We start from the raw sequence: 288,358 nt of genomic DNA on the forward strand, positions 1-288,358 counted from the left end.
CGCGCATGGGTTAATGGGTTAGTATAACATTTTGGGAAAATGAGTTAAGCAGCAAAATCCACCCATTTTCAACCACCTCGGGGGCTGGAGGGTTGTTGCTTTCCTTTCTGTCAACTGAAAATGAGATCACAGTTTCTCAGGTAACAACCAATCATGGCTCACCTGTTTTCTGAAGCTTGGCCGTGATTGGTCATTTCCAGAGATGGGCATTCCGTCCCAGGGATCCATTTTGTGGATGGACTGACGGAGGACAAGAAGCCTTGTAAAAAGGACAGACTAAGCAAGACCGCAAGTGGGTTTTCGTCCGTCCCTCTACTTGTTCCTAACCCGGTCAAGTACAGACTGAACGTGCTATGATAGGTTCTTTAAAAAAAAAAAGACCACTTTTCTCTCCTGCAATACCACGGAGCCACCTTCATTAATTGCCTGCACAACACTTGCCATGTGCGTTCCCTGCAGAGTGACATTGCACAGGCATAGTCTGCCCTCTAGTAGTTCAACACATGTAATACCATGGATTATGCCACAGGAGTCAGGACCCCATTTCAGTGACTGTTAGAAACTTGCCCAGATCTGTTTTGTGTGTGTAATCCGGGATAGTAATTTTGTTTTGTTAACATTTACATACCTTATTATTCCCTTGCATGCGAAGTATGTCCTTGTCTGAGACTGGGACATCTCTTGAGTGCAAAAATCTCTGTCAGCGCCGCCGTATGACCCGGTAGTGGAAGCCTTTCGTTTCCTCCTAAAATAATCTTGCCTTATTTTGCAATAATTATCAACACAAAAAAAAAAAAAAAAGTTATTGTATTATAATGTAAACGTTTTTCAATAAAACGCAATAGTATTGCATCATAAAGCAATCTTAAATATTCTTATGGTATCCCCTGGCGGGCTCCGGTCTAGTGACCGGCGTGGCTGTGTTGGCAGCTAAATGCTATCTAACAGTTGTAAACAATTCAATCCACTCACGATACTCCCAGCCGGTAAGTGAATGTGCATAGGAAATTAGCATTAGCCAGCTAAAGAGCTTTAAATAATGTTTGTTTGAGTGCACAGACATTTTTTTTTGTTATTGTTATTTTGGTGAGGGGAGGGGGGCAACGGAATGTAGGGAAGCGCTTTAAAAGGACGAGGACGTACGGGTTCGGAGGACGATTATTTTTATGAATAAGGACGGAGGGACAAGGACGGAAGGGTACTCAGGTCGGGGACGGAGGACGGACTGGCAAAAAAGCGTAACGTGCCCATCTCTGCTCATTCACCTGAGCAACTGTGGTCATTTTCAGTCGACAGAAGCAACAAAATGGCCACCCCTTGAGAGGGATAAAAATGAGTGGATTTTTGCTGCTTAACTCATATTCCAAAAAAGCAATATTAATCGTGTTTAGACTTGTGGGGCTGCATGCTTTTTTTCACATGCCCATTAATGTAATGTTTTTCATTAGCAGAGAAAAGATTGCTTTAGTTTAGAATAACATGCGATTGTATTTCAAATGGTGATTTATTACACAAATCTTAGTGAAGCGATTTTAAATGTGTTTCTGGACTAAATACAATAGAGGTGTGAACAAAATATGTATTTTTAAAATATTTGCAATTTTACTTTGGTTTATCTTCTTACTGAAATGTCTGGCTCACTGATGGAGGGTTCCTTTATTTCATAAACGAAGTCCTCAAAAATGCGATCACACATTTCATTTACTTTGCTTTTTTTCACATTTCACTCTTCCAGCTGGCTGGTCCAAATGGAACTCAGTATGTATAATTATATATAACGGTGTCTTGTGGGGAGCTATTTCGACAGTGGCACAATTTGTGAAGAAGTGGGCGCAATGTGAATATCAAATGTCAATAGCTCTCTGTACTCTTTCATTCAATGTCTGCACAATTAGAGAAAAATACTTGCAGCCCTGAGAGGACTTGGTAATGAGAAAAAGTTTGCACTTTGTAACTTGCGGCTTTTTGCACACATGAACCTGCCTTGTGCAACAAAGCCTGCAATGCATGTTGAATGCAGAGTTCAGATGGTGCTCTCACAAGACAAATAAGTGCGTATGCAGGAGATTTAGTTAGGTAAGCCACAGCGCAATGATTAATTGATGTTTTCAGAGTGCAGGGTTAATTTGTGTTTCAGCCCTCTTAATGACAAAATTCACACAGGCACCCTGCTCCAGTCTCACTCAGCAACACTCAGCAAGTGGTCTTGTGCTGATGGTGATCAATCCTTCCCCTACAGATCATTGATCTATAGATCTCTCCCACTGATGCCATGTAAAGCACTACACTGTAATGTTTGAAAGTTTCCATTACTAGAAGGAAGGCTCATGAGGAAGAAGTAGTACTTGAGAATGAGTACAAACGTAATTTTCGATACCATTTTGTCCTAATTAGGGTCATGGGTGAGTTGGGTCCTATTCCAGCTCGCCAGCCTAGTCAATCACAGGCCACTTATAGACAAGCATTTACGCTAACATTCACACGCATGCTTTGAGGTTATGTGAGGAGGCCGGAATACCGGGAGAAAACCAATGCAAGCATGGGGAGGATATGCAGACTACACATAGGAAGGTCTCAGTAGCTATTCGAAACCTTGAACCTCAGAACTGCAAGTCAGATATGCTAATCAATACCATGTCAGCGGCGATAAACAAGCGTAGCTGCACAATGTGCAGCTTCATTGGCAGATTAGTATATCCATTAATGCGCAGACAAGAATTGCGTGCCAATGACAACTTCATCCATAGTTGAATAACAAAGGCCATCACATTGCACTGTGTTGCTATACTGTCAGTGTCATAATTATATTTGTTGGAATACGCCAAACGGCCACGTTTCAGTGAAGCGTAACTAATGGTGAGTGGCATTTTTAATCATTTTGTTTTTATATTGGTTCTTGAATTTATGTCTTAACATGAAAATGCTTTTAATTAGAATTTTTTTAATTCTCTTTTAATTATTTTATTTCTTTTTATTGATGGATTCTTTGAAGCAGGTCGCTGATGGTGTAGACTCAGGTACAATCGCCTGAGTTGTGTGCGGGCAGCGTGGGGTCGGTTTCCACTCAGTGATTGCGTCTGTGTGTGTGTGTGCCCTGCGACTGGCTGGCGACCAGTTCAGGGTGTAGTCCGCCTTCGGTCTGTAGTCAGCTGCGATAGGCTCCAGCACCTCCCCGTAACTCTGTTCAGGATAAGCGGTGTGCAAGATGACACATGACATGATTCTTGCCTTCATTTTAGTGAGCTTTGTACACAGTCAGAGCCATTAATGCCATTGTACAAACTATGATTCATTTTTCCTTTTAATTATATATTTAGTAATGTAACATTTCTGTATTTTGCACATTCCCCGGTAAACCGGGTATCGATTTGTTAAGAATCAAAGCAAAATTAAGTAAACACATTTTCTGAATAATGAGTGAGGAGGAGTGGTTCAAAAAATGGATGGAAGAATGTATTGCTGTTGGAGCACAATGAACTCCATGTGAATGAAAAAATATTTTCTATTATTATATTATTATTGTTTGTTTCATTGCAATGATTCATTGTTTTGCATTTAATTTTCATTCTCATCTTTACATGGTTGATACAATAATGAATAATAAATTATGATTGTAGAGTAATGATTATGTTGAGTAATTAAACAGTTTGCAGATTTGTTTACATATAATATGCTGCGGTAACAAGGTCCCACTGTGATGTTCTTGACAAAAGGTTAAACATTTGGAAACTCTGACAAATTGTTCTGAAAGTGAATTTCGATTAGTTGGTAGCTGAGAAAAGTAAAAACACATGACAAAAAAAATATTGATCCAGGCTTTTGTTGACCGCGTGTACGCAGGAGTATAAAGTTTTTGGCAGATTTTTAGCCCATCCAGAGTGAAACTGAATGGCGCTTTTGTAGTCAGGACATGAAATACGATTTTTACGAGACGGATTGAAACCACGTTCGGAAGATAGTTTCATATCCGATTTGGACAGGATGAGTCTCAGTGTGAACAGCTCCAAACAATATAAATCCGTGTCGACCGTCTGTGACGTCACTCTTCGTGACGCAACAGCAGAGCGTGCCACTCAATGTGCGGAGCGATAAAGAATGGTGCACATTGAAGGAATTAAAAACAGTAGTTCGTGGAGAGAGGAGGAAACACATTGCCTTATCTGTCTGTGGATGTGGGGAGATAGTGCCATGCAATCAAAGCTCGAGGGTATGTATGTATCGAAACAAGTCCATTTATTAAAGTATCTCTTGTGTTTCTACTCTCGCAATTTTATGACGTCAAACACTACGTATGTTGGAGGACGCCTCCGTTTTATGCGTTGTTGCTACAGCAAGCTGTCAGATGGGTCAATGATGTGGCCCAGTCCGAACAGGACCAAATCCGATTTGGACACTTGCTGAAACTGTGTGGGCAGTCAGTCTAACAGGAGGAATCTGATTTAAATCAGATACGCTTGCAGTCAAATGGAAAATAATTTAATGTAGTGATTATTTTTTTTACCCTCCACATGCAGAGGAGGGGACAGGAAGGCTCTGCCTCCCCTGCCTGCCACGACTGCACGTCCCTGAGTGAGTTTACACTGCATCTGTGCTGTATCTGTGCTTGTACTATTACCTTTTTGCGTTTGCTTTTGAGTCTATTTGAGTAAAAAACGCAGTTGGTTTGCCAGGAAATAATAGAGAAAATTTGGTATCTCAAGGTACCTTCCACCCCCGCCCCCTGAGTAAAATATTGTTGTGGATAAATTGTGTGTTTGGAAACATTTATCAGTGGGAGAAGAAGGTGGCGGTAGTTAACACATTTTCACTTTGACAGCTGCAATGAGACCAATTAGAGTAAGCGGTAAACTATTCCAGCATTTAAAGTGGTCTTCTATATCTTCAACAGGTGGTATTATGGTCACTAAATAGGTCAACTAGCCTGCGGGAGAAATTAATGCCTAGATATTTTATGTTGCCAGTGCGAATAGGGATAAAAGGTTACTGTGCTTGAGAATGCCAGGGTTCGTTTGTCACTGGTAGAATATTGGATTTATTCCAGTTCATTATACAGTCAAAGATTGCAGAGAAGTTTGAAATAGTTTGGAAGAATTCCTGTTGTGAATTGGAGGTTTTTGTAAGTACAGTAATAACTCATCTGCAAATAGATTAATTTCATTTATCAGCCCAGAATCTTTTTATGCCATCATTTTGTCATATTGCTGTTGCTAGAGTTGCAATAAATATTGCAAATAAGCAAAATGGGTAGAAAGGACATCCTTGTCTGGTCCCCCGATGGAGTGTAAAACTTAGTGAGCTGATCCCATTTGTGATAATAGGAAGGTGTTTGGTGTTTTAATCTAATGGATAAACAATTGTCCAAATCCAAATTCCCACTTAATAGCACTTACTGACAAATCTCTACGGTATATGATTAAGATAAATGGTCTATGAATAATAATAATAATAATAATAATAATAATAATAATAATAATAAATGATGATGGTGATGATGATGATGATGATGATGATGACAATAATAATAAACTGTCTTTACATTTTGATGCCACTTTTGGATAATAATAATAACAATGATAATAATAAATAATAAACTGTCTTTACATTTTGATGACACTATTTTGGATCATTTTTAAATCAGTATTAATTAGTGGCTGTAACCGACATTTAGACATTTAGGTCATGTTGGATTGTTATTTGGGTTCTAATAGCAGGGTCATAGCACCTATGCCTTTGGATGTAGTTTGGGATTCCTGTTACTACTCAGTGAAATTCCAAATGATCTTCAGTTGGTCCAAGTAGTTTTGTTTTGCATTTTGTTCAAGTGTAAGGCTCATTACTGTTTGATGGGGTTTAAATCAGGGTTCTTCCTCAGCAAACTCAGCCAAGCATGCCTTTACGGACGTCGCTTTGTGCACCAGGACACAGTGATGCTGGAACAGAAATGGGCCTTCTTCAGTCTGTTCTCACACAATTGGAAGCATAGAATTGAGATAAATAATTAGGACTCGGGGGAAACATAAGGGCCCACGCTGCCCAATACGTCCATTTTCGATAGCACTTGTCCTCATTAGGGTCGCAGGTGAGCTGCAGCCAATCCCAGCTGACTTTTGAAGAGAGGCAGGATACTACTGGAGATTCAAACCCCAAACCTTGAATCTGTGAGGCATGCAAACTACTAGGTCACTTTGTTGCTTAATTTTAACCAGTTATTGGTTGATTAATTGAGATGTTTCTCTGAATCTAACTTAGTCCATGTGTATTATGACGACTTTGGATTGAGTGTGATGGAATAGAAGTGTGGGTGTTTGAAAATGAATCTTTTTCGGTATATCTGGCTGGACAACCCTAAACAATATTTTGTCAGTGTCTAAGCCAGGAAACGGTCTCAAACTCGAGGCCCGGGAGCCATTTGTGGCCCAAAGAATGATATTTTGTGGCCCCCTACTTCACATCATATTCGTGCGGAATCCAAAATGAAAACAGTCATGCCACAATGGAGCCCAACATCTTTTCATTTTGTGTCACTTTTTTTTCCCCCACTAAAAATAATTCACAAACTAGCTCCACCGTCAAGACAAAACCTTAGCCCCCTTCTGCCATGTTTGTCCACTCCGAAATCTCATTTAATCTAAAAAAAATGAATGTGGTTCATTTGTCATGTGTCGATTTTGCCGTGTGGCTGCACACTACACACGGTACGTTCAAAACTGTAACATTTCGGATGTTTTTCTAGTCATGTGTGCGGTCTCTCAGAGTTTGGAAGTCGGCGGACAGTTTTAAAACCCTGCCGTGTGAACTGGGCTTTATCTGCTCACCTAGTTTCTTGTCTCCTTCCCTTTTATTTTTTTTCTATTTGGTGAAGCAACAACAGCAACAGACATTGGCAATTTGCCCAGGGACTGTGTAATGAATGATACTGTACACACACATTCACGCATGCATCTTTCAGATGAATTGAGTCTTCCCACATGTCTAATTATTAAGGAGTTATGCAAGTGAGTGTTGGACTGGTATTTCCTCATCTTAAAAATGTTCTTGGATCATTTGAAATAAGATTGTAAAGCTCCAGAGATGCTTTAAATCAAGAATTTAAGCCTGCTTTCTCATAAATCCAGTTGGCATTTAGGCTACTGTCAGCCCTTTACCATCCCACTATAAACTGTCTAAGCAAGCAATACAATTATACAGTTTAAAGGTCAACTGATAATGAGTTGTTGAATCAATCCAAAAATAATGCATGCAGGGTCCGGGGGTGTCTTTTGGCAGAATCGCCTTACTGTATGTTGCGAAAACATCGATCGCCGACACAAATGCAAATTCGTTTGGTTTCTCACGTTTTGGAAGAAGGCGGCGCAGTATCTTAGTGGTTAGCACATCTGCCTCTCAGATCTAATTAGGTTTGGGTTTTAGTCTGGAGTTGGCATGTTTTCTGAGTGCTTGAATGAGTTTCTACAGCTCCGGCTTCCTTTCACACCACATGCATGGTCATGGACTTCAAAGTGTTCTTAGCTAAGAATGTGAGTGTGAATAGTTTTTTGTTGATGTGTGCCCTGCCATTGCCAGCGACCAGTCCAAGTTGGACCAAACCTCTCGCCCAAAGTCAGCTAGCTGGGATAGGCTTCAGTCCACCTTTGACCTCTAAGAGGAGAACCTCTAAAATATTGAGGGCCCCAAGCATGACCCACCCCCCCCCCCCCCCCGCCCCCACCCTCCCCCTCCTGCTACATCCACTGTAATAATTAATGATGGGTGCCCAGATTTTGGTGTGACACGCATGACAAGTGTTTAGAATGGAAGAATTTTATGGCAGAATCAATTTGGAACCAATGTTGGTTACTCCCACATAAGCCTTCATTGTTTCTGGGCATAGTTATACACATAAAACCCTCTCTTTTATAGCATGGTTGTTTTACTACTCCCATTGTCTCTTCACTGTTATGTCTTTTTCCACTCAAGTTTTGTTCCCAGTTGAGTTTTCATGGTCGAGTGCATGGTTTACCCTCTGAGGCAGATTGATTTGGGAGAATAGTCATGGAACCTCAGTAATCCAATTTGCTTTAACTATAGTACATGTTAGCTATTGATCCGTACAAAAGATTGACAGTTTAAAATCCGGATACTATTATTTATAGTTTAAAAATGGATTATAAAAAGGTTACCAATAACCTTACAAACTCTGTTTGCCAAAATCACTACTTTGCCCCTTCTTACTCTAATATACATGGGAGATGGTTTTTTTTAATTTATTTTTTTTGGGACATTGGACCCCAACCACAGTATTCGCAGGGAATAGGGAATGGACCAGCCCACGAATACAGATAATCCACATATTACAGACACCCATTAGAAATGCACAGGGAAAAAATATATATATGAGAAATTGGGATACACCTCTTACAATAAAAACAAAAAAGTATTACAAAAAATATATTTTTAAAAATCCACAAAGAAGCGTATCCGCAGGTGGCAAACTGAGTATGCAGGGGGCCACCTAAAAGAATCCTCATTTTTGACACTTATGTTAGAAGTACATAAACACCACAGGACTACAATTCATCAAATTACTTAAGTGTGGTAGTAGCTTGAACTTGCCAAATAGTGAGCCACTATCAGTCACTGCTTCTGACGTTCTATCAAACACATTTCCAGTGTGTAGTGAGAAATTTAGAAACAAGTTGTACTCTAATTTCGGATGATGAAACATAAAACGAATGGGGTTTGTTACCCAGTAGACAATGTTGCTCTTTTGAAGCATTTATCGCGTAATACAGTACATCACCCGCCATGCCCCAACTTGAAATAGCTCCCAGGTGTCTGAATAAAATTTATCTGACCTTCTCCCATCTAACTACACACTGCATAAAAATTTACGATAAAATGTGTTAAAGTTCACATAAAAATTACACCGTTTTAGTGGCAGCTCAGTCACGTTAAAGCCAAGTATGTTTTTTGTTACCATGACAGCTGGGAGGAGGTAGAGCATTGCAAGTAATATTGCCTCTTTAGTAACTGTGTGACTAAATGTAACAACTTTGTCAACTCATCTCAAGACTAATAACCCCTCACCCCTAAAAAAAATGCAACCAATCTAGTGACTCTTTACGGTGTTATTGGAAACTCACTCGCTCCAGAGCAGAAGATGGTCATCCCTTTGCGCGCAAGCCAACAATGGTAAACTTCAATAATAACATTATGTCTTCTTTAAATCAGTGTAGTGTGATGGCCTTGGTTATTCAACTCATTTAGATTCGGATTGAGATGTTTTCACAAAAGTAATATATTAAAGTCACACATTGTATTCTTAAAAATTTGATTTAAAAAAAAGCATCTAAAGAAATTGTGGCTCTTTAATTTACAGTACTAGAGGGTTCAAATGTTTGCAGCATATATTGGGTACCATCAAATGCTCACCTGCATGTTTCAAGATGCTCTAATCCTGGTTATTATTAGACTAACTGCAGCTTCATTTAACACAGGCTGGGATCGTCAACTGTGCTGTTGTCTAATTTTAGTAATTAGCTCCATGAGTGATGATTGAGTGGGATTTACAACAACAACAACAACAGCAACAACAACAAATAATCCAGGCAGCATGATATATCAATAAAGCAATAAATTCATTTTACACACGGATCAAAGATGACTCAGAGGAAGGAAACGAGAGAAAAAAAAATTCATGAACTGGGAAAAGAGGTGGAAAATAATTAATTCTTTAGTAAAAAATACATAAATTCGGCAGCATTAACTTTCATGAACATTTCCATCAGCCCAGGAGCAGAAAAAAAAAAAAAACATCTGTTCAGTTGGCATACACGAAAAAAAAAACTGAAGAGCAAATACATACGGGTAAAAATGAGGCAGAAATGGCAAGTGTGAGGGGAGAGAGAAAAAACCCAGCAAAAACAATATCAAAGACATTAAAAATATGCATAACATAATTTACATAACAGAGTTGTTAAAGATCAGTGTCACTTGGGGTTGATCACACCACAAGGTTCGTCTCAGTCCTTCAAACACGTCTACAGCAGCTCGGTTTCAAGACAAACAAAATCACCAACATACTGTGGAGGCCACCAAGACATTAGGCAGGTGCGAAATCTGTGTGCAAAAAGGACAACTTCCTTCTTTTCAGGAAGGGAAAACTTGCTACTCCAAATGCTTGACGCTGAAAATGGTGTCTAACACTTTTTCCTTCTTCCCATGCCTCTCAGAAGAGATAATGAACTAAGCTCTAAATTGCCCACGGCGTGACACTAATGGATGTGCACGTTCGAGCATACGGTTTCTACAGCAGCCTTATTGCACATGAGAGAATGTCTTTACTGACTCTTGTCATCCAAAATAAGCACATTCTATTTTTAAATATATTCTGAACACATCTTGAAGCCTGGTAGCCATTGCAAGCGACTTGTGGCTAAAGTTTGCCAAAACAGCACTCAGTGTCACATTTTGTTTGTGGACATGTCGGAAGCGGGTTGAAGCAAAGGTGGCCTGAATATGGCACAATATATGTGATTGTACACATTTGAAAATGATTATTTGGAGATGGCAACTAGTGGTGCTCCGATCGATCAGCCACCGATTGTGATGGGCTGATTTCCGTAGAAAAATGTGTGATCGGCTTATGTCGTTCAATGCCACTCATTGCTGATCACAAAAAAACGATTACCTGCAGCTCGTACTTGGAAGACTGCCAAGCCAGTAACAGAATCATAATATATGTTTTGAAATAATCTCCTGTTTTTGCATAATGAAGGGATGGAAATTGGGAATGTTTTTTCCCTTTTAAATTTGATTCTTCAATCAATAGAAAAAAAAACTTGACAGATTGATTAATTAAATCGTTTTTGAGCAGCTCTAAAATAAAAAAAAATGTGTGGCTAATCCATGTGATGGCATGGTGGCATGAAACCCTGATCGGAACACCTCTAACATATCGAAGGGTCTCTGTCAAAGGACGATGCAGGCATATTGTTTGTGTTTTGCTGACCACATGAAAGTGAATTTTAGAATCCCAAAGTACTCTAGAATCTCTTTTATTTCCTTTTCTCTTTGAACAAAAAGCCCAAATATTTTACACGTGGATTGAGTTGCGATAACTCATTGTTAAGGGATTTGATTGAAAAATAAATCAGAGGTTTCATCATATAAATTGATGACGACCACAAGACAGAGTGGATATAAAAAGTCTACACACCCCTATTCAAATTCCATGAGGCCACAATAAATCCTTTCAAAACTTTTTCCGCCAGTAATGTGACCTATAACCTGTACAACTCAAATAACAGAAAAACATAACTTTATAAGAACACACACCTGCCACTATTTAAAGTACAATGGACCATGGATTGTACTGTACAAATATGAAAAAGAAAAAAATTGAAAGCCTAAAAAAAAACAAGAAAAAAGCTGAAATGTATTTGGGGTTAATCAGAGGAACTCTTAATGTCGAAAGACTCCCTTTTAACGAGAGTTGGTATGGGTCTGGTTAATGGCAATTCTGAACCACATCTCAGTTATGAGGGTGTGCATACTTTTCCAAACACACTATCTACATTGTTTATCTGTACTTCTCTTGAACAGGTTAAAGGTCAGGATCAAAGCGGAAACGTTTTAAAATGATATATCTTGATGTCAATTTTAAATCACAAAAAAATGTAAACTGTAAAAAACACAACTTGGATTTTAATTCAAGTTGGAACAACTTCAAAATGAAATTTTTTGACATTTATGGCAACGATGTTAGTTAGCACACCAAAACAAGCAAGTTGTTTGCACCAAAACAATTTGCTGAGTCTTTTTAAGTTGGGGGACAATACAAGGGACAATTAGTCCAGTAAACTCTTATTTTGTTGTTGAAAATAGGGAAAGCCAATTGTCACATTAGCATACATATTTTGCTGAATTGCCTAATTTAAATTTCAATTTAAATAAACTAATTTTATTGAAGATTGTTGCCTCAAATTTTGGAGTTTGCTTGATTATTACTTTTTTTCTATTTTGTTTATTCGTTTATTGCACAGTGTGGCATTTGAACTAAGGTGTGTACCAGTTGTGGTTTGAAGTAAAGGGAGGGCATAAATAACACTGTCACCATTATTAGCTAATATTGGGTGTGCATAGTTCCAGCAGACTTGGCAGATAAAAAACCTTTCGAATAAACTTTTGGGAGCTCATTATAAGAAGTGAATTCTTTGACCACCATCTTAACTTGAAATCAAAACCAATGCACTCATATAATAGTGCCCTGGCTGCAGTTAAGCTCTTTGTTTTGATGTGGCTTTTAATGCTTTTTTTTTTTTTTTTTTTTGCTCAATTTCACTTTCCTGTGCAGGAGTTCAGCAGCCAGTGTTCATAATGCTGTCCCTGTGCCTTTTTATAACACTAAACAAGGCGATGTATTTCTTGTACAGTTGTGACCTGCACACAGGAATAAATATTCAACGATTGAAGGGTACAGTTTGACTCTTTGAAATTTGGCTCAACACCAAATTGATTGCAAGTGCCAATGCATATCCTGTGGAGGAGGTTGGCTTTTAAACTATGCAGGCAGTCACTTTCAACTTTTTGAGTTCAATTGAGACTAAACAAATTGCACTTTTTAATGGTCTTTTGGCAAAGTGGGAAGGTGTGAGGAAAGTTATGTGTATGTGTGCTGTCCAATTCATTATCACCTTGCACATTCCCTTCCAACTGGACTTTTTAATGACTTGAAGAAAAGACCAGAGTATGTCACTCCAGTAATTGCATTAATATAAGAGTCTGACAAGAGTTTGACACACAAACATAACAGTGTCAGAAAAGTAGGACAAGTCATAAAAATTCTTAATAAGTGGCGCAATATCTGGCTGGTCCAAATATGACACCGATTTTTTTTTTTCAGGAGGAGCTGGAATTTTGTGCTATAAACACACCAATACCAATGAAGTTGGGACATTGTGTAAAATATAATGAAAAACAGAATACAACTTGCATTCAATTGAAAACACTACAAAGACAAAATACTTAATGTTCAAACTGATGAAACTGTTGTTGTGAAACTATTCTCTCATTTTGAATTTGATGCCTGCAACACGTTCCAAAACAAGCCATGTGAGCTCAGGAGCCCTTCGGAAAAAACATTGTTGACACGGTTCATTGCTCCCTGTACAAATTCAAGTTAAAACTCTACAAAGCGAAAAAGATGCTTTACATCAACAAGCCCCAAAAATGCGGCCGGCTTCCATGGACCCGAGCGCATCTGAGATGGAGTGACGCAAAGTGAAAGTGTCCTGTGGTCTGATGAGTCCACATTTCAAATTGTTTTTGGAAATCATGGGTGTGGGAGAGTAAGTAAGTAAGAAAGATGATGGTGGTAAATTTGCCCTTTCTCAGCTTTCTTTGGAATGTGGGGCAGGCATCAAAGTCAAAATTTGTGAATATTTGCAGGAAAAAATATCAGTTTGAACATTAAATAGCTTGACTTTGTAGTGTGTTCAATTACGTATAGGTTGAAAATGATTAGCAAATCAGTGTATTATGTTCTTATTTACGTTTTATACAATGCCCCAACTTTATTGGAATTGAAGTTTGTATTTGAGTGAGCTGTGCTTTCATACTCCAGTCACAATCTGAAGGGTCACACAGGATGGTCCAGAGATGTTTTATTGAGGATGTTCCAAACAGAGCTCTGCAACCTCAGCGGTTTTCTTACAACCTGCAAAAATGAGGAAACTTTGAATTAGGAAAAAAAAACACTGAAATTAAATACACAAATCAAAGCTCACTTCAATGCAAGTCATATCACCTCGACCAAAAACCGTCAGACTTTACTTTTGATACAGCATAAAGATTACAATGGGACAAAACCCTAACCCTTTTCTGTATGATCCTTTCCATTTTTCCCGATAACAAAATAAAATAACCAACAATAATGGCACTCTACCAAGGACAAACTACTGTGTCCTAAACATGCACACGTTTCATACTCATTTGTTAGCTAGGTACGATGTCTAGGTGGTTAGGGCCACTAGAAACTTTGTCCTTCTATGGCTGAAGTTTGCATTATGTGTGTATGTGAAGAGCAACATAGGCAACAATTTTATATTAGACAGGGCTTTGTGGCTTGTGCACAAAACAGGTTACATAAGGTTTTCAAAGAGTAACAGACAACAGGTTCCAAAAAAAAAAAACCTGTCAAAATGTGAATTTGCAATTGGCGAATCACAGATATGTGGGGAAAAAAACTATACACACATAGCTAAACTTGCAATGAGCAAAGTGAACCGTACCTCTGTTGTGTTGTGGACCCGTAGTCGTCCAACATCTGAGTGCCGGCCACCTCCAGGTTCCAATCACACATCTCCAGCAGCTTTAGACACTCAGGCCTGCTCCTCAGACCCACGCGAAACAACTGCTCCACCTACGGGCAGAATTTGGGGGAGGAAGAGAGGATGCTTTTTATAGTACGAGAATGAAAATGGAAGTATTCTTTTGCTTGCAGCACATCTCAAAACTGTTTAGTCCAAATACACGACAATTGTTTGGATTGAATCCGAAGCCCCTTGATGGCCTTTCTGTTTATCCTCTAAGTTTTTTGCTGGTTATTAAGAAACATTGAATTGCTCCCTTGAGTCTTTCAGCAGCCATACATACCTCTCATTTACAGTAAGCAAACTGCACAGCAGTCGCTGACAACATGAGAGGAGGGAGCGGCAGAAATATTTACAACCTTTTCATCACAGCCGCAATGGGCTAATTTTCCCGGCAGGATCAACAAAGCCCTGTTATAGCCTAAGAGGAATCCATTTAGAAAAAAATGGCAAACATCAGCTTTCAATGACTACTTGTTTGCTTGTTACAGTTGCTGTACATAAAAATGTTAGTACTCAGAATGGCGCAAGACTTGACCTGGAATGCAGCAAACTGGATCTCTGCGGAGCAGCGAAACACTTTACCACTCAGGATTGCAGTTCCCTCACTGCGTCACAAATACTACCTCTATTACAAAGAGCCTTTATTTTTGATGGATTATAATGATTCTACAATATACTTGCGGACAGTTGTTAAAAAGTTTTAAATCTTTTGTTTTGATGTGGGAACTTTAACTCCATAGATAGGACCAATAATTTATGTCTAGGACGTTAATGATATTTCCCTTGGTTTTCTGAAAATATAGCAGTCAATCATGTCAATTGATGGACAGCAAAACATTAAACAGACTGAATGATGACAGCTACACTCTTGAAGAAAAGGATAAAAAGAAGAAAAAGATGGAAGCATGAGTCATTCACTGTCAATGACGTATCAGGAGTCAGGGCACACCCCTCACATTATTACACACAAAATTATGAAGATGATTGGTAATATTGCCCGCTGAATGGAGAGGACAGATGATTGAATAAGCATGCAAGGAAAGGGGAAATTTAGAAGAAGAAAAAAAAGTGATCATTTTTGATTATCTGGTTTGTTGATACATTTCAGATATGGCGTAAGGAAATATGTCGTAGTAATTGGAGAACTCAAATCTTTTTTTGCTTTGTCGATGTGGGATCAGAGGATTACCCACAACTTCAGCAATTAGCTTTTGTTTTCATAACATGAAAATTCTGTATTGCATATTATTAATACATGTTCTTACCTTCAGGTAATGCACAGATTTTTCAATATTCCAGTTGTGGTTATGGAGGGCAATTTGGCACTCTTCTATCGTCACACCGTGAACTGCCTCCTGCACCTGTGTGACAAAGTAACACAGCCGAATCAAGAATGTGAAACTAATCAATCACATCAAGACACTTTTGACACAATAACACATTAATAAAATAGTCTGCTAGCGATAACTAAAGTTTCGTGATTAGAGTTGCACCAAGTTTTTGATTAACAAAGAATTCTGATTAATATCGCGTTTGTGAAATATTTACGAATTAAGCAGCAAAATCCACCCGTTTTTAGCCATCTCAAGGGGCGGCCATTTTGCCACTTGCTGTCAACTAAAAATGACATCACATTTGCTCAGGGTCTCAGGTAACAACCAATCACGACTGACTCAGCTTGCGAATGTCACATGACCACACTGTTATTACTTCATCTTTAATACTGTAATATCCATCCATTATCTGATCCACTTATCCTCACGAGGGTCACGGGTGTGCTGGAGCCTGTCGCAACTGTCTTCGGGCAGCAAGAAGGGTACACCCTGAACTATTATAAATATAGTACAGTATTCATCACTGCACTAAACAACCATGAGCAGGGAATAGTTGTGATCTTTGATCCCTGAAGTAAGACTATCAATTGACAGTTACTTATCATTACTGTACTAAAATGCATCGAGCATAACATGACTACTCAATATGAGCTGTAGTACTGTACTAACACTGAAGATTAACTGTGTATTTTGCCTTTACAAAGATAAAGATCAGGTTTGATGGTCAGACAGGTATTCAATAATACAGTAATATGTTCGTTATTGGCTTTGTCACTCATTTTCAATGGCAAGCAAATACTTTGTACATCTTTAATATTATTACCACTTTGACTCTGTCAGCTGAGTTTTCCAATCCGTCTGTCCTGGGACAGTAAGCGGTGCCTGCTGGTGCTGTCAAACGTTCTGCACAAATACCAGAGAGACTAACTGATGTCTTCATTCCCGTACGTGGTCCAAGATTGCTGTTGGAGGAGAAATTAGTCTTCAGCTCACCCAGTGGGACGATCCCCTGTCCCTGGGCCTGCCCCTGCAAAGTGCTGAGCACCATTGGTCGGACCGTAGCGGTGTTAGCTTGCCGCATGCGTCTGTCCTCCACAGTGCTGACAGTCAGGCTCTCGGCCTCCCTAAAGAAGCGGTCGTATTTGTCAAGGTAGGGCGGCCGCTCCGGCAGAAGGTAATAGTGAGTGTTACTGACTTTTCGTCCGTCACGGACTATGGGGAGGATGCAGGGGCCCTTGTTTACAAAGTCCTTCCCCTGTGCCTGGATCACTTTGGGTGCAGCGTATTTGGGATCTGAAGCAAAGCTGTGCGTAGTAGCCATGAGTTTACCTGGAGAGGTGGAGAGGTAGGAACGGTAGGTGTATGTGGAGGGGCAGGTGGTAAGGGCAACTGGCATGGTGGTGGGACTGAAAGAGTAGACTCTCTGCTGTGGGGAGCCCACCTCCAGGCCTTTGGGGCTGGGTGTCCTGGAGCCGGGTTGCGACAAAGGTTCCCTCGGAGGGATTTGCGGCGGCCGCTCCGAGCTCGAAATGTCTTCGTCGGCCTGGGTCGGCGACAGAGAGAGGTCCCTCGACCACCGTGCGGAGGAGTAGTCGCCCCTTTTAATTGGGCGGGGGGGAAGAGGGACACGAGGAGGGATCTGGGGTTTGTCCTCAGCGGAGGACAGTTGTGCCTGCAGACATGAGGCTGAACTCTGAGCTATCGGGACATTGAGCTTCCTCATGCACTCTTGCTGGAGTTCCTGGAATATTTCTGCAGACTGAGCAAATGAGGTAGTTGGGCCCTGGCTGTGCTTGCTGGGGAGAAAGAGGTTATCTTCGAGGCCTGGTTTGTCGGTAACTCCGGAGACGCGGGTCACACCCTCCACGTCCTGTTCACAGGAGAGATCCTCCTCTGGGAAATGGACATTCTTCTGCTCCTCGCTGTGCTGCTGTTCCATGCCATTGATGGAACTCACCTAAGACGAAAAAGAAAATGTATAAATGTGTATTGAAAACTGTTAATATAGTTACACTAGGGAAAACTCTAATGATACACATTTGTATACGTACTTTTTACACAGACTGCATTACTGAAGCACACTCCAATAAACAGCCCCCACACGCATGCATCGAGAAATTGAGCCAGGGGAATTCTTTTCTTCCTCAAGGGCACCTCATTAGTGCAAAGGAAGCAGACTGGCATTCTTCAACAACCAGTATAAACTGGGCATCAAGCTTAGCCCATCCAAAGTGCCAATGGACCCTTGAACACTGCCTTTGAATGTCGTGTTTTATGCACCTTTTTCTGGGGTGCTGTGTAAACATAAGTGTCAAGCGGTGACAAAGTTGGCATCTGTGAATGGATGAATGCTGATATAGTGCGGTGAAGCCCATTCATTTTCTATATTGCTTGTCCTGTGCAGCAGCCTCTACCTGCTTACTGCGGGCAAACTACATCCTGGACTAAAAATCTACTCTTATAGAATAAGGGCTATTGGGCATTTAGGTGAAATTTCAGAATGAGTATACAATGCACTATAACTCTTACAGGTGAACTACATATGACCTTCTCTCAATGTTGGAATAGTAAACAGAACAGCAAAATAGCTCAATACTTGCTATTCCCTAACAAGGAGGCACATTTTTAATTACACCGTCCACTAAGTGGGAACTGAATCCACGCTGCCTGCATGCACGTCAGGCAAGTTAAGCACTAGTTTATAGTGACTGTGGCATCCACACTCAAAACTTGCATCTCACGTCCTGCTGTGCAAAAAGCTTTTTTTTTTTTTTTTTTTTTTTGCTGTCATTGACATTACGATGACAGCTGACATTACACCAAATGCTGGCATCGTCATGCACAAATTTCTGATTCGGATATGCTGTGTCACATAAAAGACCTGACCTTTGCTTGGTGCTGTGGAAAAGGCAAAGCTGGCTAATCGCCAGGTTTTCTATTATGACTCTGACCGTAAGGCGGCTGTTATTATCATTATTTAGAAGATAACAGCTTACATGCACTTCAGTGACACTCATATGGATTGTGGTAACATGTCGGACCGCACCTCCATATCGTCTTCATCTTGGGCTACATCGTCATACGCCGGGGGTGGAGGTAAGGGCCGTGCATCCCAGTCTACGACCGGTGTGGGGTGAAGAGGACGGGGGTAACGACTTGGAGGGACTCTGAGGAGGTGTCCGGTCCAAGAGATTCTCTGCTTCCAAAGCCAGCTTTGCGAGACTGGGTATTGGAATTCCAACCACAGGTGACGGGGAGGGTGTGGGTGAGGAAAACGCTTCCCCAAAGTCAATGAGGGAAACTTCTCTCCAGGGGTAGTGGCTTGACTCAAAGGTTTTGTCAGTCCCCTGTTTGGAAGAAGAGACCCAGGCTGTTGGTCTAAGTTTGAGGCCTTTGACAGAGCTTGTTTTCCGAAGCGACAGTTTCTTCAGTCCTGCAGATGCCAAGTCCTCATCCTGATACACTGCATCGTAACAAGGCTCTAAGGAGAAACATGCAAAATAACTCATTACTTTTGTGAGACTGGAGGATGAGTTCAAACCACAAATTGTATGCATTTTTATGCATAGTGCACAGCAAGGGCACCTGATAGCAGGGTTCATTGTTGGAGAAATAGTTATGGAATGGAAAATAAAAGTAATGTTAGAGTCACTGCACAGCAAGCAGGAGAAAAAATACATGAGGTGTACCTTTGAAGAGTGGAGCTAGAAGGGAACAGAGAGGGCAGGAGCAATGGGTGAGGAGCTGCTGAGAGAAACCAGACTTACTCTTGATTACCACTGCTGGTTGAGGAGGGCGAGGAGGAGGCTCTTCTGGAAACAAAATGGAGACACCGCAGTGCAAAGAGTGGGAAGGGACAAAGGACAGCAAGTAGGTCAGAAAAGATACTCCTCAAACAAGTCAAGGGAAAAAAAAAGATTTTTCAGGGGGAATCTCAACGTCAAGAAAAAAGGATATTCAGAGTCAACTGAAAAGCAGCAATTTGACAGGACTTCTGGACATGAATATTAATATTAATATTAGGAACTTACACAGGAAAATATGATAAAGTCTTGCAGTAAGAGGAAATGTGTTCTGTAGTACATAAAACACTACTAGTAGAGTACACAGCTGGCAGTAATAAATATTTTCATCAGAAATGATCGAGTTCAAGATTTGATTTTCAAATCGCTCATTGTGTTGACTTAAAGTAAAGCAGTTCTCATTGGTTATTTATGGCTCTTTACCATAACAGCAACTATCTAACTGAGGGCTGAGTATGACCTAAAACTTTAGTAATATCAGAATCATGCATTTGGCTTTTAGGAGGTCAGATTGCTAATGCATAATAAAACATGCATTCATCAATCTTAAATACCGCTGGTTCTCATTAGGATTCCATTCACACCATTAGACAATTTAAAATCTGCATGACATGCATTTTTTGGGAATGTTGGAGGAAGTCAGATTACCCAGAGAAAACCCCCAAGCAAGGTATGTCTCCACTGTGAAGCAGACAGGCACCCTGGTGCCATACACTAAAAGATTTTTATAATTCGTACAAAAACTAATATGCTGGTATACAGAAATAGTATTATGTTGCAACAAAGTCAAACGGCACTGATGGTCAGGAATTGATCCATCACTTAATTTTCTTTCACCTAACACCGAAAAAAATCCAACCAAAAAAGGGACAGAAACGATCCTTAGAAAGTGATGGTCACGACTATTTACTCACTTTTAGCTCGCCCTGGTAGCTGAGTGGGCCGAGCTGCACCGAGGTCCAAACCAAGAACGTCAGGAGGATCCATAGGATTCCCAAGATACAAACTGGCAGGGAGGAGGGGGGGGGGGGGGCAGGGGGGATTTAGAGAGTCAGTTTAGCAAGGCCCTTAGCATAAAAAAATAAATCAAAAAAATTCAATTGTAATGAGTTACTGCCATCTACTGGTCAAAGTGTCACACTGTGACTTTATTACCGTAACTCAATTTCCTGCTATATACTACAGTATATGTAATAAGAGTATCCCTTGAGTATTGAGCATCGAGCATCATCACTTAACCTAATTCAAGTGACTGGTTAACCAAACTGCAATAAAGCAATCAGAGGTCATTACTCATCAATCCTGTCAGGGAAGCCCCAGCAGCGATGAGGGTTTGCATCTCCATGGCCTGTGTGGATGAAGCTGTTCTTGAGCGGTCGGCTGATGTCATGAGCCGACAAACCCGCTACTGATGTCACCACGTGCCTGGGAAACGGTCCCACTTTCTGAGTCCGTTTATTTTGACCTCGCCACCAATAGTTCTCGGCTCTGAAATATTAAAAAACAAATCAAAATGAAACTTAAAAGACCCATTGCTATTTTTTTTTTTATTCAAAGTGGAACATCTCTGTGAGATGCTAGAAGTATTTACCAGTAAAGTTAAATGAATAAATTCAGGCTGCATAAAAAACAGTGACATAGCCAGATTGAACCTGATTAAATTCACACTTAACAGTCATCACCTCAAATCAAACACAAGAGCAGAAAAATGACTTCAGAAGCTTGATCTACACTATACAATGCCTATTTACATGCATTAAACACCTGAAATGACAAAATGGCTCCCACCTGCCCTCAATGATTGTGATGACATCATCAATCTGGATCAGAAGCTTATCTTGCTCATCAAAATCCTGCAGCGCACACATGTCTGTCGGCATGATCTGAAACACACATATCTATTTCACACACAAATGCAAACAAGCACCACTGTATAGTAAGGCATACCCTAATGAGAGCGGCACACTGTAAAATGTCATGGTAGTTTTCACCACTAAAATTTTTATTTGAGTGAATTTATTCGTTGAGTTATACTGCAAGTTTGTCATCTTCATAAAGGGAGGCTACGCCATTTGTTTCGTTTGTGTGTATTCAACTGTGTGACTAAAGGGGAGTGTTTTTTTCAAATGGGCTTTTCCCGACTACATTTTGGTGAGAGGAAAATGCTGATGAGTTATATAAATAAATATATCATCTTATTACATTAAAAAAAATCACATCATTAAAATGAAGAAAATTAGTGGGGTGAAAAAAATTAAACGACATACTGTTTACTATGTTCTAATACACAAAGCACAATTGGGAATGAAATCTAATTCCTATGAACTAATTCAGATCCAGATCAACATCAAATCTATCATCTGCAGATGTTTTTTTTTTGCTTTTAAATTATGTTACCCTGATATTAAGCGCTTCCATTTTTTAGTTGGACCCTTTCTTGGAGACATTCACTATTTTCTTTCCTATGAAAATGTTGTTGGCAGACGTCTGCACTCTGAACGCTCTTTCTGCAAATATTTCTATAGCTACTTTAAGAAATGGCCACCAGGTGTCGTTTTACAGCTAAATTTATGTCATGAAAGTCATCAAGATTGACATTATATGTCACTTTTCTCTGGTATTGCTGAGAGTATAGATCCCCCAAGAATATAAACAAGGTGGCTACTAAAGCAGTTGCTTCCAAGCAGTTGGCACTTTACCTCAAGTAGGAACTCCCGCAGGGCTACAAAAGTAGGTCTGTCGTCTGATTTCTGCGCCCAGCACTGCAACATGACATTGTAAATATCCTGCGGACAGTCGTCTGGCTTCGGGAGGCGTTCACTTTCTTTATCGATTTTATGCAGGATCTGGGGGAAAAACAAAACGTTGTTGAATAAATGTGCCAATGTCTTGCAGTATTTACACTAGGTATTGGGTACTTTTGATCCACATTTTGATTTATATTAGGAAATAATGTATTTTTTTACAATATCTATTCCCTATTAGTATTTACTACTTGACTGAAATGCTCCTAAATGCACGTATCTACCTGGCTCCCATTGAGGCCTAACCAAGGCTCTTGGCCATGTGTGAACATCTCCCATAGAGTCACACCAAACATCCATGTGTCAGTAGCATGAGAGAAGGTTCTCGTCTTCAGGCTCTCAGGGGCGCACCTGTAGTAGAGAAAATTACTTATTTCCAATAGAATGCACACAGACTGGATGAAATGAAAAAATACAACAATTTTCTTTTAAATTATAGTCTAATAAATCGGGTCAATCCAATCTCAAAACTCATGAGCTCAGATTATTGCTTTCTCACATCAGTTCACTTACCATGCAAAGGGAACCTTCCGGTGTTCCTGCATGACGTAATGCTCATGATTGTTTGGTAGTGCCCTCATCAGGCCAAAATCGCCAATCTTCACTCTATGGGCTGATGCCAGTAAGATGTTCCTGAAGAGACATGTCACATTTTAACTCCATAGCTTTGCATCCTAAATGACAACAAAGGTGCAGTATAAGGTTCGACAGTACTGTTAACATTTCTTTAGTCATTGGTATATTCTAAAAGTGGCATGCTTTATTATCTAACAATATTTCAGTAAGTACTAGTAGTGTGTGTTTTTTTCTCAATAAAACAGTCCTGTAGCTTAGATTGTATTGCACATGTACAATAAATGCAAGTTTTCGCCATGGCATGAATGGCTGCTAGGAGACGCAATTAACTCTGACGTCATACAAAAAAACGTTAAAAAAAAAAAAAAATCAGCATCTATATGTGTAGATTAACTGGGAAAATGTGTGGTACCTAATGAGGTTTTATAAAAAAAAAAAAAATCAGCATCTATATGTGTAGATTAACTGGGAAAATGTGTGGTACCTACTGAGGTTTTATAATTGAGTTCATTATTTGCTAAAAGAATAAAGTTTATCAGTTTGACTTTGAACATTAAATATGTTGTATTTGTAGTATATTCACTTTAATATAGGTTGAACATGATTTGCAAATCATTGTATTCTGTTTTTATTTTCTAACAACGCCCCAACTTCATTGGAATTGGGTTTGTACCAGCCAGGAAGTGACTCATTTAGCCTGTGCGCCGAGTCACCCTGTAATAATCTACAAATGTCTGGGTGGGGAAGTGAGAAGCAAAGTCTATATCCATAAAATAACGTCATGTGCTATAAAAACATTTAAAAGGGAAAATACTAGCAATTAAGTACAGAGTAGATGAACACCAGCCCAAAAAAGATGTTGAGCCGCAAAGCCCGCCTGTTAAAAGCTGAATATTGAATCTTGCTGGGGTCTACCGTACCTGGCCGCCAGATCTCTGTGGATGAAGCGCCTCTGCTCCAGATAGGCCATGCCACAGGCCACCTGCACAGCATAGTGGCACAACGTGTGGATCAACACGGGGCCCTGTGGATGGGCGCACCGCAAGCGCCCCAGCAGAGAACCTAGTGGCGCGAGCTCGGTCACCTGTAGCACATGGAGACAGAGAGAATGAGAGAGAGGGATGAATGGCTGAACAAGGAGGAAAGTCAGTTTAAAACTGAAGCACATTGGAAAATTTGAGAAAGAGCATGGGCGCTCATGTTGACAAAAGTAAAGTGACAAAAACAGGAAGCCTAAAAGTAATGACATGGCTCACAAACTATTTGGCACTCGAAGGTGGCGCTGCATTGAAAAGGCAGAAATGCCAGCGGCTATTTTCGCCCCGAGTACACTTGCTCTCCTCCCTTCCTGTTTCTGCCTGCTTTCCTCCATCCTCTCATCACTCTCACACAAAGGCCTTCAGATGCCAAAGCAGATTATAATGGACTGTAAGGTCATGCTCATGTTAGGGGACTGAGTCTGACATGTATGCACACAAGTAAACGTGTCCCTATACGTTTGCATAGTCCTCCCTCTGTGGGTGCCATTCTGTGTGTGCGCTACCATCTTCATTGGGTGTGTGAGCACCACACCGTAGAGGCGAATGAGGTTCTGGTGATCCAGAGAGTGCATGGCGTTGACCTCACAGGTGAAATCCTCCAGAGCATCGGGCTGGCTGAGCACATCTATCTTCAAACACTTCACAGCTACGTTAATCTGCAAAGCGGGACAACAATGTACACCGATATAGCTTTTTGGTGCATATAGACCGCCAATGCAGAAACTAAAAGGGTCCGCACCATCTTTCCTGCAGGAGTCAGCCACTCTCCTCTCTTCACAACGCCAAAAGATCCATCCCCTAGCTTTTCAAAGAGAGTCAGGTCCTTCTCTGGGATGAGGCAGGTCAGAACCTGCTGTTGGCCATCAAGAGGAACATCTCCAGTGGGATGTGTGGCCAGGACCCCCTCCACCAGGCCCAGGGGAGGTGTGGGAGACAGTTTACGGAAGGAGGATGTGGGATGGCCCTGCTGGGGAAAGTCTCCCCCATCTGGACGCTTACCACTGAACACCTAGAGACAAATTGAGGGAGAGAGCAAAGTAAATCTTGAAATGTAAAAAGTGTACAGAAACAAGCAAAAGGAAAAATTGGATAAAGTGTATACCGGTCCTATGATTTATAGGGGAAGTCAACCCAAACCTATTTTTTTCAAGAATATGCTGTATGCAGGCCCACTAGTTGAAACATGGCATTCTGATTAATATTACGTTTGTGGAATATGAGTGAAGCAGCAAAATCCACCCGTTTTTAGCCATGTCAGGGGCGGCCATTTTGTCATTTCTGTCGACTGAAAATGATATCACAAATGCTCAGGACTAAGGTAACGACTAATCACGGCTGACCTGTTTTCTGAAGCTGAGCCGTGATTAGTCGTTACCTGAGCACTGAGCGACTGTGATGTCATTTTCAGTCGACAGAAGTGACCAAATGGCCGCCCCCAGAGATGGCTAAAAATGGGTGGATTCACTCTTATTCCACAAATGCAATATTTATCAGAATGCCTTGTTTCAACTAGTGGGCCTCCATAGAACATATTCTTGAAAAAAAATATGTTTGGGTTGAATTCCCCTTTAAAGGAGAATAATCAGCAATTTTTCACTTTTTCATCAGCGTAGCAATTGGCTGAAACCAGCAGAGGTAAAACCCTCCACCAAATGGAGCGGACCGTGTTTCCATTGTTACCGGCGCTCATACACCTCAAGTCAGTAAATGAGAACACTTTCATATGGGGACTAATTACAGCATCACACTATCATTGCTTGATAGAAAGGGAAATAAAAAAGGCAGGACTTGTGGCACAGCATAATCACAAAATCCCACAATGGACATTGAAATAACTGGGGAAAAAAGCTGACAATAAAAATCTGGCATAGCTTTACTTTTGTTTGCCATATTTTTTTTATTAATAAAACTGGCCCAAATCATCCTTTAAACCAGACAGTTACAGCAGCTGTGCATAAAAAGTAGGCCATAGTACCTATCGACAAGGACAGGAAGTTACAGTAAATCATTTGACTGCTGTGATTGCCTGAAAAGGCTATGCAAGAAAATATTAACTTTAGGGTACAATCTGGGTTTTTTTTTTTTTAATCATTCTGTTGGACTACAAAAAAATAAGACCTGATTTTCACTTATATGCAGCAAATATGCACTACTAGTTTATTTTGTCAGTTTCGACTTATTTCAAGGAATATTGTTTGTTTGTTGTTTTTTTCTTTAAAGGTAAGGTATCAACAAAAAAAGGTGAACTTTAATACAAGCAAATGAATAATGAATACACAATTGATCTGTTGTTGGATTGTTTTTGGCCCAACCTGCTGTCTATGCAGTCAGTGCATATACAGCAGCTTGCGCACAGACATGCACCTATCATGGAGGACTCAACAGGAAATTACTTAGCTGCAAGGAAGTACTCATCAGGCCAAGCACTATTAGATTAAGTAAGATGAATGTGAGCATGTGGGAGGGTTTTTAGTTCCCCTAAACTTGCTCATGTACAATATGCCTGCTGAGCAGACACACTCCGCTTAGAGCTCAAAGTGAGGATTTCATGAAAGCAACCATGGAGTTTATAGTATTTACCGGTAAGTAAAAAAAAAAAAAAAAAAGTTAAATATCATTTACCCAGCACTCACACTTACATTAAATCCCACAGCTATGCCACACTGCCCAGGTGAGACACAGAACAAACTGATATTTCGCTCAAGCATGCAAATTTGGAGGAATAATGAGATTCCCCAAAAACTCCGCACACAGAAATTGGACAATTAGAAAGATGTGTCAGTGAATCCTTGGTGCCTAACATGTTTGACTGACCAAATATAAACAGTAACAGGCGGTGTTTGGTGTCACATTCACACCGTACCAGACATGACATAATGCTGTAACCTTTTTAAAAACACCAGGGTGACACTATGTCATTTCTAACATGAGGCTGAACATTCAACATATTCTGACGATGACTGAGCAGAACTTGAAATAAGCCAAAGAAAAAAAAAAGGGAGCAGTTCTAATAATGTGTTCAGACTACAATCAAACACTGTAAAGCCATGTAGACAACCACGTGCACATGATACATAGTAGTAGTGGCTTTGAATTGGTCTACAGTGTACAGTAACCCGCTGACGATTTGCAAATCACTATTCATAAGCAGCTGAGTCATGAATTTTTCTGGAGAAATAACCTAAAAACCTCACCTACAGTATTTGCACTTATCCACTTTTTGGGGGGCTCTCTCTGTAAAACCCTACCGTGAATTTTTACAACATACAATCCAGCGTCCTCATGTTTTTTTTTTCAAAATGCAAATCATCTGTAAGCAATTTATTTTGTAAGGGTAACATTTTAAGGTAAGTTTGAAATCACAAAGCGTTTTGGGCTCATCGGGGCATATGTAGGACTTGAATTATTAATACAGGCAATTCCAAAAATTACATTTTAGGAGGGGCGTTGATTATTCACACATGTTTGCTATCTGCGTCATCATGCCTGCCATTGGCGAGGGTTCAGTGGAAATGTGTTTCTTACAGCATGTAATTTACGGAGAGACTGTCTCTTCGTGACGTTTCATGTGGCGTGTTCCCCGTGCTTGACTGTTTGCCTCTCACATGCTCATGCGCATGTGAGAATGTTTTACTTCAAACGTGCAAGATTAATAATAAATTATATAGAGGGTAGTAATTTAGTCTTCAGTACATCAAGCATGCATGCTTCAGAGTGGCAAACACAAACAGCAATGGACACCTGCTTTGAGAAGCTCTTATATGAGATGTGCCAGTTTTTCCATTCAATGTCACAACAAACAATACAGGTGCTGTTTGGTTATTTGCTTTCACGGGGCCGGTATATGGATTATTAATGAAAAAGCATGCTGCGGCGATACGTGGGCCAATGCATGAATACATACAGACGTACTGAAATGCTTTATGAATGGAATTACAAGCGTATCTGCTGTCCGCATGCAAGTCCAAAGCGGCCGGCATACGCACAATACGGAAGCTAAAAAAGACTGAAGAAAAAGACTTTTAACCCCAATGTCTATTACAATGCCTGCGTTGGTGGGACCATTCAAACGTATGCACTCGCACTAACACGACCACATGAATTTCTTACTTGCACACACTGAAAAACATCTCACAAATGCAAGCAATTTAGTTGTAGACGATAGAGCCCTGGTGAGGTCTAGTCAATTCCCCTTGCTAAAAGATACAAGCTACAGTATTGTACTCACTCTGACTGATTATTGAACTCCAAAGTATCTTTTTTTTTTTAACCTTTTTTCATAACTATGTTTCAGAGCTATAATAGTCATGTGCACCAAAGCAGTACCTTTAAGAAGCAAACGTAACCATAAAAGTGTACTATAACTTTTTTTTGGTGCACTTCACATTGGAGAACACCGGGCTCTTTAGAAGGTAAATGGTTTGTGGCCACAAGCAAGACAATAAGTATGCTCACATTAAAAAAATCCATACATTTCACACATGCCAATGCCATGCCATGTGTGTGCACGTGCATGTGTGTTTGTGATTTGTGTCCACCTTGCTCATCCAGGACTTGCGTTTGCACATTGCTTTCCTCCTCTTCACAGCCTCCCACAGTCGTCTCTGCCCTTTTAAAAGAGAGAATTGAGAGCGTACTTGTAACTATATTACTAAACACTACAGTTAATGCAGAACAAATATAACCCCCAAACAAATTTTTTAATGAAAATGAGGTAAGAATAAAACTGCACACAACTTCAACGACCTTTAATTAGTTCTCAAGATGTGAGACTGCTACATACAAAAACACATCCAAAAAAAAATCCTCTGGAGACATGCACAAAGGAGAGTGGCCAGTTTCTCACCAGGTCGACCCATGCCAATCTTCTCCAGGTCTTCATTCTTGACATAGTCGAAATGGGAGAGCCTTGTGACATTTAGGTCATCTCTGATTCGCAGGAAGTACTGCTGCAACTGCACTTCTATCAGCAGCTCCAGCAGCCATTCTGTGCCTTCCTCACACTGCATATTATTTCCCAGTTTCTACAAGAACACAAACAGAACACAAGAAACTACTCATTATATTGTTTTTTTTTTTACTTTAGCAGGTCATATTTTCTGTTATGCCGCATACGTCCTGATCGGCAGCACCCCCCCACCCCCTTGGCGATTAGTTGCCGATTAGGAATATGCATCAGCAGTGCCTCCCTCATTGTCGGAGAATAGTTGCCGGTCCACAAAAAAAAAATATATATAACCATGAACCTGTCCCTGGCGGAAAAAAGGTTGGGGTCCACTGGTCTATAGAGACTACATAGAACGGTGCAAGTGCACCTTCACAACTGGGTGAATAATGATGCAGAGTTGGTCGTGAGAAAACGGTAAGCCACTAAAGCAATAGGCATGCTCGGCTATTATACGTTACAAGGGAGTGAAACCCTAATGACTGCACGCAAAACATAATCTGCAGAGAATGACGGAGAGAACATTAAAGTAGAGTCTCTAAGGCTCATTCGACTATATAGCAATTAAGACTACTGTATGTGAATGAGACACTTTCTGTGCAGGGTTATGAGGTTCACAGGGCCATCTCAGAGCAGTCATGGCGTCCCCTATGTCATTTAACCATATTAATAGGCATGGTGAGCAATCACTTCATACCAGGATGGCAGCCCATCACACAAACATTTGTCGCATTGCACACTGAAACAGGTTAATCACATGTTGAATTTGTTTGGTTATTTGTAAAAATCTTGCTACTTTGACAGGTCATTTGGTAGCCGTGCACCTTCAAACAGGGCAAATGAAAATGAATACATACTTTATATTGAGTGCTTTGAAGCCTTGCACCCTAAGAAAGACGATACAAACAGCATGCTTGCCCGGTCTATGACACTCTTGAGCAGTGCCAGTGTGTCAGATTGAAATAGTCGACAGTCTGACATTAAGATTTTAAAGCCTAGTGTTTCCCTGGAAGCACTTGGCATTTTTAACTCTGACATGTAGCATATGTTTTGAATACACTAGATAAGTTGTTTGTTGGTTTGTTTCTTAAATAGAAACAATAGATTAATAAGAGGTCTGTCACAATAATAAGGCCAGCAGAGCTAGAGTGCATAATTTGTAATGGTGACCTCATTATGTAGTCCACGGTATAGAAGTAAACAAAAAAGCATCTTTGCCCCAAAGTTGGCTGGTTTGAGCTACACCCCTATCGGCAAGATTAACAAACATTTGCAGAAATGCACGTATGGGTGAATTTTCGTCAAACTTTTGAAGAATCAACAATCCTAATCTCTTATAATGGTTGAAAAATGTCTTTTTGTATGATAGCTATAAGTTTCATGCAAAAAATGTTATGCACAGATGGCAGCAATTAATGTAAAACTGTTCAAATAATTGTGAAATCTTATCAAACCAGATTATAATTTGTGGAACATTAATGTTGGAATGAATTTATAGATTTAGTTTCTTCTGGATTCAGACAACACTTGGATGGAGCTAAAGACTGTATTGACTGTTGATTGTAGCCATTTTTCTTTTTTGGTTATTCTTTGTATAAAGTATTTCATGCTGGTGAAGCTGCACAGACTGTACAGTGCATGCATAATATATTACACCAAAAAGCATTCGGCATGAGTTATTTCCTTTCACCACCACAAGGCGAGACTCATCGTCCTACGCAGTCAACACATATGTGTTAGTTTACCACACAAGGAAGAAGCTGCAACTCAGTTTCCTGTCTGGCCTCTTTGCACAGCAGTGGCAAATCTGAGCTGTTTGAGTCTGCTCGATGAAATATAGTGATATGACTCGGGCTGCAATTTACGTTTGTTTTAATAACTGATTATTTGATGGATGAAAACATGTTTTAATCATTTCCATTCCTTTATCCAAAAGCCATTACTTCAAATCGACAGCGGAAGCAGAAAACGCACAAGCAATTGCAATTTTGTTTATGATTTGGTCCAGAACATGTCAGAAAATTGACAAAATGTTGACCTTTTTTGTTTTACAAAGTAAAATCAGATGTTTGACAACATTTATCTGCAAGATATAATAAACTGCTTTTTGGTCACCTAAACGAAGAGGAAGATACGATGGACCAGGGGTGCCCTCACTTTTTCAGCCTGAGAGCTACTTATGACATGACCGAGTCAAAATGATCTACCACCTACTAAAAATGCAAAGCACATTATTTATGAATATATTGAGAATTATTTTTACATGTACCGTATATGCTGGCATACCTTGCATGACTGCATCAACCTATATAGCACAATACAATAAAAAAAAATGTTTTGTAATTACCTTACTCTGATGACTGCACTGAATGGAATCAGCCAGGGACGCATAGTCCGGGACAGTAGCTGCTGATAGCCAGCCTCAAGCAGATATGCAGCAACAACAATCCGACCATTCGCTCCATTCGGCGCGTATAAAACAAGTAAACTTTTTTGCACACTATGCTAATGCTAACAATATTGTGGTCTTGGTGAAGTTCAAGAACTGTAAAAAAAAAAAAGCCGCCGAGTGAACAGGATGCTGTGTGGCTGTGTGTGACGTAGAATGCCTAATGCTGACTGGCTGCCGCGAGGGGAAATGGCAAAAAAAGTTTTTACGTGCCGAATGGAGCGAATGGGCGGATTTTTGGTGCTTTGCTCCGCGTCCCACTGCGCCAAACGTATCATTCGCGCCGACCAGCACGCAACCACGCCCGCCCGCGCGAACAACATTGACTCCAATTCAAACGCGCCGCCAGAAACTCCCCCAACGCAGTTGGTGTGAACGTAGCATGAAAGTAGCAACACAGTAGTGAGGACGGATGATAGGCTGGCGATCTACCCACAATGCCTTTTCCATCCACCGGTCGATCGCGATCGACGTAATGGGCACCCCTGCAATAGACAGTCTTAGTCACAACAACAGAAAAAAAACATGCAACTTATATTAATACCACAAACAGTTTTATGTTTTCATGTTTTACTGGACACACCATGTACTCATTCACAGTGCAGTGCAACAAAGTATGTGAACTCCTACTAATCTAGACCACTCTACATTCCAAACAATGGGATGAGAAGGGAGGTGTTGGTTAAAGCTGCATGTCTCCCAAAAAAACACCAACATTTCAAGAAATCTCCAGCACTGACTTAGTGTAAAATAAGTAAAACATTAAACAAGGAGGGCGGTACGGTGACCGACTGGTTAACACATCCGCCTCACAGTTCAGAGGTTGTGGGTTCGATCCCGGCTCCGGCCTCCCTGTTTGGAGTTTGCATGTTCGCCCCGTGCCTGCGTGGGTTTTCTCCGGGTACTCCGGTTTCCTCCCAAATTCCAAAAACATGCATGGTAAGTAGATTGGACTCTCTAAATTGTCCCTAGGTGTGATTGGGGGTGCGGATGTTTGTCTCTGTGTGCCCTGCGATTGGCTGGCAACCAATTCAGGGTGTCCCTCGCCTACTGCCCGAAGACAGCTGGGATAGGCTGCAGCATGACCCTTGTGAGGAGAAACGGTATAGATAATGGATGGATGGATGGATATTCAACTATACCATATAGAGTAACTTATTCTCAGATGGATGGAGTAACCATAACAGTAACAGAAGCAAATCAACAACCGTTGTGTAGTTTTCGTCTGCAACAACAGAAAACATTTGGTTGAGGTTGTTGCTGCCAAGATAGATGAGCTGTATGAGGGACTAATGGGTGCATCTAAAACTAATCCGATATTAACACTCACCATATTTTTTGGACTATAAACCGCACCTTTATGTAAGCCGCATCCACTCTATTTTTTGTAATTATGAAAAAAAAAAAAAAAACATATATAAGCCGCACCTATCTATGTTGAACATTTACTGCATTTACAGAACGATTTTGAACTAACAGATTCTTTCCTAAGAGTGCCTTTTAACATGGCAGGATCTTTGCTGATTAAAACGGAACAGAACCAAGAGAAAATATACAGTACTTATCTTCATTTCACTTCCCGCTGCCGCCTCCAACGTCTCACCATAAATTCACTGATGCTAAGCATTGTGTGCAGCAGCGCGGTTTCCTTCCTGGATAGCAAGATCGTTGGCCTTCAACTTAAAACTTGCATCATACAAACTTCGGGTGGGTTCTGTTGGATTTTGACCCGCATTTAATAACTGAACACATGCCAGTTTGGCAGTTAACATCCACCTTTTATTGATCTACTTCCGCATACCACCTACTGCATAAGCTAATGCATAGCGACCTCGCCTGTTGAACTCTTTCACCTGCAGTCACATCCTGTTAATGGTGTCATCAATACATAACAGGTTCCATGATGAAGGGGCTAGGATTTGAAAATAATTAGCAGTTTGTAATTTGTCATCCGTGTTCTATCTGCTAAAAGAAAAGTAGCATATTCTTCTTTGCATTGATTTTTTTTCTTAGTTTTGATTCTAATTCCAGTTAGAGCGCCCCTAGCAGTGGTAAAAAAAATCCACAGAATAGCCGCACCTTTATATAAGCCGCATTGTTCGAAACCTAGGGAAAAAATAGCGGCTTATAGTCCGGAAAATACAGTCTATATTTTACCGTTACAATTTGACTATATGTAATGATTGATGTATAGGGAATATTTATGATGGGTTAAAACCCATTGCAATTCTCCTGGTATTTTTACCCGAACGCCTAAAAAGGTGCACCCCAAGTAAAACTGAAGCTGTACTTGAACCATTTGGAGTATCAGCATAGTTTTGGTCTCTTTTTGAAGATAACACTTCAAACTGTCAGAATCCTTTTAAGTGTTACTGGCACTGAATTATGGATTTTTGAATACATAAAAGAAGGCGGATTTTATGTCCGCCTATTTTTTTTTCTTTTCCAAAAATCTGCCTGGAAATTTTTGTATTAGCGTGGTGGACTAAATAACAACAGGGTTACAGCTCAAAGGCTCTTCCAATTCCATTTCAAATTTGACAATAACACGACAGAAAATGATCATTTTACACAAGTTTTACTAAGGGGATGTCCAGGCGAACCAAAAGTGTGCCATTTGGGTGATCCAATTGCAACCATGTTCACATACGTAGGAGAAAAGGCTGCTATTGTGGAATCATGAGTTCTAAAGAAAAGTAAGACTTGGCGCCATCATATCCTACATCCAGATTTAAAAAAAACATTAAAAAAATCAAAGAAGGTGACGCGATATGACGTGCGCTCTGGCGCACGGCTTAACGTCGCTGCCAGCGGCTTTGAAAGTGTGTGTTACGCAAGTTACGCACGGTGTTTGTTTTTGTTCAAAAGAGTTCCCTTGGGTTTTTTTGGAAGAATTTCATTGACCGTTGAATGTGTCAATCACCATCTTAGCAAGTTTAGTTGCTAAGCAAACATAACTGACGATTGAATCATCCATATGCAGGGGTGGTACTATTTACGCATGTAATATGTTCATCGGCTGTTGTTGAACTCCTGACACGGGAAACGTTCGTTTATTGGATCAAGTAAGCAATCAATCAAACACAAGGTCCAGATTATGTTGTGAAATCTCATATTTTTAAATCCGTCGAAGCTAACTCAATCTACAATGGAAAATATGTATATATGTAATATGTATATGTATCTGATAGCAACCTGTAACGGTTGCAGCAGCTAATAACGTGGCTTTATGGATGTCAGGCTTGTTGTGGACTAACTATGCTACTGGAATACTTTTACTGGACCCTTGTCGACGTAATATGATCATTGATGATGGATTATGAAATTGTGTCGGACATTTGAGGATGAAATGGTGAGTTCCATATTTTTTGTGTGTTAGCGATTGTTTTGACTTAAATGCTCGCCGACCCTGCAGATATGATTGTATCTTATAATGTTTGGTTATCATTCGAATCTGCGGAAACTCAGTTTTCTAACCATATACAACACGCCCAGGAATGCTTTGAAGTTGTTCAGTATGTAGTGAATGTCCCACGGCCACGACGCCATCGGCCCACGGCAACGGGTTTTAATCAATTTCACTCAGGTAATGTACATATTTAATTGATATTTTGAACACAATACTGTCATAGCAGAGGTCTACATGGAGGTACTGCGGCTCAGCTTCCCATTGTGAATGCAGTATTGCAAACCACTTGAGACGAAATCAACAGCGCCTCTGCTGGTTGCAACCAAGTAGTACACACTATTGTGCCTCGATTGCCTTATGGTATGGTTAAACAATCATCAATGCAATCAAATCCTAATGACCAGTTATTTAATTGATTATTATGATGATCACAACCTTCCATTAACCATAGATAAATCAAGGTCAGTGTTGGGCAACTGAGCCAATTTACTCACAGGCCATCCATCCATCCATACCGCATATCCTGTTTAAGGTCGCAGGGAGCTGGAGCCTATCCTAGCTTATTTCGGGCAAAAAGGTGGACTACACCCTGGACTGGTCGCCAAAAGTTGCAGGGCACATATATAGGTAGAGATGGACAATTATTCACACCGTCACCGAGAGGGCACAGAACTCATGCTGCCTGCACCAAAATCAGGCAAATGTGCCACTCCACCATCAGTAAGTGCTTGGAGGCCATTTGTCCACAGATATATTTATAGATACACAACTAGAAAATTAATTTAAATCACTCCGTAAGGATGTAGACTGCTAGTAGCAGCGCACATGACAGAATAGCATACAGTATGTCCTTCCTCATGGTAGTGGAGGAATGTACACAATCGAATAAAGACACACACAAACACAGAAGTACCAAAGGCCAAAGTCATGACCCGCATCAACTCTATTCTGCTCTTGCATCCTGCTGCAATAACTCTACCAGAGGACAGCCTTGGTCCAGCTGCAGCCACACACAACTCTGACAAGAAAAGCCAAACAAACTTACTCGATATACATGAAAGTGTGCCAGGAAGGGGAATGACTTTCTCAGCTTGTCAAAGCGTCGCATCCTGAATTCCTCAGTCCTTATGAGTAGAGGTGGCAGAAAAATGTGTTTTGTGATATCGGCTTGTCCTCCAAACCATCAGAATAACCACTCCGCTCTCATTCTGAGCTTCCCAGTGTCTAAAAGAATGGCTAGACATACTCCCTGGATCCAGATCTGGAGCTTTGAAGCCAGGAGGAAGGCGAACGGCATCTCACAAAACTGTGTGTAAATCTACAACATTCCATGGCAGGGCAATCCCTCTGAAAGTCCGTTCTTTAGTTTTGACTCACTCGCACAGGTAGAGAGACATTTCAGTGTGCCAGAAGTCAGTGAAGCTAAATATCCAGTCCTACAATGTGTTCTCCCCACACAATAATGAGCCAAGGAACCAAACTTTGCAGAACTTCACAAATGAATCACTCCTCCCTCTCCCCTCCCTTTCTTTAGCCTCCCAGAATCAGTCTCGCTCGTCGTCTCGCTCGCAGTCTGACTCTGCGTGCGTAGCTACTGTCTGTTTGCTTTTTCATTCTTCCATCCAGCGTGGGGCTAAAAATAGGCGTTTCTTCTCCCTTGGTCAATCACCCTTCAGTAAGCCAGACAGACTGGAGATATGCAGTCAGAGTCTCTGGTTTCATCTTTTTTTTTTTCAAAACAGTGCAACCAGAAGAGGTTCTGGATGGTTTCAGGGGTAGCAACTCCCTCTTTGCTGCGATGCAATCCCTCCTCTTATTTGGAGCTTCTCATGTGGATCTGTACACACATCACAAATATACCTCCACAGTGTCCATTCTCATCATTCACTTCCTCTTGATCTTAAAATAGAAAATGAAGCCGATTTGTTTGCGCTCAGACCTACTGGGTTTGACTTTTGGATGGCTGTGGACTCTTGTCCTGCCTGTCTGGGCCATCAATTTTGACACACTGTCCAAATTACTCTGAATCCAACTTTTAGTTTCACAGCATTTTCCAATGTGTATTGCATTTATAGAATAAACTACAACTTGTAGAACTATGTGTATCACAGAGGTGTTTCATGGATTTGTGGTGTGGTGTCTCCTTACACTATGTTCTTCGTTTAATGCCTTGAGCCACCTCTTCACAACCTTTCTCAGAGCTCGTCACCCAGTTCTTCCGCCCACCCTCCTCCTCTGCAGTCAGTCAGCCAGAGTAGAGCAGAGCAGCGCACGGTGCAGAAGACAGAGGCGTCATGGTATTCAGCCCCAGAGAAGCATTTGATCCAGGGCCAAAGGGTCAAATTCAACTGCAGGATGGAGAGCTTGTTTCCTGTGATGCAATCACCACCCCCTCCCAAAAAAAACACAAACATGCACACACACACCAACCCGATTCCCCTCCTTGCACTTTCTAAAAATTAAACATTGCAAAGATTTGAATGTGTTCAAACATACCCTGGATTTGATTTGAGATGTTTTTTTTGTTTGAGTTGGAGCGCAAGAACTATAATAATTACACATGAACAGAAGAGAGTTCAATATGTTGAACATCATTTAGATTTTGCCATGGATACCAAAATGCAAATGGATGAAAATTGTGGATAGCTGTACTACCTAGAAGTACCATTTAAAGTTGCAATAGTATGCCTTAATGCCATGTTACTACCATAAAATCCCTTGCATAACACGCACCTGTGTATAATACCACCGCCCCTCCCAAAAACCATCCTTAAAAAAAACATGATTTTTTTTTAAATCTCTGTACTTGTGTATATTACGGTCCCCTGATTCGTAGGCAATCCGTATTACACTGGCCAACAAAAAAAAAAAAAAAAATGTCATTTTCGTATTCAGCCACATCAAAGTACCCTAAAACTATTGAAACCTTCTAGGCACCAAAATGTTTGTTGACCAGTGATATCAAAGTGAATATGAATAAATATTCAAAACATACCAATATAGTGTAAATAGATAAATATAGTAGTCTAGCATAGTGAGATTTTAGACAAATCACTCCCTATAGATTTTGTCTGAGACGAAGTGACATCAGAACCGCTGTAGCCATTTTGCCGGCTTAAGCAGAACATTTGAGGAAGCCTAGTTTGTTAAAAAGCCATCAGTAGGAATGGCAACTGTGTCAGGCTGTCAGCTTTTGAGTTTGCAGTCACTGTCATCTATTTAATTGCCTTTGAAAAGTACTATGACGGCTCTCGCCATCTTCTTTGCTTAGTGGCTAGCCGCTAACGCTGGAGCTGCTGTTAAATGCTGGCAACAGGCACTGTATACAATGTCAATGTAATTAGTTACGTACTTTATATATGATATATATATATATATATATATATATATATATATATATACACACACTATTTAATATACAGAAACTAACTGTTCTACCTAGTTTTATATTTAGCATTAATATATTTTCATGAAATTGGTAGAAGTATAATAATTTCACTATTTATAGGTACTTGATCCGAGGCAATAATGCCCACAGCAAATCTCATTTGAGAAACCCACCATTTTATGGAATGTAAAAGCATCACACTCACATTATATTTACTCACTGGTAGTTTAAGCTGTCAGGTTTTTCTGTCAGTTCACTTTGAATGGAGCACGAAGCTAACCGGACACTAATTTGTTGATTAGTGGCAAGTTCGGAAGTACAGTAGGCCGTTGACCTGGTGCACATAGTCTATTTTATAAAGATTTAATTCATTATTGTTTATTTAAAGCGATGTTGTTGGACAATATCAGAATTTGTATGAGTCTCTTTTGTATTTTTGGGGTATAACATTCACGTGCTGAGTAGAAAACAAATCAGAAGTTAGTTACAAGTTGCTCAGTAGTACTTGAGTATTGTTTTTTCAGTAAATAGTTACTCTTGCTCAAGTTATAATTTGGAGCACTACTATTTTACATTTATGTGAGTCATATTATAAAGTAAAGTACTTGTTTGTACAATTTTTGGCTACTTAACTCATCTCCATCCACTTTTTCACCCCACTCCCAAGTTCCCCTCTCTCCCCAGGGTCTAAATGACCCATGGCATTTGCTTCTTTATTTGGCGCTGACTTTTATTTCCTGCCACTAATCCTCCAAAAATGTTATCTCTGTCCAACTTGCTTGGCTGATTAAAAACAAATCCTTACCAGCTGCTTTTTAACAGCAGCAAAGCTTCTTTCAATCATATTTGCTGAAGACATCTTCACGCATGGCTTTCAAATTTCACAGCTTACTCTATCTGCTCATAGCTTTTCTCATCCTTCCCTTTTCAGCTTGGCTTTATTTCTTTGTATGCTCTCATCCCATTTTTTTTTTCATCCGCACAATTTAACTAGAAGAAGAAAGGGAGGTGGCACCATGGAGGGAGTTGAAGAAGAAAACAACAAAATGGGGGTTAAAAACAGTCATTATTTGGAGCCTAATTTTAATTTCATTACCACACCACATACCCAGTACTTTACATTTCTGAGGCATAAGCTAAGGTGGCTCCTTGATTCACTGCCGAACGTTTAAGGGACAATCACATCTGGCTCTCATTAGGCTGCTTATTTATGTAATTGGAATTTGTTAATTACACAGGATGTGTCAGGACAACAATAAAATAGCAAAGACCCTTCCCTTCCACACTTCCTTTCTGTAAACTACCCTTCACTTCCTTATGTGGGCAATTTCATTAAGTTGGCTCTTTAGGATGGAATGTTTCACAGTAAAGCAACCTCCATGTCTATGATAAAACGGGAACATGCTCTTGTGTATGACTCTTTATGTCGAAGAATTTACTCTTTTAGGTGTCATGGTCAGATGTCTCATTTATAACAAAACATGCTTTTATTAATCTAGGCTGAGGGTACTTCTGATGCCATTACAATACCGTTCCCTCAGTGATGATGACACTAATGAGTGCTAACTTGACTGACAGAGAAACAAATAGAGATGACGTCCTACGTAAATGTTGCTATTGAACAAACTGTCAAAAGAAACCTAGTGTAGGCTACCGCATTATGTATGATAAAGGTTGCCAAGACAACACAACAACCCACACATTTGGCAGCGACAAAGCAACATGTCATGTAGCGCTGTGGTGAAAAGTATGCATGTGCGGATCATGACTCTGATTTACATCCATGGGTTGCAGCTTAAATATCAGCGCATGGAATGCATCACAATGGTGCCAGCTGCCTCATCGCTAAGGAGATTGGACCAATAGGATTACTGTAATGGTCAGTATGTCAACCTGCTGCTGCAAACTAATGGCACTAGGTGGCACCAAATCTAATGTGACTGGGGGCGAAGAGCTTGCATTACCACATGTTATTTTAATTTTGACTTGCGCTCTACTAGCCATATACCTATTTTGACAATTAAATAAAGCTTTATGATTCAGCATCTAGAACCATTGTCTTATTAGTGTTGACCCATTGTAAATGTACACATTACTGAAACTGTTTGAAAAATTAAGAAATAAAATAGCACAGTTGTACAGTCAGATCAATCAGATCATCAAATATTTGAACTTGTGTTCTGTGATTGTCTTAACACCACTGTCATGTTATATCTTTTTTTGTGAGTGTCTATTCATACGTCAATCACAGTTTGGTCGGCCACTAGGCGACGTCACTGGTTTAGTGCAGGAATGTAGCTAGTAGGGGTGTGAATCTCTCCACAAAAGACGATTCGATACGGTTTTCAATTTTAGGTGCGAAACGATTCAAGGACGGTCTGATTTGAAAATGGAGCGATTTGGTTCGGTTCAACTCTGTGGATTACGATTCGATTTGATATAGTATGGCTCAGTTGGATAGTGTATGATGCAATTACTTTTTTGTTGACATTTTACACACATTTGAATGAATTTGTCAGTACTATAAATGTGCCAATTCCTTCTAAGATATCTCTCTCCAATAAAAGACGATTCGATACGTATCTCGATACATTTCAAAGTGGAACGATTTGATCCGGTTCGATTCGATGCACTCACACCTTTTAAATAAAAAAATGGTTTTCCGGTTCAAACTGTTTTTTGTAGTCATTTGATTTGGAGCCCAACATCCATCATCCTCTCACCCCACCCTCACGCAATTTAGTTCTATTTTGACAAAAGGTGAGTGATGCAATTTAGGCCACATTGTCCTGTTTATAATCAGTTACAATTATCTGACAGCTTAAGTTGGCCTACAACAATTTACAAAAGACTTTTAATATTAATGTTTCTCAACAACTCAAAGTGTGAATTTGAGAAAGTTTTACTATTTGCTAAGATGGGTGAAGTCCTTAAAATCCATCTTGATTATTATCAAACAAATCAATCATCTCAACACTAACTGAAAAGGACAACAACATTAATCAACAGTTAATATAGTTTACAATCTCACCTGTTTTCTGAGGTGTCTTCACTTTAGTTGAGCTGCTCTAAGCTCATAAACACCATAAACCTACTATATTATGTTGCATGATAAATTGTTAGCTGCTCAAGCAAAGTTGGTAAAGCTTTTATTTTATTATAAATTTAATTCAATTTAATATAGGCAATCCATAACAATTGGCAGCTATGAATCCGTGACATTACAACACCCTGGACCAGCCATTCAAATTTTAAATCACTAGTGGCCGAACCATGCACACAATTTTGTCACTTTTAGCCATGTCGCTCAGTGTATCGCTGATAGGGGCATTTGCAACTTTTGGAATCCAGCAAAAATTGACTGCACGGGTGGTAAATTAAAAGCTCAAATATTTAATTGAATCCAACATGCTTTTACAATGTTACCTTCATTATAAACTGACATAAAATAGCTGATGGGCAAATTCGGTTATCCAGAATCAAACGAGGATCATCATCACACACGCGCGCGCGCGCACACACACACGCACACACATCCCATGGGTTCAAGCTCACAAAATGGGAAAAAAGCCTCTGGGGGATGCACCACTCTCTTAGATCACACAGATGGTAAACTCAGCCAAAGTCTGGCTTTCACATCCATCTGAAGCTCCTTCCAGTGACTCCCACCAATTTGCCCTCTGCTCGCTCATCTTTGAATGATGAAGTGCCATGGATTGGAGGAGATTTAAGTAAGCACTGGGAATCAAGTGTTTATAGAATAAAAATCTCTCAGAGTCAAGCAAACGCAGAATCCATTGTCAATGGAAGGTACTAAGGATTGATACACATATGGCAGCTGACCATACCACAAAAACCGTACAACCTAATGTCGGCAACATCATGAAGGGGGGGAAAAGTTTACTTTTAACTGTTCATCAAAAATGTTGGTCGCTCGCTTTCAACAGACAATAAAATACTTCTTCATTTTTTATTTTGTGTCCAGAATGTTCTATTTGAAACGAATACATGAGGTAGTGTCTGATCAATGCAGCACGTATGAGCAGCTGGTACTGGTAAAACTACCATGGCAAAAGGAGGACACCTGAATTTAGTAGGATTCAAAGAAATTTACTCCACTGTCATACTTAAAAATCAAAATGTAATTAAGGTGCAATTATTTTAGGTTATCGCTATTTGAGTTTAATATTTTGCAGTTAAGAGACTGTTTAACATGATCTGTGTGCCATCTGTAAACATAACATGAGCTTTTTCTCTTGCCCAATTATTAATACCGTCTCCATTAAATCATTTTCTGACTCATGTATCACTTTTCATGATCAGCAATTTCTGGTAAAATATTCATCTATTTGTAACGCTAAGCCACTAGCATGCAGAGTATTGCATTATGATGTTGCCCAAGTGTAGTTGTACAATATGTATTAAAGAAAGTCCACAAATGTTATCCACAAATGAGCTGAAGCCTATCTCAGCTCAGTTTAGGTAAGAGGCCTCTGGACTGGTTGCAAGGAGGATTTATAAAGACAAAAACCATTCAACCATTTGCACTCACATGTAAGGGGCAATTTATAGTCTTACGTTAACCTAACATGCATATTTTTGGAATCCGTAGAGAAAAAATATGGTAGCATGGCGAGAACAGTCAAACTCAACACAGGAAGGTCAGAACTGAGATTCAAACCTCAGAATTGTGAGGCAAAGGTGGTAACCAGTAGGCCACCATATTTCTCAAAAATGTTGTCTTTTTCTTACTTTTTTCCCTATATCAATGCCGTTGGGTCAAAACCTTGTACCTCCAAAACAGTCACTTTTCAGGAGACCCCAAAAATGACAGGTTTGTTAGTATTGCATTGTGAAAGACAGCAAGCCTTTAGATTGCTCAATAATGTGTAAAAGTAACACCACATGTGTGGACTGACCAACAGTAAAGATTTTTGAAAAAAAATATGAAATTCACCAAAATGACGCCAGCGATATGTCTATGTTCTTACCAGAATGAATGAATCGACGGTTAACGGGCTCTAACATGTTACTGACTTGTTTCTACTTTTGTACAATCTCTAAACCACTTAACATTGCTTTGATGGAACTGGTGATGATAAATAATGATGAAATCAAAAGGAGAGAGCTACCTCTTCATCATCACTGCTTACGCAGTGGCAGTCAGATTCTGAAGTCTCCTGCAGCCTCTGGTATTCCGCCGTCTCCCCCATGGCGGGGACACTTCCACATCTGATGAATATTTGCTTCCAAGTTCAACTGCAGTGAAGTAGTCAGTCAAAAGCTCAGTCAGTTTGCTTGAAGGTGTCGTATGCCTTTCTTCTGCTCGTCATCCACTGACCAACATTCACTGGTTTTGCATAGCTTAGAGTTCATTTATATGCCATACTGCAATACTCCCAGCTTCATTGTAGTCCTCATTTTGGTTGAGTCAGCTTAGACAAAGAGTTCACGGTTGAGTGATAATGGCTGCGCTCACTGGCCAGGTGCTGGTCTTTGCAATAACTGATTTGATGGAGCATTCTGGTGAGCTCTGGAAACGCAATCCTCCACAAATACACAATTTAACCACATATTTGGTGTTGTCCAAGCTACAGAATATCTGAATGATCATAGAAGGTTAGCTCCCAAGTCCCAACACACTTTGACTTGGTGATGAACTTCAACACGTCACATTCATCTGGTGGTCACTGTTCAGCCCAAACAGAAATCACTTACTCGGGTCCTCAGCGGAGCTGCTGCAGCTGGGAATGAGAGCTGACATAAGGATGCAATGTGTGGCACTGAAAGTTCACCATCCTAAAGGCTCTATTTACATGGTTCCTTCAGACCACTACCAAAATTGCCTCAAGTCCTCTGTCATCGTCTCGCTGACTCATCCTTTGCATGGTTTTAGTGCTGACGCATGCTCTTCTTTCATATCCAGCGATGCTCCGCTCTCCGTTTCTATCTCTGTGCTCCACTCATTAACAATGCCAGTCCATCTCCATTCACTGAAATATCATTGTGCCAAATGGTCATCCAGGAGACGCATTTAAAAAAAAAAAAAATTAACATTATTTCATCCTTCCTACCTTTCAGGAGCAGATGTCTGACACAAATACAGTCTTAGGGGATATTTAATGCTGCCTTGACTTAAACCGTCTTCCTGATTGCTCGGTTGATGCCTAATCCCATGTTGTTGTTGTTATTGTCCGCCCCTCCCTTCCTCTCCTGAATCTGAACCCCTTTAAACTGCTTTCCACACCCCCGCTTGATCCCGGCACCAGATTTGGTGAGGAGTCGCTTCCTCTATTGCCGTAGCAAAATCCACCCACCCCTCTTCTTCCTCACTGTCCTGTGTCCTGAAGTCAACATCGATCCAGTTTATGGTGGTCCTGATAGAGGCAGCCAATGGCAGCAAGGCGCGTGAGGGAGAAGTAGGCGGGACAAGGGTAACCGGAGGGGGAGCCCAAATGAAGGGAGTTAATCTTCCATCTGAGAGGGATTAAAAAAATGAAAGATAAAAAAAACAAAAAAATGGTTAAAAAACTGCCGTGATGCCTTTGTATGTGCGTGTATGCGTGTGTCAAAAGCACCTCTCCCACTACTGGGAAGGTATCCAGACCATCTGGTTCCACACTGAATGGACATCTGGATGTCGAAGAAAATAGAATAATAGAACAGTATTGTATGTGTGTGAGTGTGTTCAAGTGCATATGTGTTTGGACATGACTGAGCCTCCTGGTCTTTCCCAAGTTGTAATTGTCTACTGACAGCATGACACACTGCTTACATGGAACTTCTTTTGAAACGCATTCACCATTTAATATTTATCCAAATCACTTGGCTCGTTTCCTTCTCCCCTCCCACTCTCGTGTCCATTCCAGTTGTGTTGATGTCCTCAGGCCGGTTATTTGCAGCCCGCTGTGCAGCATTAGCTTTTTGTTCTCATTTCCTCTCCTGGCTCTTCCTCTCTTCAAGCTGGTAGTGTCACATAGTGCCACACAAAATTCAAATGTATAAAATGATAAGTAACAAATGCAAATCACACAAATGAACAGAATGCATACAAAGTCATAATCTTTGCAATGAACGTTTTTTTTTCAATGCTTTTTACAAATGTCAACAGCTTTGACTTTCTCTGATTCAGAATGCGTCTGTTTTTGAACCGCATGCTGCTGAAAACCTACATGGGTCATTCTGATTGGTCGAGCTTGCAGCTATGGAGCAGCCAATCAGATTTGGTATCAAAGGCTTCCAACCTCGCTGAGCCTGCATCAGCTACGAAATCAACATCTCTGATCCGCAACTCCATCACTGCATTCTTTTGTGTCATACAATCTCATCTTTTTTCTACAACATGTATTTATTTGTTCATGCTTTGAATTTACTACCAGTGTTACCTCAAGCAGCTGTATGTGAGCACATCGCAGGGAGTACGTGAAAACATTTAATAAATTATTTCCAAGTTCATACACACACACACACACACACACACGTTGCACAAGCATGCCAAAATGACAACACAAAACTGCTATAGTTGGTCTTAACATTATTCTTGAGTATTTTGTTACTGATATTTAAAGTTTAATAGCCTGTTTAAAGAGGACTTACTCAAAGGAGCTCCAGTTTTTGGTGGTAAATGATAGCAGTTACATATATCAAAGGCTTTGTCTTTATTTATTGTCATGGAAACATATGTTTCTATGTTTCATTTGAGGTTAAAAAAAGACAATACCAAAGAATTAAATGCTCAAATCAAGGATGCAAAACAAAATGATTTGATTTGATAATCAGTGTTTTGCTTTGGAGAAACATCAACATGAATGAGTCAGGGGGTACTCATGGTATGACAAAAAGGTTGAAGGGTACACAAGCCCAAAAAGGTTGAGAATTACTGTACTGATATATAATGAAACAGTAATTCGCCGAATGACACGTGCTGTTGAAAAAAATGACAATCACAAACGTGGTCAGCAAGAAAAGCGAATGTGATATTGACATCTGTACTTCCGTTAATGTTGAACTCAACCATGCATGGTTTCACCTATGTAGCCACTGAACACTGAAATCTAACTCGCAATCGCTACTGAACCCAGACTTGAAAAATTGTCTTTACAAAACATGGAAAAACATTTCAACAAAAAATGCCGGTGCCTTAACCAATGACCCCAACAGCTTTATTTGTCAGGCAACTTGAGTCGAGGGAAAGTAAAGCTGTGCCTGTTAAAACATGTAAACGCTTTCTCTTTCCAAATGATGGAGCATCAGGAGAGGGGGATCAGACAGACTTTGGGTGGAAAGGTAAAAAACTCTCGGACCAAACACCACTTCGAAGAGACCACTGGGAGCCCCTGAGTGATATGAAGGACCTGAGACTCCACAGTCCTGTCCGTTTACGATTGCTGGGGGAAGACCACAGCCTTTTGGGGACAGCAATAAGCTGGAGAAGGATGAAATCCCTGAAATCTACTGAGTGAGGTGCTTGCAGGGTGGGAGTACAATAACTGCAAATGGCTGAACTACAATGACACCAGTGTTGTTTCTTTCTGAATTACTCAAAATGCAGTGTTCAAAATTGGGCTGTTTTGTACAAAACAACGCAAGACGGTGGATCAAATTGACCCAATTAGTGGATCGGTCCATTTAAATTGCGTTATTTTTAACCCGAATGTTTTTAGAGTGTGTAATCAGGGTACAGAGAAAAGTTCTGTTTAACCGTCTCACTGATATCACACCAGTAACTCGAAGCTGGGTGTTACTCTTTGGAAACTATACTAGTGTGTGTGCATGCGCGTGTGTGTGTTAATGAGGCATCATGTTTTGCTAGTTGCATCCAGTTACAGTGTGAAAAAGACCACACACAGCTTTTGAAGCCATGTCCACAAGTGTCAAGCTAATGGAAACTGCATTGTTAAACGATAGCCTGTCCCCCACCCAGCACGCTCAGTTTAAATGAATCAGGATTAGGCAAGTCCAGCATTCCATTGACTTCCATTTACAATGCAGGACACAATATGAGTTGCTGGGAGAAATTTTATCCTTAACGAATCCGCCTTTATCGCCCCTTTCCCAGAAAGATTTCCACTTTGGACCAATGTGAGTGTGTATGATACATGCTACACAATTCTCAGATCTCATTCTGTCTTTCTAGGAAACATTGAAGGCACGCATGAGTGTGGGAGGTGTTGGCTTTCCCGTGTCCCTTCAGGCTAAACAGGTGGGATTTAAGAGGAGAGCGAAAGCCTGCTGACTAGCGCGGGGCAGCGGAGGGCAGGATGAGGGGGACACAAGTATGATAGGAGGGCCCCAAAGCCTCAGCTATGTGTGTTTATGCCAAGGTCGCAGGTGATGAGCTTTACAAGTCATCAGAACGTAAAGCTATCAGCGTTTCACTGCCATCTAGGTGCCTGGTCATCCATGTTATGCAGGGGGTTTAAAGACTTTGTGTGTTAATAATATCACTATTATTGCTTTCAGCCTTCAAATCACAAAAAACAATGCGTTTAATATATATATATATATATATATATATATATATATATATATATATATATATATATATATATATATATATATACACACACACACACCCACACACACACACACACACGTGTTATGTACAGCAACAGCAATAAGTCTCAAAGGCATAAGACTAGTTTTTTTTATTTAGTTTTAACAGAGAGCAAGTTACAATTCTATTTGTTATAAAGCAAAAAACCTTCCCTGTTATAAAAGCACAAAAAAAACTTGTGCATTAGGGTTGTTCATGAATAATAATAATAATAATAACAATAATAATAATAATAAAAAGATTCAACACAGGAAAACACGCTTTCTTGTTTGGATAGAATGAGGTTGCAGATAAAGTCAGGTAGCACTTGCCAACTAGTAACTTTTACCTTCATTTTAAGAGTTACGGCGCAGCAGAGGACAGCTCGTGCTCCACCACGGCTCTTGTGCGATTGTATATGCTAATATGCGCCCGGGATGGAACATTTTAATGGGGCTCCAGCATGTTTAATAAACGTTTGAAGCCCGGCATTGATGTCGCTAGATGCCGATTACTTCAGTAATTACTAATATCTTTGGCTCTGTCTGCTTTCACATCTCCAGGCTGCTTAAAAGTAGCGGGGATAAGTTGTTGGTGTTGAGCGGCTTTCTTTTTTAGACCCCAGTAACTGTATCGGGGTGATGCCGTCTTACATGTGTTAGCATGTTTGAAGTATTACCTGCAACATGCCGCACGGAGGTCGAACAACACGACACAGTTCTTGTTCGCTCCACCGCTAGCAGCCTCGCACTCCATCACCACCGTACGGAAGCCGAAATGTTCCCGGCTGATTACACTATATATATACACAATACACAATACAAACAGCTGATTTGTATAGTGCAGACAGCTTCTCTAACTCCATGCTTTCTCCTGCACTCGCCATTTTTCTTTGACATTTGTTTTGATCTATTTCTTCTTCAAACAACAAATGTGGCAGTTGCTTGGTCTCAGGCGTTGACATTCCCCCCCATCAGACTATTCGTCGTGTGACTGCACCATTGCAGTCCAAATCTGTTAGAGTGAGCACTTCTCCTTTACCGAGATATTCCATCCCACATTACAGGTGTGCCGTATCAAGATGCTGATTAAACACCATGATTGGTGCACAGGTGTGCCTTAGACTGCCCACAATAAAAGGCCTTTATTTTATTGGGAGGGTTAGGGGTCATCCACATGCCGTCAAATGTGAGCATTTGCCACTCAAGTCGGTGACGATGATTAACTGGAGTCAGGTCGAGACCCCGATGAAGACGATGAGCATGCAGATGAGCTTTCCTGAGATGGTTTCTGACAGCTTGTGCAGAAATTCGTTGGTTATGGAGACCGATTGTTTCAGCAGCTGTCCGAGAGGCTGGTCTCAGATGATCTCGGAGGTGAACATGCTGGACGTGGAGGTCCTGGGCTGGTGTGGTTACACGTGGTCTGCGATTGTGAGGTTTTTTGGGATGTACTGCCAAATTCTCATGTGAAACGCCTTTAGAGACAGCTTGCGGTAGAGAAATGAACATTCAATACACGAACAACAGCTCTGGTTGACATTCCTACTGTCAGCATGCCAATCGCACGCTCCCTCAAATCTTGCGACATCGGTGGCATTGTGCTGTGTGATAAAATTGCACCTTTCAGAGGCCTTTTATTTTGGGCAGTCTAAGGTACCCCCCTATGGCGATATTTGAACAGAAAGAGTGACTCACAGTGACTCTCTTGCCACGGAAACCTGTTCACAGCCTGGTCCCTCACTCAAATCTGTTCCCCAAGCAACAACAAAGTATGCGGGGGTCCACTGTATATCAAATATGTACAGCATCTCTCTGGCCATAAGAGGTAAGAGTTAAGCAATATTAAGAAAGTGGCCCATTCTTAGTGAAGCAGTCATTCACACAAAAAATAAGGATATTGGTAAACTAATAGCTCTAGTATTTAAGGCACAGAAATCAAATCACCCTGAAAATCAATCAATATTTACATCATGGTTGTCGTGAATATGTGACAATCTATAACATAATCTAATATCATTAACGTATATCTAATATAATAACACTAACAATACTACTATTAACACTCCTACTCCTAATAACAACAATAATATTAATAATAATAGAACTAACTTGTGTAATATGAAAGGTTGCTTCCTCGTACAAACACTTTCTCTTTGTATGGGTGTGTTTGCATAGTGATTTGGTCTCATTTACGGCCAATACAGAATTGCATCACCTCTCTATTGTGTGTGTGTGTGTGTGGGGGGTGTGTGTGTGTGTGTGTGTGTGTGTGTGTGTGTGTGTGTGTGTGTGGGTGTGTGTGCGTAAGGTCAATATGTAATCTGCACTTCCGGGCCCTGCTACCCAGAAGTGAGTGAGTGAGCACAGTAGAAGATAAGAAAGACAACAACAACAGTGTGCTCTATGGCCTTGAGAATGCACTTGTCAATGAACGTGAACAATGGACAATGATAGGTTTAAAAAAAGAAAAAATGGTGCACACATTTAGTACAGGAAGAGATGATGAGTACTGGGTGGTATGGTGTGACAGCCAGATCTATGTTCAGGGTTAAAATAACACTGCCCTGCTTCTTACCCCAACACACACACACACACACACACACACACACACACCCACCCACACCCACACACACACACACACACACACACACACACACACACACACACACACACACACACGCACTTGGACTCAGGGAGGCTCCCTTTCCTCCTCTGTCAGTCCGAGCCCCCAAGGCCCTCCAAGCATTCAGAGACACTCTCCGCAAAAAGCTCACTCAATGGTACTGCTATTTTAGGAGGTTTCAGTCCACGCTATGATGCCCACATCCTTCCATATTCCTCTTTTCTCCATTAGTTTACTGCTTTTGTTTCTGTCAGTCTTTACTGCATAACCACTGTCAAGTGAGTTTTCAAGGTTATTTTTCATAATTGTGTTTTTGGGGCATTTTGAAATAGTTCCCCTTTAATTAAAAGGTCAAACACAATCCATTGTGGGATGATGCTCAGTCCAGAGAATGACAAACTATTTTTTATTAACTTGAAAAAAGCAATGTATCATTTACTTAAGGCCTATACAAGTGTTTAATAAAATCCATACATTCCATATATAACAGTTATTTGGGCATAAATAGTAGTAACAAAATTCTCAATACAGTTATCAAAACATTTTTGATTGAAAGAATGTTAAAGTGGCAGAAGAACGAGTCCTGGCCTAAAACTGGTTATTTTAGGAGAACGATAAGCATCTGTGACAAGAGCCTCCACCCACTTGCCCTCGTGCTATTCAATGCTTGGAGAAATTCTGAAACAAAGCCACTGATGCACTGCCTCTGATTAGTGGACATGAACTGGCAGCTGTGTTCCGCCATTTGTATGTCATTAGACAAAAGCAAGTTGATTCATACATTTCCACGAAGGCATGCTAGCACAGTCGCACGGATACTCTACAATACACCGAGGATGTAAAGGTCTTTTTTCCCCCCCCAGACAGACCCTCTTAAACTTCCTCTTTGAACGAAGTCTTGCAGAAACCTGCCTCAGAGTGTCTGGCTGGCCAGCATCCTGCTGTTACGGGGCTTTCGTGCCACCACGACTCGGACTTCCTTGCTCCATTATTGTGCATTGTAACCATGACCCAAAAACAAAGTGGTAACAATCAAAAGGCCTTTCATACACAATGCTCACGTCTGCTCGAATTGGACAAAGGGAACCACACATATGCGCTGTTCTGACAGCACTGACATAGAGATTGTAATGAACAGATGATTCTTACCTGTGATGTTAACTTCCAAGAAATGCAGTTGTCTACCAAAGCTGCTGTTCTCAGGTTGATGACAGAAGGTGAGACAACCTAAGGCAAGGCCCCCAGTCCATTTGTCCGGCTACAAGACCACAACATGTTGACTTCATCTTCATTCATCAGTTCAAACTAATCCAGGTGTGCATTTCCTGCAAATAAAAATAACACTGATGCGGTCATACAAAACCAGACAAGTCTCTAATATACACATGAATTAACTATCAATCATTTTCTTAAGAAATTTTCTAAGAGTAAAACATTTAACATTTCACTAGTTATTGTGGTTTCACTCGGGATTCCATTTTGTAACCATGACTTCATCTATTGCAGTTTTACCTTCCTGTTTTATGTTTTTTTTGTGCTAATTTTCTTCTAAGTCGTTCCAGTCAAGAAATGTTGATTTTTTGGTTTGATTGTTTTACAAATACTGAGACCCTGAACATTAGGGGTGTGTTCGGAAATTCCCTCTGACGCCGTGCAGTACTCTGAGAGGCAATGCAGGCTCCAATTTTTTTTAACGTAAACTATTTTCTAAACCAATCGGCAGCTCATGCATTAACTGTTTCTAAGTGGACTGCCTGATGCACTGGGGCACCGTGTCCCCAATTGGAGCACCTCAAAGGCACCGGCACTCCGATATTAGCGTACCCTGAATAACCGAACACCACATTTCAACAACGTTCTGATTTTCTGAATAGTTGGAGTGAAGCAGTGCGCGCTCGGAGCATATTTCCAAATGCATCCTAGAGCTCATCGCCCCCAAAATCCCCATTCCCTCATCGTGGGTGCATTTGGAAATAAGCTCCGCGTGCACTGTTTCACTCAGACCGTTCGTAAACTCAGATCATTGTTCAAATGTGCTGTTAGGTTATTCAGAGTGCCCCAAAAAAACGGAGTCCAGTGCAGGCAATACAAGGAAATTAAACAGCTGTTGATTGTGCACGAAATGAATTCAAGAACAGTCAACAAAACGGGACATCAATAAATTAAACACATTAACAACAACACCAAGGTTCCACAAGAGTGTGTCAAAGTAATGCTTTTATCACATTGGCCTGAGCACAAAAACAGGAAATAGGTGAGTCTTTCAGTAAATAACTCAGGATAAGTCCCCCCAAAAAGTCCTCAAGTAGGTGAATTTACAAATGCCAAACCGCAAATGTGCGGGTATTCACTGTATGCCATAACCTTCAAGCAGTTATAACCACATTCTGTAAAAGCGCAGTCTGTACATTGAGTCATATGTTTTTGTTGAACATTTTTGATAAGTTCCTGGTGGGTGTGCATACAGAAACCAAAGTGTTTGCCAATACCCACCCACTTATACTGTATGCACATGGTGACATCAGAGTGTTGACAAAAACAGTTATTTGCTCAGCATGACCACATCTTTGCCGATAACACACTAGCGGGAGCAACTTTCAGTGCTGGATATGAATTGAGTTGGCATTGTTCCAACCTAGCTTTGTGGGCTGGGGTAGAAATGCCAGAGGGGTGGTGAATGAATGAATCCATCCGATTCACACATACAAACTGGGACACATTCAACCACCACCAAATAAAGTAGATGACTAAAGAATCCCACGAGCAGTTGAAATACCAAGCTTTACTTCTTCACTATGTTTGCTCCACAAATGAAGTCTTTGTGCACAAGAAAAGACACACACGGGATTGTGTATGCATTGACACAGGGCATACGTCTACACACGCTCTACTTTATGAATAAATACAGACACTCAATCGAGTATTCATGAAGTGAAAATGGCGACATCAACCTTTTATTAACGTAACCAGTAAGTGACTCAAAACCAGTCACCTGCAATCATGTCACATAATAGAACTCTTTTATGCTACTATGTGAGTGGGTAGGACAGGAAGGAGGTAGTTTATGACTTTATAGTCCCTAGCCTGACACATACAATGAACACACAAACAGAGCTCTAGAAGCAAAAGACCAAAAATAAGTGAACAGACACAAACAGAAACCAGCGCATAAACCGCAAATGTAAAAGAGGTGTTACTGTTCTGACTTCAGTTCTTGCAGTCAAACACTTTAAGTGACAAGATTCACAGCTCTCAGTGGGGAAAATCAAAATCAAAAGTAGCCCCGGAAATACAAGTTCTCACTGTTGTCACCAATGACGCACTACCTACATATCAGCAAGTCAAGAATGATGTGCCTACCTCTCCTGTTCTGTTCTATTCATTGCAGTCACAAAAAAAGCTTTTTATTCCCGTTGTCACCAATGAATTAAAATTACATACAATAGATGAAGGACAGGCCAACTACATATAATCTCAAGAGCAAAGGAAAACAGGCAATGATGGCTCGGTTCATGTAGAAGAAAAAAGACTGGTGGTCACAGCTAAAGCTGATACGCTGTGGGAGAGGTGAACATTATCCTCTTTCTGAAAGCCTCGACTGCAGGGAGTCCTGTAGTCTCGATTACTGTTATATACACCAAGGAAGTAAGCATGTTATCATATACAGTAGTGTAAGTAGTAGAAGAGATGCGACCTCTTTGAAATTAATGCATTTTTCTGACAAAATATATTATTTTCAGCTTAGTATTTCTGTGAGGCATGTTTGTGGCACTTTTATGAAAGTTTCACAACAGGAATGTTTCCAACCAATTGCTATTCAATATAAAGTGTAACAAAATTGAAAAAAATAAAAATGGCTTAACTAAGCATGGCCGGAGGTGTATTTTAGTCCGGCCCTCGTGCGTGTGACGTGCTCGCTAGGTGGCCAAAATTCATCTCAACCTACTCGGTGAAAGGCTTATTTTTAGGCTTCTTTCTACTCCCGCGTCGGCGCGAGCGACAACTGCTGTTATAGGGATTGCGGTATTGCCCCCCGGCCAGGACCCCCGCCCCCCTCTTGTAATGGTATGTCCCAGTTGCAGGTGGGAAGCGCGGGTTATGTAACGTGACAATGAGGAAATACAAACACGCTTGAGCGCACGTTGCTGTCTCACATGTTGCAATGTCAGTTTCCCACACGGAGACGGATGCACCACGTAGCTGCAAAGTAAGCATAAGCAAGCTAATCACCCACCCTCCAGATCGTCTTCGCAATAAAATTAAATGCATTAAATGCAAAACAACTTGTGTCCACGAGTATATTGCTGACTCAACTCAACTGACGTTGGCACATCAAGGTGGAGTTCATGCACTTTTTCTGGCGTTCACTACTTCCGAAAATTCGACATAGCAAACTTGGGTCAAGGGTGCGGCCGGACGGGCAAAAAATGGTCAAGTGCCCAGCTCTGCAAATTTTAATACATCTCACATCCGCACATCCAAGGGCAAATGTGTCACTCTCCTATAATACGTCTCAGAAATTAAAGTCTTATGATAGCATTCAACTATGCTGCCTAAAATAAGATCAAATTAATATATTTTGATGACTGGTCAGTTAAGAAAAATAATATCTTATTTATTTTCAATCTAAATTCACAGGTTGTATGAGTTGAACTGACTACCCTTCTGATTTGGAAGAAAAAAGACAATATATTTATCATTTCCAATCAGAAAACAGTAGTGTGTCAAAATACACGTTAAGTTGTTGCTGTACAATTTGTGCTAATAACGCTTCTCCAGCCAAGCTTACATTTTCTGCACTGCTAACGTGTCCACCGGAGTTGTATTGCTTATAACGCCAAATTCTAAACCAAGACATTCATTGCGGATGTTTATTTGGTAAATGGTTGCTGATAACAGGCAGGATGACAAGCAGTTAGTGGTTAGTGCTTAAGACGGATGGCGCTACACTGTGGCTTGTGTGTGAGGGGGTGTCTTCAGCCCCATAAGAAAGATTTCTTACAATCTCCAGCGTTTTATTTGATATTCTAAAATACATTTAGAAATTAGTTTATCAGCCCCATGTATTGGTCAAGCTTCCCTTTAGCCCCGGGGGAGAAAAAGAGGAGCCATGCCTGGTGCTTCATTACACATTACAAAAAATTGACTTGTCTTCATCTCTTGGCAAAGTCAACTTTCACTTTTATCAAATTCCAGCATACTGTACACTGCCTTTAAAGTGTAAGTCAACCCCCCAAAATATTTGCAACATTTACTATGCACCTTCAGTATAGTCTAAACATGACATTTTGATTAATATTGCTTTAGTAGTGGGACATGAGTTAAGCAGCAAAACCCACCTGTTTTTAGCCATCTCAGGGGGTGGACATTTTGCCACTTGCTGTCAACTGAAAATGACATCACAGTTACTAACGGCTCAGCTTCGGAAAACAGGTGAGCTGTGATTAGTTGTTACCTGAGCAACTGTCATTTTCAGTCGACAACAAGTGACAAAAAGCCCCCCCCCCCCGAGATACATAAAAATGGGTGGCTGCTACCGCTTAACTCATATTCCACAAACGCAATATTAATCAGAATGCCATGTTTTGACTCGTGGGCCTGCATAGCACATATTCTTGTAAAGACATTTTGGGGTAGGCTTGCACTTTAAGAATACCCATGCATGTCTGACCAAGACAATGTGAAATATATAAATAAACAAAAAGAGGTGTGATTGTGAAAAGGGTCTTCCCATATTGTATATGGTACATATTCAAATACAAACTTTCTAAACAACTTTCTATATCACGAAGAGTGTGCATTAGATTGGATGGTACTCAATCAGTGACTCATCTAGCAGTCATTTTCATACACTGAATAATTTGAAACAAGACACGGGTGCATTGACTGAACCTATCCTGTGACAACCAAATGAATACTGATGCTGTCTGTCCCTAATTTAATCAACCCTCAGTGAGGAAATTGAGGAAAATGACTGACTTTGTGCCAGTGATTATATTTAATTACATTTAAGTCCCATGATGGTCAGTCTTGCCCGTCTCATCTCAGTAACTTATGGAATGTCCCGTAAATGGTAAGAACTGGAATCGGAAAAAGAAGCCAAGGCACCCCAAACCGTGAAATTGCCCCCGCTGTTCACAATGCAGGTCAATTTCGGATTTTTGGGGCATATGACGTGTATCTGAGTTTTTCATTGTGAAGAGTAACACTGTTCATTTTATATTTGACTTAAATTTATTCCTACTTAAAACACACAAAGTGGAAATTTGTGGTGATAATTCAGCCACGCAGACTTGTTTTGTCAGTGTTCCTGATGTGACATCTAAAGTAGACCTCTCCATGAATTAAAGAGACAGTAATGTGACCACTTTGAGATCGAGTCAGACACAGTTACACATTTATTTTGTATTGGCCTTGTGTCATCTAAATTTTGATGAATTTTGGAAAAATGTGTATGGAAAAAAACAGACACAGCTGGTCTAAAACATACAGTTAAAGGTTTGTATTTAACGATAAGTCTTAAAGTCTTAAAGTCCACAAATCAGCAAAGTTTATTCACGCATATACCTAGTTCTTGTAGAGTTTAATCTGTTCACAAATATTATGAGACTAACAAAGAATAAGACAAGTAATTGTATGTTGCAACACCACATGATTTATCATAAATAGACCTTGAATTAAAGAGTCCATTATGCCTATACTGTTTGTTCTTCAAAATACATATTTAATATGTATTTTCTATAATATTGATCTTCATCCAGTTTGTTTCATACTAATTGTCTGCATGAATTTCCTCTCTTTTTTTATGCTTAAAATGTGCCAATACTTTCGCAAGGGTCCGTCTTAATCTCATTAATCGATAAAACACTTTCCCATTAGTCAATGTCATTTTTTCACTCCTTCACTCCTGCCTTTTAAGGTTGTTGTTGTTGATGTCACCAACAATTGTTTTAACGCAGATCAACTGCTGTTGTTTTTTAAGCTACCAGCTCAGTGACTAATGTCTAACACCAAGGTTTTCAGTGTACTAAAAAAAAAAAAAAAATTGTCATCAATCGTTTTGACAACAATTGTTTCAGAATAAAACTTAAAAGTCAACGGAACAAATAGCACAGGTGGCATCTTTAGACCAAACTCTAAATTGAAACAAATGGAGTGTTGAATTTTATTTTGTCAAGTGGATGCACAAAACAAAATCATCTGGATCCAGATACATTTTTAAGTAGACTGTACACCTGCTTAAAAAATGCAGTCCAGATGATTCTAATGTGTGCAGTCACTTGACAAAATAATTTTGAGTAAATTCAATACACTTTTTTTTTCTGTGTAGTTGACAATGAATGAACAGTTCTTCTGCTGGGTGCAGCTAAGTAGTGGGGACCATTTTGCTACAATTCCCTCATAACTCAGCCCAAAATCAATTCCGCAAAATTGGCAGAGCTCCGAACAAACAATTAGTCAACAGTTATCAAATTTTTCGAACCAAGATGAAAAATGTCATCAATTTGTCTATTGAACTGATACACTTACAGGCTGGGATATGAGAATACGTCACTGATAGTGTAGTGGTACACACGCCTGAGTTGTGTGCGGGCAGCGTGGCATCGATTCCCGCTCAGTGACGGTGTCTATGTGTGCCCTGCGACTGGCTGGCGACCAGTTCGGGGTGTAGTCTGCCTTCGCCCGTTGACGGCTGGGATAGGCTCTAGCACCTCCCCGCGACCCTGTATAGGATAAGCGGTTTGGGAGATGACACATGATATGAGAATACACTGGAATTTGCCCTGTCAGGAGACAGCGAGGCAATTGGGTTTTACAGTCTGACACTAGCAAACTTTAAGGTTTAACTATACCAATAAAAATGACTATTACATCCAAATGGATTACAGAAAGCAAGCTAACAATGATAAAAACAAAATTATTATTTTTACTGATAATGGGGGCAATAATGTGAACTTTGTAATATGCTTGAAGTGTGTTAATCCATGACAAAGAAATATTGACAAGTGACACCTGACTTTGTGTGTGTGATTTTCAATAGTTAGGCTAAGGTGAGCTTTAGAGGGCAGGAAGTTGAGAGCTTTGTTCTATTGCCCTAAGGCATTGTATTTGATACTGTGCGTGCGTGTGCATGTGTGTATGTGCGTGCGTGTGGGTGTGTAGGTCTGTGTGTGCGCATGTGTCACATCAGGATGTCAGAGTAAATGGAGAAACTGAGATACATTGCAGCAAGTACCAACAAGAAAACATCCCAAAGGCCATACTGCAAGTTGTCTTTCCAGGTACAAAATGGGTGGACAGTTCTACAAATGGAATTAAAAATCCATCCATCCATTTTCCAAACCGCTTACCCTATCTTTCAACTCAGCCTTGCTAATAGCCCACCTACATCCCATTCAGAACTACTCTAATCAAGTCATTCCTTAGGTGTGTTGGAGGAAGGAAACATCTAAAACATGCAGGATAGTAGCCCTCGAGGACCGGAGTTGCCCACCCCTGAAATAACTGGTTAACCATTTAAGTCAAGCCAACCCGCGGCTCGTGAGCCGCGTGCGGCTCTTTGGCTGGTTTCATGCGGCTCCTGAAGCCCTTTTCGAAAATGAGCTTAGCTGTACGCAGCACCCCATTATTGTTTATGTGGTGAGGGATGGGGAGCACGGAATGGTGCGGTAAAAGTTCCTTGCTATCGTCCTGGTCTTGTTTCACGGCAAAATAATGGGCTGTTCTTCTTAAAATTTTACTCGCCAGTGTGGCATTTCAACACCTCACTTGCAGGTTTGTGTTACGTGGCCAATCAGGTACCTGCATTGGCAATACAGGCACCCAAGTGGCCGCATAGCACGTGCGCCAGCAACGTCAATTGCGTAACCCATTTGATAATTTAACATGTCTGAAGAAATGCACTGATGATTGGCTGACTGGCGCATGTGACATTCTCCAGCGGCGCTAAGTCAACAAAAGCCAGCCATGTACGCTCGGAGCTACAGTACATTATCTTCCGATTAAAAAAAATATATATATATATCACTACGACGTACCATCGCCTGGTGGGGAGCAGTGTCCGTGGTTGAGACTTCCATTTCGCCCGAATTCCACCCCTCAACACATCAGAGATCATTTTAAATTTAAGCATCTCAGTAAGCACAGAAAAAGAAACAAACAAGTTGATTATTTTATTTATTGCTACTATACCTGTTGCCTTTATTCACAGTGTCCCAGTGTTTCTGACTTGATAAGCAAAGAAATCACATTTCAAATGCTAACAATAAGAAATATGATACTGTCAAATTCATGACTAGACTGTGTACCGTGAACTTTCCAGCAATACAGTGAGGCTTACTGCAGTGTTGCACTGTAAAACAATTGGGTTAAAAATGAAACAATTTGGGGTAAAAAAAATAAATTAATTAAATAAAATGGACCGATCCTCTACAAAAATGGGTAGTTTTGTACAAAGCAACGCAAGAAGGTGGGTCAAATTGACCCAATTAGTGGATCGGTCCACCTTTAAACCAAAATTGTGTTATTTTTTACCCAACTGTTTCTAGGGTGTTGCAATAAATACCATACTGTGACATCAATAGCGTGATAAAACCAAACCATGAGCTTTTGATATTGTTACAGCAGGTTTGTCTGATGAAAATATAATTTCGGCCCGTGATAGGATTGTGAGGAAACATTCCTGTTTTACACAAAGTGAGCAATACGGTGTGTGTGTCAAAACTGTGGCTCTTAGCCTTTGAGTGGATGGCCACCCCTGATTTAAGTGCAACACGTCTTATGCCATATTGTTTACATTTCTGCAGGGGTAATGAGTGACCAATGGCTTCAAATGCTTCGCATAAGTTAAAAAATACAGCTATGGCACATTGGTTTTGATATTTTTCTTGTAGCTATAGTTTCTACAAATTCCAATTATTTTAATATTATTTATATTTGACTTGTTATAAATGTATTTTTTAGTTCTTTTAAGTTAATGCACAGTATATTTAAAGTGATTTCAAAATTTTAAAAAAGAATTGCGATTTACATTATGACAACAAAACAGCAATAATATAACAAGTGAAAGCAATAAATTAAAACACAAAATACTATATACAATAGACACTGGAAAACAGCAGAAAACCTTCATTCTCACATCAGATCAAAAGCTGGAAAAGAATCGTATTCACGGATCAAAGAAAGCTATTAGAACAGTCTTTGAATGAAAATATACTTTCATTTTTTTCCATATTTACTGAAGTAAATATCGGTTCCAAGCTTTTAAAAAAAATTGTAGTGGAAAAATTCGATTAATTATGGAAAATCTTTCTATTAATTAGTTAAAAAAAATGTAATCACGGCACTAATATATATATATATATATATATATATATATATATATATATATATATATATATATATATATATATATATATATATATATATATACACACATATATATACATATACATACATACACACATACACACACACACACACATATTGTTGTATACATGTATTTATGTTAAACGGTATTGTTGGTGTCTGCTCAAGGTAATTAATAAAGTAACTTGTAGTCTAATTTACTCTAACGTTACTTTTGAAATCAAGTAATCAGTAAAGTAACAAACTTAATTTTTCTGTGTAACTGTGGCAACACTGTTGAGAAACTGTAATTCTCAAGATTTGGTGATTTTTTTTTTCTTAATTAACTCATCATATCCCATTGACATTTATAAGTAATTTCGCTGAGGGTTTGAAAAAGTCTGGTAATGAATGAGTCAAAAATGAAATAATTTTTAAATAATTATCGATGAATTTTTTTAATCCATTGGTTGTCGATTCATTGATTATCGCTGCACATCTACTTTGGATGTTGACAACATACATGCGTGTACCTCGCGTAGGATTGATCTGTTCCAGCATGCACTACCTCCCCCATGTTAAAGTTGATTTGCTCCTGTTTATCACTCTCTTGTAACTGTTAAATGCGTATAGTTTCTTCAATATATATTTTTTTACTTTATTTTTTTAAGTTACTGAAGCAATCTATAAGTATGAGTGAGTCAGATGTATGACAAACTGCTGCAGTCAACATGTTTCTCAACACAGTCCTAGCAGCACCAGTCACTCACCTGTTGGCTATCCCGCCTTAATAAAGAATCCTCAACTACAAAGGTGGGGTGTTACAAAGAAAAGCACGTTCACTAAGGTGCAGTGCATTGCAGGACTAATCAAATGCATTTCGGTTTTGTAAACACTTTTAATACCTGTCAGTGTTTTGATCGCGTGCACGTACCTGTCAATCTCGCTCGTATCACTTGTTGACAGCCACTGTTCCAGTGTGCCTGACAGCCCAGCACGCCTGCTCCAAACTGACGACGACTGACGCATTGGGCGCTTTCAGTGGCTACACAATGCCCGAATATATTCGTTGCTCAAAATGTCGAATTGTTCGGTAGTACGTCATGTCCCAAAAGACAACTTTGAAGCCGCTAGCGTCCGTTCTGTGGCGTCTTTGTATCGTTCAAAGATCGTCCTCACATTGAGACATATCACAACGTGAGCACTTCATGAGCCTGCATACGTTGCTCAATGTAACCTTTCAACATTTTTAAACCATATGTATCATTTTAAATGTGATATGGGGAGAGAAAAGCACACCAAATTGCATTTAAACTTTGGAGTTATCTTATTTTATTATCTTACTCAATTTAGCCGATGTTTGCAATCAGGACCAAGTGTGATGTATTCTTTTTGTACAGCATCTTTGATTTGCATTCACGCTTTCGTCCCACTCTTAAAGGGACATGCCAGAATTTTTATTTATTTACTTGACTGAAATGCAGCTGATTTATAGTCTTTGCATATATATTTTTTTCAACATTTGATATGTATTATCATGTATTCACATGTCTTCACATGATTGGAAATCTGGAGTGAAATTTAGAGTTTGACTATATTTGACAATAAAAGTGGCTGTCCATGAATATTAGGTAGGCCTAAATTGTGTTTTACTGTAATTTCGGTGAATAATAAATGATAATAATGATAGTAATATTAACACGGCGAGGAATATCATTAAATTAACACGACAGCCGTCAGGTTCTGAGCTTATATGGCTGAAGCTTTCCTCGACCCCCCTCGTTCAAAAACATGCATGTTAGGTTAATGGCCAACTCTAAATTGCCCATATATTCGACATTAGTGTGAATGACTGTTTGCCGTCCGTGATTGATCGAGGACACGCCATTTTCCCTACACTTTCTATACCGTTTAACTCCTCGCGAGGGTCGCGCTTGATTTCATGGAAGGACAAGCGGTGATGGATGGATAATATCGTGGCGGCACGGTGGCCGACTGGTGGCTCAAGCACGCCCAGCTACCCTTGTGAGGATAAGCCGTTTGGAGAATGGATGGATGGATAATATCGTTTACTTTGTCTCCATCATCTGGCCAAATACAATATTTCTTTCCCGTATTCATGTATTCTTCTGCTACAAAATTGTTGACATGTCTACAGGTTGTATGGATTAACAATAAAGGTCAAGAGGCCTCAGAATAAATACTGTCATTTAAAAGATACATTGGAGAATATATTTGGGATTCACACGTTTACCACAGAAGTGTATTTAACCACATTCGAAGTTCTAAATATGAACATTTGGATCTAGATTTTTGTGCGACAAGTGAGTGTACCTACAGTCCCCTCCAAAGGTATTGCCACGGCAAGGTCAATTCCTTTGTTTTTGTTGTATACTGAAGATATTTGTGTTTCCGATCAAAATATAGACATCAGATAAGAGTTCACAAGTCCGGCTTTTATTTCATGATATATACAGCTAGATGTGATTAACAGCTCAGAACAGAGCACCGTTTGTTTGAACCCAGACACTTTTCAAGTGAGCAAAAGAATTGGAACGCACATTATTAAATTAACTTAAAGTGAATTACATTTAATATTTGGTGGCATAACCCTTACTTACAATAACTGCATCAAGCCTGCGACCCAATGACTTCACCAGTGTCATTTGAAATGTTGTATTCTTCATTTGAAATGCTTTTCCAGGCCTTTACTGCAGCCTCTCTCAGTTCTTGTTTGTTTCTGGGGTATTCTCCCTTCAGTCTACTCTTCAGGAGGTGAAATACATGCTCTATTGGGTTCAGATCCGACGATTGACTCGTCCAGTCTAAGAGGTTCCACTTTTTCCCCCTGATGAAGTATATTGTTGTGTTGTCAATGTGTTTTCGGTCATTGTCTTGTCGTCTGATGAAGCTTCTCCAAATTAGTGGATGCATTTTGTTCTGTAAATTGCCAAATAAAAATTTGTCCACTTCAGAATTTATTCTGCTGCGACCATCTTGAGTTACCTGAAAAGAACAACTATACATGCCATGCCACAAGTTGCAAACCACTCATCGGCAAAAAGAATCAGAAGGCCAGATTGGATTTTGCGAAGAAGTACAGAGATGAGCCACAAGTTTTGGAAACAAAGTTTTATGTACTGATGAGACCAAGATCAACCTCTCCCAAAGTGATGGAAAGGCCGAAATATGATGGAAGAAAAGATCGATCCTTCTTATGATCCAAAACATACAAGCTCATTCGTAGGCTTGGGCTCATATGGTTGCTTCTGAAATGGGAGCCACTTGAACTCTAATTGACTACACCACAAGAGGCTCATTGTTCCGATGCAGACGTGTATTCCCAAGACCACTGATTCCGGGTGAATGAAATAGCTAAAAGCCTGCTAAGAGTGATGTGATTGTTTATTGCAGAATAGAAATGAAAAATGACACAAACCTGCATACATATGGAACTAATGTTACCCATTACCAAAAAAAAAATCTTCAAAACATTCTTTTGTTTTTCAAATGATCACGTTATCCATTTAATCAGCACATTAGCTACTGGCCAACTTATGAATACTCAAGCACTGAACACCAGATCATTTTAAGGTTAGTGAGCTAAAACAAGAATACAATTTCATTCGGTTCAACTAAAATTTTGTGAGTGTAAATCACTATAATTCCAGTTCTTTTGATGAACACCAACATCATTACCAACTGTAAAAACGTGTGATGACATTTTGCGTCTGTAACTTTGATTCTGGCAGAACAGGTATTATGAATGTGTCTTCGAATGGGGGCAAAAGACACATACACATAAATATGAAAATGAAGGAAACCAACATCCAACACTCTTGGAAAATCACTCCTAGAAGAAGTTGCAATGCATTCATGAAACAAAATGCACAAGTGACTTACTTTAACAAACACAAACGCACCCCAAACGACTTGTCTTCCTTAAAGTGGAAGTCAACCCATACATATTTTTTTCCAGAATATGTTCTATGCAGGCCCACTAGTTCAAATACGGCATTCTGATTACTATTACCTTAGAGGAATATAAGTTGAGCAGCAAAATGCACCCACTTTTAGTCATCTCACGTGATTGCCATTTTGTCACTTCTGTCAACTGAAAATGACATCACAGCTGCTCAGGGCTCAGATAATGACCAATCAGGGCTCACCTGTTTTGTAAAGCTGAGCCATGATTGGTCTTACCTGAGCCCTGAGCATGTCATCTTCAGTTGACAGACAAAATTGCAGCCCCCCTGAGCTTGCTAAAAATGGGTGGATTTCTCATATTCCACAAACGCAATATTAATCAGAATACCATGTTCAGATGAGTGGCCCTGCATAGAACAAATTCTGGAAAAAATGTTTGGTTTGGCTTCCGCTTTAAGACGGGGAGGTGGGGGCAGTCATATCACTTCTGCATACATATCAATGAAAAATCAACATACTGTCAGTGTTTGATTTGAAATGGGGACAAAGGCTGCCATAAGGAACCCAGAGTGCAACTTAGCCATTCAAGTCCCTCAACTTAATACAAAACAGATTGTTAAAAAATTTTTGAAAAACGGTGGGCAGAAACACATTGGCATGCACAATGGATATGGGAAGAAAGTACATAAACAAGAAGACATCAACAAGATCTAAAGTTGAGCAAGAGGATGAATGGTGATGTTGATGTAATTGACTTAATATATACAAAAATTATGGGAAACACTGCCCCCGATAATATAAAAATCCACCCCTACAGTGAAATATGGAGGGCACTGCCTCCGATACAGACACACACTGGTAGGCAAAAACTACCATCTTCGTTTTCACATTATGAAAGACGCTGCTTCCGATAATGGTGCCAGCAAGAGAAGTGCACGTGAGCCCGAGTTTTGATGAGCAGCTTTGATTTAGCGTCAATGGAGAACTCGTGCGCGCTCAGTAGCTATTGATGTACTGTATGTACACTTCTTTTAGCAGATGCTGCTTTTGTCATTTCGACAGTATAACTGTCATAATTATGGAAGGCACTGCTCCCGATAATTACACATTTTCTATAAAAGGCAATTAAAAAATAATTATAGTGAACAATGTCACTGATAACTAAATAACACAATAAATAGACTTCAGTTTCAGTGCCACCTGGTAAAATGCCCTCTCCCTGGTTTTTATTTTTTTATTTAAATTTATCAATGTTCATTTTTGTGACTTTTCAAAATTGTTTCATTTTGTTTAGGTTTGTTATTAATGATCTGTGTGGCAAATGTATTAAAAGATGCCATTCACAATATATTCTTCTTGCGATCTAAAGGCCGACCATACGACGGTCGACCTGTTGTACGTTGTACAGGTCTGCTCAAGAAAGCCTGTAATTATGAATTTGAGGGTAATTCTGCACAGTAAGACATACAGTAAATATAGTTACTAATAGGTTTGAACGGCATGTTACTGGTTTTTGATATTAAAAGAAATGCAAAACATTGACTACTGCAGGTTGAAAATAATGCCCATATTTAATTTTGCAAGTCTGAGTGCGGCTACTGGTGTTGTGACTCAAACTGGATATTTAAACTTTTGGAAATAAAGTAAGTAATATAGCACCAAAGTAATCAAATGTGATTGATTAAGCACCACATTCTTGAAATGTTCTTTCAACAGAACAAAACATCAGAAAAGACTGGGAAAATGTACTGTGTTGAAGTGTGTGATTTTAAATGAAACACTAAGGGAGATAAGGCGGCTTCTACCTGGTATGGATACTTCTTCTTATTATTATTATTATTGTTACTATTATTATTTTTATTATCATTATTAGCATAGTTATTAAGGGAAGACCATGGGGTCAAACTAATTTAGATTTCATTATTAAACGACCACATGTCCCCTGCTAATGCAGTGGCACAACCCTGAATTGTCCAGGTCGCCAAGGCAAACTGGTTGCGGAACTGGTCGACATCAGCTTCTGCGCTGTCTGTCCCGAGGGCGTCGAGGTGTTTGGACAGCCCTCTGAGTGTGTGTGGACCAGAGCCGAGCAGGATGTGACGGAAAGGACTTTCTCGAGCAGACACATACGCTGACAGCAAGTTCCTCTCCACCTGTAGATAGTAAAGGAACGCGGGAATGACTTTTGTTAATGTGACCATTTTGTTATTCATGCATTCACTTTAACAAGTAAAAAGACCTCAGCAAAGAGCTGGAAGTCAGCAGGTCTTACCGACATGATGCGGTCATTGTAGATGCGGCACATCTCAATGTCTCTCAAGTCACTGTTCTGGATGTCTTTCATCAGGTTACGAGAGGCTCGACTGTAAGAGCCAGAGGCTGACATCAACCACTGCACTGATGTGGGGACGAGATTAGGCTGCATCTGGACACATGGGATGGACAACCCTCCGTAAGGTTTATGAAGGGTGTTCAGAAAGTCACTTTGCACTTATATTTGTATTAACAGACATGTTTCAAGAGAGAACACAGATGATGAATTGCATTAAACACCACTTTTGGAAAATTAATATATTACATGAAATGCCCCCTTGGCAAAAATTGGTAAATGATGTATTCTTGCAGAAAATGTAAATATGTATATATATATATATATATATATATATATATATATTTTTTTTTTTTTTGGGGGGGAGAATTAAAATAAAACAAAACAAAAAAAATCAAGTGTTGAGTCTAGAATGAATCCTATTTTACCCAAATTGTAAGATTCAATCCAGGAAATAACAAGGAATTAAAAAATATAGTTTTCATAGGTTTCAACTGGCCAAAAGTGGCCATAACGGAGCCAAACATTACAATTTCATGTAAACGGTATATTACAGTCGACCTGGCATTGTCGCAGTTCGGCACCTGCGGATTTGCTTATTCGCAGATTTCTTTTCCTTTTTTCCCCCAATATTTGGGGATTTCTTTTTTCAAGGGATACCAGCCCCCACACCCCCATTTTCTCCCATTAATTTTTTTTATTTTTACATTTTAATTTTATTTTTATCAGTGATAGTTGAAGAATTTTAGGGGGGTTGTAAAAAGAAAAATTATAATAATCAATTATTCACAGATTTTCACTATTCGCTGATCGGCCCAGTCCTTATCCCCTGCCAATAGCATGGATCAACTTCACTCATATTATAAAATGATAAAACAGATACCTACCCTCTGTACAATGTTGACTTTCCTGTTAATCTGAGCCACATGAGTACGGATAATCTTGTCATACTTTAACAGGTCCATTTGCAGCAGATGGTCATGGACCAACCTCAACACTATGTGACCTGCAAACTTGGCAGCTGCTTCAGCCAGCTGCAGATGCTGGTTGGACGTGGCAGCGATCAGATTCTCCTGGGTATCCCGCAACGTGCCAAAATATGGATAATCCTAGAGAAGTAGCCCAATTGAGATCCATCCGATAAAGAACACAGATTTGCACAGGGATGTCTTGGACTTGAGATATTGTAGTAGGTCACATATATTTACTGTATGTTAAAGCACGGGGAGCTGACTTACTAAATTGCCAGAAGTGAACTGAAACGACAGAGACGGAATGCCAGTAAAAGCAATGAAAGGATAAGCAGCATTATCCAGCTTCAGAGGTTCCAACCTAAATAGACATGAAGATTTTTCAATATGGAGATCAAGACAGCAAGCATTCATATTTCAAGTAACACTGTGATACCACACGGATGTACTGCACATATAATGTAGGAAATAAACATACACGTTAGATTCCCAGTTGCCCTTTCCAAATTGAGAAAAGAGGGACGCATCCTGATTCGGGAGGCCCACCTGAGGAGTAAACAGATACACGTAGTGTTGCATGTACAATTCAAATATCATGTTGGGATCCTAAGATGTACTGCTATTAAAGATGTACCTCTTTGAGAGTGCGTTCAATCAAGCTGTACATCATAGGACTTGCTGCTACTTTAAAACCATTGTGACCTGGAAAGGGGTTAATACATCCATTAAATCATAAAAACGTAAAATAGTCAGTATTCATAAAACAAACAAAATGTTTGAAAGGAATATTTGTGATAAAAATTCCAATTATGATACATACCAGCTACAATGCCATCAAGGTTGATGTAAGAGAAGGCTTTCATACTAAGAGAGGACAGATAGCCCTGCAAACAAGAAACAGATCAAAGTCCAAGTCTACACGAGTACACTGAAGATCACTGGACAATTGTATCATGAACTTGACAGTGATGTTGCTGGATAAGCAAAACTTATTGTGTAATTCACACCTCCAGCCACTCAGTGGCACCAACGCTTCCATATTCTCCAGCACTCCAACTTGCAAACACAATGCTCCTCCTTGGTTTGAACCCGTCTATTTCAAGGATAAAACAGGAGACAGTGTGAGTAGTACGGCACAAGGGTTTCGGCAGTAATACACAAACTAAACTGCAGATGTCACAAACATCTTACCCTCCTTTAGCATGTCTGAGATTGAACGAGCCATTTCCAACAGAACACCGGTGCCGACAGTTGATGCAGCAAAACCTGGGCCCCAGGCATCCCTCTGGGCACCGATAACAATATATCTATCTGTAGTCAAAACACAGGCATGTGATCTTAATTTTGTAATATGCAAATACGAACACATTAGTTATGATAATTGTGTTCAGTATCTCTCTCTTGGTGAATAAAATGTCATGAACACCTGCGTCCACAAAGCCTTCGATGACACCAAAGACATTGTTGATCTTTTTCTCAGTAAGAACGTTGTTCACCTCCACAGTGACGACATCACTCCCATTACCAAGTTTGTGGAAAACTCCCCACAATTCTGGTGCAGTCTGACCCTTCAACTGTCTGTGGGAAAGAATAAAATAGATGTGTCCTGTACACCAATGATATACAGTACATCCAAACTGCAACCCACTGTCCAATTTTTAGTAGCCCACGGAATATACTAAAGGTAACATCTGACACGGTTTCACAATGCTATTTACTGTAAAAAAAAAGAAGTGAGGTGAGGGGTACTACTATGACTACTACTACTAACAATAACAAATTGTTTTTTAAGCATTTCTAGATAAGTATTTACAAATTGATTACCGCACAGTTAAAACATTAAAACATTTCTCATCCTAAGGCCCCGGTGAATAAAGACAATTAAAGTGGAAGTCAAGTCAAGAATTTTCCTTAATCATATGCTCTATGCAGCCCCACTCGTCTAAACACGGCATTTTGATTAATATTGCACTTCGAGACCGAGACAAGACCAAGACTGTATATATCAAAGAAAAAACACATTAAAAAAAACTGAACAAAATGACCAGTATCTTTTTTTTCATTATGTTTGCACCATAATCATATTCTGCTGTTGTTTTAGAAATATTACAATGAATCAACTCTAAGCAAAATTGTTTTTCAACTTCTTCTACAATTATGCAATCATACTCTTTAAAGCTGCACTCCACAGGATTCTGCCCCCAAATATCTTTACAATAGCCTTTTCATTTGACCATTTATGACTCACACATCTTATAAACAGCAGATTAACACTTTAGCTGTTCACAGCGTGTATTTTTGCAAGCCTCTGGAAAATAATTTTCAGACTGGAATCGGGTTAGAATTTCCTAACGCTCTTCCTGAGGATGATTCTGAGTAGTCGTGACCACAAATTTGAGAGGTGCACAGTACTGAGATTGGATTTGGACAAAGGGCTTACTTTCTACTCCAAAGTGAAGAAATTATGATATTGACATTTAGAATGTCCGCTGATAGTGTAGTGGTACACACGCCTGAGTTGTGTGCGGGCAGCGTGGGATCGATTCCCGCTCAGTGACAGTGTCTATGTGTGCCCTGCGACTGGCTGGCGACCAGTTCGGGGTGTAGTCTGCCTTCCCCCATTGACGGCTGGGATAGGCTCCAGCAACTCCCTGCGACCCTGTATAGGATAAGCGGTTTGGAAGATGACATGACATGACATGACAATTAAGCCATTTAGAATGTGGATCGTGCACTCAAAGAAAAAAGTGTGCAATTCCATTTTTCGGCCGCGGGTGGCAGTAGCGACTAGAAACTAAAAAATCCTGAGGAGTGCGGCGTTAAAACTGAGTCTGCACTGTCTGAGACCGAGACAATACAGAGTAAAAATGCCTTCCAAGACGAGACCGACACACTTAAAAAGTGGTATCAAGACCTGTCTCAAGACCCAGACCGATCTCGAGAACTACAACACTATCAAGGAGCGTCCATTTTGCCACTTGCTGTCCACTGAAAATGACATCACAGTGCTTAAGGGCTCAGTTTGAGAACATCACATCACCAAACCCAGACAACAGGTAAGCTGTCATTAGTTGTTACCTGAGCCCCTTGGCTCTGTAACGTCATTTCCAGTTGACAGCCAGTGGCAATACGGCCACGCACTGAAATGGTTAAAAACAAGGGAATTTTGCTGCTTAAAGATTGAAGTCAAACCAAACATATTTTTTTCAGGATATGTGCTATGCAGGCACACTAGTTGAAATATGGCATTCTGCTTAATATTGCGTTTGTGGAGTCTAAGTTAAGAAGCAAAATGCACCCACTTTTAGCAATCTTGGGTGCGGCCATTTTGTCACTTCTGTCACCTGAAAATGACATCACAGCTGCTCAGGGCTCAGGTAACGACCAATCACAGCTCACCTGTTTTCTGAAGCTGAGCCATGATTGGTCATTATCTGAGCCCTAGAGCAACTTCGATGTCACCTTCAGTCAACAGAAGTGACAAAAAATAAGCCACCACATTAGCTAGCTAATAACGGGTGGATTTCTCATATTCCACAAATGCAATATTAACCAGAATGCCATGTTTAAACTAGTGGGTCTGCATAGAACATATTCTGGAAAAAAAAAAATGTTTGGCTTTACTTCCTCTTCAACTCATATTCCAAAAATTATCTAACATAGTGAGATAGAGGGCCACAGACCACCCCAAAATCATGAAAAATCCTACACTTACACATCTGCCTTATAAACTTTAACAGTTTTTAAAAATGACTATATCCAAAACAGGGCGGCACGGTGGACGACTGGTTAGCACGTCCGCCTCACAGTTCAGAGGTCATGGGTTCGATCCCGGCTCCGGCCTCCCTGTGTGAAGTTTGCATGTTCTCCCCGTGCCTGCGTGGGTTTTCTCCGGGTACTCCGGTTTCCTCCCACATTCCAAAAACATGCATGGTAAGTTGATTGGACTCTCTAAATTGCCCCTAGGTGTGATTGTGAGTGCGGATGTTTGTCTCTGAGTGCCCTGCGATTGGCTGGCAACCGATTCAGGGTGTCCCCCGCTTACTGCCCGAAGACAGTTGGGACCCTTGTGAGGATAAGCGGTATCGATAATGGATGGATGGATATATCCAAAACAATATATAGTATGATGAATTTCAAAGTGGTCGCTGCATCCTTCAACTTTTCTGTATGTGGCCCTCGGAGGAAAAGGTTTAAGCAGAATAACTTTACTCATGTTGAATTGTTCGAATGATATTTGTCAACAGCTCTGTAAGTCTTACTCAAGAATGCTGGTGGCTGTGCGTGCTGTGATGGTTTGAGCCAAGATACTTGGCAGACCTGACGACTCGGCAGGTGGAAATTGGGTGTGATTAAACGAGGGGAAGCCAGGTGTATAAGGATCCCCTGAACCCAAATGGACCTTAGAGAGGAAACAAGGTTAGACAGAACAGGGTTAGGACGTCACATAGCTTCAGATACACCTTGGCTTGTCATTATTTTTTGCAAGCACTACTGTACATTTCACAAACAACTGTGTAATTGTGTGAATGTGACAGTGTAGCTGACGTCGGGCTGAAAAGTCACAAGTCACAATTTGGTCGATTTCATATGTCTTCAGAAGTCTATATTATTGGTCATGCCACACGTTTGGGTGTTATTTTTACAAATTACTTACCATTCTAAAGTGTTGAAAATGCAATGTTGAGATCATTTTTATGCTCTTTTTTTTTTTTTTTAATGTATTGCCGAGGTATCGGATCGGGACTCAGTATCGGCAGATCCGTAAAACCAAAGACTCGGTGCCAAAAAAGTGTAATTGGGACATCCCTAACTCACATGTCCAAAGAGCTCAGTGGTCACTTCAGAAGGATAATCAGAAGGGTCTTGGTAGATCAGTACAGCAGAGGCCTTCATTTTGGCAGCATTGGCTACCTGGAAACACCAATGAAAGCAGTTAGTTAGATGCTACAGGTTGACTGTCAAATATAAAACATTTCAGTTTTGGAGAGGGTTTAACAACTAGCACCAACTCACCTTTTCCGCAAAGCTGATCTTTCCAGCTCGGACCAGCATAACTCTGCCACTCATGTTGACGTCCCGCAGCATTCTAAAGTCACTTTCCTGCCCATAGTGGGCGTACAGGACAGCTCCCTGGATGAGGCAAAAATTTAAAAATTAAGTTTCTACTATTGCTATGGTATTACATGCAGATGTTTCTTTGCATTAAAGACATTAACTTTCGATAAAAAAAAAATAAAAAGTTGTTGTTTTTTTCCCCCTGATTAATTACCTTTACTTCTCCATTAGCACTGTAGGACAGGAAACCTTCTGGACGCTCTTCTTTGCCATTCTTGAAAGTAACTTTGTTGAAGCCATAAAGAGGGCGATCCTGAACTTTAATAAAGTGCTCGTCGGTCCAGGTTTTCATGCCGTACTTTTTAAACTTCTTGATCACCTTGTCTGCCAAAGCATCATCGGCCAAGGAACCAGCCCGATGGCTGCCACTTGACACTTCACTGGGAAATAAAAAAAAATGTTTTGAAAATTGACAAAAATTGATTGTTTGTGTGCATATATTACATTTTGTGATATTAACAAATTGTAACCAAGCCTAATCGTTTCTGTTCAGGGTCATGGGGGGCTGGAGCCCATTCCAGTGAACTTCCGGTGAAAGGTAGATTACACCCTGAATCGATAACCATCTACCCCAACATACACGCCGTGACTGACTGGGAACTGAACACTCACTGCCTGCACAGAAGTCAGGCAAGTGTACCACTACACCAACAGTGACCCTATATAGTCCCATTTAAATTTAGATTTTTTTTTTTTCAAGAGCGGAACTAAAACTTGCAACGTGGTTGCACAAGTGTGCACATCCTCATAAATGGGATGTGACTGTGTGAAGATTTAACCTTAATCTTATTCAAACTCATGTTAAATTAGACTCAGCAGAAAAATGGAACTGCTGTAGTAGACTTTTCCAGTTTTTTTTTCTACATCTCTGGCATCAGACCAAAACATTGTACCTCCGAAATAGTCACTTTTCAGGAGACCCCAAAAATGGCAAGCTTGTTCAACCATTTTCAGCAATTTTCAACACTTTACATGCGTCAATAATGTGTAAAAATAACAATAGTATAGACTTTTGAAAAAATATTAAATTCTCCAAAATGTGACTTATAAGGTTTTGGCCTAACGCCAGCGATATATAATTTGTTTTCTAGAAGAACTGTTCATTATTCCTCCCACCTTATCTTAAGACAGTTCCAGCTGACTAAAAACAGCCCCAAAGCATGATGCTGCCACCATCAGGCATCACTGTAGGTATGGTATAGAGCAGTGCTGTGTTTACATCAAATATACCTATTGGGATAATGGCCAAAATGTACCACCTTGGTTTCGTTGAATCATGACCAAATCTCCAAAACACATGTGGAAAATGATTATGTGTGTGCATGCATGCATGCGTGTGTGTATTTCTGATATTGACTTTTCCGTTATTGGGAACCGTCTCACAGCAAGAGCATGAGTAAGGCGTGAGGTTTAAATTTACTTGAAGGCAATTTGGAAGTTGGATGCACTCAATTTTTGGACAAACTTATTCTTGACATCATTCCAGGCCATGAGGGGGGCCGCTCCCGTATCGTGCACGACGGGCACATCAGGCAATTGCACAGAGTTTTCACAGCTGTAAGGCGAATCTCTTTTGCGATGGACCAAGTATCCAATGAAGTACCCTGAAAGTAGCAGTAGTTTAAAATGAGAAAACAAAGCACTGAATTACAACCAAAGCTGGAGTCAGTACAGTATTTTATCATTATGCTGTGCAGATCACATAACTTACAATCAGAACTTTAGAAACTGCGAGTATCACATTAAATGTCAGTCAATAAGTCAAATACCTCATTGCTTCAATAAATAATTCAATTAAGAAGGAACAGAGAACGAGTTTGCTTATTTCTGATTACAGCCCAACTAATGGGGAAATAATGTACAAAGACCAATTCCAATTAAGTTGGTGTGTAAAACTAAAAAAAAACTGAATACTGTACAGTGATTTGCAAATCCCTTTCAACCTATATTCAACTGAATACACTACAAAGACAAGGTATTTATATTTATGTTTAAACCGATAAACTTTAATGTTGTTGTTTTTTTCTAAATGTTTCACTCATTGTGAATTTGATGAAAAAAACGGTTTGAAATGTGGACTCATCAGACTACAGCACACTTTTCCACCTTGCGTCAGTCCATCTCAAATAAGTCCAAAGAAGCTGGCTGCGTTTCTGGATATTGTTATGCGCATCACGCAGTTGTTAACTGATCCTTTCAGGGATGCTCCTTGTATACACAATCATGACACTCACCTGTTTTCAATTAACCTGTTCATCTGTAGAATGTTCCAAACAGGAACATTCTACAGGTGAACAGGTTAATCTTATTTTATTTTATTTTATTTTATTTTATCTTATTTTGTTTTGTTTTTTTGAGAATTCCTCAGTTCTCCCAGTCTTTTGTTGCCCCTGTCCCAGCTTTTTCGGAATGTGTTGCAGGAGGAATCAAATTCAAAATGAGAGAATATTTGAAAAAAAAAAACACATGAAACATGAAATATATTGTCTTTGTAGTGTATTCAACTGAATATCGGTTAAAATTATTTGCAAATTATTGTACATAGGAAACAAACAAAAAAATGCCACCTGCTCTAGTCACCAATCTCGTCTTACCGATGATAAAGATGAGGAGGACAGTAGCCACCATAAAGCAAAGGTTCTTAGGTGTGCGTCCGAATTTTGAAGTCATGTAGGAATTGTGGTTGGGGTTGTGGTTGAGGTGGGCCCCCACTCCATTTCCACCGACTTCTTCATCCATGTCAGATGAAAGCTTCATCTCAACGTGACTGTTGTCACCTTCCATGTTCTGGGTCAAGTTGAAACGTGTATACGAATGTGGTTCTCCATTAAACTACAGCAGAAGAAGAAGAATTGATGATTGTATCTTATTTACAGGTAGAAAGAACAACGAACAACAAAAATAACATTATGGGCCACTGATGCGATTGACAACATAACACCTACTCTCTGTAAACTACTGATTTTCCTGTTGATCTGTTCAGATAACCTACGGTACATATTGTAGGTATCATAGGTATACACAAACCCTATGTATGGACACTTATGACCCAGCCTCTAGAAAATTCTAAAGTATATTAAGAGTAACTACAACAAAAGAACGTCGAGAATTACTTTAGTTATAGATCTTATAAAAATGTAATGCAAAGACAATAGTGACGATTTTTTAAATTAATATATCTCAACAGAATGTCTTACGTCTCAGACCCCCCCCCAATTTACATTCAACTACTTATTTGACTAAACTGATTGTTGCATCCCTTTATTTTAAGTAGTTCATTTTTTATTTTTTATATATTTTATTTGGTCAAAAATCAAAGCACCAGATATACAGCATAAACGAGACAACACCGTAACAATGAAACAATGATTGCAAAAATACTCACAATTTTAGTTATTGTTGACCTTGCCTGGTCCATTGTTGCTTGAAGGAACTCTAAAAAAAAAAAAAAAAAGTAAAACAAACAATTCATATCCCACTGAAGACTTGCATAGAGCATATTCTTGAAAAAAAATGTTTGGGTTGACTTTTCTTTGAAATAATACAGTTTGTGAGTAAGTGGAGTACACGGTTACGTTTTCATTTCTGGGAAAAAATGTGGTGTTCCACTTGCATCCCACCTCCACAAAACAAATCTTTCAATTTCCTCTGCCGCTTACTAAAAAGGCACAGTTGTTTCAGCACACAAAAGACTACACTGGTTTCGAGCATTGTTCACCACAGGCTCCATGGGAACTTCAATGCCAGAATGATACAAGAGCGCAGCAACTGGCTTCCCGCTCACTTGAGGTGTCGGAAAGAAAGGTTCAAATTTAACAAAACAGTCAGGCCTGAAATGCAACTCTTATGTATATTTATACTTATTTCCCACTTCCCAGTTCAAAACCAATGAAATAACGGACAGGCAAGTGATCACCTGAGAGGAGTGCATCCTAAGGGTCAAATGCTTCTCTCAGGGAATGAATTTCCCAGGACAGTCATATGTAAGCAATGACGAGTTTAGACTAAACAACAAACCAAGTAAGCTAACTATTAAATGCAAACTGCAGCCCTCTAAATGTAAGAGTAATTACTGTGGTAGCTCAACCAGAATCCGTATACAGAGCCGGTCGAAGTTACATTTGGTCATCTTTTGAGACAAAATTTCCCAATGAGACCAATTATATTTGAAAACATTCATTTCAAAGCCCAAAACTGTTGCCAGCTAGAAAACTTTCACCATCTAATCTGTACAGGCAATATTTAAAGTAACATTTGAACATTATTAATTGTCACCATATGTTCACAACTCCATTAAAAACACACTTTAAACACTCTCTTGACTTCAAGTGGTAATAAACATTGCACTGCTGATGGACTGTATCTCAAACATCTCAAACTTAATTAATAATTAACTGTCTGACAAATTTAAAATGAAAATCATGCAGGTAAGTTAAAAAATGAAAAGAGTGCACACACAAGACACTCCACCTTTTCATTACAAGTATCAGGCTTATGGCAGCTAATCGGTCAGTGGCTAGCTAGCTAGAAGCTAGTGGGAGAAGCTAACGGGCAATTCCGAGTTTATGTCAAAATTATGTCACAAGTCAAGATGAAGTTGGTGAAATCTGCTCATTGAAATGCATTGAACTTTGGCTCGTCGTCATTTGATTTGTGAGTATTATTTTGATTTCAAAATGGGATGAAATGTCGTTTGACTACTATAACAATCTGCCTGCAGAGGCAAAAGTGTGATTTTTATCACACTTGAGAACGAGTCTTAACACTTAAGAAGTGCTCACCATAAAGCACTGCGGTCTTGGTTAGCTTCCATTCAGAACCACCCAGTCCCACTGTCTTCACACCTTTTACCCACTTTCTCCGACGTTCACAGCCCACACAGTAATATGGAATGACCATTTAGTTTCCATCATGTTATGGTTGGGATATTCCACCGCACAACAACTTACAGGCATGATTTTCTGCAAGCTTCAATGCTAGTCACAGGCAAAAGCAATACAATACGGCGGGGTGTTTTCACCGATTAAGGCGTGTTGCATCGTGGGTATTACCAGAAATGCCTGGGTATTCGGAATTGTCCATATAGCAGCCAAGATCTTTATTCAATGCTCCTTGTTACAAATAGATGTGCATCACAGTCACATTATAGCCGAATCAAAGTTTTTCATTCGCAAAAAGTTGGTGAGTACCAGCTGTCAGTCCTATCAAGCCGATGGCAATAGAACCCCCACTTGCTCATCCAATGAGTACAGATTTAAACATTCCAAAAAGCCCACACCAATCGGCGGTCTGACAGCTAAATAGGCCCAATAGCACATTACGGTAGATAAGGTAGTATTTTTTCATTTATTTTTAATGTAGTGATAACCTCTTTGTCATTCATAAATGCAGTTAGGTCTGTTTTAAAATTTTACTTAATTTTCTTTTTTTTTTCTTTTTTTTTTTTTTTTTTACCTGTTTGACTGTTGAGGAAGATCCATCCATTATCTGTACCGCTTATCCTCACAAGGGTCGCGGGGCGTGCTGGAGCCTATCCCAGCTGTCTTTGGGCAGTAGGCGGGGGACACCCTGAACTGGTTGCCAGCCAATCGCAGGGCACACAGAGACAAACATCCGCACTCACAATCACACCTAGGGGCAATTTAGAGAGTCCAATCAACTTACCATGCATGTTTTTGGAATGTGGGAGGAAACCGGTGTACCCGGAGGAAACCCACGCAGGCACGGGGAGAACATGCAAACTCCACACAGGGAGGCCGGAGCCGGGATCGAACCCACGACCTCTGAACTGTGAGGCGGACGTGCTAACCAGTCGGCCACCGTGCCGCCGTTGAGGAAGATGTTACTTAAAATACTGCCTGCCCAGCAAAATGTTTTTGGTGGCGGTTTGGAATGCATGATTTTAATTTGTTATTTTTTCTAAATCCAAGAAGTACAATATATTTGCTTATATTAATGTTTATCATCAATTTCCGGACCTAGATAAAGTCCTTATCATTTTTCTTGAGGATTATCTAACTGTAATTGATGAGAACATAAAGACTAATCATGAAAACATTCAACAACATTTACAGTTTTTGCCCATTGCTTGGACACTGTAGACTAGACACATGCTTAAACCAAAGTAACATAACTTGAAGTTGTTGTCACTATTCCTTAAACAAAGTGTGACCACACCTTAAAAAAAAGTGCCGCTTTGCACTTTAGTTGCAATTCTGTCTCACACTTGCTCCTTTCTGCAACACACTTTCTCTTGCCCACTACAAACTATTTTGTTCATAGGACACTTAGTTCAAAAATAGGATCTCAGGGCACCATTGGGAAAACACATCTATTCAAAATATAACACACATTGTTTAACTCATTCACTGCTAGACATTTTCAGACCCTCTTTTACCCTAACATTTGAAAAAAATGAAAAAATTCCCAGGATTGAATGGCTGGTCTGTGAAAAAATAAATCAGTCAATGGCTGTGAAAGAGTTGATTGACGACACTTAGACACACCTAAAAATACTTACAAATACTTACAATACATAGACACACACATCTAAAAATACTTACAAAATTGAGCACCAATCAGCCCGCTGCAAAAGGGAATCAGTTAAGCCATTTTGAGAACGTTGTAAGCATGGAGACAAGGATTATTATTTCTGATGACATATAAGAGCAACTTTTTGGGCCATTAGCTAAACCATGGCTTTACTATGAGGGAGGCTGGGCAGAGAGTGCATCCTAATCCAAGCCGTCCATCATTAAGGACATTCCGACGAGAAAACAGGAGTGCATGTCTTCCGCACTCTACTCTACTTAGACTGTATCTAGAGTAATTATAGTACTGTACCAAATCACATTACCGTATCACTTTTATTGTATTGCAGGGTGGCTATGGCTAATGTTCTTTTTTCAAACAAGTGGTAGCTTTGGGAAACATACCATGATAACATGTTTATGTTTCAGTATTGTATATGGAAAATACAGCATGGTAAAAAAGAAGCAAACAATAACAATTTGTGGTTGCATTTTTCTGTAAAATGGCTAGAAGACCTGCTGTTCACCCAACAGCAGAAATATGCCACAGTGAACATGGTCAGAGCAAACAATGCAATCCATCTCCACCAGCTCAGCTACAGCAACAAATACTTACAGATAGGCAAGTATTCAACTACATGAATCGGGTAAGCGTTACCACCATCATACATATTTTTGCTTTAACTGAATTGACTCCACTGGAAAAGACACGACTGCAAGGTAATGATTTTGTATTGAGTATTTCAGCTTTTGGTTGTTGTGAAAAAGTGTCTTCTGTGGAAGTGAATAAAAAAGTAAAAATGAAAGACTGCTGTGTTTTATATAAAATAGACAAGTGTGTTGCTGCTGATCTGAGAGTGTATTCATATGATGCAAGTGGTGATCATTTTGTCATCAGAATGACATTTTTTCGAGGGATTGTTGGATTTTGATAGCAGAGTTTCAATTTGACATAGATGTGAATGGTTTATTTCCCTGTGGTGTGTCTTATTTGCGTGTGTGTAGAGTTTTGACACGGTGAGCCAAATTTTGCAAAACGTGTTCAAGCAATGGGCAAAAACCGTAATATAGTTTACCATTTCAACTGCTTTTATGAAAAGGGTCACACAGGGTACTTGGTAAGTTTTGCTCAGTGTAGTCCTGTACGTGGCTACAGCCGTGAACCTACTGTATTATTTCAAACGCTAAAATGAGACCTGCTCAAGTGAAGTTGCACAAAGGCTCTTAATGCCTTTTTTTTATTATTTGATGCCTTGTGTTTGGATATAAGAAATGCTAATTAAACTGAAATTTATATTTGTCTTTTAAATTGCCCCAATGAAAATATTTCCAGACAAGAAAAATGCAGTTTACTGGCGAAGAAATAAAAACTGTTGATAATAAAAAAAAGTTTAAAAATTGGTTGTTTGTTAAGGTGAAATTTAAAAACATAGTTCATAAGAATACATGATTATTGTATTGTTATTGTTTAGTAAAACCCTTGCTTCAGGTCCTTTGTATAACCGGCAAAATATTGCTCTTCAAAATTACAAAGTTGTTTAATTATGAAAAGATTTTAGTTTTTAGTTTTAATCAGAAAACTGTTGTCATGCTTTGCTTTTACTTGGAAATGTCTTTGCTATGTCTTCTTCAGTAATTATATAAAAGAAATTACTTATTTTGTCAGCCACTGATTGTCGCAGACAAACTTCATATTCACACTACAGTAAAATATTTTGCAGATATCATGACTTGAGTGGCTGTCGATCTTTACTTCATATAATCTCGGTGTGCCATCTACATCATCAGCATGCATGGTCATTCTGCACCCCCCCACCGCCCCTCAAAAGGTGCAACCAAATCTTGTGCTGGTGCAACCAGCTGAGAAAGTTGTGGAATGGTTAGTGTAGAGCCCTGTGAATAGACATTTGTTTAACTCCTTACTCGCCCAGAAGAGACCAAAGTTTTCAAAGCGTTTTGAAATCCAAACACTTCCTGTAATATACAGTAGTTGAATGAAAATCTCTTTGTTTCTCACCTATTTGCATCTCTTCCCAATGTCAGTGGTTAACCAACCACTGCACTTTGACCTTGACTTCTAGTGAGTAGAATAGACATTACCCCGAACACCCTGGTCTGACCCTGAGGAAAAATGCTAAATCTTAGCCAACAGCCTTGGACTTATCAACACAAGCGGAAGGTTTTCCCAACATATCTCAATAATCATTGTACGTGAGAATCGGAGGATGACCTTTGGTCTAAACAAAGCACTTCAAATGACATTTCTGAATTCGGAGTGGCCTAGAGAGGTGTGTGTGCTCCACAGCTAAATGGCAGGGAGACTTAATGACCCCTACGGACCAATTTATGTGCTCCACTGGAAGCTGGACATTGCGTGAGGAGAGCTTGTGTGAGTAAATGCCAAGGGGCCACGAATGACTGTGCAAACAGGCAGGTCTGGCCTTATTTACTGACCCAAAGAACTGTCTCGCCAACTCCAACTGTGTGTTTCTAGGACCGAACATTTATTTACATGTGCATTACTCTAATATAATAAATCGAGTCAAAGGTACAGACAACCAATTTGCCTATATTGCTGCCGCACAATTGCTTTGTGAACATTTTGACCTGGCATGACATTTGGTTTAGATCATTACATGGCCTAACATAGCTTCAGTAGTACATTGACTGTAACCTTGACTTGTGACACAAAACCATTAAAAACATCACAGGGAACACATTTCAACAAATACTCCCCTTTCCAATTCAGAGCAATGCTTGCTGTACACAGTTGGAAGCTCTGCACTTTAAAAAGCCGCATAAAAGAAAAGCGACCTGCTTTATAAAGCTAATTGGTCATTTTTTTGGTGGGTGGAGAAATGTCTTTAATCTTACGTGCCAAACATACCGCGCTTTACCAAGATAATACTTTAATCAGATTAGCTGTTCTTTCACTCTCAGTTGACAGGCATCCTGCCATTGCCAGTAAACACTATAAACAGACAAAGAAATTAAAATAATGGGCAGAAACTACTTTCAGTATTGTGATAGACTATCATCTTAGGAGTTGACCAACTACACATGAGGTAACCATCTGACCCCTTCAGTCTGGTGAGGCATGCGCCATGCGCTGTATCTATGTTTAGTGAATTTTCAACTCACGTGTGTCAATCAGAGATAGTAAGCTAAGTTGTGTCACGCCCTTGTGGGAGCAATGCTTGTTAGACTAGACTAGAAGCAGGGTATTCAGTTGCTTGACTATTTGGCAAGCAAGGCCATTTGAAAACTGTGACCAAGCACAGTGAGCCCACATTAGTAAAACTCAACTGAAAACGCTTCATTAAAAATCGGACAAAGTTAACTTTCCATCCATCCATTATCCGAACCGCTTATCCTCACAACTGTCTTTGGGCAGTAGGCTGGGTATTTGTTTGAACCCAGACTCAAACCCACAACCTCTGCACTCTGAGGCGCACGTGCTAACCAACCACGACCACCGTGCCACCCACAGTAAACACATTTTTTAAAATCAAGAGAACAGAAGGGTACAATTATAAAGGAGCATGAGAAACATACCAAACAACTGACAAGGATCGAACAAAGAGTGATCAAAGCCTGGGCCAAGAAAAAAAACCCTGCGGGCCTCAAAATCAGCCACGAGACACTACGTTTGTCTGCGACATGTCTGTCGGCCCAAAATCCGTCTACAATCGTGTAGTCTGACATCGGCGTGTATTCGTATAGTCCGACATCGGCAATGCCAACAAACACAAACAAACGTAGTGTCTCGTAGCCAATTTTGAGTTGATGCATCGTAGCCCGTGTAGTGTGACAGCGATTGGTCGTTTGGCGTCTAGGACGCTTCACGACAACCACCACGAAAGTCTGGCATGTCAGAATTTTTGTTCATCTTGACGAATTGTGTGACATGTCCTATGACGTCGTCCTTAGATTGGCTCTTCGGCATTGACCAATAGGACAGTGCCTTTCTACTTATGAGGATAGACTGTACGTAGCGCGCACATACTAACAATCAAAAAGCCGAAGAAATGAGCGGACAGTAGAGGGGAAATACTGGAAATTATACATAGCATTTTAACTCATGCTACGTTTGCTAACTGCAAAGCCAGTAGCTGATTAGCAAACGTGGTATGTCATTAAACAAATTTGTTACCTTAAAGTGGAAGTCAACCCAAACATATTTTTTTAAAGAATATATTCTATGCAAGCCCACTAGTTGAAATAATTCATTCTGATAAATATTGCGTTTGTGGAATAAGAGTTAATCCACCCGTTTTTAGCCATCTCTGGGGGCAGCCATTTTGTCACATCTGTCAACTGGAAATGACATCACAACATTCTACGCATTGTCCCTTTAAAAAAAGTAGGGCAACCGCCGCCAGTACGGATCCCGGCGGGCACCGCAGCTCGGGATTTCGGTGAGAAGGCCCTGGCGCGCGTCCAGAGCTGCCACCACAGGCACCCAGTGGGGCTGGCGGGGAGAGGAGCAGCCCATGGGGACAGGCCACGCAGATGTGCAACTCTGCCGACTGAACTCCACCGTCTTAATGATTCCAGGAGAACCGGAATGTTAGTCCCGGTTCCACTAGATTCTCGATCCTATTCAGGTGTTCTCATAATGAAAGTAAAATAATCCAAAATCCAAAACAAATATACGGACCATTTTTTTTATTTGTGTCTTGTGTATACAGTATTCTATTTTTGTTTTAAAAATAAATGTTTTGAATTTCTTGTTCCAGGTAAGAAACAATAAGATCAAGCTGTATTTTGGTGTATTACCATTGTTTTTCTATTTTCAATTCCTGTTTCCATTCGTAAAATCGACTTCTTAAAATATTTTTTGAGATTGTCCAGTTCAGTCGCTTTCATCCGCGTGGCTTAGTCAACTACTTTATTGTACGCTGTGTTGTAACCTCACAGTCATGTGTCACAATCATTGTTCTAATTAGATTTTAGAGTGGATGCGTTTTATTGTTTAAAATGCTTCTTTTTACTTTAGTTTTTATTAGTTTTAGTATTAGTTTTAATTTGTTATAATATACAGAGTATTTGTCGAGTACAAAATAAAAAAGGTCACTAAGCACTGCGTAACCAAGTAAAGTATAATACAATTCTAAAACGACTGTTTGACATTTCTTCTACATTTTTATAAACAGAAGATGTCATTTTAGTTTTTTTTTAAAGCATTATTGTTTTTTATTTCATATTATGTCTTATTTTAGCTTTAGTTATTTCATTAACTATAATCACCTAGAATAGTAACAAAAATAGAAGCACTCCTTGATATAACGTTTCCAAGCATAACATCAGTGGAACCGCTGTTCACAAACTTAATTCACGCTCAGACTCCCAAATATTTTTTAGCCAAAATTTCCCATTATAAATAAAGGGGAATAAACAGTTCCAGCCCAATTTGTCATTAAATTGTTTTTGTGAACAGCGTCGTTTGTGAACTGAGGGTGTACTGTATAAAAAAAGCAGTGTGGAAGTGACAGAAATGGTGAGAAAACAGCAATTACTGAAAAAGCTGAAGAGCAGAGTGGGTGTGGGGATAGGGGAGCACCAGTGCAGGGGTAAAATCATGTGAGAGTCACATTGGGGGAAAGCATGAGAAAGTAACAAAAAAAAGTTGGACAGTGAGGCAGGCAAATCCCATCTTTTGGGAATGGTCCAAGCCCAAATTAGTGGACATAAGACTGGAGCAGTGACCTGAGGGCCCCTTTTGGGGTGTCTGATAGACACCAGAGACCTTGGAGGAAGTATCACAATTTGCACAATACAAATAATAATTGATTCTACTAGAGTCTCCTGAGCTGTGTTCTGGGTTGATTTTTACACTCCACATGACATGTAGTCCTGTCTAGTTACTACTTTCCAAATGTTTCCATAACAAATTGTCAAATTCACCTGCTGCTGGACAACATGACCTCAGACAAAAACACCCCCGGTCTCCTTCTTCACATGGCCAAGTTGAGAAAATAAACACCTGCTTTGCCTTCTTTGCTTGTGGCCTGCAGGTACTAATGGGCATGGAGTAAAGATATCTTATCTAGCAGCAAGGTCAGGAGACATCCACTGCAAGTGTAACGTCTATCTAGTGACACAGTTACCCCGGCGCTGGAAGGTCGCACGAGGGTAGCTAACGGAAATACACACAACCGCTAGCCCTCGTAGTACTTAATCAGGGACGTGACAGCGGGGCTTCCCCACGGTGGCAGTTTTGTTGCTTCGGCAACGCCATGCGTGGATACTATTGTTCGGATTTCAATAACAAAGTTCTTGAATCCTCAGAATTTTGAGCCTATCAATTTTCGCGTTAATATGTGAGCCCATGTGAGCCCATGGGCTCAGGGACAGGTGAGCGAAACAAGACATGATGTAATTGAAATATATTGACATAGGCCTATAATATGGAATATGAGTATAGTACGTCCTATAATATGGAATATGAGTATAGTACAAAAATATACATCCAGTTTATATCGATACAATCTAAATTAAGTAACACTTTATGTCCCTTATTCGGATTGTTCATGTTCATGCTTCATGCTCCAAAGGCAAAAATCCTACCTTGTCTTTAAAACAGCTCAAATGTTTACTGGTTCTTTTGACACCACGAAGGTTCTCCTTCTTGCTGCTTTGTAGCTACAGTTGTGTGTTAGCCGTGTGTCCTTCAGCTCGTTGGCCCCTGCTTATATCTGGTTACACTGAGGCCAGTAGGGGAAGAGAGAAAGAGAGAGAGAGAGAGAGAGAGAGAAAGAGAGAGAGAGACATAGAGACAGAGAGAGAGAGAGAGAGAGAGAGAGACCTTACTTAGACCTTTTACAAGACCCTTTCCGCTTGCATTTTGGAAAGATCTAGTCATAAGTGTGCTACAAGTTTAAAGTGGAAGTCCAGTCAACAATCTTATTTCCAATAAAATGTTCTGTGTGCACCCACTCTAAACACGATATTCTGGCGACCTGAGTTACTTGACTTTTGACATAGTAACATCGTTGGGACTTGCATGAAACTTTAGATTAAAGTGAAAATCAAGTAAAAAATATATAGTATACTATATATCGTTTTTCAATATGTTCTATGTGCCCCACTAATATAAACAGCGTTCTAATTAATATTGCCTTGGTGGATTAAGAATTAATCAAATTAATCCGCCCATTTTCCTCAATCAAAGGACGCAGCCATTTTGGCCTTCTACTGCTACCTGCTGTTGATAGATATTAACATCAAAGAGCCATTATGAAAATCAGCGCTCACCTGTTTTGGTCACAAGACGTTTGCAATGTTGCGGTTCTCATTTTCTCAATTTTATTGAAAAGAATCAATTTTACATAATCCTTGAATCCAATTGCAAATATTAGGACTCTCACCATGAAGCTTGCTTCATAAAGTGACCTCTGTCTGCACTCTGTATCATAGCCTACAGGTGGGTAGCAAGTTTGCTCTCACTCCACAAAAAATAACATATTTCAAAATCAAAACATGTGATGCACTACCTTGAAAAAGCATTTTTTCAAATGTGACCAGACAAGTCTCATGAATACAAAATCAAGTCCCAAGTCCTGAAATTGACAACTGACTCAGTTGTCTTTGGGCAGTGGGCGGGGGACACCCTGAATTGGTTGCCAGCCAATTGCAGGGCACAGGGAGACAAACAAACAAACAACCGCACTCACAATCACACCTAGGGGCAATTTTAGAGTGTCCAATCAATTTACGATGCATGTTTTTGAATGTGTGAAGAAACCGGAATAAACCCACGCACGCATGGGGAGAACATGCAAACTCCACACAGGGAGGCCGGAGCCGGGATCGAACCCACGACCTCTGAACTGTGAGGCGGACTAGCTAACCAGTTGGCCACCGTGCCACCTCAACTTAATATGAAGTTCAAATTTCTATGGATGAGTGATTGTATTATTTTTTGTATGATTAAAGTGATTGTATTATTTTAGATTTGACTTTTCTCCAATTGGCTACCAGTCCAGCATATACGTTTTTTGCTCCAAGTCAGATGGCATAGGCACCAGCCCACCCATGATTCAAATGGGAACATGCAATCAAGAAAAGAAAAAACTTTTAAAAACTCAGTGTAAGATCACTGACAACCTCCTCCAAAGTTTTTATGCTGAAGGTGCAAAGGGCTTGCTTCACAGTTTCTCCACTAGCAAGTTTCCCAGTGAGTGAAGGAACGCAGAAACCTTCTGTTTCATTTATACTTTATTTTGATAAGTTATCTTATATTACAAGTTCAACCTCTGAGTTACATAGCACAGAATACTCGATGAAATGGTTTAAACTGAAATTGATCAAGTCTCACACTAACCATGTTAGAAATGCATCAGTGCCATACTAATCATCATCACAAGGTATTGTGTGATGACATTGACAAACAGTATGCCGATATTGTTTAGATTTGTTTTTGTGTTTCACAGAGGATGGAACTAAGTGGAAATAATTTAGGTCCATTCGATGTCATTGGGAAAAAAACACCAACTTTTTTTAACCCCAAAAAATCTTGAATAAGCAGAGATATACTGCCAATAAGCGTTTTTCATGAAAAAAGGGGGGTTACAAAAACTCATCACAAGAGTGCAGCTGACTACTTAAAACGTTAAAATCACTTTATCCATACACACATCAGCAGAAGTCACTGTGATATCAGTGTATCGGTCTCTCAGTATCCTTGGAAGAATTGAGCATTGAGTGAGAATTGCTAGCCACTTTGTCGGCAATGTGCACTCATAAATTACAAATGGCGCTAAAACAAAAAAATACCCTTTTATATGTGTTTTGCGTACTGTCAAAAATTGTTTTCTTTCAAATAAAAAAATCCAAAAAACTTGATGTGCTGGGAAAAAAAGTCGCATAGCCTTTTTTAATGGCGAATCGTTCAAATGATCTTAAACAACATCCATCCATCCATCCATTATCTATATCGCTTATTCTCACAAGGCCTTAGACAACATGTTCCACCAAAATTACATGACATAGGCAAAACTTTCCTCCTACTAGCTTTCACACCTGTTCAAAGTCGGGCATGGGTCCTATAAAGACTTTTTCATGCGTGATGATGTCATGGTTAGACATGTCCACCCAATTTTGTGAAGACTGTTTAAAGTATTGCAGGGCTAGCTCTTTTTTAACTCCATATCTCACCATAAATACTTCCATGAGATTTTACTGAGTTAGTTTGGGGAGTTTGCTCTGCAAGCCACCGTGATACATGCTTGCAAAAATTAATGGGTTTGGGGGCATGCTTAGGCCCTCAAAAAGTCTATTATTTTTTTTAGAAGTATAATGAAACTTTTAAACCAATTCAGGGTGTCCCCTGCCCAAAGACAGCTGGGATAGGCTCCAGCACGCCCCGCGACCCTTGTGAGGATAAGCGGTACAGATAATGGATGGATGGATGGATGAAACTTTTATGATTAAATAAACATTTTAAAATGTGCTCTACTGACATATCATCCTTACAAACAGGATATTAGGTTTCAAATGTTTGTAAAATCTTACTTTTCAAAACTTCTGGGATTGATTCCAATGAATGCATTTGAATGGGTTAAAATGGGCAAAGCAGTGCTTCACCTTGAAATGTGACCCAAAATAATACGGGGCAAGCCAGAATCCACGGAACAGTTGAGTTTTGTTACAGCTGTGAAAATATCACCTTTAGGAGAACGAACGAGAGGAAGTATAGATATATTTAAAGCAGTCTTCGGGTTGCTGACTAAGTGAGAGGTGTAGACTTTTTCCAGTGAAGTTGTGAACTCCCTCATCTTTCAATGAAAGAAACAAAACATTGAATGTGTTTATTGTTAGAGTGTCCCTTTAAGAATAATGTTTGGAAACCAGCACCCTCTGTTCTGGTGACCTCGTAAAATGTTTTGTAGAAAGACTGCCTGTAGGAAAACAACACAGATACACACAAAATGTGCCAGCAGTTAAGAAAGGGACCAAATATTGAGTAAGGGGTGTGTTCCTGCAGACAGGGATGGCAAATAAGTCACCACGATGATTGGTTATGTTTGGTGGGGAGTGGCAAAGCAGTCACCAGTGATGGTAAATTATTAATTAATCTTTGTAAACACTTTTCTTATTTACTCTTGGTATTTATTTGCCATCACCACAATGTATTATTCACCAAAACCCTTACATGGAAAGTAAAGCTTTGGGGTCCATCATTCCACTGGATGTTTTCACTCGGTGCCAAGCTGCTAAGATGTATTTTTCTTCGGAATCTAGACAGGTGGTCTATGGCCCAGGTTTGAATCATTTTCCCACAGCTGTCACTTGAAATCATCATTCCTTTTCAGGCTGGGCAGTACTGTACAGTTCACCCATCAAATACAGCTTGATCTAAGTATTTGGACAATGAAAGGGGAACAAAATCAAATTCTGCTTACGGCTTGGGCAACAGTGTGTTTCTTTCTCCCTATCGTATTTGATAGGAAGTTGGCATTGGTTGCATCTGTCCAAATAATCTGATTACACAGCATTGGAGGTGATGTTTTTGGGCTTGTTAATATAAACCCTCTGTATTTACATTATCAAAAGCATTTATTGATTGTAGGTTACAGTTCAATCACATCCTGTTTGGTCTAATTCATGTCCATTGTGGTGGCACCTAAAGGCAAATATCCTAAACAACTCTTTATATGTCCAAATGCTTTTTGGACCTAACTGTAATTTGCAACGCCTTCAATATATCAAGAATTTCCCCTCTATAACTGAAGAGTGGATATAATTGAGATTTATTTCTGTTCTCTGTTTGAAAGAGACAGTTTCACCCAATTGAGATACTGTCTTGATTTAGAACATGGAAAGTTCAGCTGCATTCTTAAATTAGGTGTCGTTATAGTTTCATACATCAAAGGCCTGGAATGTGAAGCCACCGTAGAGTGGTCAAAGAGGATTTACATGTCTTGCGTGTAATCTTTACTTAGTACCTGGAGGCTGAGGTGATCTGCTTGAAACATACTGGAAAACGTTTTTCTCTGTTGTGTAGTTCAATTGTTAACTTCGTCCAACGTTAGAGGTTAACAGGCAGAGCTTCTCACATGTATTGGTAAGCAGCTGGATTTAGATAAAGACCAAAACCACTCAACATTAGCCTTGCTATGAAAAATTGAGATTGATTAAAACTACCTGATTTCACAGGTGACCTTGTTAAAAGTACAAGTTAAATTCATCTGTATTTAAGATGGCCCGCCCTTATCTTTTCGCGGGATGTCTTGTTCACATTGCAATGTCATGCTCCCACAGGAAATGATGATTCTGCAGCTGCTGATAGGGCCAGTCACACACAACTGACACACACCTGCATAGGAGGAACCGCCACAAATACGATTTCACCTGAGACGCATCCACAGACACAGAAAACTGGCTGTTTTTAATCTTCATGTGTAGACACAGATACTGTAGATCAAGGGAGGTGTGCTCGGGTTTAATACACAAGTATCATCCATCCATCCATTATCGATACCGCTTATCCTCACAAGGGTCGCGGGGCGTGCTGATATCATGTTTGGAAATATCAGATAGCAAGAAATACCATTTTGATTTACCTTTAAAAAATTGCGGATTTCAAGGAATTGACCAAGCAGAAACTTAACTGTCCCACTCCTAAACTGAACATATTCCCTTCAAGCCCGCCTTTTTCATTTGAATAGTATCGTTTTGTGTCACCTCCCCTGCGTATCATTATCCCAGAAAAAACATCTCGTTATCTCTTCCCCACCCTTCAGTCATTACAATCTAACAGTTCACTATGCGACAGTTGAGACAAAATCCAATAAGTAACTATTTGCAGTTACTAATGGAAACCTGCAGTGGTTCAACATATTGATTCTCAAAGTCTGGAGTAGTAGTCTGGAGGTAAAAAAAAAAATAGAGAGAGTAAAGTCAAACTCCTTACATGAATTCACTTCACACAGTGTGACATATGTCATGAATTAACCTGAAATTCCCCATCTCTTGAATATCATATAATCAGTTATTTTTTAATAAAAATTAGGAATTGGTCTTCTGAAATGAATCTGAGTTTCATTTATTTAAATTGAGATATTAAAATAAATGAAAATTTCCGTGATATTCTAAATTGTGATACACCAAAATAAAGAACAGCGGCGATTATACAAATATGTACTGTATGTATACACATATAAAGTATATGCGCGTGCACGACTAGGATGTTTGTACAATGCTGATCATCTATACTATGGGGGCGGGAATAAATTAACAACTCATCTTGAGATCTTTTACATTGTCATGTGTATAAGTCAGTGGCAGTCAGACCACATTATCACATTTGAAGAACTACAACGGCTGATGCAACTCTGCCTGGGTGAGGCGGCTTGTGGTCCAGGGGTTTGGTCGTCTTTTCAGGGTGCGCTGAAGGCTAATGATTAGCTATCTGTCTCAAAACAGAGGCCAAACATATGCACATGGCATAGCTCCAAGACACTTGTGACATCTTTGGTTATGTAATAACTCCCATTGATGAGGGGCTGAACTGCTACTATATAGTTATGTTCTGTCCTACTATGGACTTTGCCTCTTTCTAAATAAATAAATAAATAAGCACTATCTTTCTTGTGAGTTAGTGGACGAGTAGTTCATGCTGCTGAATTCATTTAGGGCGACAAGAAGAAAATACATTGTCTTCTGCACATATTCACAATTGAAGAAAATACATTAAACACATCTTAAAAACCTACACTGTCATCAACGTATTTTGTATATTTACACAAATGTACCAAAAAATGGTGTATATTTTTTTTACAATTATAAAGCATGGTTTATTACTAATATGCATGTTTGTAGTTTGCATTGCACAGTGTTTTGTTATATATACTGTTAAATGAATAACTCTCAAAATCGAGCATTATTACCAATATAAAACTTTGTTTAGAATTCTTGAGTTAGATGCAGGCATACCTAATGCAGTTGCCAGTGTCTGTCTTTTCCACGTCTGGTGAACAAGATGCAACTTTCCAACTAGAAATAAAACAATAGCGACCACTAGTGGCTGAAGTAAAGCACAATGGCTAAAATGGAGTACAAAAATATTTATTGGAGAAACATGTTAGCCACACAGATTTCAGAAGTCAGTGTGCTTATTAACATTATAATACATTAGACATTGTACAACCACTTAATCATACACACAAACCCAGGTTTCATGCACACACACAGACAAGAATGAGTTTAACTCACAAAAGAGGGCAAGAGTTTTTTTTTCCTTCAGTGGCTCGGTCGGAAGGGAAACGGCATCCCAGTCATGAAGGGCTGAGCTGGGTACTGGGGATGGGAGGTGGGATGGGGCGAGGGATGGGTGGCCAGAGGCGTGTGGGGGGCGTGTGCTGGGTGGATGGGGTGCGAGGCTATGGGAGAGTGGGATGCATGAGGGCTGAAGGCCAGAGGGGGTGTGTGGATGTTGTTGTAGTACATCACTGGGCCTGACAACACAAGCTGGAGCAAACTGCCGAAGAAAATACACGAGTGAGTGGATATTGTTCAAAAACATATCTGCATATGCTCACCACTGTATAATATTATTTGTTATCTAAATGGAAAAAATAGCAAAAGAGAGTAATTGGAAATTCTGACAAATCAAAGGACGCACTGCATCGAGGATCCAACAATGTGTTTGTGTTTTAAATGTCATCTGTGTACTCGCAGTAATATTTTGTACTCTACACGGGCATTGTTGATGAGATGAAGCATTTGTAGGAACATGACTATGTGATATAGTGCTTGTCAATAACATGGAGAGTTGTACAGAAACATTAAATTGCAGAGACAATTATTGTACGTATATCTATCTATCTATCTATCTATCTATATATATATATATATATCTATATATATATATATATATATATATATATATATATGTGTATATGTATATGCATATGGTGCAGATGGTTTCTTACTTGTTGTGTGGCAGGCGTGAACAGATGGCTCTCAGGTCATCTGTGAGAAAAATACAACAGCACATCAGAAACAGGTGACAAGACGATTACACAATAAAGTAAATGTTCATTTGATTCCTAAGAACAAAGCTGCAATCTGTCGATGAATTTTTGCAATAGACCTTCATTTGTTTTTTTTTTTTAAATCACATAAAGTCTCAAATCTATTTTTAAACCTTAAGTCTTGGCACCGTTTTTTCTGAGGATGGACATACGCACGCACCTCTCGAGCAGAGCAAAGCTCCATTGGCCATGGCAACCTGCAGGGCCTGAGCCAGCCTGTCCAAAGCTAGCTGCGTTAGCACATGTATGTCAGCGGTTGAGATGTGCGTGTGTTTGTCGGCTTGGTCCAATTGCCGGGAAAGGTCGGAGGTCAGCGAGGCCAAGGAGTCCATCTGGACAAGGGCCAGGCGACCGAAAATGCCTTTCTCGTTGAGTAGGTTTGGCAGGAGCATGAAGACCTAAAAAAGGAATGGACAATGGCATGCATGGTGAAGCTGGGTTATGTTTAGTTGCATGCGTGCATCTATGTATACACAACAAATCAGACGACACTGACCTGTAGGACACTCAAATGGAGTGCCGAGAAAAGGCCTGCCACTTCCTGCTCACTCTCTGAGCTGCTGTGTACAGACACCTGCTTCTTGTCCCTCCTGTACCCCAGCGGGGCTTTGACGCACCAGCGCACCAGCCCCCCAAGAGGTGTGACATCAAGTGAGCTGATTGGCTGGCTGCCAGACAGGGGCGTGTTCAGGAAGGTGACCAGGAGGAGGCGAGGGTCATCTTGGATCCATGACACAATCATCTGGAGGAGCTCTAGAGGAGGGATTAGCTCCTCTGAAGGGCAAAAAAAACACAAATTGTTTTCTTGGCTTAATTTAAAAGAGGTACTTGAGATTCAATACTCGGAGTATGCATCTTTCCAATAAAAGACGATTCGATACGTATCTCGATACATGGGCTGCGATATGATACAAGCATGGTAAATTTGAAAGTGGAAAGATTCAATTTAGTTCGACTGGATGCACTCACATCTTTTAAATCAAAACCGATTTTCTGATTCACATTGTTTTTCGTTACGCCCCTGTTCAATACAAATGAAATGCCCATTTCACAGCGGCCAACCATACATCATCCGCATGGGGAGATCTTCTTGCAGTTCCTTTTAAACATACTTTGCGCATGCCAGTCGGCTGCATGGACTCTTACGAGTCGTTAAGCCATGTACCTCGTCTCCCTCTTCAGTGCTAAATTTAAAGGGAATGAGTGGAACCGCCAGCATTGGCCAGGAAGCAAGTTGGCTGTGCTCACTCCCATAACAGAGCAAATACTGTACCTGTTTCTAACTGTGCGACTCTACAGAAATACCAAAAGAAAGAAAACTCCACCTATGGGCAGTTTGACCGCATATTGAACAAGACTTGAGCTGGGCACAAAAAACGGCCCTTATTGTGTGTCAAAACACTGTATGTATTTGTAGAAAGGCACTGACTAAAAATATGAAGTAGTGGTACCCAAATAAATGACAAGTTTAATTCATACCAATCTCTTAACTCAATTTACTCATATAGCAAGTCAAGTTTCCCCATTGAAATTAATGCTATTTATCTTTTCCGGGTATTCTTAATAAAGAAAAATAGCACTGAAAAGTATAAATCAAAGGGGAAACAAACTAGTTTTGTAAATTATATTTACTGTACATAAAGTAGTATTCATGTGTGTTTTTGAGGCGTGTGGTCTCATGAGTAACATAGGAGCTGGAGTGAAGTTGGCTGGTTAGTTCAGTTTGAGCGTCTGGGCATGAGTTGTGGCCTACAGCAGCTCCTTGCGAGAGTTCTCCTTTGTATTTGTGTGTTTGTTAATTGCTACGTTGTTTTAATTTAATTAATACAGTTGTATGCATAAAGGTTGCCCCCACGATTAAATGCCAAGTATCGTGAGTGGGTTTTGGGTTGGGTTTTTTTGCAGAAAAATAATGCCCCCATCCCGGCAGTAGGAGATATGGTATTTTGACATGAGGTTTAGTATTTTGCCATGCCCAAACCTGAAGAGAAGTCATAGAGGGTGGTAACAGCAGTGATGAACTGGCAGCAGAATCGTGGACTGGCACTGTGGATATTCTGTAAGGTGGACACTGAACCTGGCATCATGCTGCAGTAGTCGTCCACCAGCACCTGTGCCAGACGCACGCAGTACAAGCGATGGGTTCTCTGGCAGACAAACATAGAGTCAGAGAGATGAAGCAGTAACAAAAAAAAAAAAGTCACACTTCGATTCATTGGCCTTTGAATATGACATTTTGCAGTTCATTTCTTCTGAAAATTATTTGTGCTGGCTGTCCCTGAATTAAAACAGTAAACAGAAAAACATGGCAGCAGATTAACGTAATGTACTGCCCCAGACAAATTTCAGTTGTTTGTGATGTGATGTACCATAAAAGAATATTATCTAAAAAGCATTATGTTCCACTTTCCGTACATGAAGAAGTTCAGTCAAGGAATGAAGTTAGTTAGAGACAACAATTTTAGGTTTGATTCAATCCCACACTTAAATACATAGAACATGCATTTACCAGCTAAACTGGTGACGAAAGGAAAAGAACTCCCAAAACAAACAAGAACTGAAGGAGACTGTGGCTAAAAGAAATGCGAGTTTGGAGATATCAATTTGTTCACATTTGTTGCAATTATAGCAAAGAAATTATCTCTTAGCAGTTAGTAAATTAGAGCGATAATTGGAATTCCAATGTTATTGGAATACAAAATTATTTAATTCTTTTGGGCCACTGTAATAGATTTAGGCACTGCATTTTCTTTACAATAATTCATTGAGTGAATATTTGTTAACTGATTAACATGTGTGCTTTGTAAACACAAGAACCACATTTAAATGGCTCATATACAAAAGCATTCACCAGGAAAGTACGAATAATAATACTGTACAACTGTACACATGTAGCACAAAGAGTCTCACCTCAGTGTGTATTTTAGTAGTAAAATGCTCACCTGCAGCCAGGTGGCAGCACATTCTAAGATGGGAACTCTGCCGACAGCAACTGCCATGGAGACCAGCTTGCCTAGCAGTGCCATGCGGCTGTCATCTGCCTGGTTTCCCTGGAGGCTGAAGAGGGCGGAGAACATAAGCTGACGAACAGTATCACGGCTCTGTTCCTGGAAACAGCTGCACATTATCTCCAGAAGCTGAAGCTCCTGAAGTGCACTCATTCTCTGAGAGAAAATAACGTGTTCATCAGTCCCCTGTTTTGAAATCAACATTGTGTATATTGTTAATGCATCATGCCATACTCTGGTCAGTGCACTTCTCTCCTTAGGTGCATGCAGGATGAATTCCTCAACCAGCTCCAAGGTCTTCGTGTCCACTTGAGGGGGCTGCCTACCCGATTGCACCTGGTTACTAATGTAGATGTCCAAGTGGTACAGCAGCTCCTTGGCAGCACTCAGCACATCACGAGGCAACAAGGACTGACGTATGTCCCCCATCTCTACCTGGTGGACCCACACATTTAATTTTACAAACCCCACCCTCAGAAGCAGTATGACTTTTTATGTTATTTACATTCACAGTAGTGGCTAGTCGATATTTGAGAATTATCATGGTCAACACGTGCTTATCTTGGAATTTGAGCCCATGCATGTTTATCTATTGTTGAGATGAGTCCCTGTCATGTACTATGTAATGACATCGAAACATTTCAGAATCCAGTACGCTCGCTTGGAGAGTGCATTCTTCCAAACGACGAATGAATAAGTTCAGATGTTCACATTCAAGTATTTAGGATCAGATTTCCTTATTTACACTTTCTGAGTCCCAAGAAGTGTCGGTCATCCTGCTTCAGCTAATGTTAGCAAATCAAGCTAACGTCAACGTTTTCCATTACACAAAAACAACTTGCACATTAATTACTGACATCGTAGTAAAAGATATATCAAATGAATTGAAATAAGCTCTTACCTCGGGTGAAAGTCAGAAAATTGGTTAAGTTATTGACTGAGACGAGTGAATGGCCTCTAAACATCGCCGGCCGGACCAACTTCCTGGTACTACGGAAACATCTATGGGACAAAATTGTTGCCTTCGCCTCGTTGGTCATGGTACAGTGGTTTTACAATAAGAATTGCAAAATATGAACGAATACGAGAAATACAAATAATGGTTACATCATACATGGTGTAAAAGTATATAAATATGCCTAATTGTACTTCTACTACTACTACTATTAATTCTGATGATTATTACACTGGTCTGCATCATTAAAAACTTACGTAAAGTAATCAACAACATTTTCTGGGGCAGTTTCGAAATTCGGAAAATACCGCGAGAATTCAGCTTGCAGACAAGGTTCCTTTTTGTATGTAGAATCCAAAAATCTTATTAGTATTCCCTCTAAATGCTCGCGTTTTTTGTATGTAATTTGACATTTTGAAAATGTGCAAGAAATCATATATATATATATATATATATATATATATATATATATATATATATATATATATATATATATATATATATATATATATACATATAAATTTTACGAAAACTAGATTTTGTACAGTTGCATTAAAGCAGAGTAGGTAGGAAAAGCAGCATAGTATGTAGTTGAATTTACGTGGCATATAGATAATGGATCCCTTTATTACGTTGTGAAATGGTGCATATGGACATTTTCTCACAGTTTTTCATTTTTTTCATGCAAACGGACAGTTTGTTCATGCACTTCCATCAATTATCTGATGTGTGTGTGCTGGAGCCCATCCCAGCTGACTTCGGGCAGTAGGTGGGGGACACCCTGAACTGGTTGGCAGCCAATTGCACGCACTCATAGACCAACAACCATTCAAACCTAGGGACAATTTAGAGTGTTTAATTAACCTAGCATGCATGTTGAGGAAACCGAGTAGCCGGAGAAAACCCACGCAGGCACAGAGAGAACACGTATACGTACACCACACAGGAAGGTTGAAAGGCCAGAGCCCTTAGCACGGATACTCCGCTTTACGGTGGCCGATAAGGGTAAAATAACTTTTCTTGCAAGTGTTTTCGTGTTTTTCTACCTTTTGCATCACTTTTTGGGGGTTCGCACCGTTCGGCCGTTTGCAACGCGTTTGTCCCTGTTGGCCATCGTTGGGGAAGGATACGAACACACGTCCTCTGCACTGTGGGGAAGACGTTGTTCATTGCACTCCACGAATACTAAGAAAACAAGTAATACAACATAAACTTCTCCTGGAAAGCTCTTAGCGTGTAACAACAGAAAAACTGGAGCAAATGGGGCAAAATCAATCGAACTACTGTCTTCAGTGCGAAAATGCTCCATAAAATAGTTCGGTAATTGTTTGTTTGTTTATTTATGTATTTATGTACACCAGTGCTAATCATTACCAATATAAAACATGACAATATAAATGATTACTCATGTATTTTTATTACACAAACTGTATGAAAACACGTACAGTTGCTTTACCCTTCTTATATCGAATATTTTATCCATTCAAATTAGTGACTTTACCAGCATCCTCTAATCCTCTCTTATCGCCACTGGGGCGCGCGTGATGGCAAAGTGGAAACGGCGTGCACGCTGTTCTGCGCGTTCCCGCCGCCATCGCTTCACTCTCTCGCACTTCATGCTGTCCCATCCACTAAGTGGAGCTACTCCAAGCAGCACACAAGATGACCATCAACACCCTGGCTAGAGGAGGCTGGCACCGGGAACAAATGGCATGTTTTCGAAAGGTATGAAAGACTGCTTTTAAAAAACTAATTTATTTACCGGGCGGCACGGTATTCGACTGGTTAGCACGTCTGCCTCGCAGTGCAGAGGTCGTGAGTTCGAATCCGGCCCCGGCCTTCCTGTGTGGAGTTTGCATGTTCTCCCCGTGTCTACGTGGGTTTTATCCGGGTACTCCGGTTTCTTCCCACATTCCAAAAACATGCATGGTAAGTTGATTGGACACTCTAAATTGCCCTTAGGTGTGATTGTGAGTGCAGATGTTTGTCTCTGTGTGCCCTGCGATTGGCTGGCAACCAATTCAGGGTGTCCCCCACCTACTGCCCGAAGACAGCTGGGATAGGCTCCAGCACGCCCCGCGACCCTTGTGAGGATAAGCGGTATAGATAATAGATGAATGGATTTATTGGTGGAAAAGCGCTATACAAGTGAAAGACCATTTACCATTTACCGTCAACAGAAAGTGTAATCAAAAATTCTCTGACCTTGGCATGAGCTTGAACATTTGTCACCTGCAAAATCAGTGCACAATGATCCAGGTGCATGAGACCAAAAGAAATAGAACAATACATAGAATCACAGAAATTATGAGATGAGTTAAATTAATTCATTTGTCAGTTAAACTTTTAAATTCATGTTATTTTCAATGTTAAATGTAAATTGAATTTACCACGATACATACATTTTTTTTATTGTGTAAAAGGTTTATTGAAAAGTAAACAATAAAAGTAGGTTGCTTAATCAAAAACTAGAAAGGATGTTTGACAATACTGCCCCCAACCCCCAAAAAAGAGAATTTGCTAGGCAGTAATTGTAGAATATAATAATTGACATTAATAGTCATTGGGTTTTGCAGCAAAAAGATGAAAATAGTTAATTCAGTTTGATAAGACATGCACTGTACATAATACCGCAAAAGGATACAGTGAAATTAATCATTCAAATATAAATTGTGCGTCCTATGAGTAAGTTCAGATAGAAATGGAGCTTTTGCTCAGAGTGAGTGTTTGAATCTAATAATTTAAGCCCAGTGAGGTCTAGGGAGGTCACCAGATGGCATAAAGTAATGCTTAATGGATGGGAATCATTAGATGGACAGGATTGAGTCCCTGATTTTAGTATTTGTTGTGGAGACCCTGCAGTGATCCCTGCCGTGTGTGGCCAATAATTCTGCTGCAAACATCAACCATGATTGATAGCAGTATGCAAAGCAGTACATCTAGTGTCAAGATGTGATTGTTGTATGCCACAACACTGTATTTAGGCGTGACAGCATGACCTCTGGGATGATACTGTATGTAACTGTGACTGACCCCAGTGCAATTCAAAACCTGCTCAGATGAAAACAACCCATAAAGGAATGGGATATTCCTCCTGTGTATATCTCTGTTTATTATGTTCTGCATGGTGTGTTTAAGTTCCATGTATGTGACTATGTGTCCAGATGGAGAAAGTGATTGTGGCCATGCAGGACCCAGACATGGGCGTGAAGATGAGAAACCAGAGGCTCCTTATAACAGTCATCCCACACGCCATGACAGGTGTGCGTGCGTGTGTGTGCTTTCGAAATGCCCGCTGCAGCATGTTTGTCCCAGTGCTCATGCATAATGCAGTCATGAATTTTGGAGAACAGTGTGCTTTGCAAAGAGCAAGTGAGGGAGGAGGTTTGTCCTCTTATTGCCTCTCTTTCCCTCTGTCTCGTGACTTTGCAGGCCATGACATCATCGAGTGGCTCATCCACAAATACAACATATGCGAAGAAGGTGAGGAGCTCATTAGAACCGCTGCATCATCATCACTGTTCGGCATTCATGAATTCACCTATTCACTGAATCTTTTGGCAACCTATACTTTATTTGCCTAAAAAAAGTACGAATTCACTGTTTTTGTGCCTTGTCTGATATAAAAAACATTGCTTCAGCACCATCTTGATGTCAAGTAACTATATAGAAAACTTCATTTTCTTGGGCCGCAGCCTTGTCTAATAAAAAAAAAGTTTCACCATCATCTTGTGGCACCTATAGACACTTACAAACCGTTTTGGTTTGACGTCACTTAGTTGGAAAGACAGGGCTTGGCCCCTAATATTTCTCATAAAGAGCAGAGGTTTACTGTATTGTATTTTCTATGTTTTGTTGTGTGTTGCCTGGATATGGTGCTCATCCTCTCCAGCTGAGTGGGAGAAGTCACATTTGTGTATCATGGGGTTGCTGTTTCCAGTAAACAGGAATGCGCACTCCAGAGGATACAAGTTTGATTAACTCACCTGGCGACCTGACTTGATTAAGATCCCATGCGGAGATTTGCACCCCTTGGGAGTCTTTATGGTTCCTCAACTCAATTAGAGGCTGGAAAAAATTGTGGTGCATTGGCTCTTGTAGGGGGGAGGGGGGGGATTGGGGGGGAGGCATCAGGAACTGATTAAATTATACTACATAGGTTATTGTTATTTGTAGTAGTGGTAAGAATTAAGTAAAAATAATGTAAAGTGGAACTTTAATTTAATGGACTAATTGGGGGAGGGGTCATCCATAAAATATGATTGTCCACAGTACCATTGTAAGATACATCATTGCTGTTATTACTGACATTCTGGGTTTGAATCTTGGTTCCGAAACTCCTGTGTGAAGGTTACAATTTCTCTGGTTGAGTGGGTTTTCCTGCAGGTACTCCGGCTTCCTCACACATCCCCAAAACATGCATGGAAGGTTAATTGAGGACTCAAAATAGTCCATGTGTTAATGATTGTTTGTTTATGTGCCCTGCAATTGACTGCCGACTGACTTGCCCAAGTCAACTGGGACAGGCTCAAGCTTACCTGTAACACTAATGGGGACAAGCCCAACACAGAGGCACACAAGGTGGCCACCTTATAGCAGTCAACTTTACATTATCTGCAAATGGCGAACTTCGTGCAGTTCCTTATAAACGTACTTCATGCGCCAATCCCCTGGACCGACTCCAGTGAGTCCGTTAGGCTTCCGCCATGTAGACCGCAGCATGCCTCTCCTTCGGTTGGCCAGGAATCAAGTCGGCTATATTCGCTCCCACAATGGCGCAAACGCCCATTTCTAATTGCGCCCATCCACAAATATACAGAAAGAAGGAAAAGGCCACCCATGCGCACAGTTGGACTGCAATGGCACTAAAATAGGGCCGAATCTTTTCCAGTGTCAAACAAATGTTGTACCGATTCTTTTATTGAGGATACACTTTGAGGGCTAGTGTTAAAAATCACCCAAGGGATTTGTGCATAAAGTGACAGGTTTGTGAATCCCCCAGAGGCTCTGCACCTTGGAGGCATGCTGGTGAGGTTTGGCTATATTTACCCTCTCAAGGAGCCCCGATTGCTTGTGCTACGTCCCGATGAATCGCCCTACCGCTTCCAGGTATGTTTCATTCCGCATCCATGGATTCATTTTGATGAATCTCACCTACAGTGAGGACTGACTTGCAAAAAAATTCTTTTTCAGACTCCTTACTTCTGGACCAGTACTCGGTGGCCTGCCTCAGAGCTGGACTATGGTAAGTGAAATTACTGTATAGTGAAGAAGCTGAAGGTTTAGGTCTTATTAGGGTTAATCACACGAGTGCAAATATCATGGACGGTGCAGAATCTCCAGACTCGTTATTGTGGTTGACTTTCAAGCTGTTCAATAAAAAAAAAAGCTTTATAATATTATTATACAGAATATCAGAATCAGATACATATTTATTGGCCAAGTATATATTAAAACACAAAACACACAAGAAATGTGTCTCTGGTAGTTGGTGCGCCAAATCTGTCTGCCTGTGCCTCGATCAAATACACCAAAATCGAGTTACACCACCGGTGCTACCATTTACACCTGCTTTCAGGTGGTCTACTTTTTATCACCAAAATGTCAGATGCGCCAAGGGAGTGTAAGTGAAAACGCCCATATGCTGGAACGCCTAGCGATGTGCAGCGCAGGTCACAAAAACAGAGATGCGCCCGTATTTATCCGGAGCGTGCAGACACCTCTCTACCAAAATAGGGCCCAAAAAGTTGATTAGCAATGCATGCACTTCATCCAAAAACATTCATTGCCTCTACAGGCATGAAGGAAGAGTATTTCAAATGGTCATACAAGTGTAAAAAGAAGTTAAACATCAAATAAAACAAATTATAACAGAGGCAAAGTAATACTACATACCCCTTTGAAACATTTGATATACATCGTTGAAAGGGAACAGGTGTGTTTCTGCTGACAGCCAGTATAAGAACAAGTGTTGAGTTTGGCATTTATTTCTTTTGTATGTACTGTGCTTGAGTAAACAAACAACCCCTAAACAAACATTAGGACAGGACTTGAGTTGATTTCGACAACAGAATGATGACCACTGACAACGAACCGAAAGAAAGCGGGGAACTAAGTACAGACAAGTTGACGAGGCAACGAGGAACACCTGGACAAGACACAGCTGATTGGTTTACACCAGGGACGAGGATGGCAAGCACAGGTGGACTCAATAATTTAAACAGATTACAGGTTAGTCACTCAGAGTGCAGACCAGATCTGATACTGGAAATTCAACAAATATTGTATAGGATACAAATGATGGTGTTGATAGTTGTATTGCTTTGGGTCCCAGCTCATGTTGAGGAGGCGGATATAATAGCGAAGAGCGCAACATTGAGATCTGATACAGATATACTGTAAATTGGTGGTTAGTAAAATGGAAGTGAATGTGAAAGGGATTAAACAGAAATTGATAGAGATGGCAAGGGCAGTGGGATACTGAAAGTAGAGGAAGGTGGTTTTACAGTATTAAGAGGAGGGTTGCTGAAAAGCGTGGGAAGGAAGGAGATAGAATGCAGGAAGTAGTATTATCAAGGATTACATTTGGACACACAAAATTGAATAGTACACTTATCAAGATAGGGAAGCACGAGTCAGGGAACTGTGAATGCGGAGAGGAAGAAACTGTGGAACATGTCATTTTGCACTGCGCAAAACTCAACAGGGAAAGAAGACAATTGTTCTGTCTGTCGGAAAATAGGAAAAAAAAAACTGAGTTGAAATGCTGAAAAATAGGAAAAGTTGTCAACTTCTATATTGGTTTTTAAAGACTACAGAATTGGTTAGGAGAATTTAAGAAAGTGTAATATAGGGTAGGTGTGTTTATTTGTTTGTTACTATTATTATTATGTTGTTGTTAATTTTCTCTTTCCTGGGGTAATAGGTTAGCGGCATACCTGGTTCACACACCTTACCAGTAGGTGGTGGTAATGTACCTGACAGTTTTTTTTTCCAACCGCCATAAAACTTCATTAGAAGAAGAAGACTCAATAACTTAACGAGAGACAGACAAAGGGACACAAGGAAAAACATGAAACTAAAGTCAAAAACCAAACACAAAAGACAGACTATGACACATATGGTATTAAGCAGTGATGATGTAACAACATATTATCATTTCCTCCTTTCTCGTTGAACCCATCAGCAATCTACTTGGCTAAAAAGAACATAAGAAAACAAGGAGAGTTGATGGAATATGAAAAGGTAAGACGATTTGTAGGGTTATCTATTTTTGAAGCAGTATTATAAAGGTCAGACATTCAGCATTTGCCTCTGCCTTTTCAGGAGCGGTACAGTCTGTTGCACAAGAGGATCAACCACACCTGGGATTTTGTGGTGATGCAAGCCAGAGAGCAACTGAGGTACACACATGATACACAATACTAACACAATAATGACACGCACACACACATGCCCGGCCAGAATCTCACAGTGTTTTTGTTGCGTAGAGCATCCAAACAGAGGCGGAAGGCTGACCGTATTGTTTTGGAGTGTCAGGAGCAGGCTTACTGGCTCATCAACAGACCACCGGTATGTTCTCTCTCACTAATTGTACTATGTAGCCATGCAACTATTCTGTCCTTTAACATGTTATATATCGTTACCTTTTAACATTTTTAACATAAACTTTTTTTCTTTTTGCCTTAATCATCTGCAAAAAATCACGTCCGCCTCACAGTTCAGAGGTCGTGGGTTCGATCCCGGCTCCGGCCTCCCTGTGTGGAGTTTGCATGTTCTCCCCGTGCCTGCGTGGGTTTCCTCCGGGTACTCCGGTTTCCTCCCACATTCCAAAAACATGCATGGTAAGTTGATTGGACTCTCTAAATTGCCCCTAGGTGTGATTGTGAGTGCGTATGTTTGTCTCTGTGTGCCCTGCGATTGGCTGGCAACCAGTTCAGGGTGTCCCCCGCCTACTGCCCAAAGACAGCTGGGATAGGCTCCAGCGCGCCCCGCGACCCTTGTGAGGAGAAGCGGTACAGATAATGGATGGATGGATCTGCAAAAAATGCCTCCATCTTCAGTTGAACAGATCATGCAAAAATTATTAAAACTATTCATGATTAATGAATAGGATATATTCAGTACTCAGTCCAGTTTTTAGTGTTTTCTGAAACCCCCCCAACTATATTTACACTTATAAAGGAAGCCAACCCCCCCAAAATATTTACATTAATATGTTATATGCAGCCCCACTAGTCTAAACTTGATAATCAGATTAATATTGTATTTGTGGAATACGAATTAAGACCAAAATCCATCCGTTTTTATTAATCTCTGTGGGCGGCCATTTTGTCACTTGCTGTCAACAGAAAATGACATCACAGTTGCTCAGGGATCAGGTAACAACCAATCAGGGCTCAGCTTCAGAAAACAGGTGAGCTGTGATTGGTTGCCCAACCAATCAGGGCTCAGCTTCAGAAAACAGGTGAGCTGTGATTGGTTGTTATTTGAGCCCTGTGCAACTGTGATGTAATTTTCAGTCGACAGCAAGTGACAAAATGGCCGCTCCCTGAGATGGATAAAAACAGGTGAATTTTGCTTCTTAACTCATATTCCACTTCAATTCCATTTCAGTTGTAATCAGAATGCTGTGTTTAGATTGGTGGGGGCTCATAAAATCTTTAGTTTGACTTCCCCTTGAAGTCATTATATTTGGAAGGTGATGTTATACACATATTAAACACCATCCATCCATCCATTATCTACACAGCTTATCCTCACAAGGGTCGCGGGGAGTGCTGGAGCCTATCCCAGCTGTCTACGGGCAGTAGGCGGGGGACACCCTGAATTGGTTGCCAGCCAATCGCAGGGCACACAGAGACAAACAAACATCCGCACTCACAATCACACCTAAGGGCAATTTAGAGTGTCCAATCAACCTACCATGCATGTTTTTGGAATGTGGGAGGAAACCGGAGTACCCGGAGAAAACCCACGCGGGCACGGGCAGAGCATGCAAACTCCACACAGGGAGGCCGGAGTCGGGATCGAACCCACGACCTCTGAACTGTGAGGCCGACGTGCTACATATTAAACACAAAGATGAATTTTATAACAATGCATTGGGTCAGGCTGACCATGTTCAACAAATGTTAATTAAGTCTGCAACATTATTATTTTTATTTGGCATTTTGGAAAAGAGCTCTTCATTTCCTGTATAATTCACTGCTAAGGTAATATACGTACTATGCACTCACCACTAACTCACACACACCCAAAACCTCTCGTGCAACCACCCCAAAAAACTCTTACTAATTAAAAAAACTCACACAAAAACCTCTCACTCAAACACATTACTGACATACACATGAAACTCGTACACGTTAAAAAAATCTCTTGTTCATCCAAAACCTTACTAGAAAGAAAAAACCTTCACACAAAAAGCTGCCTTTGTGGGAAACCTTTTATTTTTGTCTTAGTGAAAGTTAAAATGCTTTCTTTCTCTCAGTGTGAGTTTTGTTTTCGTAAAAGGGTTCCAGATGAATAAGAGAGTGTGAGTGAGAGGTTTCTTACTGTGAATTTTATGGTGTGTGACAGTAGTAGTCCTGCGAGAGAGGGGTTTTTTTTGTGTGCGAGAGACTTTTGACAAGCGTGTTTGTTTTTTTGATGCAAAGGAAAGATTTTTGTTTTTTGTGAGAGGTTTTGTGTTGTGTGTGACAGTGTTTTGTTGCATGTGAGAGTTTTTTTGTCGTGTGAGAGTTTTTGGGGGTTATAGATTTTTTTTTTTTTTTTGTCGTTGTAAGAGTTTCTTTTGGATGTGAGAGCAAAATGTTATTTTTGTAAATCCAGGTTTTTTTTCATCAATATTGAATGACTTTTTAGCCTTAGTGAAGCAGTTAGCCACCAAGTATGGCACTCTCAAGGCACTTATATTTGTTGACAAATCAGTTTTGAAGTCTGCATTGGCTGCACATGTTGTCGCCGTAAATCCATATTTCAGGTCTTCTGGTATTGTCTGTGAAATGTACCCTTATTTATATAAGAAGATAGGTCCACATTGACTCTCACCAGGCACACCATTAAGTGCACCTACACATTCAACTGAGATGCAGTAAAGGAAACGGTAAAACCAAAAAAGCCAAACAAAAGCCAAAAGACTCATAGGAGTCAATTCTTTGAAGCAAAAATCTTATGAGACTGAACTATTTTTGGCATAACTTTTTAGAACTTTGTAGCTTTGTGCTATTTTAGAGGTCTAGTTCTTCAGATATTTTGGTTGACTTTTATGACTTCAGCGACATTGATACTAGTCTTAGATTGAAACGCAATAGATGTGCAAGTGTATCTTTAGATACATAAGTAATACCATCAATTATTTTACCTTGTTTTTGCAATTCTCTGAAAAACACTGAATTGTAACCTCCTGCCTACCTTATATAAAGTCAGAGGACACTGTAATTCTTCAGCTTCAATGCAATCTTTCTCCTGCATGAAATATTCAATCCATCTGGTAAAAGCTTCAACTGACAGCTGGGGTGGAACACGGAGAAAAAGCAGAGCATGAGGCTGGGGGGGGTCATAATATACATTATATGATGTTATCTACATGTATTATATCATGGCTCTTCAGTTGCCATTCTTCTCCTTCTATGATCTTAATAGAATTGAAAGGGAAAACATAGTGTGAGGTGGCATTAGGAGGGGGTTGTGTATGGGAATGGGTGATGGTGAGTTCTTGTAATATTCCGGTAGATATAAGAGGGAAGCTGAGGACAAGTCTTTGGAAGAGGGAGTCCATCTTGTCTTGCCTTTATGAATTAGGAACGAGGGCACGCGCAAAATGAAAGGGAAACTTGGGAATAAAAAGTCTAAGCCAGTGGCGTGGAAAGCTCGGAGCGGGCTAAGTGCTCACTCACACACATTTTGTATTAACACACGCACACACACTCAAAGCACACACGCTATTAATGTGCTGATGCTTGTTGTTTTCTTTCAGCCCGGGGTGCATAATGTGCTCGACATGGGTCCAGAAAGGCCAAGTAACTGCAATTTACGAGTCACACTGGTCGGTGGAGGCGTCACAGTACATTTTTCGACTTCTAGTTTTATATTTGTCAAATGTAATGCCAATCTCTATCAATGTTGTTTGTTTTTCCCCTCTTATTCGCTGCCGGTGTTGTTTCAAAGTAAGTCCAAATAACTTACGACAGTTGTTGTTGTTATCCTTTCTGCTTATCCCCTCAGGTGTTTTTTTAAATCTTAAATACAGCATGAGAATTTCATGTTTTTTCTAAATAAGGACATAAGCAAATTATACATACTGAATATATAAATAATTGTACACATATATGGTAAATCATTTTAATAAAGTATAATAATATGTATTACACAAAGTATAAAGTTAAGTTATTGATGATTTTCGTGCTTTTTCTTTTGCCTTGAACAGATCTAGAATAGTGATTACTACAAAAGAGAGGTAACATGTATCATTTACACAGTCTTTATTAAGCATATTAAATAAGGATTCTTTTTGTTCACATGCTTCGTGTGTGTGTGTGTGTGTGTGTGTGTGTGTGTGTGTGTGTGTGTTTACAGATGGAAACTTGTAGAAGGGCTCTCGGAAGAAACCGTGTCAAGTCATCCATTTGCCTGGAAAGGTGTGTAGTGCACTAATGGCGGGACACATGCAGATACATAGAGTGAGCCAGGTTCAAATACACGCATGCTCAGATCGATGTAAAATCTCATGATCAGAATTTTGCTCCTTCAATACACACATACAACTACACTGGCACATGAGGAAGGCTTAGTGCTCTCACTAGAAGAGCCACTAATGGATGCTTCCTGAGGCAAGTTGGAATTAGAGCCCATTAACTCCTATGATCTGAAGCACTAATACAATAATACACTGTGTATGTGTGTCCTTGTGTCTGTGTGTGAGCAGTTTTTTGAAATTCAGCGAGCAGTACCAGAACCACGATCCCATTATGCAGGGTTGTCTTCCCAGTAATCCGTGGATCTCTGATGACACCGCACTTTGGACCATGAATGCAGATATGTGAGACAATACGCACATTAACCATAGTCTAAACAGTCAACCTGTTCATGTTGCTTGGTAGAAGACATTCATTCCCAAACTTTATTGAGCCAATGCACATATTTTGTGTTCGAAAAATCCCACAACACACCATCGAACAAATCTGTCGCAAAAAGTGGATACACGTCAATGATATATTTTCTGCCATCTAATATTTGTTCCATCATCATAACATTCTGGCATAGGTAGATGGACAACGATACATTATTTGTTATGAATAAACAATCATTTGACCAATTAAGTGAAATTTGTTTTGCAAGTCGAACATTGTTTTTACAAAACCAGAGTTCGGTAAAATGCTGACGTAATTGTGGGCCAGCTAGCTGGCCCTATCAGGCGAATGTGAAATATGATTCAATAGCGAAACGGTCCCATTGCTAATATAGTTTAGGTTACATCAGCCAGCACTATGGATTCTCAATCTGATTGGACGAAAAAAAACAAAACAAAAAAAACACCAACTGCATGCATGTACAGTATACTGGAACCAGGGAATAGATGGTTGGGAATCAATTATTCTAAACTACTTTATGAAACAGAATTTAGTTTAAATGTAGGTCAGTGCATCTCAAGTAGATGTGCTGGCCTTGACGAGCCAAGACTGTTGTTAGCAGAAGTCTCAGTACTACACACAAGGGGGCTACTATTTGCGATATGGCATTAATTACCCGTACTTATAAGTGAATAACACCACCGGCCATTATATATGACTGCATTTGGGGAAATACATTAAAAGCCTAGCATTTTAGTACATTAGTCTATACTATTAATCATCGCTATTTTACTTTCAGTAATAAATTAAAGCTTAGGGTAATAATTAGTAATCAATGTTCTTTTTCTGTGAGTAGCGTGCCCACCCCGACACGCCTCCGAGTGGAACGTTGGAGCTTCAGCTTCATGGCACTTCTCATTGACACCATGGGGAGACGAGAATTCATGACTTACCTGGAGAAAGAATTTAGTGGTAAGAGAATATGGTTGTAATCCCTATTTAGTGTAGTTTCTTTTGAAACTTTCACTGCATCCAGTGTCTAATCGTTTGTTGCCTCCATTCAGCCTCAACATTTGTTTTCTCTCATCAGCGGAGAATTTATGTTTCTGGCAGGCCTGTGAGGACATTAGACATGGAGAAAGTTCCAAGATCATAGAGAAGGTGGAAGATATATACAAGTAAGAACACTCACACACTCACACAAAAACACATTTTGATGCTTCCCTTTTAGTGTCAATTGCTCTCCTGAATGTGAAACAGAAACTTCCTAGCGCCTGGAGCTGCCCGCTGGGTGAACATTGACAGTAAAACCATGGCTACGACTTTAGAGGGCATCCAACGCCCTCATCGCTTTGTCATGGATGACGCGCAAATGCACATCTACTTCCTCATGAAGAAGGTCTGGGCTGGCGGATCTAATATTATATCATTATTATTATTATTACTATTATTATTATATTTCCGGTGTTTACTGTATATAGTAACATGTATTTAAATGTATTGCTTTCACTTGTTATATTATTGCCATTTTGTTGTTGTAATGTAAAGTGCTTTGTTACAGCTGTAGCTGTTATGAAATGCGCTAAAGTTGTATTGTATTTGTCAGTGTTTTTCAGTGGCTACAATTAGAAGGCAGTAAATTACTACATTTTAATTTGATTGATTTAATATTGTTTACTAAAAATGTAAAACTAAAAATTCTATGCAGAAATATATATTTTTAAATAAGTCCTGTTCTGTAAATATACGTTTAAGCTCAAAATGATTCATATTGTGGCCAAATTTGGAGTTAAAGATACTTGTCTTACAACATAACTAAATAGCAGTGGGCCCATAATTTAAACCTGAGGGACACCACTGTGAATCTTAAAATGTATCATCAGGAATCTTAACATTTTAAAACTTTGAATTAAAGAAACAACTTGTGCTAATGTTGTCTGATGTCCGTGTTCACTCTGTGTTCGTGTAGGACTCTTATCCCAGATATCTTAAATCTGATCTTTACAAGAACATGCTGGCCAGGGCTATTATTCCACAGGAGACAAAGAAAAGGTGAGAACACATATGCATTTGCACTGTTGCTTTAATAAGAACACTAATTCACACCCTTAATGCCTTATACGTTCACAGACCTTTACTTCCGTTCTCCATTTTTTTCAGTGTGTTCCCTTTTATGAGGAGACAACGGCACTCAAGCCCCTCCCCCGCAAAGGCCGCCACTCAAGGAGATGGGCTCGCCAAAGGGTCTGGGCAGGCAGGTACCAGCTCTGCGGCCGTCTGATGCCAGGCAGAAACGCTAAAAACATCATAGTTGCACCTTGGTTTCATTCGTGTCTCTGCGGTAAATGTTCACGTTTCGGACTGCTGATTCCTGTTTCCTCCTACGTTGCTCGCGGAGAAAACAACTAAGCTTGCAATTCACTTTCCATCTTCATCTGTGCTAGCATTTTGTCTGGGAGTCTTCCAACTTGTCGGCACGTAGGTGACAGCCTATCGTCGTGGAGAACTATTTACTATTTTTACTACTACGATTACTATTTACTACGTCACATGCATTCGCAGCCCAGCTCTGATAAGAACCACACCTCGTACCGCGAAAACTAAAACAAAGATATTCCATAGTGCTTACAACAATATTTATAATAATTCCTTTGTCTCAAACATTCAATAAATACACAAAATATAACATATCGTGTTCGCTTTGTAACCCAGGAGTAAATGTATCAAAGATAATAAAAGTCCATCGCTCGACTCCCCAGTGATCTCTCTGTCTGATTCTACATCCAACAAAAGTGACCCAAGCATCCGTCGAACATGACCCAAACCGGAAGTATTTGTTCATGGCTGTACTATCTCAAAAGGGTGTGTCTACTCCAGGGGCGGAGCTATGGGTGGGCCTGGGTGTGCACAGGTCCACCAAGATTGACAGACTGCCCACCCAGTGAGTTTGATGAAAAAAAATATACTTTTAAATTTTTGTAAATCATTATGCAATTATTTTTGAATTTGTGTTTCGTTGTGTTTTTTTATGGTATTGGATATTAAGAATGGCATAATTGTGGTTGTCTAAGGAAGATCTGATCTTCATATTATTCAGTTTGTCATTTTATTTGAATATACGGGACAGGAGGTTTGTGCTCGGTGAGGGAAATATTCGGGCCCACCCATTAGCCACGTTCTGGCTCCGCCCCTGGTCTACTCAATAAAATGCGTCAGGGTCTGAATACTTAGGACCATATATTTCATTTTTTATTTTTTCATAAATTTGCAAACATTTCTACATTTAATTTTTTTTTCTGTCAAGGTGGAGTGCTGAGTGTACATTAATGAGAAATAAAATGTACTTTTTTGGTTGAAATGAAAAATTTCAAGGGGTCTGAATGCTTTCCGTACCCACTGCGTGTGAATATATATATGTATATATATATATATGTATATGCATATATATGTTATCTCTCATGTTACGTATGAGAGAGAGAGAGAGAGAGATAAAGATGAAGCTACTCTCTTGATGACAACACAATACAATATGCACAGAAAGTATATATAACGGACATATATCCTGTTGGAGCACATACAGCTATCTATCCACACGCCACTGTACAGTGCGTTTGCAACATCCTGCATCGTATTGGTCATACAGTAAATCTATAATCTCTCTCAGCCATAAAATGTTAATTTTGTTCTTGATATTAATCCTGGATTCACTTTCAATTTTCTTTTTTTAATCAACATCATACTCTTTTTAGGTAAAATGATTGTTCCTAGAGATGTTCATTATGTAATTAGTTTGTATCATGTGTATGCTTGTGTATTACTGATTATTTGCTTTGCTTGAGCATGTTTACGTCCCAATAAAACATTCAGCATTCAATGTTGTGTTATGCCCTGCATTATATGTAATCACGGTAAATGCGCTATCGTTTTGCGTGCGCAGCGAACCGGACGTCACGTCCCGTGTTGGCAGCAAGTGGCCACAAGTGGGCCCCTGGACACACCCACCGCTGTTGGAGCTGGCCAACTCGCCAAAGCCGCACCACGGCCGGGGCCGGGCCCACAACAATCCCAATACCCACACTATGGTCCTCAATGAACTTTACACGTAGTCAAAGTGCATGTAGTGTTTGAGAGCCCAGGTTACAAGTGTACAAAAATTGCAGAGCCTCCGAGACATAAGGGAAAAGGTAAGTCCCAATCTCAATACCCACACTTTGTCCAATTTTTGTACACTTGCAACCTGCACCCTCAACCCCTTCTTGCACTCAGACTACGCGTGCACTTCAGCGAAGACTGTATGGTGCAAGTGTGGGTATTGGGATTGGGCTTTACACTTGAAGAGATAGTTTTTCGGCACAGGTACAGGAATTCTACCGAATGTCGTCAGTTTCCCGCTATTTTGGTCAAATCCACAATGAATTGTGGGTAATATGCTTCGGCTGAGGGGCCATAGATGTGGGCTCAGCCGAAGTGCGGAACAAGGCAACAAAGGGGGCGGTGGCAACAGAGCACTTAGCAGAATTGGGACATCCTACACACTTGTACCCCTGGCGGTAAGACACAAATGAAGGGCACAAGGGTCTAAGTTTGTATTGGGATTGGGCCATATACATATGATACACTTAACTGTAATAATCAGATATTTATACTTGAAGACATTTTTTTCAGCACAGGTAAAAAAGATAGCTAAAAAGCTAACGACCCAGTGAACTTGCCAGACCAGCGTCGGTGTCCCACATTAGACACCAGTCTTGCTCTCCCTCACACTTACACACACGCACGCACCCCCCCACACAATCCTTTATTAAGTAATGTCATAAATGGTGTGGGTATCGACCAGGGGAGCCCTTCCTCCAATCAAGTTACGCTTAGCACAAATAAACTGAATATAAGTCCACTGTGTACACGAATAACATGGTCATTTTCCAAATTCAAATTAAGGAGAAAAGCAATCCAATCAGAGCAAAGCTTATTACATAATGAATATTAATGAGAGATCCACCTGTTTCATCTGCCAGGCATTTAAGACCATCTTGAATTATCTGAAAAGGGGACATTTCTAACACATTATCTTGCAAAACCGACAAAAGATATCAAAGACTATAATGAAGAAGAGATGTGGCATGGGACCTTTAAAGTTTCCACGGGAGGTGTATTGGTAGGAGCAGCAGTTTCTTCAGGCTGACTGACTCCCTCTACTGACTACTATTGGTCAAGTTCAATGTACAGAAAACTTGATGTTCCTCCTGGTACTCCCAAATACAGTAGTAACATCTAACAGACACCTCCTTTGTGTCGTCATGTATTACCACAGAAACCATATGGGCACAACTACTGAATGAACCAGAACTGTGTTTCTAACCAGATGAGTGGGCTCTTACCAGTTGCCACACCAGAATTTCTTGGCTGCATTCATGTAAATCTTGACGTTAAAGAGACGGTGGGGCCGACATGGCCATGTATTCACTAACAAGTTCATTTTGTATATTTTTTTTTTATCAGGAAAATGAAAAGAGTTGCCATTTTCTCTTTTATCCATTCATCTTGGAGAAATTAGTAAATAATAATTAGTAAATAAGTAACTCCACTTCACTGTATGTGGGCAAATGGTTCTTTTCTTTTCTATTAAACCGGATAGTCCTCTTGAAGCTAGCCCTTCAATGTTGATCCCAGAAACAGGTGTTTGTAAACAGCCTACACGTGAACAATAAACTGTTCCCTCAGTGATACAGTATTTAGCATCAGTCGGCTCTGTAGGATCTGATGTGTATCAATTTTACTAATGGACTCAATCTATTGCACGCGCGTACACACACAGGCCGAGTCTTTCACCACTTTCCACATTGCTGAGGATTATGATAATCTGCTTCTCTCCACTTCCCATTTAGTCACAGTCACATATGAATATATGTTGAACAATAAGAGAAACAAACACTTGAATGTATTGCCTACACCTGGGCACAATGTTTTTTTTCTTTGAGTGACCAAAACAATCCCCAAAATGCACAATGTTGACTACAGACTTATTTTTGCTGTATTAGTTAAAAATATTCAAAAAGTAACTGGCCTCTAAATGCACAATGTTGACTACAGATTTATTGTTGCTGTATTAGTTAAAAATATTCAAAAAGTAACTGGCCTCTAAATGCACAATGTTGACTACAGATTTATTGTTGCTGTTTCTAAGTAAAAAATATTCAAATAGTGTGTGCAAGGAGCTAGAGGTTTGCTGATCTGTACATGCAATTCTCTCTTAAACATGAACAGCGAAAGGCAGTTTAAGATGCCTGTGAGGAACGTATGATTGATTTGAACATCTGAAGAGCAAAAAATGAGTGTGGTGAAAATACCCAAAATAAGGAGTGCATATAATTTATATAAAACAACATTTGGAATTAACAACCAAGGTAAGAAACAAAAACACCCACAAAAATGGGGAGGTGCATATGTACATTTGTGCTCATTAAGTTTACATACCCCTAATTTACATAAACGTATGAGCACAACTGTACAGTATATGCATTTACATTCAAGTTCCTATTTGAGCATAAGGGCTACAAAACTCAAAACAACATCAATCATAAAAGTGCTTCAGAATGAGTATAAGTATATGAGCATAAACACAGCAGACAGGAGTCATTCAAATGACATGTGAACCTTGTGCCGTAATGGAGATGAAACAGTAATAGACCAGCTGGTCAACTTCATCCACCCATTTTCTATACTGTTTATCCTGTTCGGGATTGCAGCGAAACAACATTTGGAATTAACAACCAAGGTAAGAAACAAAAACACCCACAAAAATGGGGAGGTGCATATGTACATTTGTGCTCATTAAGTTTACATACCCCTAATTTACATAAACGTATGAGCACAACTGTACAGTATATGCATTTACATTCAAGTTCCTATTTGAGCATAAGGGCTACAAAACTCAAAACAACATCAATCATAAAAGTGCTTCAGAATGAGTATAAGTATATGAGCATAAACACAGCAGACAGGAGTCATTCAAATGACATGTGAACCTTGTGCCGTAATGGAGATGAAACAGTAATAGACCAGCTGGTCAACTTCATCCACCCATTTTCTATACTGTTTATCCTGTTCGGGATTGCAGCGATCCTTTCCCAGCAGACATCATGATAAAGGCAGACAACACCCCGGACTGGTTGTCAGTCAGACAGCGCACGGATAAATATTTGCATTCACACCATCACTGAGCAAGAATTTAACTTCTTTAAATTATATAATTTATAAATATTTGGAGTATACAGTATATCGACTACCAAATACAGTACATAAAAGAGCTACACAAACAATCTGTACAAACCGAATATATAGCTCTTTTCGCTAAGATAGTTCCATGGATCAGGGGGTAATAAAATGAGTATGTCATTTTAAGAGGTCTGCAAAATGGCTTATTTTACTTTTTATGAGGACAGTGTTCAAATGTGATTAAAAAAAGGCAGCAGGCATTGTTGACGCTAGTGAGGAAAACATTGCAGAAGCAGACGCTCCATTTTTAAAGTGCGTCTTGTGTGAGCAGTTTGACAGAATCACTGTCAGCGTCATGTGACAGTGTGCTTCTCATCTTTGCTACTCTGGCAAAGTGTATAGCCACAAATGCGAGGAGTCCAGCGCCATGTCCAAATCCAATTCGGCCGCCATCCCCTGGTCCAATTGACGTTTGCCAAGGCCCTTTCACGGGGCGGTAACAGCAACAGCACACAGAAGGCCACCAGGATGTGCCAAATGGAATGTGTGTAGTAGTAATTGTCCTCCGTCTCAGCAAAAACATACATGCTCATCCCTATGACAGCACAGAGCATTCCGGGTATGAGGTAGAAGACCCATCTCTGCCAGGATGGAGGGTAACATTGGCGACGCTTAACTCCCCGGTACACCTGGCAACACACAAAGAGAACCATCTCATTCAGTCCCTATCACCACTGATGAAAACAATCAAGGACATATTTTTACAGTTATCCTTCAAAAACATTCAGGAACGTGTGGGTTGTTCTTACACCGCCACCACCGGGCCGAGCCGCTCCCCTCCTGCCAGACAGCTCAACCCTGGCTCCAAGGCAACCTGGTTGATTCTGCCAGTATGCTTGTCTCAAAGATTAAGCCATGCAAGTCTAGCTACATGTGGATCGTAACCTTAACTTGTCAACTTCCAAGCCGTTGTATGATGGCGAGGACTCACCATTATAGTACTCCCCATTTGCCATCGTGATAGTTTTAAAAAGCACTCCTGGCGCTTGATAGGGATCTGTAATATTTAACCTGACGAGCTTTCACATGCATCTCATTACATTTATATTTTCAGCAGTCAGATGTGAATTCAATTAGACGGAATGTTGAGTGATAAATGCTAATTTTATCACTGCTCTCCATTTTAAATACTTCACCTGCCACCGCTACTATCCTGCCAGCATGGCTGCGTAAACAAATGCATGCAGGGGCTCAGTCACGTGACGTATGGAACTCTATAGCCTACGCTAGCATACACCTGGAAATATCATAGGCACACAGGCTACGTTAACACATTGCAAACTGTTTTTGGGGGTATGTTGGAATTGATTAAATGAATTTACATTCATTTCAAAGCGGAAAGACAATTTAAGGTATGAGTGTCTTGAGTTCCAAGCGAGGTCAAGTAACGACTTAAATTCCTATCTCAAGGTACAAATGCATCACTCATCTTTCGGTTTCTCCCCTACGTGAAAGCCGAGATTGAGCTCCGCGCATCCCTTACCCAAACGGCCACCATGATGAGTATGGCAGAGAGGATGGGGCCCAGCAGGTTCCACAGACCTCTGCGGTCCAGCTGCAGTGACATAGCGATCAGCAAAGTCCCAAGAAGAAACAGAGTCTACTTACACAAAAACAGAGAGGCGCAAACCATGTCTGAATAGCCAAGGAAAATACTCAGCAACGGCATAACAGCAGAAGGTCCGTTGTCTTACATATTTCACTGTGTTCCTGACGCGAGCCATGCACAAAATAGTGACCCATATGGAACAGACAGACCCCAGGAAGTCACAGTACTGGAGGGTGTCGTACCTCATTATGCACAACACCGCTATACCGGGCTGGTCACAGGCATGGTAGAACTGTAGTACACAAAAGTTCACACACACACACACACATGCACTCCCAAAATTAAATGCTAAAATTGTAGCCCAACTTTATTATCAACTAGTGTGTTTTGAGTGTTACCGTAGAGAAGAACATAGTGAAGAGGTAAACGGACGCCTCCGTGATGTATAAGCGTCTGATGGCCAACACGATTGCCGGCAGGAAGCTGAGGTTACTGAGCGTGAGCAGCAGCGTGGCTATTACCTGATGGGTGAGCGACAGAGCTTCTGTGTCGTCGGTGCAGCCCCAACCCCTCCAACCTAAACACACATACAAATTAGGGCTGAACAATTTGGAAAAATAATCAGTTTATTTCCACAATATTGCAATTGCGATTTCCATCCATCTATTATCTATAGTGCTTGCAATTGCGATTTAATATGTATAATTTTTGTGTTGCGTTCTTCCCATGGATTTTTTTAAACAAACACTGTAAATACATTATTCTGTATTACAAACAAACAATATCAACCATAAATGATGATGAAAACCAGTTGATCTTACTTGCTGAACACTTTGACTTGCAGTCTTTTAAGCGTTCACTACTTCGGCAGTAGGAGATAAACCGACCGCGAATTTTTAGTAAAATGCCCAGCTCTGGCTTTCAACTTTTCATGAAACGATTTTTTACAGAACCATGTGGACTGCACTTCTAAAGCACAAAATGTACCGAGACACTTTATAATGAATATATAAAATAAAGCCTACCGCTCAACCTTTGTTTTTTTTCCCGAATTGCAGCGCTCGCGAATAGAAAATTGCATTCTATAACACAGCGCCTTCAGTTTGAAAATTTGCTCAATTGTTCAGCCCTGATAAAAATATATCCTCAACACATTAATGTTTTGCAGTTTAGTAAATTAAGCGTTAAGTGAGAGGGAGGGCCTCACAAACAAAAGTACATAATCTCGTGTCTTTTGTGTATGTCGTACCAGACTTGCACACACAGGCACCGTACAGGTAGGTGGAGGCCCTGAGCAGTCTACATTCGCCAAATATGCCACAGTCCTCGACACAGGCACTGACGAAAACCTGTGGGTCCACGTACACAGCTGACACATTGCCGCAGTCACTGTTGCACACACACAAAACAAATGTTAAAACAGAAAGTATTGCAAAAGATCTGGAATATATATCTGATTATACATTTGTATCATTGTTCTCACGCGCCACACTGACAAAAATTAAAGCAAGACCAGCAAAAAAGGAGGAAGTAGATAAGGACTGTATGTGGAAATGGAGTACCGGTAATACTTTAACCTAGTTCATGCCGTGTCACATTATAATTAATTGTACATAATTTACACACTACTTTACATTCTATATGACTGTAATAATATACATAACTTTATTTTTTAAAGGTTTGACAAAACCATTTCACAACTTAATGTCCAACTTATTTTTCAAACCATGTTGGTGATATTTCCCATCTAAAAGAAATGCAAGTACGATTTACCTGCCGCACATGAGTTGCAGAGTGAGGTACCATCTTCCTGACAGAGGAAAGGGCAGCCGGATGACAGCTATGGGAAAACTGGTGCTCACATTCACACCATACCCATCAAATAAACCTTCGGAAACACACATAAGAGTCTTAATGTAAACTTAAAATCAAATGCCAGTCTGTCCATCGCCTGGAGGCCTTCCACGTAAGCCTGTTTCGAGGTGACTCGTAATTCTATGGTTTGAATGGTACAACTGGAATATCCATCACGTCTGCATCAAGAGAATAAAATGTGGATTAAAACTACAATGCTTAAATTGAACATGTTAACAATGCAGTGTAAATGGAAAGCAGAGATAATTGTAGACAGTAGTCAATTGTGTAATGTGGAGGTTACCCTCATTTAAATCATACTAACTGAAACTGAACCATAAGTAGCATTATTACTTTTTATTCATTATTCAATATTCATGAGTTTCTTTCTGTCTCGTCATGAGCCACAGTTGCTGCTTGTCGAGTTATTTATATGCAATGAGGACATGTGTACATTAAAGTTGTTTCATGTGTTCCATTCATGTAAAAACATTAATATGTGCTATGTGTCACTTGACCCAACTCCTACCAGAAATAGACCAGTTCAAAAAATATGATATAGTCATTAATTGATAATTGGGCGCTAAGTTGTACATTCAGCTTTACAACAAATTGCAGTATGACAGAAACCTATCCCAGATTGCAATGAGTAAAGGACATAAAAAAAGATCACTTGAGTTGATCTGATATATATGTCAGTCAGTCGTGCAATGCAAACAACAATGACTATAATAAAAATAAAGGGAAGTCAACTACAAACTTTTACAATAACATGTTCTATACAGCCCTACTAGTCTAAACTTGATATACTGATTAATATCGTGCATGTGGAATACTAATTAAGCAACAAAATGCACTTGTTTTCATACATCTCAGGGGGTGGCCATTTTGTCACTTGCTGTCAACTGAAAATGACATCACGGTCGCTCAGGGCTCAGGTAACAACCAATCACGGCTCAGCTTCAGAAAACAGGTGAACCGTGATTGGTTATTACCCGAGCCCTGAGCATCTGTGATGTCATTTTCAGTCGACAGCAAGTGACAAAATGGCCGCCCGCTGAGATGGATAAAAACGGGTGGCTTTTGCTTCTTAACTCTTTTTCCACAAACGCAAGTGTAATCAAAATGCCGTGATTAGACTATTGGGGACGCATACAACACTATGTTAAAAACTATTTGGGGTTTCACTTCCGCTTTAAGCAGCTCTTATATCCAACCTTATTAGAATCCTTGTTCTATGTTGCAATATGCATTGCGGTTAAACTCGCTAGAACACAGGTGTCAAGCTCCGGTCCTGGAGGGCTGCTTTCCTGCATGTTTTCCAATTCTCCCTGCTGCAACACACCTGTTTCAAATGATCAGGATAGTAAAAGGCTCCTTCAGAGCTTGCTGATGAGGTGATTATTTGAATCAGGTATGTTGCAGCAAGGAGAAATGGAAAACATGCAGGAAAGCGGCCCTCGAGGACCTGAGTTTGACACCTATGCACTAGAACGTGGGTGGTACCTGTGTTGCATTGAAGGGAGTTGCTGAGTTGGAGAACTGGTGCTAGGGGAGTGAAGCAGGCCACCACGGTGCTGCTGTTCCCCAGCGTTACATTAGTCTACAAACAAAGCAAAGCAAGACTTCACTCATGAACAAACATTATACTACATAGTGTATGCAATTTATTAACACTCACAGTGTTGAGTGTGAGCTGCAGGTTGAGTGTCCCACCGGTGACTTGCGCAGGCAGGGGGTATGTAAGGAGAGTGGGGTGGGTCGCACTGACGCTGACATTTGGTCCAGTGGCTGGAGTGAATTGGAGTGAGAGAACATCGGTCTCTTCATAGAGCACTGGGATGCTCCAGACACATGCAGAAGGCAACAAAATCAGCGATGCTGACTGATCGCCGAAGACGACGCGCTCTATTGCCACGGAGTTGTTGCTCGCTAATGCGGAGCTGCTGTTGCTAAGGAGACCGCCGCCATCATCATCTGCAAGACCAACGCTTTTTGGCTTACACCCCACTGAAACACAGCAAGAAATAAAATCAGGTTGTATTTAGCCTCAATTCCACCAAAGTGTACATGTTGGTGTTGTTCAATCAGTAGGGCAGCCTTCTTTTTCAAACTTTCCATTGTCAAAAGAGCAGCAAAATAAATGATGAAATCCCATCATAGCACTTTTTTGGGGCACACTTGAAGGGTACGCTAAAAATAGAGCTAGACACACTCTAATGTGGCAATTGACTTAAAAGACAAAGAAATAAAGCCCACATTTTTACTTAACAGCTACATGCCAAGATAAGAGCTGTCAAGATAAGAGAACTTTCTTGTCTTTCACTGTTGTGCTTTGTTTATTTTGCTATGCTTCTGCTCTATGTGGAATCCTTTGCTTGGTTACACAATGCTGTGTTTGATTAGCTTGCACAACTGTCACCAACCTGTCGATACACCCAGTCGTAGAAACACAAGTCAAATAAGAGTTCACAATTCCAAATCACATTGCGGCAAGCTAAACTGTACTCTAACATTTGGTGTGCTTGTTCATATTACCTGAGTAGTTCGATTCAATGTTGAAAATCACTGTTTGGTTCTCTTGAATGGTCTCCACGACAACACGCAACCAGGTGTCCCAAGGTGGGTTAGGAAGAGTAGCAGAACACCTGAGCCCAGAGCAGTTCATTCTTGCTGGATCAAATAGTAGAGAGCTTGAGCCAATGCTAAGGGCCAGAGAACAGTCTCCACTTCCTGCAGCCTCTGCTGAGGAACAACCATCCACAGACACGGATATTGACGAGGAAAACTGTGGAACATACAACCTAAGAACACAAACATGCAGCACATTAATTGTAGGACTCTCAAGTAAAATGGTGTCACATCATCACACGGTGAATTCATACTTAAGGCGTGCAGGTTTGTTCGGGGCAGCCGTCTGTTTGAGCTTAATTCCTGTCTGTATAATGGGTGTGTCAACTGCCCTCCTGATGGACAACTGAGACCGGAAAAAGTAGGAACATGATGGGAAGCCCTAAAGAATATTAAGATACAAAAAAATGAGAATATGTTGCAATAGATATGATCTTAATTTGCTTTAGGACTGAGAGAAGAAGGACCAGTGTGCTGAATTGACGTTAATGCCGACCAGCCAGTCAATCAACTACTTACTCTGGTGGAACAGGTTGGGCTTGAAAAAAAAATACTACTACTGAAGCTCAATATGGTTAACGAAACACTAGAAACATCTATCCCAATGATGTAGAGATGCACGTTAGACATATCAAGTAATGTTAACCGATAACTACCCTTGTAAATAAAGTTTTTTATACTGATCTGAGTGATCTCATTAAACTGCTCAAATGTACGCATTGTTGTGGACAAAAACAAAGTCGTACGCGCACAGACCTTCTGCTCAATACGCCCATCATCTTCAGGCAAGTGGGTGGCAACAAACCACTCCCCGGGGGCAGGATTGGAGAAGCTTAAGGTTGCTGTACTGAGCGAGGTCACTGGCAGGATCAGAGAGTGAGGAGGGTTCCACACAGTCGTGTTTGGAAAACCAGTGCCCGTTGGGTTAATCACTGGAGGAGCACCCTGCCGAATATGGCTACAAAAAAAAGTGAGAAATAGAATAATACGTAGATGCAGCAGGCAGTGTGAAGTGAATTTAACACATAAGAATCTTACATGGTGACATTCTGCTCTCTGCAGTGAAAGCTGTGGCCTTTGTTCACAGTGAAGTACCAGCGGGCGATGGCCGTCTCCTCTGGTATATGAAACATTTGCAATCTTGCGTTTCCATACCAACCATACTTGGACAACTTTTGAGCTGGCTTGGACGAGAGCTCTGATACAAATGTCACCTCCCCCACATCTGTGATGTGTTTACATGTGGAAAAATAATGTTATATACAATGTATTCATTACTTACATTATAAAATCGGGTAATTATTGTTGCGATCGTAAAGAATTGAAAAGATCTTATCAACATTATCGTATACTACCAATGATCAAATAACCATGTTATTCAACTTTTTAAACACTGGGGAAATACATATACATATTTAATATACCAAACCTTAAAAAGCCAACATTTTAAACTGAACTCAGTCAACGCTCTAGTCTTATTGTGCACTTGTCCCATGGATCTTAGCCAAGTGGCTAACTTGCCGTCGCCCCCCAGATATTTATTTCGTGCTTACCGTTTCCAAATGTTGCCTTTGCAAGGGCCAAAAAAAGGAGGAAATAACGTGCCATGTTCCCGATGCGACTGTTTGAACCATTACATCGTCCCTTGGTCAGCCTCAATGTCAGACTAGTCTATCGATAAATGCGTTGGTGTGCTCTACTTCCTGGTTCCTACTCTAAATACAGCACGCCATACAGACGTTTAGCAAGACGCCGTATTACGTCACATCTGTAACTAATAGTTGATTTACCAATGTTATCTAATCGGATATATTGTTGAATTTGAATATTAATGTGTGATATTATGTGTTTGTTTGCTGCCTAGACCCAAACGTGACGTATTTTATTTTCTCTGCCTATGACGTAAAACCAAATTGTTTCTACGGCAGCCTGCTGGGATAATGTATAAATTGTAGTGTAACAAAACCATTGCTTAAACAATTGCAAGACATATATATATATTTTTTTATTAATTGATATCAATAGTCATTGTTGCAAATATGTGCAGTGCATATATGTGCAGTGCTGAATGTTAAAAATACTGTCCTAGTTTCTAGTCATTCAAAAAATACGTTGTCTTAAGCACAATAGTAACAACAATCTCTTCGATACAAATTCAAACGTCATTATACGATAATTAAAATATTGTGATTTCCAATAATTGCTAAGCTATTGCTTATAAAAGAAGAGGTAAATAAATACCTGATTGCATTTTTATTAATGTACTCACTGGTTGCATTTTTCATTAGGAAAAATAGTCTCACATTAGAAAGATATGTTATTTGAGTTGCACTAATTGCATATCATAAAAATGTCACATCATCCTGTGACTCTATCCAGCACCACTGAGCATCATACCCGAACAAAACTGCAGCCATCTTCTCATCCTCTTCTGTTATTCTGTCATGACTTTGGTGCTTTGTCTCCTGCGACCTTTTATTCAGGTCAAAGTTGTTACATCCTTGCTGAACATGTGTGATAGGGTCAGCATCTGCTTTTAGGTCCTGTGAAGGGTGAGCTTCTGAGTGCTGGGGTTGTGACTCTTGGAAGTTGGTCCGAGCTATACAATTTGTGGATGGGCTGGACTCTTGCCTTGAAGTTTCAACATAGCTACTTTCATGCGAATGGTCACTGTCAGTGTGCGTTGGATCTGATGATTCTTGACTAAAGGTGTGAGGCAAATCTTCGGGGTATGTTGATCTCGGAATGTCCCTGTTCGAGAATTAGGAGTGTATAATATTCAGTGCAGCATGAGCACCAAAAACCAAACCAGAGAGAGAGGGAGAGAATAGCACAGTATTGTATCAAAAACATCGGAAAAGATAATAAAAGACACTTAATCTTTGTATTTATATATGTCCCCGAACAATGCACCTGCATGGAGACAGTGAGTGTGGAGGCTCCTCTAATGTCACCAGACTGCTTAGACTTCCTGTCAGGCTACTGTCACGACTGGCCGTGGTGCTCCGCTCCATCATGAGCCAATGCATTGACTCTATACCCTCATGCACGGCAACCAGCTGCCGTAGAATCTTCACATCTGCAGAGCGCATCCACTTCTGGATAGACACAAAAGTAGTAAAATTACTGTAGTGCAGTTCAAAAGGCAACTTGTTTGTATAATTACTATTGACTTTTTTGGTGGTGTATTTTTTCAAAAAGTTCCAATATACAGTACCATGAAAAAGTATTTGCCATTTTCTCAATTTCATGTTTTTTTTTTTTTTTAAAAACATAAATTCCCCACTTTGATATTTAAGATCAACAAACAAATAAAGATATCAGGCAAAGACCAGTAAACATAAAATGCAGTTTTCAAATGGTGATTTGTTTAGGAAAAAACTATTCAAAGCTACATGGCCCTTCAAGGACAGATGAGAAATAATGTAATTGTCATTGATCAGTCTGGGAAGGCACACAAAGCCATTCTGAAAGCTTTAGGACTCCAAGTCCCAAGAGCACGGCGACAAATTAACCAGCAGGTCACAAACAAATCCAGGAAAACATCTAAAGAAGTGCAGGCCTCCCTCACCACAGTTAAGTTAACAATAAGAGACTGAACAAAAATGACGTTTTGATAATGATCCAATGGATGAAGGTGCAGCATTACGCAGAGAATTATATATTCGTCACGAGATCAGTGTGTGGCATTTCCACATAATTATCTTTTTGAGCTTTAAAGCTTCACGTGACAGTCCATCACACTGAAAAACGTTCCTGTTGAATTTATTTACCGGTACCTTAAAAATGCCGTTCATGCTTGGAACACCTCCAGCGTTGCCGAATTAAAGAAATTCTGCAAGGAAGAGCTGGCCAAAATATCTCCACAGAGATAGGAAAGAATCTTGACTAGTGGCCAGTCATAGAAGATACTTGATTTCTATTGTTTCTGCTGAATGTGGCCCAGACAGTTATTGTGGGCATAATTACAGTTTCACACAGGGCTTGGTAAATTATTATTTCTCCTTAATTCCTAATAATTACCTTTAAAAAAAATGTATTTGATGTTTACTTGGATTGTTTTTGTCTGATATTTAAATTTGTTTGATGATCGTCAAGATCAAGGAGAGAAGAATTTGAGAAGGCAAATACCTTATCGCAGCACTGTATTTTCCTTTCCGTATTATGCTAAAGGCCAAAATACAGACAAAAAAACCCAACAACAGAATAAAGCATAATATAAATTCATCAACACATTTCTCGTTCTACAGTAAAAAAAAAAAATGCACTGCATCATGAAAATGAACCACTCTGCAGGTATATTCTACACTTATGATTCTGGACAGGCAGGTACAGTGCAGTATAGTATGGGTAGCGTATAGCTAATGTACCACAGGGATCTTTGGTTTTCACAATTCCGTTCCCTCAGTGGTGATGTAACCGACAAAATAACAACACATTTGTACCGTACGTACTGTAATTCAGATCACGTTACCGACCTACACTAACCTAGTACAGTTATAAATGCTGTGTATATATTTGTAAGGAAACATATAAAGACAATCAGGTGAAAAAAAGTACGGCAGGATTATGCCTGCTTTAGCGTGCCATACGTTTTGCAACATTTTTGTTTGGTTGTGTGCAGTGAGATTTTTGTAATATAAAATGGGTTACCTTGGCTCAGTTTAGGTTGAGAAACTGGTCGTAAAATTGCAATATACGCGGTATCTGTTATTTTGCTTAACTGAATGAACATAAAACTCATTCAATCCCAAAGACATATTTATTTGTCACAGTTTTTTCACAGTCCAGCCATTCAATATCAGGAACTTATTTTTTTCAAACGTTAGGGTAAAAGTGGGTCTGAAAAGGCATATGACGAAAATCCTCCTTACCATCTCTTGTTTGAGGTTGTTGAATTTGTTGGCAAAAGAATCACTGAAAAGGCAGTCTTGCTCCTTTATCTCACCGTCTTCCGGGTCCGCAGCATCCCTCATCAAAAGCAGAAGACTCTCAGGTATTTTCCGGCCAACTTTAATTTCCAGCTCCTTCAAATATGGAAATGGGACACTAACACAAGCCTCCTCTGTCATGTTGCACTGCTCAACAGTCTTTTTACGTCCGTTATTAATAAAAGATGGATTAGTGAATGTTAGAGCGACCGGTGTAGCAGTTAGCTCCTCAGCAACATTCTACAACATCCTATATGCGCATACATGTTAGCTTCATGAAAGAGCACGATTAACGTGAAAAGACCGGTAAAGAAAAACTAGTGACAATGTCACAGTGCATTGATGCCAGAGGTTGCTGGTTTGTGGGGAGGGGAAATGTTCTTTGTGTGGTAGCCAAACAATGGTGGGAGTTTCATTCCGCAGGTCACATTCAGAAGCTTCATGACTCCATACCAGTAATGTAAGGGAGAGATCATGTGACCACAGACCGGCTCCAAAGGTCAACAGTATGTCATACAGAAGGGACATATTGTCTATGTATTTATACTGTGTTTATGTTCTACAGTATACACAAAGTGAAGCGTATTTAGCCGTTTGAGACGTTAGCACAGGGATGGGCTAAGTATGGCCTACAGGCCACATCCGACCCATTCTGTTAATCTGGCCTACTGAGCAGTTAGATTATCAAGAGTTGTTGGAAAAAAATAGTATAATGCATAACAATTAGTATTAGTGAAATAATCGGTTGATTAATTATAACGTAATTAATTATGAACAACAACGTTTTAAAAATGAGCCTAAATTATGATTTTGTGGTTAAAATAAACCATTTGACTCAAATTAAAATAATCTTTAAATAAATTGTAAAAAAAAGGGAATCATGAATCAAATGATTAAAATAAAAACATGTTGACATTTACTTCTTCTTATTATTATTCTTCTTACTATTATTCTTATTCTTATTATTATTTTACGGCATCTCCTCAGCGAATGGCCTGACCGGCCAATCTGTTTGTTTTAAAAATAAAATGTAGCCAAACAGAAAATGTGTCCGGCAATCTGTTGATGAAGTAGTAAAATGAGAAATAAAAATAACAAAATATTTAAACCTAAAGAAATAATTCACGTGAAGTTAGTGATTGTGAGGCTCTTCCAATTATAGTTTGCAAAGGGAAGGCATAAAATGATACAAAGTATGATCCAGCAGAGGGAGACAAACTTTGCTGTTTCCAACCCAGATGTACAAACACAAACTGCTGGAACCTACTGTACATACGTAAGATTGAATCGACAGTGTTGAACAGGGGTTCAGAGCAATTACATAGATACTCTCCCAACCCATTTAAGTTTAATACAAAACGAAACAATTAAATATTTATTTTCCACAGAGTGGATCAACGGAATTTAATCAAATGCCCATCCTAATGTTGTGCCATTTATTTGGTATCAGGCAAGCATTCACCTAAGGACAACTTAAAAAAAAATAGTTATATTGATTTAAAATATCATATATTGCTCTCAAAACTTCTTCGCGATCTTCTATTGATAGGTGAATCTCACATTAAGTCTAGGATGGAGAGTTGATTTGTGTGACATAAGATGATGAAACTTTACACGTCTCAAGCATGAGACTCAAGGCCAAGCGACCAGGTCCAGCCCACTAAACTTATCGACTATTCATGTTTCAAGCTTAAAATATCAAAATTGCAAATTGTCTTCACTCTTAAACCTTTGAGATATTGCATTTTTTGTTACCAATCCCCCATTAAAAATAAATATACTATTTGAACAAACAGTTTTTACTGGCCTCTGATTTAAAAACTAGTTATTCATCAATTTGTTATGTAAACGTTAAATGAGGCAATTAGGGCTGTTCGATTTCGCCTAATAAGAAAATCCCGATTGTTTGCTCTCGAGTTGTATTGTACATACGGGGCACACACTACACTACGGATCTATTTTTGGCCGGTTTATTAAATAAGCGCTCACTTGCCTGAGCAAAGGTAGCAGAATCGCCAGTAGGTAGCCATGGATGCTATTGTTGTTGTTTTCGGACTGCGCGCTCATAGGAGGAAGCGGAAATGCAGAGGAAACTACGGTGGCTTAGATACACCAAAACAAACATACACAAAAATGAACGTGCCGATTTAACCTTTTTTAACATCGCGTTTTCCAGAAAATTCGGTTTCGGTTCAAAATCGCTTAATCAAGCAGCCCTAGAGGCAATCATAGATTTATTTGGATTCACAGTCATAACAGCCCTCCGAAGGACACAATAACTACAAAAATGCGTTTGACATCCCTGGTTTGGTCATAAAATGCCGCAGTCACATTTACTGTTCTGTCCAGTGGGACGTTATAGTGCAGGTGACTGGGATACAAAATGCTATATAAAACTACAATAAATCCGGTCCGCAGAGACTGTTGATATTTTTAAGGGGAGGCTCAAAACATACCTTTTTAGTTTGGCTTTTAAATACTGTAATGTGATTCTTCTTCTGGTTGTCAGAAGAATACAGTAGTGTTTCTTTACTAATACTACATTTCCACCTGATGACAAGAAATGATGAATTAAAATTCCTTGCACATGAGCTGTGTGCAACAGATTTACAGGACACAGCGGAGTCTCTGTGGAAGAGGACATCTGCGGATCCTGCCACTTTCAAGTGACGTGATCCCCATCTAAATAGATGGCCTGACAACCTGATGAGGGAAGAAGAAGCCTGTAGGGGGCAGCAGTCATCATACATTTATGTACACAGGTGTTTTATGATGCTCTCAGGGCTAAACGGTCCGGCCTGATTTTTCACCTCTGGGATTTGATTCATGAGGTCCAACAGAGATTGTGTTGCACCATCGTGGCAGTCCGACTCTGAGCAACCCTGAAAACTGAGCCTATAGGTCAACATAATGACTGATTCATCGCCTCCAAAATAAAGAGGTAATGTCATTTTACAGGAGGTACTGCACTATTAGTTCCACATCTTTTTGACCACTATACTTGATTGCTGCAAAGAGGTTCCACAATATAATCAGAGATCAAATTCGTTATACCTGACAGAATGCTGTAATTTCCTTGGAATGGAGAAGGGGGGAGGGGAGGTAGACATACATTTACCGGGAGGAAGTCAATGTCTCTGAGGTCAGTCTTACATGAGAAAGTGGGTAACCATAAACAAATGTGGCACACAGAGAGAATTATGTCTTTAATGAGTCAGTGTCCCTAACTTCCAGTTGGAGGGAAATCATAAACCTGAGCAAACATTTCAAATGGCTTAAAAATGTGCAGGTTGTTGAAAGGCCTTCATTATGAGCATATAATATTTAACTGCATCTGTCTGTGCAGTAACAAGTGATTTAGGGGTAATCATAAAGAAGGTCGGCATTTATTTGGGCAGCTGTTCTGCCCAATTCCAGGTGGCAAAATCCCTGACATATGCAAATAGCGCAGATATATTCACAAAATATCCCATACAAAATAAATTAAGCATGTTGATAAAAAAATGTAGGACCATGCTGACAGTTAACCAAAAGGGTGCTCTTGCAAAAAGACTATTTATTGTTGTAACAAGGTCAACAATGACCATAAATTCTAAACAAATTGATTTTCAGCTCTTAACATTAATTCACTGTTAATTAAGAGTGAGGTCAATATTTGGCATGTTGGACCTATTGAGCACTGTCTTGATTTTTACATGATATGATGAGTTATATACAGTATGTTAATGTTTTGTTAGACGGACAGACAGACAGACAGACAGACAGATAGATAGATAGATAGATAGATAGATAGATAGATAGATAGATAGATAGATAGATAGATAGATAGATAGATAGATAGATAGATAGATAGATAGATAGATAGATAGATAGATAGACAGATAGATAGATAGATAGATAGATGGATAGATAGATAGATAGATAGATAGATAGATAGATAGATAGATAGATAGATAAATAGATAGATAGATAGATAGATAGATAGATAGATAGATAGATAGATAGATAGATAGATAGATAGATAGATAGATAGATAGATAGATAGATGATACATACATACATACATACATACATACATACATACATGCATTGAGATAGTCATAATTCTTCAATCACATGAATGTGCATATATTTAGATTCCATGGGGGCGGGGGGGGGGGGGGGGGGGGGGGTATCGAATGGCTTTAGCGATGGGGACAGTGTGCCAGGAAAACCTTTGGCTTTACACGGTCTGCAGAGGTCCACAAGGGAAGGGAGATAAATATTGCCATTTTACTGCACAATTACACTCTCGCCCAAAATCCCCAATTTCATCCAAGTCTCTAAAGAAAGATAAACTTCCATATGTGCCCAAATCGGTCAGATGTCAAACAGTGTATGGTGCGCAGTATAGAAAACGAATCTGCATTCGAGAAAACAAAGTAATCTGTATAAGAAAGAACAATTAAAGACTCCTCATGAGTTTCTATTAAAGGAATGAAATCTCTCTGTGCATCTGTTTCCATTTAGGACCCTAAAGAGAGCTGAAGTTAACTAACGGCTGTCATATGCACAGACAGAAGTCCATAAACATTCACTGACTGTATGCTGTTTACTTTACCTGACAAAGAGCAAAGTTACTGTGTCCGAAAAGCAAAGTCCTTAAATTTCTTTCCATGACAACCAACATTAGAGTACATGAAAGTGTTTTTGGCAGCATGCTAATGAAAAGCTTCCTGCTGCATGAATCTTTGTTGCAAAAACAGATGACAGCGGCACCACAGCATTTGTACAGCACTTGATCGAACGCTTGATAGGAAATGCCCAAAGGAGCGTGAGCCAGAGGCCACGGGGTCACTGGGTTCTAAGCCCATTAACATTCCTGAATAAATAACCCTCGGGAACATTATTGTTGAGACGTTTAACCGGAGTTTCCTTCCATTGCCCGGGAGAATGACCAGTCATTACTGTGGCATCTGTTTACAACTTGGAGGACGACGAAAGAAAAAAAAAGAATCATCATATATTTTAAAACCTTTCTGTCAATCCCTTCGCTTTCTATAAAATAACCTGCCCCATATTAAGATTTAATCTTTTCTGGTACAGTGTTGTTTCTTGCTATCACTTAGATTATGTCATGTTTTCTTTGAAATATATTTAGTCACGCAAAAGCGGCCAAATTGTGTGACTGGCAGTAAAAGTTCAAACATGTCAGCCTGAGTGATAACATCTTTTATAGCAAAGAACCCCAAAACACTTAAGCTGCATCTCATTCTAAGGTTATGTTTTCAAAGGAGCTTTTGTAGATTTGTGTACAAGACAAAATGTATGTTTAAGATATGTTTTGGGAGTTATGGCTTAAAAAAATATGTTGGGGTCGACTTCCACTTTAAGGTTTCTCTTGACATCTGATAATTTGCTGACTTTGATTGGAAGCGGGGAAATGCTGTAAGACCAATTCTCACTGTGTGTACCCCACTAAACACTTTTCCATGGTTTGGTGAATGCCAGTAGACATTATCGGTCTGCCTACAGTGTGCCAACTGCAAAGTTTGGTGGAGATATAGATATGTATGGAAATTTTTATGCCTTAAAATGGAAGTCAATACCAGCATTTTCTTTACAGTAATACAGGATGACCCCCAAAAAACGGCCCCAACTTTCAATAGACATAATTTCTTAAACTCTTTTTACAGAATCAAATGTAACTTGAGGTATGACTTTATTGTGTTTGGAACATCATATCAATACATTATACTCATTGGCCTTTTCGTCTTCAGAAATCCATTTCAAATTTCTTAGTCGAAATTTTCTTTCGGGGGCGTTATTTTGGAGTCACCCTGTATGTTCTATGCAGCCCCACTAGTCTCACCATGACATTCTGATTGGTACTGTATTTTTGTGGCATATGAGTTGAGTAGTAAAATCCACCCGTTTTTGTACATCTCAGGGAGCGGCCATTTTGCCACTTTCTGTCAAATGAAATTGACATCACAGTTGCTCAGGGCTCAGAAAACGACCAATCACGACCCACCTGTTTTCTGAAACTGAGCCATGATTGGTCGTTATCCGAGCCCTGAGCAACTGTGATGCCATTTTCATTTGACAGAAAGTGGCAAAATGGCCGCTTCCTGAGGTGGCTAAAAATTTGTTGATTTTGCTGTTTCACTCATATTCCACAAACACGACACAAATCAGAATGCTGTATTTAGACAAGTGGAGGTGCAGAGAACATATTATTGTAAAGACAACTTTTAGGTTGAGTACCTCTTTAAACTTTGTGGAAAGGTTTGGGAAAATGTTCTGTTCCATAATGTCTGTGCACGAGGCATGCTGAGGTGGATTTCATCAGTTTTCAGCAAATACATTTGAGAGGATCTTAAGCAGCAAATGTTAGCCAGGCCCTCACTCGAATCCAACAGCAGTAACCTTTGACACCACAAATGTTCTTCTGGATAAATGGACAAAAGTTCCCACATGCACACGCCAAATGCTTGGAGAAGAAAGTCTTCCCAGAAGAACTGTTATACAGTAACTGCAAAGGAAGGCTATCGCCACATTAATGTGCATGGTATTAAAAAAAAAAAAAAACTCCTATATGAGTAAGTGTGATTCAATACTTGTCTGTATACTTTAGTGTGTTGACTACAGAACTATTGTATAAGATCTACTCTAGAAAGTTGTTGTCCAATGAAAGCCTTTCTTGAACAGGTTTGTGCGGGTTTGGCTTTAGGAAAAATCCTAATAATCAAACTTATATTTTGCCTTTCAAGATGCCTTTCAAGCAAAGGTTTCAAAATTTTGTTTGTCCGTCTTGTGATTCAGGCCTCATGATTATAATGAGTCAATAGACAGTGCTGCCGTTATTGCTAAATAGTTTTACACCTCATTGTTTTTTAGTGTGTAATGCGTCTCTTCTGCACATTGATGTGAAACCTTTCCAACAGCTGACTACGGGATCCAACACAATAGCCCCCCTCCCGCAACCGAAGGCTTTCGCTTTGCCAAATATTTGAGGTTCTCTCCCCCTCACTTTCTCTGAGTGTGTCATGTCGTTTTAGATAGAGATGGTGAGGAGACACAAACCACTGACAGCCTGTAAGATGGAGCTCGGAGCACAGCTTGGAGCCTTCTAGATAGGAGTAGAGCCTACCATCACCCCATCCCCCACCCCCCGCCCCCCTCACAATGACGCACACATGCCATGCTGGTGGAGGTCAACCGTGACGGAGGAGACATATTAATGATGAGCTGAAATATTGCCTCACTTGATTGGGTGATTTTTCTCCTCAGCACCGGTGAAAGCTCCCTCCTAAGTGATCTTTCGGCGACATATATTCATCACCGGAAAGGTCACAGTGAGCGCCTGTCGAGTGACACGAGAAAGAAGTTGAAAAACAATCAGAAGGCGTCTGGCGGTCTTCCAAAGGCAACATGGGGTCCAGTGGGATGGGGATGTGGGGGGTGGTTGGACCTTAGATTAGAAGTAAATCACTCAAGGCTTGCAAATCTCTTCTACCTTTTCTTCTATTTTTCCGCTATGTGTCATGTTTCTCCCTCAGCTCTTTCTTTGGTTACTGCACGAAAACACACATGGAGGGCGGCTTTCTCAACACCATCACCACGTAAACGCTCAATGGCCGTAGCATTAGGTACGCTTTAGTGACCCCCCGTTCATCAAGGGCGCTATGTTCCAAACCCACTCGCGATTTAGAGATGCAATGAAGAGCGATACACCTGTGTTCTGAGTTTGGTCATGTGATGTTCACCAGCTGAGCTGTGACTGGTCGTTATTTGCCCCCTGAGCAACTGTGATGTCATTTTCAGTTGACAAATGTGACAAAATGGCCACGCCCTGAGATGGATAAAACAGGTGGATTTTGCTGCTTCATTCATATTCCACAAACACAAAATTAATCAGAATAGACTTGTGGGGCCACATAGAACATGTTATTGTTATTGACTTCTACTTTAAGGCCCATGTACTAGTGCTCACTTAGTTCTCACCAGTAAGACAATTCAGCACACTATTAGAATGTCTTGGGCTTACTTGTAGAACGACTGTGTCTTTCTAGAGACCATTTTCACAATACCCTTTTCTGCACGAGTAGAACAACTTTCTTAAAAATTGTGTTCTTTGTGATTGTACTACTAGTAATTAGTGAAGAGTTAAGTAGTAGAATTGTATAATGTCACTAGGAGTACTAGTAGCATACAGTTGTCAGCTCATGCAGGGTTGCCTCACTAGTAACATGTCTTAGTTGTTCGACAATATCCTTGATATCCAGTTGAAAGAAGTCAACGCCAAAATTTTCTATACAAAAATATGCTGTGTGCAGGCCCACTAGCCGAAACATGGCATTCTGATGAATATTGCCTTCGTGGAATATGAGTTCAGCAGTAAAATCCATCTGTTTTTGTCAACCTCAGGGGCAGCCATTTTGCCACTTCCTGTCTCAGGACTCAGGTAACGACCAATCACGACTGACCTGTTTTTTTTAAGCTAAGCCATGATTGGTTGTTACATGAGCCTTGAGCAACTGTGATGTCATTTTGTCAAGGGACAAAATGGCTGCCCCCTGAGATGGGTAAAAAAGGTGGATTTTGCTGATTAACTCATATTCCACAAACGAAATATTAACCAGAATGCCATGTTTAGAACAGTGAAGGCATAGAAAATATTATTTCAAAGTTTTTTGGCGGGGTTGACTTCCACTTTAAAGTCATACTGGTTGGCCAAAAGGGACACTTACAGTGCAAAAGGAAAAGGTTAGTGTGCTACTAGTGTGCTCAAGTGTCTTACTAGTAAGGACAAAGAGTTTAAGAGTAGATAAGGATATTGAAAATGGCTTTCCATAGTGCACAGATGTCAAGTGAGTAAACTACTATAATGTCAGTGACTCAAGTGCATTTATGATGAATTACTTCAGCTGAACTTCAAAAAAAAAAAATTAAAGGCCCATAACGTTCCTCACACGCTTCTCTCTTATTTGATAGGTAATAGCAAAGTGCTTAAAATCCCCTCCCTCCACCCTTATCCTAAAACATGTGCCACAGCAAGATAACGAGGCAGACTGACACGATGTCGCCATGCTGCAGTCAGCGGGCGACCCGCCGTGCCAGGTGAGCATATGGAGAGCATCACAGCTCCATGTTTGATGAAGTCAATGTTTGTGTTCAGTCAGCAGTATATTCTTCTTGGCCCCCTTCCCATGGGTCTCCTTTAAGCACATATGGAGGTAATTTGTTCAAAATTCCTCAGCAGAAACAGAGAGAGAAATAAAAGGGGGAAATACCTCTGAGATTTTGGGGTTGGAAATCATGCGGATGGGATGGGGGCTAAATTTGGGGGGTGGGCAATCGGGTATTTGGGTGTGCAGTTCCCCTTTAAACAGTAACATGAGAGCAAATTTGGTCCATATGGAAGGTTGACTGTAACAGTAAAATTGACTATTAAAGAAAATGTAAACATCCAAAAATTCATGACTCGGGCACCACATTTCTTGTAAAAGAGCTCAGAAACATAACTAATTTCAATGAAATCTACTGTTGGGTTTCTGTGCACTTATCTTGCAAAAATACCAATTAATATGTTTTGTTAAGAAGTGGCTGATGCTGTTGTTGTTCATTCACTTGACTTATGTTGGAAGCTTGAGTTCAGTTCCTGATCACTGGCAGCTGACGGTGTGAATGTTTTTCTGTCTCAGTATGCAGTATGTGCCCTGCTGTCGACCAGTCCAGGTTGTAGTCTGCCTTTCGCCCAGTCACCTGGGATAGGGTCCAGCTCTCTGCAACCCTGAACAGGATAAGCAGTGTGTAGAACTACCACTATGCTGAAAAATACTTGAATGATGTATGTGAGTGACTGGAAATTCAGCATTGTGTCCAAGAAAAAAATTCCCTCAGTGGACAAAGACGTATCTTGTTGCATAAATGGTAAATGTGCATCACTATGTCACGTTTTTCTACCTTCAAAGTATTCTACTGTAGCTTTTGCGCTCTTTCCTTAATCACCCAGTCACAGAATGATTAATGGATTATATGGTCATGATAGGCAGGCCGGTGTTGTTGTGGTTAGCATGTCTTCCTCACAGTCTGGAGATGCGGTTTTCGTTTGAACAGCTCTGAGTGGAATGTGTGTTTTCCGTGTGCTTGTGTGGGTATTCTGGCTTTCTATGTATGTATTGCTTCTGAACTTCTCCAGTCCAAATGCATACCAATTGAATAGTATTGATGGTTTGTCTCGCGATACAATAGTGTTAGTATTACAGTTTTTCTCAGTTGTGTTGGTAAGTTTTTCAGATCAGAATTGAAATTTGCAAAACGCTAAGTGCATTTCTCAAAACAATTCATATACATAACATCGTGGTTCCCCTGCAAATGTCATTTTCGGTCTCAAAATTATCCCTCAAATGTAAACATGCATCACGGAACATGTCAGTGCCATCACGACGACAAATGTTTGTGTCATTGTGTATGGATAAGTCAGTCAAATTGCTTTGTCATGTTGTCAATGTAAAAGTGTACTCTGGAGGCATGTTCTGGTGTAAACTGACACTTAAAGGGATACTTCACACGTGTACACCATTTGCAGCAGTAAAAAGTTAATATTTTGTCTATAATTAAATAACTTCATTATTTTTCATGTACATTTAATAACTTTAAAAATGATTCTATAAAATAATGTAGCTGGCCACATTCATGAAATACATCACTAGATAACCGTCACATGTGTCAACTTTGGACTAGACTCACTGCACAATAATATAAACACACACAGCTATGCCAAATGGAATGCATTTTTTGCATTAATCATGAAAGAAAAATTGTACATGTAAAGCTGTAGGAATTACAGTGCAGTTGTCCAATATCTGACTTTCCTGGCTTTTGGGTCGCAAAAATTCTCATCAACATCACAACAATTATATTCACTTGCTGTCAGCAAGTTCAGAAAAATTGATTCAGCGTCGGTTGATCTAATGCTTCACTCATGTCGCTTCATTAGAGAAAGTCAAAATTGGACTAGACATAATTGGACCACTGTACAATCATTTTGCGTGCATACGATGATCTAATATCAATATATTGTGAGGTGTGAGACATTTCAATAGAAACACATTATAATGCAGTTTGATCAACATGACATCAGCAAATGACAATGTAGGAAAAAAACTGAGAATTGTGCATAGTTTCAATGGTTGCAGCAAAGCGTTTAAAACTTGGTCAAAGAAATGACAAACTGTTTTTAATGTGCACAAGTGACACAATGGTGAAGACTGAACCAGGGGTGGAGCGAGAACGTGGCTAATGGGTGGGCATGGAAAAATCAGGGTGGGCCTGAATATTTCTCTCACTGAGCACAATCCTCCTATCCTGACACATCGTATATTCAAATAAAATGATCAACTGAATAATATGAAGTTCAGATCTTCCTTAGACAACCACAATCATGCCATTCTAAATATTCAATAAAAAATAAATAATTTAATAATTTCCTAAAGATTTGAAAGTACATATTTTTTTCATAAATGCCATTGGGTGGGCAGTCTGTCAATGGGTAGGCCTGTGCAAACACAACTCTCCACCATCCCTCCCCCGTATGGTTTCGCCCATGGATTGAACAAGTACTTTGGGGAAATTCAATTCTGATCTGAGAAATGTACCAAAGCAACTGAGAAAAAGTTAAAGATGACGTGTAATTTCCACTAAAAAGGCCATGTATCAAATGCACGCCACTGGTAGTGTCATATATTGTATCATAATCCAGATCTCCCTATATTGTACGGTGTTATATTGTTCTGTAATGTATCCGCTTGTATCAGTTTATATCTTATCTTATCCTGCTGTATTGCATTGCGTAATAATTCATTGTATCAGATCGCGTGGCATCATATCAGATTGTGACCAAGTGGCGTATAACAGATAATAGCAAAAAGAAAAAACATATTTTATTGTCTGCAGGCAATAAGCATCCAACAATGTGAAAATGTTGGAGGCATTTCTGAGCGATTTATGTGGGAGGGTGATACAAGAGCACAACGCAACAAGCACAAACTGTTCTCCCTTTGTGCAATCTAAATGGTGCATTTCCAAGTAAATAAAATAAGGATGTGAAATAAAAGTTTGGCTTAACTTATTCTGAGCTCAGGAAATAAAGCTTGTGGAATTTGGGAGGGATGTTATTCTGGGAGCATGCTGAGGGTAAACATGTAACACAATATCACATGTGCAAGAGCTCCCTAAATTAAGAAAGAGCACTGTGAAATTAGATTAAATATTGATATGGCCTAGTTTTAACATGTCTCTCATTTCTTTACTGGGTAAGCAGAGTTGAGGTCCTTTCGGAGGCCCCCTCTTCCGCTGAGGTCTAAGGATGGATTGACTGAAAAATGAACAGACAGCGAAGAGCTTAAAAAACAACAATAACTTTGCATACAAAGGGCGGTCAACATTGCCGCAATCTCATGTTTACAATGGTGCAATTAAGTCCAGGTGGCTTGCAAGTCAGCGTCAAACAGTCAATAGCATGTTGTGGTATTATCCGGTAATCACACTGTGAGCACAAATCTGTTTCAAGGAAGCTTGTGGTGGAAGAGATTTGGCCTCCCATGGAATGTTTACATTCTGCTGACACAAAAGAGGATGAAGAGGACAAAAAAAAAACGTAGACAATTAATGTTTTGGGGGGCGATGGAACTACTACATTGTAACATTGGCAAGTTATTTATGCACTTTTATGCTCAATTTAACCTAATTTAGCTTTACAGTACATAAATACGGTATACGGTATATAGTGACATCCATGATAGTGACTTTTGAGGAATAATGTGATCGTCTATGACCATGGATTTCTATATTGAAGAGAGAAAGTCTACTCCAAAATTGTTCTATGTGCCTCCACTAGTCTAAACACGACATTCTGATTAATATTGTGTCTGGTGGAATATGAGTTAAGCAGCAAAATCCATCCGTTTTTAGCCATTTTGCCACTTTCGGTTGACGGAAAATGACATCATAGTTGCTCAGGGCTGAGGTAACGACCAATCACGGCTCACCTGTTTGATGAAGCTGATTGATTGATTGCAGAGCTGGGCAGTCCGTCCCTGGGCCGGAACGGTCGGACCCTCCTGCCCGGCCGGCTGCCCGTTTTTTGGGGCGGAGTATGGGGGGTGACAAATTTTCAAATAATGGCTGGACTAAGCATAGCCGGAAGTGGATTTTAGTCCGGCCCACTAATCGGCCCTCATGCATGTGACGTGCTCGCGAGGCGGCCAAATTTCATCTCAGTCTACTCAGTGGAAGGCTTCTTTTTAGGCTTCTTTCAAAACAACTTGTGTCCTCGAGTATATTCAAGCTGCGCACAGCACTCAAGTATGGCACATCATGCACTTTCCTACTTGGAAAGTATCCACAGCGGGTTTGAATAGTAAGTTAGCCAGCTAATTGTCTTTAAATAAACCTCTTCCGTTAGCATCTCTCCCGCGGGGACATCATGCACGTTTTGTTTTTTTATTTATTTGGGGCGCGGGGGGGGGTGGAACGGGGCGGGGGCCGACAATGTTTATGAATATGGCCGGAAGGGTACCCAGGTCAAGGGTGGAGGGTTGCGGCCGGACGGGCAAAAAAGGGTCAAGTGCCCAGCTCTGGTTAATTGGTAGTCACCTAAGCCCTGAGCAATTGTGATGTTATTTTCATTTGACTGAAAGTGGCAAAATTTCTGCTCCCTGAGATGGGAGAAGAATGCCATGTTTGGACTAGTGGGGCTACATAGAACACAATATTGTAAAAATTGTTGGGGAGTTGGCTTCTCCTTTAACAATACTTTTTCTATTATTGTAGATGTACAGCAACATAACTGTCCATCTATCTATGCCAGCAACATATCGTCACAGGTAGAACGATCCACAACTAAACTGTACATTCACCTGTTGCTAATTTCGTGACGGACTAACCAGATTTTATTAAAATTTGTGAATACATTGAGACAAGATCATCAATATTTTTCATTCTATGTCCATTTTGTGACGTTTATGTTCATTTGTGCGCCGTGAGATTTTTCCATTGCAATATGTTTGCCTTGACTCCGTTAAAGTTGCGAAACACCGCCTTATTAGATACTATAAACAGCCCTCAGTGTGATGTAGTGCAGTACTCAAGTTGCAAATCCAGCAGCATGATAGATTAAAAAGAACCTCGAAAAAGTGCCAGAGCTTGGCACGGCTTAAGAGTAAAGCTCTCAATGGAAGCCAGCCAACATCGTGGTGCTCTGTGAGGGAGGAAAACAAGCCCAGTGTATTGAGGTCACCTATGAGTAAGGGCATCGGGTGGGTGTGCCCCACTTCCTCTCAGCATCCATCCATCCTTCTGTCAGTGAGATTATAAATGACGTCTGCCAATAATGGCACATGACATTAAGCCCTGTGACTGGCTTCAAATTGACTCCAAGAGCAGGTTGGCCAAACTTTCCGGAGTTTGAGTTATTTTATCGATCCAAAGTGAGTTCTAGACACTATTCATTATACCAATATGTTCCCACCCAGTCAAAAGCCAACCATCAGTTCTGGAAAAACATATTAAAGTCAAATAAGTTTGTTTGATGGGAAAATCAAACAGTTTAGTCATCTAATTGCTTGTGATGCTCACACCGCATATTTGTGTGTATGTGTGTGTAAAGAAGTTCATGAGAGGGCTCCGGATAATTAATAAGGTTTGAACTGGTGGGAACACAACAACAGTTTTTCCCCCTCCAACCACATGAAAAGGATCTTGTTATTAGAGTTGAAAGCATTTAAGATCAAGAAAGCCTTTTTGCAACGCCAAAGGAAAATCGGGTGCAGCTGAATATGTGGAAAAGCGGAAGACTGCACGGACCATCAACTGGTTAAAGTAGACGCCGCATGCAGTCACGTTCACTGTCAATTACATCTGGAGATATCTTTGAGGAAATCTTGACCCAACGATGGCTGAATAGTCAGAAGTGGTTCACGGGCATGTCAGGCTGTGGTCGTTTGCAACAATGCAAAGAATTTAAAAATGAAAGAACCTGTCATATATAGTGTGTCAGAAAAGTCCCAGGACTGGTGTTTCAAAAGGCGTATTTCAGTTCCAAATGTCACATTTTCCCCTCCAAAGGAATCCTCTTTTAATTCAACACACTTTCCCAGCCTTCTCTGGTATGTATGCCTTCATGCACTCCTGGAAGGATTCTTTCAGGATCCTTTACAGCTCAGTCGTCTCAACCCTTATCTCTTCTCACACACTGAACTAAGCGAATGCCATAGGATATCTTTGTAGCCATGGTGGTTGAACATCTGGCCCATAATGAGGGATAAAACTTGTATCTTTGTGACACCAGTCCAGGAACTTTTCTGACACACTTCATACTTAACTTCAGAAGACGTGACACCTGAATGTGTCCTCTCAAGCACGCAATACATGCTAACATGCTATTGTCCTGAGATACAAGTCATCTTTCACCTCAAGTAGGTTAAGCCACAGCACACCAAACCCACTTTGCAGCTTATTGAGCTAATCAACACTAATCTGCTTCTGAGTAACGTGCAGAATGATCCGGCATCTTGACACGTCACATGAGCGTGCAGGTTTGAAACACCGGCTCGTCATAAGGGCCACATAAGACCCAATTATAACTTGAAGAGGTCCACTGTCTATGACACAGATTACTACGTTCGCAAAAACTGTGTTCTCATAAGTAAATGTGTACAGCCACTCTGCCATAGCTATGCAGTCTATATTATTCCAGAGGGCCATTGGGTAGAAGGTTTATAGTCTGGAATGTGCACTATTTCCCCACAGGAAGCTGAGCATGGAGTGGAGCATCGACCCACGCCCAGATCTCTCCATCATACCAAAGTGAATCACTGCATAAATAGCACACATTCTTTTTCCACCTCTTATGGCATCTCATGTTAAAAATAATAAAAACAGCTCTTCATCTTTGTGTATTTTATTCAAGACACCTTTACATCCTGTAGTGTCATCGTACAACAATTCAACATTGGCAATACAAAAATACTGTAAGGCACAAAAATGTACTGAAGCTGTTTTTAAAAAGTTTTTTTTTTTTTAAGCCCTCAATATATTTTATATTCACAATGGCGTTCACCTCCTCAAGCAGCATGAAAAACATTTACACAGGTGTAGACACAAAGTCCTAGTGGGTTTCCACAACAGGGACGCATACACTTATGATACAATGTAGAGTAATGTACTGTACATACACTTCGGATGCAGTATACATTTTACAGATAATCATGAAAACAACTGGCTCCCCACATGCGAGATAATATGAATCAATCAGTGGTTCAGGGTATTAGAGTATTTTCTATATGAAAAAAATAGCATGAAAACCTGCTTAAATGTGTGAAACTTGAATCTAAGAATGAATCCAATAGCGAGCAGAAACTCATCATGACTGTACAAAGTTTTACGAGGTGCTTTACAATGTGCCAAATCCTTAAAAAGTTATTCTTCAATGTTACTATTTGTGAAGTTGTGCTTTGCTACTTGTTCTAAACAGTGCCCATCTGGCTACTAAGTATATAAATGCCTGTGTAAAATACAGTATGTTGTCACAGGATTTGTCAGTGATGTGAATCATCACTTGGATTAGCAACAGTTTAGTAGGCAGCGCGCGGCATGTGACGCTTGTTTTCCACAGTGCTACGTCTCCACGAGCAGGTGTTCCATCTCTGACTGGACAGAGAGGCACATTGGCAGGCTGTAAACGCTAAAATACATAAAGACACCATATGGAGACAGGGAAGCATGTGCATCCACCCAAACTCACACGCATTCTCTCTCACACACGCACACACACACACGCACACACGTCTGGTACATGTAACAGACAGTCATTTCATTAATAGGCTCAGTGGGGGACTCGTCCTAGCCAGCAGAATGAGGCCCACATCTAACACACACGTGCCTTAGAACACACACACTTTCTACCTACTGTAACTCATGTGCCCCTTTGATACAACATTACAAACAACTACACGAAATGCTTACAAAGCTTTCCAAAAGCTTCACTTCAGGTCATTCAAGTGGTAACGGCCGTTAATGAGTTGAGCTAAAATAGTGCTAGAAATCAAACATTCCTTTACAATTTGTATATTGATGATTAAAAAAAAGAAAGAAAGAAAGTAACATCCTTCCTAAAATCAAGGAATTTGTTTTTCAATTTGAATCAGCCACACAGGGAGTGAGTGGCAGGATAATTGCTTGCATGCTGGATGCAGCTGCTTTTCCTCACCCGTGCTTATGGAACAGCCTTGACAGAGGGAGGAGGAGGCCTCCGAGATGATGTCTTTGAGAAACAAGGAGGCTGATCTGTCCTCTCTCTTGCAACATGGAATTTTGTTGTGAGACTCAGATAACACGTGCATGTTTCCGTTAAGTACGGGCATTGCAATTGTGTTTTTTCCGCAGCCTTTTCTCATCTTAGGGAATCTTCCTAGATGTCTTATTTGTCTGCTTCCTCCACACTGTGGGAGTTCATTTAGTCCCAGTTTGTGCGGCCAGTGTCTGTCGTAGTGATTTATAAATGGGCAGTTTGCAGTGCATGCTATGCCATAATTAGATGATTGCTCCTCTCTCTGATGTCCACTGCAGGGACGAGGTCTTTCTTCACAGGAGTCAAAGATAAGGCAGAACGTCTCCCTTTGGCCTTGAACAAATCTGATACAAAGAACACCTGGGGAGCAAATAAATAAGTCAGTGATTTTTGTTTTATTATCTTAATCGTGCAACCACACTGTGTTGGTTTTAAAATGCTTTCACTTTCTCATTTATTTGTACACTAAGGATGGCCATATTAACTGAAAGGTTACAATTGTGATGATATTACATAACTGAATGTTGATCATCTTCCAATAAGAATCTCACCTCTTTCAGAGTTCGATTTCGTTTACTTATCTGATGCTCCTGACAAACACTCATAAAAACAGTTATTGGCTCGTGTTCACACTGCAGGGCATGAATCCCTGATTGCATTCTGCTTTATCTATTTTTGTTAAATCCGATTTATTTGTGTACTCGTTCACGTTACCAAAACGAATGCGACTTCTAATGTGAATGGAAGGCATCCGTGATGTAACACGCATGCGCACTAAAGACGATGTCAGGCGACAGTGTTTACTCAGGTCCAGCATGAAGCCGCTCATCTTTTATCATCTCATATCCACAGAAGAGTGATGCGGGAGGAGGTAGAAATATTTTGGGGGAAATGAGGCGAGGCTTTTTGATTACAGTGCGTAATAAATGAACAGCGTGCGTGGCTGAATTACTACTATCACCACAAATGTCATCGCTATGCTTCACATTTCACTCCGTCCCCGAGTTTCTGTCCTGCATATTTAATCGACTTACGTGGTCCCAGTCGTTAGGAGTCAGCCAACCGGCGTCGAGGGACGGGCCAGGAACACATGGGTCGATTAAATATGCAAGACGGAAACTCTGGGACGGAGGGACAATGCCCAGCTATGCATATTACATATTACTTTTGATCAGACCTGAAATTTTCGTCTCTTTTCCGGTGTCAATTGTATATAGTGTTTTCTGTTAATTTATTGCCTTTATTTATATTTTTATTTATATTTCATATTATTTATATCTGGACGGCACGGTGGTCGACTGGTTAGCACGTCCGCCTCACAGTTCAGCTGTCCAGCACACCCCGCGATCCTTGTGAGGATAAGCGGTATCGATAATGGATGGATGGATTATTTATATCTATATTTATCAATACGTGCATCACAGCCTTTTATTGTTATTTTAATTATTGTATTGTTTGTAAAGTGCTTTGTTACAGCTCTAGCTGTTATGAAATGCGCTATATAAATAAAATTGTATTGTATTGTGTTAAATAAATGCGACCTCGGGCTCTCTCGTGTGCGAACATATGCATCCCTTAAAGTGACTGTTACTCAAAACAACTTTGCAGATTCAATCTCACCACTGCCAGAACTCTCTCTCCACCTGTGTGGAGCGCATTTTAGGCTCTGGATGATGTCAATGTCGCATATATGCGACTTCAGCCTGAGGTCGCATTGCAAAAAATCCGCTACATATGAAAGTGGCCCAAGTCGAATTTGAAAAAATAGGAAGTGAGCCGTTCAGATTGTCATTAAAAAAACCCATCAGATACAGGTCGCATATGGGCGAAAAAGTCCGATCTGGGTCGCATTTGCCTGCGGTGTGAACCTAGCCATAGTCTTTTTAAAACCCAATTTTCAACCTTCGTTTTTTGCAATGGATGGTATTGGAAATTAATGCATTAGCACTCCATTGTGCGATTTTGCAATGGAATGTAAAAGGACACATATCTAGTCTAGTCCTCACTCTCACAAAATGAGAAGTATGTGAATTGCATGCAGTATTAACACACCTTATTAAAAGTTCTATCTATCTACCCATCAATCCATCCATCTATCCATGGGATTTACACCATTCGCAGGCTGATCCCACGCGAATAGCGGTGATCCACTGTGTTTATTGCTCAAAGCAACCACCATGTCAGTGAGCTACTCACAATGCAGTAGGCCACCAGTGCGCCCTGAATGAAACCAGCCAGGACATCAGTGGGATGATGCTTGTGATCAGAGACACGGGACAGGCCAGTGTAGAAGGACATCATGATGAGGGTGAACTGGGTCAGTGGGCGCAGCAGCCGTGCTCCGTGCCAGGTGAAACGAGACTGCAGGTAAAACTGTTGAAATGACAGCATTGAAGATTTACTTGTTTGAATGTTTTATAGAACCTGTTCGGCAAAAATAGGACACAGAGGAGTTGTTTGAGGGGTTTGTGTGCTAAACAGGCCACAGGTGGATGACTACAATCCATTTAACATCAATTTAGAGGTTGAAAAAATAGAAGTAACTCACCACCAGATAAAGCATGGTGTACATGGAAAAGGAAGCATGTCCAGAGAAGAAAGACTTCCTGAGGAGAAAACGAGGAAGACGGCTTCAGTCAATAAAAATGTCATTGGACCGTTTTGGACCAACGTGTATCGTGATGATTAGTAATGACGTCAACACCTGGCCTCCTGGACTCTGCTCTCGGGGCCCTGACACTGGTAGTCGGTGATGTAGCCGAGTGAGCAGTTGATAGTGGTGAAGTCGGGCTTGCACACGTCAAGAAAGTGGGGGCGCAGGCGTCCCACTGACACTTTGGCGATGTCGGTGAAAGACTGACTGATGGCACAGCCAAAGACAAACACGCCCACCTGCTTGTACAGGGCGGAAATGTAGGGATTCCCTACAAATGACTTGGATCCCTCGTTGAGGAAGTAGATCCTGTAGCTCTCTCCAATGATGATCTGATTGGACATGACAACATTTCTTATTATGGGTGGACATTGAGCACCTAAATATCAGCACTGATCTCTTTTGTACTTAGTAAAAATGAATTACTGCAGTAATACCATAACTTCTTTTACCTAAGTTAGTTTATTTTATTTTAGACTTGTTTCACTTATGTTAATATGTCAATGGCGGTTGTGAGAAAACTGAAACGATTCTTAGAAGATGGACTTTGAGAGCTATGAGATGGAATTCTAACAGAAAAATATAAAGTAGGAACCAGCCGCAACAGAAGAAGAGAAAGAAGAAAGAACTGAAATTACAGTGTAAGGTTTTATCATGGCAAGTTAGACCCTGGAACAGATCACCTCTATTATTCATATCAAGGGAAAATTGAATTAAGAATATGTTCAATCTTGCAGTTCCGCTGTAATTGGCCTACTATTATAACATCTATGACGTGACTGCATTTCTCCTAGCCAACTCTCTGTTTGAACGTGTTATTAATTCGTACAATTTTAAACATGAAAAAAACATGTCGACAAGGCAGGGGGCGTACCTATAACTTTTGAACGAGTGTAAATAAACCCGTGTCTAGAAGTGGCGATAGACATGGTAGACGGTCTTGGGGGGTTGCGTTAATTCACAACAGCTGTTCACGCTCCTCAAACCCACGCGGATGCTGTTGTCTTCCAGTCACATAAGTGAAAGTGCAGGGAGACTTGGCGCAATGTTGTGGATGTGGGATCAGAGGTACAAATGACGGGGAAGGAGACAGACGAATGCGAAGAGCGGAATAAAAATACAAACAATGGGGAGTAAGGAAGGAAGTCAAAGGAGGAATGAGCAGTGGGGTGGGAGGGAAAGAGGGGAGGGAGTGGGGGAGGCACCGCTGCTTCTAATCATCAGAAACGCTGAGCTAGGCAACGGGTCGGATTTTGGGAGGGCAGACTCCAGCAGGCGCACATCGGGGGCCACGATTGTTTTTCCCGTCTCTCTAGAAGAGCTCCGGTTTCACGAGGCATGTCGGAGTGTTTTCATGTTAGTACCTAGGTTTCATCAGACATTCTTGAAGAGGGCGCAGAAATAAGCCTTACTCGGGGAAACGCTTTGCTGAGGGATAGCCCTCGAGGAGAATCAACAGTTTCCACCATCCAAGCCTTTTGAGCCGGGTTATGGGAAAGAGGGACAGGTTGCCCTTTTGAGTGAATAATGAATATGCTGCTGAAAGCGCAAAGACAATCACCGGGGTGAGATGTTAATTTGAGGCTTATCGAAAAGGTCCTGAACTTCTCAAACAAAGCTGTGGTGTGTTTTTTTTTTTTTTTTTCTAAAAATGACGCATATATATTTATGAAGGATGTGGGCTCTTGCCATCTGAAGTGAATACGTCAACTGACTTAAAAATCGGGGCTTCCTGTCTTGGCTAGCACAAAGGAAGGTCAGAGCTCACTCATTGGGAATGGTTTTATAAAATGTTACAATATGTTAGGGAAAAATAAGATCTCAGCTAGCTCATGTGCTCTTGTTTGGGGTGTTTGCCACAATTCCAGACCGACAATTACAGTAGTCAACTGAACAACGATTGCATCAACCATAATTACATATCCCCATAACTGCCTCTCACTACGAAGAACCTCTGTGGTTATAGTCTAAGTCAGGGGTGTCCTAACTCGGTCCTCAAGGGATGTCCTGCCTGTTTCCCATCTATCCCGGCTGCAATGCACCTGATTCAAAAGATCATGATCGTTATCAAGTTTCTTCAGAGCTTGCTGATGAGCTCATCATTTAAATCAGTTGTATTGCAGCACGGAGAGCTGGAAAACAGGCAGGAAAGCGGCCCTTGAGGACCGGAGCTTGACATGTATGGTCTAATCTACAACTAAGTGTCCTACTCCTCCTATGCATGTTTAAAAATCATTATAGTTTATATTTGTACAAATACAAATGCACTGGGAACAACGCATTTTACATTTCAAATCGAAAAGCGAAGAAAAAAAATGATCAGACTTGTTTTTCTTTACAGAAAGTGAAGAGAATTGAATATTAGGCTGTACTTTGTCAACCAGGAGGAATGCAGTTGTGAAGCAGTTCTTAAAAACTGTGGTCTTACACTGAGTACTTGTTCAGTGAGTCACTGATGATGCACTGTAAATGTTTAAGCATGTTTTAGTTTATACAGTAGACATTTGAGTTGGCAAAGAAAAATACAAACCCTGTTTTGTTTATTTTAATAGCCAAATCGAGTATGCAACTAATCCTTTACACACTACATCTGGATTTTGGGCTATTTTACTGCCACTTCTCCTCTCCCCTCCCCCACTCTTCTTCTGCTTGGCAATGATCCAAGCAAGGCTGTTGCTGTAAGGAATCTCCATCGACCGACTGGGATAGGTACTGTCCTACCTACCTAGGAGAGCCACTTCCCTGGAGGCGTCTACATGTGGTGCTTAATTTCTTAAAAAGGAGTCTCATGCTGTTAACTCTTTCGCTTCCGTGGAAGTTCATATTTGTCAAATGAAATTCAACCATAAACTCCCATTGATGTATGACGCTACTAGTCAGCGAATTTCAAGCTTGTAAACAACTGTACTGCTGAACAGACGGCAGTAGATGGCAGCGAAGCAAGCACTTTAGGTTTTAGATCAGCCTAGAATTTGAGTGCACGAGAGATTGTGAAAAGAGGGAGAAAATGGCCACAGGTTAGAATTAAGATACGTTTAGCCATTTTAAGGCCTAGACCAAAAAGACGTTCGCCAACAGTGACAGACGCTTACCTGTGGCGTCCGGCCGGCTGTCGGCACGTCACGCTTGAGGAATACACCGCAACGACAGACAGCGACGCTGACCATTAAAGTACCTTCTGCGCATGCATAAGGCGTAATACCCTTCCATACCATCGGCGGCGGTAGTCACCATTTCTCATGGTTAAAAAAATCCAACCGGAAAGCTGTTGGCCGGTGGCGGATTATTAAATGTAAGCAATGCATTCGGCTATATTCTTCGCTCACGATGAACTCCCACGCGAAGTAAACCATCACCTTCTTGACACGGTATTGTGAAATACTTACATTGTCAATCCTCACTCTTGTACTTGTAAGAAGATTAAGGCAGCGGAGGCGTGCTCACGGTTTTTCCGCATTTGTCACTTCGCGTTGGTGCTCTGAGCGCTGATTTGCTAGCTAACAGCCAATCAGAGTGACCAAATGTCACGACTGGCGACGCCGATTCAACATGCGTAACCGCCCCCAAGACGCTTACAGACGGGTCACGACAGTACGACGGTGGCCACTACACCAATAAGACGGCGCATTCAGACGCCACAACGCTTCACGACCTCCGACGTCGGTTTGGTCTATCAGGGCCTTTACAGTCTAACAGAGTACGTATAATTATAGTATTTAGGACTGTGCACAAATCGGTGTGAAAAACGAACGCCAAATCACAATTTTCTGATTTGAATCAGAAGAAATCAAAGCATATTGACACATGAATTGTACCCAGAATGGTATTTCTCTGAGTTTTTCCTTGCCTACGTGGGATGTTTCGACCAAGGGATGTCATTGATATTTGTGAACTGTGGGCCTCTGAAGCCCTTTGAGGCACTTTTGTGATTAAGGGCTACATAAATAAACTCGACTTGACCACCCCCAACTTCTCCCCCCCCACCCCCACTTTCTGTAAAGAAATACCTCATTTTGCTGTTTTAGAGTGTAATAATTTCAAGAGGGGCCTGTTCCAGGGGATTGGGTACAGCATTTAAATCCATATAACAGCTGAAAAGATTCTGGGGACTGGAATGTTACTGAAAAATAACACATTGAGTTGAGCTAAATAATTTATTGTGATGTCGAACATGTACCGTTATATATTTACAGCTGCTAGGTTTTCTCCTGACATAAATGCGCTGTGAATGTGTCGACTGCATTTCAAGTTTTCAGACAGAAACATTTGAACATCATGACACACAACTTTAAAGACACAAATGCAATAAACACAGCTGTCAGTAGGTGCTGCTAGTAGCAGTGAGGGTGGCTGAGAGATGATGGTGATGACGGCATTAGTGAGTGAAGGGACTTACAGAGAGGATGGTGATAAGAATGCCAGCAGCGCTAAGCAAACCATCGCTAATGGTGTCTCCATTTTTGGCCGGGTACTTGATGGACTCATCACCGCAGTAAAACCCTCTACGGTAAGGCTGAACAGCACTGGTCTCAATGACCAAGAAAGGCAGGCCAGCTATTGTGAAGATGCAGTGAGCAACACATGGAGAAAGCAGAGGGGGTCATAGGGGATCGGTGAAGAGGGGTGGGGGGGGGAGAAAGAGAGAGATGGAGGAGCTGGGTTAATGATATGCACATTATAGAGGTCACAGGTACAAGCAGGAGGTAACAAAAGAACTGCATCTGGACTAACTCAATCCATTTTGTGGCCAATCTACAAATTTTTGTAAGAATGGATCGTGAATGTTGCTTTTGAAAAGGAGTCTTTTTTTTTCTTCTTTTTTAATCCAAAGATTATAAAACATGTTTAATGTTGCCCATGAGTCAATTGTTTTCTATTTTAAACTCATTCAAAGCATATTTAAATTGCGTAGATAACTCACTAAAGAAAATTGATGCTTTGAAATCTCAAAATAATGGTGAATTGGTTGTGATATCAGAATTCCACCAATGGGACTGCTGATTTACGTAAAAGAATCATACCGGGCATACAATTAAGTGTCTCTATTTGAGGATCCTCCAACAACTGCTGGTTTACTGATTGTGTCAGTAGTTGGCTGGTCATCAAGCTGCATTGCAGTTTAAAGACTGAATCTTCTAAATAAAGTGAATCAACATCTCAGGAAAATTACACCAAACTGCACGCCATCACAGTATCTTAAGCGGGAAGTCAACCCAAACATACTTTTTTCCAAACTATGTTCTATGTTCTGTCTATCAACAAGGCATTCTGACTAATATGGCGTTTGTGGAATATGAGAAATCAACCCGTTTTTAGCCATCTCAAGGGGCGACCATTTTGTCACTTCTGTCGACTGAAAATGACATCACAGTTGCTCAGGGCTGAGGTAACGACCCATCACAGCTCACCTGTTTTCTGAAGCTGAGCCATGATTGGTCGTTATCTGACCCCTCACCACTTGTGATGTCATTTTCAGTCGACAGAAGTGACAAAATGGCCGCCCCCTGAGATGGCTAAAAAGGGGTGGATTTTGCTTCTTAACTCATATTCCACAAATGAAATACTAATCAGAATGCCGTGTTTCAACAAGTGGGCCTGCATAGAACATATTCTTAAAAAATATGTTTGGGTGGACTTCCACTTTAAGGATGACCTGCTTCTTCTTTAGTTTATTTGTGTTCATTGTTGGGATAACTATTTTCGCCAAATTTACATTTTTTTTTACATTTACCATAGGTTTTATGAAATCAAATTAAATTGAAATCAAAACAAATTAAGGGATTACATGGAAAGGAATGGGGAAGCGTATAGTGTCAGCGTCAGTAAAGATCACTGCAAAATTTGTTTAATCAACTATGACTTGAGACAAGCCAACTTTTGAACTGAGAGCATCCCGATGCATGTTCTTCCATTCTCCTGCTGCACCACAACACAACTTACTGAAGCCACAGGCACAGTGACCCCCACGGCTGTGAGCACTGTGTTGGACACTGTGCTGCTCTTATAGAGAAGGCTGATGCTGTTGTCATTGCAGAAGAATCCTCTCCGGTAAGGCGGCAAGGGTGACTTGTGCAAAAACACAGCGACAAGTACCACTGCGTAGTTGGACAAACAGCACAGTGAAGAGCTGCATCAGTACATCATTAAAATATATACCGGTACTCACAGGAACGCATATAAATGGAGAAAAAAAAAAATCTAATTTTATGTATGGTAGGAGATCCCATTTTCAAAATTGATCATATCAGATAAAAAAAAATCCCTTGAGCTTGAAAGGAACCTACAAGCAATCATTTTGCAGCTCAGCTCAGGCTGACATGAAGATAAAAAAAGAGAAGACCTTGCTGCTGAATGACCAGAGAAAAACACCTCACTCTCCTGCAGATGCTTTCAAAAGCACTTGAAAATGTCCACCTTGAAGATGCCTGTGGAGTGTCTGATTCACTTAGTGTCTTTTGCAACCTTAAGCGGCCGAGCGATATCTTTATCTGGTGATAGCAAACAGAGCACTTGGGAATTAGCGTTTTTCCCCTTTAAAGTTACCGAAAGGCTGCATTGGAGCGACTTTGAAACCTGAGTGAGGACTTTACCCCAGGAGAGGTCTCTTGGTGCAGACGATTTTGGAAAACACTTTCAAATCGCTTCAAAGTGGCCTTTAACGTGATGCTGACGCTTTCAAGTCACTCTTTGAATTATTCATTCAGCTCCACACATGCACGCTCCGTCTGCATCTGAGTAGGTTAAAAGCACTCAGGTGGAGAGGTCAGCGCTGCTAGTGGCTGAAGGTGGGATGGGAGGGGGGCTATCAGGATTTTGTCAAAGCAAACCCAAATAAACAATTGAGTTTCTGAGCCCATTAACATCTTCACACAAATACAGCTGACTGGCCTTTGCAGGTCCAGCTGGCTTGCGATTGTGTTACAGAAGTGGCTGATGGGAACCGCACAGCACTGGCCTTCCCTTCACATTCAGGCAAGATTTATATGATTAACATTTTCTTTTGCATTCACATTCCTCAAACAAATTCAGCCGGGAGCTTAAACCATCCTCAACCAACTCAGCTTAGCCTTTTGAATTTCTGAAACTGTACAAATACACAAGTGTACTCAACCTTAGATGTTTGATCTGATCTCAACCAAACATTGCTCGACCATCCGTTTTCAATAACTCTTGTCCTCATCTCTCCCGCCAAAAGCAGGTACAAATATGTTGGGAAAGAAGTACAGTTGAATAAAAGACACAGGAAGCACTAACACAAACCTGAACGCCACACGGCAAAGATATTGTCACAGAGGCGCCAAATAGATGGATGATGTAATGGGTTGTCGTCTAAAGCTTTTAAACGGCCTGAAAGGGGTCAAGAGCTAGAAACGCAATCACACCAAGACCGTGTCAGCTCCGGTTTTCCAGCCACTCATCTGGGGATTTTTCTCAACCCTGCAAACTCTCCATCCGTCTGAACAGTGCAACATCAGCAGTGAATGCAGCATCTTGGGATTTTCCCTTCACTCCCCTTCCCACTCCTAAAAGCCAGGGGTGAGGGGTGGAGGGGTGTCCTCGTCCTGCCAGTAACAACAACAGTCAGCAAGCAGGTTTTTTGTATTAGCACAGACAAGCCAAATAAACCAACGATGGTCTACTCTTAACATCAAAAGTGTCATTTGAATGCTTTTCTTCCCAACATTAATTTGATGGAAATAAATGAAATGAGCCACAATGTTCTCATCAAAATATGTACACTATTTTTCATGTCTCACACGTTCCTGTTTGTCCCGTGCCTTGTACCTACCTACATATTTTGCAGGATTTGCCAAAATACCAAGAGGTGTGACTATTAAAATAAACAGACACACATTTTCCATGCTTAGGGATTCCTCACTGTCTGGAGCAGAAATGTGTACATGTCTGAGGCAGTTGTGGTAAACGCACACACAGACACACATGCAGGTTTTACTCTGCATGGCCCACACAACCTACTCCCTGTCTGTCCAACACTACAACATGCGTAGCTCACAACTCCTCTGTGCCAAAGGAAAAGTCTGATTTATTTGCATTCAATTGACACTGAGCGTAGTCCTTCTTTACTGTGACGCAAAAATATGTATTTTGAAACATATTTTAATTGTAAACGCCACAGCTTGATCGAGTCTATCATATCATCCCATCATCCTATGTAAGAAAAAATAGCTTTGGTTGATGTTTCAATTGCGTGAGCATGCTCATGACTCAAAACACTATCTCAAATCATCTTTCCCCATTGACATTAATGGAAATGCCATGAATCCGTTCCAGCCTCCTTAAAGCAAAAGTCAACCCAAACATATTTTTTTTCAAGAATATGTTCACAGCAGGCCCGCTAGCTGAAACACGGTATTCTGATTAATTATGCATTTGTGGAATAAAAGTTAAGCAGCAAAATGCACTCGTTTTTAGCCATCTCTGGGGGCGGCCATTTTGTCTTCCGTCGACTGAAAATGGCTTCACAACTGCTCACAATGACCAATCACCGCTGAGCTGTTTTCAGTCAGTTGTGGTGTCATTTTCAGTCAACAGAAGACAAAATGGCCGCCCCCAGAGATGGCTGAAAACGAGTGGATTAACACTTATTCCACAAATGCAATATTAATCAGAATGCAACTAGTCAGCCTGCTGAGAACATATTCTTGAAAAAAAATATGTTTGGGTTGACTTCTGCTTTAAAAAGACTTTTTTTTTTTTCCAACACTTGTTTTTACTCAGGTGTTTTTAACAAAAAAAATAAAGTATCTCAGCCACAAGGGGGCAATATAATACAGTCAAGTGCTCAGTAGGCTGCAGTAATATTAGTCGTGACATAAGAACTATTTTGCAGAACCATTTGTTCAAAAATCCTTTCCTAAAAGGGTTGCAACTCGAAGATATGCATGCTATTTGTGGGCCCCTGTTATGCTGTTTTGCATGGTATTAGCATTAGGAATGTGGACTATCCTAAGAAAATGTGGTTCCATTGTGATGGTTGTACATGTAATTCACTTTATGTTTAGTGTTTCGTTTAAATTAGACCAGGAGTCGGCAAGCCGCGGCTCCAGAGCTGCATACGGCTCTTTCATCCTTCTGTTGCGGCTCTGCGTGGCTTGGGAAAATAAATTATGTGTCCGATTGAAGTGTATGTTATTTGTCTCGAAAACGTGCATCATTTCTTCTCATTACGTCAAAGTTTTTGGCCACTTTCATATGTGGTCCTAGATTAGGTACCTATCGAATTTTTTGCATGCGACCGCAGCCTGAACCGCCAGGTTGCATACATCCGACAGAAGCCCAAAATGCGCTCCGAGTGGGCGGAGGTAAAGTTCTGGAAGCGGGGAAATCGAATCTGCAAAGTTGTTTTGAGTAACAGTATTGACTTTATATTTGACTTTAATTTAATCCCACTTGAAACATAAAGCACAAAGTGGAAATTTATGGTAATTAGTAATTCAGCTCAGATGGGCTCATTTTTTACGAGCGGTTATGGCATCAAGAAATGTTATCAAAAAGCTTTGCCTCATCATTTGCCCCAATTATTGCAGTTCTACCTCCGACCGAATCGCTCCACTTTCGAAATGCCCCGACACGCTGCACCACGTCGTGAGTGACGCTGTCATGTGGGTCACTTGTCTAATGTGCAACCCAAGGAGGTAATATCAGACTAAGAAAAAAGTACCCTTATTTTAAAACATGGGGCTTGGTTTTACTTAAAAATGTCAATTTGGTATTCAAAAGCTTGGCGAGTTTTGAGGTTTAGTGGAACACGCTGTAGTTTATAAATGAGACATGACACATTTACGAAGTTGTCAAGGTACAATTGCATGAGGGGAAACTCCAATGTAATTAAAAGGACCATCTACTGAGGGCCGGTGTGCATAAGTGGATGATCTTTGGGTGCAGTGATCCTTGAACTACAATCAGAGTGTGAGAATTGAAGGAGTGGTGATTACCAGTTCTGGCCCACCATTTCCTCCCTGTGGTTGCGGCCCTTTAAACCACACATCTCCCCAGAAAAAATGTTAGTTTGTTGACAAGCTTCTCCGTGGGGAGTTACGCTCACAGCACAAATCATGGGGATTTACCTTCCCTGGAGACAGACCAAGATTGTTTGTACTGTAAATCTATCACGATATTGTTTTAACAATAGTTGTACGATCATTTTCTCATGCAGTTTCTTTTTTTCAAATGTGGTGCACTCTGAGCTAAAACGAATGTTCTACAGCACAGGTTCTCACATGGCATTCTTGTCAGACAAAAAAATGATTACAAATACCCTAAACACAAGTGCATTTAATTATTAAGAAGAAACAATATTTGATACTGTATTTCACTTTTATCACTACATTGAGCACAATCTGAGGAAGCACAAAAACTGCACAAATCAGATTATATCATTACGCATATCTGTACAGTACAATATTTCTTTTTGACTAACAGTCCACTACCCACCAGTTGAAAAAATCACTGCTATGCAGAACATCAATTCAAAACATGTGGTGACATGAGGTCAGAAATTAAACATGTAAAAATAGATAAAGTGTAGGCCGTGAGGAGGAACACACCTTAAAGAGAACTGTGAGTGAATACTGTATAAGTGTTTCAACCACAATGACAACCTTAAGTCTGTGTTTGCAGCTGTTTGACATCATAGAACCAGTGCTAAGAAACATTCCAGCCTACACACGCACACACACAGACGGCTGACCCTTTTACCACTTCCCTTAATTACTCCACAAATACACACCAACACATATAATGCCAGATGTGCACATCAAGAGAATTCCTGCAATGGGGAATGCGAGACATTCTGGAAAATATCATGAGTAAAAGCAAAGGTACGTACAGTTCAGGTGTGTGGAGAACAAAGAATTATAACGAGCTCCACTAATAAGTGTTTCACCTCCTGTTGGCACTTACGAAAAAAAGACGTCTCATTAAAGTGTCAAGATAAAACACAATAGCTTTATGAAGGTAATTTAATCTTGTGGGGGAATTGATTGTAGTTCAACTGGAGGCTTCACTGTAATTGGCGTGACGCATGGTGATGGATCCAGTGACATCGGAAAACACGATTTAGTATTTATTTTTTAAGCGATTAATGAGGTTGACAAAATTATACATTGAGATTAATAATGTCTTAATTTTTAGAAATGAAGTTAACTTATATGTGGACAGGTAGCCATGCAACTGTAACTAACGTCTAAAAAAGGTTACTGCAACAAATCGACATTTTCAAATTCATTGAGTGTCATGCTTACGGCAAAAAATATTCTAAAACCACATTGACATGCGGTGGCAGTAATAAAGTGGTCTTATAACTTCGTAGTAAAACTTGTGAGCGTTCCGTTAAGAACGGATCATGCAACAGCGTCTCTTCAGGTAAAAGGCATTTCAAAGGTGGACTAGATCTAGTGAGCTCTTACCTAAAAACAGGCAGAAGAGGTCCACTCCGACCAGTAACTTTCTCCTGCTGTGGTCTTTACAGTTGCTCAGAGAAGTCCCGCCGTTCTTCGTCTCGGCTGCCATGCTTTTCTCATAAATCAAACAGCGTTGCATTTAAAGACTCGTTTCGTTTTTCAAATCAATGTAAATGCACTTTGTCGTCTTGTTTTTCTTCGCAAGAGGAATAGTCTTGCTCGTGTAGGTTTGCGTGACTAACAGTTGGTGCTAGCGTTCAATCAATCCTGACTCGCCTCTGTCGGTGTTGGGCATCGGACCAGCATTGCCTTGTTACTTTGGGGGTAGCAGTGAGAGTCTTGGAAAGTTAACTGCCCACGGAGGGACGGGAGCCACTCCTCCAGCCCCTCCCCTCTCAATTGATACATATGAGGAGGGTCCCTCCCAGGGGGCTCAAGACGAGCCTGTCTCATAAATGATTCCATACTTTATTTACCCAACCTTCAGTTAAAAACAATGTGTTCTTTCTTAGAGAAAACAACTACGGTATTGCACAAGGTAAAACTGTCCACATCAAATGATTTTCCCTCTTAAATCAGTATTAGTCCTCAGGTTGGTCAGTGAACCTATAAACGGACAGCCTCAACCTTATGATCTTACAAAATGAAACATGTGACCAAAAACTATTGCAGCGATGGTGAGGCCGCGCACTGCCGGGCCCAGGAAGTGTGCACTCCTTGTAAGTAGTTGTTGCTCTTTGATATGTTTTGAGTGTGTCTGTAATGTCTTTGATAGATAAAAGTACAAAGGTACAAAGTAACCGCTCAGATGAAAGAGCAGGACGGACATAAAAGATTGAATGTTGGTTCAAGCTGTCAGCAAGGCTGTCACCATGTGGAGTGACTGAGTGTGAGCTGTGGCCGAAAGCAGCATTAGAATGAATGTGGAACCTGTTACAGCTTGTGGGAATAAAGCGACTCAAGAGCCTCAGTGATTGTCATCCTTTAACAACTGTACATATGAGGGTGTTACACTTTATTAAATTTTACCCAGAAACAAAACAAACGAAAAATATTTGTAAAAAAAAGTAATGCTTTATCTTCTGCATGTAAGGAGTCATGTGAGATTGGTATTGTGCAACAACAAAAAAGTGCTGAATAACACACAAAAGAAACTGTGATCCAGATGTGGTATTTATCGTCATCAAAATAAGTGAAAACACCCACATGTACAACTTAGCATGTGTAAGAAGAATATAAGCTTCATTCAGGATGCTTATTTTAATTGGCCAGGCACGGCTTTTTTTTCTCAGTTTTGCATACACACCAGACACAGTACGGTGTACAGTTTCTAATTATACCAGATGTTTAACTCAGTCAGTGTCAGCATATAAAGGTGGCGGAGGGAGGAGTTCCAGCTCTGAGAAGTCCACTTCTTGTTCACTGTCATTCAGAACAACAACACAATGAAGTGAGTCTTATTCAATGTACCAGAGACAAGAATATGACCATGCCAAATCAAAATAAAAACAAACAGCATAGCTTCATGTTATTTTAGGTCAATACTTACGGATAAGGAAGCTCTTCAACGGCACACAAAAAGCCTGGATAAAAGAAAACGGATAGAAATGTCACACAGATTGCATGTGTTCAGATATATGGTCCCAAAGGCAAGTCTTCAAACAATCTTGGAGATTGTCCTTCAAAGTGATTCCATGTAGCCTCTTCTACTATCAGTGAGCTTGACATTAGTGGTGACAACTGTGGAGCCTTGAAAACACTTACTTGGTGGGTCAGTGCTTGGAATTCAGACAGAATGGAAAGAAAATTGGGGTGGGGGGGGGAGTAAATGGTTGATGAATACACATTGAAATATACACCTAAAAGCATGTTGGTAATTATCACCAAAAACAAAACAAAAAATATATATAGAATATAATACTTAGTAGGAGTCGGAGCGCCACTATCAGGAACATCACCAAATTCATCTTTGCTGTGTTCAAAGAAGATGACAAGCTTCTGCAGGGCTTCATGTCTTTTCCTTGAAAGAGAAAACATTTTTACCAGAGCTATAAAGCAACGTCAGTGCAGTAAGTCTAAATTCTAACATTTTCATTGAACTCACAATAATTACCGTTAAGTAAAATTTATTTACGCTGAATTGTAATTCACATCCTCAGTACTTTTTATCAAAAACAATCTGTGGTGCGATGAGGGTTGAACTTTGATTCAGATTTTACTCCATCTTTTTAAATTGGGTCAAACGTCAAACTCTTGTCATTAGATAAACTTTTACTGGAGACATTTTTTACGTGGCAATTTCACAATTATTAAAAACAAAAAAAATGTAACTTTCAGGCTTAACGTTAATGATTAACATTGTCACAAGTGTAAAAAGAAGTTTACCACTGTTAATACTAAAGTATTAAAGCAACAACAACAACAATAAAAAACATACTAGTTAAACTTTGCCAAAAGATACAAAAGCTGTATGCTGACGCTGAATTGACTACTTTAAATGTGACGGTTCTCTACATAACTCCCTGTATAAATAATATCTATAAGAGTTTAAATAACTTTATGGATTTACATTTCTGGATAATTGGTTTTGGTCAAATTAGGTATTTGTCCAAATGCAACTTGAAAGTTTTCCCTATAGCATGGTAAAAACTTTATACTTCAATTTTTAATTAAACAATCCTCTACAGGAATTCAGATTTCTACTTTATCACATTTGATATGGCTTATTTCAATACACAGAAAGTAATTTCAATCAAGCAAAGCAGCCAAACGGACAGCTCCGTTAACTTTTTCTATCTGCATGAATATTATGCACATTTAACTTACTGAGTGTGCAGATCCTCAAGGCTGGCATCACTCAATTTGTGCTGGTTCTTAGCAAGATCATATGCTGTCAAAGAGACACACCAAAGGACAGAGGGGAGCAGGTGAAGGAAAGGATGGGGGCAGTGACAAAGCACTAGCGAGGCACAGAGAAAAGACAGATGGAGCATCCACATCAAAAGCTTTTCTGCTATATTGTACATCACAGATGGCGAGCACAAGCAGAGCTCAAGTTGCCTTTTGAAAGACGACTTGAGGGGAAACACTTGACCTTGTGTTAAACTTCAAAAAAAGAACCATCTATGGAATGTACTCACATGTATCAGGCATTGAGGTGGTTTGACGGGGAATGCTGCCAGGATGAAGAAAAGAAATAAAAACACTCAAAAACAGCACTTATAGAGTGGAGTACAGCAGTTGGACTTGTTTTTCATTAAAGTTCATCAAAGTTGATCATAGTATGTTGGACAGTATCAACATCAGTGATTCACAACCAGGGTGGCTTGTGAGATCATCAGAGGTGCCGTGGTAAACTATCCAATTTGTCCAAAAATGATTACATTATTAATGAATTACAATTTGTTCACCCATCTATGCCAGCAATGTACAGTGACGGTCAGAACAATGCAATGTTCTTCCATAAGATGGCGGAAGGTACAATATATCTGTGAATCTACCTGTTGCCATTCATACAACAAAATAAGTCATGGCTTCCTGTGAATATATGAGCTTTGTGTTCAATTAAAACAGGACTACATTTCAAACAGTAAGTCCATTTTATAATAACCTGAGATGGGATCATCATTTCAGTATTCATACTTTTTGTGTGAGTGTTTTATTTTCAGTCCTGTGCCATGCTTTTCTAACGTAAAATGGGTGCCTTGGCGCAAAAAGGTTGGGAAACAAGAGGGGACATCAGCCCTCAACAAGTACATGTGACAAAACATATGCAATACTCTTTCCATAATAAAGGCTCTCAAATCAACAGGTATCATTTGATATTTTAACTGATTAGAAGTGTTATGCTAAGCAATGTAACCTGAAAACAATGGCAAAGGTGTGCACATGAGGAATTATACACAGAGAGGAATATGTTGCGAGGAATGTCGCACTTGAAAGTTAACTTAACAAAACCAACATGGACAAACTGAGTAGCATTCACTGGATGCAGCCCATAAAGTGCTGGATTCACCATCTCATTGCAAAAACAGATTACAGAATATTAGAAATTATTAACAAGAAACTGAATATTTCTAAAAAGTCAGTTTTCAGCTCCATACACCTGAGTTGGTGGCTAGTGAAAAAAACAAAATGCACAGAAACCAAATGTCATTGTGTTTACAGAAAAGATCACCTTGTTGTCTGTAGCATAAATATAGGTAGTATATACAAGATAAGTGGTTTGTGCTGGTCAGTTGGTTCTCAAAGAAAATAAGAAAAAAATTGAGATTCTCCCCCTTACTGGCTATCATAGCAGGCTGAGAGTGTCTCATCTTCACACGCCCACTCCTCACTGTCGTCTGTGACTGAGGGAAAACAAAACGCTTTGATTAAGCAGTGCTTGTTGACAGTTGAGGTTTGACAGGGTAGCAACCAAGACCCCCGGTGCCTCCATTAAATTCCTTCCAAATCATAAAATAACAGTTTCTGATCATAGGACAACTTCTCTGGAGTAGTAAAGTATTTAGGTCAAGTCATTTGGGGCTTTTAAGGTAGCTTTTCCAAGCTTCACGCAACTACGTTTTGTCGCTCAACAAGTTCATATTCACTCACAAGGAACTTGCAATGCCAGAGCCAAATTTTCATATGAAACTTGCAAGGATCCGCACAATAAACTGGCAAGTATAATTCGGCGGCTTTGTGATGAAGTGCTGCCTGCACGAGTGCCAATCATAGAAAATCAGCCAATCAGGGGGGAATTTTAGCAAGGGGCGAAAAACCGGCTTGGAAAGTACAATTCTTGATCCTTGGCGTATTTTGACAAAAGCATGCCAGAGAGTAGCTATTATTAAGACTCTTATAATTTCTGTGATCTCTCATCGATTTACCATTTTGAGAAGGAATGTGGAATTTGAAAGTGGATTCACCTTTTTCAAGTCTGGAATGAGTCAAGAATAACCAGTCAAATGTTTTTTTCCTATTCAGTGGGACGAATAAATGTTATGTAAAATTGTGAATGAATTAAATGGAATTAACGGCTTCAACCTGATTTTGGTCATGACCTTCACTGTTCATTGAGGCCAGCTGTGGCATAAACCTCATACAGTATTTGCTGCGACCAGCATATGTTTGTGATACTCACAACTGCTTGTGACTACAAGGTGGCTTGAGGATCTGGAAAGGAAAGAAAGGTTACCAATGCCGGATCACGATGCCCACTGATGCTTGCGTGTGATGCACCTGCTGCCAATGCTGATGGTGTCGCCGTCCAGGTTGCCACCACGTCCAGCTGCTTGGGCCTTTTTGCCGAGTTCCAACATCTCCTTGATATTAAGCTCCACATTCATCACTGAGATGTAGCCATCTGTGAAAGCCAGGACAGCGCACAGCCTCCCAAAGACTCAACAGAACAAAAATAGTGCCCACTGAAACTTTGTGTGTCTTTAAACTCACATTTGTGGCTTGAATCCCGTGCCAACCATTTGCCTTTGGGGCAGTTGGTGGTACGAATGATGCTGACCGTATCCCCACTTTTCACAGGTAGGTCATTCTTGCGGACTTTATTAGCCACCATCACCTTAGCGTGGTACATGGGCTCTTCGTCGCCCGTCACCTAGAGACAGACCACCGCCTCGAGTATTATAAGCAGTAAATAATTTGACTGAAAATGTTGTGACCTTCACTTTAATAGATCTATTTCACTTCAAGTATCATTCAAACAGACGTGAGGCCATCAGCATTTGACAGCTTCTTTTTTTTTTTTTCAAGCATATCATTCCCTCGGATATGGCTCGCCAATTGATATCGGAGCAGCGTTGCAAGGAACGCTGCCGGGTGGCAGTTTTGAAATGCTGCTCTTATATCAGTTGGTGAGTCATACTTACAAAAGACTTTGCAAGTCTAAGCTGCCAAAAGCTGATGGCCTAATGTATGTTTTAGGTATAACTGTTTTTTTTTTTTTTTGTTCATCTCAACCACCTTCACATTAAGAGATGGCTCTCATTCTCTGGAACGAACAAAATACAGTACAGTCAATGGCTCTGACCATGATGAACTACGGTGTACCAAAGTATTCGAATGTCTTTCAACATAATACACAAAGTATCTTCCAAACCTACTTTGAACTTCTTTTTCATTTCATTTTCCTTTTTCTCCCTCTCCTTCTGCTCCTTTTTCTCCTTCTCCAGTCGCTGCTTCTCTCTCTTCTTCAGTTCCTTATAGTCAGCTGTGTTGGGGCTTTGGGGCTTACTGAAAGAAAAGAAAGAAAAAAAAAAAAAAGGATTGTTCAGCGGCAACAAAGGCTTGTTTTCCATTAAAAGTTACAAGCACGATTGGTTGAGCATGAACAGAACCAGATGCCAGTGAGATTGATGTGAAAGCAAATGGAAATAGTTTGCAGTATCAAAGTATCATTTCAATGAAAGCATGAGTGAGTGTTGTGCAACATACCTGTGGATATGATCATGGGATGAATGCTCTCCTGATATGCTTCCCCTGTTTGATAAGCACAGTGAGACGGGGGATGGAGAAAAAAAAAATCTAATGTGATCGTCTATTTGGGAAAAATAAAAAGTCAATTAAGAGAAAACTGTTCATACCATGGATTCCGGTGCCAAATGTTAAGAGGCGCCTCCTCTTTCTTGAGGTAAACAATATATATTATTATTTACTAGCACAGATGGCAGAAGTAAAGTGAAGAAAGATGAATTTTAATTACTGTATATACAATAAATCAGATGTAAAATGATTTACCGCAGGAAGGTTGTTGTCAGCATATGGATCTAAAAGAAAAGGCTACATTTAATTCTGCGAGGGTGATTTCAGGGAAAAAAAAATGATTAAGGAAGCATCCTTACTCTTCAGATTGCCTTTCTGCTTGCGCGAGGTCTGGCACAAGAACTTGTTGATGTTTTCCACATCTTCATATACATTGTCACATTCATAGTTTTGTTCACTGAAACAAACAATCCAATTAAAAATACATATATAAAAAGACATATTAGATTCTGACTCTCACCTTATATGTGTGTGAGTCTCAGTTGGGGCTGCTTGGAGACTGAGCTCAGTTTCATTTTGGGCAGAGTGGGACTCAGCAGCTGACAGTTCAGCCTCATCAGCATGAGAGATTGGAGGAGGAGGAGGAGGGATTATCACGTCCTCACTCTGGCTGCTTTGGTCATGAGCGATGGACTCTGTCAGATTTGATGGTTCAGAGAAGCTGGCTGGATGAGAAGGTTTTCTGTTCAGATTGCCAAATTTCAGCTGTTGGACAACAGAGCTTTCATTTGCCCCTGCGGAAGTGCACGTGTCAGATTGTGAAGCCTTGGATTCAGAGACTCCACGGCCAGTTGTCACAGGAGGTGTTGAGCTGAGGCCTCCCAAATCTAAAAATTCTAGGTCTAAAGCGGCAATATCTACAGCTTCACACTCTGTGGGCTCCATCTCTGGATTCTCAAAGTCTGGAAACACCGGAGCATCCAGGACAGCACTGGAGATTGGCTTTTCTGACTCTGGACCTTTAGCTGTCTCTTGGCTGAGATCTTTTAACACCTCTATGAAAAGAGATATTAGCACTTAAGCAGATGTCCATTCTCACCACAAATATGCAAAATCCAAAGAGCAGTACAAAAAACATACAGTCATGTCCAGACAAAATAAAGGAGGAAGGAAAAAAAAAAGAAAAGAAAGTTAACACACCATTAACTGAAGATTTTTTGTAATGTCTGAGAGCTACTAATGGTGGTCTGGGAGGCTTTAATGGCTTTGACATCAAGTCAGGCAGAGGATTCTTTTGAGGAGCCAAATGGGAAGGAAGGTCGGTCGTGACAGAAGTATGTTCAGCTTGATCTGGGCGATACTGCTTAATCAATGCAGGTTCTTTGAGGGGGAAAAAGTCATAATTACAAAAATATCAAATAAGTTAATGCATACAGTTACAGAACAATGTTTGTGCCATACTTCGAGCAGAGTTGTTGACTTTGGAGAAAGGTCGGGCAGAGATGCAAGCAAGGTGTGGGAGTCCAACGGGTGGAGGTGGAAGTGGAGGTAGGTCAGGCTCCACATTGTCATTGTTAGGCGGTGAAAGGAATGTTCTCTCGCTCGATGCAAAGTCAGGAGAACGCTGACTCTTGGATTTGCGGGAACTCAATATGTGTCGGCGGGAGAACTTCCTCTTGGCCCTCTCCAAGGTGCTAATGATGCGATTGTCAGAGTCAACACTCATCTCTACTAATGGAGGAGTGACTGAGACATCTGGACTGGAGAGACGGCGCGCTGTGGTTAATTGACCCCCTTGGAGCGAAACACCATCTTCTGAGGTCTGCTTTTCCACAGAGGGCAACTCGCCAGGAGCACTAGCAGGTCTGTTGGTCAATTCAGCATATGCGGGTTCCTCTTCGCTTTCTGTGCTAAACTTCGGCACTCTAGAAGACTTCAAAGCAAGCAGCAAATTATTCTTCTTGAGTTTCATTAGTGGGATTTCTTTTGCCATCTCTTGTACTTGTTGTGACTCTCCGTTGTTGAGAGCGTCAATCTTCTGTTCTTTAGAACACAAGACAGGAAGCACCTGGGGCATGTGGCGTTCTTTGAAGGACTGCCTTTTTGTGCTGTCTCCATTAGTGGACTGAGAAGAGGGGGATATCTGCGGAGGTTGTGCTGGAGAAGAAATTGACCGCTTTCCCCCAGAAGCTCGCAGTCCATCTCTAAAGATAACTCTGGGAACCACTGTTGTCTTGTTTTCTGTGGCAATATTGATACTGCTAACCACTGAACTACAGTGGCCTCCAGCAGGGGGAAGGTTTTTGGGTTTTTCCGCTACAGCTGGTCGAGTGGTTTTGGACAGACCCAAAAGAGCTTCCTCCTGAAACTTGGCCCTCAAAGCTTTGAAGTTGATTTGACTCTCCTGAAAAAACAAATAGAACAATTCATTATTAATACAAGGAATGGAATATGGCACTGCTTGCTCTAGAACAGAGTTTCCCCAACCTCAAACCCCAAATAGGAACTGTTGAATACATTTTAAGATCAATCAAAAATTGTACTCACAAAAAAATGCCAAACTTACAGGAACAAACAAAAATCTTTTCTGGAATTAATAACAGTCATACAAGTAATTTTGAGTGATATGTATCTCTGTACTGCTGCCATAGACGGGGCCACAATTGTCACGCTTAGGTGGATAGAAAACAGAACTCATTTGGACACTACACTGCCGTACTAAGAAAGCACGATGAACTGGATGCTCGCCTTATTAGTTAGCACAGGTAAAGTAAATAAAACTGCAATTGGAAAATTAACCGACAAAACTCATATTTCCTTACCTCGTCCATTGTAACTCGTTTTGTTCATCACTGTTCGGGTTTGCGCAATGGAAAAGCAGCCTCAACGTTAATGGCTTTCGAAGTTTACGGGTCTGAGGACTACTTTCAGGTGACGTATTAATGCTAATCATCAGCGATGCTAATACAAACAATTTGAAAGTGCCGGCGCTGTGGTGCGCATGCGTAATTTACGTCACTCGTTTGCGTGCGCGTTCCCGATATTGCTCTCAAATAAACGTTAGTAGTTTACTATATTACATGTAGTTTACTAACAAACGTTGATATCAAACAAAGTTTTCTGCATACACCTTTTGTATACATGTATTTTTTCCATTAAGATAATCAGATAAAATAAATAAATAAATAAATAAATGTTATTGAATTTACAAAAATATCAATAAGTCCAGTTCATAACAACAATCAAGTGGCTTAAAAGAGATATATCATCACTTGCAAACCTAACCTAAGCAAACAAACACATAAACTCTGGGAGAAGGTTAACATCCAAAACCTACTTCTGCTTCACTGCAATTTAAGTCAAATAGCTAGATATACTGTATTTATTCGAAGTACTGTAATCCTTTTGAACACAGTTACATTATTCAAATCTCAAATGTGTCAAATCTTTAATTGCTTTAAACCTGATCTTATTTTGGAACTCCATGTTGGGAGTTTGTTGTTAATAAGAGGTGATTAAACTTTCCCAAATGTTGTAAGAGCTTTTGTTTACTCTTTATCAATGATTCACCGTGGTTAGTCAAGATTGCATTGGTAGGAAGACCCCCAGGATGACAACAGTTGTTCTGTGACGCTCCATTTTCATCTTCAACATTAGCCTAATATGGGGAGTGCAATTAATTTCCTCTTATATTTGTTCACGCTGCACCTTTCAATCAGTTTCAACGTTAATGTGAATGCGTACAGGAGGCAATGGATACCAGCACATAACAGGTACAGCATGCATTCTTTTAAGATTTTAATGAATTCTGCACATCATTAGTAAACGAAATGGAATTGAGATTCTATATTTTTTCCAGGACCAGTGGTGCTGCTAGGAGGATTAGAGCTGTAAACAAACCAATACCTGTCAACTGCCAATTGGGGCGCTGGTCAACATGGACACCATGTAACTCTTGCACAGACCAAAAGGTACAGTTATACAATACAATACAATACAATACAATACAATTTGTATAGAGCATTTCACAACAGCTACAGCCGTAACAAATCACTTGTAAATATTTTCTGTACGTTTGCTTAAAAGTTAATTGCTGCAGTTGATTGTAAATCTGGATGAGGGTCAATAAATCCAAATGGAATAATGACTCGTACTATCGTAATCTCCTAAAAAGAGAACATTTTTGAAAATTGGAATGACAGATTTACTGATATCATGTTTGTTGATATCATCTTAAAAGTGAACACAATGAAGATTTAACATTGATCCAGCAGAACATTCCGTTTCAACCTCTTTATTTCTTCCTTAACTTTATTTGTCTCAGTTCCGTTTCCGATATCTGGAGAAACCATCACAATTTGGTGGGACTCCTTGTTTCGAGACGCTGTGGGAAACGCTGGCATGTCCAACAGCAACTGCACAGTGTTTGGTGCCAGATTACTGTGGGGAGAGCTTCACCTGTAAAGAAACTGGCAAGTTCTATCAATGGCAACAGTTCAAGTTGAAGCATAAGTAATATTTACTGCAGTAAAAACCAAATAAACAACATTAATGTGCATTTGTTTACAGACAAAAACAGGTTAGAGTGCTGAAGCAGATGCTGAAGATGTAGTCCAATACTATAGTGCAGATGATTTGTGGTTGTCATGGAATTGACAGAGATGCTATTCTTCTCCTGTATTATAAGACAGCATAATGTCTAATAATTATGAGGATGCTATTTTTAGGTCCAATCATTGCACATTTCTTGTTTAATGGATGATTAATGAACCATATTTTCCTTTGCTTGTCTGCCCCAGGCCGCTGTATCAGCCAGTCCCTTCGCTGTAATGGAGAGGCAGACTGTGATGATTTTTCAGATGAAGAGGGTTGTGAAGACTTCAACCGGAGGAATGACAAGTGCTCCACCCTCCTCACCATTCCTGGTGCTGAGCGTGGCACTCAGGGGTAAACACTCTTACTATAACGTAAATGAAACAAGGCACTTAAGATGTTTATCAAAGCATGATTTTTACTGTCAACAAAAATAGAAAAGAAAAGAAAACATTTTACCCGGTCTTTCTGTCAGTTTTAAACAATTTGTTTACAGCTCTAGGACCATAGCCAAGTTATTCCAAATTAAGATGTTAATCTTTTGAAAAATGCTGAAGTGTACACAACTTACTGGTAATGATTTTTAAAATGTGCAGTCATTTCCTAAAACTATTGTGTTCCACACGTCTTGGCAAGCATAAATCAAACAGACACTCGTATTGGCTGAGGACGTTTAGAGACATGTACATAATTGCTTAAACATACGGTCAACAGTTGGTTTTTGGCCATAATTACCTGCAATGTTTAAAAATGAACACATACTTGTGTCTTATGTTGTAATGTGTTTCAGCTACAATGCTTTGACTGGAGAATTTGTGGATCATGTACTGGACCCAAAGTTCTTTGGAGGAAAATGTGACTATGTGTATAATGGTGAATGGAGAAAGTTCACTTATGACTCATTCTGTGAAAACCTGCACTACAATGAAGATGAGAAAAACTACAGGAAACCTTTCAACTACCATGCCTACCGCTTTGTGGTAATGTGATTTATTGTGGTGTGCGGGTTACCAGATGGACTGAGCTGATACATGTTAATGCAAGTTTATCTTTTGCAGGCAGAGGCTACATCAGAGGGCACTCAGGAATATTACAGTAACGTGGTGAGCCTGTTAAACGCAAGAAAAACGATGAGATCCTCCAATGCGGGTGTCTCGGTCGGCATCTATTATGTGCAAGTGGGACTGAGTGGAAGTAAGGAGGCTGAGTTTCTAAGGAATATATCACAGCATAAAAGCCAGGTACTGTAATATGCAGTGCTTTACAAGTCAACATGCACAACATCAAGTAAAACAAGCAATACCATAATTATTATATCACCCCCTTCCCCCGAAAAAAAAAAAAAAAGGGCATTTACATTGGTCAGTAATTTGTCATTGGGGATGACCAATATCGATTTGTGAAAATAAATAAATAAATAAATAAATAAATAAAAATAAAGTAATAATAGCAACAAGAGGTCGGTCCAATGCCAGCTATATGTACAGTGGAATCTCCTAAATCAAAAATGCTCAAGGTGGAAAAATATGCCTCAAAAGACAGTCAAAACTTATATATATCTATGATATATGTGTCTGTCAGGAATTTTCAAATTTTATTTTTCAGCAGTAAACATTGCTTGTATGGTAATTAGGAATGGTAAATTATTATTTAAAATGTTGCTTGTACAGTTAATCGAAGTTTTATGATGGTGACAGTTGAATTCAATTTTGATTATTACCTAAGGAATAAATGGTTATCTTAATTTTCGATTAAAAACAACTTCAGCATCATTTGCATGGTACACTGTATTATAATGAAGAGAAGTGCATCTTTATGATTGTCATGGCGACGCAAACACTACTTCTTGGTCCACCGAATAAACATGTATTTCACATCCATATTACTGTGAGCGTGGTGGATGAGTGGTGAGCACATTTGCCTCACAGGTCTGAGGCTGGTAGTTTGAATCTGAGATCCGGCCTTTCTGTGTTAATTTTGCACATTCCAAAAACATGAGCGTTAATAACTGGAGACTCTACATTGTCTTGGGTGCGAAGATGTTTTGTCAATGTATGCTTAGCTATAGCTTGTAGGGAGTTGTATATAGCCTTGTTATCCTTAAACAGTGTCACATATGATTCATTTTTGCTGCCAGGACCTTGGGTTCATCCGTCTTTGGTCCAAAGTGGAAACAGCTCACTTCAAGATGAGAAGTAATAGGCTGATGCTCCATGAGGATTTCTACCTGTCACTGATGGAACTCCCAGAGCAATATGACTTTGGCATGTATTCCCGCTTCTTCAACTCATTTGGCACACACTATGTCACTGAGGGAGCAATGGGAGGAACGCTGGAATATGTGGTGGTGGTCAACAAAACATCCATGGCTGAATCAAGTAGGGTGGGCCTTCTTGTTTGAAGTAAACTATTTAGCGTATCTATGTTGATGTGAACTTTTTTATCATTACGTATCCCTTTGCAGAACTTGAATGGAAACAGGCTGGTTCATGCATAGGTGCCTCTATTGGTTTGAGCAGTCCAATCGGAAGCTATGGACAGGCAGATCTCTCCGTGGGGGGCGAATTATGTAAAAAGGGTGGACCCTTATTACATGGTGAGTGGGGCACTGGATGTTGGAAATCCCTAAGCAAGACAAACAAAAGTGCTAAATCAGAGGTTGAATGCAATGAGACTGTTGATAGTTAAAATGTGCATACTGTAGAATACGTTAGGAAACACAAGAGGAAAAGAAATGTATTGCATAGTTACACACAAAATAATGAAGTTCAAAATGTGCATTAGTGACACCCGCTTGAAATTCATAATCTACAACTTTACCTCTTTTAATTGAACTGACATAAGATTGTGAAACACTTATTTGTATTTATTTGGCTGTGTTGCTGTAAAACCCAATGTGACTTTTCCCCCCCATTTTATTGTTTTACTTTTGCCTAAAGTCACAGACAGAGGTTCCGCTGTAATTAAGGACGTTATCACGCTGGTGAAGGGGGGTTACACAGACACCAGCAGTGGCTTGTTGGTTATCAGGGATCCTGACACCTATCGTAAGTGGGGGGCAAGCCTTAAATACAACCCAACAGTCATTGAACATGAGGTAGGACCTCTACATTTTGCAATAACTCTCCAAAATACGTGTGTGTTGAAAAATGCTGTCACTGAGCCAACATTTGAATCTGCTTAATTTTGTTCATGTAATGGATCCTGTCCAAAAAATATATATAATGCTACACTTGATGTAATGAACCGTTAGGTAAATCTCTCTCGATCTCTGCTTTCCCCGCTTTGCCTCCTCCACACCGAGCCAGGTCATGCCAATCTATGAGCTTGTGCGCCTCAGTACAGCATCAGATCACGTTGGAGCCAGAGTGGCCAACCTCCAGAGGGGACTGGAAGAGTATCAGCAGCAGTTCAGCGCTTGTCGTTGCGCCCCCTGCAGGCATAATGGGATCCCTGTGCTCACTGGTACATCCTGCAGCTGCATTTGTAAACCAGGCTACCAAGGAGAAGCCTGTGAGGACACTCGTCGAACTGGTGAGTCAATAAGAAGCAGTGATTTGTATGATTTTACTGGGTCTTATTCACGTTATTATAATGTTGTTCTTCTTGTAAAAATATGATAGTTACTTAAATGATGACATTTTGACTGGATGAATAGTTGCATTCTGCAAACAGGAACTGGAACGGACGGGTCGTGGTCCTGCTGGGGAGTTTGGTCTGCTTGTACATCAGGGAGGAAACAGCGTACTCGGGCCTGTAATAATCCGCCACCTGTTGGAGGCGGAGCTACGTGCCTAGGCTCCTCCTCTCAGTCTCAGCGCTGTTGAAGTAACATGTGCTATAGTGCAATTGTGTAATTGTAAGTCCTCACTGTAAACGTTTCAAATAAAATAAATAATTCTCACACAATATGAATTTTATTGTGAGAGAAGTTGTGTTGCTTGAATCAAACAATTTGTAATTGTGATTTCGCTAGAAACTGAATGCACAGTAAATGTTTGAGTCCCGCTGAGGAGGTTTAATGGGAACTAGTTGTTGGAGAGATGCTGGTCTTTTTCATGAGTACTGTTGAGGTGCCCTGGAGCAAAGCACCAAACCCACACTCTACCTCGAGTGGTGCAGCACTCTTTTGCATTAGCGCCACTTCACTAGGACATATCTTGTTTGATCTTGCAATCTGGTTGTTTGTGTGGTGTGAAAACAAAGCAAAATATACAGAAATACATTCTGGGGCTGTCATGATGACTTCAGTCCATGTCAGTGGTTATTTGTTTTCTCATAATACCACTACAAAACCCTGACCACATCTTTGGTTTTCTCGCCATGATCTTAGGTGGATTTTGAACAGTAGCTGTTCAAACACTTAGCATTTTGTGATTTTGCTGCAAAAGAAACAGTGAGTTTGTCACAATAAGAAAAGCTGTTTTAGATTCTACAAATATGATCTTACACATACTGTAATTTGCATAACGGAGGGCCATTCTTGTAATTTCTTCCGAAATTGCTGACATGAGCTGGCCTCTTCCAAGTACTCAAACAGGGCCGTTTCAGTATTTATCAGAATGCCTTGTTTCAACTAGTGGGCTTGCATAGAAAATATTCTTGAAAAAAATATGTTTGGGTTGACTTCCCCTTTAAGTAAGAGAGTTATTTGATGTTGTCAGCTCCAAGAATGATTTGTTTTGAATGTGCTGTGTCTTGCGATAGCCTAAAAACCACCAGCTTCTGGCTGATTCGCAAATTCTGTCTGGATTGGTAAAAAAACATAAAAGAATGATTTTTTTCACTCATCATTAGCTAATTTTGTAATTTATTGTTAGTCAGTTCACAACATTAGCAAAATTATGTGAATGTGTCTTTTTGATACCATCCATCCATCCATTATCTGTACCGCTTCTCCTCACAAGGGTCGCGGGGCGTGCTGGAGCCTATCCCAGCTGTCTTTGGGCAGTAGGCGGGGGACACCCTGAACTGGTTGCCAGCCAATTGCAGGGCACACAGAGACAAACATCCGCACTCACAATCACACCTAGGGGCAATTTAGAGTATCCAATCAACTTACCATGCATGTTTTTTGGAATGTGGGAGGAAACCGGAGTGCCCGGAGAAAACCCACGCAGGCACGGGGAGAACATGCAAACTCCACACAGGGAGGCCGGAGCCGGGATCAAACTCACAACCTCTGAACTGTGAGGCGGACGTGCTAACCAGTCGACCACCGTGCCGCCCCTTTTTGATACCATGAAAGCATATATGCTTTTGGTTAAAAAAAAAAAACAAGTTGTCAAAATCACTATTAATTGACAGTAAAAATGATGTTACTTGTAAATTTACCAAAGTCATTTTTTTTACATAAGTACATGTATTTATACTTAAACAAAGTGTGTGAGTACTCAATAGCTACCTATTAATTATGTGGATCCTGTTCACAATAATGACAGTGGCTGGAGTCTAGCATTTGATGGAAATCCATGCCAGATAGCTAAAAAGGCAATTACATGAAGCACTACACTACCAATGGAGCATTTACACATCAAATGATTTCATTATTAAAATCATCATTATTTTAAATGCTAATTGTAGGGACAAACAGGAGGGAAAAGAGATTCAACAGCATTCTCAGATGGCAATTTAATACATCTGTGCAAGTTGGGCTATTTTAAAAGCATTCAGTGGACTCCTGCTGCAAGCCTCTGCATGGCAGGCCTCCATTGTTGGGTGCCGGGTTGTTGCACTGGCGACTCCTCGTCTTTGCTCTTCCACTGCAGGAGGACCACGGACCCCAGCAGCTCCAGCTGCCATCGATGGCGATGTCTGTCAGATGATATCATCATGTCTCACTGTGTCAACATCTCCAAGAGTAACAATACTAATGATGTATGAGCTAACCTTTTTGTCTGTGCGTGACCTCACAGCCATGGCCGCTGTAGCCAACAGGACACACACAGTCACATCTGGTGCCTGTTGAGAATATAGATGATGTATTTTTAGCATTCGATCCAAAACCATTGCAACTATTATGTGAAACTTACTGTATTTTTAGACTAATTAGCATGCTTATCAGCATACTTATTAATGAGGTTGCAGTGTAGAACTTCATGCGCCCCAATGAGATGTGTTTTTAAGATTTTAACTGTACGAATGTAACTGTAAGATTTGCCTGTACCATGTCTCATGCAGCGCCAATTGCGAGATACAGCTCAATAGTTGATGACCAATACAGTATGCGGTACCTCTTAGTACAGCCACTCCATTATTGCGGCATGGAGCACATCGACATGAGCTGGCCTCTTCCAAGTACTCAAACAGGGCCCGTTTCAGATTTCTCTTCAAGGTGGTGTCATGGGTGAAGTCTCTCGAGGTGATCAGCTCATACAGAGGTCGGGTCTAATGAGGAAATGCAGACTCTTGGAATTAGAGACAACTGGAACATTTCATCAACTGAACCTTGACTGTGTTTTCATTTGGAACACTTTCCATTTGGCGTCTTTTGCTGTTTACTCCCAAACTTGGCTCTGATCAAACCAGCTGCTTTGACTTGCGGGACTATGCCAATTCTGCTAACAACGCGAGCCACTTTTTCTCGAAATGTGTTGAGTTTGGTTAATGAAGTCTACAATCAACAGATATTGCCATTAAAAAAATTGGAAATTAAAATGCAAAATTATACTGTATACATTGCTCAAAAAAATAAAGGGACACTAAATTAATACATCCTAGGGATAAATTAAGGAAATGTTTCAGTTGAACCACTTTATTAATCACACATTGGAAAGTGTTGAGAAAAAAAAAACATTTAAAAAAATGTATTATCCCATAGGGCTCTAGTTTTGGAATCTTACTCAAAATAAAAGTGGAAACTCAGTGGAAATTCCTCAGGACAAGTCAAAACGAGGTTTCAGTAGTGTGGACGGCCTCCTCGTGCCTGTATCTACAATGCCTGGGCATGCTCCTGATAAGACGGGGGTCCTGAGGGATCCCCTCCCAGACCTGGATCAGTCAGCTCCTGGACAGTCTTTGGTTGATGTCCCAGATATGCTCAATTGGATTCAAGTCTGGGTAAGGGTCAGGTCAGTCCATAGCATCAACCCCTTCATCATGCAGGAACTGCTGACACACTTTTCATGAGGCCCGGTGTTGTCCTGCATCAGAAGGAACCCAGGGCCCACTGTACCAGCATATGGTCTCAAAACAGGTCTGACGATCTCATCCCTGTACTTAACGGCAGTCAAGGTACCTCTGGCTAGCACAAGGAGTGCTGTGTGGCCTTCCAAAGAAAGGCCTCCCCAAACCATTGCTGGACCACCGTCAAACCAGTCATGCTGGATGATGTTGCAGTTTGGGTAACGTTCTCCAGGGTGCCAATGGTGAATTTATTGGTCTTGATGTTCTCTGGAAAATGCCAGTCGTGTCAACACAGGCCCCGCTTGTGGATATCGGGCCGTCATATCCCCTTCATGGAGTTTGTTTCTGACCGGTTGAGCAGAAACATGCACATTAGTGGCCTGCTGAAGCTCATTTTGCAAGGCTCTGACAGTGCTCCTCTCGTACATCCTTACATAAAGAAGGAGGTAGCGGTCCTACTGCTGGGTTGTTACCGTTTTATGGCCCCCTCCACATCTCTTGGTACCTCCTTCATGCTCTGGAAACTGTGCCAGGAAACACAGCAAAACGTCTTGCAACGGCTTGATGTGCCATCTTGGATGAGCAGCACTATCTGAGTGAATTCATCGGGTGGTAGACACTGCCTCATTGTACCTCCAGGGGTGGGGCACTGACAAAATGCAATGCGACCAGAAAGCAGCAGAGAAATGGTCTATGCACACCATCTCCAGAACCACTCTACTGTAGTGGTAGTTGTGGTAATTGCCTCTCATTTCTATTTGAACAACAGCGGGTCAAATGGGTTTACAAACACCCTTGCTTCCTAACTGGCAGACTGATTTCACAGAAAAGTGATGGACTTGGAGTTACATTGTCTTGTATTGGTGTTCTCTTTATTTGATATTTTTGAGCAGTGTGTAGTGATAAATCAACTCACTTCCAGAGTAAGAATCCAACTAACTGACAATTTTATGCAAGAATTCAATTAAAGCGTAAGTCAACCCCCAAAAAAGATTTACAAAAATATGTTCTATGAGCCTCCACTAGACAAAACACGGCATTCTGATTAATGTTGAATTTGTGGAATATGAGTTAAGCAGCAAAATTCACCCGTTTTTGTTCATATCAGGGGGCAGCCATTTTGTCACTTCTGTTAACAGAAAATGACATCACAGTTGCTCAGGGCTCAGGTAACGACCAATCACAGTTCACCTGTTTTTCATAAGATGAGCCATGATTGGTCATTATCTGAGCCTTGAGCAACTGTGATGTCATTTTCAGTCGACAGCAAGTGGTCGCTCCCTGAGATGAACAAAAATGGGTGGATTTCACTGCTTAACTCATATTCCACAAACACAATATCAATCAGAATGCCGTGTTTGATTTGTGGACCTGCATAGAACATATTCTTGAAAAGAAAATGTTTTGGTTGACTTCCCCTTTAAAAATGTCAACTATGTACTCCTGTTATTTTTGATGAGATAGCTTGATAGCTGTAAATTAAAGCTGCATTCCAGAAATACAGTGGAACCTCAATTCTAATGAGCCAAAACCAGATTCTATGGACAGAAAATAGTGTCCAGTCCACTCAAAACGCCCCTTCTAAAGTAGCTGTTAAACCCTGTTATTTCCATAATTAGACACAATTAAAAAAAAAAAAAAAAAAAAAAAAACAGCCGTAAATATATTGTGAATAAATAGTGTTATACCGTTCTGCGAAGGAAGTCTGGGTTGAAGCGCACTCCTTCACCCCATAATCTCATCAGTTGTGGGGAGGGAAGCTTCTGGGATACCAAAGCAGTGATGGATTCACTGCTACCCCCCCTTACCACTGCCACAGTGTCCTCCACCATGCTACCATCTGAGGTCTCCTCTGGAACAACACAGTTTATTTGAATGCACTGTATCTTCCTAAAAGCAAAAAGTCAAATTCCCGAAAGGACTGCATGGTCTTTGGCGTTAATTGATAAAAATTGAGCAAACACATAGCATCTAATTAACAAAGCAGGCGCAGATGGTGTAAGGCTTCACTAACTACACTGCCAAGCAGAATGTGTCTTGGTGCACTGGTTTTATTTGCACATATTTAAATGTGGTAGTATGCGTACATTTGGCAGAGAATCAAATGAGCCTCATTGATAAACGTCTAATTCACAAGCAGCAGCGCTAATAGCCACACGCGGTTTGAGTGAAACAAATAACGTTTAAAGAAAGATGATGTTATCTTGGCACTCCTCTGTGCAAGCCTTATCATGGTAGTACGGAGAAGGTATTGTTATGAAAGGCAGAGCTGTCCCTGCCTACACACAGATCACCGGGGGGTGGGGGGGTGTTGGTGGTGGGGGGCGGGGGGGGGGGGGGGGGATTGCTTGTGTGGGGACGCATTACGAAATGTTTCATCTGACCAATGTGATGGAATGCCCTGATTTGTACAAGACATGTTGTCCAGAATTACATACCGTACAACCCATGTGTGGTTTATTGCAGCCAGGGCCAAACTGCACTCAGCTGTCAAACTTTGTGGGTGTGTTTGTACTGGTATGTCATTAGCACAATATTCTTTGTGATTAGGACGCAAAGAGCTAACTGTCGGTGCAAATCAAGTGAAATTAAAGGTGCTGAACAGCAGCAGCAATCCATTCTTTGTGAATTTGGCCGAGAGTGTAGAGTGTGTTCACATTAAATCTTACCTCCCATCTCATTGAGGAGACCATCACAGGATCCACCTTGATAGCCCACAGATACGTAAACGCCATATATGTTGGCGCCAACCTTAAATCCTGACTGCGTGCATGATTTATAATCCGTCAAAGAATAATCTAGAGAAATAAAGACTCTGTTAGTGAGTTTGACATTTCTTGTTCTCTCCATATATTGACCAATGAATGGTTAATTCCAGTGCACTGATACAAAGGTCGAACCATGGTCGAACCCCAGTTATGAAGCTTCATTTGTGGTGACCACTAGCCTCCATTACCTGTCTTTTCAAGCTTTTCTTTGTCCAGGATGATGGTGTGCTCATACTCCCCTCCGAGGGCGGCCTCTGTGATGTAGTGTGTACCGTAGTCCCTGTAGATCTGCCTGTATTCGCCATAAACATAGGACTGAGGCAGGGAGCGAAGGCGTTGCAGAAACTCCGTGCTCAGCATCAAGTTGTCTGATTTGAGCATATACTGAGACAACTCCAGCTCAGCTTTGGCCCTGATGAAGCTGTAAGACTGATGATTGAATTGTATTATTTACTTCCAAGAATACTAAAGTGGTTTTGCAATTTAGACTTCTCACTTTGCCGGAGGCTCGACGAATCTTCTGGACCCACTTGGAGTATTTGGCTTTGTTGTGGTTGTAGCCAAATTCAACAATACCTGGAATAGCAAAGCCGGTGGAAACGATGGTTTGCGTCATCCGCTCCTTAATGGTGTGATCCATGTAGTCAGAGTACGACTCAAAAGCCTCCAGAGAGAAATCATAGGAGCCTTTTGTCTGTGAAGAAATGTTCCCGTTATGGTGCCTTATTACTGGATATTATCAACAGTCTGGTCGGTCACATTTGGAAGTCAGAAGATGTTTAGCAGCCAAAGTTTTGCTAATAAGAATACTTTAAAAAATGTGTACTTAATACTGAGATATTGATAAAGCCTATAATGAACAATGAAAATTGGCTCTTGTGGTTAGAGTGTGATTGTAAATAGTTTATTAAAAAATAAAAATACTTACTGTAAATACTTTTTTTCATTATTTGGTATGTTAAAGCTATGACCCTACACTGGTCTAATCTGTTAAATCTCTGATCATGCAGGTCCCATTAGACACTACCATTTGCAACAGTCAATGCATGTGTAATTAACTCTGTTACAAGCGACAAGTAATTAGTTATGAATAGAGTTGCGAAATCTTGGAAAATAAACACCCTAATAAGAAGTAATCTGAAAATTAGCAGGTCAGTCTGTAAAAAAGTCTTTTATTCAGTGTAAGCAACCAAACACTATGCAAATTCATTTCGATTTGTTACCTACCAGTTACATGTCTTACCTGCTATTCAATACTCATGTTTTGTTGTTCAATCAAGTTATTATTTGTTACAGTATGATTCAAATAAAACTAACAAAGAATTAAACAAATAAATGAATGTTAGTAAGTCGTGGAATACATTTTAGCAGCTTATAAAGGAGTTAGCAAGGTCATTGCCAGCGTAAAGACCTTTGATTTGGACTCCTCTATTGTTGTCATGTTTGGTCTGTTTGGGTTTGTTTGTTTTTGTTTTTTATGATTTTGTCAGTGTTTCTTTGTCTGTCTCGTCATAATTTTTTTATGTCTACCTGTGTTCCTTCCACTCCCTGGTGTTAGCTAATCAGCTCCCTCCTACCTTGTGTGCTTTGTCCACGTGTTTCTAGTTGTCTCGTGAATATGCCTGTATTTAAGTTCCTAGTTTTTGTTCAGTCCTTGTTGGGTCATTGTCAGTGTCTTTGCCGGTGTGAAGTCTCGCAGTGTTAGTCTGGTATAATTATGTTTCACCACGTCAAGCCCAGCTTCCCCGGTCTCGCCCTGCCCTGCTTCTTCGGTCTCGCCCAGCAGTCCTACTCTGGTCACGTCCAGCCATATCCGTCATAGTCCATTAAATTTACCTGAACCCTCATCCCGTCTTGTCCTGCTGTTTTTGGGTCCTCCATGTCACTTCCTGACACCCGAGTATGACAATTGTAAGTTCATTGTAAGTTATTGCTAGCTTAGTGTACCTGCAGAGTGTACTGCTGCAAGTTGTAAGGCTTCCTGAATCGAACATCTTGGATGTAGTGAGGCAAACAACTGCCAGCATAGTATCTGTTATCAAGAACAACTCCCTCCAAATTGCTGTTCATGATGTTGATTCTAAAGAAAAAACACAAAAAAAATATTGACCAAGATTTATACTGGAGAAATACGATACTTGGAACGTGTGCTGACCCCTTGGCAAGGTTCTCAATGCCCCAGTACTCCTCAGCCTCATATCTGCAGGGCTTCTGACTCGTCCCACATCCTGCTTCGTCTGACATGTCACCACAGTCATCCTCCCCGTTACACTGCAGCGTTCTTGGAATACAACGACCTGCAGGGAGAGCATGTTACCACATGGAGTAAGGTTTAGGTATTTAACATAGCATTTCTTTCATTTGATTGTACAGAAACAGCTCCCTGTGAAGTCATTTAAACTTGTAGATATGTACTGTAATATATACTTGGTGGGCTTTCAGCTTTTTAACTGAGGACGCTGAGATTTAATATGTCTCAACAAATATATATTGAGAGTCAAGTTTTGGGGTATATACTGTAATTCTTGTTTCTTTTGATCTTGCTTTGATTAGATTTGAGTTTTGTCATGTTTTCCATGTGTCCCTTTTTTCATGATGTCTACTAATTTGGTTTTCATTCCCGCCTGTTCTCGTTAGCCCTTTTCCTTGTGTCTACCAATGTGTTTTGTAAAGGTGTGCCTTCTCTTGTCAGTTTTCTTGTCTTTAGTTCAATATTTGTTGGTCCATTGTTGCTGTCACGAGTCACTTAGCCTACGTTTTCATGTTTTCCCCATGGTCTTCGGAGGTGGGTGTATTTTTTTGGACATTGTTAATTTTGTATTGGCTTTTACACATGCTTTTTTAAATTTTTTTTTTTTTTTTTAATAAAACAATTTTTTGAGTACATCCTGCACTCCTGCCTTACATCCCTGCTCCCCTCATGCACTTTAGCCACCAACATCACCAGAGAACAAGTGCCACGGTATTCCATATACAATAGGCTTTGTAGGATTGGAAATTTTGTATTTTTATTTTTTTTGTTATTTTTTAAAAATCTTTTTTGTAATCATATGATGCAATAATTTACACCAGATGAATATATTTTATACTAGCTCTATTTTTCTTTTCCAATTTTCTTTGTTGACTGGCTGGGCGAAATCACATATGGTTCTACTTCTGTATAGTGAGATGTGTTCTGTCCATGTTAAGTCTACCAAATATAGTTTGTTGGACAAAATTAGGTCAACCTGAAGACCACATATGATGGGACTGAATGTCTCAGAATGCGACTCAGCGGTTAGTGTTACTTGCCTGTTTGGCTGCAAAGGAAACCTTCACAGAGTGGAATGTTGTTACAGGTGTAACGTGCTGGAACCTCACAGCCTTCCTCCTCCCTGCCATGAAAATGGCACGGCTCCCCTCCAAACTGTGATGGCTGGCTCAATTTGGCATAGCGGTACTGCGTGCAGTTGACAGAGAGTGAGAGAAACACAGTTAGAGAAAGACAGGAAAATCCTTTGCGGAGGTGGCAGAGGAGCTCTTAAAGGGGCCTCCAGGGTTCCATAACAGCTGAAATCGCATTAGTGGGCTGTTTTCACCTTGTCATGTCAAACCTTTTAATCTGGCCCCTTTTAAAGTGGAGAAATGGAGTTGGAGTGCTAGAAAACAATATCAGTTGATCTAAATTATATATTTGTCTAAATCTGGTGTCTATGTGCTATGTTGTCTTTAATAATACAGCCCACTTTTGTTATTGTTGAAGAGGACTCACCATTTTTCATGTTATTGCCATGGTGACGCCAGATTGCCTACTCTTGTGATATGTAATAATGTTAGAGCATCAGCTCAGACAATTTTGAAGCTTGTATTGTATGTATTTCAGGGCCTGATGGTTTAATAAAGAAACTTGTGTTAATAAAGAGGTTGAACAATAATTAACTTATTTAGCCTCTAAACATACAGATTTTTTAATTTAGGTTCTTACATTTTTGGGCCACAAATGTTGGTCACTTGAAATACTAATATATACATGGTAACTGAATATGAAGGGTTGTGCTTATTTTGCATTATATTTTATTGTGAGTCTCTCATGTTACAGTGCATTTTGACATGACTAGCAGTATTGATAGCAGTTTTAATCAAAATTGAGTTTATAATACTCTTTATTAGGGCATATTTTTGCGATTCAGTCCCATTTCTTATCTTTGTGTTATAACTGTACTTACTCTTTTTCCCTGACAAATGTCACAACGTGACCATGGACTCCACTCTGACAGAACACAATCTACTGGCTGAACCAGTGCCTGGCCACCAACTGAGCGAGCTTCACGGACTCTCAGATCCCCATTGCTGGCTGATGTGGTATCAACTGTACTGTGACATATAAAATATGTATACAGTGTGTGAAAAGCTATTTTCTTTTAAATTTAAGTAATACAAACTTTGTATAGAATTTGTAATCGTTTTATGGATTAGCTTCCTTAGTGTTCAAACGTTAGCCTTTTGTATATCAGTATGCCTGCAAACAAAACTTTAGGTAATCTGCATCAAGAACTGAAAATACACTTGAAAGCATCTTACCTTGAAAGCAACAAGGTGAGTGAAGATGTGAGCAGACAGTAGTGCAAAGTGAGTCCACATGCAGAAAACATCATGGGATGTTGTGACAGCTAGGGAACAGCGAGATGATAATGCTAAGCTCTAAGTAAACACGCTGATCACCATCATGCATAGAGGTGGAGCACAATACAAAAGTTCACAACACCTCAGTACCTGCAAGGACAGTGACCCTGGGTCACTCAGCCTGCTCGTGTTAGAGAACTGTATTTCTATGTTTCAGTACACGTAGAATGTTTAATGTTTATAAATGCAAAGATTATTATCATTATGACCAACTTTCCGTTGTACATTTTCTATCAATGCTATTTCATCACACACAAACAGACAACACGCACTGTGGATTAAGAAGAGCAATGATGGAAAAAACATCACTTTGTAAGTCAGTACATTCATGTGACTTGTTAAATGTTTATCGATCGCACGGTTGGCCTTTAATCTTTGTTTAGCCTCACTTTTTCACAGAATGACACAATCCTATGACTCTTTGTTTATTCAGAGAACTGACACGAATGTAGCTACTTGCTAAGTCCCATAGTTAAAAACAAAACAAAACAATGAGAGGGACTGATTTGTCTTGTTTTTAGACTTAGTTCTCAAAAGCAAAAACATGTCAGCATATGTATGAATAAAGTTTATAAAAAAAATATGTAAATAAATAAATATAAATTATAAATAAATATGGAAATTACTTTTGACAATTTTATCTTATCGTTATTGTGCTACTAACAACCAAATAATCACATAGAACAATCATAAGTACAGTCAGAGTTCCTTTTAATACTAAGCTGGCTCTATTTTTGTAACTGGCGTATAAATCCTGCATAGTGTGTGGCATAAACATACACGGCAGAGACAGGTTAGATCTGATGTTAGTTTGCAGATGAGCGAAGGCCGGAATATGTGCTAGAGCAGTGGTGTAAAACTCATTTTTGTTATGGGCAACACTGTAGCCTTATGGTTGTCCTCAGAGGGCAGTTATGAAAGTGAATCCATATAAATGTTTCATCGCTTCCTCATATTATTAGATACACAGTAGGCAACACAACACATTGATGCATAACTAGTTTTGAAATTAGAAGTTCCAGTTACTGCTGTAAGAGGTTTGGTAGCAAGAAAATGCTTGCAATATTTCAACGTTGTTACTTATTACATATTACAATTCGATACAGATTTTAGCAAGCATCATAGAAGTTGACACGTTTGATTTGCTTTTGCGAGACACATAAAATAATTTGGCAGGTAGGATCTGGCCCCCGGGCCTTGAGTTTGACACCTCTGTGCTGGATGGAGAGCTCCGCCGCTGATGGAGTGGTCACAGCCAGTTACAATCATGGGCAATCAAAACAGCTCCTTTCATTTCCTTTAATTGCAGCTCGCAAAACACATCTGTGCCATAAAGTGGGCACTTGGAGACCGGTCCCACCCCTGTTCGTTTGTGTACCCCCTCTCCCACAGCTGTGCTGCACAGTGGGCTGACTTAACAAATATACTACTATAATACATTTTGATGAAGGCTGTTCACATAGTTATGAATGAAATATATCACATAGACCAGCTGTCTACCCTGCGCCAGTGTTAGATGTGGTCTGAGCAGGCAAATGTTTAGATTGACACCCTGCCACCAAATTGTCACTCTGCCAAAAACACTCACTCTGCTGTGCTTATTCAATCATCATGGCGGAGACAGGTCTGGCAAATTAGAAAACACGCACAGTGAGCCTTGTACTGATACCTGTACAAAAATGTAGAGCCCTAATTGTTATATCATAATCTTGGTACATTAATTGATTGTAAAGAGCATGCAAGCAAAATATAAACAAGAATTTCTTACATTAGATCAAGGCTAGCACAAGACTCGGAATGACTGCTCACACTGTAAAAAGTGAGAGAGAAAAGAAAACCAAAGAGAAAAGTAAATTGGCAATCACATGATATTTTATTCGTGACTTAACAGTGGCACAGGTACAGTGTATGGGGGAATAGATGTACAAAAGTCCCTTTTTTTCCCCTTTTTCATATTTCTTAAATCCATAAATAAAATTTACAAAATATTTTGGATTATTTCATGTTTTCTTACACAAGCAGGGGGTACAGTTTTAAATTGTAACTCTAGCAGTTTATAGTGATATTTCTATAAATTGACATAAATAAAATTCTTTCAGCGGTTTGATCCAGTGGGGTGGACATACAGTGTTCCCAAAAAGCAGAAGATGAAAACAACAAAGAGATGTATAGGAGTCAGTCATGTATTTACCAGAAAAAAAAGGCCCGTGACCATTACAAGAAGAGACTTGTGGACTTATGCCATTGAGTTTCTTCAAGTGCAGGACCCCTTTTTCTCAAAATGAATGAGCGACACAGGTACAGCAGGCCTTATTTTGATTGAGTACGTAACACAGATTCACAGTTCCTATCTCACCAACCAAACATAAACAAAGACATTTTTTTTCCAGAAAAAAAAAGAAAAATGGCAGCAAAAGAGCAAAAGATGTCAAAGGCTGAGGTGCATCCAAGAGCGCTATTGTATGGCACAGAGGCTAACGACTGGGCGCTGGGACAATTTTTCTTTTTGTTTTCCTTACAAAATAAAGAGTTTGGCAAATTTCATTTGTACATTAATGCATTTTTTTTGCTGATTTTTTGTCAACAGCCAAGAGCTGTATGCCAACAAACAACTGTCTGACTAATAAAATAACACAAATGGTATTGATGTGTTTCAGACCTGAAAGAAAGTTGCAACCCCCCCCCCCCGCCGTCCCCCCCCCCCACCCCCTTCTCTGCAGCTGAGCCAGCTAAGTCCACATGGAGTTTGCTCATGCAAATGGATGAATGGACTGACATGGTGACACCATGAAAACATCATCCATCAGCTCACAGTTCATCTCACAGTCTTTGCTGGTGGTGGTCCACAGAGTGAAGGTCAAACATTTAGGACGCTGCTCCTCTTGAAAAAATATTTATTAGTGAGCAACATCATCACAGCCGTTTGAGTCATCCTCACAGACATAAGTACAGTTTGCCTCCTGCTGCACTTTCGGGCAAAGATGAAAGGTCACTTCCTGGCTGAAAGGTTACTTGATTGGATGAGGCTCTGAGTCCTCACCATGGTGACGAGTTCATTATGTGGCCAGCTAGTTTGACAACTAGCCTTAAACAATAACAAAACAAAAAACAAAGTGAAGATTTTGTAATCCATTCGTAATGTTCATAGCCACCCACCCATGTCTCTTTTCCTTTTAGTTCTTTCGAGTTTGTGTTTTCATTTTCACAGCCTCCATTTCCTAGAGAAGAAGAGCAGCGTCTTAACGCTCGGTGTCATTACAAATCTGACCGTTAGATGGCGACATTGTGCCTTCCTTTATGAAGCAAGTGACAGGGAGAAAACGCAGACAGGCATTACGGACTATTAAGGTTTCCAAATGAGAGAAAAATAGTCATTCGTGAAGAAAATACACACAAAAGGAATAATGTAGAATGTAAGGCTAATAAAGTAACTGAGAAACTAAGGGGAGATGAAAAGATCAGGATAGAAAGGACACAAAAGGGTTTGGTAGATAAATCAAGATGGTGAAATACCCGCTCTTATGTTCTCTAGCTGTCTTCCTTTGGACACGCCTGATCCTCAAATGGATCACTGGCTCCACCGGGCAATGGAGAGGTTGGCCTTGTGACAGCAGAGTCCTATGAAAGAGAAGGTTACATATTTATCAACTTCTAGCTGAACATTTAGAAAATTACAACAGTGTTTCATGTTGTTGCATGTAAGATACTAAAATAATCTTTGATCTCTGGCTTCTGAACTGACTTGACATTTTTCTATAAATAAGGTGTGCTCAACGCTATTTGGCCATATTAATCAAAGAATATTCTCTTTGCTGTTTAGTCAAGATCAGATCACTGAGCTCATCCATATGAGGATGTCAGAGTGGAACATTACACTAAGTTGTTAAATCAAATCCCCTTATGCCCCACAGGGTTCGGGGCTTTACCGATTGCTCCTTGGAGTCGCCCTCGGGCTCAGCATGGGGGTGGTCTGCAGGGATGCTGCTCACTTGGCTGGGGGGGGAGTCTGATGTAGAGCTTTGTTGAGGAGCCGAAGTGGATGCTGTAAAGTGAAAGTGTTTTTAAATGAAGAAACACAGTAAAAGTGCAATGCATTTAGAAGCATGTAAAGCATAAAGTCACATTGCTGCTCCCTCCAATTCAAGGTCACGTAGTAGTAAAAACACTTTATAAATAAGAAAATCAAGTGTCTGTGCTTTTTCTCACTTATTCTCATGATTCCATAGGGTAGTCCTTCAGGGACGACACATAACACAACATCTAATTGGATTCAAGCAGAACTCCATCAAAAAAAGAAAAAAAACATCTACTCCCTTTTCTATATTATATAATTTGAAAAAAAAGACACAGTTTTTCAGCCAGAACAGTTTACCCAAGGGCGCAGAGGTCGACATGACAAAAAAAATGAAGAGCTGGGATAGAACACAGATATTCAAACTATGATGCCGAGTGTATAACATTACAAATTTATTCATGGTCAGGTTTAATAATAGCACATTTGAAGCATGATTAGATAATATTAAATTAAAATGAATTAGTCAAATCTTGATTTTTTTTCCGATTATTTTTTTGGTACTTTTTCCACTATAATGAAGAGAATGTTGAAGTGGTGTTTTAGTCCTCTGTTGGGTGACATTAAAAATTTGGAAAGGTTGGAATAGAGTTTCATTTGAGAAAAAGGTGGCTGTAAATTAGATCTGCAGGTGGACCATTGGATGGCCTTTACAACATGTCATCACCGCTTTTTTCCCTTCAAGTGTGCTCAACCTCACCGCGTGCTAATGTGTAAACAAATATCTTGCCAAAGGTTCCCTGGGTCTTGGAACAACAATGACAAAAAGGGCAACATGCAAACAAACTCAGAAAATATTTTACATAATTATACATTTTGTATCAGTGCCTGTGGTAAAAAAAAAAAAAGAAAGAAAGACAGCTGCACCATTTTTACGAGCAAATGTGATTTAGCATGCAGGCATAAAAATCAAGAACACTCACGTGATTCAGTAGATGGCGATGTGGATGTACCGGGGCTCAAGGTCATCCGGGACAGATCAAGGTCACTGCCTTCGTCTTCCAGTGCAGCAGAGGCAGGGGGCGATAGCAGCTGACTGCAGACCAGGATGTCGGTTACACCCGCGAGGCCTGGGGTCGCACACCTGCTCACCGACAACCCGCTGGGCCCCGCCCCTGCCGTCGACGGGCCCTCCCCTGCATCCAAGTCCATGGCCAGGCCGTCTTTACCCAGGCTTAGCTGCCTCTGAAGCAGAGCGGGGTCGGCCGTGTGCTGCGGGCTGGTGATGGCCGAGGAAGGGGCTGATAGGTCGCAGGCTTGGGGGCACATGGTGGTAATGGGTACCAAGCCTTGGAGCATGGCGGCTGGGATGGCATGGCCCCCTACTCCCACAGTTTGGGCCGGCATGTACGCTGCCATGGCTGCCCATTGCTGCTGGGTGGCTCGGAAAATGTTGGCCTGGCTCCAGATGAGGGGCTGGCCGCCGGGCAGGACTTGGGCCACTTGCAGGGGCCCCTGCACGGGGAAGGCTAATGTCTGAGCCTGGCCAGGAAACGACTGCTGGGCCCACTGGGATGCTTGCACGGGGCCCATGGTCATATAACCTGGTGAGGCAATGAGAGAAGGAAATGATGCACATTACAGCTGGAGAAGAGGGAACATTTATGTCGGAACTTGCTAAATTACCTCTCTAAATCAATTTGTGTTGCAAGGAAAGAAATACAGTACTGCATGTGCAGCTTTGCTGTTTTATTTCCAGAAGACCATTAGTCCAATTCATTTAACGAAATGATAATCAGTTGTGAAAACACTTAGCCAATATCAATTAGACTAATTCATAGATTATCTCACCATGGATAAGAATAAATAATGCTGCTTGCTTCAGTAGTTGGATAACAGTCTTGTTAAAGGTAAATGTGTGACTCCAGTATCAGTGTTAGGGCTCACTGTGCATTCAATTCCAGCATTAATACATCAAACAAACAATAAAAAAAACACATGCTTTTCAAGGTTTAGCATCAGTACCAGCTGTGTTTTATGCATTATACACTGAAAAAAATGTAGACTATAAATCTCCTTTAAAAATGTATCTGGTTCCAGATGATTTTATTTTGTGCAACCACCTGACAAAATAAAATGGAGTAAATTCAACACAGCAGTTTTTTTTCAGTCCAGCTAACTCACCTGATGGCACCGAGGTCGGGCTGAAGGGGGCATACATCTCAGCAGGATTGGGCGGCTGCTGCTGCTGCTGCTGCTGCTGGCGGCTGCTCCTGCTCGGGTCCAGTGTGTTGGCAGGTGAAGGGGGCATCTGAGAGAGCACATGGCACGGATGACAACTTTATCAAAGTCACTCCGAAGTCAGCTTACTTGTCTTTATCCAGCAGTACTCCCAGATATAAGTACTGTATTGTGGCGTGTCATAGAGTGCTACCCTCAAAGGTATCACTTTCTTACCCTTGATATTTGAAATGTACCCTGTATCTTTCGGGGCAAAAGAAACTATATTGTTAACTTTAACAGAATGTGCCTAAAAGGGATGGACTGGAACCACTCCCAATGTACCCCTAAAACTGCCAGGTCTTAATCTGATCATTTGTTTTCCTGCACATACAGTTGGAATAAAATGTCATTGTCAACATGTATGCCTACAGGATGTTTGCTTTTGTGTGAGCAGTACTAACCGAAGGAGGAGTGGACATGTCGCCGAAAAGATCGAAGTGGTTGATATTCTGTGAAATGAACCAAGGGAGAGATAGCAAAAGGTACAGTGACACATCATGAAATTGAAATTCAATAGTCATACAATCTTGAATTCATCACCACATAGACTACGGTGGTGGTGGAGTCGGTGGGTGGGGTACGGGGGTGAGACAGCTATTCACTCGGGCATTTGTGCTGTGCATGGAAAGAAACTACTATCCCTTTGTTCCATTATCAGAAAATGGATCTTGAATGGGCCTTTTCGTGGCTCGCTATAATTGAGTGGGTAAAGGGCTATTCAGTTCTGTAAAACAGACCCTGATTAGATATTCTTGTGTCTGCCAATCAAAAGCGTCCTATGAGAGTCTGACCTGGTTTTGAATGCTGATGCTACCGTGTGAGCAGATCTACTAGAGACAGAGGAGTGAAAGAGGGAAGAAGCTCCTGGAAACACCCGACTCCGACAAAAAGGCCACAATATGAGCAGAGATGACCTTGCGGAGGGAGTCGGGGGGGACGACCGCACGGCTATTATCGAAGCTATGGTGGAGCTACGTTGCATGAAATGTAACTGGGGCCATGCATAAGCAGACAATGAATCACCACAAAAGCACAGAAAACACAAGGATTTGCATGCTGTAAATAAAGCGCTGCATGTGGAAACACAAGAATCCCAGAACAGAAAGAAAGAAAGACATGGGAGACATCCCAGCAATCAGTGTCTTTGCAAACGGGTCTTTTATGTCCTCTTTGACATAACGGATCTCACAGTTTGCACTTTGTGACCACCGAGGGCTCGCAGAATGGCTCTGAGTTTGGAGAGAAGTAAACAAGTGTGCACTGAGGTCTCTCCCAGCAGGCACTGACACACATCAGGGGAGCGCTTGGCTCTCGAAAAGCTCCGACTGAATGAACAGACAAGCAGTAACACTTAGAGATATGGAGGCGCTGCTACTTATACTAGCATGGGGCTGTATGAGTGAGATAGTGAGGGGCCGGGGCAGGTTATCTGTTTGATAATGCTGAGCAAAAAAAGCACAACAACGGTGGTGAGAGAGAAGCGCTGTGCTAGGAGTTTTCTTATTTAGCAAACTAAAAGAAATGTTTTTTTTCGAAGTAATTGGAGAGGTTATCGCTGCATGATGGATGAAATGGATTTTTTTTTCGTTTGAATGGTTGGGAGGAAAGTGCCTTCAGTGTTTTCTTAAATGAAAGACTTCTCGTTAAGGGGCAGCTTGATGGTGGACTACACGAAGACTAAATGGCTACACTGCATGCAACTCAAAGCACCAACACCCCACCGACAAACCTCACGGTGTCATCCTCTGAAGGAAGATGAAAGTGACTCCCCTTGTATTTATTTACCCAGCTAACTGGACCAGACAAAGGCCATGCTGATTTTGTCTGGACCATCTGGCCACAACTGGCAACAGATTTTGAATAGCGCTGCATTTTGGAGTTTGCCTCGCTAATGTCCTGTGGAATTACAGGCATGTCATGACCACGGTCAGCCAATCAGCTATCAGATTTTCTTCACGAGGACCCTAAGGAGAGGTTTGAAGGTGGAGGCGTATAGAAACAAATAATAAAAATAAAAGAACACCTACAGTCATGAAATGGCGTTTGGGGACATCATAGATCCCTTCCTTCTGCTGACTGGTTGGGACCTGCATTGGATTGGAGGTCGATTCAGATGTAAATAGCATGGCAACACTGTTTTCCTTATTAATTAGCAGGCTGAGTATTTAATGTCAGGACCTGAAACTACGAAAGTATAGAAAGCTTACTACATCCATTTTGATTTAGTCCACTTCTTATGTAATTTTATCTTTTGTAGCGATGGGATTATGCGAACTCTACAGTAGTGCTGCTGAATCTATTCTAGTTAAATCAATATTGATTGCAAACAATGGCTGAGGATGTTGGGTGAGCATTAAGAAAGCCTATTGTTATTCTGCACGAGTAAAGCTTATCTGACAATAAGAAATTGCCTCAGCTAATATTTCTCTCCCAGTCACGAGAACGAGCTGTCGCTTTTAACCTCTCCACCCGTCTCTCTTCGCTCCCTGTGCTGGTTAACTTTTGCTTATGTCCCCCCCCCCCCCCCAAGTCTATTGATCTTGTTTCACTGCCAGATCAAATGGCATGGCAAGTGATTAATCTCTCTCGCTCTCTTTCTCTGCATCTTTCATCTTCAGAGGAAGATACAGAGGGGCAAAAAGAGGAGGAGGAAGAGACCAGCAGAGAGGAAGGAAGGCTGGGAGGAGGGTGTCGGATTAAACCATACAACAGGTCCCTAAAGTCCTAGCCGCTCCTTCAAATGGACTGGAAAAAAAAGTCCAAGGCCTGAATCGCATAGATGAAACTGACCTTGACTGTGCTTGCGCCTCTTAAATGCTACGTGAGGCTTTTTCACTTGACGTCTCAAACACAAACTTCCTTCACTGATTTTCATGCTCATCTTAAAACAAAGGCCCTTCGACACCACATTTAAACCTGAATCTGCAGAAATGTCTCAAAGTGATGAGCTCGACAGCCGGTTGCTGTTAGTACTATTATCTTCTATCACAGGGCATATAATAAGGGAGAAGAAAAGGGGCGATGCTTTGTCTTTGTACCTGATAAACGCTCTCCTCTGACTGGGGGCCACGGAGGGGTTCGTGTCCAGCCTCAAACACTATGTACTACAGAACAAGGTGTAAAAGTGCAGAGAGGGGAGACACATGGCAGATTTGCATGTAAAAATACAGGGAGATGATGAGAGGGTGCCACATGATGAGAAGAAACGAGAGCACACAGGGGAATGGGGTGTGGGTGGTATCAAGTGGGGAGTGAAAAGAGACCAGGGAGGGTGTAAAAAAACAAAGTGGAGCAGAAGAGAGAGGAGTGGGGGCATGAGGAGAGAAAGAAAAGGTTGGAAGGGGAAAGAGCACAAGTATAATAAGTCAGGTAGCAGTTCATAGCAATGTGGAGGTTGTAACCGGAGGTCAACAGAAACACGAGGCTCGACATCTTTGACAGAAACCAGGTCTGAAAATTTGTAATTAAGCCTGATCTGTGTTACATATTGTCATGTTATGGACCTCAAATTAAATAAATGGCAAAAATGATAAAAACAACAAATTCATTTCTCAGATGAAAGGATTATAGCTCAGTTGACATTAAATGTATTTCTCAATTATAGTGATAGGAAACATGTTTTTGTTTCAATTGTGAGTTTTAAAAAAAAAGCCCACACGAACTGTGTGATTTCTCAAAGCTAATCACCATGATATCGCATTTTAATTCAATTTGGTAGTTCTTTAGAATATTGTAAAAGGTCACAAAGCAATAACGTCTTATAATATACAAGCAATCCAATTATGTGCTAATTTTAGAAAAAGTACAGTATTTCAGTTAGTGTTCTATAAAAGGGCTAAATTTGATACAATGAAAAGCATGCTTTAATAGTTATTAACTGTAGAATGTGTGATGTGTGATTTGTAAAAAAAAAAAAAAATGTAGAACTAGTCCTTTGAGTCCCTGGCCCCATAGCTGGAGTTGTGTCAACCAACTTCAAAATAGCACTGCAAAATGAATGACAATGCTGATATTCAAGAGCAACAAACAGATGATTGGGGAGGTGTTTGGTCAGAGTAAGAGTTAGTGTTGTCTGTATTCAGTGTGAGCGGAAACACAGAAAACATAAAATCAAGTGCAGCCATAAAGAGGGGTGAATCACAATTCTGGGTGGGAGCAGATCTTTGGAAGAAACTGGAACACTGACACAAATCAACATAAAAAAAAATATGGTTTTACAACATCGCACTGGCAAATGGAAGTTAAATGGTTGAACAAAACTGTCGGCAAAGATGGTCCACTGGGGGTTGCTGGGTGGTGAAACTTGTTGAATCATTCATTTGAGCAGATCAGTGACCAGATAAAGTATGCAAATGAGGAATCAAATACTCTTGAATTGCCAAGGGGTAAAGAGAAGCTGCGTCAAAGCAAGAAAGCCATGAGGGTTCTTGCAATGTGTGCTTACAAACCTACCTGGTAAACTGGATCGTCTGCTTCGTCCTCCAGGATGGTCTGTGAGGCAGGAGAATAGAAGGCACACAACACTTTTTACAGCAATATAGTGTGGAAATAACACACCATTTTGTGTTTTTTTTTTTTTTTTGCCAGCAAGCATGTGTGCACACATAATTTTCCACATCACACAGAGTCTAATATAGCTCCTCTTGCACCACTAGTGCCCATACAGAACACAATATAATGACATCCATTTCAAATGCATTTAAAAGGGCATTCTATACAAATATATTGAGGCTCAATTTTTATTGACGCTGTCAGGGAGACATTGATGAATACGATTGATTATTTGTATTGAAGGTCAGTAGACTATGCAGGTGTTCCTAATAAAGTGGGTGTGTGAGTGTACAGCAAACAGCAAAAGAAACACTATCTCTTGTGCACATCAAAAGGAGATTTATCTTTTGTGAATATAATGCAACATCATTTTTTAAGTCCTACCTGGTAGACAGCCTGTTCACAGTGTTTGTCCTTTTGGGCCTTTTTCTCCATCTCCTCCCGCTGCTTAATGTCGTAGATGAGTGTAAAGAGGTCACGCAGGTCAATGATGAGAGGCTCCGCCTGTGCAGAAGTGTGAAAATCGAAGCAAGATAGTGTGAGAAATGAGGAGTGATCCAGTTCTTTCAGGCAAGAGGAGGATTTGGAGATGGGAGACAGGCAAGCAAATATGTCCTAAATTTATGTATCGTGATCATGGAAGAGTTAACAAGTGCTTTCATCAAAATACTCACCGACTGGGCAGTCTTGATGGCGACAAACCTGTGGTGGCCCTCCTTTCCACAAACATAGCCAAAGGCCCGGTGGTCCCTGGTGTCCTTGGCAATGTAGCTAATTTCATGGACTGAATGCTGATGCTGGAGTACCTGGATAACGGAGGCAAAAGGTTTAGGCTCATCAATATGTAACTTTAAAGCGCAAGTCAACTAAAAAATGTTCTTTACAAGAAACTGTTCGATGCAATTACATTAGCCTACACACGGCATTGTGATTAATACTGTGTTTGCGGAATATGAGTTAAGTAGTAAAATCCACCTGTTTTTAGCGGGTGGCAATTTTGTCACTTTTGTTGACTGAAAATGACATCTCAGTTGCTCATGGCTCAGGTAACACCCAATCATGGCTCAGCTTCAGAAAACAGGTGAGCCGAGATTGGCTGATACCTCAGCCCTGAGAAACTGTGAAGTCATTTTCAGTCAACAGTAAGTGACAAAATGGCGGCCCCCGGAGATGGCTAAAAACGGGTCGATTAACTCTTATTGCACAAACGCATGAATTATCAGAATGACTTGTTTCAACGAGTGGGCCTGCACAGAACGTATTCTTGAAAGAAATATGTTTGGGTTGAAGTCCTCTTTAATGACAGAACATAACTGTTTTTCATTCCATAATACTTTGTTAGTACATGTTTTTTTGTTTTTTTGTTTCATTTAACATAAGAAAAATGAAGGATATCATTGCCAAATACATGCTGTCAAAATGCTACATAAAGGATGTCTCATTTCAAAGGCTCCCTTGTATGCACACAACAAATGTGCCTTCTTTCTCTGTATGTTTGAAGGATATAATGCTGTCCACTACTATCCTTTACAGCTTCTCTATGTATACCACCGCTTAAGCCTGAAAAAAAGTAAGATATGGCGGAATAAACTGGAGCGAATGAGGAAATTTCAATTTTAAATGTGGGCCCATAAATTTATATTAAAAATATGTTTCAATTTGTGGTGTTAGTAATGCTAACATGCATCAGGACATAAATCGTTTATACAATTAGAGCAGTGTCATAGCTGGTCCACAATTATTACCAAAGAAAAAGTCAGATGATCAGTGGTTGCCATGGCAATGACAGAGATTTTCCTTGATACGTTTGTGCACATTAAAAATGTTCAATACGGTTGTCCTCATCAGGGTCATGGGCTAGCTTTGGCCTGTCCCAGCTGACATTGGGCTAAAGGCAGGGTATACAATGGACTGGTCACCACCACCGCCCGAGTCCGACCCAGAGATGAAGGTGGAGACGTACGAGCGCACGTTTGAGCAGAATGAAGAGCTCGGCCTGAACGACATGAAGACGGAAGGCTACCAGAAGGACAACTAAACAAAAGGAGAAATGCCACCCAGAAAAACTAAAAATAGATTATAGACATAAAGACAAACATCCATTTACACTCATATTCATATTACAGGCAGTTTAGAGTCTTCTGGCGTACACGGATGCTAACCGCTTGTTACACCGTGCTTCCAAAAAATATATATATATATATATCAATGTCTGTCTGTCGATCTATCTCTGTATCTATCTCTGTATCTATCTATCTATCTATCTATCTATCTATCTATCTATCTATCTATCTATCTATCTATCTATCTATCTATCTATCTATCTATCTATCTATCTATCTATCTATCTATCTATCTATCTATCTATCTATCTATCGATCCATCCATCCATATATATATATATGTATATATAAATATATATATATATATAGCTGTCACCCATGTACACCCACCTGTTTCCCGCCTATTAGCAGAGCTAAGCTTAGGCGTAGGGGAGGCGCTTTATACGAGACAAATTCAGCCGGGAGCACGGTGAGCGATGCCTGAATTAATGTAGAGTACAAAACTAATACTACTCCATTCAGTAGAGAATCATGTCAGCTTTACATAAAGTGTTTCCATCAAAATGCTTACCGCCTGCACGGGAGTGCTCCCGTTTTCCTCCATAATAACTCAAGAGAGATATTGAGAGTGAAGTGTTATTTACCGCCAGTAATCAGTGAATTAAATGACGAGCATTAGGGGACATGATTTCCCAAACAACAAATAGGCTTGTCAAACGTGCTGAGCCGGTTGGCGGGCACGTCATTAGCACATCAGTCATACACCAAATAGTTGTTATCATAGAGGTAGGGAGGTAGGGCTTTGTGGCATGGAGGTCAAAAGCTACGGGACAAATGCTGCATAATTATAAGTTTAACACAGCTGAGGTGGAGCCGCAGTGTAATTAGTATTAGTGGCAATGATCATTAAGGGCTGGAACAGCGTGCTAATTATCAGTTAGCTCTGATGAGCAGAGTGGGCCTATCTGGCTGACACTATGCCGCAGGATGAGGGGAGGAGGGATGGCTGGGTGGTTGAGTCGGGCCTCTCGATCATCCCGTAATGGAACAGCAGGCCTGTGAGCTCGCCAAGGGGAAGAAGGCCAAGACGGAGGTAGAAACAGCCCATCTCCTAACATTACCATAATATTGCTCATTGCACTGTGCTGCATCATTAGCAGGCAGACAGGACCCGAATGATCTGAAGTATTTCCCCAAGCATAGCGTTGCTCTTACTGGGATATGAATTAAACCTGTTTCAGCCATTTAGCTCCTGCCAAAGATCTGCCACCATCACTCGCTAGTTGGAAGATATTCTTTGGAAAGCGTTGCTGTTTGAGGAAGCCAGTGGTAAAAATCATCACAATAACCTTGTGAATGATCTCTCTCCCGTGTAGCAGGATCTTGTTTTATGCCAAGCTCACAAGATGGCGGACCTGGCAGCCATTGTGTAGTCAAGTGTGCACACATCCGCCCTCTGGATGTCCTACACAGTAGATTCCCAGTACAGCAGCTGGCAGAGCCCTCCTGGTATAGCTAGAATGAGTAAATACCCGTGCACCTACCCTCGCTGACTTGATACTCACCCCTGATCGTTCACAGTAAATCTTGATCCCTCCAAAAGAGACGGTCAAGAAGACTCTCTGCTTGTGCTCCCCTTTAGAACGTGCTGTGGAAGCCATGCCCTGCAGGAGATAAAAGGGATGGACGTGAGATGATGAGAGCACAAGTTCTGTATGAGAGATGCAGAGTTTTTATCTACAGCTCAGGTGAGTGGGCGATGAAGAGGGGCATTGGGGGATAGGGTGACAGCAGTTACGTAAGGTGAGATAGGACAGCTTGTTCCTTCTGACGCCTTTTCTGAAAGTATTGGTTTCACAGAAATACGCATCACCTTGTGCAGGGAGTTGGATGTGTAATTGCAATCTTTTTCTCCTCTTAGGCCCATTTTTTTCTAATCTTCTTTATGTAGGGCTACTGCACTTCAGAGTGACACACGTCAGTACTAGCTGACAACAGTAAGTAGAGATTTGCAGACAAAATGCAGCGACCCGTTCGCTGCAGCACCTCTGACGCATTGCTGACTGAACAACCAAGCCAGCCTTTGAAGTTTTTTTCCCCAGGGAACAGCCTGACTCTAATTAAAAAATAGACACTATTAACATTTTTCACATTTTTCACTATGCTCCTTTTGACACGACCAGTGTGCTTGATGTGTCTTTCATAGAACAAAGGTTGCCAGAGAAGAAAAGGGAGGAAAAGAAAAGACCTGCCTAATGTCTGACAAAACTGCAGTGACATTATCAAGTGGTCGGCCTCATTTGTAACCAGCCTCCCTTCGCCTAAAACATTTACAGCTCAGCTCAAATTTGACATGCAGGTCATTCTGATTTCTTTCATCTGAATAACGACGAAGGCAAAGAGACACTGGCATTTCTCAATCGAGATTTAAGCCTGACTCTCGGTTTATTATCAGTCAGTCTCTTATGATTGGTAATTTCTGTCAATAGTGTTGACAATGCTTCAGGAAGAGTTCAGTGAAGCTATGAAGAATGACTTCATGACAACTTTGACAAGATTCTGGTCCACTATCTGGTGACTGAGGTGGGTTGAGTGATGCACCATTAAACACTGTGTAGGTTAGGGCGAGCTATGCAGACCTCGACTCTGGCTGTAGTTAGGTCATGGGGGGAATTCTACGAAAATCTCCTCAATTCCACCGACATGCCTTCCAATGAGGAGGAAGAATCTGGGGAGTCAGAGATTGGTTATTCTACCATATCCCCGGGGGTTAGGTTGCCGATGTGGTTTAAAAGTTTCTCGGTGCCAGGGACCCAGGACTGGATGAGAGTCATCCAGAGATTCTCAAGTGCCTGGATGTAGTGGGAATGTCTAGGTTGCAAAATCACAAGGACAACAGCAACAGTGTATTGGGTCTCTGCTTTGTCTAAACGATGTGTTTTTGTTGGCGTCACGTGCCGTGATGTACAACTCTCATTGGAGAGGTGTGAAGAGACTGGGATAAAAATCAGGACCTCCAAATCTGAGATCATGGTTCTCAGTCGGAAAAGAGTAAAGTCTCCTCATCGGCACAGGGATGACAAGCAGCCCCAAGTGGAGAAGTTCAAATATCTTTGGGTCTTGTTCACAAGTTGTGGAAGAAAGGCATGGGATGTAGACAGGCGTAACGATGCAACGCATGCAGGGTTGTGGACTCTGCATTGGTCTGTTGTGTGTGACATAACTGCATAAGGTGATGCTCTCTATTTACCACCCTCTGACCTTCACCCATTTGTAACGAGCTGTGGGTAGTGACCAAAAGAACAAGATCATGCTGCCTCGTGACGTCTTCCAAGTATAACCCTTCGAGACCCCAGCAAAGATCTTGGACAAATTTGAGATGCTGTGTTCAGTGGCTGGCCTGTGAATGTCTAATAATCAACACCGCTGGGAGTCATATTTACTCCCTCCAGAGTTATTTAACCTGTGGTGTTAAATTGTATTAACACTTTGCCGTGTTAGCCAGTGTAAAATATGTACTCAGTTTTGAGTTAACACTGAATTTCATAACACTGTGGAAAGATTTACTTTAACACACATTCTGATAAGGACCAAATACACTCAGACACAGTGTTGAATTGAACTCTATAAGTGTTGAATTAACACTGCGAATTTTGCTGTGTTTGGACTTCCCTAGAGGAGTTGGACGAAGTGGCCAGAGAGGGGAAAGTCTGGGCCTCTCTGCTTCTTTATGTTATTGAATTGGAAAAGAATATCTGATAAAAGCTTTTAGAAGGCTTTTCATCTTATTGCTGCTGTTGTTCATAGACACTACACAGAGTCAATCTCTCTGAAACATCAACTAAAATGTATTTTTGTGGTAATTTGTTGTGAAAAAAGGCAGTCCATATCCCAAAACTTGTTTATAGTATATCTACTTCCACAGAGCTGCAGTGGGGACGAGCCCAGATAAACAGCACAGGCAACGGACCAGTGGGAGAGTCGATAACTGCTGTCAATCAGGCATCGCCTTCTCCATTTGGTGGATTAGGCCTCACGGCTGTGAGGGCCAGCTCAATACAGACCCTGTCCCCTCCTTTATACTCAGTCCAGATAATAGCAGTTGTGTATTGACTACTTCTGGCTGTTGGCTGCTCACTACTGGTGTCATATAGGGGTTAATGCTGGAATGTCAGATCCAAGCTGCGAAAAAGTTGTTTTATTGGCCTTATCTACTAGCAGGGACCCAGATTGACAGACTGCCCACCCAATGAGTTTCATGAAAAAAAAAAATATTTTTTTACATTTTTAGGTGAATTATTGAATTATTTTTGAATTTGTGTTTTTTATTTTACTGAATATTAAGAATGGCATAATTGTGGTTGTCTAAGGAAGATCTGAACTTCATATTATGCATTGATCATTTTATTTTTATATACGATGTGTCGGGGTAGGAGAATTGTGCTCAATGAGAGAAATATTCAGGCCCACCCTGATTTTTCCAAGCCCACCCATTAGCCACGTTCTGGTTCCGCCCTCTACTAGGGATGAACATGGGTCTGGAGAGGCTTTTCCACTTCCAGTAACAGATCTACAGGGGAAGGGGCCTCCCACATTTTTTCTTCTAAATTGTTTGCAGTACTGTTAGGAAGAGAGAAGAAATCTTGCCACTTTGTAGTGATAAAATAAAATAACACAAAATGACTGACATAGAGGTCAAAGAAAAAACACACAATGTTGGATTTTCACTGTAATAAATTGAAAATATTTTATTTGATTTTATAATGAATTTCTAGTTTGAGTTGAAGATTAACAGGAATAGACACAAAGTGCTGAGGAACGAAGACGCTTTTTAGGAGACGAATGAAGTGAAGCAGCTAGCTTGACAAAGATAAAACTTATCCTGCAGGTGCATTGTACAATTTAATAAGGTCTGCCTTTTCTTTGTTCTGTCTGTTCAGTTCTTTAGAGTGCTAAAGTGAATCATAAATTGTGAGTGAGAAAGCAGTGTCTGAACTCATTTAATAGACAATTCAGACATGCTCACACATCTCATGTCCAAATCTTACACACACACTGAAGTCTGCACCTTGAGCTTCATCATGGAGTCTTGGCACAGCTTGTCCCCGCGTGCTGCTGTCACCTCATCAATCCCGATCAGCTTCGCCTTGTAGCGAACGCCATCTCCACGGAAACGCTTAATAAGCCCCGCCTCCGTGCGGTCCTGACCTGCGGCGGGAAGACAAAGAGGGAAGGAGAGGACAGGGTGCATGAGTCGGCCGCTCTGGCATAAATATTTATGGAACAGGAAATGCAGAGTGAATCATAAATTAGCGGCGAGTGAGGAAATAATGAAGCAAGAAATTGGTTTACTGTCTTCACCCTAAGCTCCCATAGGTGCCTTTCAAAGGAGAACCAGAGTTCAGCGACCAGGGCCTTCCTGGGTGGAGGCAGGATGCAGAGAGGCGCTAGTTTCAGAGCATGTTTTCATAGCCTCAAGTTTTCTGTCCCTCCCACCCATGCTGATGATGATTGACACATGACCGTGACACTGACGCTCATTTTATCGGCGCAGTTTGCAGATGTATCAGTAATTACATGAGCCTGAAACGTCAACGTGCGTTTATCAGTGTCAAAAATGTTTTCCCATAACCTGTGCGGGGTTCATCACACTGGTTACCCCCTCCGTGTGTACACAGAGAAGATTTTTTAAGGTCTCAAGCACCTTGGAGAATCGAATAGTTTTCAAGGCCCTTTACTCATTCATTTCTAGGTCACTAGCGCATTGCTTAACATCAGAGGCCTGGTTTAGGATACAGCATGTGCAAAAACATCAGAAGGTTATATGCTAACACCTGTAAGAAGCAATTCACGCTAACAAGACATTTTCTCTCAATCTCTGGACTTTCATTCTTAATTGCGGAACTGAAATTTTCTTAATTTCACAACAAGGAACTTATCTGGGTTATTCAAATGAATGCAAAGTCTTGGGTCTAATGCAAGTGCTTGTCTTGGCTATGCACACTCTCTCATTAATTCATGAGGGCACAATCCTCCAAACGTTGGGGGAGGGCTTGATGATGCTAAAGTCATTAAAGTCTCTTAGCAAGTGAATGTCAAATCTAGGCCTAATTTAGTCTTGTTTCTTTGCCAAAGGATGATGAGTCTTAAATACAGCCACAAATACGGAACACAGCTTGTCACGCACACATTAAAAAGGTAGAGAGCGCTTCAATACATAGGCTATATATTTACAGCGCTACATGTAGCGCATGCTCCTGCTTAAATCCTGCAGGAAAGATGCAAATCAAACAAAAATACCCCACGCTGTTCCTGATTCAAACAATCCTTTGTACAAGCGCGCCACAGTCTATTCATACAGTATTAAGCGTTCCATCCCAATTTTACTGACACATACTGTAATGTGTTGTAAAATGCATGCTGCTCCAGTTACATTTTAAACACCATCAGTCCTTTTCACTACAGCTCTCTCCAATGAGCTTAAACCAGATGTTCTGTGCCATTTGTTTCTTTACATCCAATGTGCCATTTCCTCTAATAACACTTCAAGAGAGATTTACAGCTTTATGCAGAGATCCTCCCCCTAAAAATAAATAAAAAAAATAGGCCTTGCATACTGAATGAGAGTCCTGACACAGTGGCATAACTCGTGTGCAACGTGCTCTGCGTTCAGATCAAGACAAGCGACTGTGCTGTATTTGAAGACTAAAGTGCTGTGAGGCATGCTGTTTCATGTTGTCACACACTGCGAGGAAGAGGGACGTGTTTGTGTGTGTGTGTGAGGTGTGGTGTGGTGACACATATTCCTCTGGCTTTTTTGGGATTTACAATTACCCAAGGTTGAATGGTCCTCACAACATTTCTGGCCCATGAGCCTGATGCTCGGAATGTGCCTGACAGAGGCTTGCCTAGAGTATTGTCTACTGTTGGTCTGCATCTTACACGGCACTGCACGCCCGCCATTAGGAAGTCCTGGTGGTCTGAAAGGCGTTAGAGCACAACAGAGACCTTTGTCACATCGGCTGCCCTTCTTAACAATGTTCGAAAATGCTTTGGAACTGTTTGATATCCATAAAAAAAAAAAGAAAAAAAGAAATGGAGGCCAGCTGGACAGTAAACGCTCTGACCAAATGCTACAATGGCCAAACTGGCTGTGGAAGAGGACCAGAGAGAGAAGAATTACAGTTAGCCATGCTCCTCCATACTGTTTCAGGGCTTGTCTCTCATCACCGCTCATGCTGCACTAGAATGGGGACAGCGAGGGGACAGATGGCAGCAGATGGAGTGTCAGAAGTGTCCCTCCAGATATAAGGTCTTGGCAATGGCAAACTTTTTGTTGGGGGAACGGGCATCGAGGAAGCTTAACCTTTGACCCCACTATGAGCAAGTACCCGTGTCTGCTTGTCCCCTTGCGTTAAAATTACACCGCCCCTCTGGCTATTATTCATAATTGCCCTGGTGAGGCCTCCTGTGTCTTGGCGTCTTACGATGCCGACGCTATACATTCAGTAGTTAATCTCCGCAGAGGACTTAAATGACAACAGTCATTATGTGTCCTCCCTGACCTCATGGCAGTATTAAAGATGTCCAATGGATGATGTTTGAAGAAGGCAAATCTGTCCCTGCCATCTGCCTCCCCCATGCAAACAAAATAACTTTCATAAGCCTCAGCAAACACAAACACACTTTTACAGGCAGCAGATTCCTCTAGCGAAAATTAACTGAGAGTTAAATGATGGATGGTACACACTTACAGAGTTAATGAGGGGTATTGTTTACATGATCAAAATAGTAAATATTATAATGGTTTGCTGCAAAGATTTTCTGCGCTGTTATTATAGAATCAGTGTAAATGAAAAAGTGGTTGTAATTAAGGTCAGTTATCTTTCCAACGTGCTGGATCAACTTCTGTTTGCCTCTGTGCGTTTTACACTGCAACACCTCCCTTCTCTCTCTCTCTCTCGCTCTCTCTCCCCCTCCCTCCCAATGACAACGCCAATGACATACGTCTTGGGTGATCCGATCACAAGTGGACAGATTACAGTGAGAGAGCAGCAGTTGCTATGGAGACAGAGTAAAGCATTTCTGTCAGTGGCTAGAGAGGTGCATTAGCTTTATGATGTGAGAGTATACTGTATGCTAATCAGGTTTGACTTGTGCAAATATTTGGACAAGGAATAACCAGTAGTGTTGCCAGTAACCTCACTCACATTACATTTTGTGCCTCTCTCACCACTTTTCTGAAAGCTGACATGACAATTTGATAAAATTACAAAGGTTATACTAATATTCATTATCAGCGCGATTTTGTACTGAAAATTAACTAATGAAAATCAGACATTAGACATTAGCAAGTGAAAGTTTAGTCTGAATTGCCAATGGACACCCGTTTAAAATAGGAGGCGGAGCGGTCTATAGTATATAAAAAAATTTTCACCCCGGAAAAAAAAGGCGAATGACGGACAACGGGAGGGTACCCATGCTGCAGACGGATGTCGAATAACGGACGCTCAATTTGTCGTAAAATGCCAAGCTCTGGTGCCTGCACAAATTGAAAACACAACATGACTAATGCGGATGTGGAAAAGCATCCTGAGAACAGTTTTCACAGCCTTTATTGTGTTGTTTTCTTTGTATGATTTATTTTTTGGTCTGTTAAACAAAGCTGATGTGACTTGACGAAAAACTCAGATATTGTCATCTGTCCATAGGACATTCTTGAAGAAGCTTTTGGGATTGTTGACAAGAATTTGACCAAATTCCACTTGAACCACCAGTTTTTTTTTTTTTTTATTTTACCAGAAGGGTGCCAACATTTTTTTTCCTGTGGAGAAACGGTTGCTATACTGTGATTCATGGAGGAAACTCAACAATGTTCTGGAGCTGCTTTCCCAGCGGGAACGGGGGACTGATGATGGACTTCCTTGAGTTATCGATGGACCAATCGATAGGATAATCAATTACAAAAATATTTGTTTGTGAGAGCCCTAGTTTCAAATTAAACAAAACATACAAGTGACACTGGAATACTCAGAAGAGCTCGGAAATAAATCTTATGAAATGTCTGTGGAACAAGATGAAATAAGCAATCTGGAGAAGGCACCCTTCAAACCAGAGACAGCTGGAGCTATTTGTTCATAAGTAGTTGGCCAAAACCTGTCATCAGATGCCAGTCACAGGAGTTGTTTGACTGGGGTGATGAAATGAAATACAATGCAACAAAATAATGGAAATAATTTGTTAAGGTGACTATCATTTTTGTCCAGGAAAGTTTTAGCCTGCATCACTTTTATTAGTATTATTTTTGTGACCATTGTGTGTTTTTCTTTCTTTAATGAAAGGGCACCAACAATTTTGTCCACTTGTGTTAAAATCTTGCTATCATGGCAACCTATGGCCAACTATTAAATTATTTGGCTAAAAGTCATGCAAAGCATATGAGGGGGGCTGAAAGTGAAATGAAAGCAAGCCTGTTAAGACTAATGTCTGTTGTTTTAACAATGTTGTCTGGTGAAAGGTCATTCATGTATTCAAGCTTAACCCATTAAGCCCGGGAGCGCATAACCGCATTTCTACCACTAGAGCCGGGAGCACTGTTGTTTTTTTCTACCTTTCAAACCGGGAGAGCGGATACGTAACTGTCCTATTTTAATCCAATTATCCGTCTCTTAGTCAATTTAATGCATCAGAAAATACACGTGATGGTTTCGCGAGACTGCGGAGGATGTCGTGGATTTTTTTTCGAGCCATAGGTAGGCTAATGGCGGATGCCTTCGATCGCCGGGAGCTCTGATTAAGGTAAGTAACGGCAGTGATGTATAGACGACGTGCATGACCAGTGGAACCAGCCGAACGTGATATGATATGGTTTGTATTCAATTACGATATAGACGTCGATGTAACAGAATAGAGGATGGTAGCTACCACTCTATTTTTTTTTTTCAAATTAAAATGGTGCTTCTCTTGCACTGACACATTTTTTTTACATCTTCGATTGAAACAGTGAATGATAATAAATTCGGCCTGCGTAAAAGCCACATGTCTAAGCTCTTTAATTCTTTTGGTATTATGTTTCTGTCTGCTACAGGGGCTGGGATATGAATCATTTTGTACCGGTAAGTGTTGAATTTCTGGGAGAACTTCAGGTATTCAAGGGCAACTCCAAAGGCGACCTTAGGTTTTGGGGAGCTGTTGAGAAAGGCGCTTTAGGCCTTAATGGGTTAATGTCACACAGTTAGGTTAGAGACTCTTCAGCTGCTGCAGCTAGACATATCTTCAATGGCCAATGGTACATGAATGAACTTAACAGAAAACAACAGAATATGTACCTTTTTCAAACTGTGTCTTCAAATTAAAAGATGACAACAGCCATGCCTACGGTTGTTTATGTAATTTGCGTCTGGTGTTCACATGAGCATAAATGTTTCTCAAAACATGGGAGTTACATATAAGTAATATATTTGTGTTGGAGTTGGAAGGCTGACCAGAGGACAGTAACAATTAGCCTGATTTTATTCTGCTAATGCGGAAGAAGAGACATAAATAAAGTGCATGCATTGAACTGAGTGGACATGCTCCTAATGCTTTTTTCCATACACCACATTGTTTCTCTGAGTATCATATCCAAAAGTGAAAGACTATTTACAGAGCTGAATGTTAAAGTAAAAGAAGGTTTTTGTGCATCGAACACACTCACCACGCTGGAAGATAGCCATCTTTTAGTGATTTTACATTACATCACAAACATCTAATGCATGTTTTAGTAGATGCCGATACAACACCTGTTCTGTGTTCTATGCCTGTTTTAATTTGAACTGCAGGACAGTGGCAAGGAAACTTGACTGATATGTGCTAACATTGCTCACAGCTCCTTCTATATGTTTTGTCTAAGTATCTGTCATCGTTCTGGCCCTTGATAGTGTCCTTCACCTGTGCCGGTATGCTCACATCCACCGCAAGCAGTGCATCCATTTATGCTGCCGCATTTCCATTTATATGGATCTAAATAGTATCTCAGTGGAATGAGACAATGAGTCACATGACCATGTGTATAATAGACCCTTTCTGTGCGCTTTCCCCCTCCACTTAACTTAAATCGATGGGACTTCTTCCAGCACAGACATTTAACTAAGCAGGCCAACAGAGCCAGTGAAAGAGCCACAGAGGACTCGGCCCCGCGGCCTTGTTACAGCCAAGCTGCAGAAGCTGGATTTACTGAACTAACTGGAGAGGTTTTTATTCATGGATGGAAAAATGAGTAAAAATGAGAGAGGCTAAAGTCAAGTGAGGGAGGCAAATGGAAAAGACTCCTCTTGTTGCTCACCTCCCTGTCGCTCTGAATCACACTCTGTTCTATTTCCTCTTTTTTCCCCCTTCCCTCAGTCAGTTCATTCTCATTTCAATCTCAGAGTGAACTGTTTGGAGAATGCCTGGTCCTATTACATCACGCATGCCGTTCATCAAAGCGACAGGATGTGAATTACCCTGTCCGTGACACCTAAATCATGCCGCTACCCAAAGCCCGCGGCTACACGGAATAGCTGTTACTACATCTGGATCCCTGGGATGAGACAGGGAGCCTCTCGGCGAGCTTGACTGGGCAAAGCTATTTGCCGTGTAGTCCAAAATTATTTAGCACTCTTCAAACATTGCTTTTAGATTTCACTGTCTGCCAAAGAGGAGAAAGTTAACACTGTCAGGATCATTGTTCGTCTTGACTCCATTTCTCCATCCTTGTGGATTGGAGAGTTGGAGTCACTATAAAAGTTCAAAGCGCAATCAACACAACACAATACACAATTTTATCTCATTTTAGGCCTACGTGCAGTTCAAGTGTGACACTTTTTACCTCTACCAAAGAGGTTGATTTTCACACGGTATCTCGATGTATCAACTAGGGTCTATTTCTAAAATAACTACCATCAGATTCACTTTCCATGCATTTGCAAAAGCAAAAAAACAACAACAAGAAGCCAAGTTTCATGTGAATCAGTTTGGAATTTGGCAACTGCTTATCTAGTGTCTTTTTAATACCATAATATTGTTTGTGTATTTGTAATACTCCTCTAAAACAGTATGTTTTAGCATCCAAAATTGCAATGAGCAGCAAAAAACTAACAGTAAAAACAATCTTGCGCAAACGGTCCCTATGACACTTAATTGTTTTCATGTGGATTTTGTTGTCGGCAGTGACAGTGTTGTCAATATGTTTGGAAACTGCTGCAGTAGCAGTATACTCTTTGAGTTTGGCTATAAGAGTGTAATCTACCTTTGATCCTCCTAGACTCCTTTCTCTGGATGGTTTTGACACCCGGCTGGATCTCGGCCTCTGCTGACATCCTCCACTGCTGAGTCCCTTGTCCGGCTCACAGCAAGTCCACCATGGGTTCGCGGCCACACTACTTAATCCAACGCCAAGTCCCAGAGCTGAATTCCCCTACTTCCGTCTTTCTTACGGGAACTTCACAGTCGGAATAATCAATCTCATATTCATGCTTTGTTGCCTGGAAACGAAGATCCAGCATTGATAAATAGCCCTCTTCACTTGGCCATGATGTGTGCGTATTAGCAAACAACACATGAAGAGCTTGATGAGCTTGGTGATCCTCTCGAGAAAAGCTTCAGATCTGATTTGACATCCTCTGGAGAAAGCCTCCTTGAAGGTCAAGTATCACATGGTCGACTGGTGCTCTTTTCTGAATGTTCACCTATTGCTCGGGAATAATTCCCCCCAAGGGAGGCGGCGGCATTGATTCAATCAAAGATTGTTCTTCACAGTAGGTCAGGAGTGGCTATTATTCCCTCAGAGAGGACATCAGACGTGATCCGACAGCCTCTCACAGTCACTGGCTCTGAACCCTGCAAGGAGATGAAGGAGGAGACAATGTTAATGTCAGAGTGGAGCTGGTTCAAAATTCAACTGACACATGCCCCCAGATTGTTGATTACAAGATTAATTTAACATGACACATGGCAGGCACTGATTTAACGAATCAACAAAGATGTTATTATCTCTTCTGGATCGTCAATCCTTAATGAAAGAGCCGTAAGTGCGTGCTGCTCAGCGGCCACCCTTGAAGGAGAGCTGTGGTGGATCATTTTTATGTGCTGCTTGTGAGTAAATACTGAACATTAAAACTTGGCTGGTGCTTCTGTGCATGCAAAGGACTTTTAAGAAGATCAGGCCCACAGCACAAGAGGAAGGGAAGTAACAGAGAGCTGCAAACGACAGACTGTAGTGAGAATGCTGGCAAGGCCGTCTCGAAACTGGAACCCCCCACGTTGTGCTTTAATGCCCTTGAATCATTCACTGCTAACAATGGCGCACAGCCAAACTGGCACCACGGCTGCCACTACTTCTGTTGGCATGGTGATGGGTCTTTGTTGCAGAAGAAGGTCTTTAGCCTAACCAGGCCCAAAAAGTGTTGTGTGACACACGTATTTCTATTAAATTGACTCAGTAGCAAAAAAAACCAACAACATAACTTCATACTTTTGGACTAAAGCTGGTGACTGCCATTTTGACGTGTCTTGAAATAGATAATAGGTATTGATTTGAACAGAACTGTGAGAAGCGGCTCAAATAATGGATGGATGTATTGTTCACAGTGCAAAGGTGGCACAGCAGGCTTACTCTATTTTTGAAATGTCATCAGTTTCAGGTATCAAATCCTAAGTAGCAGCCAATTTCAAAATGTCATTTAAGTGGTAAGTGGTTATTTAAATGATTGTCAGTGCGACCTCCAGTGGACAAAAGTAACAACAAAAGTTACTTTTATTTAAAGGGAAATCAACCCTCAAAACGTCTTGACAAGAATATGTTTTATGCAGCGCCATTAGTCTGAAAACGACATTCAGATTAATATTTGCATTTGTATAACATGAGTTAAGCAGTACAATCCATCTGTTTTTGTCCGTCTCAGGGTGCGGCCATTTTGCCACTTGCTGTCGACTGAAAATGACATCACAGTTGCTCAAGTTCGTTACCTGAGCCCTGAGCAACTCTGATGTCGTTTTCAGTCGACAGCAAGTGGCAAAATGGCCGCCCCTTGAGAAAGACAAAAATGGGTAGAGTTTGCTGCTTAACTCATATTCCATAAACGCAATATTAATAAGAATGACATGTTTAGACTAGTGGAGGAGCATAGAGCATGTTATTGTAAAGACGATTTTTGAGTTGACTTGAAGTGAATGTGTTCTTACTGGTTGGTTCAGGCCTACAGGTGGTACTGTACGTTTGACATCACTGGTTTAGAGTCTTCAATTAACCTAGCATGTTTTGGGGACTGCTGGTGTACCACCTCTCCTATTCCTCCCAACAAGCCAACCATCAAACAAACAATAATAAAAAATAGCTCTTATCATCTCCCCTAAAATACAAATTACCCAATTTTCCCCAAGAAATGCTGCACTCTGTTTGACCCAACCTAAAGTAAACGTTGTAATATACCTTTATAACTGCCATGTGTCTCATTGGCGAAGCAGGTATGAATGCAAGGCCACGTGTGATGCTTATATAAGTGACTTTTGCAGCCAATCATGAAAGGAATGCATTAAGAACTCATACACTTCCTGAAAGTCTGCATCTCTTGAAAATGTCACTCTGGTGTAATAAACAGGCACAGAGCCCTAGAGTGTGTGAGCTGTTTATTTGTTCTTCTCCCCATTACTCGGTGAACATATGCATAGCTTCGTGTATGCGAAAGCACAAATGGAGACACACTACCGCCTGCGTGTCTTCCTGTCTTTTCCTTTCATTTCCTTGAACAGCTCATTGCAGTTGCCTCATCAGCACCAGTTTTCCTCATGCTTCTCGACCGTGTGTCTCGCCTCATGGACGCTCAAAAGACAGATAATGTTAGTCGGTTTGAGGCAAACGGGCCAATCTTTAAATGGCTCTCAGACTAGGTTGTTCAGTGATGGCAGAAGTATTTTTCTTGTCACAAAAAAGCTTATCAGAAAGCAGTTTCCATTACCATTCAGAGAGACACGCCTCATTGTATTTGATGAAAGCGATTTAATGCGACGTACAGCTGCTTTTTTAAAAACCAATGCTATGTAGGTCACCCACACTCCACCGTGTTCTCTGTGTTTTAACAGCTCCCACTGCCTTGCATGATTTGGGTCAGAGTTAACGAGCATCGCTCGTTCCTCCAGCTACTCTCGACTGTTACAGGATGTCAAAAGCCCTCGACAAAAGCCATCTCTTATTTATGTTTTTGCTCATTTTAGTGCCGTCTCGCTCCCGTATGATGGGGGGTAACTGATGGAAGTTGATTTCATTTCTGCTAACATTTCACATCATTTGCCTCCATCAACATACTGCTGTCTTTATCAGTCTGCCTGCATTTCGCAAACCACCTCTGGAGATGTTTATTTCCTGCCTGCGTCAGGATCTCTACACCGTAAACTGACTATTGAAGGGAAACACGTATGCTGTGAGGAAAACCTGGCCACCCTAATCCTTAAAATTAGGCAGTCATCAGTCATGCCTCTCACTGATTTGTGTGAGGGAAGAAGTTGTACCTCCACTGAACCAAACAGACCTGAATATTACGGCATTCCTCGTTTAGTCAAGTGTCATCAAGTGTCTATTAGCTATTTTAGAGCATTTTCACTTTTTCATGACATACACCGAATATATCAAATGAATGAATAGACTCTCTTCTTTCACCACGGTGAGTCTTTCGTTTCGAATATTGGTCTTTGGGGGGGCTAACGGAAGCCCGTTTAAAATGATAGGTGGACCGACCTATTACTATTTAGTCGGCCGGACAAAAAGGCAGCTATACGGACCCTGGCTGCTGACGGAAGGCGATAAATGGACCGGAAAATTTGAGTAATATGTCCAGCTCTGGTAGGCGGGGATTAAACGGTGGTGTTACTGGTGGGGGTAGGGTGGATTTTTGCTATGTAAAAGTATTTCATATTATATTTAATCCCAAGTCCAATTAACTAATGATTGATAAAACCATATATAATGGAATATATGTTAATTCCCAGCAAACCTGAACAGTTCAAGGGCAAAACTAGATGCATACTGCATATATTAACTAAATCAGGAGGAGCAAACAAAATAAAACAATCACCGACTAACAGACAGTAAAGAACTAATGAGGAACGCTAATGATAAGAAAAAATGCCATCCTCAATACCGTAATGTTTCTAATGCTGTGCAGGGAACATTCAAGTGACAGCAGACAGAAGACTCCACCAAGAGTTTACGAACCCTGGTAGGTGCTGCTGTTTTCGTTAGTAACAGAATCAGCAGCAAAGTTCAAATAATAATGTCATAAGCAAATTAAGGGTATTATAGTTGTCCCAGGTTTCTGAGAAAGACAAAATATGTTTATTTGATTCAAGTGGATGACACATGACATGTCAATTTCATACTCATTCATACACATGTACCATGGACAATTTAGAGGCTAAAATTTTGTTTTGAATAATTGTCTAAATCAAATATGCAAATCAATAACTTGACTTGAAAGTGTTAGAGTTGATCTGTGACAGAAAAGCACGAGATAAAGTCAAATAAATGTTTACAGGAGGAGATTGAGACAGCCATGCTGTATGGTTTTTAGTGACCGTAGCAATGACCAGAAGAAAGGAGACAAAGCTGGAGGTGCCGGAGCTGAAGATGCTAAGATTGTTTTTGGGAGTGACGAGGATGGACAGGATCAGGAATGAGTTTATTAGAGGGACAGCATAGACTCGAAGATTTAAAGATAGAAAAGCCAGTTTGAGATAGCTTGGATTGCTGCAGAGGACGGACAATGGATATATCGGTAGAAAGATGCTGGAAATGCAACCTCCAGGTAGAAGGAGAAGAAAAAGACAGAAGAGTAGACTAAGGGAAAATTTGCAGATAGCTGGAATGAGAGCAGAATATGCAGATGACAGGGGCGATTCACTGCGGCGACCCCTAAATTGTGTTAAGACGAAATAACTAACAAAGAAGAAGACTATTTTAATAGACTACACTATCTTATACTGAGGTTTTATATTGAGGGATAAGCCTCTGTGGATGTTGTCACTAAGGAAAACGAACGGATGAACTTTCTGTCCCTGCATATGGTCAATTATGCCTCAATCCCCCGCAATGCAAGGCACCTTCTGTGCTCTACAGCTTGCATGCGAGTTGAGTGGAATGGTGAGCCCCCTCTCCGCGGGACCACCTTTATTTCTTCCAGGCCAAGGCTTAGCATGGCCCAGGGCCAACGGAACGTTTGTTCAACAGAGCGACTTTGGCACCTTGCGCTGGTCATCTTTGTTGCAAAATGCGCCCCAGTTTACGGAGCGGGACATGACTGTCACAACCAAGCCGAGCAGTTCTCCCCGCTGAGTAACCTTGTGTCACCTATGACGTCAAAGGCCCACTCTCGAGTGGTATATTCAGGGCATATGTGAGTTTTTTTTGTTCTAAATTAGTCCTTATCATAGCCTTACAATCAACAATCAGGTCATCTCATGTGGCCTTACAAGCTGCTATGAGCCCTTGATTTCAAACTGAGGTTAATTTTCTTTAATGGGCTAATTAGATTCCTGACTAAAAGGGAAAGTCAACCCAAACATATTACAAGAATACGCTCTATGCAGGCCCACTAGTTGAAACAAGGCATTCTGATGAATATTGCGTTTGTGGAATATGAGTTAAGCAGTGAAATCCACCCGCTTTTAGCCATCTCTGGCGGCTGCCATTTTGTCAATTCTGCAGGCTGACAATGACATTACAGTTGCTCAGAGCTCAGGCATTGACCAATCACAGCTTACATGTTTTCTGAAGATGAGCCACGACTGGGTGTTATCTGAATCTTGAGCATCTATGATGTCATTTTCAGTTGACAGAGGTGACAAAATGGCTGCCCCCTGATATGGCTAAAAATTGATTTTGCTGCTTAACTCATATTCCACAAGCGCAAAATATAAATCAGAATGCCTTGTTTCAACTAGCAGGCCTGCATAGAATATATTGTTAAAAAGATATGCTTGGGTAGACTTTATCTTTAAGAAGTGGAAGACTGACATAAGGGTCTTTGCGTAAATGTGCAGTTTATTAACACTTGTGACCATCTGATTCAAATGTGATTCAAATGGTCAATCGGGTTTCAGCAAGTAAAAAGATTTAAGTAACTTCTTAGTGGGAGGGACTGGAAACAATGTAAAAAATATATCCAGTGTATAAAAGGACCATTATAAGTGATTTACATTAGTGGTCCCCAACCTATTTTTGTGTCAGAGACTGATTTAGGGGCATTGATTTACACTACATGTTTTAAATTACATAATGCATTTTTTTTTTTTTTGCTCCGAAGTGACACAATTTAGAAGAATGTCATGGTAGCAAAAAGACAAAAAAGAAATTTATACTCGAATTGCCGCAGATCAGAATCATCGTTTGAGTGCACAACTGCCTACGTACAGTAATTGTGGAGTGCATCCAGCGATGGAGTACATTTCTTTGATCAATTGGAGAAAATTGACGATCAGCTAATAATTTTGAATGTATTTGTTTATACAGAATCAAATGTGGAAACAATTTCGTCATCTGCTGTTGCTGCTAGATGGTCAACAGTTTGGATATAGCTTGCTGACAAGGCTGACATTTTTTGGCGAATCCTACGGCTCCCATGAATTCTGGGGGATCCCCGTGGGATGGGAGACAACTTTACCTTTAATCACGGGATTGGGACGATGCAGGATAAAAAGCCCACGGGAGCGGGATTATCCAGTAACCTCGGAGAGTCCATGAGGAAGAAGGCGTGAGACACTGGTTGCCTTTTTTGTTCATTTTTAATGTTGCTGACCTCAAAAATGGGAGCAGTACGGAAGTGGCAGCCATTTTGAACAGGAGTAGGACGGGATTGGAGTCATTTTCAGGGGACTGGACAGGATTTTTAATTTTGTTTTTTAGCATGGTCTGGGACGGGATAGTACGGGATATTTTCTGTGGGAGAGGGATGGGAAAATTCACTCCCGTGTTACCCTCTATTTCAATGTGAGCTTTACGTCATGATGACTATGCAGAGACCAAAATACAAAGGTTTAATATCTCCTTAAACCTTTATTGTTTACTTCTCAATGCTGACAGATATCTACATGAATTGTGAAATTGCGTATTTTTAAGTGTTCATTAAACTACACCCAGTTTAGTTTGTTACTTTGAACCTCATTTTTGGACTTTGTTAATTAATTTTGGATTCCTCCCAGTACCTTGTTTGGTATTTTTATGAGAGCACTCTTGCCTTAAATCCCTGCTTCCCTGCATTTGGATCCCAATTTTGCAAAACCATAATAGTGAAACAACTTCACTATGCCGACCACATATGTGGCTTGCACAGTCAGAGAATTACAAACATCCTTACTCTTTTAGATGTGTTCACTTAAACTTTAAATAAAGCAGAACTACGAAGAATGTGTACTCTGTCATCTGTACAACAGTTTGGAATGATGGCATGAAAACATTTCTGCTTCATTAACATGGACTAATTACCACACTGATGAGATGGCTACGCTGGGGGAAAAGTCAAGCAAAGTGATTAGTGTTCATACTGAAGGCACATTGTCTGCTCAATTGTACCAAATTTCATGGCAATCCATCCAAATTTTGTTATATTGCAATGTGGACTAAGCACGGTCACATTGGCTGAAAATTGAGGGATGAATGGCAGTGGGAAGAAAATAACCATGTTTTTTTTTTAGGAGAACAGAATAAGAGCATAACATTTGAATACAATAGAAGCAGGAAAATGGCAGCATGCACTATAGCATGGAGCTATAAACCAAAATCCTTCCCAAAACCGAAATACTGGCACTAAAGGTAAGATGCACTGGTCCTTTCTTCTCCTTTGCCTTGTTCGCCTTCCAAGGTGAGGAAACAGCCAGCATCTGCGCTCACCCTTGTTTAACCACGGCTCATTGGCTCACCTCATTCTGACAAGATGGAGGGCCTCTGACTCGGATGGAACAGTCAAGTGTCAGAGTGTGAGGGGGAGGAGGAAAACTCATAGGGAAAAAAAAATCAGTTTGGATGTTTGGAGCACCCTCATTTGCTTTCTATTGAAGAGCGATGCCCCATTGCTTCGGGGTGAGCAGCTACAGCTGGGAAGCTAAATAGGCATTGCCACACAATTGCTTGGCTGTGCAGATTTGTGTCAAGCGCAAGAGCCTTGGAGCTGTGCACAAAGTTGGGCATGGTTAACCCATCCGGGCACAGCAACACAGAGGGCAGTAAGTCCTGCCCTCCATGTTGGCTACTCCTTTACCCTTTTAACCGGATTGGCTGCAAGATAAACATATTCATTTAGACAGAATGATAAATGGATGAATATTTGACTAGGCACTAGGGCTGTGCATGGATCAGTGGTGATTCGAATTAAGTTGCGAATTCGCCATTGAAAAGGCGCATCGAATCAGAATTTTCGGATTTGAGTCAGAAGGGGTCATAGCATATTGTCGTCATAGAGGACGCCTGGAAGTAATTCCCTGAAAAAACGTCTTCTCTTTTCTATGAAATATTAAGGATTAATCATCCATTTATTAATTTCACACACACTAGAAATACATTTTGAATAGATAAAACTGAGTATATTCTTGGCCTAGGTCAAAACTGACCCACAACATAATATGTGTGCTTGCATAGCTTCCAAGCCTATTTGGACCATTCAATGTTTACAAGTTACTTTGTGGGAAGAGTTTAGGGCCGATCATATCTGTCGGTTGTGCCCCAGTGCACAAAGTATGGACCCTAAAGGCATGCTTAGATTAGTTTGGTATGGGGGGAAAGTGCATAATCGCTTGATGTGGGGAACGCAATCACAGCAAGGAGAAAAAGCAATACATTTGTGGCTGTTTCCATTAATACAAGTAGAAAAAAACCCTCTGATAAGCAGACCAGTTAAACCAACGTATTTGTTGGATCAAACATCAGTTCAGCCATTCACGTACAATTCCACATGGCCTTCTATTCACTTCATGTCGGCGTGGTTTGAAATACTTTTATCAACGTCAAGTCTTTCTTGACACTGGTTGATTTGTTCAGATTTAGCAACATTTTTCCCATAGCAAATAATTGGAAAAGAAAACGTATTTCAGAGTCCAAATGTCCTGAAAACTAACTAAAACAAAATAATATTTCTATGATTCCGTAAGGTATAATAAAGTATTTTGAATTGTCTAATAAAAGTATCATCCCTGCTACTTTGACTATGAGTCAGCTTTCAGTCTGTATTCTTCTTGTCCTGTTAGGGCTTGCAAGGCCTTGAAAAGGGGGGTAAAATTCAAAGAATAAGCAAAACCTGACTCCTTTGGTGCACACTGAACTGAGGACTGGCGTGACCTGCTCACAGTGAGCGTGTTGGTGGTTGAAAATAAAATATTTTGTGCAACAAAACAATGGTCAAAATAAGTATATGACATCAACAGCACTGGACTTTCGAGGTTCCACTCAAATGTGTTTATTTATAAAGTGTTGTGCGCTACTTTTATAGGAGACAAATGAAAGAAAACTGAATTTTCAAAGCAGGTAGCATTTGGAAACAATAGCATGAAAGCATTCTTTTTGGTTCTAATTTGACCCCACGCAACCATTAGAGCAGGTCTCAAAATGTCCCACGACTGCAAAACTACTGGACTCTTGTCATAACTATGAAATGCTTTATCCATTTGTCCAAAACACCTCATGTGATGTGTCTTCCCTGAGGCATATTTAGTACAGTGTTGATTAGGTTTGTCATTGTGTGTTGTGTGTTGAAACGGGCTATTTATCATGCTGGGAGGAAGACAGCTGGATGGACTCCAGAAGCTCTCTACAAACACCACATTCGCCTGTGTGGTCTCCCTCATTTGCCTCCCTCTGTTTCATTATCATTGTGATCTTTTATTTTACTCTCCAGCATCTTTCATTTTTATCTTTCCTCATATTTTTGCCTCCCGCCCAATCCGGTTTTCCTCTGCCCTCATTTTCTTTCTCCCGCTCTCTGGCAAATAGAATGGCTGTTTGTGAAAAAGAGGCTGAAGCGTGTTTATTTTGCTGCCACCCCCACCCGTGCTTTCTTTTATGTGTTACAAAAGACTGTGGCTACATAGCCTGGGTCATTACTTCATTTACTCGGAGCAATTAATGAGTGACCCCCCCCCCCCCCCACACACACACACACACACACTTTCTCTCTCTCTCTCTTATTCTGTCACTGTTCCTTTTGAGATTAGTAATAGTAAAAAGTTGTCTCGTTTAATTGAGCATGGTGGCAAAATGAAGATCTCTCTTCAAATTCCAACCCCGATTGTTTATTCTGTACATGTTTCTCTGTTTACTGATTTTGGTCTTTCATGATGTAAAAAGACATGCTGCTGGCAAAGAAAGGTCTATTGTAGTTGAGATGTCGTGATCAAGCCTTGCGTGCTCTAAAACATTATGCACAGTCTAGGAAACAATGTTAATGAAGCACTGGGGAATCAACAATCAAATGCTCCAAAAACACAGGATCTCCTCTGCTTTTATACTTTTATATTCCTGTCTACCTGGCTCCGCAATGTTGTTAGTGCATAGGCAGCTTGTTTTTCCACTTCACTCGAGCGACAAAGTATCTGAAGCGCGCTCGCATCTAAAATTATGCCTTGCAACAAAAAGCAAAAAAAAAAGGAAGATTTAGACTACAAAAGGTAAACGTAACACGCATATTAGCACACAATGGCCTAAATCAAACAAAATCCATTCTGGAGGATTAAAAACAAATATAAAGTGAATGGAATTGTCCAGCCTCAAATTGTTGACATGATCATGAAACATGAACATACATAACTGCACACATGAAGTGTAAGATTAAAATAACTGCTGCGTAAGACTGTTGAAGACACCAGACAGGATGGAACGGGAAGAAGTCTGCTGTTAAAAAATTGTCACCAAGTGGTGTGAGAAAGCTTTACTTTACCACAAGTTAATTTATGTATGGAATTAACATTTCATCTGTCATTTTTTTACAGGGCTGAGGAGCTTTTCATATGTCGCAGTAAGTATCATTTGAGGTTTTACAGTTTTCATCATACTTTTCTCTCCAGCATCATTGGTACCCCCAAAAAATACAAAAATAAAATGAAAAAGGCTAATTCTCATTGAAGTATTTGATATATAATCATAGTTTCAACTCCAGAGTTGGGCTTGACTTTTGAAGCATTTTCTTCCAGAACATTGTAAGACTTTTGGAGCATTATCAGGAGAAAACAGTATTTTGTTTCCCAAGTCAAGAAGCACTCCTATTAGATATTTTTAATGGAACTGTAAAAGAATCAAAAGAGTTCAGGCACCCTCCCTACATCAATTATTTCCTACAGTCCCTAAGTCCCAAACATGCTTGATTGCAAGGGAAAAGTGATTATCTACGCTGCGACTCATTTATTTATCAAACGTCTACAGAAGTCACATCTTTCAAATCCCCCTTTTATGAAACATATTTTATAAGAGCTGAAAACTTGACATTAGGTTTGGTTTCCTTCCAGATTGAAGTTTCTGTCAGAAAAAGCCTGCGAGAGAAATGAGAGGGACTGACACAACAAAAAGGAATGTTAGCATGTCTAACAAGACTTTTCACAAGTTATTTGCTTTCATTATAAGTCAGCTTCCTACAAAAGGCCAAATGTACGAGGGTTATTCAAAGTACATAGTGCATTTTTGATACAGCAATACTCCAGCAAACAGCACACTAAGTACTTTGTAGTGATGTGGATATGTTTTTGCAGATACGATGTGGATATTTCCAACTGCATTGAGTAAGTGTGCCTTTTTACTACAAAAATGAACAGAAAACGAATATGGACTCACACCACACCACACGCACTCGCAATTCTGTGTGTTCATCTGGCTGTACGACAGTATGCACGCATGTAATTAGTGAGTCTTCCAACACACCTCAACGTCTCTCATTAATCTCACTTGAGCGATTAGGCTGCGGCGACGTATGGAGCCATGGGAGGCGTGAAACTGGGTGTGAAACTGTTGTCATCTCATATGTTATCGCACTCTCGAGACTGGGGGGATTAAATCATGCCCGGCACAGCCCACTGGCAGCTAATCATGCAGCTAATGATAAATGCAATATTCCACATCTTCTAGTTACAACAGAATGGCAAGGTGAAGATCTCGCTCATACTGTGAAGTCCCTGCAGAGCTTCTCCCAAAATCATTTTGTTGTATAAATCTAAAACAGAGAGCAGATTGATTGAGCCTCAAAGTCATGACACTTGATGGCTGATTAGAGCAAAACATCAGTGTGGTTTCCCTACTGCGATGCTCTGGTGAGAAGTGATCTAAAGAGTCTTGTCAGTAGACGTCATGCTGGCCGCTGTCGCAGCGCCAGATGCTCGCTGCTCGCTGCAACGCCACAGCAAGAAACACAGAGCGCGTTCCCTGCAGGCGCCACTACAAAAGTGATTTCAACTTAATTAAGAAGGTTGCACATCAAAACTGCTCAAATTATTCAGCCAGAACAGATGTTTAGTCAAATCAAATGTCATCCACCATCAGGAGTGGAAAAGGCATCATTTTACTTATGCTTGATTTATATTAATCACTGGGTTAATTGCTTAATGGGAATGTATCATTAAAGGAAGAAACAAGATGATGTAAAGAATGGCTTTCCCCAAGAAATCATATATATAGAACGGCAGTTTATTCGATGTTACAAATATACAGTACAGTATGGCGCACCCAGTGAAAGGTCACAGCATTAGGTACCTCTGTACAATTTGATAAGATCCAATACAATCCATTGGTATGCAAAATTCCTCTTTAGATACATAGATTAAAACACTCTGTGTTAAGTATTAACTTCACAATACGTTCATCGTAATTTGGAATGCATCATATATATTGGTCGCTATCGGAGGTGGGAGTCAGTCACATACTGTACATTGTATGTGCAAAAATCAAGCAAGTCAATTCGAGTTGCCACTAAATTTCAAGTCAAGTCAAGTTATTACGGTTGTGTAATTTAAGCAAATCAGAAGTCAAGTCATACAATCTTGCTTAGTCACATTATACTGTATATTTGCCGTGATGAAAATATTTTAAAAAGTACATTTAAATAATTTTAAAAGTACATTTAGAGCTCTAAAAGATAAACAAACACAAAAAAAATACATTTACTGTAAATCTGTAAAAATTAAACAACTTAAGCATATGACATTCATTTATGTATACTTATGTTACGTAGAATAAGGCTTTTTTTGTCTAAGATTTGCATGGGTGTTTGCAGCTATAAATGTATGTAACACTGTTACTGTGATGATAAATATTGACGCGTTGTACTTCAAGGTTTTTTGAATCAATCGGCTATCAGTGATCAGTGAGTTTGAAAATCACAATACTCTACTCCTTCAGCAATTTGATCAAAAGATGGCACAATATATTTATTTAAGCAACTTGTATATTTACTCTACAGTCTACAGTCTGCAAATAGCAAAAATGCTTTGGAAAAAAGAATAATTTCATCCCCCAAATCTTTAAAAAAAACGCCAAAAAAAAACCCTGATAAACATTAAATATAACATTGAATGTTTACATGTTCACGTCTCCTTCGCTGACATTAATGGGAAAAAAAAGCATGAACATCACATTCGCACTGTCATTCAGCTGAAAAGCCGGGGCTTTTGCTCAAACTATTGCTATCTTGATGATAATAATAATAACAACAGAAGTGATGATAATAATCAGCAAGGTCTGCAGAAACTGGATAACAATCCTAATCAGGTGTGTCACAGCAGGGAGAGATGGAAATCATCCAGGAAATTGGCCGTCGTAGAACAAGATTGAAGAGCCCTGGTGTAAAGTCTAGTTATGCTGCATATAGGAATAAACGTACTGTAATCATCAAATTTAGAAATGACATAATTATGTTGTTTGTGCTGCCAATCCGTTCCCGAAATCTACTCATGTGTGTAATTTGGTGAATGAGAAGAGAAGCATTAACTTTGTGCACTTTGTAGGTTGTTGCTTTATGAAATTAAGTCAAGTTGATGTTCATTAGTGTACGGGCGCTCTCCCATATCAAATATGGCGGACACGCTGACGTCCAGAAAAGCAACTCATAGTGGAGTCTTGTAAACATTTGTATGCTTAAACTGTGATTGCTTTTTAATGGTACCGTTTCAAGTTAACAGTTATGCCGTAACACTAAACAGCCTGTTGATAACATTATCTTTTAGAATTATTGTACACCGTTTTAATTAAAAGATTTAAACGTCAGACAAAAAAAAAAAACATGAATATGTCCAGAATATTGCTTCATATTCTATGTGTAAGTAATGGTGTTTTGTGTAAATTGAAGCTGAAGTAGAATTTCCCATGGACAGAAATTATCTCATCATTTTCAATGAGTCTAATCTTTAAATGGTCAAATTAGAAGAGATATACTTTGCTCAAAGATGAAAAGAAAACATGACATGAAATCGCTGGAGAATTGAGTAAGAACGCTCCTCCAGGCTAAACCAAACATTTCAATTACCTCCTGGGTGAAGATGAAAAAGTACAGCAGTTAAAAGACTCCACAGAGCCAATATTTAAATCGGCTGTCAGCGGCAAGACAAACGTCTGCTGAGCTTGGATTTGATGACGTTTTTCATAAAACACCCCAAAAAAACAAAAGTGTGTCATCCGCCGGAGCGCCTGCTTCCGGCACTAGCCCGCCACACGACAATCATCAACCACATATGGAGCTGCGGTCCTGCCTGCGGGGAACAGGATTGGAGCGCGGGCCAACCAGATGCAACCGAAGGGCCTCACCACTCAAAGGTGATAGATGCGGCGCTGCTCGTGGAGTGCATCTGTGAGAGCAGATGAATGGGGAGGAGAGGCTGATGAATTGGGTCACACGAACCGAGCATTTCGGGGTAATGTGGTGAAAACGCTGGAGGAGTGCAGTTGGGTGGTTGCACGTGTCTACAACTGGGGCAGAGCTTCACTAACACGACTTGATTTTATTCTTTGGCTCCCCGTGCTCTCATCACATGTGACAGGATGGGTATTTCATTTATCGAGGAAGAGTTTGCTTTCTCGATAAATGAGAGTAAAAGGCTCTTGGTCAGACAAGCTGGTTCTGTTGTGATTGAACAACATAAGGCTGGTCTAGATACAAGCAACCTCCGTCTCATAAAAATGGACCAAGATCTTCCACTTTTCTAACTGAAAGATACACGCATATTCGGCCATTACATAAGCGAGGATGTACTAGGGATGGAACGATACTCGATTTTGCAGAGTACAGTTCTGTATTGTCTACATAGGATGATGCAGACTCACATATACAGTGGAGCCCCACTATTCAGGGGTGATAGGGACCTGGCCGGCCTTCAATAGTGAGAGCACACTTTTTAATTTTAACCCAAAGATTTCTTCAAAAACACTGATTGAATATGTGTTTTCCATGAAAAACAGCTGGGAAAAAAACAAAAATAAATATTACAAATATTGTGAAAAAAATCAATGAACACGCAAATCCCAAATCGGGTGTCAATTATACATTGATTATCACTTTTCCCGCGCTGGCACGCACCTTGTCTTTATTTAAAATTATATTTTTGTCATACATCTGGCTAGAAAGTACATGCACATTGTCCCCCTCTATGTGGCCCCCCAATAGAACTGATGAAAATTTGTTCCCCACCCCAACGTTTAGACTGCCCGTTCCTGCTCTATAGACCAACCAATTAACCAATCGTTCCACCGAGTATTTCTTAAAGTGCGAGTCAACCCAAACATATTTTTTTCAAGAATATGCACGCCACCTAGTTGAAACACGGCATTCTGATTAATATTGCGTTTGTGGAATATGAGTTAAGCAGCAAAATCCACCTGTTTTGATCAATCTCAGGGGGCGGCCATTTTGTACTTCTGTCGACTGAAAATGGCATCACAGTTGCGCAGAGCTCAAGTGACAGAAGTGACAAAATGGCCGCCCCCTGAGATGGCTAAAAACGTGTGGATTAACTCTTATTGCACAAACGTAATATTTATCAGAATGCCTTGTTTCAACTGGTAGGCCTGCATATAACATATTCTTGAAAGAAATATGTTTGGGTTGACTTCCGCTTAAATTTTGTCCTTCTGTTTACGTTGTATATGTTTAATTTTGTTATAAATATTTTTAGATTAGTGTATTGTGGCGCATGTACAATTAGTCAAGTAATAAGAAACGGTTTACCATCGACAAGAGTTGTGTTTAATTACAGTAAACTTGAAAAAGGGTATATTCTTCAGTTCAGAAATATCTGATTTATCTTCAGTTTTAATGGCCGTAGTCGAGGTGCTGACTTTTATGTACACGGTATACACATTTGGAAAGAAATGCGTGGCTGGCATGCATCAAGTCACTTCTAATATACCATGTAGAGCATATCTTGATGTCCGTGTTTGCTTTACTTGTTCTATCCTTGGCACTGATCTAATTGGGAGTCATTACCGTTTGTGGAAGACTGACTGGATGGTGGGTGGGAGAATGCTGTGAGGAGGTCCTTTTACCTTGGTACAGATAAGAAGACAAACGAGATTTGAAGGCAGATAGATTATGTTGACAGCGCATGCTGTGCTTAGTCGATATTGAGTGTGGTCTTTCTTACCCCCTAATATCTGTAGCTCTGCAGCCAAATATTTCAAGAGATGGATGATTTTTTCGCATGGTGCCAACTGGCACTACATGAGTTGAACCGAAGGTCATCTTGACTCATTTCCGGCGCAGAGGCAGGTGGGCTGGAGACTGCGTTGTTTAATGTCTATTACTGATTTGTGTTAATAGAACAAAAGACGACAGCCCAGCGTGAGGAAGCCGACAAGGTTGCCACTATACGCCATTGATGCAACACTGCAGAGGGCCAAGCAGAATGGAGTGTAAATGTACGGGGAGTGGGTACAGATTGTCACGGCTCCTCGAGGCATATGGCGGGGCGACTCTTGCCTCCCAGCTAATTGAGTCCTAATGAATCAGTGGTCTGGCATGTTACACGTCCCTCGTGATGCCTTGTGTCATTGATGCATCGGAGAGACTGTGACTCCCAACATGCCGCACATTCGGACACCGTTGGCCTCACACTGAATACTTGGCTTACCCACCAGATGTTGCAAGACAAGGCACAGGGACCACTACCGGCCTAACATGACACAATAGAAGTCATTATTGTGTGACGGGTTGGTATTTAGGGTTTGTGTGATTGATCTAATCCTCCACAGAGTTGGGAGTGCCAAGACACTGACAACTCAATTTGGGCCGTGCGCAACGGCACATGACTGAGAAAACTCTTTTCTTGATGCTTGAATGCTGCTTTTGCTGCTAGTTATCATATTCAGGGTTACAGGTGAACTGGAGCTGACTTTGCACGAGAGGCGATGAACTGGACAGGTAGACAGTCAATCGGAGTGCTCATATTGACGGACAGCAATTGACACTCAGGTTCACACCCTTGGGCATTTGAGACCTTTTGTTAACTTAGTAGGCATGTTGTTAAAACGTTGCAAGAAGCAACAAAGAAACAAACACACTTCACACAGGAAGAGTGTGAGGCAGACGATAACCACTCATGATACCGTGCCTCCGGAATTGCATCGGTATACTTTGTTCTACTACTATACTACTAAAAAAAAATATCATTTACACCTACGGGCTATTTAGAGTCTTTCATGAGCATGTTTTGTGAATGGCAATGTGTAGCGGCAACTTACTGTCTTTTTGTCACTACATCAGCAGGGCTAACATGATGCTTTGGACTCATACATAACACGCTAGCAGCACATAGAGAAATGCTTGCAAGCATGTTCTGGTGAGGGGCCATCTATGCCTTCATCCATCAATTTTTTTATGCCTCTTATCCTGTTCAGGGATGCTCGGAGCTGGAGGCTATCCCAGCTGACATCAATCAATGTCACTCAATATAATTTTCAAGTCATCAAATGTTAGAGAATGATTTGAATGTTTTCAAACAAACCTCCCAACGATGACATTATTTTTTAAAATAAAAATAAGAAAATAAATTGGATAGCTATTCTGATATCTTGCAAATACGTTCAAGCAAGACTTGCAAAGCTGCTATCAAATGAGGCCCTAATTAACATTTAGCTTGACACGTTAAGATGTTTTTGATTCATACAGCATTTGACCTCAGCAAATACAGCCTCCTCATGCTGCAAAGTCAACAAATGACTATTTGCAGTTCTTTACAACTTATAAAATGTCTTGAAACACTGCTGCTCAGAATAATTTGGAACAGAACATTTGAACAAAAACTGGTTTTATATTTGAAAAAAAGACTTTTATGTTTATGTTTGTTTTTTGGCTACATTATGTGACCTATATCTTTGCTGCTGAAACACTGAACATTACCCCACTGTGGGATCAATAAAGGCCTTCTTATTCTTATTCTTATTCTTTTATCATTGTTTTAAAAGTATTAAAGTGAAGTCAACGTAAACATTTTTTTTCAAGAATATGTTCTATGAAAAGCCCACTAGTTTAAACAGGGCATTCTGATAAATATTGCGTTTGTTGAATAAGTGTTAATCCACTCATTTTTATCTCTGGGGGCGGCCATTTTGTCTTCTGTTTGACTGAAAATGACATCACAACTGCTCACAACGACCAATCACAGCTCAGATTCAGAAAAGAGGTCAGCCGTAATTGGTCATTGTGGGCAGTTGTGATTTTTCATGTCATTTTCAGTCGACAGAAGACAAAATGGCCGCCCCCAGAGATGGCTAAAAACCAGTGGATTTTGCTGCTTAATTTATATTCCACAAATGCAAAATTAATCAGAATGCCGTGTTTCAACTAGTGGGCCTGCTGGGAACATATTCTTAAAATAACATATATGTTTGGGTTGACATCCTCTTTAAACTTGTTCTCTAACAATTATGCTGAGTGCCATATTGCTTATATTTAAAAATATCAAAGAAAAGCACAATTTGCTAAATAATTTGGACGCGATGTATACCCCAAACGTGTTTTGCAGTGCAGTCCTCTCACATCTTCTTAGCACCATGTTTGTGGAATTGTTTATTTCCGGACTATGTAGCCGGTTCATGTTCATGTGCAAAAACACAATGTACGGTAATAGTTTTTCTGATGGTGAAATTTAATTCAATTGTAATGCGTCATGGCCGTACTCATCAGTAAGTCAAGTCAGGCCAAACAACCTCAGAGAGGAATCATTCATTTAAAAGGTTTTACATTTTACAAGGCCACTTCTGATTGTGCCTTTATAACCCATTTTCATTTCCATCACAACACATAACGTTGCATGTTAAGTACATCTACTTCAGAATGTGGTCGGTGCTTTGTAATTTTTTTTTTTTTTTTTTTTGCTTAGCTACTTTCAAAGCATATAGTTTTTGTGATTTTGGCCCCAACATCCCTTTTGATGCATTGTCAACTTACAAAACACCTGTCGTGTTGATTACACTCCCCCCACAGCATGTGCGGCATTCAACACTCTACAATGTGCTGCTATCGGAGCAATCTCCCCTTTTTGTTCAAATGGGGCAAGCCAAATCACCTCTGACCTGCCTCAGCCGGGGGCCATATCTTCATTAATGAATTAAATAGATGTGATAAGGCCACCGGCAAAATGAGAACAATCTTGCAAGGTTATTAAAGCTCCTTTTATAAACGATTCAGAACACGTTAAAAACCGTGTGTCTAATATGAACACTCTATATCCACGTCGGTGTAACCTTGTTAGTCAGACGCATTATCTCAAAGGACCTCACTTCAAGTGGAGGTAATGCACAAATGGTCATCAGAGGGGAAGCAACAAGGCAGCAGCACAGAAGGCTTTCAGCAAAACACGGCCCAATATAATGGCAGCTTGAGGCACCTCTAAATCAATTAATTAATCGGGAGGCTGCACTATAGGTCGTTTTTATATATTTATAAAGATAGATATAAAGATATCGCATGCCTTTTTAGGATTCTGCATGTTGTTGGCCCAGAGCACAAAGCAAGGTGCTTGACAACATCCAAACGAAACTCCATTGGGACGAATTCAAACAGAGATTGTGGGTCAGGTCCTGTCGTCCAACATCAGTAACATTTGACCTCCCTAATGTTCTTCTGAATTAATGCACAAAAATTCTCACAAACTTCAACATCTTTTATGAAAGAGTGTAAGCAGTACTCTATAATCCCTGCATGTTCACCTTCTGTGTAATGAGCATGTGTCCCAAAAGTGTGTGATGAAAAGAAAATGTCAAAACCTTTTTTCCTATTTTGTCTGTAATTCTTGTGTCTAAGTGGAAAAGCCATTATGGTCTTAATCGGGTGAGATACAGCTCCCCAAACCACTCTCAGCTTTTGCTGTCAGCAGCTAAATTAAGAGTCGTGTTTCCACTGGGAGACCCGACAAAGACCTTCCGGGTGGAGAAGTGATGTTCTCTGGTGTTTTGTTCAGACCTGTCTTAAGCTTTACAAATCACACCATGCAGCAAAGAACAGGCCTGGACAACAACAGAAAAATATGCGAGTGTGTTTGTGTGCTGATGGGGGGGTTGAACAATCGCCCGATTGTCCTCCAATCGAGTCAGGGAGTCCAGCTTAAGATCTGCTGCAAAACATCCCCTATAAGGAGATTACTTTGGGCAGTTTGGCAGAGGTCACCAATGAACTCCGGTACTGAAATATCAATGCTGACGCCGACCTTGTCTTCTCTTTTTTGTCTTGTATTATATCTCACCAAGCCACAACAACACCACGGTGGGCCACAAATTTCCAGTAACAGTCTGTTTTATAGGCCCTATCTATTTTCTTCCTCTATGTCCACAGTGAATGCCAAGGCCATGTTCCATTCTTTTCCATAAGCTCTCAAGCACAAACAATACTGTGATAGACATATGGTCCAGTAATGAATTGTGCATTTCAGCTGGTCATTGTGCCACTCATTGAGTTTCAGCCCGGGGGCAAAGTTAAACACCACGATAGAATAACAACCATGAAAACATCAATCAGGTCAGTGTTCATCTATTTGTGGACATTTGAGCAAGAGTGTTATTCTCTTTCATTTTGTTTTGGATATTATTTGTTACCGTATAGTCACCAGCAACAATCGATACAATGTCCTCTGCAATCTATTTGGAGCTAATACAAGAGATATAGCAACGATTCTGTCTATAGAGGGATGAGAATGCTCACTTTTGATTGCCACTGTCAGAAAGGTATTTATATACAATGTTGTTGTTATTATGATCTATGTGCTTAACAGTTGTATACAGCTTCACTGCACCATACTAAGCCATGTTATTATCTGACAGCATGACAAAAGAGTCAAGTGTCTATTTGGATAAAACTGAATTTTTAAAGGTATAAAACTTCAGAAAAGACATAATTTTCCAAACGCATTTTTTCACTGGCTATCATTAGACTGTGTAAGCATACCTAATATTATGACTGGAGAAGACTGCAGTGGCAGGCCATGCATTTGGTACATAGGTCTTTGTTGACTTATCTGACTTAGTCCACCTTTTAATGCCACCACTATCACGTCACAATTATAGAAAGTATACAGAAACACAAGGAAGGAAAAAATGCTGATGTCATTGTGGGCCAGCGCTCTGGCCCTCTGAGGCAGTTTTGAAATCTGAATGGTTCAACAATCAGTCTTATTGCTAACATAGTTCAAGAAATGTCAGCCAGCAGTAACATTGATTCTGAAGGCCCTGGGCAGAATAGACTGGCGTGGCACCATAGAGGCCAAAGTCAGCTAAGAAAATGCTACAAAATGAAGACAATAGGAAAATAAATATGATTATTATTATTAAACAATTTCACAGGACAAATATTAGAATTTAGGTTTTAAACGTAGGTCAGTGCTATAGTGTTTAAGCCAGCAGAAAAGATCTTGCTTGTGTCAGGGCCAGAAAACTGCCGTTCCGTATCATATGTATATTTCTGAACACCACAAAACTGGTCATTTAACTCATTCAGTACCAGACTTTTTCAAACGCCCTGTGAACTGACATGTAAATATGTCATTGTGATAGAATGGGTTTATGCGACCAACCTAATTATCGCAGACTTTAGAAGCCAAATTTAGTCGCACAAGTGTGTTGGGGGGCGTACAGTACAGGACATCAATCTCGATCCCGAGCAAATGTTCTGTGTCCAAATATGAGCGCCAGCTGCACTCTGACCTGATTTACACGCCCCCACGCCTTCGCAACACGATGGTGTCTATCCCGCTCACGACCCATGACCCCGAATGCTTTGCAGAGAAGATCAGGGGCCAGACAGCTGCGCAGTTCACTGCAGTCTTTGCTCTGCACGCGCACTGGAGCAACATCACCACGACTGCGCTGAGCTGCGCGTATTCATCCAACCATTCATGCACCCACAGGTCGTCGAGCATGCACACAGCTCCTCTCATCGGTGTGTGTGTGCGCGCGTACGTACGTGTGCGTGCGCGCGTGTCCTCCTTACACATCAAGTTGTCACTTCTCAACATTCAGTCAGATCCACTAACCGGTGAATGTGCAATATTTGCGCACTCCTTGGAACTGTAGCGCTTCTCTTCATTTTAATTTTTGGACACGAGGTGATATGCGTTTATAATCGTTTGTATCTTATCTAAATGATACATTTATTTCACACAGTAACATTAGCCTAAATAAAACGACCTCCAGTGTACTGTATGTGAGAAGTGGGACAGCTGCATACGCCTTTTGACGCACAACATTCAACTTGACGAATTGAACATTAGTGGGAAGCAACAATTCGATCATTTTTATATATTTAGGTTTGATTTATATTTTCATTTCTGCCTCTGAATGGTGCATACAGAGGACCGGTCCGCAGCCCATTTTCATTCAGCGGCCAGCACACGTCCTGTCCATAAATCTTGACACGGCGCAGAGCTGCCATGCATCCTTAAGCAGTGTGAGAGTAACTTAAAAAAAAAAAAAAAAGGACTCGCAAGTATAGGAAGTCACTCACCTTTTCCCAGCAGAGTGTGAATGTATGCGTTTTAATCCATATCTGTGTTCTCTTCACGTGAGCGCGCCAACAGAAGAGCATGCAGAGAGCGTGTTCAAGAAAATCCATTTGTTAATTCCATTTGCCGGGCACACAAGGTGGAATCACATTACCGCGCTGTTTTAAAACTAATTTACTGTCCAAATCTAAATTTCCGTACAGCTTTATCTTCTTTCTTCCTACCTCTCTCTCTCCTTCTCTCTCCCTTTGCAGCTCTGAAGTTGCCTGGTTACCCCTGTTTCTCATTCAAGGAGGCTGAGGCGCTGCGTGCAGCGGCCAATCATAGCGGCAGCCGGAGAGATTAACTATTTCTTGGCTTCACTATTCTAGTTTCAGGCTAAAATGAGGGGGAGTGGGCGGGGAATCTGGGCCCCCGGTGACAGGAGAAAAAAAATTAAAATGCATAGAGAATAATGTAGAGAGAGGGGAGCCTAGAGGGAGGCTGAAATAGGGACGGGGTGGAGTGGGGGGGGATTAAACATTTTGGAAAAATAAAAGCACTGGAAAGGGAGGGGTGGACCATGTGCCACTTGTCACTAGATTCCACCCTTGCAGCATGTTGTGCAAACTGTGGAGTGCTCCTCTCATCCCCAATTTCTCCTCCAGTCGCTCTTTAAGGTACATACAGTACATGCATGCATCTCATTTCTCAAATCTCCAAAAAGCAATCCATCAGGGTAATTGATCAGACTCCTTTTTTTTTTTAAACCAGCCATCCATCAAACCAAGCTCCCCTCCGCCACCACCACTCCTCCCCATCTCTCCTCTATGCTGTCCCAGTCCAGTCGTCTCATCATAGGCAGTATTGATTTCAATTTCCCCCTATAGCTGGGGTGAAAGGTGGAGGGGAGCAAGTCAGCTTCAGCTCCCACCCTCATCTCCATCCTCTACCACATCCATGGGAAAGCCCACCACTGTTCATGCATACAAGATAAGGATAGAAGTGCTGGTACAGCACCATGAAGTCCGAATCTATGAAAATATGGAGTTGGTGTTTAGTCGGGGATGAAAGGGCCGAGCACAGAATTTCAAGTTGATTAAAGTCTGGACTCTTAGGTTCTTCCACAGCAAACTCACAGAAACATGCCTTCATGGAATTTGCTTTATTCAGCGGGATACTGTCCGGCCCCAGACGTAGGATACGTGGCCCCAAAATATCATTACTTTCTGTCACATAACTTGATGGAGTTTAAAAAAAAAAAAAAAAAAAATCGTGCCTATGCATTGCAAGAGGTGTCCAATTCTGTTTGTCCGTTTCTGTTTCAGAAAGATATGGACAGAGAGTTGTCCAAAATGTTTTGGTTAAGTGAAGAATTAAGATAAAGCCAGGCCTAACTAAGGCCTGACATACGAGGAAGATGAAGCAGACATAGATGTAATATCTGAATCACTTTTGTAAAATAAATAAATAAATAAATAACAATTACAAAGAACAATGTTATTTCTTTAATGTGTTACATCCATACTGAGTGTGATGGATTTATTGCTGGCTTCTCTCCATCCCACCAGATTATGAATGAAAATAACATTGTTGGGGTCGTCCCTTCCCCCACAGAACAGCAAAAACTGGATGTAACGCACACACACACTCGCACACATATACAGTAAAGTACATGCACGTACGCATACACTTAGTTGATGATTGACATGCAGCTCTTGGTTTGTGCAAAGATTTAATCCCACTACGTTCACAGATGGACTCGGTTTTCCTCTTCCCTCTTTTGTGTAATGTCACCAGCATGTTTTACATTTATACACACACCCACTCACACACCAACGCACACACCTTTTACTTTTGTTTACTGGCGAGTGGGGGCTGCTGTGTGAGTTCTAATCCCCTCTGTAACCCGCCCTCCCTTTATCGGCCACCCCTGCTTCCACACAAACAGACAGACACGCACACACACACACATGCATGCACACAAGCACAAGTAAAGGCAGGCATCAACTCTGGTCATTAGAAAAAAAAATGAAACAAAGGAGGTCAGTGTCAGTAGAGGAATCAGACATCTGGGTCCTATGAGGCGAGAGTTAATCCTCATTTTCAAGGCCCAGAGATAAAAGGAAGCCTTGCAGATGAAATGTTTGAAGAGACACAAGACACATTGTGGCACCTTGTTCTTGCACCCATTCACCGTACTGTTCTCGCCGTACTGTGCGTTCATTGATTGCAGCAGTGTAATATTAGCATGAATTAGGAGGGGCGACATTAGATGTGCCCCCCCGTCACTAATCGTATTCTCAGTCTGCACAGGCTTTGATTTGCGTGTAGATAACGCTGATGCTGATAATGGCTGCGAGCTGCCCTGGAAAAATGAGGCAGAGCGATAAGATACGGCGAGCAGATCCCCAGACACAAAAAAAAAATAACACAAAGAGGAAAGTCATCACCCCCATATGGTGGTTAATCTCCCTCCAATCCAGAGATTAGTGCAGTCAAAATTTCCGTTGCTGCACCATTGCAAATGATTAGTGGTCTCCCAGAGGAGAGATGGTTAACTGGTGGGCCCCCCCATGGACCAATAACCCCGTCTTGGTTACTAAGAAGCAGCAACAGCATCAGCGCACATGAGAAAACGTGCTCACGGCGTATTGAATAGGAGTTGGTGTCTTCTTGAGGAGCCGACTCGTCGTACCTCTGCTTCGGGAAAACAATTCCAGAATTTCAGCAAGAAGGAAAGGTGCGCTGCTTACACCAAATTCTATGCTAATGGGTCCTTTCAGTCGTATAATTGTATTAATGGAAGTGATTAGTATTCAGAAAAACTCATCAGGGAGAAGCCTGATGTCGATAAATGACATGTGACCCTTGACCTTCATTGCTGGGGTTAGTGAAAAGTTGCCCTCCAAATCGTGCGACTCTGGTTCAGGAAGTTATTCTCATAGTGGGCAATGAAAGATCTGTTGTGGGTTTAGGTGGGGGCACTCTGAGGCCGAGCCAGTGCTGAAGTCGAGTTGTTGAATTTAGTGCCACCTTTCGCAATTGTAGCAACACCGGTCTGTTCAATAATGCCCACTATACAAAACATGTTGTTATTGTGAGCAGCAGTTAATCTGGAATAAATTTAGCCCAATGTTTTAGGGTGGGGTAACGGCTCAGTCGCCTGACTTCCATGCAGCTTTACTTCAGTTCTCACTCAGTGATTCTGTGAATGTGATATTGAATGGCTGTCTGTCCCTCACGTGATTGATTGGCGGTCAGTGCAGGTAGGCGTCTGCCTTTCGCCCAAAGTCAGATAGGAAAGGATGCGACTCACCGCGAAGCCGAGCAGAGTAAGTGGTCATGGAAAATAGATGGAAAATATCAGTTTTTTATTAACAATATAAGCAGCTTTCCACTTTGAAGTACATGTTACCCACAGTTAATATTTATACACTCATTTTGAGAACTCAATAAGCGATTAGGTGGTTAATGACTTATGAATAAAGTCAAACAGTTGAAGGACCGACGAGTGAGGTTTTTTCCTCCTGTTTTCGTGTTGCAGCTTTCTGCCATTGTTGTGACTTGTATGAAAGCCAAACAGCCACTCAATCATCGCATGCCGTCACAACAGATGTCCTGTCAAGGTCAAAGACATTTGGAGGAAATCATTAATATCTAATTTCCTTGCAGCACGGTGAAGAAGTGGTTAGCACATCTGCCTAACGGTCAAGAGATTCTGGGTGCGAATCTTTGCTCTGACTTCATCCTACATCCCATAAACATGCATGTAATGTGGATACATACAGAATTGAAAAGACCGACAAATTGTACTCTCAACGACCTCTTTATACCTGATTTGGATTCTGGTTTATTTTCATTTTGTTGTTGTTGTTGAATTTCATTTCCCTTCTCACCAGTTTACAACAAAAGTTACACAGTAAATTTTGTAGAGTCCATTTTACTCTAAAAAGACTATATTTGGTTCAAGTCTAAATAGAGTAAAATTTACACTTGGAAGATAATGATATTCAGAGTAAATTTTACACAAAAAACATTTGGAGAGGTATTTACTTGAAATAAACGATTACATTATTTTCACTCAGAAATTAGAAATTTTAGTTTTTAAATGAGAGTTTTTGAGTAAATTTTACTTGCATTGTATTAGTTTATTTAATTTTTTTTTTTTAAATCACACCAGGGCTGAGGAACATACCAACAACCCTCAGGTTAGGAAACGGCCACTCTACCACATGATCCATATCCCACCTATTATGAGCTAGTAAATTACTGGTGTCTCCAAAAGGAGACCCCCCCCAAAGAAAAAAAAAAAAGAAAATGTCTCTTCTTGGAGGTGTAAGTATATCAGTGATTTACAAGTCAAATTAGGAGTGCATTGGCTCAGGTGGTAGGGTGGCGTATTTTAAAAAATAAACTAACATAATGCAAGTTAAATTGACTCAAAAGCTCTCCTTGGAAAATTTACTTTGAATTTCTGAGAGACAAAAATGTAATCGTTTTTCCAAGTAAATAACTATCCAAATGCTTTTCTGTGTAAAATTTACTCTGAATATTACTGTTTTCCAAGTGTAAATTTTACTCTGTTTAGACGGGGACCAAATATCGTCTTTAAAGAGTAAAATGTACTCTACGAAATTTACTGTGTAGCTAATAGAATCACAACAGCATGTCTGCCGTGTTGGTGAAGTGAGGCAAGACTTGCCACTGTTTGTTTATTATCATATTATACATGCCTAGCTTGTACCAACTATATTTCATGCTTAACTTTTCTTACTGTTCCCCATTACTTATAAGAAAAAGAATAATGCCATCTTCAAAGTAACACAAACTATATTCTGCCAATTATTTTTGCACATCTATACTGTATTTAACTGCATTCATTTGCTGCATTTCTACTATGATACACTATCATTTGTCAGTGTAGAGTTTTAGTCTTCACTTTGGTTCTATTAGGCTACCATGGAAACAAACTGCATCTCGTGAATGTCCGGTTTGACAAACAGGCTGTTCATTTTGTAAGTGCACTGAGTAGTTTGAAATCCCACGACACACACATACACAGACAATGCACACTGACTCCACCCACACACCGCTGTGACAAATTTGTCACAAGGACCTGATGACATAGATAATGTGACAGGATGTGATTTATGGTGTCAGAAAGGAAGAAAAAGGAGGGCAATTGAAGGGTTAGCGGAGGAGACAAAGTTTGCAAGTGTCAGCGTAACTTTTGCTGCCATCAAAAGACGATGATGAATATATTCATGGGTGGGCGATGCTGCCAAGTCAAGGACAACCAGCATGTAATTACCCAATAAACTTGGGAAGTGATTAATTCTAAATTCAGGCTATTTAATTAAAATATGCAAATATTCAGCCATAACACATGACTCAAAATGCCAAAGTTTGAGGGACATTTGCCACTTAACAGGAACTTCTGACAGAGACACATCAGACCACACGCACATTTGAGTAAGTAACTGTGTGGGGACATTTGAAAAAATTCTTACTTTTTTCTTTATTTTTTGAATCCCCCGATGGCCCAACTTATCTACTTGACTCCTAAATAATTTTTATTGTTGTTTTTTGCAGTAGTCAGAATTTTGTTTTTATTTGCAAGTGAACCAAATACGACTTGGAAAATATATTTTTCCCATTCCACTGTTTATTCAAACAATAAATAATATTAGATGTCATCGCTCAGTTTCTGATTTGGGTTTTGCCTACAGACTAGAGTTATACAAGGTCGAGGTGAAACCATAACGGAAACCAGAGAGCTGTCTGTGGCGAAATGAGAGAAGATTATAAATCAATCAGGTTGCAAACAAACAAGTGATTGGGAGCTCATTTGTCACGCTCTTGTCTCATAATGATATTTTGATGGCAAACCCACATTTTTTGGTCGACTGTAGAGAGGGTAAAAGAAATTCTCCTCATTGTTCCAATACATCTGGAGTGGAGTGTAGATGTCAGCATTTGGGCCTCATCAAGCATGACACTCGTAAAGCAGGCTTCCTGTATTTAAGGCCACACAACAGCAGTAAAACAGGGATGCGTATGTGCAAACACACACATACACGCAGACTCACTACATCTGTCTCCATTGCACATCACTGATTTACTGAGCACATTTGGGTATAGCAGTGGTAACTCAAGCAAGCTGATTCCTTCAGAGCAGCAGAAGAGGAGTTGGAGAGCCATTACACATATAATTGGATTTCATTTCAACCATGTGAGCGGAGAGGAAAAAAGACTTGTCACCACTCTGGAGAAAAAGGGTTGTCAAAATACCAACATTGTATTTACTGCACTGCATAGTTTGTTTGGGGGGGAGGGGGGGACGGGCTACGCAGTTTGCCTTGGCGTGTGTCAATGTGTTTCTCAATGTGTTGCGTGGGAGCGTATTGCGCATTTCAAAGCATGAAATCCCAAGACACATACACACGTGTCAAATGAATCCAAAGGGAGAGGGAGAGAGAGAAATGGGTTTCCCGGACGTGTTTTGAGAACGGCCACCAGAGAAGGGGAAAGGGATTGATATGCATGCAGGACAACAAGGAAGGAAACCTGCAAATTTGCAGAAATGTGTTTGAGTGTAAAGTCTGTCATGTATGGTCTGCGAAAATGTCAGTCACCAGAGCTGCCATTTGATTACAAAACAAGCCACAGCACTCTTGGGAACGTTAAGTGTAGCAAAAGTGTTGCGGTTACCAGATTCCTGCGCTTTGCTTACAATTCTGACTCATACGTGTAATTTTTCAGTTGGGTTTTCTTAGTCATTTGCGCTGTTTCAAATCCTGTCCAATCATTTTAATTTAAGAAAGGTAGCCTCAGGTGATCAGGTGAGGTCAAGAGAAATAGGAAGGTCCTACGCTGCATTCGAGGAAGGTGGGAAGTTGGACTTTTAGGAAAAGTGCACAAAAACACACTTTTGGAACGGGGGTCCAAGTCGCAAAGTCCCAATAAAAAAGGACCCTGGGTTCACCGACCGACTTTAATGTGACATCACTCGACAATGGCGACTCCCATGGAGTCAAAGACTGTGAACATATATTCCTTTATCTTTAGTTATTAGTTATTATGACATTAATCTAATTATTTGGCATAACTTAATGTAACACAATGTGATTTTTACGAACTCTGTGATGATATGCTGTACTCTCCCTGCATGAAGTTACATGGTGAAATGAATGAAATGCTTTGAATATAAGACATTATTTTATTTATATAAATGAAGGTTTGCTGAAGGCCAAAATGTGTTGTGTTGAACCGGAACAACAAATACTTTTTTCGGAATAAGTCATCTGTGTTGTGTTGTGTACATTCGGCTCGAACGCTTTGAGGTTGGAACTGGGACAATCCACGTGGGATAATTCCGACTTCCCATCTTCCTCGAATGCAGCATGAATTCTTGTGTCTGGGTGTTTTTTTTCCTTGAGATACTGTATGGAGTACTCAGTGTACTACTCTCAGTACTTACAGTGATACCAATGTATGGGTTTTTCATGTTATGAGACATCTTTTTTTTTCTTTGTGTCGCGAGCTAAAATTTGAGTTACGGTACAGATTAGCATCATATATGCTCCATAAATAAAATGAAGAAAAAAAAGTAAACACTAATAAATGATCATGCAGAAGTGCCTTGGTCTGTGGGTTTGTTAGTTGACTTGTATGTTGTTATCCTTTCCTTTGTTGTACCTATTTTCAATTACATAAAAGGAATTCATTATTTCCGTGGTGTACAGTTACTGTATCGCTTTTGATATATCTTGATATATATATCTTGTGCCATTTTGTTTTCCTGCTCACAATGCATTGTGGTCTATATTAGCCTATTGAGTGAACATCGGTCCTCACTGCTCTTCCAAGTGAATTTTGGGTAATTTTGCACTACATTTATCCTACCTGGACATTCAGATACCTCTACAAAATGGCATAACCCAGTGCATTATGTAGGGAATAGTGTGCACATTCGGACACAGCCCGTCTTCCAATCAGCTGCCATCAGCCACTTGCGTCATGTCCAGGTGTGCCTCATTGTCTCATTCATTTGATTGCATTTAGTTGCCTGCTTTCTTTCAAACTGTGTCTGTGCATTGTCATGGTGTCGGTTGTTTATGTCTGTCATGGTGAGTCTATTCCTGGTGTTTGTTTGCTACTTTGAGTCTGTTTTTTTTTTTTTTTTTATGGTGCAGGGAGGGAGATTTTAATTAATCCACATGCCTTGTTTGCCTTTTTGTTTTTGGGAAAAAAAAAAAAAAAAAGAGTACAGCCTAGATTTATGCCTTGCCTCCCTTCTTCCCTTCGCTTGGGTCCTCCACATTTTGCCACCAACGCCACGAAAATCTAAACCTGTGACAGAGAAGATGGTAGCACTGAACTAATTGCATGGCAAATGGCCAGTCGGAGCTTGATTCAGAATGCCTGACATCACTCACTATAGCCCACACACCCCTCAAAGGCACACGTCAACAGATGAATACACTGCTATACTATTGTTCGTGACTTTCGACTTAATTAACAACTTCATAAACCAGCATATTTCTTTATTTTCCTCTTCTATGACAGTGTATTATGTTTTTATATTAATATTTCATAATACAGTAGTATTTTTCATCATTAAAAACACGACACAAAATAGTGGTGTTTTTTTGCGGAAGGGTGTAACGGATTAAATGCATTTGAAGTCATTTCAATGGGGAAAAATGATTTGATATAAATCTGATTTACAAGGTTGACCAAGCAACAAATTAAACTTGTAATTCAAGGTACCACCGTATTGGGGAAAGCGTTATACAGCATTTTAGGGGCTTGTCAATAAATGGGGCTCCGCAAAGCTAGGTGGCTCCAGGCAGGTGGGTATTGATTTTCCCTCCCATTCCATCTAAATGACTGAGGGTAACCCCACAGCCTTGGCATGCACACCTAGATGCACATCTGCACCTCTTCACACTTATGCGCACAGCAGATGTGCGCAGCTGCCACACACCTCTCAGTGTCTCACTGACATATATATTTAACCACCCACACGTACTTTACACGACACACAGGCGCGCAAGAGCCACACTACGGCAAGCGGACATGTGGGCAAGCTTTCCATCTCACAGACCCACGCATGACAGGCTGTCTCGAAAACACTCCAGTCATATGACATTGGTGTTTAGGTGATGCACAGCCTAGATTAGAGGCCAAGTTTGGGTGCTGAAAAGCTGGAGGCATGTGTGGACAGACATGGGCTAGAAAAGCTGCTGCACTGACATCTGGAGACTCCTCCCACCAAACACTCATCCCATCCTAATTCTGCCAACCTATTGTTTAGAGAGTTAAATTCTGGCAGAATATGAAGCTCCACGTTACACAAATAAGACAACGCTCATCTCTTCTTATATTTTGAGACTCTGACCCAGTTTTGATATGCGCCACCTGGGGCGGTACTGTGATACATTGCTTCACAGCAGAACTGTAAATCCTAATAATTACACTAGAAGCAAGCTGCTGGTGTTTACGGCTGGATAGCCGGAATGTGTTCCATTTGCAAACTGTTTGGTGCAGAGAGATGCGACGTGTGTTTAAAAGAGGGAAGGGTTACAGGATCCGTGCCATACCAAAACAGATGTGGAAGACAAAAATGAAAAATGGATGCACAAACAGGGGATTGAATATTCCGCTAGGTGACATTCCCCGTCGTGTAGTGCGGCATGACGAGAGGCGGCTAACCCGGCTGGTGAAGAAAAAGGCAGATGTGCGATGGCGTTAAAAAAAACAAAAAAAAAAACTAATGTCTGTCGGTAACGGCGGCATGTTGTATTAATCACAGTCAAGGGGCCTCCTTAAGATGCCAACATCCTTCAGGGGGAGTCTCATAAAAAATAATGCAGCAAGGAGAACCGCGTTGCAATGCAGCATGAAAAATGCCCTCCATCTGCAGTGACTCAGACAGTGAATTGAAGGTAAAGAGGAATATATTTACCCTCTCATCTCTGTGCTTTGGCTCTGTCTGTCTCCTCTTCGTTTTCCTGCTCACATGCTATAGTTCATGGACTCATCTGCTGACACATTCACATACGCTGTGGAAAAAAAAGAGGAGGAATTATAGTAAGGGAGACACTTGATTCAGCACATTATGAAGACCTTTTTGCATTCATCAGGTGCTGCGAGCATACTGGCCTACTCATTATCCATCTTTGCAGAGTTGATACATGCACTATTCATTCTCTTCCATGGTCTACATCAAACAACAGATGCAGGCCCCTCCCAGCCCACTGCTTGGCTAATCTGTTAATTCCACGTTTCATGGGTGAACCAAACAAAGAGGACGGTGGGCTTCAACATTTAACGCCCCCCAGTGATCTGATCCACATTGTGAGACGGTCTATTGTACAGGGCTTTCTAATGTAAATATACACTGTTAACAACAATCGCTACACTGTTTTGTCCTACATAGATTCGAGAGTGCAGTGCATAACAGTTGAACTCAAAAACATATTTACAGTATGCATGAGGGAGCACGCACACATTTATACTTAGTGGACCATAGAGAAGATGAGGGAAGCACATGAATGTGAACTCTCAATTACTGTTGGACAAAGAATAAAGGTAGTGATTGCCATCAGGAATAACCGTTTGTTATGCAGTTTCATTATGGGTGATGCTAAAAATGATTTTCAGTTGCAGCATACAAAAGGTTCAATGGGGGAGCATTTTCCACTTCTGATCAGAACGCTGATTTTTATGCCAAACAGTGGCACCCATCACGTGATGAGATTGTAGATCGTTGTTTTTAAATGTTCAAGGGATTAACGCAATGACCTGTTCATCTCATCAAGAAATACAAAACCTCCCCCATCGACCATTTTACCCAAAAAAGTATCAGTCTTTACTAGCACCAGCATAGTCAAAAAATCGCATTGTTCATTTAACCACAATTCTGCCTCCATTAACAATTACCTTTTCGTAGGGTTAGGGTTGAATATAAATTTATATCTGTTCAATGATGTCTCAATTATTGTCACACTCATACAGCACAAAGCACGCCTTCCATCCATCTGCTCAGGTTTTATGAAACCTCCCAAATTCTTGCAGCATGTTCTCGCCTTTCAAAACCAACCCATTTTTCTATTAACTTATGCTTGAGGGCGTCCTTGGCAGTCAATGAATACTTGATTGAATAAAAATCTTAAAAACCTGCTTATTGCCAATGTCCCATTCAAACATTCAGTTTTGAAGACTTTGTAATAATAATTATTATTTGATTTATATAGGACCTTTCAGGGACCCTAGGATGCCTGTGGCTAAGGCCAAACTGTGGCAGGGTTTTTACTTTCTGGACCTGGATTTCCCATCTTTGGTCGTGACCGAAAGAACAAGACCCTGGATACAAGCGGCCAAAATGAGTTTCCTCCGCAAAGTGTCTGGGCTCTCCTTTATAGATAGGGTGAGGGAGCTCAGTTATCCGGGAGAATCTTAGAGTAGAGCTGCTACTCCTCCGCATTGAGAAGAGTCAGATGAGGCGTCTCGGGCGTCTGATCGCGATGCCTCATGGACACCTCCCTGGTGATGTGTTCTGAGCATGTCCCACTGGGAGGGATGACTCACGATACTGGAGAGATTGTAGTATGTCTCCTGGCTGGCCTGGGAAGGCCTTGGCATTCCTCTGGAAGAGCTGGACGAAGTGGCTGGGGAGGGGGAAGTGAAGCGGGTGAAGGTTTAGTCGGACTCACCGACTGACACCTGTTTAAAAACAACCGGCCTATAGACGGGTACTGTTTTTCCCGTCTATAGGCCAGTCTTACTGTGTCAGTAGTGTCCCTCTTGACTGAAAGCCTGTGTTTATTTATTTATTTAGTGTTTACATAACGAGTGAAAATAGTTAGGTTTGATATTTGAATAAGCCTTGTTTGTTACAAATGGGTCGCTGTAACATTTTGGTAGAAACTGCAGCTGTATCAGGCTGTTAGCATTGAAGCGACAGTAGTGTGAAAAATTCATTTTCGCCCATTAAACTGCCTTTGAGAACACGTCCACTGGCTTTTGCAAGCCAACCGGGTACTAACTGCTTGCCGTCTGGTAGGAGTCAATGACAGCGTAATTAATTAGCATTTTTTAATGTATTAAATTAGCTATTGAATATGATTTTGGGAAGGTGTCCTGTTGATGTTGATGGCATACTATATACTGTACAGCATGACGGCAATATAAGGTAGGAATGATGTGAGAAAAGCCGTTACGAATTCAGCTGGGATTCCATGGCAGAAGCCTTCAGAAAGGAATGTCCGCCTGAGAGCAACAATGTGTACCATATCATTTCTGAATATTTGCTACCTCCATATGGTTCTCTTCATAAAGAAAGCTGCATTATAAGACTAACAAATATGGTGGTTTAAACATCACATTCTCACAAATTCACAGAATGAAAAGACTTGTGGAGAGATGTTTTTAAACATCTATTTTATATAAATAAATACTTATAAATACAGTACTTTTTAAATCTAAGTAAACAGCAGCAGATAAAGAAGATATTCACATTTAAAATGGAACAAAGTTTTGATATCAAGGGTTAAGTTCCACTTTAAAGCCGTACAATAATTGTCCTAAAGTTATATTTCACTAAACGTAGTCATTGATTTATGACCTATGCAACACTACAATCATGTTTAAGGTTCACTTTCTTTTACACGCTTGACTGTTGACTGATTTTTTGTAATAGTAATTATTGAATAAATGAATAAATAATAATAATAATAATAATGATCATCATTTTAGGTTCAGGAAATAACATTGACTCTCCACTGACCTTATAGTAAACTTTTTGCTGACACGGAAAATCCACAGACGTAAACCACTGACACGTAAAAATAGTTTCTGCTCAGGCTTCCCTCAACTTTGGCCCACTCTGATGCAGATGAGCCTTCCCTCATTCAACTCAACCAAAGGGACGCATCTGTGCAGCCAACATGCCAGTGGCACCAAGGCAGCGCATTTTCACATGCTTGGACACATGTAAGCTGGGTACTCCTGCCGTACCCAATTGTACACATCTACATACACACAAACACAGCATCATATGTGCACAATTTCCTCACCTGTTAAAAGCAGCAGTCCCAAATCTTTTTGTCACTGGTTTCACGTAAAGAAATATTTTGAAAACCAGCATAAAAACAAATGATTACAAACGTCACCATTATGATGAATGTGGTTGTTGGCCCCGTGCTTGTTTATCTTCAAGAAGTTGGTCCCATCTCCGAGTAACACAAAACAATGACGTCCAAGTGTGTTACTTATCTCTCTACTATACTCCATAATTTTGTTTTGGTCACCAAAATGGCGACGTATTCAGTTATTTTTTATTTTTTATTATTTTATTTTTTGCTGGTTTTAAACGATTCAATGCAAATCATTTACATTGCATTTTTCTTCATGCTGAGGGACACTTATACCGTCTCGTGCATGCAACTTTCCTTAACTTGGAACTCGCAGGCTCTTCTGTCTCATCATTTTTCATTTCCTAATCTCTCCAAAGATGTATATCTTAACGTATTTTTGCTAGCCCGTGGACTTACATGTTTACTATTGTAGCACATAAGCAAGACAAGAGGTTTGACGTGTATAGAGGCACAGGCGGAAACGCCATATTTTCAAAATAAAACTTGCTTCATATTGATGATTTTGTTCAATCTATATGTATGGCCTGGTACCGGTCCACGGCCTGTTTGAGGACTGCAGCCTTAGAGTGTCTGTGAGTGCGTGCACATCACATGATGCCGCTGTGCTCAAGGCCGTGAAGAAGCAGGTAATTGAATGAAAGTGGCAAGTTGTTTGAGGACATTCAATTACATTTGGTGAGGAGGTGGTGCAAACGTATATTGCTATAATGTTCACAGCAGCACTACAGCCTTCCTATTTTGAGTAACCATAGCAACTACTTGGGACTACTAGGGCGGCTTTGAAGGGAGGCAGGTCAAAGGGTTGAGTGTTGTTCGGCGGAGAAATCAAATCTGCTCTTTGCGTGGACAGCAGCTTTGAAGATTGATGTCCAGCAGGAGGGGAACATGCACAGCTATTTCCTTTGGAGGTTTGGCCTGCTCTGACCCGGGCGAAAATCTGCTGGCCGTGCCCACTGCGAAAGACTCTCTATCTGACTGATGTATCCTGCAAATATATCTTCAAACATCAGAGAACGTCTTGTATAAAGGTTGGATTTATTCCAGCCTACTTTCTTTCAATCAGTTTGCAGTTGAGTGATTTGTCTCTTTTGCTGAAGCAAGCCCACAGGTGGTCGCTTATTTTGCCGTCACCATGGCAACTGCCCACAGAAAGCCAAGAGCATTTAAAAGACAAGGGGAAAAAGCCCTTTACTTACCTTTGGAGGGGCAGCTCCTTGGATGATGGTTGGCGTGGGCGTTTTCTCGCATACTAAGTGTGTCTGGGCTCTGACTCATTAAAAACATCCAGGACAAAATGGATACTGTACCAGGGACTGTCAGCCAACCCAGGTGGGCCATATTTGCCCCTCAAGGCGAGTCCACAGATGGGCTAAGCCACAAAGGGGTTAGATGGAGGGAACTGGGCACAATCTTGGCACGGGACGGACGAGCCATCTGCTTGTCAGAACCGTTGCATTTCAGACCCCTGCTCTGGCTCTACAGTGTTCCTGCCACAGATGGACAGCCTTCAGAAAGGTGTTAGTCATGACGGGGCGGCCACGCAGCAACACATCACTGGCGGTGCTGTACACTGATCATTACAGCTGAAGCAAGGATAGTGTGCGACCACTGAATAAATCCGTTGGATGTTTGCACAGATTGAAAGCGGTTAAGAAGGAAAGTGGGGGTCTGCCAGCCACTGATATTTGCACACATTAAATAAACGCTGATATCAAATGTTTCAGCCTCCAAAGCCTCATTGTACAAACACTCACAGGAACGTCACTTCTCTCTGCGCTCTCCTCCTCTTGGTCGCACACCTACACCCTCCTGTGCCATTTTCCACCTCACTTCCCCCTCCGGTGTATTCCCTCATAAGCCTGCACAAATGTATGAACACACACAGACTTTCATTTTTCTCACCTTGACCTATTCCCTGGCTACTGTTGCTTGTCTACATGGCCTTCTTGTCCGCCCACCCTTGTTTGTTCATCATGGTCGCTAGTCAGCGGTTGCCACGTCACTAATCTGTTGGGATGTGGCGGCGCATCTCTGTTGGGGGTTTCTGGAAGTGGATTTGTAAGAGAAACACCAGTAAGCCTCACCTCCCACCGCCTTAATGGCAGATTAGAGCATTAAGTCGACAAACACAGAGCTGCTGTGAAGGAAGGAGCAGCGGTGAGGTGGTGCACCGCAATGCACAGAGACTTGACATCCGTCAAAAAATGGCCACTAATGAAACAAGCCTTACTTAATGACCCACCTGTTGAGTCACGGAGGAAAAAAAACACATCAACATGATTTCTACCACACACCGAGGACATTCAGGGGGAATGACCTTTTCGAAACGCCACGATTGACTGCAGCTCCTTGAAGCATTTATGCCCTTTTCAATTAAAGGTTTCATAATTATACTTTGAGTTAAGGTCACAAAATGTCTTAAACATCTAAAAATGACACTCCCGTGAACAGTCAAAATCTTTGTTTACTGCTAATGAGTCCCAAAATGGTTTGGGTAAATTCCTAAAAAGTATTAACCGAAAAATAGAACAAGCCCAACTGTGGGTAGTTTCGTACAAAACAACCCCAAAAATTGGGCTGTCTTGTTGAAAAACAACGCAAGACGATGGGTCAATTAGTGAATAGGTCCATTTTTGACCCAAAATTGTGTTTTTTAATCCAACTGCTTTTAGAGTGTGTAATGCATAGGCACTAGAAATATGCTACACCAAGCAGCATCCATTTTCCAGGTGTTACTGGTACTGGTATATGATTGACAGTTGGGTGAGGCATGGTTTCAGTGCATTCAGAGTGTTCGATAGCAGCGGGAATGGCTTCATATACTTGCCGATTTATTTTCACTTTAAAGGGAGTGACTTTACAAGTGCAAAGTTGTCATATAGGAAATACAAATCAAAGTGAAACATTTGTACGTGTGACTCATAAATCAGATAAGCAGATGCTCTTTGATAACTGTCACCAAATTCTCTAACCTGCCCCATATCACAGAATATACTGTAGATCTGTGAGGCCATTATGAAATGATAATCCTGTAGATCCTGATCCTGTAGACAGTTGCCTGGTTGCTCTTGTGACATGTGTAAAACAGAGGGACCAGCCTCACTGTCACGTATTAGGTGAGGTGCACTGCCGCTGTACAGCACAGACAGCTTGTTATTGGGTAAGTGCTGCTAATGGGCATTACAGCTCACATGTGACCTACTTCATGTTGCCTTGATGAGCTGCACTCCAGTATGCCGTAGTCTCTAGACAGACTTTAAAATAACATCTATTTAGCCACCACATTGCTATACTTACTGTAGTTCACCATGTAACCCTTGACGGGTGAGAATGAAATACCGGTACTACTTATCCATCCATCCATTATCCATACCGCTTATCCTCACAAGGGTCGCTTATGTCAGATAAAAAACATAATTTCATTGTTATATTTTAAAATCACAAATATGTATAATATATTTTCATGCGAATGTAACAACTTGTTATTTTCATTGTAATACATTTGCAGTAAATGCCGAATTTGGGAAGAATGCCACAGCAGTTTCCTCTTTTGTCATCATCAGTTTGACAATCTCTTCAGTCAACATTTTTATCCTCAATGGGAATCTAGTTGGGAGCACTCTTTTGTTTTGGCTTGTTAAGCACACTAGAGTAAATCGCTGAATTTTTCTGGCATTTAGCACTGTCTTTCTGTGTGTCATTTTAAACCACAGCCAACATCTGCTCGGGGTGCCTGCCTGAATGCACAACACCTGCCCAGCACTAGTGACAGGGTTTTTAGCACCTAAAAAAGCCGAAGTTTTATCAAGAACCTTTGGTAACCAAGCCAGACCCCCCAATGAGAAAAAATACTCGATTTAGATTAAATGAAATGATGTGGTATAAAACACAAATTTGAATATCTGATGAGATGCTTTAAACATTGTGACATACACATTAACAAACATGACAAAGTTGTGACACCCTAATAATAATAATTGGAAAAAAAAAAACATCAATTGCTACATACACCATTAACTTGATCCATCAAGTGTTTTTTATTTTTTTGCAAAATGTTATCCCTAATTGCAAAGACTACTGCTGTGTAAGAATAGTCGAATTACTACATCTTGTGATGACCTACCATCAAGGAAACACTCAGGTTGGGGGAACAGAAGGATATAATGAGAAATTTCAATGGCGGTAAAACAGACAAGGCTAGAAGTGATTTATAACTAAAGTGCAAATTCAACTAAATAAAAACAGGAAATTACCAGAAAGTATGTGAACCAGAGGAAACCTGACTAAGCTGTCAGTGAAAACAAATGTCTCTGCTCTTATCTACAAATATAGGCATTTTTCCACAATTTAAAACAGTTCCCATTTGTCCTAATAAGTGTGTCTATCACTTACTTTTGTTAACATACCCCAAGCATCACGAATTATCGCACAATTTACACACTATTTCTTGTCTTGCTTAGCTTAGCTAATTTGAGGGGGCGGCTCTGTCAAGAAACTGACCAACCGTGTATCCTCCTCTGGGCCACTGACAAGTCTGTATTTTATTACCACAATAACCACAGCGAAGTGAAGGTTTGCGACTAGTAGAACTTCTACTTGTGGAAGCAGACCCCCGAAAGAGTGAAAGCCAGTAAAGGAAGAAAAAAACGTTTCCTCTCATGATGGCAGCACTTCATACAATCAAGTAGGTGCGGCTTATGAGAAGCTAACACCGTTAGCTAATGCTTATCCATGGATCCAACAAAACTGCCGCATATCAGATAGTGTAGTCACCTGAGTGGATGGTTGTTGCTCGACAGTGGCTCTGGATTTTCCTCAGTTTATTCATGGGTGGAGAAGTGTGGATTGGGGCGGTTATTATGTAATTTAGAAATGTAGCAAAATTTAGAACAGCTTGTTCGTTGACACGATTTCAGAAATAGCCAGATAAGATTTATTTAGTTATTTAATTGATGAGTGGGCAGGTACTCGGGAGACCCACCTATAGTATTTGTAAAATAAAATAAATCATGTATAATTAAACTTAAATACAATTTCCATAATACATCCTCTGTAAATACTTTTGAATTGTGCCCAATTTTGACTAAAGTCGTTGGTTGATAGTGTTGAACCATGAGCGTGAGTGTGTGGGTGCACGTTTCACCCACCAGTGGTTGTGTGCCTCCACCGCTATCTGACTCCTGTTTCACATGAGTAGCTATGTGTTTTGATGTGTGAGTCCCTGCTGTCTAATCCATGCGCATCTCGACCACGGGAGAATCGGCACGTGGGAGCGCACATTTAGAGCGTTCCACTGACGCGCACATGCCACGCAGACCATTTTCTGTTGTGTTGAAAACCCACGAGTGGGACAAAAGCATCATTTCGGCTGAAAGAGATCAGTGGATTTGCACAAAGGCAACCCAATTTAGAAAATTCCAACAAAGCTTGCCTTCCTCTTCCTTTTCCTCTGTGTCTTCATGGCGTACTGCAGCAGTTCTCATGGAAAAGCTGTGAGAAAAGGGGATTTGGGAGGCTAGTGAGAATGGTCCCCTGAAGAAGCTTAAGTCTGTCCTTTTTTTTTAAATGCTTTGATCTCACGCTGAGGCCGCTCACCCAAGAGTTAACACTGTAGCTATAGCAAGGACCTTCTCTGCTTTGCTCTCAGCCGTCTATTTTTTATTTTGAGTTCCGATTAGCAATTCAAATAGAGGCTATTTGGATACGCTCACACAGTTTTCTCCCGTCAGCCAGTTTGACAATATTTTTGTTCAACCCATTTTCCTCTAAGGGGGTTGTGATGTGGAACTAGGGGTTAAGTATTGCAGTATTGCAGTAACACTGAATAGGAAGAGGGTTTTTTTCATGAGCTTGTACAAGGTACAGGAATAATGGGGGAAAAAATCTTAACACATGTGGTGAGGTCATGTGAATGACTAAATGCAAAATCCAACTGTTTGACTTTGTCTATTTGGTCATCGACAAAGCCTTTACCCTCAAGAGAAGAGATGTAGGGAAGAGTGGGGTAAGTAGTGCCAATTTTTCTTTAAAGTGCCTTTTCCGCAAGGAGATCACAGGAATGCCTCCAACTAAAATATGTAAATATAGTTTGGGATGGTGTGCATCCATGGGAGCAATCACTTTGGATCTTAAATAAAATGTTTGAGAAATATAGCTTTGAGAAAAAAATGGTTTTGTGGCACAGCTTGCCCCCAGTGCGAGGTAAATTGTGCCATTAGTCAGGAATCACTGGGGTAAATTGTGCCGTTGATACCTGAAGTAAAAAAGATCATTTTAATCTCACAAACGATAATTCTATATAAAAGCATGATGGATTCAATACAAAAGTACTTGTGAAATGTTTATTTAAAGTTTCAACATCATCAAAGGCCAATTTGCTTCAACCAGGCCTAGCGCCACATGAACACATGGTCAGAACAAAATGAATATTCCAAGATGAGCACCAAACTGCATCTGCATCTGAATATCTTCACAGTTTTGGCCTACAACTGGACATTCGACTTGTTAATGCTGCAGGGGAATGTGAACTTGTGCTGCCGTCTAGCTGTACGACCAAGCCTATTTTTTTTCATCCATATATCTTTTTATGGTCGTATTGCAGGTCTTCATCTCCTTTCTAACCCGACGTACGGACTTCCACTGTTGCACCTCTTTCACTGCTCTTTCCAACTCCCCGAGGGGTTGAAACCCTCTCTGTCTTCTTTTTGTATCTGAGTGGCATGATGGATTTTGGTCTAAAATTAAAGAAACACTGGATTGGTCTGAACATCAACACTTATATAATAGGTCTGTTTGAAAAAAATATGTCAGAAATAAAATTCACACCCCTAAAAGAATCTGTAGTGATTTATGGTTTTTTTTGTGATGACTAAAGTCGCAAATTGTTCTTGTAGCAAAAGGAGGAAGTGAGTATGCCGTAAAGAAATTCGGGACATTTGTATTTTTTTGTGAGCCAGGGTTACTCCCTCCCTCCTCAAAGTTGCTTAGTGCCAGTAAAAACCCTACAGACACCCTCAGGGCATGACAAAATCCCATTCAACTAGTTGTAAGTCAATGTTTCATCAAAAGAGTTGTGAATTTTTTTTATTAAGGTCGAATACTTGCCCGGTGTTGCTTTACCATACTAATTTAAATTGTGAAAAGTCCCTGTAGTAAAAAGTATGTGTTTTTAAAAAAATCTATTCGTTGGCTTCCCTAAAAGGGAGTCACACGCTACTAAAAAAATGTGGGCGCCAGGATGAAAGCACTTGCAAAGCCCTACTTTACCATATCATAACCGTGACGTATGTAATCTTTAAGGTAACCCGGCGGGGGTGGGAGTGTGTCATGGGGCGTTTTAAAATAATTTCCTGCTAAGTGTCCATGTGAGATGTGGTCAAATGGCGACAACAGCCAATTAGTGAATGATGTCGAAAGTGTGGGTCAATACAAGCAGCCAGAAATGGTGTGCTGTTGCATGGACTGGGCAATTTTAATTCATCAATTTGCATGGCTGTGCACTATTATCCAACAAACACACAGGCTGGCAAGGAAAGTGACAGTTAAGAGCAACAGGTAGTTGAATATGTCACTGACCGGTCAATCAGGTCCAACTTATTACCCTGGCGTGCGTGTTCGTCTAAATGTATTGCATCAACCCCTTGCCAAAACATAAAGCAATGCTTTCATGTGTGGTGGGCCGGGGGCGGCCGCAAAGTGCTAAGTCAGCGCTCCAGTTAATAAGTCCTTTTCATTAAACAAGCGTTCATTAAACATTCATTCATTCACTCATTCTCATTTGCATTTCTCATCATAAAAGCATTCATGAAACATTCATTTCTTCACTTGTTCTCATTTGCATGGTTCCAAATGCATTCTTCAACAAATGAAAGGAGCTGAAATGGGCAGCGGGTGAGGGGAGGATCATGAGAAGAGGCAGAGGGGCAGAACAGATGTTGACCTGTAAATGAAAGGAGCATTAGATTATGTTTCATCTCATCATTATGTAGAGACACGCAGGAGAACAAAAATGTCTGTTGCACATCCTAAGGCCACATTATGAAAGCAAACCAATTCTGATATGAAAGCATGCAGAAGTGATTCACCCCAGATTGTGCTTCATAAAATCAAGAAACATGCCAGTAGCAAGCATGATGGCACTGAATCACGTGGCTTCCTATACCTCAATGTAAATGTAAATATAGTCAACATTGTTGTCTGGCAGATGACATTACATTGCGGAAACACATTATGTATATATTCAGGAAATCCTGCGTGTTTGAGAAAAACTTTGTTCAACACAACAACAGGTTCAGATTGCTTGTTTGACTGTGTATGTGTTTCAATTCAATATGGATTACGCAGCAATAGGAGATGGTCTTCATATGTCTCCCTCGCCTGCAAGCATGATCCATCCTCGACCCTTCCTTCATTACCTCCTCCTCCTCCTCCCTTTCCGACTTTTAACCAGCGCCGTCAGGAGAGACAGAGACGACGACTGAGTGACAGCTTCTGTGATCCTCCTCCCGGGCTCGATGCGAGAAGGAGTACTGTCAACATGAATATGTTCCCCGGATTTGCCGCGGTCACAGAGCAGCCGTGGCCACCAGGACTCTTCATCCATGATCAGAGGTGGAGAAACGTACGCCAGTCTGCATGCAGCAACAGCCCCCACCCCACCCCAACCCCCTCCCGGCCGCACCTTACAGTCCTTTGCAAAGACAATAGTTAATAACAAGTGCTTATACTAGATTGTTTGCCAATTGTTATCTTCACACTGACACACACAATGGAGGAAGCTGCCGTGTTGATGAGCAGTACATGCTATAAACTACTCAATTGTTTGCCTTTTTTGGCGGGGATACTCTAAAAGGCCGAGCTTCTACTGTACATCAGGGGTGTCCAAACATTTTACAAAGAGGGCCAGATTGGCTGAAGTGAAAATGCATTTAGCCTTTAGCCTGACATTTTAACAAACCAGTCTGCTTTTAGTTTTTGACTTTTTTATTTCAATTTCAAAATTCTTATACATGTCTTTTGGTCCATTTGAAACATGACATATCACTGGCAAATAAATGTTCACTGAACGTTTGGATTTAAAAGAGAGAAATAAGTAAAAGTATTCACCATTGCAAATTACCAGAGCTGGGCAGTCCATCCCTGGGCCGGACCGGTTGGACCCTCCGGCCCGGCCGGATGCAAATTTTTGGGGAGGGGGGTGGCGGCTGACAAATTTTAAAAAATGGCTCGGTTAAGCATGGCCTGAAGTGGATTTTAGTCCGGCCCACTAATCGGCCCTCATGCGTTTGACGTGGTCAGGAGGCGGCCAAATTTCATCTCAGCCTACTCAGTGAAAGGCTTCTTTTTAGGCTTCTTTCAACACCCGCGTCGGCGCGAGCGACAACTGCCGCATTGATTCACGTGACCGACGCATTGTGCTGTTGGTGACAGGTCTGCAACACAGGCCACGCACCCATCAGGAAATGTTGCTGCTCGGTCCATTATGTCACATGTTGCAATGACATACAGTTTCCCACACGGAGAGGAGGAGGGAGAGGATGCAGCACGCAGCTCGTTGCTACTGCAAAAGCAAACTAGTTTGGCAATAAAATTAAATGCATAGTCTAGTCATCTCGGTCCCTTTATGGTTGTAGCAGGCACGATATCCATTGTTGTCGCTGTCGACCCCGACGTGGAACTCAACTGTTTCAAAACAACTTGTGTCTATGTATATTAAGATGCGCACAGCACTCAAGTATGACACTGGCACATCTAGGTGGAGTTCATGCACTTCTTCTGGCGTCTTTCCTACTTCCGGAAATACGCCGTAGCAAACCTGCTGTATATAGTGGTTTGCAGGTATGCTTTTATTTTGAAGGCCGTGAACGAAGGGAAGTATGGAAAATAAATAAGTAACTTGTTGAATGCGACTTCTGGCCGTCTGTTGCACCCAAATAATTATACAATACGACAAAACCAACCACGGGGCTCACAACACGCAGTTGGTTTAGTAGTAAAGTACTAGTGGCGCATTTTGAAGTGTGTCCACAGCGGGTTCGAATAGTAAATTAGCCAGCTAATGATCCTTAAAAAGCCTCTGCCGTTAGCATACCATCTGCGGCGGCGTCAATCACGGACACTTTTATTTTTTGGGGGGCGGAAGGGGGCGTACCCGGAGAAAACCCACTCTGGCACGGGGAGAACATGCAAACTCCACACAGGGAGGCCGGAGCCGGGATCGAACCCACGACTTCTGAACTGTGAGGCGGATGTGCTAACCAGTCGACCACCTTATATATATATATATATATATATATATATATATATATATATATATATATATATATATATATATATATATATATATATATATATATATATATATATATATATATATAACAATATTGTATGATTTAAATTTGATTACTCAGGATTAATTAATTATAAATTGTCTAATTAATTCATTTTTTTTTTTTTAATTGGGTCCCATGAACCAGGCATACAAACTAGGAAGTAATAATTCAAGGTAACCAATCTGAAGCATGCAAAAGTCCTGCGGTGTAATGAGGTTGTCGCTTTGAAATTCCTAATTTCTATGAAGACATTTTTCAATTATACACTTTGATGCACACAGTGACATTAACGGTACGGCTCAGTGAGGGGTGAAACCCCCTGAGGACTTGATAAAGTTACTGAAGTTCAAAATATGCTCATGTGACTGAAGCTGGCAAATTAATGAAGAACTGATCTTGAAGCGACAGTTCACGTCACAGTAATTGTAGACACAGTAAACTTCAGCAGTTTTGTCTTTACATTTAACACTGAGGAATATTAAATTACGCTGATTGCGTTGCTTTATAGCATTTGAGATGAATGAATGAATGTGTAAAATACAGGTCCTTTCCTTTTCCTTTTTTTTTTACTCATTTCACCAAAAGAGGAAAAGGGAGATTCAAATTATTCATTTCTTGGACCTCTGTTTACTGCCTCTTCTCATACAGGGGACAGTGTGTATAGTCGCACAACATTTGTACAACCTACCTGTTTAGTGAGTAACAACAATTCACTAACCCCACGGCACAATTTTCAAGTTAACATCTCGACAACCGAACCAAACCAACATCACTGAGGGAAACCGTGAGCTTGTTGTATCTATCAATCTGCAGCTTATCAGCGGGCTATCATTCTCAGAGTCACAAGCACGGACACCTGCTCTGCAGAGTTGCACGCAGAGAGGAGAGGAGCCCACCTGAATACCAATCAGATTGGGATGCCGAACCTTCGGAGGGACAGGGAGGAATGCCAATCTGCAGACCCGGTTACCAACGTTAATTAGAGAGGATGCCGATAATGCTGTCTGCGCTACCCTCCACCCCTTCCACCCATCCATCCCCGAGGCTGCAGTTGTTATATGAAATGCACAACAACCATAGCTGACTCATAAACATATGTAATTATTTTGTACAGTGCTTGGAGCAAGGTCATCATGGGAAAAGTGAAATTCTCATCATAATCGTTGTTGTTTTCCATGTGATTATGAAAGAACATCAAACAAAAAACTAGAAAACAGATTTGCTTGAATCGACAGTCACGAGAAGGGTGTCAGTCCACCTCACCAGCTTCCTAAAATATGCCAGGAAATACAGTGGCCGTACTTCAAGCTTCAAGGGGGAAGAGGCACACAGACATGTTAAAGGGGAATTCAACCCAAACATATTTTTTCAAGAATATGTTCTATGCATGAGTTGAAACAAGATATTCTGATAAATATTGCATTTGTGGAATAAGAGTTAGTCCACTCTTTTTTTAGCCTTCTCTGGGGGGGGGGCAATTTGTCATTTCTGTCTACTGAAAATGACATCACAACTACTCAGGGCTCAGGTAAAGACCAATCACGGCTGACCTGTTTTCTGAAGTTGAGCCGTTACCTGAGCCCGGAGTAGTTGTGATTTCATTTTCAGTAGACAGAAATGACAAAATGGCCGCCTCTAGAGATGGCTAAAATCAGGTGGATTTTCCTGCTTAAGACATTAAGGCCTAAAGCGCCTGGCTCAACAGCTCCCCAAAACCTAAGTTCGCCTTTGGAATTACCCGTGAAAACCTGAGGTTTTCCCAGAAATTCAACACTTCCAAAATAATTAATATCTCAGCCCCTGTAGCAGACAGAAACATAATTCCAAAAGAATTTGAGACCTTAGACATGTGGCTTGCACACAGGCCCGAGTTTATTAATCTTTACTGTTTCAATCGAAGAAAATCAAACTATCAATCAATCAATCAAACTAAAGTGTCAGTGCAAAAGAAGCAGTATTTTAATGTAAAAATTCGAGTGGTAATTACGCGACACCGTCACGTGTATATTCTGATGCATTAAATTGGCTAAGAGATGGAGAAATTGATTAAAAAAAGCTTTAAAGGTAGAAAGACGCAACAGCACTCATGGCTCTAGTGGTAGAAACATGGTTATGCTCTCCCGTCCTTAATGGGTTAACTCATATTCCACAAACGCAATTTTAATCAGAATGCCGTGTTTCAACTAGTGGGCCCGCTGTGCCTAGATTTCCACTTTAAGTAACATAATTTGCACCAAGTTGAAAACATTTTTGGTTCATTGGCCAGTACACAATATAATACTCAGTTGATCATCTCGCAAAAGATTCACTCATGGTCAAGTACTGCAGCAGAGCTTGTAAGTTTACATACCCATAGGAACACAACTGTCTGCCAACTAGTGGTGAATGGTGATATAAGCAGTTGTGCACACCTGTATATCAATATTGTTTCGATTGTTCTGATAGCAGTCACTGTAAAAAACAAAAAAACTAAAACACTCTTACTTGAGAACCAAACATGCTGACTCATGTGAAATTCATTCGGCTTAGATGCAGAGGAGGGAATTTTACTAAAGTTTAACTGTCCGTCATTAGTCGTCCGTCAGCAGCCTGGGTACCCTTGCATCATCTGTCAATCTGTCTATTTTTCAAGCCAAACCAAACTGTAGCCGTCAGTCAGTCAGTCCGTCATGTTATTTAACCATGCTTCTGTCAGTAAATATCAAAGGTCTGCCAGTCCATCAATAGTCAATCCGGAAAAAAAAGGTCCATCAGATGAAAAATTCATCCATCCATCCATTCATTATCTGAACCGATTTGATTAAAGTGACACTTGGGTGATCTTAACATTGGCACTTATATAATAGGTTTGCATGTAAAAATGACATCAGTACTAAAGTGCCCCCCCCTCCGCGCAAAAAGACTGTGTCATGATTTAAGGGCTTTTTTTGTGATTAGATTTACAACAAATTGCCCCACCTCCTTTTGGGGCGTGGCTTATGTTATGTTTTCGGTCTCAGCGGTCTACGTCTCGGGAGGGTGCCAAGCGTGGTAATATTGCTCGCTTTGACAGTTCGGTTGTCTAAAACAGCGACCGATCGCCATCAAAATGCAAATGCACATTACTGCTCTTGTCCACTTCAACCTGTGAAAGTATAAAAGTGTTCTGCACAATAGTTTGGATTTATTGACATAAAATGTGATCTCATCATGATCACCTCCACAAAATCAAAAATACCGTGGTGATTGCTCCTCCACTTTCACAAGCTGAAGCGGACAAGAGCATGAATGCGCACATGTGTGTGTGTGCGTGTGGGGGGTGTGTGCGTGGGTGTGTGTGGGTGTGTGGGTGTGTGGGTGTGGGTGTGTGTGTGTGTGTGCATGTGTGGGCGTGTCTTTTGTCAGGAACAAGGAGACGAGTGGTGCTGGGGCCAGGTGAAACCAGTCTCCATCAGTGTGGTATTTAAGATGGTCCCTGACTCCAAGGATGCCCGCCAGACCTGTGCAGTGCCAACAACTGGATTCTATTCCATTCCCTGACCTGGGACTGCCGACTTTTGAACCACTGCTCCCTGCTACACCTTTATTCAATAAAGCTATCGCCTTTTCTGCCAGCCTGTCTTCCTCTCTGCAATTATGCCCTCCACACACCCAGCGCCCAAACACAACCATTCCCACTGAAATTCACACTGTTGTAAAAACAAGTGAATTGAATTTGAATTGCTTGAATCATGGGTAGACCTGACGGGCAGCTGACGGGTACTGGCTGGCCAAGCGGAATGCGGCTCTGGCGGTTGCTGAGGCAAAAACCGGGTGTGGGAGGAGTTCGGGGAGGCCATGGAAAATGACTTCCGGACGGCTTCGAGGAAATTCTGGTCCACCATCCGGCGTCTCAGGAGGGGGAAGCAGTGCACCATTAACACTGTTTATAGTGGAGATGGGGTGCTGCTGACCTCAACTCGGGACGTTGTGGGTCGGTGGGGAGAGTACTTCGAAGACCTCCTCAATTCCACCGACACGCCTTCCACTGAGGAAGCAGAGCCTGGAGACTCTGAGGTGGGCTCTCCTATCTCTGGGGCTGAAGTCACCGAGGTAGTCAAAAAGCTCCTCGGTGGAAAAGCCCCGGGGGTGGATGAGATCCGCCCGGAGTTCATAAAGGCTCTGGATGTTGAGGGGCTGTCATGGTTGACACGTCTCTTCAACATCGCGTGGACATCGGGGACAGTGCCTCTGGATTGGCAGACCGGGGTGGTGGTCCCCCTTTTTAAGAAGGGGGACCGGAGGGTGTGCTCCAATTACAGAGGGATCACACTCCTCAGCCTCCCCGGCAAGGTCTATTCAGGGGTGCTGGAGAGGAGGGTCCGTCGGAAGGTCGAATCCCGGATTCAGGAGGAGCAATGTGGTTTTCGTCCTGGCCGTGGAACAGTGGACCAGCTCTACACCCTCAGCAGGGTCCTCGAGGGTGCATGGGAGTTTGCCCAACCGGTCTACATGTGTTTTGTGGACTTGGAGAAGGCGTTCGACCGTGTCCCTCGGGGAGTTCTGTGGGGGGTGCTTCGGGAGTACGGGGTACCGAGCCCCCTGATAAGGGCTGTCCGGTCCCTGTACCACCGATGCCAGAGTTTGGTCCGAATTGCCGGCAGTAAGTCGGATTCGTTTCCTGTGGGGGTTGGACTCCGCCAAGGCTGCCCTTTGTCACCGATTCTGTTCATAACCTTTATGGACAGAATTTCTAGGCGCAGCCGAGGTGTCGAGGGGGTCCGGTTTGGTGGCCTCAGTATTGCATCTCTGCTTTTTGCAGATGATGTAGTACTGTTGGCTTCTTCAAGCCGCGATCTCCAACTCTCGCTGGGGCGGTTCGCAGCCGAGTGTGAAACGGTCGGAATGAAGATCAGCACCTCCAAATCTGAGACCATGGTCCTCAGTCGGAAAAGGGTGGCGTGCCCTCTCCGGGTCGGGGATGAGATTCTGCCCCAAGTGGAGGAGTTCAAGTATCTTGGGGTCTTGTTCACGCGTGAGGGTAAGATGGAACGGGAGATCGACAGGCGGATCGGTGCAGCGTCTGCTGTGATGCGGACCCTGTATCGGTCTGTTGTGGTGAAGAAGGAGCTTAGCCGAAAGGCGAAGCTCTCAATTTACCGGTCGATCTACGTTCCTACTCTCACCTATGGTCATGAGCTGTGGGTCATGACCGAAAGAACAAGATCTCGGATACAAGCGGCCGAAATGGGTTTCCTTCGCAGGGTGTCCGGGCTCTCCCTTAGAGATAGGGTGAGAAGTTCGGCCATCCGGGAGGGACTCAGAGTCGAGCCGCTGCTCCTCCGCGTCGAGAGGAGCCAGTTGAGGTGGCTCGGGCATCTGATTAGGATGCCTCCTGGACGCCTCCCTGGTGAGGTGTTCCGGGCATGTCCCACCGGCAGGAGACCCCGAGGACGACCCAGAACACGCTGGAGAGACTATGTCTCCCGGCTTGCCTGGGAACGCCTTGGGATCCTTCCGGAAGAGCTGGAGGATGTTGCTGGGGAGAGGGAAGTCTGGGCTTCCCTGCTGAAGCTGCTGCCTCCGCGACCCGACTTCGGATAAGCGGGAGATAATGGATGGATGGATGGATGGGTAGACCTGCAATGGCTAATCTGGAGCACACTCCCGGTCGGCCCGGCTGCTTTTAGGGTTATTGTTTATTTTGAGATCAGCAAACAAAGTCTTGTTATAACTACATTTCCACATTGTATGTAAAGGCATAATCATACAGCTACACTACCTTTATTAGTAAAGTTGCCACCAAAGTCACAAAAGTGTAATACCCAAAGTAGCAATAATTTCATACACAACAATAAACAACACCACTGTAACTATATTACACTCTGTCTGGACAAAATAACACATTAACACAGTAACAACAGTATTAATGGTAAAGGCAACAAAGCATGCAGGAAATGCAATGCAAGATCCTGTAGAAAAGGCCACAAAGTGATTTATTCTTTTAAATAGATATGTTCATCTTTATTATTTAACTGTCTCAACAACTGACTAATTTGCATACATTTCGTATAATGTTCTTGCATGAGAAGTTAAATTGATGTCATTTGTGCATGCGCACATGTGCAGTGGCAATATTGATGTTGAAGGGAATGGCAAGCTATTTTAACTTGATACACTAATAAGGTAACAATTATACATCTTCATTGAAATGTTGTGAACTAAAGCGGGCCGGTCTGAAACATGAAACTCCAGGGCTGAAAATGAGTCCCACACCAGCCCAAATTACCTCATAGAATAATCCAGAGTTGCTTTAAAAAATAGATGTGTTATTTTGTTTAAGCACACTGTATGTGTCCCTAGCAAATAAACTTTGACTAGATGCAAATATAATACATTTGCATTCGAATGCCATGCTATGTGACTCTCAAGAGTTATTTTAAGGAATGAGAAGAATTTGGTGGATTTATTTAACTGATTCAGAGATATAAGAGTTGTACCTATATTTTGATTTACTGCTATATATATAATATATAATATATATATATATATATATATATATATAGAGAGAGAGATATAGATATATATATATACAATACAATACAATATAAAAAAAGGTTTCCACCCCCCCCCCAAACAGCTCATGTCATTCAGTAAGAAGCTTTTCTTTCATAGGTGTAGAATTCCAGTCCACATGTTCAGAATAGATGAAGTGATCAATTTTCACAAATTCAAAAAGTATTTCTGAAGCTCAGGTTTTGTGTAATTCTTTTGTAAACAGTATACACCTTGACCATGAGCCTTCATCCGAACCAATTTTCTACAACAAACACAATGTCGCCTCCCACACATGCAAATCCTCCTATCATCATCATCTGAAAAAATCATCAAACCCCTTGGCCCAACCTCTACCTGTCTCCACTAATGGAATGTTGCATGAATAATGCATAAGAGCAATATGCATTTTTGTATTACAAAACACAGAGGATTACTGTGATCTGCAGCAAGCGTTTCAATTTCAAAGTGTGTACACTGGCAGTCACCTGATCAAACGTGTCAAACCCGAGCGTGGATCAGTGGCAGTGAAGCTGTGCCGGGGTGAGTGAGATGGGCTTCCAGTCCCATCACTTTGTCCCTCTTCATGGTCTGATGTGAATTCAAACCATCTGTCCTGCATTAAGTGGACATATGCTGTGATGACATTTTCTTTTTTTTCCCCTTTTTTTTGCTGAAAATAGTCCAAAGTAATACAAGTCATTGAAAATCAGTGTGGGTCACCAACAAGGCAAAAACACAAATTTCAATGACTAGTCAAAACACACAAACAGAGGTTGGGGGTTCGAATCTTAGCTCAGGACTTCCTTTGTGGAGTTCGTATGTTCTCACTGCATTTGCTGTGGGTACTCTGGCTTCCTTCCATGCAGGTTGGAATACTCTAAATTGTCCTTAGGTGTGAATGTGAATGGCCAAATGTCAATATATGCCTTGCGCTTGGGTTGACTCCAGTTTATCTCTGACCTTTAAGAGGTTATAGAAAATGGATGGATAATAATCCAAAGAAGGAAGATACAATATTCAGAAGCCATTTCATAAGATACACCTTACAAAATCACAACATCCAACAAGAGATGTGGCACAATTAGATCACGTTGTGTTGGAGTATCAAATGTTGCCAGGAAGTATTCATGTATATAAAACAAGATCCCAGCCTTAAAAAAAAAAAAAAAAAAAAAATCAGTGTTTGTTGACTGTCTCCTCATGCAACCCGCAGATTTATAGTCCATTTCTGCTGCAGTAGAGCAGAGTTTGAACTTTATGAATAATAATAAGTAGCTAAGGGGGAGATTTAGTCAAAGTGCATTCACCTCGTTGCTTCCGCTGTGGGTGACATGGCTTTCCTCTCTCCTGCTTTTGGTCTCTTCTCCTCCACTGGGACAGACACTCATTGAAAACAGGACCGTTGTCCCCTCTGACTGTAACTATTACATGGTCAAGATGAGGGGAACACATAGAGCAGCAGTGAGGAGTGGACAGTGTGATGTTTGAATGGGGATAATCCCCCAAAGATAGAGGGACAGAGAGAGTGCTATAGAGATGCAGAAGGCAGGCGACCAAAAGTACAAGAATAATAGGAAAGAAACATAGGGTAAAAAAAGGAAAGGGGCGCAACAGTGCTCAAATATCAAAGAAGGAATGAAAGGGAGACACTATGATCTTGTGTCAGGAAAAAGACAAAGCAGCACTGATGGAGCAGGGGAGTTAGAAAACAGAGAACAGTCATTTTGACAGGTGTCATGTAAGTTGCACAATGCGGGATGTCAGCTTCCTGACAGTGTATATATAGCCATTAGTCATTTTTCACAGTTGCGTTTCACAGCAGGATTCATATGCAGCAGTGTAGCTGTCAAGGTAAAATCAGGATAATAAAGCTAAGGTAAACAATATCTTTTTTTTTCCAAGTAAGACACTACTATCTGTTAAAGGTGAAGTCACCCCCAAATCTTCTTGCACCATTACAATACTGAACTACTACTACTTTTATGCTTTTACTTAAGTAAAAAGATGGAGTTGAAACTTCAGCTTCAACTTCGACTAAAGTCTTTTAGTCTTTTTTTATTGGCATTCCGTCCCTGGGATGGAACGGTGGACTCCCATTTTGTGGACGGACGGACAGAGGACGAGAAATCTTTGAAAAAGAACGGACTAAGCAAGGACGGAGGTGGGTTTTCGTCCGGTCCCTCTTTTCGTCCCTAATTGGGTCAAGTACTGACTTACGTGTTGTGTTGGGTTCTGTTAAAAAGCAAGAGCACTGTTCTCTTCTGCGATACCACACAGACATCTTTATTAACTGCCTGCCACAACTCTCCAATGTGCATTCCATGCTTTAACATTGCGCATCACAGGCATAGTCTGCCCTCTAGTGGTTCAACGCATGTAATACCAGCACCCCATTTCACTGACTGACAGAAACACGCCAAACCTGTCTTGTGTGTGTGTAATCAGGCATAGCAATTTTGTTTTGTTAAAGCAACACTGTGTCATATGTCAGTTTTTGTTGATTATGGCGGTGCCATGTGGACAAAAGCGGTAGTGTTTTGACAAAAGTCAACCACATTTCCCATGCGCGCCAGTGCGTAGTGTCGTGAAATCCTGAGCTCTCGCTGGCCTGCAAGTTGGACTCAATTACATTTCTATTGCCAGTGGCTGTGTGAAAGATGAATAGCGATGAGGTAATTAATCAAATTTTGTTTAAACAATACTTTTGGTTTTTTTTGCTTGTTTTGGGGCTTCTGCCATGACACCAGTAATAGCGCGTGGATGTTTGAATCGCCTTCCGTCCTTATAACGAAAGGAGGAAGTGAGTATGCCATAAAGCAATTCGGGACGTTTGTAATTTTTTTTTATGTGCCAGGGTTGATCCCATCCTCCTCAAAGTTGCTTAGTGCCTGTAAAAACCATACAGACCCCCCCCCAGGGTCAACGTTTGTAAGCATCTAACAATGGATGCACATGCCCCATTACATTAAAATAGAGGTTATATATTTGTTCTTTTAGATCACAGAAATACATACATCTGCAAATGTATGCATGAACAATACACACACATCTGCTAACACCGCACACAACGCTATTAACAATGTACAGAGAGGATGCAAGGTACGCCTCCTGAGAAACAATTAGCTGTGAACTTCAGAGGAGAACATGATTAGCATGCGCACACGTGAATGGGGGGTTGGGGGAACAAAGCTGCATTATCGATCCCTTACATAACCAGCAGCAGTATTACATAAGTTGCTCTCTCAAGGTGCAAACTCTCCGTGTACCCCACAACAACACACATATGAATTCTCCCCTGCTCGAGCTCATTTGATTTTCCTTCCTTCACTTCAGTAACCTCATTTGGACCACTGGGCTAATTAAAGGCCCCACAAACTCTCGTAAAAGTGAACCATATGCCATTTAGCCAACAGAAAGTGCAAAGTGACACAACCTGGATTCAGTGGATGTACGGTCTTCCTTATAGCGGAACTAAAATACACTGGCGCCTTCTGCTCCTTTTTCAAATCATAAACTCCTTCATTATTGAATATTCTTCCACTAAATCAATTTTATGAGGTCACACTATAGTTTTATGAAGCATTGGGATAAGTGTTATGAGCACATAAGAAAAATGTATTCACAAACGTCAATCTAATAAACATTGGGAAATTGAGCATGGACAGTAGAAAAAAAACTGAAAACAAATTTTCACCAAATGTAAAGACAAAATCACTAGTGAGCACAAACAGAGAATAGGCAAAGGGCTTAAAAAAAAAAAAAAAAAAAGTCCAACTGACAGCTTGAGGTCCTCGGGCTAAAAAGCCTACTGGAACACTGTGGGCGCAGATGACTGGTCATTTGATTCTCAATGACAAGAAATTATATTTCATCAGATAATCTTGGGAAAATAACGGCCACATGAGGGAAGTGAAGATTCCATGATGGCTGGCACAATCTTCTTCGCCGTTTGTGATTTATTAAGATCTCACGCGTCAGACACTAATAGTACCAATTATTTTGCTAAGGATTGTTACAAAAAAGTATCAGTAGCAGCGTGAATGGAAAATGGTTTAAAGCTTTTGGGAAGGCTTCTCACATCAAACAGCAGGTCTGACTTAATATGTCGGAAAGAAGCTCAGCTGATGTTAACCCGTCGAGTCTTGCGCCACTTTTTGCTGCAGGGGTTTAATCCCGTTATAGGTTGCCATACACTGCGAACTGCATGGTAATTATTCAACCTCAGTGGGTAATCGCACATGACCTCCAAACCTGCACACAAGCTATTTAAGACCCTGTCAGGATGGAGCATGACCCTGTCAGCTTGGCTAAGGTAGTCATTGTCCAGTGGACTTGTGGAGAAAATAGAAAATGAGGACATGGACAAATAAAGAGGATTTTCTCTTGTATGTATGATTCATGTAATGAGGTTTGAAGTGCCCTCGGCCATTCAGCGGAACAGGCAGGAGAAATAATTTAATTCTTGTCAGAGGCAGGAACGAGAACAAGCTTTCCGTATCAAAAGAGGGCTAGAAGCATTTTGTTTAAGAGGCACATAGAAAACTCCATAAATACTAGATACAAGTTACATGATGTTCATATTCTGATGTTCATGAAGTTCATACATGATGTTCTCTTAGCATCTATACTGGCATTTTTATCACGAGGGCACAGATCACACCACAGTTTGTTTTATGTGAGTATATATATATATATATATATATATATATATATATATATACTCACATACTCACATAAAACAAACTGTGGTGTGATCTGTGCCCTCGTGATACACACACACACACCGGTGTAAATATATATATATATATATATATATATATATATATATATATATATATATATATATATATATATATATATATATAGTGGTTAGTGATGTCAGTTATAGGGTAGAGGAGGCGTTACATCTGCTTCAAAATATTGATGAGTCTGAGTTTGAATTTGCAATGGCTCGCTACATTAGCGTACATTAGCGTCTTCGTTGTTGGCTAGGAGAAAAACTGTGGCAAGCTTTTGAGGGAAACCTAAAATGAGGAGTCCGTCCCGCAGGCCTCGAATTTGACACCTGTATTTTATGCCACCAATAGTTACTCTATTGTGAAATATGGGTTCTGCAAAAGCAACATTTTTTCAAACAGAAAAATCGCCGGTTTTGCTCTTCTGTAGTGACAGACAGAAGGACTCGAATGATCGGATGTAACAAAATTTCTACTCACTGGAGCAAATGCCAATCAGATCAGACAGATTAAGAGGGCTAATTGTCCCCCTTGGGTTGGACTGTTCATTATGTGAGCCACTGCACAATCCAGTGAAGCAGCACTGGAAATAAAGGCCAAGCCACATTGACACAGACAGACAGCAGCATTCCTGTTCGGATGGAAAATGAAATTGACTGGAGATACCTTGTTCACCTTCACTCGTGTCCATACATAAAGTAAAGCAAGAATCTTTGGTGCATTTCATACGAGATTCGTAAGGTCAGCATGTCATGTCGTCTCCTAGGTACCGCAGTAAAATTGACTCGCTTGTGATATTTCACACCAATCCTGTACCTTCTTAATGATAAAACATATTTGCCTGAAAACCGAAAATGTCTGTTACTCTCGTTTTAGGAGTAACGGTCACGTGAGATGTACCGTATTGGCAGGTTAACGTTTAACACCACTCACCCTTTCCCTGTGAACACAACACAGCCAATGTGTCTTTATTTCCAAGCACAATCGTGCCATGATGGGATTATGCATTGTGTGTACAGCTGCAGTCGGGATTAGGGATGACGAGGGATGATGGCAGAAGAGCAAACACCGTTGTAACCGACTGCACAACACCGGGCCCTCACATCACAAAGAGAGGCTTGGACTGCTGTTTGGCAATTACATGATGACTTTTATCCACCTGCAAATACAAATCTATCAAAGGAAGAGGTAGAGAATAATCACGGACAAAGAAATGTCAACAACGTGGCTGTGATTAAGGACTATCCCAAATCCCTGAATAGCGTGTGCTTTATGTATTGTTGTGGAAACAAAACAGCTCATCCCGATCTGTCAGCTCTCCTTCTCTTGCTCGCATTATTATTTGATTTTTGTGACTGCAGGTACGAGTAGGCGGGCAGGCAACAAGCAATGACTGTCAGACGGGGAACGTGCTGACTGGGTTTGCGAGACACGCCATTATCGCGACTCTCACACCTCAGGCAAGCGTGCCCATACGAGAGCAGAGCGCCGTGATAACAGGGAGCACGTCGAGTTCACGGAAGCCGCAGATGAGGCTCAGATGGAGAGGAGCATCATGGGAACAATGACTGGCAGGCTTGCTGTTGCTGCGACTGTTTACCAACTGATCATTTTGGGTCATCCAAATCAGTGACAAAACACTTGTGCATTTTAGTTGCCATTTTTACACACGACATTTACATACAAGCAAATGGGAAAGTAAGTATGGTGGTAACTGAGTTTGTAAACTCAAAATAACATATGTCAGGTCCTCTGTAAACACCCGCTTACATGTTTTGTTTTGCATAATATTACTGTGACCCCAGTGAACACAAATTACTTTAGTATTGACGTCACAGACATGCGTAGCCAAGTGAAGTGATTCTCATCCTGTGTTATCTTTGTGTGCGTGTGTGTGTGTGTGTGTGTGTATTTCAAGGAACGTTACCTGCCTGAGCTGCAGCACTGTAAATGGAAACATTTAATGAAACAGGAGGGGTGCATTGGGTAAATAATTTGTTTTGGATCCATGCGTGTTTCGGGCGGTGTGTTCAAAGACCGATGTCTTGATCGTTAAGTGGTCATTTGTGTTGTTTTGTGTATGTTTTTATTCTTCTGCTTGTATCTTCTGAGTCAATAATAGCAATCAAAGAATACAAGGACACTGCAACTGTAACCACCTAGTGGCAGAGGAAAGCTTGTCATGTGCGTAAAGGGAGAAACACTGAGTCACACTGACAATAGGAAAGGAATCGTGGGCGAGAGTCACTCATAACGCACAATGTCAACGTCATCCCTCTCTCTCATTCCAACCAAAACCACCCACAATTCTAAGAGCAAAGACGTAACCTCCATCAGAATGTCACGGGAGCTTATCCATAATCGGCAAAGCAGGCAAAGGCCGTAAATCAAGCACTTATTCACAACAGTCAGTGTGTGTTATGAAGAGCAGCTAGTCAGAGAAAGTTTCTGCAAATGACCACTTTTCACAATCCACATCTTGATGTAGTCTGGCTCACATGTGATTCATTTTTCACACAGTGACGAGGAAATGTCTCATTTTCCCCTCAGGCCAGTCGGATGCTACAGTAGTAGGAGTGATGACAAAACTACAGCAATAATCTTGTGTGTGTGTGTTTGAATTGATCATAATCATCCAACCTGCATGCCATTTAAAGGCTGAATGACACAGCCTATCCCCCCACACAGGCAAAAAGATTTGCATGCGATTACTAAATTAGTGGAGGAATTAATTTCAACCCAGTGAACTGACACAGAAACGCATTGAACAGCTAATCGGGGAATGGGATGACTGAAAGTCCTCTGGAATTCAAACTTTAATGGATTAATCATGTCAAGTCCCTCAAGTGGATTGCATGGCAAGTAACTCCAGAGAAATTCCGTTGTTCACAGAATACCAGCTCTGATTTGTTTGGAGCCTATACTGTATTTCAAAATGAAATTTCTCCTTTGCCTTCATGAAGCCTTTATTAAAGTAGAAATCATCCCAACATATTTTTTTTCAAGAATATGTTCCCAGCAGGCCCACTAGATGAAACACATCATTCTGATTAATATTGCGGTTGTGCAATAAGAGTTAATCCATCCCTTTTAACCCTTTTAAAGGGGCGGCCATTTTGTCCCTTCTGTCGACCGAAAATGACATCACAGCTGCTCAGGGCTCAAGTAACGACCAATCACGGCTCGGCTTTAGAAAACAGGTCAGCCGTGATTGGTCGTTACCTGAGCAGTTGTGATGTCATTTTCAGTCGACAGAAGTGGCAAAATGGCCACCCTCAGAGATGGCTAAAAACAGACGGAGTTTCAAGTTCAATGGAGGCTGCATAGTAATTATGCAGTCTTTCAAGCAAAACAAATTACTAGAACTTTGTGCAGCTTGATTGTTGTAAAAAAAATAGCAGTATTAACAGCAATCCACTACCTGACTAATTTACCCAGGGCGCCTGCATCACGTTGATATGTGCTTCTGCAATCAGCAGTTGCAGCGGAGGGAGCCTGGCGCAGCATCGAGTGGAAGAGAGAAAAAAAAAGGAGCTCAATCACATTTTCAATTTCCTAGTTAACGGCAAAATGGCAAAGCACAAAAACAAAAAAACAAAAGAACTTGCAAATTCTTAATCAATTTTAGCAAAAGTCGTACACGTACTGAAGGTGGCGCAGCAACCACGTCTGCCTTCCAGTGACGTCATCACTCCACGCTCTGCTTGGACCACTCCATGTGGAATTTGCATGTTCTCTCAATTCTTGTTTGGGTTTTGTCACTTTTCCACATCCAATTCGATGTGGATCCTGCCTTTTGCCTGTAGTCATCTGAGAAATCTCTGGGTCTGAAAAATCCAGTGGTTGGAAAGAGCTCATGAGTCTTTGTCTCAAGTCCCGCTTTGAGCTAAAACACTTTTAAAGTGGAAATCAACCCAAACATATATTTTTTTCAAGAATATGTTCTATGCAGGTCCACTAGTTGAAATACGGCATTCTGATTAATATTGCATTTGTGGAATATGAGTTTAGCAACAAAATCCACCCATTTTTAGCCATCTCAGGGGGCGGCCATTTTGTCATTTCTGTCGACTGAAAATGACATCACAACTACGTAGGGCTCAGGTAACGACCAATCATGGCTCAGCTTCAGAAAACAGTCGAGCAGTGATTGGTGAGTGAGAGAAATCAGTGAGAGAAATATTCAGGCCCACCCTGATTTTTCCAGGGCCACCCATTAGCCACGTTCTGGCTCCACCCCTGACCTCATGCTTCACAGATGAGCTTGTGTCATTTTTTTAATCATAATCAGATCCTTTCTTTCACCATACTTTTGGCCTGTCCATCACTTTGGTAGAGGTTCATCTTGATCTATGTACACAGTGCAGCTCAATTAAAAAAATTTTGGCCATACATGTGACACAATTTTTTTCATGCAATGTGAACAGTACAATTCACATTATTTCAAATGCGACCTGGACCTCTTTCATATGTGAATATAAATCGGATATGTCGTATCCGATGCATCTGCAGTATGAACGCTCATCCGTACACATCCGACTAATACGTCATCTAAAGCCCAATATTTTTTCTTTGTGCACATCACTCTACATGGTGCTTTGTGCGCATGCTTGTCACATCACTTACGCGTTGCGATCGATTTAACAAAAAATCCAAATTGGGCATCACGTCCTGCAGTGCGAACATAGCCTTGGTCTCCCCAGTCCATAAAAGTTTGTTCAGAAACTTTTGAGGCTCAGCTCTGAACTTTTTTGTGAAATCCAATCTGGCCTTACGATTCTTTTTTTTCTGATGAGTGGTTTCCTCCTTATGGTATGGTGGTGTATATTTCTTTTCTTGAAGTCTTGTTGATGTAACTCATGATGGTAAGAGCAGAATGAATGCTGAGGTCTACAAAACCAATTTGTCTGGCAATTTACAGAAAAATACATCCAAACTAATCGAGAGAAGGTTCATTGTGCAACAAGACAATGACACAAAACATGCTGCCAACACAACAGAGGACTTCATCGGGGGGAAAAAATGGAAGGCCTTTGACTGCCATGTCAATCACCGGACCTTAACCCAATAGAGCATGCATTTACCTCGTGAAGACGAGACTGAAAAGAGAAACCTCCACTAAAAGAGACTGCAGGAAAAGCCTGAAAAAGCATTTCGAGTAAAGAATGCAACAGTTTGGTGAAGTCAACACGTCGCAGGCTTCCTCGATGCAATTGTTGCAAGTAAAGGTAATGCCACAAAATATTAAATGTTAGTCACTTTAAGTTAATTCAATAATGTTCGTTCCAATACTTTTGCTAATTTAAATGGTGGGTGGCTTCAAACAAAAGGTGCTCTGTCCTGAGCTGTAAAACACATCCATCCATTATCAATACTGCTTATCCTCACAAGGGTCGCAGACATGCTGGAGCCTATCCCAACTGTCTTCGGGCAGTAGGCGGGGGACACCCTGAATTGGTTGCCAGCCAATCGCAGGGCACACAGAGACAAACAAAGATCCGCACTCACAATCACACCTAGGGGCAATTTAGAGAGTCCAATCAACTTATCATGCATGTTTTTGGAATGTGGGAGGAAACCAGAGTACCCGGAGAAAACCCACGCAGGCACGGGGAGAACATGCAAACTCCACACAGGGAGGCTGGAGCCGGGATCGAACCCACGACCTCTGAACTGTGAAGCGGACGTGCTAACCAGTCGTCCACCATGCCGCCCCTGTTAAACACCTTTAGATGTTAAATACCATGAAATAAAAAGTGCAATTTTCTCATTCATCCTCAATCTGAAACCCAAATGTCTTCAGTGTACAACAAAAAAAACAAAAAAAACAAAGGAATTGACCTTGCTGTTGCAATACTTTTGGAGGGGACTGTATGACCCAGCCCTATACAGTCATGGACTGTTGTATGGTAGTGTGGCTGTATTCAAAGCTGAAACGAAAAAATAAAAACAAAATCTCATTACGTCAACTCCTCACTTCATGCTGGATCACCTCATTGCCGGAAAATATTTTTATTTGCGCAAATAACGGCCCTGAGTGCATATAATGAGCAAAAACAACCTTGCTCGAGGGAGAGATGCCGCCATGGTCCTGTTGCGTGCATTCCTCACCTGGTATGCGTCACCCGGGGCGAGGTGACAGAGGTCATGAGAGCTGGCTGCGCGGTGGACCTGATGCGAAAGCAAAGAGCCACGGGGCAAACGAGCACAACCAACAACACCATCATCATAATCAGCACATTTTTATCTGCAGGACTCCCATTTTGTGTAACCGTAGGAGAGATCGCGGGGAGGGCACTAGTGCAGAGTTGGGCTTGGGGTCAGTGCAGTGACCTTTAAGCTACTGGTCAACAAGAGAGCCATTTTGCAATGACTTCAAATATAACACCTGTTGCACACATTAAACATCCACTCAGCCACCATGGCAGTTAGTACATCATCATAATAATGCTCTAAATTGCTTTCAAATTGTCAAATTTAAAGGGAAAGAAAATGTCTTGAGAAAGGTTTGACTGGGGCCAGACGTAAAGTGTGGCAGCTTACCTTTGGCACCTGGGTTGGTTGTGAGTCATGCGATGGCAGGGGAAAGGTTAGCATCCACGCTTCTGTGACAGTCCACATCATGCATGATCATTCACCACTCGGAGGCGAATGGTGCGCATCCTATTCCCTATTTAGTCAACATGTCACTTCTCATCTGCATGTGTGCCTCAGCTGCGTCTCACTCATGTGGGCCTCGCGTGACAACATTACGTTGACCCACTAAATGCGGTCTCAATATTGCATGTCCGTGTGTGCGCCAGTGTCACAGGAATGCAGGATACCTGATCTTGAATGCGCAAGTCTATATTCCTCACACACACCTCGGGCTTTTTGTGCCCCGATCACAAGGAACACCTCATTTCAGTTCTCTGTGTCACATCAGACAGCAGCCAATGACACACAGGCACCGAGGAATTAAGAAACGTGAAGCGCTCGTTTCCCTGGAGGAGGCTCTTATTCATACACACACATCCCCATGTACCAAAAGATGATCAAATGTGGCAAGTCTGTGCCAGATTTTTCGAATGGCTACTTCATTTGTGCGCCCCGGGCCTAATCACAGGCGCATGACAATAGGACCCCTGCGACAGCGTCTTTACTCAGAGCAAAGCGTGGCCGATTTGATTTCAAGTGGCTGCCAACTGTCCGATGTGCCTCCCCACTAAACTGCCCCTGTCAAAGTTAGCCCATAGTAGCTTTGTGAATCGTTAAACACACACACTGTTTTTATGATGTCGTCTGACCCTGGAACAGCAGCATGTGGATTCAACATAAAAGCGTCTGTTGGACCAAAAAGAAGGAAATGAGCAAAGACTCTCATTAGCCAAGGCAAGGCAAGGAATGAAGTCGTCTTTCATGCCAACGGTACCCACAGAAACATCAAAGACCCCCCTTCGCATCTGCTCGAGGCACCAAAATCGAAGAAAGCAAGGCACTCAAAGGATTATTCTCCTCCAGTCGCAAGTGGCCACGCTCTCCCATCGGTGAGGGACTGCTTGCTCCGTGTGTGGGTGCGTGAGTGCACTCGTGCCAGGGGACAGCCGCAGGACAGAGGACAAGTTGAAGAGGAAAATATAAAAATTAACGATTTGATCAATATTGAGGAAACTGCTGAACTGTAAATTAATCCAGGTCATACAAGTAAACAAAACAAAGAAGTTAAGCACTGTTAATAATTCATTATGTAGATACAGAAAAGCATCGAGCCTTAACTTAAATATCAAAGGCTTATCACAAAGGTGATTTGTGTTGCTGATGCACCTCTTCTATCACACTTTTAACTTTGTTGGTTACAAATGTAAAAAGAAGTTAATCACTGTTAGTTTCAAGAAAACGTTAGATGAAAAAAGTACTCACTCTCTGTACTTAAGTAGACGTACAAAAGCTTAAATAAAAAATACTCTATCAAATAGTCAGTATCACTATTTTTGAGAATCGATTCATTGTTTGGAGACGTTTGTATTTTAAAATTGTCTAAAGTGTCTAATTGTCCTTGGAATTTCAGCCTCTCAATAAATATGCTGAAATGACTGTAGTACTCTATTAAAGCAGACTGATTATCATGGTGACGAATCAAAATAAAACTTTTGCATACATCTTTTATCTTGGAAAACAATGATCAACATTTATACCTGTTTTCTGACCACTAACTGAATCATATGTGTATTTTCTGCACTGTCAATTTGAAATAATGCCCTATTTGTGAATAAAGAGGTGGACCATAAAACAGATTATTTCATTTTTAATCCAAGTCAATGATTAATCGACACTATTGCAAGTAAGGAATGATGCAACTCCATTACTTGAAGAGGAAGTCTACCCAAACATATTTTTTTCAAGAATATGTTCCCAGCAGGCGCACTAGTTGAAACACGGCATTCTGATTAATATTGCGTTTGTGGAATATGAGTTGAGTACCGAAATCCACCCCTTAATATAGCTATCACAGGGGGCGGGCATTTTGTCACTTCTGTCCCCTGAAAATGACACCACAGTTGCTCAGGGCTCAGCTAAACGACCAATCACGGCTCAGCTTCAGAAAACCGTGATTGGTCGTTATCCAAGCCCTGAGTAGTTCTGATGTCATTTTCAGTCGATAGAAGTGACAAAATGGCCGCCCCCGGAGATGACTAAAAACGAGTGGATTAAATTAACTCTTATTCCAAAAACGTAAAATTGATCAGAATGCCTGTTTCAACTAGTGGGCTTGCATATGACTAAAAACGAGTGGATTAAATTAACTCTTATTCCAAAAACGTAAAATTGATCAGAATTCCTGTTTCAACTAGTGGGCTTGCATATGGTTGAAAAAAAATGCACACAAAAAAGGTTTCCTCTTTTATTAACTTGCATATTGCTCCTGCTGAGAAGGGGGAAAAAATCCTGGACACAGTTTAGCTGCAAGCTAAGTTTCGACAAGATCATCAAGACTGAACTGATAAAAACTACTGCATGAAAAAAAACAACAACAACAACAACAACATAACACAAATGCTAAATTAGCTATATATTATGCAGAGAATATTTGAACATCAGAAGCTATAGTGTTTTTTAGGCTAGCACAATCAGCACGTTCTACGCTATTAATTCTTGGCACTGAAAACATCAAACAATGGATGGGGAATATCTTCGTGAATTGTTATGTTCATGGTCCCTTGTTCACGTTCCTCCATGATGCTGCTGCCCCTGGTTTTCCCCCTTTTAAGTCCCCAAGTTCTTAATTATCAACCAGTCAATCAAGCTCTCAACTGCATTTGCATTTACCTTTCTCTCTTTATGCCTGTTTTATGTCATGTATCCTTTGAAGCTGCTGTGAGGTATGCTTGTGTCTCATATGACGTCATGCCTGTCAGGGGTTCTTCTTATAAAGTCAACAAAAAGCCATTCAGCGCAAAAAAGATAAAAAATACAGCAAAGTAACCCTCAAAATAATGGTAAAACCTCCAACTACTGTTGGCAATATGAGCTCAGTGGCATTTCACTATGGGCTTAATTGCCAATTTCAGCAAATAAGATCATATGTGTTATGTAAAATATGGGGACTAATATTTATTGAGTATATGGATGGTTGGTCAGAAGATGCTTTTTAGATAGAACAAGACCCAGAAAGAGGGCGGCATGGCGGTCGACTGGTCCATAACCGTGTGTGAATGATGACCAGTTTAGGGTGTACACCGCCCAATGACAACTGGGATAGGCTAAAGCACGGGCGACCCTCGTGAGGATAAGCGGTTCATAAAATGGATAGACCCAGGAAGAACTGGCCAAAAATAGCTTACACCTGTTCCTGCTCAATAAATAAATGAATACCCCCCCCCCCCCCCCCCCAAAAAAAAAAAAAACAAACTCACTCACACAAAAGCACACGGAAAATATTTAGTTCATAACCTCGGATAAATCCAGGGTGCTGAGGGAAAGAGGATTTCAGTCTGCATGTACAGATAAACTTTGGATGAGGTTGGCCAAGAGAAACCGAGGAATTTTTCTAACAAAATGGAGAGAAAAGAGCATGAGGGGCAGGCTTATCTCATACAGATTCCTGCATATATATATATATATATATATATATATATATATATATATACATGTGTATGTATATATATATATAAATATATATATATATACATATATACATATATATAAATATATATATATATATACATATGTATATATATACATATGTGTATATATATATATATATATATATATATATATATAAATATATATATATACATATGTATATATATACATATGTGTATATATATATATATATATATTTTTTTTTTTTTTTTGTGGCGTTGGCTCGTGTGAATGTTTTATTTTACCCAACACTGCCCCCTGCCTGAAAAATGTAAACTTCACCTTGTACAGTACAGTATTCACTTTGATGTTGTCGCTGCAGTCAAGTTGTTTTGAGATTTTTCTCATTGCTTATCAAAACCGCCATCCTATGAATAAATTGACTTGCAAACAGTACAAAATCTGATTTGCTTTTCAACACTCAAATTGAAAAAAAAAAAGTGCTTCATTCAGCTGAGGAAAAATGGTAAAATACAAAAGATGTCACACTGAATGATGCACACTTGTTATCATTATTAGTTGTCAGCATTTATTTGTTTTATATTTTTATGGAGGTTACTATTATACTAGTCAAATTTAGTGAATGTTTTATTGTGGATTGTCCATCACTTCATAACATATTTTGGAGGAGTAAATGAAATTCATATTTCAAATCTATTCATCACTTGTTTGCTTTTTTTTTTTTTAATTAATTAAGCTAAAGCCTTTATTAAAAGAATGTGAGATGTGTCTTGATTTTTATTTATTTTTTTCTCCATATAAGGAAGAATCATCACTGAAATATGCGGTTGGTTTTGAGTTAACCAACTGATATCACTCAACACATTGCATATTCTTCATGATTGTCTCTGTTCATCCAAAACAAATGGGAAAAGTTTTACTTGGAAGCTGGAACAACACACAACAAATACAGATGTCATAACAATGACAACAACGGAAAAAAAATAAAACTGTACAAGTGATATAACTGTCACATGTTGTTCCTACAGGAACTAACATCAGTCATGATCTTTTACAAAGAGTTAAGCCATAAGTGCAAACTTGCAGTCTTTAGTCGATTTTCCATGTTAGACAGGACCTGAGAGCGGGATATTCAGCCCAAAAGTCCCAGAGGTTTGCTTTGATTTCATGTTCATGATGTCCTGCGTAGCAGAGATAGACAATGTATTGCTTTTGTCTCTGTGCGGAACATGAAGGAAGTCCACTACGGCACAAGTGGGCTTGGGACGCCTGCGTCTTAATGCCCTTTTCTCTGCCCGGGTCTTCGGCTGGGACAGACCTTGGCATACCCGAGAGCAGGCGGTGGTGATTCCGCAGAAGGATGGATCGTCGGAATGCGACGATGCCTCCGAGCTGCCCTCGGACGGAGAGTCTCTGAAGGCGGGAAGAAGCAGCCTCCTTGTCAGGGCCGCCGGGTTTGTTGTGACAGGCACGCTGTTCCATACTGCAGCTCCATTGCATGCCAGTGGAGCGGCGTGGAAGGAAGTTAGAGTCTGCACTTTTTCAATGGGTTTCATCTTACGACGTCTTTTCTGAATGGGGACGGGTTGAGAAAACGAAAAAGTAGGTTAGGTCACATCCACAGGTTCCTTTCCTTTGTATGACAGTGTGTTTTGTGAACCATTTTAAATCTCTCTTGTTGTTGATCCTGGGCCTTTTCAAGAATGCATTTTTTTTGAGCTTCTGATTGGCTAAGATGCTGTTGATTTGGCCTGTGCTTGTGATTCTTATTAAGAAGCTACAGTGTTACTGTCGTTAACATTCGAGTGGCCCAACTAGTCGACATTCTGCCTTGTGGTGCGCGCCAAAATTTATGTTACGAGCAATTTTGAGATGATGAGACAAATGACCACACTGAAATAATGGGCCACTCACCAGGTCACACCCCCTCAAAGCACACATCCAACACATGAATACTACAGTATGTATCCCTTATAAAGCTAGTTTGTTTCTTTATATGTTGTCTTTTACTAAGTTTTATGAAATTCAAAAGTACTTGTCTATTAAACACGACCAAAAATTGTTGCTTGTTAAGGGCTGAAAAACATTCATGGCATTTCAAGCCTGATTTGATATCGGAGTAAAGTGAGTTTTGCCCTTGGTCACGAAACCACTTAAACTCATAAGTCAAGGCAATAAATAGTTTGAAGTTAAGCATATCTTGTCCGCACCTTTCTGTTATCTTGATTCTCCTCAGGATGAAGACTTTCGGTAACTGCGAGCCAGAGAACATTCATGTTAATTTCTACAAAAAAGGCTTCAGAGGAGATTTCATGGTCAGACAATCAAAAATCAAATTCAAAGAGATCTGTACCTTTACTAGGCACTAACTGGAATGAGTGGATTAGTGGGTAGGATGCACTCCTCTTCAAACTACAGTCATCACCGGAGGTGAAATTCCTAATAAGAAAATCATCACAGTTGAAAAAATTGCACTTGGCATGTACCGTATACTCCAACATAATTCACTGTGGATTCCAGTTAGGATTGTTTTGATGAGTAATACCATGGCAGGGCAAAATAAATTGTTCGCTTTAAAATGGATTTAGAATTTAGAAGATTGTTTCTTCAACTTTCCATCCATTTTTTTTTTTGGGGGGGGGGGGGGGCTTTTTACAAATGACAAGATGCCGCTGTATTGGTACCTCTCGGGACAGCAGGAGGTGTAGCTGTTTATTGTGGGTGGCTCTGGCTCTGAATTTGGAGGTGTGATGGAGATGCGGCAGCGGTTGGCGAACAGCGCCAGGCCGAAACACAGACTCAGCAGCAGGCACAGCAGCAGGTAGTTGTGACGGTCTGACACCTGGGAGACATACCCACCCACGACGTCATAAGTAAAACTCCAGCAGTGTTTCATCATAAAAATATGGTGAAAAAAAAATAAATAATAAAAATGTTGGCGCATATAGGACTGGTTTGTCCATTGCGGTCAGCGCTCTGAAATCACTCCGCCAGCCCTTCTCCTACTGGATATGCCTTCTGATGTCACCGTGACAACGCTCTCAAAATTGAACATTTTTCATTTCGAGGGCGCGTTGCATTACATCGCGGCGCATGCCCACCATGTGCGTCGCACCATACCGTGACACAGCATTCTGTGCTCAAAACGCATCACAATGGACGGTGTCATCAAGGCCACGCTGCGCATTACGAAGTGCATTGTGAAAAAGACTTCAGCTTGTGTAAGTGTTGCTATAGCTGTGGCTGATGAGTGTTAATTGATAATATGGTTTTATCTACCTCGTTATTCAGCTGGTTGACCTGAACCGACAGGTTGAGAACCATCTGAGTCACATTCTCCAGCTGGCCTTGCAGCAACTGAATGGACTCCGTCTGACGCTGGTCCTACATGACAATTTTTGCACAGCGAATCAATTAAGCGTCTGACCACATTCTGTAGCATGGTGCTGGTTTTCTCCAAAATACTCGGAGAGCAATCAATGAAGAAATGTCCCTCACTTGCTCCTCTGCAATTCTGGAGGTGTTCTGGAGTTTAATAATGGTTTTGTTAAAAGCCTTCTGCATCTCCTCCATCTGCTTCCGATATCTTGGAAGAAAAAGGAAAAACAGGGTCAAACTAAATTAAAAACAACATCAAAGCAACCAAATGTGTTATTTCTTGGCCTGACCTCTGGCTGAGCTGCTCCAGATAGCGCCCACTGAGCGACATATTCATCTCAAGGGCCTTAATGCGGTTGTTGAGTCGCATGAACACTGACTCCTTCTGGCTGGAGCCGTGCACCGGGTTGCCATTCTGTTCCGTGCCATTCGGGGGATCTGCGTAGATGTCTGAGAGGGACGGTGAGGGGGGTGTCGAAGGCAAAGGAGGGAGACCGGGGGTGGAGACATCTTCTGTGAGGTCATCTGTTTTACTATCTGTGATGACTGGGGCACTACTAGAGAGCTCAGGTTCAATGGGTGTGAGTGGAGCAGGCTGGGATGGCTCAGCGGGAAGAGTGCCACTGTCAAGTACAGCTGCTGGGTCCAGGGACTGATGCACATGAGGAGAAACAGTCTGGGACTCACCTGTCATATTAGGATTTGGGAGAGAGTCATGCATCACTATGCCGGCCTTTACTTCCGTCGGTGCCGCTTTGCCCTCATCCACTGTGGTTCCCATGACCGAGCTACTGGGAGGTGGTAGTGAAGCCTCTGTATGCTTCTCCGCAGCCAGCGTGTCTTGGCTCTCCTCTGTGCTTAGGGGCTTTTCTGGAGCCTCAGAAGAAAGCTGTGGAGTCTCAACAACAGTAGGGTTGGCAGCGGATGAATCAGCGGTGGCGGGTTTGGGGAGGCTTGATGTCTGACTGGGCTCCAGTAGAGGAGGTTCCGACATAGAGTCATAATGAGATTCTACTACAGTGTTCTCTGGAGGCCGGGCTGCTTGTGACAGGCTGGCTCCGCTTTCTGGCTCCCCCCCAGGAGCTTGTTCTTTTTCACGGGGCTGATGTGCTTCACTGTGATGCTGCTTGGGCTCAGGACAGGCAGAGGAGGGTGAAGGCGGCAGCCAAGTGGGAGTGTGGATTGAAGGAGCCATTTGCTTTCGGTCCGTGGATTGGCATTTCCGTTTTTTGAACAGCAGCAGAAAACATTGTTGCTGCAGATACTCCCGAAGGGAGGTTGTACACGAACAAGAGGATAACAAAGGAAGAAATGCACAGAAGTCTCTATTTTGCAGTTCATTGCGATCCATGCTCTCCCGGTCCTCATCTAACTCCTCCTCTTTATCCAAAAGTGTGATTGTCGAGCTGATAGATTCTTCTTCCTCTGACTCGACAGGAATAACAATATGTCCCTCCAGTGGGGGAGGCTGCTGTTCATTGTTATCAGCTGGAAGCAGTTCTGGGACAGCAGTTGTTGAGGATGAGGCACCAGTTTCAGTGATTTCTGTGTCTGGAGACAATGTTGCCTCTTCCAACTCTGAACTAGAAGGTGCAAAAACAATGAATGCAGACTAAATGGACAGATTTTATGTACTACACATCTTTTTTTAAATATATGAGATATTAAGTTATAAATGTGTTTTCGCTCAAACGACAATTATGATCATTTGCTTCTATAAATTGGTTGAGTCTTGACCAATTTGACCCCGCACCTCTGAAATGATAGGTACACCTTCTGCATATTTATGACGGATGCTATGAGGCTTCTGACAGGTACTCACACGGTAGTTGGGTCTGTGATGCGAGTTTGAGGAATTGTTTCATTGACACCAGGCCCAGTCATACTCACATCCAGGGATGAAAGGTTTCCTACAAAACACAAGTGGGAAATATTAAGTTCAATCACTAGCACAAAAAATAATAACTTACATTACATCCTTTCAGTATCATATTAGCAGGACAAAGAACCGGTAACAAGGCATATCGACACAATCCAATATAGAAAGATATTGCTGCTCAGATTTCATTGATATGATATTAATTTAACACTTACAGTGAATAATGTTTTTATTGCAGTGGTATACAGTAAAACCTGCCACTTTTAGTAGGATTAGTAGTGGTAGTAGTGATTCAGTGCAACTCTGCAAACCACTGCAAAATAAAACCACAATAAAAATAAATATTCTTCAATCAATAATTTTCTGATATTGTGCATTTTTATCTTTGGACAAATTGTTGATACAACTCCAGCATTACAGTGTCCAGGTGTGCCTAATATAGTGTCTGGTAAGTAGGAATCAGAAAGACTGCAACTTGACATATATAAGATGATTGAATCTCCTTTTAATAACCGAGGCTAAGGGTAGAATACCCTAGTACTGTATTGCTGCTATTAGATTGGAAAAATGTGAGGTTGCTGACTTGATGACTGGGACATACCTTGCATTTCTGAGTTGCCACCAAGAACATTTACAGCAATATTGTTGACCATGTTCAAAATGACATCTGAGGAGAAACACAATGAATATACCATACAAATTTAAAGGGAGAGTCAGAATGTAGTCACTCTTTTTTTCTGTCTTTTTTAATATAAAATCAAACAAACAAACGAACAAATAACAATTGTTGTTTTATTACCCTTCGCCGAGCCAATCAGATTCTTGGAATACTTGACTTCACCAGGTCCATAGCCAGATGCATAATCTGAAGGAGGAAAAAAAAAAAAAAGAAAAAAAAAAAAAAATCACAAAATAACACAATATTTACAACAAATTCACAAAATGATATGAATAAATAAAATTACAAAAAATATTCCTGTGAGTTTTGTTTACCTGAAGAAATATTGTAAATCTATGAATATATAGTTTGAATACACAAAATTAACAGAACTCTATCTAAATAAAATACTTCATAAATATATACCCAAGTCATCATCCTGATCTTCTGGTCTTTCAGAAGGCTCAGCTATTTCTTCATACTCTTCCACCATGCTTGTCCCAAACACTCTGTAAAAACAACGTTATTAAGTTATTCTCTTCTATGGATGCTTATATAACAAGTTGTTTTGTTTAGCGGTGCATTATTGGGTCAAGGGCAGTCTTCATTTACTCATCAGCCAGAAGAATCAAATTGGACTTGGTCCAGAGTCAACGCCACATGATGGTCAGATAATTTAAAACAAAATTTCATGGGAGAATTACAATCAACTAGTACAACTGTTGTTGTTTTTTTTACTTTAACTCTCAGAGTAAGAGCATTTTATTTTCAAAAACTATTTTTGACATGCACAACAAAACAATTGATTTCCGCAGTAAACCAATCACATAAGCGGACACACCCTTCCAATAACACCAAAGCTGAAAGTGTATTGATCCTTTGTGGATGTGCTGAAGCCACAGTGGCCCGAGTAGTACATACCTAATGAGACTGAGGGGGCAGAAATGTTCAGAGCCAAAGTGAGAAAGCAGCTCAACCTACAAAAACAGTGGGCAAACTATTCAGATATTACAACTGGTACATATGATGTGATATTCATCAATGGCATTCATCTCATCAGTGTTGTTATTTATGAGTAAAGACTGGTAGCAATCATTTGAAAAAGATTCTAGTTGTGGGAATGTAGGATCATTTAACATAACGTGATTATTTGATTGACATTTGTGTGTTTCACAATGGAGGAAAAATGATTCTAGTGTTGTTAGCAGCATGTCAGAGGTGAAGCTGATCAGCCAAAAGGATGAATATGTTACAAAAAAAAAAAAAAAAACGCTCCCTTCCATGAGTCCTATTGAATTCACTCAACTTGCAGACATCTACACAAAACACAGGCTAACCTTTATGTACTTGGTGAACATCTGAAGCAAGAGAAGGGGGGAGGGGGAGAGGGAGAAGAAAACATTATAAGCTGTATAGGTGCACTGAAAACAACACTTAAAAAACTAAGAAAAACAAGCAGAAAAAGAGATGGGCATGCCAATTAAAAAATATATATAAATAAATACTGGCTTTACCTTCACATATTTAGCATAAAGCTGCTCATCCAATGGAAAGCTCTGGACTGTGCGTTCATCCCTGGCATGAAAGGTTCCCAACTTGAGCCATTTGTTGGTTGGGTATCTACGCAAAAACATTTACAAACACAGCAAGAAAATGGGCCTGTTACTTGGTAGCTTATCAGAAAAAAGGCATATTCATAATCCGAATGCTACGTTTTGTAATGCTTGTTTGGCTCAAAAGGCATGTTGCAGTTTTTACCTGTCACTGATGGAGACGAGAAAGTCTTTGGGTGTAGAAGAAAAGAGCTCAAAATTGGCAATATCTAACTGCTTCACCTGAATGGGCTCACAGAGCTCAATTATGAACCTGTGATCGAAAAACACAAACACAGACATTCATCATGATTTTTTGTAAAGACTACTGGTGCTTCGTGTAAAACACATACCAGATTTTATTACTGCAGGGATTAAGCATGTACAAGTCCATGTTCTCCTTCAATATGGCTGAAGTGCTCTGGAAGCGACAAAACACTTTATATAAAAAAAAATGCAAACTTGGTCATGATGGGGCTGCTGGAGGGTCACAAAACATACCTTAGCTTCAGGGTTAGCACCAAGGATCTTTGCTCCACATTCCACAGAAGCATAGTTGTTGAAGTTTTTTTGCACCTTCTTCACTACATTGGAGCCCCCATTAGTAGAAGTATGTGTGGACAGAGCTGATAAAAAAAAAATAAGAGTAGGCCTATTGCATTTCTTGCTTGAGCTTGGACTGCTCTATACAAGGACAATCAAGAGCAAATCATACTTTTTTCGTTTTCCACCTCCATCATTTTCCGTTTCCACTCATCAAATGTTGGAATGTCCTCAGGGTCTTTGCTGTTCACACTGGGATCAGTGTCCATGGTGATAGCAGTACTCGCAGCCTATGAAGGAGAAAATGAAAGCTGGCACTGGCGGTTGAGGGGGGGCGGCGGTCTTTCGGGACCAATGTTACTTACTTGCTCATTGAGATTGTGTGAAATATTCCCATCCAGATGCTGACCAGCCTGGACACTTGGAGGGTCACTGTGAGTTTTGGTACCAGTTGTGTGGACATTTGACATGTTTTCCAAAACTACTGGAGGACGCCTGGAGGAACACAAAAACACAGTCTTACTAAGAGTTCAGAGCCAAACACCCCCCAAAAAACTTTGATGAGTTTATCTGGAAGTAACCTATTGAATTTAGTACACTACCTGTCATGATCATAGGGGTTTGCCTCTTCCACACATTCAGCGGGAGGCAAGTCGGAGTCAAGGACCTCAGAATGAGCTTCATCATTTGCATTGTCTGAAACACTGAGATGACATGAGCAAGTTATAGTTTGGGAGTCTATCAATTTAACAGGAAATAGACAGTATTTGATGTAATATCTAAATGAATAAAATGTGAAATTAGATCAGTGAAAACACTTGCCTGACTGTAACGGCGTCGTGAAGGGTAGGAACACCAGGGCTGTCAGTTTCCTCAACAGTGGATTCCAGGACTGTATCAGAAGACATGAGGACAACTGAGTCATGGTCTTGAGCAGTGGATGCATCGAGGTTTTCCAATTCTAAGTGTTGCTTGTGTTCAGGCTCTGGCTGGGAAATGCCACTGTTGACCTCTAACGTTGCATCTATGGCGGGCTTGTCCAGCTCAGAGACCTGGAAGATAAAGGCCAAGCAAAACTCTTGAAATGTTTGACATGTTGAGTCAAACCAGCAATCCATCCATATTCCACCATTTGTCCTGATTAAGGTCATTGGTAACTGAAGCCTATCCCATGTGAATTTGGTTAAGAGGAGGATTTCACCCTGCATTGGACGCCGGTCAATCACAAGGCAGAAACTGTGTAGCAGTGGTCCTCAATAGCAACCCCAAGACCCCGCTCACAGAGATCAGGCCATTTCAAAGTAGCACCCAATACTATATGTGATGCTGTGGCGGCACATCAGGTGGGCCCCTGCGACAAGGTCTTTTGGTTGAGTCAGCGCCTGTAGACCAGTCTGCTACTGGGACATTAAGTGCATTGCTATCATTTCTATGTTTAACTTTCACTGAGACATTGCCAGCTGTAAAAACATGGATTGCACAAAAATACCGTGTGGACAGTGAAAATCTCCAATTCTAAGAATGGACTGATTCATAATAACAAAACAGTATTTAATCAATTAATTGACCAGTTATTATTAATCACAAGGCAATGTTTCAGCAATAAATTACTTACTTACAATATTCTTTATTGATGAGAATAATAACTCACCTCTGAATGTGCCTCTTTTTTGTCCACCGCCAGAGTAGACTGCCCTTCTTTTTGATAGTCCCCTTGTGACTGCTCATTTCTGGACAAAGACTGAGGGAGCAAAACCAAGCTCTCATCCACCTGAAGACATCATACACATTTTGATGCAAGAGCAATGGTATTTTATCACAATCATAAACATGTTATCCTTACAGCATTCACAGACTTTCAACTTATGTCGAAATATTACTAGAGATGTTCTGAAACATGTCAGAAGATGTCTTAAAATGTAGAGGCAAACTATCATTTATGACCACTGACCCTGCAGCAAAAACACGCAAGCATGAAGACAATTGGGAAAGTAACAGTAAGATGAGCGAACGTCACTGTGTGTGAAAAATTGCTTGATTTCTTTTTTTTTTTTAATAACTTGTGCAAGCAGTAATGAACTTCAATTTCAAGATGTGCATGTGAACAGTTCCTTCTTCTTCAGCTGTTTGACATTGCATATTGATCGGGCGACAAAAAGTGAATACCTGACAGTGTAGATGCAGACGCGAAGGAAATGGATCAGTCAAATGAATTACTGTCCGACAGTGTCAATCAAAATGCAGACATTTTATTTGTAAAGGCAGATTTTTATACAGCTCTTGCAATGGACCTGCTAAGGTTTTGCAAGTGAAGAATTTAACGCAAAAGCTGTCTAGCGTCATTTGGACAAATGTAGAGCCGCACCAAATAGAAAACGTTCAATGGTGCATTTACAAATTTTGGACTTGACTGTTTTTTGAACAAAATTACTTTCTTAGAGTAGATCTGGTTTTGCAATTCAAGGACAACAAAGACCTCTTTAAAAGATGTTTTCTTAAAAAAAAATAATTAAATTAAAAAAAATATATATTTTTTTTTCCAAGTTAGCCTCCTATTTGCTTCATACATGTTAACTTAGAATGCCCTAAATACATTGTTTTAGCTTTAACCTGGAACCATATTAAAAATAAAAAAACCCAACTAATTTCCTTTTGCATTTAAACACTTTAAGTGTAACTGCAAAATCATAGATTACAAACAATAATTTTGTATTCAAGATTGAGGCATATCATTGTTTTGATGGTGTCATTTGATGTTGACGCTTTTGATCGGACTGATTGTTGAAGAATGCCTGC

At 40.7% G+C, this 288,358-nt stretch overlaps 12 protein-coding genes across 19 annotated transcripts in view; 2 read left to right on the forward strand and 10 right to left on the reverse strand.

Moving 5' to 3' along the window:
- Positions 1–9,690: 9,690 nt before the first annotated feature.
- On the reverse strand, positions 9,691–61,819 carry LOC147140687 (activated CDC42 kinase 1-like). Its single transcript, XM_086043355.1, is given in 22 exon segments — positions 9,691–13,696; positions 14,271–14,401; positions 15,620–15,715; positions 16,512–16,591; positions 16,682–17,645; positions 18,735–18,836; positions 18,838–19,169; positions 19,378–19,500; positions 20,406–20,497; positions 20,785–20,979; positions 21,280–21,374; positions 22,191–22,337; positions 22,520–22,646; positions 22,809–22,928; positions 23,792–23,955; positions 24,415–24,567; positions 24,651–24,920; positions 28,450–28,520; positions 28,758–28,935; positions 43,235–44,579; positions 51,412–51,587; positions 61,544–61,819. Coding segments are annotated over 20 exon segments (3,528 nt in total). The 5' UTR covers positions 43,316–44,579; positions 51,412–51,587; positions 61,544–61,819; the 3' UTR covers positions 9,691–13,689.
- Positions 61,820–63,996: 2,177 nt separating this feature from the next.
- LOC147140688 (transferrin receptor protein 1-like) lies at positions 63,997–86,197 on the reverse strand. The gene is made up of 18 exons (XM_086042726.1): positions 86,055–86,197; positions 76,340–76,389; positions 75,549–75,786; positions 74,375–74,558; positions 73,109–73,334; positions 72,853–72,969; positions 72,655–72,750; positions 72,099–72,238; positions 69,263–69,414; positions 69,028–69,147; positions 68,844–68,929; positions 68,657–68,720; positions 68,471–68,538; positions 68,315–68,382; positions 68,104–68,197; positions 67,753–67,974; positions 66,809–66,961; positions 63,997–66,689 (listed from the first exon to the last, which is right to left on the reverse strand). Exons 2-18 carry the CDS (start codon positions 76,370–76,372, stop codon positions 66,447–66,449), a joined length of 2,304 nt encoding a protein of 767 aa, XP_085898852.1. The 5' UTR covers positions 76,373–76,389; positions 86,055–86,197; the 3' UTR covers positions 63,997–66,446.
- A 6,342-nt stretch (positions 86,198–92,539) lies between these two features.
- ints15 (integrator complex subunit 15) lies at positions 92,540–97,669 on the reverse strand. The gene is made up of 8 exons (XM_086044165.1): positions 97,433–97,669; positions 96,766–96,966; positions 96,466–96,687; positions 95,505–95,670; positions 94,020–94,297; positions 93,684–93,921; positions 93,422–93,461; positions 92,540–92,967 (listed from the first exon to the last, which is right to left on the reverse strand). The coding sequence occupies exons 2-8, from the start codon at positions 96,958–96,960 to the stop codon at positions 92,730–92,732; spliced, it is 1,377 nt and encodes a 458-aa protein (XP_085900291.1). The 5' UTR covers positions 96,961–96,966; positions 97,433–97,669; the 3' UTR covers positions 92,540–92,729.
- Positions 97,670–98,942: 1,273 nt separating this feature from the next.
- rgs11 (regulator of G protein signaling 11) lies at positions 98,943–112,308 on the forward strand. The gene is made up of 17 exons (XM_086043703.1): positions 98,943–99,211; positions 100,651–100,747; positions 100,919–100,969; positions 102,489–102,595; positions 102,680–102,731; positions 104,673–104,731; positions 104,813–104,889; positions 104,977–105,058; positions 108,465–108,533; positions 108,921–108,944; positions 109,064–109,125; positions 109,413–109,526; positions 110,414–110,529; positions 110,648–110,735; positions 110,818–110,956; positions 111,527–111,609; positions 111,718–112,308. The coding sequence occupies exons 1-17, from the start codon at positions 99,149–99,151 to the stop codon at positions 111,836–111,838; spliced, it is 1,404 nt and encodes a 467-aa protein (XP_085899829.1). The 5' UTR covers positions 98,943–99,148; the 3' UTR covers positions 111,839–112,308.
- A 3,602-nt stretch (positions 112,309–115,910) lies between these two features.
- Positions 115,911–124,616, reverse strand: pgap6 (post-glycosylphosphatidylinositol attachment to proteins 6). 2 transcript variants are annotated; one of them, XM_086043510.1, is made up of 13 exons: positions 124,420–124,616; positions 123,905–124,091; positions 123,623–123,824; positions 123,121–123,212; positions 122,774–123,039; positions 121,917–122,245; positions 121,742–121,838; positions 120,155–120,269; positions 119,631–119,770; positions 118,780–118,958; positions 118,527–118,673; positions 118,316–118,432; positions 115,911–117,461 (listed from the first exon to the last, which is right to left on the reverse strand). In XM_086043510.1, the coding sequence occupies exons 1-13, from the start codon at positions 124,472–124,474 to the stop codon at positions 117,126–117,128; spliced, it is 2,262 nt and encodes a 753-aa protein (XP_085899636.1). In that variant the 5' UTR covers positions 124,475–124,616; the 3' UTR covers positions 115,911–117,125. The 2 variants fall into 2 exon arrangements, with proteins under 2 accessions (XP_085899636.1, XP_085899635.1); XM_086043509.1 differs by having other exon boundaries at positions 123,121–123,248.
- A 273-nt stretch (positions 124,617–124,889) lies between these two features.
- Positions 124,890–129,761, reverse strand: LOC147140692 (uncharacterized). Its single transcript, XM_086043511.1, has 3 exons — positions 127,741–129,761; positions 125,780–125,964; positions 124,890–125,617 (listed from the first exon to the last, which is right to left on the reverse strand). Exons 1-3 carry the CDS (start codon positions 127,936–127,938, stop codon positions 125,209–125,211), a joined length of 792 nt encoding a protein of 263 aa, XP_085899637.1. The 5' UTR covers positions 127,939–129,761; the 3' UTR covers positions 124,890–125,208.
- Positions 129,762–143,727: 13,966 nt separating this feature from the next.
- Positions 143,728–159,572, reverse strand: LOC147140693 (phospholipid phosphatase 3-like). 2 transcript variants are annotated; one of them, XM_086042994.1, is made up of 6 exons: positions 159,215–159,572; positions 153,726–153,880; positions 147,837–148,117; positions 147,681–147,738; positions 147,329–147,505; positions 143,728–145,492 (listed from the first exon to the last, which is right to left on the reverse strand). In XM_086042994.1, the coding sequence occupies exons 1-6, from the start codon at positions 159,345–159,347 to the stop codon at positions 145,364–145,366; spliced, it is 933 nt and encodes a 310-aa protein (XP_085899120.1). In that variant the 5' UTR covers positions 159,348–159,572; the 3' UTR covers positions 143,728–145,363. The 2 variants fall into 2 exon arrangements, with proteins under 2 accessions (XP_085899120.1, XP_085899119.1); XM_086042993.1 differs by lacking the exon at positions 153,726–153,880 and adding an exon at positions 152,182–152,339 and having other exon boundaries at positions 159,215–159,564.
- A 791-nt stretch (positions 159,573–160,363) lies between these two features.
- LOC147140694 (uncharacterized) lies at positions 160,364–168,681 on the reverse strand. Its single transcript, XM_086042992.1, has 19 exons — positions 168,511–168,681; positions 167,150–168,092; positions 166,889–167,068; positions 166,209–166,743; positions 166,048–166,145; positions 165,944–165,972; positions 165,790–165,830; positions 165,641–165,685; positions 165,310–165,439; positions 164,645–164,804; positions 164,432–164,555; positions 164,334–164,365; positions 163,494–163,557; positions 162,349–162,383; positions 162,035–162,098; positions 161,130–161,228; positions 160,973–160,986; positions 160,758–160,791; positions 160,364–160,630 (listed from the first exon to the last, which is right to left on the reverse strand). The coding sequence occupies exons 1-19, from the start codon at positions 168,517–168,519 to the stop codon at positions 160,561–160,563; spliced, it is 2,706 nt and encodes a 901-aa protein (XP_085899118.1). The 5' UTR covers positions 168,520–168,681; the 3' UTR covers positions 160,364–160,560.
- A 591-nt stretch (positions 168,682–169,272) lies between these two features.
- On the forward strand, positions 169,273–174,196 carry c8a (complement component 8, alpha polypeptide). The gene is made up of 11 exons (XM_086042469.1): positions 169,273–169,461; positions 169,548–169,659; positions 170,013–170,160; positions 170,488–170,635; positions 171,072–171,261; positions 171,340–171,522; positions 172,419–172,659; positions 172,746–172,877; positions 173,221–173,378; positions 173,590–173,815; positions 173,957–174,196. Exons 1-11 carry the CDS (start codon positions 169,352–169,354, stop codon positions 174,106–174,108), a joined length of 1,800 nt encoding a protein of 599 aa, XP_085898595.1. The 5' UTR covers positions 169,273–169,351; the 3' UTR covers positions 174,109–174,196.
- A 1,701-nt stretch (positions 174,197–175,897) lies between these two features.
- On the reverse strand, positions 175,898–184,910 carry c8b (complement component 8, beta polypeptide). 3 transcript variants are annotated; one of them, XM_086042471.1, is made up of 12 exons: positions 184,735–184,910; positions 184,380–184,527; positions 183,466–183,613; positions 182,330–182,471; positions 182,122–182,254; positions 180,671–180,868; positions 180,363–180,603; positions 180,076–180,204; positions 179,095–179,258; positions 176,515–176,668; positions 176,171–176,242; positions 175,898–176,095 (listed from the first exon to the last, which is right to left on the reverse strand). In XM_086042471.1, the coding sequence occupies exons 1-12, from the start codon at positions 184,806–184,808 to the stop codon at positions 175,941–175,943; spliced, it is 1,758 nt and encodes a 585-aa protein (XP_085898597.1). In that variant the 5' UTR covers positions 184,809–184,910; the 3' UTR covers positions 175,898–175,940. The 3 variants fall into 3 exon arrangements, with proteins under 3 accessions (XP_085898597.1, XP_085898598.1, XP_085898599.1); XM_086042473.1 differs by lacking the exons at positions 175,898–176,095; positions 176,171–176,242; positions 176,515–176,668 and adding exons at positions 176,737–177,751; positions 177,841–177,930 and having other exon boundaries at positions 184,735–184,905; XM_086042472.1 differs by lacking the exons at positions 175,898–176,095; positions 176,171–176,242; positions 176,515–176,668 and adding an exon at positions 176,735–177,930 and having other exon boundaries at positions 184,735–184,905.
- A 2,638-nt stretch (positions 184,911–187,548) lies between these two features.
- dab1b (DAB adaptor protein 1b) lies at positions 187,549–233,043 on the reverse strand. Of its 3 annotated transcripts, XM_086042474.1 has the most exons (15): positions 232,704–233,043; positions 210,014–210,603; positions 202,814–202,953; positions 199,311–199,409; positions 196,357–196,488; positions 196,067–196,186; positions 195,584–195,622; positions 194,170–194,235; positions 193,159–193,218; positions 191,533–191,580; positions 191,033–191,159; positions 189,832–190,452; positions 188,763–188,878; positions 188,350–188,454; positions 187,549–188,054 (listed from the first exon to the last, which is right to left on the reverse strand). In XM_086042474.1, the coding sequence occupies exons 2-14, from the start codon at positions 210,081–210,083 to the stop codon at positions 188,365–188,367; spliced, it is 1,728 nt and encodes a 575-aa protein (XP_085898600.1). In that variant the 5' UTR covers positions 210,084–210,603; positions 232,704–233,043; the 3' UTR covers positions 187,549–188,054; positions 188,350–188,364. The 3 variants fall into 3 exon arrangements, with proteins under 3 accessions (XP_085898600.1, XP_085898601.1, XP_085898602.1); XM_086042475.1 differs by lacking the exon at positions 194,170–194,235; XM_086042476.1 differs by lacking the exons at positions 193,159–193,218; positions 194,170–194,235.
- A 45,233-nt stretch (positions 233,044–278,276) lies between these two features.
- LOC147140698 (SUN domain-containing ossification factor-like) overlaps positions 278,277–288,358 on the reverse strand; it is a 12,279-nt gene continuing 2,197 nt past the window's right edge. Inside the window, exons 3-24 of one of the 2 annotated variants that reach the window (XM_086042276.1) lie at positions 287,214–287,333; positions 286,385–286,614; positions 286,165–286,266; positions 285,928–286,057; positions 285,735–285,852; positions 285,521–285,645; positions 285,373–285,440; positions 285,186–285,293; positions 284,942–285,047; positions 284,765–284,785; positions 284,349–284,404; positions 283,854–283,936; positions 283,569–283,634; positions 283,371–283,436; positions 282,713–282,800; positions 281,181–282,473; positions 281,011–281,098; positions 280,792–280,896; positions 280,197–280,354; positions 279,866–279,951; positions 279,723–279,766; positions 278,277–279,083 (exon numbers count right to left, since the gene is read on the reverse strand). In XM_086042276.1, coding sequence (XP_085898402.1) covers positions 278,619–279,083; positions 279,723–279,766; positions 279,866–279,951; positions 280,197–280,354; positions 280,792–280,896; positions 281,011–281,098; positions 281,181–282,473; positions 282,713–282,800; positions 283,371–283,436; positions 283,569–283,634; positions 283,854–283,936; positions 284,349–284,404; positions 284,765–284,785; positions 284,942–285,047; positions 285,186–285,293; positions 285,373–285,440; positions 285,521–285,645; positions 285,735–285,852; positions 285,928–286,057; positions 286,165–286,266; positions 286,385–286,614; positions 287,214–287,333 — 3,726 coding nt within the window. In that variant the 3' untranslated portion in view covers positions 278,277–278,618. The remainder of the gene's footprint in view (positions 279,084–279,722; positions 279,767–279,865; positions 279,952–280,196; positions 280,355–280,791; positions 280,897–281,010; positions 281,099–281,180; positions 282,474–282,712; positions 282,801–283,370; positions 283,437–283,568; positions 283,635–283,853; positions 283,937–284,348; positions 284,405–284,764; positions 284,786–284,941; positions 285,048–285,185; positions 285,294–285,372; positions 285,441–285,520; positions 285,646–285,734; positions 285,853–285,927; positions 286,058–286,164; positions 286,267–286,384; positions 286,615–287,213; positions 287,334–288,358) is intronic. The other variant, XM_086042277.1, reaches the window with a different exon arrangement.

Source organism: Filicampus tigris, chromosome 10 (genome assembly GCF_054856515.1).
Source record: "Filicampus tigris isolate MCC_2025a chromosome 10, RoL_Ftig_1.0, whole genome shotgun sequence".
Classification (NCBI taxonomy): domain Eukaryota; kingdom Metazoa; phylum Chordata; class Actinopteri; order Syngnathiformes; family Syngnathidae; genus Filicampus; species Filicampus tigris.

What these genes read in the sequence shown, in the direction of transcription:
- LOC147140688 (XM_086042726.1), bottom strand. Translation starts at nt 76,372, where the DNA reads ATGGACCAGGCAAGGTCAACAATAACTAAAATT. An exon ending in CCTTGATGGCATTGTAGCTG is followed by an intron (nt 68,539 to 68,656) that starts GTATGTATCATA and finishes ACCCCTTTCCAG; the next exon opens with GTCACAATGGTTTTAAAGTA. An exon ending in AAGTCAACATTGTACAGAGG is followed by an intron (nt 66,962 to 67,752) that starts GTAGGTATCTGT and finishes CCATGTGTCCAG; the next exon opens with ATGCAGCCTAATCTCGTCCC.
- ints15 (XM_086044165.1), bottom strand. Translation starts at nt 96,960, where the DNA reads ATGGGGGACATACGTCAGTCCTTGTTGCCTCGTGATGTGCTGAGTGCT. An exon ending in AGAGAAGTGCACTGACCAGA is followed by an intron (nt 96,688 to 96,765) that starts GTATGGCATGAT and finishes ATTTTCTCTCAG; the next exon opens with AGAATGAGTGCACTTCAGGA. An exon ending in TCACGCCTGCCACACAACAA is followed by an intron (nt 92,968 to 93,421) that starts GTAAGAAACCAT and finishes TTTCTTCGGCAG; the next exon opens with TTTGCTCCAGCTTGTGTTGT.
- rgs11 (XM_086043703.1), top strand. Translation starts at nt 99,149, where the DNA reads ATGACCATCAACACCCTGGCTAGAGGAGGCTGGCACCGGGAACAAATG. An exon ending in AAATGGCATGTTTTCGAAAG is followed by an intron (nt 99,212 to 100,650) that starts GTATGAAAGACT and finishes CTATGTGTCCAG; the next exon opens with ATGGAGAAAGTGATTGTGGC. An exon ending in CCTGGAGAAAGAATTTAGTG is followed by an intron (nt 110,530 to 110,647) that starts GTAAGAGAATAT and finishes TTCTCTCATCAG; the next exon opens with CGGAGAATTTATGTTTCTGG.
- pgap6 (XM_086043509.1), bottom strand. Translation starts at nt 124,474, where the DNA reads ATGGCACGTTATTTCCTCCTTTTTTTGGCCCTTGCAAAGGCAACATTT. An exon ending in AACAAACCTGCACGCCTTAA is followed by an intron (nt 123,040 to 123,120) that starts GTATGAATTCAC and finishes TTGTGTTCTTAG; the next exon opens with GTTGTATGTTCCACAGTTTT. An exon ending in CATTGAATCGAACTACTCAG is followed by an intron (nt 122,246 to 122,773) that starts GTAATATGAACA and finishes GCTGTGTTTCAG; the next exon opens with TGGGGTGTAAGCCAAAAAGC.
- LOC147140692 (XM_086043511.1), bottom strand. Translation starts at nt 127,938, where the DNA reads ATGACAGAGGAGGCTTGTGTTAGTGTCCCATTTCCATATTTGAAGGAG. An exon ending in ACAACCTCAAACAAGAGATG is followed by an intron (nt 125,965 to 127,740) that starts GTAAGGAGGATT and finishes GTGTCTATCCAG; the next exon opens with AAGTGGATGCGCTCTGCAGA. An exon ending in CACTCACTGTCTCCATGCAG is followed by an intron (nt 125,618 to 125,779) that starts GTGCATTGTTCG and finishes ATTCTCGAACAG; the next exon opens with GGACATTCCGAGATCAACAT.
- LOC147140693 (XM_086042993.1), bottom strand. Translation starts at nt 159,347, where the DNA reads ATGCAACGCTGTTTGATTTATGAGAAAAGCATGGCAGCCGAGACGAAG. An exon ending in CCTCTTCTGCCTGTTTTTAG is followed by an intron (nt 152,340 to 159,214) that starts GTAAGAGCTCAC and finishes TCTTCACAATAG; the next exon opens with CTGGCCTGCCTTTCTTGGTC. An exon ending in TTCTTATCACCATCCTCTCT is followed by an intron (nt 148,118 to 152,181) that starts GTAAGTCCCTTC and finishes ATGTCCAATCAG; the next exon opens with ATCATCATTGGAGAGAGCTA.
- LOC147140694 (XM_086042992.1), bottom strand. An exon ending in TCAGCCTGCTATGATAGCCA is followed by an intron (nt 162,384 to 163,493) that starts GTAAGGGGGAGA and finishes TCATCCTGGCAG; the next exon opens with CATTCCCCGTCAAACCACCT. An exon ending in CACCTCAATGCCTGATACAT is followed by an intron (nt 162,099 to 162,348) that starts GTGAGTACATTC and finishes TCTCTTTGACAG; the next exon opens with CATATGATCTTGCTAAGAAC.
- c8a (XM_086042469.1), top strand. Translation starts at nt 169,352, where the DNA reads ATGGGGAGTGCAATTAATTTCCTCTTATATTTGTTCACGCTGCACCTT. An exon ending in CTTCACCTGTAAAGAAACTG is followed by an intron (nt 170,161 to 170,487) that starts GCAAGTTCTATC and finishes TGTCTGCCCCAG; the next exon opens with GCCGCTGTATCAGCCAGTCC. An exon ending in ACCATGCCTACCGCTTTGTG is followed by an intron (nt 171,262 to 171,339) that starts GTAATGTGATTT and finishes TATCTTTTGCAG; the next exon opens with GCAGAGGCTACATCAGAGGG.
- c8b (XM_086042471.1), bottom strand. Translation starts at nt 184,808, where the DNA reads ATGATGTTTTCTGCATGTGGACTCACTTTGCACTACTGTCTGCTCACA. An exon ending in ATTGAGAACCTTGCCAAGGG is followed by an intron (nt 182,255 to 182,329) that starts GTCAGCACACGT and finishes TTTTTTCTTTAG; the next exon opens with AATCAACATCATGAACAGCA. An exon ending in CAGACTTCCTTCGCAGAACG is followed by an intron (nt 176,669 to 179,094) that starts GTATAACACTAT and finishes TTTCCTCATTAG; the next exon opens with ACCCGACCTCTGTATGAGCT.
- dab1b (XM_086042474.1), bottom strand. Translation starts at nt 210,083, where the DNA reads ATGTCAGCAGAGGCCGAGATCCAGCCGGGTGTCAAAACCATCCAGAGA. An exon ending in GGAGTCTAGGAGGATCAAAG is followed by an intron (nt 202,954 to 210,013) that starts GTAGATTACACT and finishes TTCCCGCCGCAG; the next exon opens with GTCAGGACCGCACGGAGGCG. An exon ending in GTGAACAGGCTGTCTACCAG is followed by an intron (nt 195,623 to 196,066) that starts GTAGGACTTAAA and finishes CCTGCCTCACAG; the next exon opens with ACCATCCTGGAGGACGAAGC.